Genomic DNA, 279,571 nt, shown 5'->3' with positions numbered 1-279,571 from the left:
GGCCAGTCAGGTGCATTCTTGGGGATTCAGAAGCCGGAAGGGACGGAGGGGCAGTGCTTCTGCTCTTTCACTTGGCACACTTGGTGGTGGGTGTGCTGGGGAGCATTCTGGCGGCTGGTCACTGGCCCTGGGGCCGTTGAGAGGCAGGGTGAGGGCTGCCTAGTTTTTGGCCAGTGTGGCTCCGCCGGTGTGGCTCTCCACATTGCTCCAGGTGTTCTGAGACCAGTGGGGCCAGAGCTGTCCTTTTGGTCTCTCACCTTCTTCTTCTTCTTTTTTTTTTTTTGGTCTTTTTTTGCTATTTCTTGGGCCGCTCCCACGGCATATGGAGGTTCCCAGGCTAGGGGTCGAATCAGAGCTGTAGCCACCAGCCTACGCCAGAGCCACAGCAACACGGGATCCAAGCCGCGTCTGCAACCTACACCACAGCTCACGGCAACGCAAACACGGGATCCAAGCCGAGTCTGCAACCTACACCACAGCTCACGGCAACGCCGGATCGTTAACCCACTGAGCAAGGGCAGGGACCGAACCCACAACCTCATGGTTCCTAGTCGGGTTCGTTAACCACTGCGCCACGACGGGAACTCCATTTTTGGTCTCTCACCTTCTTGATGGAGGTGGGAGTGGGGCTCTCTTGGTGGGTCAGTTTGGTGGTATCCTGGCACCCATTTTTTTCCTTTTTTCTTTTTAGGGCTGCACCTGCAGCTTATGGAAATTCCCAGGCTAGGGGTTGAATTGGAGCTGCAGCTACCAGCCTTCAGCACAGCCACAGCAACATCACAGCTTGCAGCAACACCGGATCTTTAACGCACTGAGCAAGGCCAGGGATCCAACATGCATCTTCATGGATACTATGTCAAGCTTTTAACTCGCTGAGCCACAGCGGAAACTCCCTGGGATCCATTTTGGAAGCCAAGGTATAGCCTTCTTATCCAGTCCTTCCAAGGATTGTGTAAGCAGCAATTTTCATTTCTGCCAAAAGTAGCCAGAATGGCTTCTGTTCTCTCCTTCTGAACACTGCTGACACACCGTCTCACCTTGGTCACCTCAAATCCCATGTCCCGTGACCTTCTGGGGCCGAAGCTCCATGGGCATATCCATGTTCTTTCATCGTAGTGGGATTTGGTGATACTTCTAAGAGATGTAGCCTCTGAGATGGGACCTAGAAACCTTTTCAATACGACCACTTTTTTTTTTTTTTTTAAGGGCCACACCTGCAGCATATGGAGGTTCCCAGGCTGGGGGATCCAATTGGAGCTACAGCTGCCGGCCTACACCACAGCCACAGCAACACCAGGTCTGAGGCTTGTCTGAGACCTACATCACAGCTCATGGCAACGCCGGATCCTTAACCCACTGAGCGAGGCCAGGCATTGAACCCACAACCTCATGGTTCCTAGTCGGATTTGTTTCTGCTGTGCCACGATGGGAACTCCCACATTCACTTTTTGGGCAAACACTTCTGGGAAGGCGCAGTAACCCAGCATGCTGGAGAAGTCGGAGCTGAGGCGAATTACTGCTATGCTGAGTGACGGTGGCTGCCCAGAAGGACGCATGGAGCTGTGCCCTCATGTCCTCCCACTTTCTTGGGCAGCTGCACTCCCATCCCGAGCCTGCCTGCCTGAGCTTCACCCACGATCTCAACCGTGGCATTTACATGGGGTTGGAAGGGCCAACGGAGGTGAGGATGGCTTTGAGGGGCAGGCATGCAGATGGCAGTGAGCAATGACAGCTGACAGTGATTGAGGAAACTGAAAACCATAAAAACAAAAGTGCAAAGCTCAAAAAGCACAGGCAGGAGAGTGGAGGAGGGCCTGGGGCTGGGAGAACACGGCGAGCCCCTCCCCCACCACCGGTCCCCATGTCGTTGGTACCTGGGCCCGGTTCTGATGTGCTGTTGGTGCCCCACGACTCAGACCCATCGAGGGCAGGACTAAGTCTGTCGGAGCCTGTGGTTGGGGAAACACCGTGCATTTTCTAAGGATGTTCAGGACGCATCAGCCAAGTGGACGGCAGGTGAATTTTTTTGCTTTTCTTCATTCACCCCTCAACAATGCAATAGCAATTTTAAGAGATTGTTCACATAAAACATATTTTTTTTTATCAAGTATGTATGCTTACTGAAAAACAGAAAAATTTCAAAAGTGAAAGCGAGAAACCAAAAATTACCTAGAAACCTGCAATGCAAAGACAGTCGCTGTTAACCTATTGGAAATTTCCTCCAGATTTTCTTCTGTGTCTGTCCATCCTGTCTCCTCCATCTCAGGCTCGGTCAGTGTCTGTGAATTCCTCTCTCTCTATGAGAATATACATTAAAATTTAAAAACAAGTAATGATGACAGTGTATTTATAGCTCTGTATTCAGCTTTTCACTTAATTTTCTTATCTTGCCTCCTGCCATCAGGGGATTTAAAAAACCAAAACCAGTCTGAAAAAGAATGGATATATGAACATGTATAACTGAATCATTTTGCTTTACACCTGAAACGGACCCAGCATTGTACATCACCTGTACACCAATAAAATAAAATACAATGAAAAACCCATACGAACCCCCCCCATTACTCCTTCAGTTAAAATCAACAGATTTTGCAAATGAAAATACAGAATACCCAATTACATTTGAATTTCGGAAAACCAATGACTGTCCCATGCAAATTCAGGACACACTTATCCTAAAAAATGATTTTTTTTTTGGTTGCCTTTTTAGGGCCACAGGTACATCATATGAAAGTTCCAGGGTTAGGGGTCCAGTCGGAGCCGTAGCTGCTGGCCTATGCCCCACAGCCACAGTGATGCCAGATCCAAGCCAAGTCTGCAACATACACTGCAGCTCACAGCAATGCTACTGATAGAGGCCAGGGATAGAACCTGCATCCTCATGGATACTAGTTTCATTTGTTTCTGCTGAGCCACAAGGAGAACTCTCTAAAAAATGATTTATTATGTATCTGATATTCAAACGTAACTGTGTTCTCTGTCTTGTCTGGTAGCCCTAACTTCTGGGTGCTGAGTGGTATCAGACACCAGGGACTCAAGCGTTCAGGAGGGACAATCTGTTCACACCTGGAGGGACTCTTACCACCCCTGATTCCAGGCGATTCTTTGCTTTGGCCTTGTACCTGTATGACCACCCAGGTACCAGGCATGGGATCATTCAGTTCAGCCTCACAAGGGCTGTGAAGCCTGTTTGGCAGCAAAGGAAGTAATCCGGCTAAGACATCGCCCAGGCTTTCTCAGCCAGGAAGGGGATTTGGGCCCAAATATACATGCATGGGGTACCCTTTGATTGGGCTGAAGAGAATTAGAGGAAGCCAAGCCAGGTGGACAGCGAGTGGGGCCTGAGGGCTGGGACCAGGCTCTAGGGTACCGATGCCACCGTCCTGTGGGAGCCTCCTCCCCTGGAAGTGGGCTCAGGCCTCTGAGCTGTGGGAAGGCCTCTGGCGGCAGCCTGGAACCCAGGGCAGCTGGACAGAAAGCCACTGACTGCCCTCCGGTTCGGGTTTGGGGCTTTGAATTGCTGGCAACAATTTCTTCTGAGCCCTCAAGGGCTTATTTAAATGGAGTTAAAGTGCCCGGCCCCTGGTGGGAGAGGTTAAGTAGCCGAGATGGAGGATTAAGTGCTGGCGTGGGGGATGGGCAGAGCATTTGGAAGTCTCTAGAGCTGGTCTGTCTCCCAATTCTCCTCTCTGCCGCCTGCAGCCCTTCGGCCCTCTTCCCCCACCAGGTAGACCCCCTGTGTCTGTGGATCACTTGCAGAGAGGCAGGTGCAGTGTGGGGCCGACTCCTCTCTATTGAGTGCTTTTCCCTGAGAAGCGGGTGGATGGGGTGGGAGTGGGTGGCAGTGGTTGCCTCCATACCACCTCCCTCCTTTCGGACTGGCTGGGTGGGTACCTCCCAAGGGGACCCTGGCCTGGAGGGATCTCTTCTCCCAGCAACTACTAAAGAGGCAGATAGAAGGGGTCTAACTCTGCCGGCTCCTCCCTGCCCTACACCCACCCACCCCTCAGGCACACGGGTGCCCATAGCCCTCTGCCAGCCTCAGCCTGGAGGAAGAGGGCAAGGAGGGACCTTCAACAGGTTAGAAACCAAGTAGCCAAATAGCCCAGCTTGGACTGAGGGTCAGCCTGGTATGGTGGGCACGGGGAACCGGTCCCCTAGGTATGGGGCCACATATCTCGGAGGAGGAGCTGCAGCAGCTGTGGGCTTTTAATCCAGGGTCTGAAATTGGGGTCTGTCCCCTGCAGAGCATGCCAGAGTGCTTGGAGCCAGAAATCTACTGGAAACTGTTCTAGAGGGATAAGGAAGGGAGATGCTTAGGCCAACATGGCAATAGCTCAGCATAAGAAACTGGTCCTGGGACCCGGGGCTGGGGTTGGAGAAACCTACAGGGAGTGGGTCCTTCTTCAGGGTTTGCTGATGAGACGGTGGGGAGGCCTGGGAGTGACAGTGCCCATGCTCTGGACATGCGCAGTGCGCAGAAGGTGGGGCCATTCTGTGCAGGGGAGGTGCTGAGGGCTGGGTCCAGGCTCAGGTCTAAGCGGTGTTACCCAAGCCTCCAGAAAGCCCCGCCCACCACCTGGGACACAGGAGAGGGTTGACTTTGTAGCAAGAGGAAGCTGAGTGGGGTGAAGCCAAGACCCTGCCTCTTGGACCACATGTTTCTGGAAGACAGGACCCAAGTGTGATTTTCTTTTTTCTCGGACTGTCAGGGTCTCAAGTGGGTCAATAAACAGGAGACAGTCCTGCTGGGCTGGAGAAGTGGCTTGGGCTGCTTGCTGCTCACTTTCTACTGTGTCTGCTGAGCTGGACCCCCCCCCCCCAAGCCTAGACCAACGTGAACTGGGAACTCAGCCTTTCTACAAGCTTCAATTCTGCAGACTTCCTTCTGCCAGGCCCCTGCTGGACTCCTGGGTTTTTTTAGGCAGCCACTGTGCCCCTCCACTCTGCTGGCTGGGCACATGGGAACTTTTGATCTCCCTGTGAGTTCTATCCGAGCTGGGTGGCCCGAGCGGCTAGGCATGTGTGGGGCAGGGAGCTGGGGAGGGGAAGGGGCACAGGATGGAGTCCACAGAGACTTCAACCAACCCACATCTTTCCCCACCTGGAGTTTTCCAGCAGCCCCCGACCCCGACGCCCTACCCTGACCCTGGAGCTATGGCCCCTGGGAAGAGAGGTTGTTGGCTTTAAGTTTGACCATAGGTGGAAGGCTCAGCAGACAACTGCTCACGCGGGGAGGTGGTACAGGAAATGCCCAGCTTATGAGGTTGCTATTCCTGACACCCAGTCCCCATCACCCACGAAGTGTCATCCCCCACATACTTCCTGCCCTGGGGGCTGCCCAGGCTGGCCCAAGGCAACCTCAGGCTCATGGGGCCAGGTCTGCCATATTTGCCAACACAGAATCCCTATTTCTTTCTCTCTCTCTCTTTCTATTTTTAGGCCACATCCGTGGCACATGGAAGTTCCCAGGTTAGGGGTGGAATTGGAGCTGTAGCCACTGGCTGTGCCACAGCTACAGTCAGATCCAAGCTACATCTGCAACCTACACCACAGCTCACGGCAGTGCCAGATCCTTAACCCACTGAGTGAGGCCAGGGATCGAACCTGCATCCTCATGGATGCTAGGCAGTTTTGTTTCCACTGAACCATGACACAAACTCTGGAAGGCCTGTTTCAAAGCTTGGGAGGATGGGCTGTATGCTCAGCAGCCGGCCAGACCTTGCTGCTCTGGCCTGACAGCCCCAAACCCCTTCCATCGGAATCGGGCTAGCTCTGCTTTTGAGCTCCTCTCTCTGGGCTGGGTCCGGTTGCTGTGGCCCCTCGTCCCTGGGCTTGGGAGCAGGACACTCCTGGGCTCCATCAGCTCCTACTTCCTAATTCCTCAGAGAAGCCACTTGTCCTCCCTGGCTCTGGCTTCCTCAGGCCACATGGGGGAAAGGATACCAGGCAGGTGCTCGATCAGCATTTACTGAGTGTTTGCTGAACTTGCCAGTGTCGGAATCAGGTAAATGTTAATCACTAAGCATCACTGGTGCTGTGATTCGGGCAGTTGGGCCCAATTGGATGGGTTCACTGGTCAGGAAGGGGAGGGGTGTCTGGGGGGGAACTGGAGGCCGAGGTAAGGAATTGCATTTTGTTCTAAAGACCGCGGACCCCATCAGGGGCTCTATGGGAGGACACTCCTTGCGCTCTGCAGGTTAGAAAGCCCCTCTCTGCCTGGGCTGGGCAGAATGGCTCGGGGGCCAGGAGTGGAAGCAGGGAGGCTGCTCAGGGTTCCAGGAGACAGTGGTTGGACAAAGACAGGCGAGTGGGGACAGCTGTGGACAGAGGCCAGCTTTAGTGATGACTCTGAAGAAGGGGTGGTTTGCAGGGAGGGTCCTGGGCCCTGCTGAGCATCTGAGTGGACCGATGACGTGCTTGCCTGGGACGGGAAACTGGGAGGGGCAGGCTGGTGGGGGGAGCTGGCCAGATGTGACAATGGAGCATCATTGGAGGCTGTTGGGTCAGAGGCCAGAGGTGGACACAGGCTCTTCCCTGGACTTTCAATCCTGGTTCCTCTCATTTCTGCCCAAGGTGGGGGAGCCCAAGGGAGCCCCCCTCCGTAGCCACACATGTGCACCCCACAAGCACGCCTCTCAGAGTCACCCTCACTGATGGGGTGTCCACAACAAACAAAGGCTTCCCCCTTTGTGTTCTGTAGGGCCCCCAGGGCCAAGCCTCGTTGCCCATAGCGATGGCAACGCCATAAATCATCCTCCCGCTGGGTCACCTCTGTCTCTGTTTCATGCTCTCCCCTCTTCACTCCTCCTGGGGATCACTTTTCCAAATAAAACGCCAGCAAATCAAGCCAACCCCATCACAGGCTTTTTGTCTGGGAGAATCCAGGACGAGCCATTGCCTTGCGGAGGTGCTGGGGCAGGAGCGGCTAGGAGTGGCTGGGGAGCAATAGGGGTGGGGGAGTGGGTGGATCAGTCACAAGGCAGAGCTGAAGCTCAGTGCAGTCTGGAGGGAGTTTTGTTTGATTTTGTTTACTTTTTGTCTATTTATTTTTTTGTCTTTTTTAGGGCTGCACCCGAGGCATGTAGAGGTTCCCAGGCTAGGGCGTCTAATCGGAGCTGTGGCCGCTGGCCTACACCACAGCCACAGCAACGCGGGATCCGAGCCGTGTCTTCGCCCTACACCACAGCTCACCACAACGCTGGATCCTTAACCCACTGAGCGAGGCCAGGGATCTAACCCGCAACCTCATGATTCCTAGTTGGATTCGTTAACCACTGAGCCACGATAGCAACTCCCACTTATTTTTAAATTGATTTTTTATGTTGAGATAATTGCAGACTCACCTGCTATTGTACGAAGTAACAGATCCTGTGGAGCAACCACCCAGGGTCCTCCCAGAGGTAGTATCTTGTAAAACTACAGCACAATGTCACAAACAAGATATTGATATTGATATAATACATGATCTTACTGACATTTGCCCAGTTTTGCTTGTATTCACCTGTGTGTGTATTTAGTTTCCGTACTTTTTCAGCCTACGTAGATTCATGTATCCACCACCCCGGCCAAGATACTCAATGGCTCCGTGACTTCAAGGATCTCTTGTGTTGCCCTTTTTTTTTTTTGTCCTTTTAGGGCCACACCCGAGGCATATGGAGGTTCCCAGGCTAGGTGTCAAATCTGAGCTGTAGCCGCTGGCCTACGCCACAGCCATAGCAACGCAGGATCCAAGCCATGTCTGCAACCTACATCACAGCTCACGGCAACACCGGAGCCTTAACCCACGGAGCAAGGCCAGGGATCGAACCTGTATCCTCGTGGATGCTAGTCAGATTCATTTCTGCTGAGCCGTGATGGGAACTCTCTCTTGTGTGGCCCTTTTTAAAACCACTCCCACTACCCCCTCCATTCATCAACTGCCCACTGCACCCCTGCCCCCACCAGGAGCTACTAATCTGCACCCCTTTTCTATAATTTTGTTATTTCAAGAATGGTATTAGGAGTTCCCGTCGTGGCGCAGTGGTTAACGAATCCGACTAGGAACCATGAGGTTGTGGGTTCGGTCCCTGCCCTTGCTCAGTGGGTTAACGATCCAGCGTTGCCGTGAGCTGTGGTGTAGGTTGCAGATGCAGCTCGGATCCTACGTTGCTGTGGCTCTGGCGTAGGCCGGTGGCTACAGCTCCGATTCGACCCCTAGCCTGGGAACCTCCATATGCCGTGGGAGCGGCCCAAGAAATGGCAAAAAAAGACAAAAAAAAAAGAATGGTATCAAATAGGACCACATACTGCATAAACTTTTGGGGACTGGTTTTTTCCACTGAAAATAATTCCCTGGAGATTAATCCAAGGTTTTGTATGTGTCAACAGTCCTTTTGACTGCTGAGTAGTAGTTCATTTTGTGGATACACCATTCAACCATTTGCTCTTTGAAGGTCCCCGAGGCGTTTCCAATCATTGGCTCTTAGGAATAAGGCCTCCATGTACATTCGTGGACAGGGTTTTGTGTGAACATAAGCCTCCATGTCTCTGGGATAAGTGCTGAAGAGTTCAATTGCTGAGTCATATGATAATTGCATGTTTGGTTTTGTAAGAAACTGCCAATCTGTTTTCCAGAGGGGCTGTCTCATTTCACATTGCCACTCTCAATGCATGAGTGATCCAGCGTCCCGGCATCCTTGTCAGCATGTGGTGTGGTCACTATTTTTTTTTTTTTTTAATGGCTGCACCTGCAGCATATGGAGTTCCTGGACCAGGAATTGAATCTGAGCCAGGATTTATGCTGCACCTGCGGCAATTCCAGATCCTTTAGCCCAATGCAGGGGCCGGGACTGAATCCATACCTCTGGAGTAACCTGAGCCACTGCAGTAGGAGTCTCAGTGGGATCTCCCTGTGGTCACTATTTTTTATTTTAGCCATTACTTTTTAAATTTTTATTTTATTTTATTTTATTATTATTATTATTTTTTGTCTTTCATCTTTTGTTGTTGTTGTTGCTATTTCTTGGGCCGCTCCCACGGCATATGGAGGTTCCCAGGCTAGGGGTCGAATCGGAGCTGTAGCTGCTAGCCTACGCCAGAGCCACAGCAACGCGGGATCCGAGCCGCATCTGCAACCTACACCACAGCTCACGGCAACGCTGGATCGTTAACCCACTGAGCAAGGGCAGGGACCGAACCCGCAACCTCATGGTTCCTAGTTGGATTCGTTAGCCACTGCGCCACGACGGGAACTCCTATTTTATTTTATTTTATTTTTAAGGGCTGAACCCACAACATATGGAAGTTCCCAGGCTAGGGGCTAAATCAGAGCTACAGCTGCCACAGCTCCCAGCAATGCCAGATCCTTAACCTCCTGAGCAAGGCCAGGGATAGAACCTGTGTTCTCATGGATACTAGTCAGGTTCGTTACCGCTGAGCCACGAGGGGAACTTCTATCTTAGCCATTCTCATAGGTGTGTAGTGACATCTCTTTATGGTCTGAATTTGCATTGGTCTCATGGCTCAGGATATGGAAGATCTTTTCCTGTGTTCATTTGCCATTTGTGGATCCTCTTCAATGAAATGTCATTGTTGAATCTGAAGTGAGTTTCCTGTAAACAGCATATTGTTGTTGGGTCATTAAAAAAAGACTCTGCCAATCTCTTCCTTTTAATTGTGTATTTAAATAATTTACATAATGGCAAATTATCAATACTTTAGGACTTAAGCCTTCTGTTTTATTTATTTATTTATTTATTTATTTATTTTTTGTCTTTTTGCCATTTCTTGGGCCGCTCCCGCGGCATATGGAGGTTCCCAGGCTAGGGGTCGAATCGGAGCTGTAGCCCCTGGCCTACGCCAGAGCCACAGCAACGCAGGATCCGAGCCGCGTCTGCAACCTACACCACAGCTCACGGCAACGCTGGATCGTTAACCCACTGAGCAAGGGCAGGGATCGAACCCGCAACCTCATGGTTCCTAGTCGGATTCGTCAACCACTGCGCCACGACGGGAACTCCTTTTTTTTTTTTTTTTTCTGTGTTATTATTGATCTTCTATTTGTTTCCTCTGCTTCTCTTCTCTTGCCTTTCTGTGGGTTACTTGAAATTAGGAGCTCATCGTGATTTATCTATAGTGATTTTGGGTGTATCCTTTGTATGGTTTCCCTAGTGGTTGCTCTGAGTATTACAACACACATGCATAAGGGTGTCAACATTTTAACCCTTGCCGTGAGGTGTGGACACCTTCCTCCCACTTAGGTCCTTTTACCTGTCTCACTTAAAATTTTTAGAGGGGCTAGAGGAACACAGAAGAAGTTAAATGATGGTGTGAATCCTGGCACATAGCAATGGCCGCACCTGAGGGGTGCGTCGCCTCCAGAGCTGCAGTGTGGTGGCAGGAGGAGGCTGCATCCTCGCAGAAGCCCCCGGCGCCTGCCTGCTGCCAGGCAATGCGATCTGACACCTGCACCTGCTAGGCTGAGACAAGTACTCACCAAGCCCAGAACCTCTGCAATTAAAGCCTTAAGAGTGGAGTTTCATGAACGCGAGGGGAAAAAAGCAATTTCATTAAACATGTCAAAAACCGCTCACCCAAAACAGCCCAAAGAGACATCAGGCAGGGGACATCAGGCAGGGGAGAATTCCACATGAAGGCTTCTTGAAGGGCCTGGCCTGACGAGCTCACCTGATGCTGCAGCCATTCTCGTCAGGGGATGGAGAGGGCGGAAGTCAGGTGTGGTGGCCAGGGGTGCTTGGGAGTGGGATGCAGGAGACTCAGGGCCTCACCACATGGGTACCAAGAAGTGGCGGAGGCTATCACACAGGCCAAGAGGCCCTCAAAACCCTTTCCATGGACCGGAGTGGCTCCAGCCACCGCCTATTTGCCTGCCATCAGCTTTGCTGGGACTCCACCCCTCACCTGGTCCAGGCCCTGGACTCGCCTGCTGGAATGGGCCCAGCAGTGCATCCTTCTCCCCACGATGTGCATGTGATGCATGTATATGTGTGTACAATGGAGGCACACATGTGTGACATGAGTTGGCATGTATGTGCATATATGTTGCACACATATGTAAGACGTTTAATTCCCTCAATGTGCAAAAAGCTAATATAATTTGATAAGCACAGCTAAATAAACAGAAAAATAGAGGATGTAAACAAGTAATTCATAGAGAAAAAGAGTTAAATGCTCGATTGAATTTAAAACATTCCAACAAAACAAAACAGTGTATGTGGATGTGGATATAATGCCTAGGTGGTGTTTCCTGGGCAAAAGGAAATAAAGTTTCACTGCACCTACAGGAAAATTCAGGATGATATATTGGGCACTCTTTGTGTTGCTAAAATGTAATACGAAACCTAAGATCCACTGAGACAAAAACATGGAGGAGTAGACACCTCCTACATGGCTAGTGGAATTGCAACAACTTTCCGAAAAAGCAATCTGGAGAATATTGACTGAGAAGAAAATAATACACATATTTCTGACCCAATGATCCCACTGCGGGAGCCTCTTCTCTAGAAATAAAAACAATAGCCTTTGGGAGTTCCCGTCGTGGCTCAGAGGAAATGAACCTGACTCGTATCCATGAAGATGCGTGTTTGATCTCTGGCCTCGCTCAGTGAGTTAAGGATCCGGTGTTGCCGTGAGCGGTGGTGTAGGTCGGCAGCTGTAGCTCCCACTCAACCCCTAGCCTGGGAACCTCCAGATGCTGCAAGCGCGGCCCTGAAAAGACACACACACATACACACACAAAGTCTCAGTTGAGCTGGAAGGAGATGCCTGTCAGATCACTGGTAAAGAAGGAAAAACCCCACAGGTGCGTGTTGTAAGACATGATCCCCATCTTAATAACACGATCAGGCAATAGTCATCCCCCACCTCCGGATATCGCGGTAAGAACGTGAGAAACTTGTGGCCAAATTCCAAACTGGCTGATAGGGAAACCTTTAGAAAGTGAGAAAGGAGGGAAAGAGGGGACAGTGGCTAGGTTTTCGTCCCTTATCTTTGCATTGTTTCACTTGTTAAAATGACGCTCTATCTCTTAAGAAATAGCTTTAGTGATGTATAATTGGCACAGAAAAACTGGCATTAAAATTTAAAGGGTGTAATTGGATAAGTTTTGACATATGTATACAAGACAGTGAACACTCCATCAGCCCATCTCAACCTCCACTCCCTCCCCCTCTCCCTGCCTCCTCACCACGACCTTCTCCAGGCAGCCCAGGATCTGCTCTCTGTCACCACAGATTCGTTTGCATTTTGCAGAGTTTTGTATAAATGGAATCATACAGTACGTAGTCTTTTTTTGTTCAGCTTCTTTCACTCAGCCTAGTTTTGAGATTCGTTCACGCTGTTTTGTGTATGAATAGCTCATTTCTTTTTATTTCAGAACAGTGTTGCAGTGCATGGAAATAACACGATTTCTTTATCCGTTCACCTGTTGACAGGTTGTTTCCAGGTTTCGGCTATTACAGAGAAAGCTGCTGAGAACACTTGTGTGCATGTTTTTGTATGGACTTATGCTTTCATTTAAATAACTAGGAATGGAATGGCTAAGTCATGTGATAGGATATCTTTAACTTTCCAAAAACACTGTCAGACTTGTCCAAATCCATGTGCCATGTTGAATTTTCATGGTCAGTGTTGGGAAGTCTAGTTCCTCCACATCCTCATCAAACATTGGATGTCATCAGACTTTTTATTTTAGTCACTCCAATAGGCGTGCGGTGGTATCTGATTGTGGTTTTAATCGGCATCTCTCGTGACTAAGGATGCTCACCATCTTTTCAAGTGCCTGTTTGCCATACACGTGCCTCTTCGATGACTGTCTTTTAATCATCGGCGGGAATTTGGGGAGTGGGCAGGGGAAGGGGCTTGTTTGTTTTCTCGTTCCTGAGCATCGAGGGTGTTTTATATTCTTCTTACACATCCTTCATTGGACACATGATTTACAAATATTTTCCCCTTGTTTGTGTCTTTCCATTCTCTTAACAGTCTTTCAAAGAAAAGAAGTTTTAAATTTTTTCTTTAAAAAATTATAATACTTTGTTGCAAGATACTTCACCATATATTGCAATATTACGCCATATAATATCACTTAAGTGTACAACGTTAAGTACACTTGTGTACAAAGTTTAGTATACTCACAGACACGTGCAAACATCATCACAGTCAGCATCTGGAACATTTTCATCACCTCATAGGCGTTAGCAGTCATCTCCACCCCCAGCCCTCGGCAGCTCCTAATAAAAGTTTTTGACTTTGATGTCTCCGATTGATCATGATTTTCTTTTATGGGTCCCACATTTAGTGTTGTATCTAAGATATCTTGGGTGAACTCAAGGTCACAACATTTGTTCTCCTTTTTTTTTTTTTCCTGGAAGTTTCATAGTTTTAGGTTTTCCATTTAGGTCAATGATCCATTTTGAGCTGCTTTTTGAGTGTGGTGGGTATATGAATTGGAGTACTCTTTTTGCATATGGATGTCCAAATGTTTCATTTGTTGAAAAGACTATTCTCCTCACTGAACTGCTTTTGCACCTTTGTAAAAAATCAGTTTTACAGGGACGTACCAATCCATTTCCATGCCAAAAATCTATCTGTCCATTTTCGTGCTAATACCATACTGTCTTGATTATTGTAGTTTTATGAAGTCTTGATACTGGGTAAGGTTAACCTTCCAATTTGTGCCTTTTTTTTTTTCAAAGTTGTTTTAGCTATTCTAGTTCCTTTTATATTTTCATGCGAATTTTAGAATCAGCTTCTCAATTTCTACCAAAAAGAGCCTGCTGGGATTTTGATTGGGATTGCACTGAATCTCTGTATAATTTGGAGAGAGGGAAAGCTTAATAATAGTGAGTCTTCCAAGCTGGGAACAGAGTATCTCTCCCCCTTGACTTAATCTTTAAAATTTCTCTTAGCAATGACTTGTGGTTTCTAGTGTGCTGTTCTAACATCTTTTGTCAGATTTATCCTAAATAATGTCATATTTTTTGTGTTGTAAATTATATTTAAATTTTTAGAATTTATTTATTTATTGGCTTTTGTCTTTGTAGGGCCGTACCTGCAGCATATGGAGGTTCCCAGGCTAGGGCTCTAATCGGAGCTGCAGCCGCTGGCCTACACCACAGCCACAGCAATGTGGGATTCGAGCCACGTCTGTCACCTACACCACAGCTCATAGCAACAGCGGATCCTTAACCCACTGAGCGAGGCCAGGAATCCAACCCACAACCTCATGGTTCCCAGTCGGGTTCATTAACCACTGAGCCACAATGGGAACTCCTAAATTTTTAGAATTTCTGATTGTTGCTATTATTTACAGTACAGTTGATTTTTATATACTGATGTTTTTCCTGCAACATTGTGAAACTGACTTGTGAGTTCTAGCAGTTTTTAAATTTCTTGTTCTTATAGATCCCATTAGATTTTCTACTAAGTGATTAATGTTGTCCACGAATAAAGCCAGTTTTGTTTTTTCCTTTCCAATCTGAATGTGTTTTTCTCCGCTTTGCCTTATTTCACTGGCTAGAACCTCCAATACAATGTCGAATAGAAATGAGGACGTGTTTCTCCTCCTTCCTCTCTTCCTTCCTCTCTTTCTTTCACGGCCATACCCGAGGCATATGGAAGTCCCAAGGCCAGGGACTGAAAGATGTCTTGTTTCTGATTTTGGGGGGAAAGCTTTCAGTCTTTCAACATTTTTGCTGATGTTGGAGTTCCCGTCATGGCGCAGTGGAAACAAATCTGACTAGGAGCCATGAGGTTGCGGGTTCGATCCCTGGCCTTGCTCAGTGGGTTAAGGATCTGGCGTTGCCGTGAGCTGTGGTGTAGGTCACAGACATGGCTCGGATCCTGTGTTGCTGTGGCTGCAGTGTAGGCCGGCAGCTACAGTTCCAATTGGAACCCTAACCTGGAAACCTCCATGTGCTGTGAGTGCAACCCCAAAAAGCATTAAAAATTTTTTTTTTTTGCTGATGTTAGCTGTGGGGTTTTCAGCTTTATCAGATTGAGGAAGTTCACTTCTTTTCCTAGTTTGCTGAGTTTTATTGGGTTATGAACGGGTGTTAGATTTTGTCAAATGCTTTTTCCTGCCTCTCTTCTGAGATAATCATATGGTTTTTCTTGTTAGTTTGTCAAAATAGTGAGCTACATTGATTGATTTTCAAAAGTTGGACCAGAATTTGCTCCTGGGGTCTCCAGCCCCCTTGGTCACGATGCGTTATCCTTTTATATCATTGGATTGGATTTGCTGACATTTTGTTTAGTACTTTTGCATCTTGTTTTTGAGGGATAATTGGTCTGTGATTTTCTTTTCTTGTAATGTCTTTGATTTTTGTGTCAGGGTAACAACACAGGCCTCATAGAATGGATTGGCAAGTGTTCTCCTGCCTCAGTTTGCTCAAAAAGCTTTTGTACAATTGGTATTACTTATTTCTTCAATGTTTGGTAGACTTCACCTGTGAAGCCATCTGGGCCTGGTTGTTTTGTTTTGTGGGATTTTTGGTGGGGGGAGTTTTCCCCATAGTATTTTAACAAGTCCCAGCAAACTCTTTCTTTTCCTTTCTTTTTTTTTTTTTTTTCCAGTCTCTGTTTTTTAGGGTCACACCTACGGCGTATGGAAGTTCCCAGGCTAGGGGTTGAATCCGAGCTGTAGCTGCCGGCCTACACTACAGCCACAGCAGTGCGGGATCCGAGCCGCATCTGCGACCTACACCACAGCTTACAGCAGCGCCAGATCCTTAATCCAGTGAGCGAGGCCAGGGATCAAACTTGTGTCCTCATGGATACTAGTTGCCTTTGTTACTGCTGAGCCATGATGGGAACTCCGAGAACAGTATTTCTTGAAGGAGAAATCATGGGGCCAAATCGGCTCTTTTTTTTTTTTTTTTTGTCTTTTTATTATCTTAGGGCCACACCTATGGTGTATGGAAGTTCCCAGGCTAGGGGTCGAATCAGAGCTGTAGCTGCCGGCCTACACCACAGCCATAGCAACGCAGGATCTGAGCCCGATCTGCAACCTGCAACGCTGGATCCTTCACCCATTGAGCGAGGCCAGGGATCGAACCCGCAACCTCATGGTTCCTAGTGGGATTCGTTTCTGCTGTGCCACAACGGGAACTCCTATTTGTTTTTAAAAATAAACTTTAAAATCAAAGTAATACATACATATGGGCTTCAAACCTGGTACATAAGGCTTCTGGTGACAAGAGTCCCTCCTTCATCCCTTTTCCCTTCTCTGAGCCCGTTCTCTGGGGACAACCACTATGCATGTCCTTAGATCTTTCTGGCCATTGCTTTCATAACTTCAGATGGCCTACTCATTCAATCGCTTGTTTGGCAAATATTTACCAAGGGCCAGCCGCACACTGGGCACTGTCCTGGGCCCTAGTGGAACTCCGTGAGCAGGACGACAAAGATCCCCGCCCTCCAGGTGATCGATGGGGCTGCCCTCATCTTAGAGTGACTCTAATTCCAGCAGGGCCAGACAGACAATAAACTTCATACATTGTAAGGTGGACATGCGCCAGGCAGAGGAAACAGCCAGTGCAAAGGTCCTGAGGTGGGAGGACGCATGGTGTGTTCAGGGATCAGCAAGGAGGCAGGGGGGGGAGCGGCTGGAGTGGGGGCTGGGGCAGAAGGTCAGGGATGAGGTCAGAGAGGATAGGGAGGGGTATCCTGGCACTTAAGCTTTGCAGGTTATTATGAGGACTTCAGGCTCCCCATGCCCCGAGTTAAAGGAGGAACTATGGCTGGATTCTGAGCATGAGCTGACTTGGGTTTTGGGGGGCATGCTCTGGCTTCTCTATTGAGCTCCCCTGTTACCCATATCCATGTAACTTTGTTCTGCCCTGTTTCTAGAGCCACTGAGGACACTCTCCCAGCATGTCTCGACGTCCCTGCCCTTAGGGGCTCCCCTTCCCACACCCCCGACCCCCCAGCACAGCTTCTTGGGAGGGACCAAGGCTGCTGACATTGGTCGTCCGCTCTGTAACCGCTTACGGTCGATGCTTTCTTTATAGGTTGGTACTAAAAGAGGAAGATCAATAACAGTTATATTATTATGACTGTATATAAAAATTCAGTGCACAGCTGAGCAGAGTATAATGATTACAGCTTGGGTGTTTTCCTCGGGCCTCTGACTGTCTTCCCTTTTGTGGGCATTTCCTCCTCTGTCTCATGCTGGTGTGCTTCCACCTTGTCAATAATAGATAAAGTCTCTGAAATGCCTCTATTATGGGCAAGGACCTCTGGAGTCCCTGCCCCGCTGGCCTGGAGGGTGGGCGCTGCTGCTTAGTGGGCATCCTGAGACTGAGCTCCCTTTGTGCCTCACCTGGGGTGGAACGGAGGGGCCTGGACCCTGCTTCTCCTACTACTAACTAGTGCTACCCGTTCTGCTAACACAACCACTACCACTAGGCTACCACCACCGCTCACAGTGCTAGTGATACCAGGGCTATTTGATTACCACCACCACCAGCCTTCATGCTAGTAGCACTACTCCTCCAGAAGGCCCGTGACCATCAGCCAGCTCTGCCTGCCTCCCAGCAGATCCTGCCCAGAAGCCCTCCGGCAGCTCCACCCCGCCCGCCCTCCACAGGCCAGGAGGTGTATGTCCATTTCACAGGGCGGAAGCTGGGGCTGGAGAAGTGGAGCCCCTGCCCATTTCTCAGCTCAGGCGGGCATGTCTGACACCAGAGGCCAGGATCTCCCTCCGTTCAGGCCCCCTTTGGGGACTCAGGGCCTCCGGATAGCCTGGGTCCAATTTCCCAAAGACACCAGATTCCCTGAGGGTTACAGCTGTGCTGAGCCATAGCCACAGGCCTGCTGTCCTGGCCCCCTTTGGGAAGGGATATAAAAATAGACAGGCTGATGTTGAAAGGCCAAGACTCCTCTTCCTCGACCTCTCTCTGAGCCCCCTCCCTTCACCTCCTCCCACCCAGCTAGGAGGGAGCAGCCCTGATCACAAAGCAAGTCGACCTGTTTGAGGGTGAAGCCGTGCAGGTGCTAGGAGCTTTTGCAAAGTCAGAAGAGATTTTGGGGACAAAACCTTTCATATCCATGATGAATAAATCCTAAGTCACCAGGGTTATGTATGTGGAAGAGGCAGGAGGCTGAATGACTGAGGGATGGCCCTGGGGACTGATCTTGTCTTGGGATCAGAGATTTTAAGACTGGATAGTAATAATAACGGTGATATTAATATTAATTCTATTAATAATAGAATAATAGGATAACAACAGCTGCCACTGGTTAAGCGCAGACTACATGTCAGGCACTTTGCCTATAGTATTTATTGCACCAAGCCCTGCATGGACTCTGAGACCTGGTATTTTAACCTCATCTTCAGTGGAGGAGCCCAGGGCTCAGAGCGGTGAGATAACTTGCCTGAAGCCACACAGCTAGAAAGAGACGGAGCTGGGCTATAAACCTAGGTTTCTGGCGCCCGTCACTACCTCCCCTGGGCTCTCTGGGCTGAGGCGAGCCTGTGGCTGGTCCACATTGTGGGCTTTCCATTGGCTGGGGCTTGACTGGGGCTTGACTGGGGCTTGCCTGGGCCAGCGCTGGCAGCTGGCTGCACCTGTCCTCTCCTGGGCTCCTCTGGGCTCTGGCGGCAGTAGGCACTGCCAGGCTGCCCTTCCTCCCTGAGCACCAGCCAGGTCAGCATCAGGGTGGCGGAGGGGAGCGCTAACTGTGGCTCCTTATTCAGGGCCACATCCCTGTCCCTTGAGCTGGTTGGAGCCTGAGGAAGGGCTCACTGGCCGGCTACACAGCACTGAGGAAACCAAGATGCCAGCTTTGCATCCTCGTTAGTGGGACTCAGGCCCTGATTTGGATATGACCCCTGGCCCCCTCCAGCAGCCTTCCAAAAACCTCCCACCTGGGGCCTCAGACACCCTTCCACTCACTCCTGGGCTGAACTCCCCAGCCGTGGCCTCACCAAGCCCCCGGGTGGCCAGGTGGACCCCTTGCTCAGCCCCCCTCCCGCCTCGGATGTCCTCTGAGGCCAGGAATAACCAAGTGACTCAGGCGGTGCCTGTGGTACTGACCCTGCTCCCTGGGCAGTTTCCCTTACAAGGCTGTGTGCCCTCCCGCCACCCGGAGGTGACATGCAGGCTGCTGTCTCACTTCATTCATTCAACCATTTGTCCACCACTATTTATGGAGCAGCTCCTTTGCAAAGCACTGTTCAAAATGGAGACTTGAGGGCTTGGGTTTGCTGGGGGTCTGGATTGAGAGTCAGGCAGGACTCTCACGCTGACCCCCTGGTGGATTCCCTCCTGGACCAGCCCCCCTGCCTGACCCATCCTGAAGGGTCATGAGCAGCCCTGCCAGCTCTGCTGCCGGGCAATGCCACCAGGGCAGGCCTGGGCGCCAGGGGTGACCTCTCTGCTCGGGAATGAGGGAGGGGTGCCAAGCCCGCCTGCCTGGTGAGTAATTATTGCTGATCTCCTGCCTGACTTCTCCTGCCTGTTTTCCTTGAGGGGAACCAGCTGAAGCTCACAGCCAGAGTGGGGCTCATGGGCCAGCCTGCCCACCGCACCTGCCTCCCTGCCTCGTGGCCGCCCCGCTGGCCCTGCCGCATTCCCTCCCCAGGGAGGAGCTGACCCCTGATGCCTGACGCCTGACGCCTCTGCCGGTGAGTCACAAGGTCCACCTTGGTCAGGGATGGGCTGGTCCAGCGGCTCAGCTTTGGGGCCTCAGCGTCACCCCCAACTGCAGATAGATCCTGCCCCCTGGCTGTTTGTACAGGAAAAATAAAGCCTCCTCTGATCCCTTCACCCAGACAAAGCGACTGTTAGAGTTTTGGGCATATTGCCTTCCTGCCTTCTCACTACACACACCTGTGCACATATTTTTTTTTAATAAAGATGAAATCATGTGCTTAGTGATTAAAACCATCAGGAACATTTCCCCATGAGACTTAAAATGCTTAACAGTTTTATTGAGATATAATCAATATGCCATAAATTCTCCCATTGAAAGTGTACAATTCAATGGTTTCAGTAGAGTCGTGCAACCATCACCGTAATCGAATTCCAGAACATTTTCACGGCCCCCCAAAGAGCCACACGCCCATTAGCCATCACACCCCATCCACACGCCTTCCCCGAAACTCTCAACGACGACCTTCCTGTCTCTATAGAGGTGCCTATTCTGGATGTTCCCTGCAAATGGAATCCCACAAAGATCTCTTTTTTTGGAAGCCCCGCATTAGATGGGTGCCCGGTGTTCTGATCCGGGGACACCGTGTCTCCTTGTGGGGTAGTGTGGTCGTCTCGAGTGTTCCTCTGCCTTGGGAGGACCATCTACCGCCCCGGTTGGAGGATCTAAAGTAGGATTGTAAAGGCTGAGTTGGAAAGAGCTGGAATGGGTTGCCCTCCCGTATGGTACACAGCACGTAACCTCTCCGGTGGAGCACGCACTCCCCCGCTTTTCTCCAGAGAACAGGGATACCCATCTAGGCTCATGCAGTCACCCCCAGTGCTACCAGGACCCGCCCACAGAGTGGCACAACTAATGGTGGCTGAGCACACACAGACCAGGGCGGTGGCTTCTCCAGCACACCTGGCTTTGCTTGTGTGGTGCCATGTGCTACCCATGCTCGGGGCAGGTGTGGGCTTCTCTTCTGGAACCCGACAGACGCTACCAGGAGGCTTTTCTGGCAGAAAATCCTCACTCACTGATGATGGAGATGTGACTGTCGGAGGGAGAAACCCGGAGCAGGTGGAAGAAGTGAGCAATCCAGCCTGGAAGAAGAATTTGCTGTACAATCCCAAGCCAAACGGAGATGAAGTCTGAAGGAGGCTGTAAAGAATGGAGTGAGGTTTTCACGTGTCTTGTCAATTGATTCTAAAAGGCAGTCTCCAGAGCGTCTCAGCCATGGCAGACCACTCAACCCTGCAGACCGCCCCAAAGTGTTGGCTTCTGGCCAACTCAAAGCTGGGTTCTGTGTCCACTTTTCTCCTTCAGATCAGCCAGGGTGTCGGTTCTGGCCACAGGGTAGGGACAACCTGCCTCTCTGGCTGGACACTGCTTGAAGTCCCTGGAAAGTCCAACCTGCCGTGGAAAGACAGATGCAGAGATGCTGCCATGTGCGTGCACACGCATGCTCACTGTACACTGAGTGCCTGACACCCCCCACCTCTCGAGCCTCATGCACAGGTGTGTGCTGGCTCCCCGGCGAAGGCACACTTCCCCAAACTGGTCACGGTTGCCACCTCCTTTGCTGCACACACTGTGGGCTCATGTTCTCTTTCCGTCATCGCAGGAGCACTCATCTGTTCAGTTAGCATTCCAGAACAACCTGCTCCACAGGCCACATGCCCAGGGGCCAGCATAGCCAGGACACGTGGTGACTGGAGAGCTCATAGGCCACCCTGGGGATAACCCTACAGAGGAGAGTCTCCTTTTCCACTAACCTTAGGTGCTGGGGAGAGAGACAAATTTGGGTGGTGGTGGGTACATGGTCTAGGTCAGAGGTGATCCGCTTTCCCCAGAAAGAGGCCCTTTCTTTTTTTTTTTTGCCATTTCTTTGGGCCGCTCCTGCGGCATATGGAGGTTCCCAGGCTAGGGGTCTAATCGGAGCTGTAGCTGCCAGCCTACGCTGGAGCCACAGCAACGCGGGATCCGAGCCGCGTCTGCAACCTACACCACAGCTCACGGCAACACCGGGTCGTTAACCCACTGAGCAAGGGCAGGGATCGAACCCGCAACCTCATGGTTCCTAGTCGGATTCGTTAACCACTGCGCCACGACGGGAACTCCAGAAAGAGGCCCTTTCAATGTCAGAGTCACCAACCTGCTTGAGATGGCACATTTAGTATCTGACAATGACAAGACCTACTCTTAAGGGTACTATCTCGACAATAGTGAGGTGACTGCAAATTCCTGGATGAATCTTTTTTTTTTTGGCTGCCCCGCAGCCTGTGGAGTTCCTGGGCCAGGGATCAGATTCAAGCCACAGTTGCGACCTGTTCCACAGCTGTGGCAACACCGGGTCCTTTAACCCAGTGTGCTGGGCTGGGAATTGAACCTGCATCCTGGCACTGCAGAGATGCCACCAATCCTGTTGCGACACAGCAGGAATTCTGCTGGATGAATCTTTGACGAATGAGTAATCACGGACTAGATATTTGATAGGCCTTGAGCCATATTTCTGGGCATAAGGTTCCTGGAGCCTTTTAGAACCTACTCATGCAAGGATTTTGCTGTGGATCCTAGGGTGAATGCCAAGGTTGGACCACCAGTAAGGACAGGGGAGAAGACCACCCACAGATGCTGCTGCCAGCTCCCCTGGGCCAGTCTTCAGGGGGAGGGGGACTAAGGGCTAAAACTTGACCTCAGTAAGTTCCCTGCTCTCAGTTTCAGCTCATGGCTGGCTGGGTCCCTTGTTTCCAGAGCCCACCATTCTGGAGTCTAGACCCCAGGGGCCCCAGCCTCACCCGGCTCCCTGATGCCACCCTGCTCCAGGGGAAGTGAAATAGCCTAAACCTGGCGGCCAGTCCCAAGAACGCTGCCTGCACAGCCCTCTGGACTGACCTCTGCACACCCTCACCCTGCACTGTGTCAGGCCTTATTCATGCACTGGCATTGTCAGGACAGCTCTGGAGGGAGGCGGGGCCAAGGAGTGGCTCTCCCCCCCCCACACACCCCGGCACCAGGCCCCAGGCCTGCACCCCAAGGGCCACTCCTGGATCCAGGAAGCACCTCTTTTTACAGCGGGGACAGGGCAACCAGAGAGGTCGTGAACCCCGCCCACGGGCACCCACCAAACTACCGGGGAGGGACAGGACGAAGTGAGCCACATGAGGAGCTTTGATTCCAATTCCAGTGCCGCTGGTTGGTCGCTAGCAGGTAAAACCTCCGGTAAGTGTCCGAACCATTCGGAGCCTGTTTTTCTATAAGGAAATAACCCAGCTCTCGTGACAAATCTCCCTTTCCATCCTCCCGGGACTCTTGCAGGCAAACTGCCAGGAGGATGGCAGCCGGGTTGGGAGTCGGAGCTACCTTCTCTCCTGCACTCACTCAGCCCTGGTGGGCGTGGGGAGGGTCGGTGCCCAGACCCAGAGGCGCTGGGATGGGCGTCTCGCGGTTCCCCTGACCCTGACTGTGGGATGGGGGCCAGAGGGCCCCCATTCACCGAAAGGGTTGGAGGAACAACCCCCTCCTCACCCCGGGCGGTCCCTGTTCGCAGCCCAAGCGCGTACTCCGCAGTGCAGGCACCCATCGCCCTGCCACCGCCTGCGTTCTGCAGCGCGGGGTAGGTGGTGGTGTGGAGTGTGCGTGCGCGTCGCCACTGGCAACGGCGCGGTCGCCCGGCAACCCGCGCGCCCCTGGCCCACCGCGCCCCGGGGAGCCCGGAGGGGGAGGGGGGCGCCCCGCAGCTCGTGCAGCCCCTCTCTCCTGAGGGTGCAGACTGCGGGGGTGGGGGGTTGTGGTGGTTGGGAACCCACACAGCCAGCTCCGGACCCCGGCAGTCCCTCGCTGAAGCTGCGCTCCGCGGCTGGGGCACCTGGGCGTCCACATGCTGGCATCCAGGGAGGCAGGAAACCCAGGCCTCGCGGAGACCCCTCGGGGGGGTGGGTGGGTTGGGGGGGGTGGCATGTAGAGGCAGCAAAGCCTCCGGGCCCTGACTCTTGAGGCTGGGCAAGGAGAAAGGGCACCGCAGGTGTGGTCGTCAGGTGAGACACGGGCAGAGGAGAGGCCAGCAGGCTGCAGTGCTCCTGGGTCAGGGGTGTCAGGCTGTGGGACCAGGATGATTGAGGTGACGTTTAACTGGGGGCTAGTCCCCCTGGGGCCGGCTGGAGGTAGAGGGCAGCTTCAGCGACAGGATCGCCCACAGAGCTTGGGCAGGGTTTGTTTATTTTTCCCCTTGTAGGGACTGCCTTTTAGGAGGATATCAACCACGGGCTGCGCAGACCTGATTTGGTATTTAGTCGCCACTCGAGGTCACACATTTCAACCAAAAGTCACAGGATTCCACACCTTGAACCCCCCAAAACCCAAATCCAGGAACATGGCTTAGAGACGTGGAGACCCCGCACCCCAGGCCAGGGCCTTGGTGGAAGGGGGGATTTTAGCTGCTGCGGAGACGAACCGTGGTTTAACCCTCTCCTGGGCCAGCGGCAGGGTCCAATTCCCCTGTACATCTTGGGCATCTGGATTTCACAGACCCGGACTCACGGACGCTTCCCAAGGCCCCCAGTGAGGAAATGGGCTCCAGGCAGTAAGGGGCACTCAGGCTCGGACTGCGGGTCGGCTGAGACCCAGCCTGTCATCTGTACTTGGGGCCTCTGCCTGCTGCCTACCTGCTCTGAGCCTCTCATCTGGACACTGCGGGTCAGGGGGACTTAGGCCCACAGTAGCTCGGTGGTGATGACAATGGCCCAGTTCAGGGATCCCCCTGCCTGGCCTTAGAGGCCTTCTGCTGGGCTTTACCACTTCCCAGCTGGCTGACTTTAAACAGACGAGCTTTCTGGGCCTCAGTTTCCTCAGTCTATAAAATGGGGACGAAAATAAGGTTTTGTGGGGGAGTGAATGAGAAGATGAGGCACAGGCAGTGTCCAGGAGAGCCCTGCCCGGGGGCCAGTCTCATCCCCTCTCTCCTTGCCCTGCTCCCTTCTGGATCCTCACTGTCTGCCGCTGGTCCGGCTGAAATCCTCCTCGTTTTTTCGCCTTGGTGTTTTTCTTTCTTTTTTTGACCTCTTTCCCCTCCCCACACTCTGACTTTATCTCTGGCCCCCCCTTTGCACTATGTTTGGTTTCTCTGCCCAGACATTTGATGAAGCCCGGTCCTGCCCTCCTGCTGCCCAGGGGTTGGGGCTGGGCCCGGGCGGGGGCGGGGGTAGGTGTGCTGACGTCAGTCTGCCCCTCCCTGCCAAACGCAAATTTCATCCTCGTACTCTCTGAATCAATTTACTTTTATTGCCTCAGCTGCTCAAAAGCAATTTTTCAAGAACAAAAAGGTCAGCACGTCCAAGACTAATCAATTCTCCGAGAGCTCCTGCCACCACGGCCGGGGGAGCCGGGGACTGGCGGCCCCCCTGCCCTTCCCGCCAGCCCCTCCCACCAGCCCCATCACTTTTATTGCTTCATGATGCCTGTCATTAGCGGTGTGTTTGAGACGCCCCACAGTGTTCTTACAACATAAAACCTGGCCCACTCACGGGGAGGGGGGGGGGAGGGAGGTGGCAGGCGCATTTATGGCCACTCGCGGCCGGGAGACAGTAACAGCCAAGCTGATGGATCGCCTGTAAGGGGAGGCAGAACAGGAAGCATCCAGCCACTTGTTCAAAAGCTGGGCTCCAGAGGACGCGCCAGAGGAGCCAGGGCCCCGCCTGCTTGCCGTCAACGCCCTAGCACAGTGGCCTTGGGCACCTGCCCACTATCGCCCAGTCCAGGCCCTTCCTCTCAAGGCCACCCTGGTGCCCAGCGCAAGCCTGCTCAGGGGCAGAACACTCCTTCCTGGGCATCTCCCCCACGCCTCCAGCATCATGCCAGGCCCACTCCCCCTGCCACTCCAGATGGGGAAACAGCCTCACGGAGGTAGGAAGGAGCAGATGCACACTGGAAACAGGTCTGTGGCCTGCCCGGGTGACACGTATGAGCTGTGTCCCACGGAGAACATGTCTGCTGTTGCAGGCTTTGCCCTTCCACGCCCTGGCTTGTCCTGTCCCACACCAGCCTGACCGCTGATGCCCATGGCAACAGCACCTAAAACAGACCAGTGTTCCCAGGGGCACACCCTGCGCTCAGTGCACCACCTAGATGATCTCTCCATGCCCACAACAACCCTGCTATGAGACACTCTTAGGCCCATTTTTTGGATGAGGAAACAGAGGCAGAGGGAGACAAAAGATTGTGCTCAAGTCCACACAGCTGGAAACGCACAGAGAAGGGCTGGAACCCAACTATCTACTTTCCGCTTTAAAAAAAAAAAGCTTTAGGACATGAAATATCCTGAACGGCACATCTGTGGATGCTGAAGACAGATTGTGTTGTCAGGTGCTGCGAGAAGGGGCATGAGGAGAGCTGCTTAATGGGCACGGGGGTTCCCGGGGTGATGAAACTACTAGGAACTAGACAGAGGGGAGCGTTGCATGTTAGGAATGTACCAAATGCCAATGAATTGTACCCTTTAGAATGTTTTTTCGTTTTCATTATTGTCTTTTTAGGGCTGCACCCACGGCATATGAAGGTCCCCAGGCTTGGGGTCAAATCAGAGCTGTAGCCGCCGGCGTATGTCACAGCCACAGCAATGCCAGATCCGAGCCACGTCTGCGACCTACACCACAGCTCACAGCAACGCTGGATCCTTAACCCACTGAGCAAGGCCAGGGATCGAACCTGCGGCCTCATGGATGCTAGTCAGATTCGCTTCCACTGAGCCACGCTGGGAACTCCAAACGGTTGATTTTTATGTGATGTGAACTTCACTCTTAAAAAGGCTTAGGTTTTTCTATTTATTTGGCAAGAGGGGGTGTGACAGCAGGAGAGACTCTGAGATGTCCTCCCTCCCCAGCAGGAGAGTCACCTCTCCCTGGCAGCCTCCCCAGCTGACCTCACCTGCTGCGACGGCCCCTCCTGACAACCAAGGTCTCTGTCCCAATCACACCTGGCTCTGCCTGGTGGCTTTTACCCTGTGGTTCATGGGGTACACAGGGCCAGGTGCCCTGGCTCCCTTGCAGACGGGGCCTACATACACACAAGTATTTCTAGCATCCCTCAGGTCCCTGAGGGCCCCTTCAATCCTTGGTCCTCCCTCACCCCCCCACCCCTGTCTGAGCTACGTTCTCAGGACCTTTGGCGTTGTCGCAGGTCTTCAAAGGTCATCTGGTAGACCTCCAAACTCGCTGTTCTGTGCTACCTCCAGGCTTTCTTACACCCCTCGGTGACAGAGAGCTCATGGCTCCCCCACCTGAAAGTCCTTTCTTGGAGTGAATCACCTGCCCTGCCCAGGGAAGAGCAAGCCCTGTCCCCTCTCTCCAGGACAGCCCAGCTCTGCTGTGAAGGCTGCTCCTAGCCCCTGCCTCATAATCTCTGAATGTCCCTGACGTGGACTCCTCCCAACCGTGGGTCCCTCTCTCCAAGGCCACCTCCATCTGGAGCCCAAACCCTTGAAGGCCCCCTGCTGGCAGGATAAACCAGCCCCTCGGGATGATGGCCTTGGGGCCAGGTCTCCCTTCTGATGTCTGGGCTTTTTCCCATGGTCCTTGGGGAGGCTCACCCAGGGTGAGAAGGGGTCTCAGAGCAGAAATCAAGCCTGGGACCCATGAGCCTCCCCGGTGTGTGGGCCCTAGAGTCAGTTAGAAGCCTATTCACCCTCTGCTACTCGAGCAAGGGCCTGCCCTTCCCCACTCAGATCCTGTGGGGAAGGCTGAGTGGGATGAGGCCAGCGAAATACCCAGAAGAGAGCAAATACCACTGTCTGTAAGCACATTTGTTTAACAAAGCCAGTGACTCCTACCTGTGAGCCTGCGCTCGGTGTCGAATGCCAGCTCACGCTTTACCTGTTTCTGCATTTACCTGAACCAGCCAAAGAAGGGTTGGGCTTGGAGGTGCCACTTTGCAGACAGAGGCCCTGGGGGGCATCATGGCTGGAGGTCTGCCTGAGCTCCCCGCAAAGTGACAGGTCCCAGCGTCCACGCCAGCACCATGCTGGCACCACACTGGCCCCGCTGGTCTCCCCACCAGTGAGCCTGCCTTCCAGGTCTCGGAATTCAATCTGCTTCTCTGTTCTGGCTGCTGGGGCCCCTGCCAAGTCCTTCTGAATGAACAGCAACTGCTGAACATTCTAAGAAATGCCTCCTGGGGTTTTCTCGGGAGCAGGCAGGAAGTCCTCTGGGCTGCAGGGACAGTGGTAGCAGGTGGCTCCCAGAGATCTCTCTCTGGGGGCCCAGCCTGGTAACCCGAGGCAGGAGTGCGAGTCCAACGGCCCGCACCTACACGTGAACCCAGGGCCCCCCTGGCAGGCAGACCTCCCCACCTGCTCTATTTACAGACCTTGAGCCCCGGAGAGCAGCGTGGCCAGGGTCAGAGAGCGACGCTGGCCAGGGGCTGGGCCTGGCTCACTCCCCATGGCAGCAGGAGGCCAACCAAGGGTTCTTATCTGCCAGCCTGTTGTTACTTTACCTTCAGATGAATCTGTGTCAACTCTGTGCAGCTGAGTCCTATGGGCCAGGCTTGAGGAGGGGGTGAAAATTATAAACATATTTTATTTCTTAATAACTGAAAAAAATTGGTATTTTGACAAATAAGTACAAACGTTTGAATGCAGGTAGTCCAGGTGCCATTGTCGCCAGGTGACTTATGCAAGAAAATGTCCTTTGGTGGCTCTAAGATTTCCCTTGATTGTCTCACTGGTTGCCTTGCGCCCCCCCCTTCTCCCAAGCCCCCCCCACCCTTTCATGCTTCTAAACTCAAGGGTCACACTGTCACCTGAACACACCGATCACAATGGCATCATTATAGTTCCAAAGCTACCAAAAAAAAAAAAAAAAGGTGTGTATGGGGGGGTGTGGGGGTCCAAGAATTTAACCGCACCCAGGAGACGGCACAATCAGCTATTGTTGTGTCAGAAGTTTCCCGGTGATAAGAAGGGAGTTTAGAAAGGCCGCTTTCTGAGCTGATTGCAAAACAGAATGGCAAGTTCAAGGCTGAGAGATAGCCAAGACCGGTCAGAGAGCAGCCCCTCCAGGAGGCCCCCAGGCCTCCGCCAGGCCTTGGGCTGAGCAGCCCCTTGGTGAAAAGGAGGGGGAGCCTGGCTCGACACCCCTCATGTCTTCGCTGGCTCACCCAGGTCCAGGAGAGCTGAGACTGCTAACTAAGCCTTTTCCTTTGGGCGCTGGGTTTGTGGGGGGGACTGACTCTGCCTTGAGCGTCCTCGGTCATTTCCAGTTGTTGATTCGCGCATTTTCTCCCTTGGCACATGATCCGATGGTATCAGTGGATCCCAGGCCAGGTTACAGTGGGGGCTATGCTACCTCCTTGCTCGCTGCTCAGTGCTTTCTAGTGCGAGCTGCCCCTCCATTCTGCGGTTCGATTTTGGCCAATCTTTCCCAGGAACATCTGGCCTTGAGCTGTCATTCTCCCATTGGCATTTGCAACCTGGAGGGTGAAAGGCAAGGTCAGGAGGAACAGCAGTGACCCAGCTGTGTGACCTCTGATAGGTCGCTTAACCTCTTGGCCTCAGTTTCCTAATCTAGGAAATGGGGCCACTGGGAGGAATAACTGAGAGTGCTGGCTGGTCCCGGTCATATTTAGGAGTGCCAAAGGCACTCACTTCAGCCCAAACCCCTCACTGTGTAGACTAACCACGGTGGCCCAGAAACCCAGGGACTCCCTTACTCTGAATCTTGTGCTCTTGCCATTACATTGTGCCAGGCTCTTGGCTCTTCCCTGGCAGGCGTTAAGTCACCCACTGGAAGTGTGTAGCAGTTGGGGAACCTCCACTGCAGGTCGAGCTGTTGTGGGGGCAGAGAGGGCACTGCCCGTCAAGCCTTGAGGCATCACCCCTCAGCGCTGCAGTGTGAAATTTAATAAACAAACCTCCGTTAAAATGGAATTGGGAGGCCAGAAGGGGGAGCTCTCACGGTCCACTATGCTGGGTGCCAGTTGCAGACCCAACAGGAAGAGAGTATCTCACATCTCCAACAAGAAGATGACTACTTTTCTACCCAGCAGGGGAAGGAAGAATTTCTCTCCGCCCAGCAACATCCCAGCCAATGAGAGACTGTCACCACTCAGCCAATGAAAAGCCACAACCCTTCCAACTCCTAGCTTCCTCTAATGATCTCTTTGTTTATAACAGCCCCCCTCACCTCCCCTTCTCCTCTGTAAAAGAGGGTGCCTCTCCTTTGTTCTCTGGACTTGCCAGGGGTTTGCCATAGATTGCATGTCCCAGAATGCGATTCTTTGCTGTTACCAACTAAGCCCATTTTGCTGGTAAATAATTGGTTGTTTTATTGTTTTAGGTCAGCCTCCCAGGTTTAGGACTCCAGGACCCTGCCCCCAGCATGATGGCCCCTGCCCAGCAGCCCTGTCTTCCCCAGTCCCACTAAGTCCCTCTCCCAGGTTGGGGGCTTTGCCCCAGCTTCCCTGGCCCTCCTTCAGGGATATGAGACCTTCCTGAGGAGGTGCCCTCCTCCAACAATGCCATCATCCTTCTCTGGGGCTCCAGGGACCCCCCCCCCATTACCCTGCCACAACCTCCCCCAGCGTGGTGAGGCCAAACTGCCACAGCCACAATGCTCTGACAGCCCTGTGCTTCATGTGAAAACAAACCCCATGAAAAATACAAGTCCTGTGAGACTGGGCCCTTGCTCACTGCCTGCCCTGCGTCACATCCAGCAGATGCCAGTCTGTACTATAGACAGTTTCTGCTTCCTGGGACTCTCATCCCATCAGCCAGAGCGGGGTGCATTGGGGCTCAGGCACCAGTGCTACCTCTGGGTAGAGGACCCAAGTATCACAGTATTCCCTTCCTGACCAAGAGGACTGAGTCCAGATTTGCAGCAATGCCAAGCTGTGGCCAGGCCCAGGTGGCATCCCTATCTTGGGGAAACCCATCTTTTTTGCTCCTCTGTGTTCACATACCCCTGATTCCCTCTGGGCTGACCCCCGTCAGGCCAAGTGACATTAGCATGTTCCATAATCTCTGTGTGCTTCTCTGCTTGCTCATCTGTGGAACAGTCTAGCAACTGCTTGCCTGCCTGTAGGGTGCCATGAGGGCTGGGCCCACGCCGAGGTCTCCTGTTCCCTCGTCTTTCCTCCCACAGCTGCTGTGGGGCAGGCACTGAGCCCTTGGTGGGTGAGGCCCAGCGATGGGGCTGTGAGTGACAGGGAGCTTGTGCAGGCCAGCAGAGCTGAAAGCAAGGGGACAAGCCATTCACTCTCTTCTGCAGCTGTGCATGCTGCACGAGATGAGGCAGACTCTTAATGACGTGCCTGCAGTTTGAGGGCTTCTAACAGGCCAGGCACATGTGGCCTGATGTATGTGTTACTTCACGCTTTTCATTTATTTCCAGAAACAAGTATGAAAGGTGGGCACTGTTATTGTTCACATTCTACAGGTGAGCAGAATGAAGCTCAGAAAACCTCAGCCATTTGCCCAGGGGCACACAGTCAGAGAGGCCACTAGATTGGAACCAAAAGACAGAGGATTCCGTAGATCAGCTACGGCGTTCTCGAACTACGCCCTGTGCACCCCTCGGTGACCTGCTGAGCCAGCCTTCGCGTCTAGGATCTAATCTTATCGGCCCCATCAGCACTTGTCACAGCCTTTTTTATGGTCTGTGTACTCTGACATGTGTCTGTATTGGTAGTGACGTGCCTTCATACTGACAATGTTTGCTGAGCGTCAGGGAGGGGCCCTTGTTTATTAATTTATTATCCAGCAAACACACCACAAGGCTGCTGTAGGCCAGGCTCCGTGCCGGCTGTGGAGGCCCTGGGGCCATGCCTAGGACATACTGCCGACAGTGAGGGTCCCGGTGCGAAGTCCAGGGCATGGTGGGTTGGGGCAGAGAAGCCAGTCCGAGAGGGAGACCCGGTGTCCCGGTTGCTGGCACTCAAGTTCAGAGAGGTCACCTGATGTGCCCAGAGTCCCACAGCAGGATGCTGGAATGTGGGATTCAGCGCAAAGGAATGTGGGATTCAACCCCTACCTTCTCCTTGAGTCAAAGTCCGAAGTAGGGGAGACCCACGTTGCCTGGGAGCGCCCGTGGAAGATGGCTTCATAGCTAAAGCCAGCGGGTGCCCCCAGATACCCAAGGCCCAAAACCATGGGGGACATGAGGATGAGAGGAGGGGCTGCTGCTGTTGGTGGCATGTGGACACAGCTGGGCTGGGTCTTGAGGCCCAGCTGAGTGGAGGTGAGAGCAGACCAGAGGCCCTAGAGAAGGTGGAGGGTGGGGGCAGGCCTGGGGGGGGTGGGCCACTGAGCCCTTGGGGGGCACTGGTTCTTCTCTTAAAAGGGGTGTGAGGCATCTCATGGCCACACCAGCTCGGCACTTTGGAAAATCTGCAACTCCATGTATCTGTCAAGTTCGAAGCTTGCAGATGCAAGATGGTTCTACTTCTGTGGTTTCCAGAATATAAAGGCAGGGGTGGGGATGGGGGGAAAAGAGCCCTGGGGGCTCCAGGTGCCGATGCTCCTGGCCATTGCCTCCCTCCTTGGGGAGGAGCAAGTCCGGGGTGCATCCGCCCCTGGAAGTGTCCTTCTATCCCACGGGATCCCAGCTCGGCAGGCCAGAGAACCTGTGCCTTTCTCATCAGCCTGTAGGGGAGGGAGCTCCGGGAGCTGGCTCCTGGGTGCAGCTCCTGGCAGCCTCAGTCTGGGTGGCACTGGCTCCGCCCTGCTGGGTGTTGGGTTCCCAGTGGATGCGGGTGGGGCCAGGTGAGCCCCTAGAGGAGGCAGGGACTTCTGTTTCCGCTGCCTGGGGCTCACACACCAACCTCCTGCCCACAAACAAAGACCCAGAGAGGAGAGGCATCTTGCCTGAGGTCACACAGCAAGTCCAGCCCACACATCCTGCCCCTCCCCTAGGTGGGCTTGAGGCAGGAACCAGAGAGAGCATGGGGAGCTCAGTTCAGAGTCAGGTAAGGTGCCTGCTGGACAGTGCTCAGGATGCCCCTTCCCTTGAGGAAGGATGGCCCAAAGCCCCGGGCCAGAGACTAAGCACAGGAAAAGGAGACTCAGAAAGACCTGGGCACCAGTCCTGACTCTACCATCAAACCAGCTGCGTGACCTTGAGTCAATTGCTTAACCTCTCTGTTTCTTCCTCTAGGAAATGGAGTGAATCCAGCACTGCCCCCATCAGGCTGCTCTAAGTACTGAGTGCTGAGCTGAATGGAAAGGGCCATTAGAGGGTCAGTGTCCCAGATGCCCCCACCCCTGGTGTTCACTGGCCTCATCCTCAGGCCTGCTAGTCCACTTAGAGCTCCCATGACTCCTGGCCAAAGAGTGGATTCTACTGACAGGTAGTGAGTTCTCTGTCGTGGGGTGTATTCCAGATGGCAGGATGTGGCTGAGAGGGTTGAGCCCCTGCCTGGAGTGGTACTAGAGGAACTAACCCCTGCCTTCCTGGGCCTCCCCAGGGAGCCTCCTCCCAGCCAAGTGGGATGGTCAGTGGTGCCCCACCCCTTCCAGGGGCTTCTCCTGCAGACAGTGGGGGCTGGAAAGAGAGATCTGTTTACCCCCCAAAATACAGAAGAAAGATCTAGTGATGCTGCTGTTCAGGCCCCAAACCCGAGTAGCCTGCCCATCTATCTGTCAAGGGTGGGGCCAACAGAGTTCCCACTGGGGTACAGTGGGATTGGCAGCATAGGTCAAGAGTGCTGGGACACAGGTTCGATCCTGGGCCCGGCACAGTGGGTTAAGGTACAGCTGTTGCTGCAGCTGTCATTCAGATCTGATCTCAGGCCCAGGAACTCCATATGTTGCAGGATGGCTTGAAAAAAAAAGGGGGGGTCAGGGGCCAAGGGACCGTGGGGGCCAAATGCTAAAGCCCAGGCCCCAGAGGGACTTCAGCTGAGCTCAGGGCTCTACTTGTCCTCGTCCACAGCAGCCCCTTGCCCAGCACCTCCTGCTCCAGCTGGACCAGCTCAAGTTGATGAAGCCAAAGAGCATCATCAACTCATATGAGGGGCCCAAATTAATCTTGACATCAAGAGAAAATGGGTCCTAAGAGCCTATGACGCCCATGACAAGGGACAGGGACACCAGGTGGGCAGTTGGGCTGCCAAACTGGCTGGGCTCAGGGGTCATGGCACTGGGCCACTGTAGCCCTGGCATGAGGAACCTGCACCTTCTGAGGGAAGGCAGGCCTACATTACTGAGAATGACCCAGAAGCCCCAGTTTCCCCAGGGAAACCCAGATGCCCAGGGGCCCAGGACACGGGGCCCCACTGTGCCCACACACGCCACCTTCTGACCAGGTCCCCGTGGGGTTCCAGGCATGGGGACCTGAGCTCCCCAGGCCTCCTGTGGGCAGGGTGGGGAGGGGAACGCCTGCCTGCCTGCCTCCTCCTGGGAGACCAATTCCTGCCTTTTCTTTGCCTTTGTAGAAAGAAGGAGGGTGTATGTCAGGCTTTGTCAAGACTGTCAGAGACGACAGAGGGGCGGCTGAGGAGCTGCAGGTGAAGGTGCTGGAATGGGGGGGTGGCCAGGTGCCCAGGGGTGGTGCTTGGGGGTGAAGAGCTGGGGCAGGGGTTGCGTAAGGGGGCCTTTGGCCCTGGAGCCAGGCACCCACACTGCCAGAGGTCATGTCCTGCCCATGCTGCCTGGGGTGGCTGCTGTGGGGACGCGGGAAGTTTTATCTCCCTCTTGGGGCCTTCTTGGGGCTCATTGTGTGCCCTCTCCCTGCCCCTGGGTTTCAGCAGGAATGACTCTTTAGTAAAGCTGCCAGCTTGCACGGTGCCCTCTTAATTAGACTCTCCCCAGTTCTCTCCGGCCCCGGTTGTGAATACTTATATGGAGCACCTGACAGGATGAGGCCAGCGCTCCTGCTTTTCCTCCTGTGCCTCTGTCTGTCTCTCACCCTGGTGCCCTATCCTCATGCCCCCTTCACTCCAGAAACCGCAGTCACTGTCCTGACCTGCGTGCCCCCGCCTTGGTGCCTCTCCCTCTCCTCCACGGGAGCAGGAACCGATCCACACGGCAGCCCTGAAGCGTGTGCTGAGGGTAGGGCAGGACCCCCGCTCAGAGAAGAGGCCTGCTGGGTGTGAAATCAAAAGCAGCAGCCATGGAGTTCCTGTTGTGGCGCAGTGGAAACAAATCCAACTAGGAACCATGAGGTTGCGTTTCCATCCCTGGCCTCATTCAGTGGGTTACGGATCTGGCGGTGCCATGAGCTGTGGTGTAGGTGGCAGACTCAGCTTGGATCTGGCGTTGCTGTGGCTCTAGCGTAGGCTGGCAGCTGTAGCTCTTAGTAGACCCCTAGCCTGGGAACTTCCATATGCTGCAGGTGCGACCCTAAAAAGCAAAAAAAAAAAAAAAAAAAAAAGCAGCAGCCACAAAGCCCTTCTGTAGAAAATGGGATGGATCTGAGTGGCGCTGGCCCTTCTCCCGGGGAAATGGGAATTAGCAGTGAGGATCATTTTTGAGGACACGGGGCCCCACTGTGCCCACACGCGCCACCTTCTGACCAGGTCCCCATGGGGTTCCAGGCATGGGGACCTGAGCTCCCCAGGCCTCCTGTGGGCAGGGTGGGGAGGGGAACGCCTGCCTGCCTGCCTCCTCCTGGGAGACCAATTCCTGGTAAGAAGCCCAGGGTTTGCAGAGACGCCACTGTGTTGCTAAACCCCACAGCCAGGTCTGTGTCTGGGATTCATCAGGACAGCCGAGAGTTGGAGTGGGAAGCCCATGCAGGCTGCCCCCAGCTTCGTGCAAAGCTGCCTGCTGCCCCGGGGCCTGGGGGCAGGGCATGCCAAGCAGGCCTCAACCCAAAGTGGCCTCAACTCAAACCTTGGAAACTGCTTATTTTTTTTTTTTCTTTTTTGGCCGCCCCATGGCACATGGAGTTCCCAGGCCAGGGATCAGATGCGAGCTGTAGTTGCGATCTAGGCTGCAGCTGTGGCAATGCCCTATTCTTAACCCACTGTGCTGGGCTGAGGATAGAACCTGTGTCCCAGTGCTCCCAAGACACCACCAATCCCACTGTGCCACAGCAGGAACGCCTGGAACCTGCTTTTTGGTAAGACTCAAATCTGCAGAATCCTTTGGCTGCTTCATGGGGGAGGGGAGACGCCCTAGGCTGGGGAAGCTGCAGGCTGGAAGTCGGGGCAGGGGGTGGGGTGGAGGGGTGTCACCAACTCCCAGCCTCACTGTGATGCCCACCTACAGCCTCCTGAAAAAAACACCTGTGCAGACAGCGTCCCTTCCTCCTGGCAGTAGCCCGAGTCAGGTCCCTGGGCGTCACCCACCGGAAAGACCCCTACCCCTCACCAGTAGTTATGAGGCCTGAGTTCCTGGCAACATGAGGAAGAGCTGAGCTCTGTCTCCTCTCCCTTCGAAGCCAGCTGTACCCCCACCCTTGGAAATGCCCTCACCCCTACACCCCTGTGCACTGGACACCTTGCACCCTCTCCTCGCCGCTTGGCTTCAGGCTGCTGCCTCTGAGCCCTAAAAGCTCACTGCTATTTATCAGCCTGGCTCAGGCAGTCAGGTGGCCCAGTCGAGCAGTAAGACCAAGAATAGGGGTGGGGAACTCCCATCTAAATTAATCACTTGACAGAACCTGGGGATTTATCAGGGGCTTTGGAGAAAGGCAGGATGTGCCTGGAAGTGGAACTGACTGCCATTTGGGTAAACGGATGGGATTTCCCCAGGGGCTCTTGCCCGGAGGTCTGAGGGTCCCCAGCACCTTTTTTCTAAAGTTCTCCAATAGGCGCAGGAGGTAGGCAGCACAGAGGGCAGGGCCTGGATACCTGACACCGCCCCGGGGATGGGGGGGGGACAGTTCTCACAGCCCCTCCCTCCACTGTGTATACTCGTCGGTGGTTTTGTGTCCCAGCTCGTGGCTTTAAGTACACTTGGATCGCCTCTCACAGAAGGACGTTGTGACCCCACGTCAGAAAGCGGGCTCCCAGCTGAGCTCATGTGAAAAGCCGGAACTCCCGACTCACTTCCAGCCCCCGTGCGTGTGCACCTCGGACAGAGTGAGGATCCCTGAGCAGTGGGCTTTTCCCTCGAAGGGCACGTTGACACCAAGAGTCCTGGAGGGCGGAGGGGATGGGACAGCAAGAGGTCCGCCATCAAGACTGGCTCTCCTGATGCCAGCCCCTGGGCAGCCCTCTTGTGACCACAGCGCCTCTGCCCAGATCTCCCCACCGGAAAAGTAGGGAACAGCTGGTTGGCACCCTCATCATTAAGTCATAAGCTCTTGATAACGACGACTGTCCTCCAGCTTTATTTTGGACAGGGCCCTGTCCTCTCCTCTTGAGGTCTTTTAGTCGGTGTGCTGTGCCTCAGAATCTCCCACCCATCTCCCTGTAGCCAGCGTTCGGACAGGCGCTGGCCAGGGCTTTCCCTCGAACCGATCCAAAGCCCTGACCTCCTGCCCTGGGAGGCTTCCTGGCCCTCGCGCCTTGCCGGGTTCTGCTGCTAGGTTTTAAAACTGCCAGACTCCTGCGCCCGCTCACTATTGACCTGTGGCCACCAGGATCCTCGGTGTCTTTTTCTATTGTGCTCATTCATGGTCAGGAACTCAGTGAACGTCGTCGGGTCCCAGGTGAAGGTCCCCCACTTTGTTGCGCTGCACATGTCTCTCACTGGTCGAGGGGGTTTGGAACCTGCTTCTCCCTCCTGAGGGCTGCTACACCCAGCCTGTGGCACCATCCCCATTGCACCATCTTAATTTCAGCATCCAAACATCCATTTAGAAAACCATTAAGCCAATCTAACAACTCAATATAGAAAGTGCCTTCTTTTGTTCAGTGTCAAATTGCGGAGGAAAGAGCCTGTGGCATCTGACCCATCAAGGCAGATGTATTATCATATTCAGAGACTGAGTGGCGTATTTTCAACCACTTTGTCTAAATTATACAGTACACGCCCCAGGAGCCCAGAGATCTGGTTACTCTCCTGAGATGCAGAGAGAGGAGGGCCTCCCCTATGGGAGAGGGGTAGATTGAAGAGGAGGCATGACTTCAGGGGTGTTCTGGGGCCAGCCTCTGAATGTGATCCATGGGGCCACTGGCAGGTGTCCTCCAGTCTGCAGAGGCCATGACAGTGGCTGGGTGGGACACTCCCCAGTGGCCATGAGGAGCTGGGGGTATGAAGACACTTCCCCTTCACCCATGAGATCATTTGTGAGGCCCAAGAACTCCCAGGGATGACTGGGGCTCTGTTCCTACTCCATCTCCCAGGCTTGTCAAGCCCTGGTGCTCCTTCCTTCCAGGTTTCTGTCAAATGGTGGGAAGGGGCCTGTGGCTGGTCCTCTGTGGGTTCCGTCCTAGAAGCCAGTGCTCCTGGAGGTGAGCATGAACCAGGGAAGAAGGAGGGCTGGCTGAGGCCTCCCCGCTCTGTGGGAGCGCGTGTGTGTGAGTGTGTGTGTCTGATGGTGGTGGCTTCCCTGCACCAGGCCAGGACAGGGGAAGAGAGGCCGTTGTGCCAGGGTGCCAGGGCCCCAGCCAAAGGAAAGAGCCAGAATTCACAGGCTCCTCGGGTTTGCACAGAGGGCATCTTAATGGCAACAGTGGGCCGGGAGCAGAGAGCCCCCTGCACCTTTTGCGTGGGGCCCCTCCCACCCCTGCTAATCACGTGTCCTCAGGTGGGTGTTGGGTGAAGGAGAGACGCCAGTAATAACTGAGACTGAACTGGGGTGACAGGGCTCATAATGAGATTCAACTTGACTGAAAGAAAACCGTGTCAGCGACATTTCTGGCTCAGAGTCTCTGGAGCCAAAGGCCACTCAGACCCAGGGTGTTCAAGGTTTGCCCTGGAGACTGCAAAATTGCGGACACTGAGTGGCTTTTCCCAGGTCCAGCAAGGCAGCTTTGCTCTTGGAGGTTTATAGGGTACACGCTGCCTGCCCCAGAAACGCTGGTGACCTGGTAGGCTTGGCCTCGGGCCCCTGGAGCAGGTCTGCAGGACAGTGGTACCCCCGTCCCTGCTGAGGCTCAGTGGGCGCTTGCTGCACAGATGCACGAAGGGACAACGTGGACAAGGGCTGTGCACAGGACGCTCACTCTCCGCAGTGAACACGCCCCGTGGAGTGTGCAGCTCGCAGGGTGTAAAGCCTGGGAGCAGTGCAGACGGCCTGTCTTGCTGCAACAGATGAGCTGCTCCCAGGCACAGACTCCAGAACCTCAGGACGACAGGAGGCCAGGCCTCCCCGGGCCGCCCTGAAGAGTCAGGCTCTCTGGCGGCACATCCCTGTGGCCACGACTACATGGCTGTTATTTATGGGAGAACTAGAGCAGAACAAAGACAAACACCCAGTAGAGCCTCCTGGTTGGGCCAGACCCAGGGAGCCAGCTGCCTGACAGGTTCGAAAGGCCCTCTTAGGTGGGGCCGTGGCCCAAGGAGCGGGGGCATAATTGGCCTCATCCCCCTGCAGGGCTGCTCTGTGGGGTGAACAATCCCTTCCTAAGGACAAACCGACCCATGGCTGTGCCTCGGAGGCTGGTGCCCCTGAGCTCCAAGCTCCCTCTCTGCCTGTACTTGGCCGTCACCAGTGACTTTGGATCCCAGGTTAGGGCAAGGCAGGAGGGGGAAACAGTGCCTCCCACCCTCAAAAGACAGATAAAGGTTTCTCTAAGTGGAGCCACCAGCCATGCATGGCAGCTGATCTATCACCTGCCCAGGTGGGTGGAGGGCGAGGCAGACCCTGAAGACACCAGACTCCCAGCAGTACAATCAGGAGGACCCATAACCTGTGCCCTCCTCCCCCTGCAGGCAAAAGAACAGAAAGGCAGACACAAACCCACCGAAAACCAGCCCTCAGGCCCACAGACACTGTTAGGGCTGGGAGCCCTCCAGCACACTCCTGGCCGGCGGGGGGCGGAGAACCAGGACTGCCCCAGCCCCCTCGCCCACCCCCTGTGATCCCTGGGGCGTGTTCCCTGCAGTAGGGCTCCAGAGCAAAGAGACAGAGAAGCTGAGGCCTGAATTCGTCCTTTAACTCCCACCCCTAACAAGGTCAAATTCAACTCGTTTGCCTCCTTTAAAAGCTCACAAATGCAAGACGCCAGCTTTTCCTGAAATCGGAGCCCTGGCAGCAGAGTCTCAATAAAACACTGTGTGTTGCCAGGCCCTGGGGCCGGTCTCAGGGCCCCCCGTCTCTGGGTTCACGGGGGTGCTTTCCCAGCAGGTCGCTAATTCTCCACCACGGGAGACGAGGCGCTCCTCCCCGCTGCAGGCCAAGCCCCTGTCCCCTCCAGGTGCCTGATGGACCCTGGAGCCCAAGGTCAGGCTTCCCCCAGCAGGGCCTGTCCAGCCACTGGCCTGCCCTCCGGCCCTCCTTGCTCTTCCACGGGGCCCTCTCCCCCTGCACCCGAACCTGCCACATTTTGACCTAACAAACCTCACCAGACCTTCTCTTAGAGGCACCGCAGAGCATACGTTTGTTGTCAGTATGATTTTATTTACTTTGCAGTGGAATCCATGAGAGCCGGAAGCACTGTAGGGACGGTGGCCCCAGGGGTCAGGATGGCCAGACCTGAGCCTGGGGCATGGCCTGACCAGCGGGCAGTTGTATTTAAAAACCCAAACAAAGTAAAATACAGAGAACAAATCGCTTGTCCCTGACATCAGTAATCTCTTGGTGATGGTGGAAATTTCATTAAACTTTCCCTTAAACAACAGAAACCCTGCCCTCTGACGAACTCAAGATGCTGGAGAGACGACCATGTGGCTTGATCTCTTTGAACGTGAAATGTTACCTTCCTACCTAGAAATTCAGCACAATATATTGAAGGGCCAGATTCCTGCAGGCTGTTTGCACACATGCCCTGCCCCCAGAGGGCCAGGGACGCCCCTCTCTGGTCTCTACAGCCTGACCCAGGAGCCCCACACTTGGGTGTGTTTCACAGCCATGGAGGAGACCCTGAGGCCAGGACCACACCCCTGCTGCAGAGCCTGGCACGCTGCACACAGACACATCTTTCAGGATCTTCAAGGTCATGGCTCATGGTTGGTTTTCCTCGTGGAAGGAGTGGGGTGGCATGGGGTGAATTTCATAGAAGAGGCACAGAGCGGTCCCCTCAGTGCGGGATGCGCAGCACGGTGGGCGCATGGGAGGGAGTGGGTTTGCGGACTCCCAGAGCAGGGCGAGCTCTCAGGTAGGGGGGCATGCCGCCTCCCGGCCAAGGCTACAAGGTCAACCTCAGTGGTCTCTTCCCTGAGTGGCAGGTGAGGTCCCTGGGCAACCTTTACCAGGAAAGCCCCCAGGGCGGTCCTGCGAGGTGGGCTGGGCGGGCGGTGCCATTCTCATTCTGCCAGTGACGGAACCTCGGGCTCAGGGCGGGGGAAGGCCATGCACTTGGGAAGGGTCAGAGGCAGGACAAGAGCCAGGTTCGGGACCCCCAGGGAAGTGTCTTCCCACCGTGGAGCACTACCCACCCCTTTTGGGGAATCCCTGTCCTCAGGCGTCACAGCTTGCCAGGAAATGAGCCATTTGGTTTGGGGGCAGTTCCCTCTTAGCCAGGGACGGCTGAGGTCACAATGCTTTCACTCCAAGTGACAGCCTTGCAGAGACGCAGAGCTAATCAGATGCTGGGCTGTCTGGTTCCCCAGCCCTGGACCAGTGCCTCTGCCTCTGGCACAGGCCGCACCCTGCCCGTGTGGGGGGTTTTTCCCTGGGGAATGCCTTCCTCCTCTTTCGTCGGAGGCAGAGAGGCCTCTGGGGGCCTTGGCTGAGCAGACAGACTGGAAGAGCCTCCCTTCCCTGGGTCTGGTGAACCCAGCGGCCTGCACGGAAGGATGGGGGCTTCCGCAGGGCAGTGCTCGGCCGTAAGCCCAACTCTGGGGGCCGCCCCCTCCCCGCTATTCCTCCCAAACGAGAGAGCCGGAGGTCTCCCACGACAGCCCCCCTTCCCTATGTCCAGCCATCAGAGGTCAGAGCTGGGTGACCTCTGCCAGCCAAGGCCCTTGTTTCAGGACCAGTATCTTTATCCTGACCAGCTGCCTGCTCCCAGGCCCTGGATTCAAACCCCTCCATCCTGCCCGATACTTAGCTGATCAGAACAGCACAGCACTGCCCGCTGACGGCATCCAGACTGAGGCTGCCCGTGGAACTGCCTTTCTGGACCGCGATCCTCCTCCTCTGCAGAGGTGGGCTGGAGAGGCGCCCTCAGCCCACCCATCCCCCGCCCCTAATTGGCTCAAGAACCACAATTCCCTTGACTTGTGAGTTCTAAGACTTCCCCGCTGGGACATAAGTCAGAACCTTCTGGAACAGCATACTGCTCCCCTGGGCACCCAGCCGGCCCCCAACTGTACTTTCTCCAGCTCTCGCACCCCCGCCTTCCCAGGTCCGGCTCCGTCCTGCCATCGTCCCCCTTCCCTGGGACGCTGAGCCCCATCCCCCGCTCCAGAGCAGTCAAGCCCCCACCCCCGCTGCCCTTTCCGTGCCAGCACATGTACATCAAAGGTGCCCTCTCTTCCCAGAGGCCCCGACGACATCGTGTAACGTCAGCACAGACGTGCGCGGTGGGGAAACTTTTAAATATGCGTGCACACGCACACCGGCCAATAACACTAAGTGTCATTTTAAAAAAATGGTTTAAATAAGCAGCATCGCCGAGGATGGCCGTGCCGGGCTGATTATCCCGTATTTGCACATTCTGGCGGTGGGAAGGCTAGAAGTCTAATGACTGAATTATCACCCTAATGCCTTTTGCTGGCTGGGAATAATCCTGGGGCAACAGCTGCCGCAGGGTTTTTGGCTGGTTTCCTCTAATTGCATCCAGACTAAGGGAGCCATGCAGGGGTGGGCCTACTCCATCCTCTGGAGCTGGGGGTCCTCCAAGAGCCCACACATTCGGGTCTTTGGCTTTCGAGGTCCTGGCTGCTCCGAGAGGCCTAGATCTCACCGGGGCCCGGCCCAGCCCACAGCGGGAGAGATGGAAGCAGTGAGGGCAGGGGTGGCACTTGGGTCGAGGTCTTGGGGAGCTGTGGGGGTGAGGGGCTGGGGGGCTAGGAAATTCAGAACTCATGCTTTTCACCCCAGACCCTTCACAGTGAGGGATCCGAGGACCCCTCTCCCTCCACCGCACACACAGCAGCCCAAAGGCACAAGGTATGGTAATAAAATGTATAGACCCTCTCCACTGCAGAGGGGGAGGTGGGCGCACTCTCCCCGCTGGGGCATCTCCCGCCCCCTGCAGGGGAAGTCATGCTCCTGGTGAAAGGCGAGTTCCAAAGTGGGGTTATCCAGCCCCGGAACAGTCGCCCGGTTCCTCACCTCTCCCTGAATTCCCAGCCCCTCGCTGGTCACTGCGCAGCTTCTCCTATTGCAGGGAAGGGTCCGTTTCCACATCCCTTGATGCTGAGTTGGGCCATGCGACTTGCTTTGGCCAATGGGATGGCAGCATGGCATCCGCCAAGGCTTTGGAAGGGGCCTGCACGCTTCTGATTCCGTACCTTTGCCTTGGCCGGGATTGGCTTGCAGGAAAGATGCAGGAGGCATGGAGCAAAGCCAAGTCTGGCCTTGACATGTGTGAGCATCCTGCCAGGCACAGAAGCAAGCCCAACCCAGAGCAGAACCGCCCAGCCTGAGCTGCCGATCCACAGACTCATGTGCTGGGTAAGGGTGTGCTGTCCGAGCCCGCCATGTTTGGGGCTATTTGTTATGCAGCATCACTGTGGCAATGGATAACTGGTATGCTGTTCACGGGGATGTGGTCTCTAACAGGAGGGTCAGCATAGTGCCTGGGTAACTCAAGCCATTTTCATAACGGATCAGGAGCCATCTTCCGCATGGAAAGGCGATCCTCTTTCCCCAGAAGCAGAGCAGATGAGAAGTCCACCCCCATCCAGCCTGGCCCCTGTTGCTGGGCTATAATGGTGCTGCTGCTATCTGCGCCTCAAGATCTGGGCACAGATGGGGCAAAGGATGGTCTCCCCAAAAAGCTCCTGGACCTCAGGGCCGGGAACTTGGGAGTACCAGGGTCAGTCTCCTGCCTGCTGGAGAACTTGGCCTTGGCGAAAAGAGAGAAGCTGAGAAGGGAGGAGGCTGATAACTTCCTCTTTCCTGTTGATAAACATCTTTTTAAAGTGGCGCCATCCAGCAGCGTCCACTCTCAGGGAGAAAAGCTGAGAGCAGGAAGAAGCCTCGATGGGGCTGGGTCCCCGCGATGACTCTCGGCACTTCCAGGATTTTTCTCCCCAGAAGGATGTGCAGGAGGACTCGAGGAAGGATGCAGGCTCCTTGCTCCCACCAGTTCAAGAGGCGGCTTCCTGTGCAAATGGCTCCACCCCTTTACACCGGCTGGGGCCCTCCCCGCCCGTTTCTGTCCTCCAGTCCCAGAAGGAGCAACTGAGAAGAATCTTTGGGAGCAGGGAGAGGGCGCTGGGAAGACCAGGTCCCCACACAGAAAGCAGAGGTGCCCTGAGTGATGGCTACAGTACCGTGGCCGCTCTCGTGTCCGACCACATGAGAGGCTGACTTAAGGAAGATCCGCCTTCAGAGCAGACCACAGGCCCTGCAGAGAAGCGGGAGTCTTTCTGGCACTTTCAGGTGCCTTTGTCTGGAGCAGTCAATTAATATACTACCCCTTCCGTCAAACGCTGCAGATTTCCTTCAGAGCATTTTGCGTGCGCGTGCACGTGTGCACACGCGCACACACACACACGCACACATCTTGACCCATCTAGCCCCCAGTTGGTTGCTGTATCTGGTGAGGTTGGCCTTAAACAGTGCCGGACGTAGACACTTCCCAGCTAAGGGAGAGGAATCCAACACTTCAACAGCCCTGCTCTGGCTCGCAGGAAGCAGATTCCTACACACGCCGGGAGGCTAGGATGTTGAAATGGATGGGGTAGAAGCCCCCAGCTCCTCTGCTCTCACACCTCTCTACCCTGAAACCAGTAGGGCTTTTTCCTTTCCTTTTTTCTTTTTTTGCAGATGTCTTCGCATCAGCTTTGCAGCTGTGGCTTGAGAAGCTGTGGAGTGTGTTTGGCTCGCTCAGAGCATGAGGCCTGATGAAGGGGTGTGTCCAGCTTGCAAAGATGTCTCTGGGCCTGGATGGGAACCCCTTGTTCTGGCACAGTGGGTGAACAAGGCCTCTCCTCCCGTCCCCACCTTTCCTGATGCTGGCAACACCTTTCGGTGGCTGATGAAGCTGGAGGAATTCCTCGGATGTGTGGAGATCCATCAAAGGCAGCCAGCCCGTGTCTCCGGGTAGGGTGGCCGTGCATGCTAGTCCCGCTATTGGGGGAGCTGACTTTTCTCTGGGCAGCTGGTGGGTTTTACTTCTGTCACTTCCGGACTCTGATTTTGTCCTTAATATGAAAAGTTTCCCTTCGTGTCACCCACGGGCATTTTCTTTATGTTTCTATCATGCCCATCCCCACCCCCTCCCATGTGCTCAGGACCTGGCTGAGACCCCCTCACCCCTCATCCAGCACAGGGAGCTCAACCTATCTGCAGAAACCCAACCTATCTTCGGAAACTGAAGCCTTCCCGAGGCGTCTTTGGGCCCTTCCTGCCTTCTCTGGGGGGCTTGGGTGAAGGGGTCTCCACGGTGCCCCCGTAGGGGCAGCTCTCCGACCCGGGGTGCTGGCCGGTGCATTCCACAGCAGGCATGTAACCACTGTCCCACATGCCGGAACCACACAGCTTGCACAGGTCGTGCAGGCTGCAGGGGATCCGGGGCAAGAGGCGGAACTGATACAGCAAACTCCTCGCCTGCAAACAGAGAGGATGGATGGTGAGGAGAGGTGGGGAGGGGGTGGGGGGACAGCCAGTAGCCCAAGAGCACGGCAGCAATAGGCACAGGCCATGGGGCTCACCCTGCACTGGGTCAGGGGGAGGGCTCTGCCTGCCTCGTCCTTTTCAATACGGGGCTCACCCTAAGGGCTCTCGGAGCAGTGATCTCACGAGGCTTGAGACAAAGAAAGCTCCCCAATGTCTTCACAGGGACAGTGAACAGTAACAGTGCGGCTAAAAGTAGCACAGGGCTCATCCTGCCCCTCCCTGGCTCAGCCTGACCCCAGGGCTCCACCTCCCTGCAGGGCTCATTTCCACTGCTCTGTATAGGACAGTGACATCTTCAAGCCCTCTTCCTACCCACCCCACCCCTGGCCCCTGGCCCCTGCTCACTGCCCCTGGAGGACACCAGAGAGCTTTAAGAAGCAGTGCCTCCAGCAGGAGAGGCGGCAAAGACCCCCTTTCTTCCATTAACCTTGGATGAGAGTTGGCCACCCTCTCCTCCCAAAGCCTCCTGCTCAATTTCCCGGGCTCTGGGCTGTGAGTGAGGTTGCCTAAAGTGGAGCACCTGTCCAACAACACAGGTACTCTGTTCAGTCCTGGAGGAGAGAGAGGCTCTTGAGTCAGAGCCAGACATGCTGACCACGGGGCCTTGGTGGGAGCTCCCAGGATGGACTGCGGGGGCGGGGCCTGCGTTTCCGGGAGGAGCCTGAGTGGGGGCGAGGCTCGGAAAGTGCAGGGGCAAGGCTCTGCGTGTGGCAGGGCTCTGCATTTGCGCAGGGCGGGGCTTGCGGGGGGGGGGGGGTGCCTCTACGGGGGCGGCGCGATGGAGGTGAAGGGGCAGGACTCTGTATAAGGGCGAGTAGGGCTCTGCATATGTGGAGGGCGGGGCTTGGGGGGGGCGGCGTGATGGAAGTAAAGGGGCAGGACTCTGCACCGGGGAGGGCAGGGCTGCGTGTGGGGGCCACGCTCACCTTCCTGAGAACAAGCTCCCCATTCATGTGCATGGCCAGGTTTCCAAAGTGCAGAAGCATCTGGTCGGTGGCCAGCTGCTGCTCAATGACGTCATCCCCATAGATGGCCACGATGGCCACGCAGATGAAAAGGTGGAAGTAATCCGTCTGGAGGGCAGAGAGTACGTTCAGATGAGGTTCCTGACCAGACCCAGGCCCTGCCTGCAGGTGGAGACTGCGTGCGGAGGCGCAAGGTAAGGGCTCTAGGGTGAGGCCAGTATTAGCACGTACATCCAAAGGCTACTGTGACATGCAATGGGGTGACACTGAGGCTGGCCACCCACGGGCTGCTGTTACCCTTAGGGCAGCCCTCTGGGAGGCTCTCCAGCACAGAGCAAAGAACACACTTCTCAGAAGGCTGGCCCGTGCCCATCCTGGGGTCCTGAGAGATGGTGCATCAGAACATGCTCCAGTGGGTGGTGGAACATGCCAGCAAGAGAGAACCTTCTGGCAGCCACCCACTGATCATTGTCCCCCTGCCTCCAGACCAAATGTCCCAACTCATGCCCCAGAGATGGCTCTTAGGTTTGTCGCAAAGAAAATGGGGAGAAGAGCCTCAGAGCAGAGCATGGTACCTCCCCAGGTGGCCACAGAGCTCCCTCTTTAACCAGCTTTTCTGAGCCCATCAGAAACTCTGCTGCCCTCCTTGGAGGCTGCCTCCCACCGCCTCCCAGCAAGGCCTGGGCCAGAGCAGGAAGCCGGCACTTGGTCCTGATGGGGTATATCCTGTGCGCTCACCGGCCCGGGCACTTCAAGGGCATGCCGCCTTTGAGTCACACTTGCTCCGGGGAGCAGAGGAAGGACAAGGACCACGAGGAAGCCTGTGTTTAGTCTCCCGATGTCGGCTACCCGGCCAGACAGAACCATGTTCCTTCCCCAACAGGGCAGGGCGGAGCCCTGGATGCGGGCAGAGGTTATGGCAGCAAACACCCCATACCTCACCCACTCTGGAGAGACCATCCTCAGAGGGCTGGGCCCCTTCCTCTGAACTAATGGGAAAGGGTCTCCTCGGCAGCTCTCTGAACTGCGGCCAAGGCTGGGGGGTGGGGGAGGGGAGGCAGTGCAGGAGCTCCAGGAAGGTGCATATCCAGCTCCTCTCGGAGAGAACTGTGGGGAGGAAAAGGGGGCGGGGGCACATTCTAAATGGGGCTGGACAGCGGTGTAGGGACCAATCCTGGTTCACTGGACAAGGGCCCAGGGCAGCCCAGCCCCCCAGGGCCAACTAGAGTACAGTACATGGATAAAATAGAGACCTTCTCACTCAGGGGACACTTTAAAAGTTAAAGCAGCTGGTAGTGATCCCCTCCCCGACACAGCTCACACTAATAAACTACCATCAGCCTATCACTACCCGCTTCCAACCTCCTGCCACTAATTGAATCAAGAGGTGGGGCCAAATGTGGCTCAATTTAGCCTGAGAAATGGCCCTGCCTGTTGGGTGATGCTCTGAGTTCACTTGCCACATTAGCCTAAACACAGTGTCACAAGCGTGGCAAATTTGTTGCTGGGAAAACACGCAACCAGGTTTTGCAAAGCGGACACATTTTTGTTTAAATATGACCCATTGTTTTGGACCATCCTTGCCAGCGCTTCCTCGATTCTGTCTTGCAGTCCGCGTCAAGCCCAGCAACTCAGGCAGGAAGCCTGGAAGCGGGAGGTGGGCGAGGACAGACAAGCACAAAGAGAGCCTGTGGCCCCAGCACCTCGCTTCTTCGGGCTGACTTCCATCAGGCATAATGCCCCTGCGACATTAGTAGCGGGGAGCGGTGGTGCACGTTTCCAAGGGCTGCCGGTGTGGCCGTCTCTCTCGGCGAGGTTTGTCTAATCCACGCCACTCCAGCTGCCGCAGGGAGGATGGCGCCGCTTTTGCAGAAAGGGTCCTGGCCACCTCCTGGATGCGCCGATACTCTATTTGTTTTAAGGCCGACAGATTCCGAGAGACTTGCCTGTCCTTTGACATTGCCAGCTTGTTGCTAATGTGGGCGTTAAAGCCGCGTGACAGGGCCAGAGCGGTGCTCTCAGGGGAATTTGTCCAGGAGACACTGATAACGGTGGACGGCGAGTTGAAATCAACAGCACGGGAGGGGATGGCGGGCTGGGCCTGGGCTCTCAGAGGGGCTGATGGGGAAGAGGGATCTCGGGCCCTTTCCCCGAGCTGTCCTGAGGGAGGCAGGCCGGTGGGCCCTGGCTCCGGCTTGTAGGCACCAGCGTTCTGCTCGGGTCCCTGCAATGTCTTTCACATTGATCGGTTGTGACAGGAGCGTGCTCAGCCCCAGAACGTGGTAATGAGCGCAGTCAGTGGGCAATTTGCCTCGATTTCAGTTACTTGGGAGGCGAGTTGCAGGTCGGAGGCAGGCCACGTGGGACTAGAGGGCAGTCGCTACGTGAGGGGTCGACTATGGCTTGTGGGGGTCGGGGGTCGTGGAGGAAGGGGACCGCAGTTACACAGGGATGCAGGATGGTGACTGTTGCTCCAGGGCCTCTGTCCTGGCCCCCAGCCAGCCCTCGGCACCTCACCTGGCTCACCTGGTAGTGGGCCCAGCAGGCCTCCCAGATCCGAAGTGCCTCGGCCTCAGGAAACTCCCGCTTGAAGCACAGCAGGAGCCAGCGGTGGCAGAAGAGCATCTGCAGGCCGTCCTCACCTAGCGAGACCAGATGCTGGTAGAAGCGCGGGTGGGTCAGCCTCAGAAGCTCCCGTAGGTACAGCTGGGGGCGAGGCCAGGAGGAGTTAGACCCCAGCCCCCGGCAGGCCTGCCTGCCGGGTCCAGGAAGCCCACTCCCACGGGGGCCCTTCCTCAGGCCACTGCACCGTCCCCCCCAAGAGAAGCACACGTGCCACACGTGAGGTCTCTATCTGCTACGTGTGTCTGCACCTACTTACTCTGTTCTGTCACTGGAAGCTGACTCACAGCTGTCTTTCGCCCAGATTTCAGACTGTTCTGGAGGCTAGGGTGGCCCAAGACAAGGCAGAGCACAGCACTCTGCTGTGGACCGGGAGACTAGTGGCAGGTCTGAGGCTGGGAGGACCCTTTAGGCCTCGGGCACCACTTGGGGCCATTTCTGACACCCTCCCTTCCTTCCCGGGGTGTCCAGCAGATCGTCCACTGACAAGGCCCCCACCCCACCCCCACTCAACCACCTTCCGCTCTGATCACCAAGATCCATCCTCTTCCAAGCGCTGATTTAGAGCAGGGAGGGGGCGTTTCAGAACCCCAAGAGGCTCAAATCCTGTACTTAAAGCCACCACCCAGTGACGTGGGACAAGATCGAGGCTATTTCTGGCGGCACCCAGCTCAGGCTGCTGACTTCACCAGCGATGTTGTAAAATCAATCTCCAGCAGCTAACGAGTCACGGGGCCATGTGCTGTGCAGCTCGTCAGGGCGAATCGCGTCAGAGCCCGTAATTGCCTCCCCAGGTACCGTGGAAACCTGACATCACAGGGCCAGTGCGGGAGCAGGCAGGCTCAGCTGAGATCACAGCCAGGGGATCCTGTGGCGGGGGCCTGGTGACTCACCGGCCCCTTCCCACACAAGCGGCCCATTGTTCCTACTGGAGACAGCCACCGGGGTGGCAGGGGAACTGACTCTGAGGAGCCTTCCCTACTGGGCAGTTTCTTCACCCAGGGGTCCACAGCAAGGTCAGGTCCATGTGTGCGGCGGAACCCCGCCTTTCCTCATGGACGCCCACCAGCCCTAGCCTGGTGCCCCGCACCTTCCAATCCCCACCTCCCCGCTCCTGGCTCCCTCTCCTCAAATCCTCTGCTGTGTTCTGCTCTCCTGTCCACAGTCTTCGATGGCCCCCACATGGTTGGTTAGACCTGGATGTGTTCCTTGGCCTGGCATTCGAGGCCCCTCCATTCAGCTCTCACCACAATGTATGTGGGCCCCCCACCTGACCGGGGCACCCAGTGTCACTGCCTGGTACATTCTGCTCGGCCAAGCCTTTGCATCCCTGGCAGTGTCCAGGACCAGACCCCTGTGCCTTGGTCCCCGTCTCTATCACCAGGGCTCCTTCCATATCACTCCCTGGCCCCAAGCAACCTCTGCTCACACTGTCAGCTCCCAGGTGGAGCATCTCTCCCAGACGGGAGATCCAAGGCCACGTCCCCGGGGCCAGCAGGGCCCTGACAAATGCTTGGGGCGCACAGGTGCTAGGTAGAGGGAGGCAGGCGCATGCGCATGCGCTCCTGGCCCCATCTTCCCCAGATTTGCCTCCCCACCCCCACCTTCCAGGGCTGTCGGGTCTGGCGGGTGTAGGTTAGGGGAAGCCACAAAGGGAGGGGTGGTGGCTGGGCACAGCCGGCCTGCTGCTCTGGAGGCAGGGGTGTGACGACTACCCACTGCACCTCAGGAGCCCCTCATCATCCATTGGCAAGGCCCACCCTGGCTTTTCTGCCGCTTGCTGACCCACAGCAGCCAGGCTACAGCTATCCCCAAGCCTCACCAGCTGTTTCTCCATGTCCTCATCCCGGGGGGAGCTGACGAAGATCGTGTTCTGCATCAGACCCACAAAGCACCAGAAGGTGTCCGATTCGTCCAGGACCTCGGCCAGGATAGGCGCCACCAGGTCCGACATGCCCTGGGAGTAGCCGATGGCCGGGTTGTACACCGCATAGTTCAGCAGGATCCTCCTGGAGACCAGGGCAGAGAGCAGGGGGGTCAGCCACACTATCGCGCTGTTGTCGGGACCAGTGGAACCCTAGCCTGGAGACCCTGGCTGCCCAGACCCCTGTCCTTCACCTCGATCTCAGAGGAAGGAGGGCGGCTCTGGGGACGGTCTTCAGAGCCTGAGGAAAGGTAATGACCTGCAATTAGGCACACTCACCAGCCCAGCCCTTGAGAGCAGGGGCAGGGGGGACGTGGGTCTGATTTTCTTAATGGTCGACTGCCTTCGACAAAGGGTTGGGCTGGCACGGACTTTTAATGGGCTGCTAATTTTGTGCAATTATTTGCCAGGAGGCAGCAGAATGTCAACGATGCCAGCCTTGGCCCTGTGTGGCTTTATCACCCAGAGGACCACCCAGTGGGAGACAGACACTCAGGGTAGGTGTGAGCTACCACTGGTGTGAGCCATAAAGCCACACTTGGTGGATGCCCGGTGGAGGGGAGGGGCGCTTTGCTGGTACCCTTAGGAGGGGCCTATGGTATGGGGCTTCCCTGGGTCATTAGGACAGAGGACCACTGACGTTGCCTAAAATAGCTAAGGATCCTTTGATTTGGGGGCACTGAACCTGGAAGAAAGACCCCTGGCCCCTGTGGAAGCTGCTGCTGCTGGTCCACTTCCCAGAGGGTCAGCTGACCTGAGGGGTGCGGTGAGGCGCTGGGTGGCAAAGCCCAAGTGAAACCTAGGGGGGATCGTGCTGACCAGGGCCGGGGTACCTCATGCTCTCCACGTTGGGATTGCCTTCGCCTCGAAAGAACTGGTTGCTGCGATCTGTCCGGACCACATCCTTGTCCACGGTGAACTGCACGTTTCGCCAGAACGCTCTGTGCTCTTCCGGGGTCATGGAGAGCCTGGCACGAAGCAGAGCGCCCAGCGTGGGGTCAGCAAGCTTCACGCACCGCTCCAGACCAGCGGGCGCATCCCTCCCAGCCCTGCTCCCGGCTGGGAACTGGGGCCACTGGCAAACCCTCCAGCTCCCACTGGCATGAGGGAGGCCATGCACAAGGCCAGCATGAACTCGGCCTCACCCGTTCCGGCCTCCCCGGGGGAGAGCTGACCACAGCCCCAGGGTCAGTGAGACCCCAAAAGACCTCAGCAGTCCCAGCTCCGGCTTGGCCCCAGAGGCTCCGCTGCCACCCTGGCTTTCAGCGGTGAGATGTCAGTGCCTTGTTAAGTCTGTTGAAAAAGGATTCTAAAACCTTGACATGCGAGCTAAAGAGAGCCAGTCCTGGGGGTCGGGCGCTGGGGTAATGACTGCACTTATCCAGGCCCATCGCTCACGGTCCTGGGAGACCCATTTTCCAGGGAAACTATGGGTCACGGAACATATTATCAATGCTGAATTGCACCTTAAATTGCCTCTCCAAATGGCATTTCCCTCCGCGGCTCGGGGGTGGGTTTCCCTCCGCGGCTCGGGGGGTGGGGGTTTCCCTCCGCGGTTCGAGGGGGTCCCGGCCGGGCGCCGCGGTCACCTCTTCTGCTGGATCTCGGCGTACTCCTTTCTCTTCTGCACCCGCAGCGCCTCCCTCTCCTCCGACGTCGACTCGTGGCTGTAATAACGCAGCAGGAAGGGCCAGACCTCCCCCCGGATTGACACATCAATGCCGCCGAAGAAAATGGCCTGGAGGAAGCGGCAAAAGTTGGGGAGGGGCCAAAGCAGGGCCGCTCAAAGCACCCCCAAATCCCCCGAGATCTGTGTTTTGGTGGCTTTGCTGCGCCTTCTTGACAACTGATGCCTTGATTCAGATCGCTGCAATTTGCACATGTTTGGAAGGGGAAAGTGCCGGCCCCCCATTCCCATACAGGACACAAACCAGGCTCATTTCAATGTCAATGCCCCCCCTGGTGCGGCGCTCAGATTAACCTGTCGTTCTCACGTCAGGGCCTAATCCCGGTTTTGGAATCGCGGCGCGGGCTGCGAGTTCTTCTATACAGGCTGACGCGGGGTCCCCCAAACCCGCTCCGGAGGTTGCTTTTTCATCGCAGCGCCTTTGATTGCTCTATCGGGCGCGTTCACACAGCTCCTCGCACCAGGCCCGGACCCCCCGGAGGCGGCGGGTGGGCGCTATCCCGACCGCCCGACCCGGCTCCCGGCCCCGCCGGCGCGCCGGGCTCACCTGGCGCAGCTTGTACTCCTCCTCCACCTGGCCCAGCGCGTTCAGGTGGCGGAGCCAGGCCGCCACGTCCAGCCTTCGGTACAGGCTCTCCTCGGGGTGCGTCTCAGACGACGGCAGTTTGGGACGCCGGATGGAGAATTGCATGCACGTCTTCTCGTCGGCGACCTGCTGGAGGGGAGGACACCCGGCAAGAGCAGCGTCTCAGACGCACGGCTTACGAAGCCAGCTACGCTCTTCGCAGGATGCCCAAGCCTCCCGCTCTCTTCCGAAAGGAGGGGGACGCCTCTCCCCTGCATACAAGCCCCTAAATGGCAAGTGTAATTAGACGCAATTAAAATGAAAATACCGTCCTCTCGCCGTGGTCCCCCCTCGAGCTCCCGGCTCCTGGCCCACTCCCACCGACAGCCGCCCCCCACTCTCCCTCCACCCCGCAGCAAAGACGGAATTAATGCCTCGGACGGCCAACTTCCCTCTGCCGGGAGGGCCTGCAATAAATTACATGTGATTGGCCACATACAAAGGGATGGCTGTTCTGCGAGCGGGGAGCCCGCCTGTCAGGTTGTCTCCACGGGCAGTCACGGATCCAGGGCAAAACTGCAGCTGACATTTAATTCAAAAATCAAAGGTTGTTCAATGTAGGGGGAAAAAAAAGCCATGCTACTGTAATAAGGGAAGCCAGCAGGAGGCTCTGTGGGAAGGAAGGGAATTTTAAAGTCAGCCCGTTTCTAATAAGCACATACAGTATCTTAAACAGATAATTAAAGAGCTCTTATTACATTTGTATGTAGATTGAGCAAAATATGGCAGGAAGCCTTGTCAAAACATGATTTTTCAAGTGCAGAGTACTGCCGCTACAAGAAGCCTGGGCACATGTTTCAAATCCAAAGTTGCTGCTCTGTTGGCTCTCGGCGACCTCAGGTCACACCCGCAAGACCTGGGACTCCTGGGGAGAGAACCCACGTCCTGCCCCCCCTTGCCCTGGTGGAGGGGCGGGGATCAAGGGGAGGGGTCTTGGCAATTAGGTCTCTCCAGGGACAGGGCCTCCCCACAATTAGGTCTCTCCAGGGACAGGGCCTCCCCACTCAGGGTGCAGTACCCATCCTTCCTCTGGGGTACCTGGTCTTTGAGGTGCGTCTCTGCACAGTATTTCCACTGCTGAAGCACATCAGGCAGCTTGTCCAGGCCACCGTGGTGGAAGTGGAAGACTTTGTACTGGCTCTCCCGGCTGGCAACGACCAGCTGGCCGCTGGTGCAGGCCTCATCGCTGAGCGGCCATTGGAGGCAGGAAAAAAAAGACCCAAGATTATGCAAACACAGGTTTTTATTTTCAAGTATAATCAGACCTCAGAGGCAGGAAACAGAAAGTCCCCCTCGAGTTTGGCTGCTGGCAGGAAGGGGACAGAATTATGCCCCAATATTAGCCATCACCCTCTTTGCTGGAGAGGGCAAGCAACTCTGTCCTACAGAGGCCCTGGGGTTGCACTATCCTCACTCCCAGAAGACCTGCCAGAGCAGCCTTCTGTCCCCAACCCCGCCTGCCAGGCCGGATCCTCCCTTTTCTCTGGGAGACCCCTGACCCCTGATCTGGCAGGTGGATGCCCAGACCTGGATTCAGATTTTGAACCCAGGTGGGGCGGGCACTAAGGGGGGCTCCTCCAGTGGGCTTCCCCATCTGGCACGAACAGCACTCTGGGAGAATCCTCTAGGGAAATTCACGACACATGCCTTAGGGCCACTGCCCGACCTTGGCTGCCCATCCGTGAAAGGTGGGATGTGGCTCTGGATCTGGGAACCCCCAGAGAGACGGGCCTGCTCTTTCTAAGCACTAGTCATTGGCTGGTGCGGTCCTGTGTTTGGGGGACCCTGCCTTTGAGGAAGTGAAATTCAAGATGGCCATTTGGCAGAGCCACAGGGCCTCTGGGTGGGTGACCGGAAGCAGCCTGCAGCTACTCCTTTCTGTTGTCTTCCCCCAAACCAGAGCTCCAAGCAAGAGCTGCTACCATCACCCTGAAGGCAGAGCAAAGAGTTTGGGAGCTGCCCAGACTTGGCTCCCGCGGGACAGCCACAGTGGCGCACTGCTGACGAGACGAATGATGTTGGGAAGCAGAGGTTTGAGAACCCTGGGGCCTTGGACCCAAAGACAGACCTCCCCCTGCACCCCCCGCCCTGGGACACAGCATACAGGCAGCTTCCAGGACGCGGCCAAGAGGGCCTCACCTGAAGAAGAGGCGGAGGGAGCGCATCTGCCCCAGGTCCACACGGAACACGCCACAGATCTGCTCCAGGGCACACGCCCGCTGTGGCTCATCCGACTGCAGGAGGCCGCTGCCGTCGGGGAACTGCAGGTGGGCATCGGTGCTGGACGGGGAGCTGGTGGAGAAAATCACATGAGGACCACAGGGTTCTCTGTTATGCAGCCAAGGGGGAAGGGCAGGAAGAGAGTGGGGAAACTACTGAAATATGTGTGCAGGCTTAAACACACACTTGCAGACGTGCCCGAACACACCAGATGCATAGAGGCTCTCCACGGACACCCATGAATGAATGAATGAATCCTATCACAGGTCACGCCCAATTACACTTTAATGTGGATGGGAAAGCATTTCTGTGGTCAAATTCTGTTCCACCGCAACAGAGGCATTAGGTTGTCATAATGACAGATGAGGTCCTACTGACTGAGTTTGAGCCCTTGCTGTGTGACCTTGGGCAAGTTATCAAGCCTCTCTGAGCCTTTCGTTTCCTCTTTTGCGAAGTGACGATAAAAACAGGGCTTTGTGAAGAATGAACGCTGCATAGTGCTCAGTGCTGGGGACCCTGGTTTTTAGGGCTTACTCGGAAGAGCTGTTTCATGACCGTTGCAGAGAGCATGGGGCTTCCGTTTGAGTTCAAATGGTTCAGTATTTTCCTGAAAACATACGGGTTCCATAAGGAGTTAAATACTATTAACACTAATAGCAAACACTTAGTTGGGCCTGGCCCTGTGATAACCACTTCTCATGTCCTTTTATCACATGTAATAGTCTTCACAGTAATCCTAGGAAATGAGCATGTGCAGATGGGGAACCGATGCTCAGTGAGGTTAAGTACCTTGTCCAAGGTCACACAGCTAGCAGGCGGTGGAGCTGGGATTTGAACCCAAGCTTTGAGGCACACATTTTCACCAACGTGTTTCACTGCCTCTAAATTCAAAGCTCAGCAATACAATCTCACTCTTTTATTCTGCTTCTTTAAAAAATTCGTAATTTTGTTAAGATCCCCGGTTGTAAAATACACAGATTACTACATGGATTCATCTACACCACAAGTTAAATGCTGTCTCCTGAGATTTAATAGTAACACCTAGCGGATGCCCGCGAAAACATAGGCGGAGTAAAGGCCAGCACTGGTTCTGGACCCCAACCCCAGCGTCTTGCAGTCACTTCATCCCGCTTTCCCGTTTCAGCAGAAACCATAAAAGTGTCACAGGCGATTCACCCCGAGGCACCTCTTCCTCAGATGGGCACCAGGTCCAAACGAAGCCACTCTGGATTCTTGAAGCACCGTCCCTCTGGGCTTGGAATGTCCTCAAAGAGGAAGACTGGCCTTTTTAGAACCTTTGCTGCTTCTAGAACAACGCGGGGCCTGCTGTGTGGTTCTCCCCCGCTTGTCTAAGGAAGCAGGCTGATCCAGTGCTCGCCTTTCTGCGGGGCACTCGGGCTCTCCCAGGAAAGAGAGAGACTCAGATAAAGAAGACAGCCAGACGGGAAGGCCAGGAGCCGAAGCATGCAGTCACGCGGCTAACTCGAACCCGAAAAGGCTGAGGGATTCCCCGTCCTCCTGAGGGGACCCTGACCGGGCTGCACTATGCAATGATTGTTTAAAAAACAAGGCAAGCCGCAGGTCTGAAGACAGCCCCCCCACCATGCCGCCTCATGCAGCATTTCATAATCTGCTTATGGAACAATGAGGCTGCGGCGGCCAGAGAGCATGTGCTTGGCATGCTTCCGCCGCTGGGCTGGCCCATCCCGGCTCACCTCCCAGCCCAGCCAGAGAGGGGCCAGCAGAAGGTGGCATTATTTCCAGCCCCTCTCCCGCCTCCTCCCCACCACTCCACGCGCACACATGCACGACCCCCCAAAACCTGCACGCCTTTCCCAACACACCTCGTCCTGCTCACTCCACCGGGCAGGTCAAGGTTTGTAGAAACCAGATCCAGGATGGACATTCACTCTGGCAGAGCCCTGGGCGAAGCCACTGCTCCCCTGCTATGGCCAGGAGGACTGGAGCCCTGGGGGGAAAGAGCCCCAGAGAGAGGGGCCCCCACCCTCCCGTAGCAACCTGTCCCCAGGCAGAAGTCTGCCTAAACCTTTTTACAACTCCTGAGGGGGAAATTATTTGCATTAATTAATTGATTGATTGATTAATTCAAGACATTATGTTGGGACTTACAGCTGGGGTTCCACGGCTCGAACTGCAGCAAAGTTGATGAGGGCCTTGGCCCTCGGTTCTTTAGGGCCTGTCAGAGCGGTGACTGTGCAGTCATCTAGTTCACCTAGGACTGCCTCGGTCTCTGCCTTATGACCCGCTGCCGGGGTTAAGGGCTGGATCTCATTTGCTCGTCTGCACCCCCAGTTCCCAGTACAGGCCTGGCCCAGAACACAGAGATTCAACACTCCCGCCTGGGATGAAAATGTAAAATATCTGGGCATTTTGGAGTCATAGAAAAAAAAATGTAAGCAAATAAAATCTCTGGAAAATTGAAACACGTATAGTTTTTATGTTTTATCTTTTTACACGTGCCGAGCATTCGTTTTTAAGAATATTCATGGGTGCTGCACATAATTTGGCTTGTTCATAAAATTATTATGTTGGTACATTAAGATCATAGGATGGTTTATTTAGGGCAATAACTCTCAATATGCTAGAAGTTAAAAATGTCTCATAGACAGAGCTAGAAGATGCTAAACTGTAAGAAATATAGCATTTCTGGTTTTTTGTTTCTGTCTGAGGATCGCTGAAATGCAAAATCAGAGATGAGTAAGAAAAGCCAGCTCTGTCACAACAAAACATAGCAAGTATGTTCTTTGTCCACCTGGCAACCCTTGCAATGTCAGGCAGAGTCAGAGATTAAAGATGGCCTCAAATTCCTAGCGTGCTGTCCATTTCCCCAGCCCTGAATCTGAGCTGGCCTTATCAGTGGGTTGGGCCGATAGGACACGCTGTGAGTGACATTCTGTTAGCTCCACAGCCTAGCCTCAAGAAATGTCTGCATTCTCACTCTCGGCACCCTCCGGCCGCCATGTAAGGAAGCCCAGACACGAATGATGAGAGACCCCCAAGGAGAGAGACACCCAGCTGACAGCACCAGAGTCCCCAAGCTTCGTGGGCAGAGGCCATTTCTAACCCTCCACCCAGCTGAGCCCCCAGCTGGTGCCAACTGCCTGACGAAGCCCCGGAGCACCCAGCAGAGCAGCCTGACTTGGCCTGGCCCAAGCAGAAGACGTGTGAGCAAATTAAAGGCAGTTCCAGAGTTGTTTGTTACATGGCTATAGATAACTGATACCTAGGGGAGTATCTGCTTTCAGAAAAAGCTTGAGTGGGAAGGAAGAAGCCTCCAAAATTACTAACTTGTGGTTCTCAAGGTCAGAGACATTGTGGCCAGATTCTAAGATTTGTAAATAGCTAAACTTCTAAGTTGGTGCTGGCTTTTCTTCCCTTTGAGACTTTTGAGTTGCTTCAATAGTAAGTCGATGAAACCCCAGCTGTAGGTCCCAAGTATAGGGTCTTGAATTAATTAGTCAATCAATTAATTAATGTAAATAATTTCCCCCTAAAGAGTTATAAAAGGGTTTAAGCAGGCTTTTGCCTGGAGGCAAGTTGCTGCAGGAAGATGTGGGGGCAGGGGTGGGGGGGTTTCTCTCTCTCTCTCTCTCTCTCCAGGACTCCCAGCCACAGCTAGGGAGCTGGGGGCTTCACCCAGGGCTCTGCCAGAGTGAGTGTCCATCCTGGATCTGGTTTCTACAAACCTTGACCTGCCCGGTGGGGTGAGCAGGATGCAGCATGTTGGGAAGGGGGTGCAGGTTTTAGAGAGTTGTGCTGGGTGCCTGTGAAGTGGTGGGAGGGAGGACTGGGGAAGGGGGCTGGAAATATCGCCACCCTTTGGTGGTCCCTCATAACTGCCAGAACTTGGAAGCACCTGCTGTCCCTCCAGCAGGTGAATGAATGCATAAACAAACGTCGGTCCGTCCAGACAATGGAAGGTTATCCGGTGCTAAAAAGAAATGAGCTATCAAGTCATGAAAAGACAGGAAGGAAATTTCAATGCTGAAGTGAAAGAAGCCAAGTTGAAAGGGCCATATACCGTATGATTCGATATAACATTCTGGAAAAGCAAAACTATGTGGACAGTAAGAAGCTCAGTGGCTGTCAGCAGTTGCACGGAGGAGGGAGGGGTGAGTCGATGAGGCACAGAAATTCTTGAGGACAGTGAAACTGCTCTATATGACTCTACAATGGTGGACACATGTCATTATACATTTGTTAAAGCCCCGTAGATGTACAACCCCAAAGGTGAATCCTAATGTCATCTATGCACTTTGGGGGATAATGGTGTGTCATTGTAGGTTCATCAAATGTAACAAATGTACTACTTTGCTGGGGATGCTGAAGATGGGGGAGACTTTGATGCCTGAGGGCAGGGGGTCTATGGGACATCTCTGCACTTTCCCCTCAATTTTGTTATGAACCTAAAACGGCTCTAAAAATAAAGGATATTTTGAAAAATCCAAAGAAACAAAATGAAAAGCCAAAGAACAAATGGGGACATATATATGACAAGGATTAATTACTTTAATTCAGAGAAAAGCATGTAATCTTTTTTTTTTTTTTTTGCTTTTTAGGGCCGCACCCATGGCATATGGAAGTTCCCAGGCTAGGGGGCAAATCAGAGCTACACCTGCTGGCCTACACCACAGCCACGGCGACTTGGGATCCAAGCCATGTCTGCAACCTACACAACAGCTCACGGCAATGCCGGATCATTAACCTACTGAGTGGGACCAGGGATCGAACCTGCATCCTCATGGATACTAATCAGATTTGTTTCCACTGCGCCACAACGGGAACTCCCAAACATACGTAATTTTTTTTTTAAAATGAATGCTCAACAGAAAAAATGGCAAAAAAAACCAAGTCCCTAGAGAATAAACATAAATAACCAATACACTTTTCACGTCCAGAATAATAACATAAATGTCAATGGAAACAAGATACAATTTGGGGGAGTTCTAAGATATTGGCAGTAATTAAAAGGTTATAAAATATAGCATAAGTAAGGCTTGGAGGAAAGACACTTGCACAACTGGGGGCACTGTATAATGGTCAAATTTCTCTTGGTATGCTAACAGAACACAACAGCCTTAAAAATGTTTATGTATGTTGACACTTTACTTTTGTTTTTAGGTATTAATCCTAAGAAAATAACCAGAGGTATCTACAGAAAACAGATAGGTAAACAGACGCAGAAAAACCTCTGACAAAAATGTAACACTCATTCAGGATAAAAGCTGTGAGCAAACTAGGAATGGAAGGGCACCTCCTCAAATTGATAAAGGGCCCCTGCAGACATTGTACAGTTCACACTGTACTCAGTGGTGGGAGACTGAATCGTTTCCCCCTATGGTTAGAAGGCTCCGCCTTCCGCAAAAAGCAAGAAAAGAGGAGTTCCTGCTGCGGCGCAGTGGAAACAAATCCGACTAGTATCCACAAGGATGCGGGTTCCATCCCTGGCCTTGATCAGTGGGTTAAGGATCGGGCATTGCCGTGAGCTGTCGTGTAGGTTGAAGCCCGAGTTGCTGTGGCTGTGGCATAGGCCGGTAGCTGTAGCTCTGATTTGATCCCTTGCCTGGGAACTTTCATATGCTGAGGGTGCGGCCCTAAAAAGCAAAAAAAAAAAAAAAAAAAAAAAAAGGCAAGAAAAGAAACTGAAACACATAAATATTGGAAAAGAAGAAGTAAAACTGTCCCCAATTGTAGATGATATAATTGTTTTACATGAAAAAATCCCATGGAATTTACAAAACAACTATTAGCACTACTCTGTGAGGTTAGCAGTTATGAAATAAAAAGTTAATATAGAAAAATTAATTGTATTTTTAAAGGCTAGCAACACATAATGGGAAAATACAACAAATAAAAATTCCACTTATAGCTGCAAAAAAAAAAAAAAACCTGTGTAAAATACTTTCTTTTTTCTTTTCTTTTTTTTTTGTCTTGTGTACTTTTAGGGCTGCACCCACAGCATATGGAGGTTCCCAGGTTAGGGGCTGAATTGGAACTGTAGCCGCCAGCCTTCGCCACAGCCACAGCCACAGCCACAGCAACGATCGGGATCGGAGCCGCGTGTGCGACCTACACCACAGCTCACGGCAATGCCCGATCCTTAACCCACTGAGTGAGGCCAGGGATCGAACCTGAAACCTCATGGTTCCTAGTCGGATTTGTTAACCACTGCGCCACTATGGGAACTCCTATCTTACACATTTTCAAAATGAGCAATGTATCAATTTGATCATCAGAAGTAATAGGTTAATCTTCTATACTTCTATCTTTTTGTAACAAGAAGTCCATATTAGTTTTTATATTGCAAAACCAATAAGGAGAATTTCAAAAAGAAAAGGAAAAAGTGAGGTATCAACAACCAATCTTCATTGTAGTTATCATTTATTGGAGGCTTCCTATGTGCCAGGAGCTCTGCCAATTGCTTTAAAGACTTTATCATACCAACATTATGAAGGGGATATTATTAACTCCATTTTATTCTTTTTTTGGGGGGCACACCCACAGCATATGGGAGTCCCTGGGCCAGGGATCAAATCCAAACTGCAGGTGCAACCTATGCCAGAGCTGTGGCAATGTCAGATCCTTAACCTGCTGCACCAGAGCAGGAGCTCCAATTAACCCCATTTTATAGCTAAGAAGACTGAGGCTGGGAACATCACCCCCAAATTTCTCAGATGATAAATGGCAGAGGAGGGGTGGACCAGGTGAAACTCAGCCAGCTCAAACTTTTCACCCCTATGGTGTGTGACTTCCAGAGACAATGGCAACAACTTAAGGGAAAAAAAAAGTACCACTGAAGATACAGAGGAAAACAAAACTCTATTTTTTAAAAAAGCATCTCTTAAAGGACACCCATGAAAACATACCTACTGCTCTCCGTTGCCCCATCCCCTGGGATCTGAAAGCCTCAGTGGTCAAGTTTTACCTGCCAGTAAAGCCCCAGTCCTCACAGTGGCCCGTGATAAGCCCCACAAGTTAACATCGGCTCATCTTTGTCTGTTCCTCCCTGTTCCAGTTTCCCACCACACTGCAGGGTTTCAAACAATAGACATGCCTCTTTCCTCGTTCCGGAAACTGGAAGTCCGAAATCAGGCTGACGGCAGGGCCGTGCTCCCTCTCAAGGCTAGGGAGGATCCTTCCTGCCTGTCCTAGCTTCTGGTGGAGTCCTCGGCTTTCCTTGGTATGTGACCTGAGCCGCTGGCAGTGCTGGCTCCTTAACCCGCTGCCGCACCACGAGGGAACTCCCCCTGCTTTCTCTTCTTACGAGGACATCGGCCATTGGATTAGGGCCCACCCTGAGCTAGAATGACCGCTACCTAACTAATTATGTGGAAAGAACTTCTTTCTACATAAAGTAGGGTTCTGAGGTTCCAGATGGACGCGGATGTGGGGGGCCATTTTTCAGCTCAGTATACCCCTTCCCATGTCCCCATTCTGTCCGAGGCAGACGGGACAACTTGCTTCCTTTCCATCCCACAGGGCCCTTTCTGCTTCCACAGGTCCCTCCCTCTGGGCTTCTGCTCTCACCTAGACTCAGTTTCCGTGTGGCTTTCCCTTGATCTTCAGGGAAACTGCCGAACAGAGTGTCGGACACGTCACAGGTCACCAATATATGCTGATTTTCCTTTACTGCTTAGAAAATACTTAAAAATTTATTATTCTCTTTTGTGTGTTTTGCTTTGGACTTTGGACTAAGTCCATTGCTGATGCCTAAACCAGACACAGACTTCACAAGGACATAACAGTCCAGATCTTAACGACTATCCCTCACGAGAGACACACAAAATTCTCAACAAAACACCAGCGAACCTAAACCAACAATATGTAAAAAGGATCATACAGCATGACCAAGTGGGATTTATGCCAGGAAGGCAAAAGTGGTTCAACACACGGAGATCAATCAATGTAACACACCAGATTAATAGAATACAGAACAGAAACCACACAATCATCTCAATGGCGGCAGAAAAGACATCTGACAAAAACCCAACTCCTTTTCATGATGAAAACATGTACCAAACTAAAAATGGAAAGGAACTTCCTCAACCTGATAAAGGGCACCTATAAAACCCCACGGCTAATATCATACTTTATGGTGAAAGACTGAAAGATTTCCCCCAAGATCAGGAACAAAACCAGGATGTCTGCTCTCACCACTTCTGTTCTACTGGAGGTCCTACGTAGGGCAATTAGGCAAGGAAAAACAAATTTTTAAAAATCATCCAGATTGGAAATAAAGAAGTAAAGCTATCTCTATTTGCAGTGATGTGATCTTGCATATAGAATATGCTTAGGAATTCACACCTCCCCCCCAAGACCCTATTAGAACTAATACATAAATTCAGCAAAGTTACAAAACACAAGATCAATATACAAAAATTAATTGCATTTCTATACACTACCAATAAATGATCCAAAAATGAAATTAAGAAAACAATTCCATTTACAACACACGCACGCACGCGTGCAAAGAAAAAGACTTGATCGCTATAAAGTACAAAAACATTGTTGAGACAAAGAAGATCTTGGCGTTCCAGCTGCGGCGCAGTGGAAACGAAACTGACTAGTATCCATGAGAATGTGGGTTCGATCCCTGGCCTTGCTCGGGGGTCGGGGATCTGGTGTTGCTGTGGCTGTGGTGTGGGCCAGTAGCTGTAGCTCTGATTCAGCCCCTAGCTTGGGAACTTCCATATGTCATGGGCGCGGTCCTAAAAAAAAAAAAAATAAAGAAAGAAGACCTAAATAAATGTAACGCCAGGAATTCTGGAGCTCTCAGCCCAGACAATGTCTGGCAGAGCCTGCCTCTGCCCACACACATGGAGCTCGAGTACCACTTGGACCACGGTGCGGGAGCGGCTGCTTCGAGACCGCTTTGGATCGGACGGGGCTCAGCAGATACCTGCCTGAGCCTCTGGGTCTCGGAGCAACAGTGGCCTGGGGGGGACTTGGTCACGAGGATGATGTCCTGCACGCCCACAGCTTTTTTCCTGTCCCCAGGCCAGGCAGCCAGCCAGGGTGTGGGGGACATCAGGCAGGTCAGGACACACCACCAGCACAACACTGGGTATCTCTGAGTTCTGCCTTGTGCCTGCGAAGCTAACTAGTCCACACACAGATTTTGACCCACTCACTGTCCCCTGCCCAGACAAAGCCGAGAGGATAAATAAGAACCAATGCGTACAAAGCAGTTTAAGCCCTGAAGGCTTATATAGCTTCCCCACTGCATCTCTACCAGCATGCCCACTTTTCAGACGTGACAACTGATACCCAGAGAGCCCCAGTCATTGCTCAAGGCCACTTGGAGCACCGCTGACACTAACTTGTCTCTTTAAACCCTGCCGCATGCCAAGCATTTTCTCATATAGGTCTTCCAAACGTTGACTGACAAACAGCCAACTAAAAATACAGGAAAATTTCTAAAGCGAAAAGGAGACAGGAAGTCAGATCGTGGCAGCACGTGTGTGTTTAAATACAGAGACATGAATGGCCATGTCAGGGGTGTGGCTACATCCTTTCTGCTAAAGACAAGCCCGATGGGGAATCCTCCCTCTGCTCAGCCTGGAGCTCAGAAGACCTGGGGCCAATCCCGGCTTGGTCCCTCATCCAGCCTGTGTGGTCTTGGGCCAGTTACCCACCTCTGCTGGACACTGGTCTTCTCATCCATAAACTGGGGGGGATGGCAGGGGGATGGGAAGGGATGGCTGAGGGACTGAGGTTCAGGGAGTGGACAGGAGTCCTGACTGCCGCTTCTCAGGTGCAGCCGGCATCCTGCCAGCTCTCCGTGGCTGCTGGGCCGTCAGTCCTGGGCGGGACATCCTCTGTCTTCTAAGACCCCAGCCAGCCCTATCGCCTCCTTACAAACTCAGGCCCCAGAGCGTCACTGTTCCCAACCGCAGGCCCATGCCTGAATCTTCGGCTTCTGCACTCACGTCCCCTCCCCTGCACCCTAGCGTCCCCTGTACTTCTCCGCTCCTTGTCCTCAGGGGTCTGGCCAAGCCCTCCGTGAATAAGGGCTTCGGGGAGAGATTGTCCCGTCTGTGTTTCCCTGTACCCTGACCCTGGAGCCCTGCCAGGACTCTGCTAACCAGAGGGAGAGGATGGGGCAGGAAGGGCAGGTGTGGGGCAGCTGCCCTCCACCACTGATGGGGAGCCCATCTTCCCTGACCCCTCAAACCCCGAGGCAGGGATGCCATCTCAGCTGTCTTTGCAACCTTTGCCCCACAAGGGCCTGGTGTGGAGAAGGTTGCAGAGGACGACAAAGGAATTGTCACTTTCTGCACCTTTTCTCCATCTGTAAAATGGTGGTGACGGTGGCTGGATTCTGATCGCTGAGACCCCATTAGGCTCTCAAATTCAGGCAGTTTCTAGAATACATGCTAAGCTGACGGTTGCGAGCAAAGCTGTAGGCACATCTGCCCTAATTAAGATCACATCACATACACACAAACACACATGCATGCACACAGTGGTGGCTCAAGCCACCCTCGCTGGGCTGGACTCTGCCCGGTTTCCGCTGACCACGAACACTGTGGGCCCTGCTCTGGGGTTTGCTGGCAGAACCAGCGCTGCTGTGCGCCCAGAGGACAGTCAATCAGTGTCGCTTCCAGACCGGCCAGCCAGAGCATTAAACTCGGACCCTGCGGCAGCTCCCTCTCCAAGCTTTTCGGAGACTCAGTGCTGAAGATCACCACGGGAACCGGCTTCTCTTGGGCCTAAGGGGTCATTTCTGACATAGGTGGAATACGGGAAGCTATCAGAGGGGAGGCAGGGCAGATCCTGTTACTCCAGCCCCCAGGACCCACTGTGGCCACGCTTGGGGTGTCATCAGCCACACCTGAGGCCATTTCCCAGCCCCAGGGACTCGGGAGCTGCAGGCCTGGGAATGACAGGCTGGGCCCGGCTTGCATCACAGCTCTTGGTGCCGGGAGCTCGGCTCTGCTGGGAGCCGGGAGGGGAGCGGCGGAGCTTGGGCCATTAACTGCTGGGAGTCCCTGACACCGCGTGAGCTGCACAGGGCTAATTATGAAAGGTGTAAATCACGGGGAGGAGGAGAGCAGACATGTTATTCAGGTTTATTACCAACACAATTTAGGAAAAGATAACCAGGCTGGACCTCTCTTCTTTTCTTTTCCTTTGGCAGCGGGGGGCGTGGGCGTGGGGGTGGAGGACGGGTGCTGGCAGGTAGAAGGAGAACACACACTAGTCCTTTGGGTGCTGTTTTTATTTTAATTTTTTTCTGAGTCAAATAGAATGACATCCTCAGATCCAAGTAAAATGATGAAAAATTTCCCTTAACCAATTCGATGCTTTCAAGGGCTCCTGAGCGTCTGCGTGTGTATGATTTCTACACAGGTGGACTCAGGATGTACACGAGATGCTGTGTGGGGCTTTTCCCACGTAACGCTATTACATGGTATTATTCATTATGGGCTGGAGACTCTGATGGCAGGAATCATTTGTTTTTCTTTTTCCCTTAAGGCATTTGCAAATATGCTTGGAGGCTAAGGGATGCTGGGTACAGCTAATAAATAAAGCAAAATAATTAATAGCCCTTGCAGTCTAGAGACCACTCCCAGCTACTCCTGAACTAGGCTTCTGAGAACCAATTGTTCCGCGTCGTTCCCGGCTGCCTCCATCCTCCTCACTGTGAAGACAGCAGCAGAGAAAGCTTTCTGGGCACAAAAAGAATGAAAAGCAGAGTCACGCATGCCCCCCAGATTTTACAGGAGTTTAAAATGGGTAAGAAAATATTTCTAAACCAAAGTGCCCGTATTGGTTGCGTGAACTCAGTCCATTCAGGGTCACACCTAGGAGGTTTTGTAGGACCGAGAAAAACTATGAGTGACAAAATTTCTGCCGAGAGCCAGACTCTGACCAAAGCAAGGCCCACGTGGGCCACCCAGGCAGCACCCTGAGCTGCAGAGACAGGCAGGGAACGCACGCTCACAGGTCAGATCCAGCCCAGCCCGCAGGCCAGTCAGGTGACCCCTTCAAAATGAAGCTAAGTCACCTGCCCAAACCAAAAAGGTGATGTTTGAGGAAGGGGGGACGGCGGGGAGGACAAGAGGGAATGCAGGTTTGTCACAAACACCGGGGTGTGAAAATGTTTCTGTGTCCCTTCTGTGGGACCGGCATTGTACTCTGGCTGCTGGCTGGGGAGGAAAGAACCTTGACGGTCAGGTTATCAAGTGCCATAAAAAGGCGCCTTGTAAACTGGTGCAGCCATTACGGGAAACAGTACAGAGTTTCCTTAAAAAACTAAAACTGGAACGGCTATATGATCCAGCAATTCTACTCTTAGTTACATACCGGGAGAAAACTCTAATGAAAAAGATACAGGAGTTCCCGTTGTGGTGCAGCTGAGATGAAGCCAACTAGGAACCATGAGGTTTCAGGTTCGATCCCTGGCCTTGCTCAGTGGGTTAAGGATCTGGCGTTGTCATGAGCTGTGGGGTAGGTCGCAGACGCGGCTCGGATCCCGCATTGCTGTGGCTGTGGTGTAGGCTGGCGGCTACAGCTCCGATTAGACCCGTAGCCTGAGAACCTCCATATGCTTCGGGTACAGCCCTCAAAAGACAAAAAAAAAAAAAGATACATGCACCCCAATGTTCATAGTAGCACTATGTACAGTAGCCAAGATATGGAAGCAACCTAAGTGTCCATCAATAGATGAATGGATTGAGAAGTGTGGCATATATATACGCATATGTGTGTGTGTGTGTGTATAATGGATATTACTCAACCATAAAAAGGATGAAATTTTGCCATTTGCAGCAATGTGGATAGACCTAGAGAATATCATGCTTACTGAAATAAGCAGAGAAAGACAAATGCTACATGTTATCACTGAGATGTGGGATCTAAAAAAAATACAAATGAATGTATATGCAAAATAGAAACAGACTCACAGATATAGAAAATAAACTTGTGGTACCAAAGGGGAAAGGGAAGGGGGAAGGGACAAATAAGGGGTATGGGATTAACAGATACAAACTGCTATATATAAAATAGATGAGCAGCAAGGATCTACTGTACAGCATAGGAAATTATACCCATTAACTTGTAATAATCTATAGTGGAGTTAACCTGCAAAAATACTGAATCACTATGCTGTATACCCAAAACTAGCACAATATTGTAAAAAAACAATTAAACATTTAAAAAATTTTAAAAAGGCACCATGTGGATTTTACTTGATTTTTCTGCAAATATGTCTGAAACAGGCTATCAGCCCCCAAAAGTCACACACCGTCTATTCAGCCCTAAGTCACACGGGCCTTCTCAGATGCTCCTCCTTGAAAAGCAGACTGCATAACCAGTGGAGGCGGAGGCCAGAGACTCAGTAACAAGGAGCAGACACTTAGGGGTGCGGGGGTTGCTGACCAGAGGCCTTGCTATGGGGGGTGGGGGGGGGGCTGATGAGGCCTAGGTGGACGTGAACCTGTATGAGTCTATTAAGGCCAAATGCAAGAAGACCCCACTGTGGGACTCTCTGGGTCATGCACCCCCGCACCCAGCAGAGTGGCTCCCCGTATGGGTGCTGGGGGCACAGCTGTGCCGTGGGTGGGGACCTTGCAGTCCCCTGGCAGTTCCCCAGGTCGGCAGAACAGAATCATCACTATCCAGGCTGGTGGTTCCCAACTTTTTCGGTGATGTTCCCCTAGGCAATTTAAAAATGGAATGAATACTAATAATAATTTGACTAAATTTAGGTGTTCCCCTTAGGCATCTGATTAAATTTCATGAACTCTTTTTTTTCAGGCTTTCAGCCTAAGTTTGCCTTCTCTCTCTGCCTAACTGTGAGGACTGCTGGGCTGTCACGTGGGTCAGTGGACTCCACCTCTGGAGGGCGGCTGGGAAAGGCAGTGGGAGTTTGGAGCGCCCCTTCGGGGGTCGGGGTAAGCGAGGGCTGCCCAGAGAAAGAGCACGTGGTCACAGAAGCGCTGCAAAGGTCAGGAGGCCATCAAATCGTTTTTCTAACAGAGACACTGAGGGACCAGCTGAGAGGCACAGCCGGTGGGAGAGACGGCAGAGCTGGGAGCCAGAACCTTCTGCATTCTGACCTCTGCGCCTTGCTCCCTCCATGCAGCTCTTTTCCCCTCTCAGCTAGTCTGGGTTTGAGGGAAATTCCTGCGGGAGCCCCAGCAGCAGAGACCTGACGGGCTCCTCAAGATGCCATCTGGGATGCTCAGAGTGACAACCCAGGGACCACCCTGCTGTGCGCGCCTGTGCTCGGCCTGGCACCTTCAGTCCCTCCGGACAGGCTGGAAGGGGAGCGTGACTGCCGCGGGACCCCCACACCAGGGCCGACCGGAGCTGCTGGCATCGAGGGCAGGAGTCAGTAACAGGGCTTGGGCAGTGGGAGGTCCCGGGGGAATGTTAGTTGCTACCCTCTATCATTTCATTTTTTTAATTCAATGAATTTTACCATATTTATAGTTATACGACCATCGTCACTATCCCTTCTAACCCCAAACTGCAGCTAATAGTGGCAATAAATTAAAACACGCCTGCCTTCTTGGATGGGCGCTGGTGACTCATTTACATCCCTCTAACTCCCTTCCACGTGGTGGGCCCCATAAGCCCGAACTCCTCGTAGAGCGCCTGCCCGGGGAGCGACCTCAGAACCGGGCTCCTTTGCCTTCTCCCGTGACGCCGCTTCCACACCACTCTTGTTTCGTCACCCCTGGGCCTGGTTCCATGTTGACCAACAGCAGCCTTTGGCGCCGAGCCACCGCTTGCGTGGCTCGGGGCAGTTAAGGCAAACCGGGACTGGGACTCTGGCTGACGGATCTTCTTAGAGCAAAATGGCCATTCCAACCTGAGGAGGGTGGCCTAGGAAGCTCTGCTTCTCAGGGTGGCACAGCCGTCCTTCAGCAGCCTGACTCAGCCCACCCAGAGGCTCGCTGCCAGCCTCGACTGCCAGGCGGCTGTCTGTCCTTGGAGCTGTGTACAGGGCAGAAGGGAGGTCGTGGGCGGCAGGTCCCAGGGAGATGGGGTAGCTCCCTACCTCCTGGTCTCCGTGAAAGCCACCCCCAAATCGTGGTACGGCGGGGAGATTGGGGGACCCTCAGAGGAGGGCTTTCTCTCTCTGATGTACTCTTCTATAAAACCACAAAGACCCCAGGAGATAAATGGGCCACGGACACATACTTCACACACACACACACACACACACACACACACACACACACACACACACACACACAAATGATGTGAATAAACCTACAGAAATATATTCAAATCACCAGTCATAAAGAAATGCAAAGGAGCCTGGTTTTCAAGCCCATGGGTCAGCAGTGATTTATTTCCAAGGGAGTGGAAGCCGACGTTGGGAGGTGTACTATGAAGCTGGCACCAGCCCCTCCTGCCCCGGGTGAGGCGAACGGGCACATGTCTACCCTCTCCACCAGCCCTTCTTTCATGGGAAAAGGAACATGCTGCTTACAAATTCACTCAGAGGCGTGTAAAGCAAAACTGTAAAGTCTCTTGTTCCTTTGCCAGCCTCAGCCCGGACTCAATCCTGCCCTTCCACAGGTAACCACGGGCCAGGCAGCCCTCTGTGGGTGTTCTACGGCACCCACACCCAGCCACACAGACACCCCCCCCCCCAACACACACACACATTAAAGTGGAAATAGGAGCAGGCTGTCAATACTGTTCAGCTGGATTTTTCTCAGTTACTATACCTCGGCTTTGTCCTGTCAGTACATCGGGTCAGCTGCACTTCTTTCTAAGTGTTGCTTCAGGTTCTGTGTATTTATTTATACCTTCTCTATGGACAAAGACTTGGTGTGGTTCCTGTTTTCGGTTTTTATAAAATAAACAATATCACATTGAATTTCGGTATGTGTGCATATGTACGCATTAAACCTTTGTACGTGCACAAAATTACACATCAGACTTTTGCGCACATGTAAGTGTGGAACCCTGTGTGTTTGTGTGTGTACACAAACATTTAAATCTTTGTGCACCGTCTATGAATTTGTCCACAATGAAGGCTCACTCCTTTAAAGCAGCAATTGGCAACATGTCTCAATAACTGAAAACGTTTCCCTCTTTGATTCTGTTTCTGGGAACCCGCTGGAGGAATAATCCTATTTGTGCACCAGCACCAAGCAGAGGCAGGTATCTCATAAGAACAGCAGAAAACTGGAAACAACTCAGTGTCCATGAAAGGTGTACCGTCAAGTGAAATGTCATATATCCTCCCAATAGGATATTAGGGAGGCGCTTGAAATGATGGCCATTAAGAGGACACGGAAGGAATTTATAATAGGACATGAATTGAAAACAGCAGGACGGAACTCACATAATCCTGGTGGCGGGGAGCGTAAGCCGGCCCATCATCTGTGCAAAACAATGGGTGTTTCTTGTGAAGCTGAGCACACACAGCCCAGAGGGATTCACTCCCCACACCAAAGCCCGGTGCAAGAATTGTCATAGAGAAACCCCCTGAAAACACACCGAACAGCGAGTGCCAGGGACACGGATGGACGAACTGGGCAATGGTCACAGCTTGGGGTACCTCCTGGCAGTCCCGGGAAATAAACCTCATGATCTTAAGACACAGAGCTGGTCACAGAAGGTTGCAAAGGATGCTGACATTTTAATATGCTCAAAATCAGACAAAACTAAACCCATGTTGTTGGAAAAGGTACACAGATGTGGCCAACCTGCCTTAGAAGAGGGAGGAAATAATGCCCACGGCATCCCAGAAGGTGATGCTTTCCGGAGTCCAGATTCCAGGGAAGGAAGGGAGCCTCAGTGGCTGGGTCAGTTCAGGCATGCAGCTGTGCCAAGGGTAATGGGGGTGCATTTTATTATTATGCTGCATCATTTACATGTTTTATATCTATATCTATATATACACACACACATATATATAAGCATGTATCAAATATAGCAAATTTTTAAAATATTACTTTAAAAACCAATAAGCCAAAATTTACAAACAGCATGTCTGCAGCTTCATAAAATAACTTAGGCATCAGAAAGAAAAAAAAATAAAAATAAGCACAAGGCTGGAAGAAACAGAGCAAAATGCTGACAATGGCTGTGTTGGTCACAGGTAGGATTTCACTCCCTGGTTTTATCTCTTCCCTATGTTTCAAAATTTCTTGAGTAAGCAGGTGTTACTTTTATATTTACAAAAGGAAGAAAATCCTCCAGATTATTAAAAACCTCAAAGGCAAAACCAAACAAATAAAAAGCAAAAACCTCCCCTCTACAAACAAAAAACTGCCCCGAGCAATCAACCCACGGTTTCGATTGGCAAATAAATCAAGGAGGTCAGACGAGAGCACCCCTGAGTCAGAACTGGGATGGTGACAGAGCACAAAGGCCGCCCTGACCTGCTGGGGCCCCGGTTTACTCCTGGCCACCCACCTGTCTCTGGCCTCAGACAGCAGCACCCAGGCCGGGTCTCCCACAGACCGAGGTGGGGGTGGCAGTGTGGCTCCCACGCTGTTTGTTTCCCGGGGCTGCTGTCACAGTCACAAGAATCTGGGTGCCTTAAAACGACAGATTCTCTCCTCTCACGGTCCTGGAGGCCAGAAGCCCAGGATCAAGGGGTCCCTAGGACCCCGCTCCCTCTGAGGCTCCAGGGCACCATCCTTCCTGCCTCACCCAGCTTCCGGCGGCTCCAGCTACCCTCCGCCTTGCTTGGTTCGAAGCTACGTCACAGCCATCTCTGCCTCTGCCCTGGGTCTGGGTGAACGTTTTTGTCTCATAAGGTCGCTAATTGGATGTAGAGCCCACCCTCATCTAGTGTGATCTCATCTTGACCCTTAATTCCATCTGCGAAGACCCTTCCCAGCAGGTTCCTTGCTCTGAGGTTCTAGGGGACACCATGCAGCCCAGCACCCACCCGGTTCCCAGCAACGAATGCACACAGAACTGACTTTACCACCGGGAAGCTGCACAGCGTGGGGGAGGCAGGACAGCCACTCCCAGGCCAAGCAGATCTCGGGGGCACCCCACTCCACCCCGGTCTTGGGGGGGCCTGGCCCTCACTCCCAGAGGGGACGGCTGCTCCTGGGCATGTGGGCTGGGCCATCCCGAGTGTCTCCCCTTCACCCTTGAGGGAACATGGGCCCTGTGCCCTGAGACCCTGGCGTCGAGTCAGGCCCGAGGGGTGAAGCACCAGCAGCCAGGACCCCCGTCTTGTGGTCGCCATTATTCACTGGTCTCCATTTTCTTCTCAGACATGTATTTCCCATCGTAAACTGTGCTAAATGCCATTTAGTAGCTAATTAACTTTCTGTGTGAAGACCTCTCTAATTGCGTACTCTCCCCCCCTCTGCTGGGGTCCTCGAGGGACACAGAGCTGTCCTAGGGCATTTGTTCTGCTGCTCCTACCTCGCGGGCACAACTTCCCGCCCGGCAACAAACTGCCAATCAAGGCAGCAGAGGTCAAGGGGGACCAAATTAGGAGCCCTCCGCTGCTGCCAAACTTGCTTGGCAAAGCTTAATTTAAATAGAAAGCAAAAAGGTGATGAAAAATCATTTTTCCCAGTGAAACTCTTAGCCAGGTGGCAGAAGGGGTGCTGTCCTCTGCTCTCTGGAATGGCTGGTTTCTTCTTTGAAATGTTCTGACTGGAATCTGTTTATATTTTGACTGCACTGGCATCTGCCATCCATCAAAAGGAGAGATCATCAGAAAATAAAAGCTTTTGATTAGCACTTGCCTAAATCACTGCAGTGCCAATTACTGCATGGTCCCCATGCGGGGGCTGGGGGAGGCTGCAAAGGTGCTGTGGGGTCCATGGGCACCCACTTTGGACCCAAAGCCCAGATGATCTCACTAGCTTTGTCCACTGGTCTCAGACCTTGTATTTCTAGGGTGCGTTGGGCATACGCACCCCATTGAAAGAATATGTGCACTTCTTGAACACAAGGAGATCTCTGATCACGCTCCCGGACAAACATCCAGCCCAGGTGGATAGTTTTGACCGCCACAAACACAGAGTTTCAAATCAGAGCTTGCATCTCACCCTGCATCCTCAGCACCACACCCCCCAGGACATTTTCCAGAGCTCCTGCCTGCAGAGCATCTCTGTGAAACCTCCCCCCACCCAAGACCTGTGGCAGAGGACAAAGGCTGCCCCTGCCACCTGGGAAAGCAGGGGCTCCGGTGGCAACTCCTGCTTCGAAGGATGAGTGGGACCCAGGTGCCCATGACGCCCTATTCCTTGTGTCTTACAAGAGGGCAGGGCCACTCCAGGTAGTGAACGGGTTTAACCTCCATCCCAGCTGAGTCTCCCATTCTCCAGGTAGTGAACGGGTTTAACCTCCATCCCAGCTGAGTCTCCCATTCTCCAGGAAGTGAATGGGTTTAACCTCCATCCCAGCTGAGTCTCCCATTCTCCAGGAAGTGAATGGGTTTAACCTCCATCCCAGCTGAGTCTCCCATTCTCCAGGAAGTGAATGGGTTTAACCTCCATCCCAGCTGAGTCTCCCATTCTCCAGGAAGTGAATGGGTTTAACCTCCATCCCAGCTGAGTCTCCCATTCTCCAGGAAGTGAATGGGTTTAACCTCCATCCCAGCTGAGTCTCCCATTCTCCAGGAAAGGCTCTGCAAACCTGACCCTGCAGGAGGCTGTGGCTGAGCGGGCACCCTACATCCTCAGTGGACGTGTCGCTCCCTTAGGTCAATGGAAAGTTTGGGTTAAGTGAGAAGTCTACAGCCAGATGGGTGTCCAAGGCCCTTCCTGGACCTTCCTGGCAGGGGTGGGGTTGGGCTGTCTGGGCTCACCCTAAGCTGCCTTTGCAGTGACCATCGGGAAGAGCTGACTTGAGGTCAGCTGTCCCCTTTGCGCCATGGGCTCTGCTGCTGGGTTTCCCGGACTTCCTTCCCACAGCAGCCTTGGAGCAAAACCATTTGGGGATTACTTTGTTTCCAGAGAGGCCCTCGGATGTGAGGTGGGGCCCAGGAAGGTCAGGACAGGGGCCAATGGTGGGGCTGCATCATTGCCCAGGGAGGAATCGGCCCACAGCATCTTCCAGACTGTGGCTGCACCCAACCAAGAGAGGGAATTGTCCAGAACATCCTGGTCTGGGTGGGATGAGGAAGAAGCATTTCCTAAGGATGGTTGTTTTTAAAACACAACAAATAGGTGCGGGCATACGCCCGGTGACCAGGAACCATAACTGCCTCCAAGGGAAGAGGCTGGGGTGGGGCTGTCAGGAAGGATATCCCCCCGGTTCTGTGACAGTGGCCTCACTCTGCCAGGAGAGCCCAGGGTGCTGCCTTGAGGGGAAAAAATGTTATGTGGAAACACGGAGATTTTGGTTCAGAGGGACTTAGGGGCTCCACCAACAGTGGCTGGCTTACAGGCGGGCGAGAAATTTTCACAAGTTTGGAGGCCCGCAGGCCTGGAGCCTTCTGAGAGTGTCAGGTGTTATGTGCGTGTGAGATCTAGAAGGTATTCAGTGGTGCTTCGGTACCTGTGGGTGACTGGTTCCAGGAATCCTGCAGGTACCCAAATCCTCGGATGCTCAAGTTCTTTATATAAAATTGCATAGTATTTGCATATAACCCCCCATATACTTTATTTTTTATTGAAGTGCAGTTGATTTACAATGTTGTATTAGTTTCAGGTATACAGCAAGTTATTCAGTTATATACACATATATATACGTCCTTTTTCAGGCTTTTTTTTCCCTTAAAGGTTATTCTAAGGTACTGAATATAGTTCCCTGTGCTCTACAGTGGGTCCTTGATGTTTATTTATTTTATATATGATGGTGCCTATGAGTCCCAAATTCCTAATTGATCCATCCCTCCCCTACCTTCCTCTTTGGGAAAAGTTTGTTTTCTGTGTCTGTGAGTCTGTTTCTATTTTGTAAATAGATTCATCTGTACTTCTTTTTAGATTCTGCGTATAAGTGGAATATCCTATTTGTCTTTGTTTGACTGATTTCACATAGTAGGCTCATCTCGAGGCCTAGCCATGTTACTGCAAATGCCATTATTTCATTCTTTTTTATAGCGGAGTAATATTCCATTGTGTATATACCACATCTTATTTATCCGTTCATCAGTGGATATTTGGGTTGCTTCCGTGTCTTGGCTATTGCGAATGATGCTGCCGTGAACACAGGGGTGCATGTCTCTTTCTGTATACACCTCTAGATGACTTCTAATATCTAATGCAACGGCAATGCTATGTACATAATTGTAAATACGATGTCAACGCCATGTAAATAGTTGCTGGTATCTGTCAAATTCAAGTTCTGCTTTTAAGGACTTTCTGGAAAATTTTTTCCCCCAAGTATTTTCAATCCGAGGTTGGTTGAATCAACAGATGAGGAACCTGTAGATACAAAAGAGTGACTGTATCTTAAACTTGGAAAAACTAGCCCAGCAATTTTGAAAGTGATTGGAAAAAAAAAGGAAAAACTAAACAGGTAGAAAATAGAGGATATTGAATATTTTCTTCTGACCCAAACAAAATACTCTCCTCTCTGAAACTGTGTACGTGTATGTGTGTGGGGTGTAGGCATGTGTGTGCACGCATATGTGTCGTATGTATGCGTTCCTGTGTCTGTGTACATGTGTGTGTGGGGGGCGGCGTGTGTGTGCCCATCTAGGCCCAGGCCAACTTTCAGTTATGAAAGGACAAGAGTTTACCCTGTGGGGTTCCAGCCCCAGGCGCTGGGGTTAGGATTGAGCGGGGAAAAGTATTATGCGCTCCCAGAAACCACTGTATTTATTTACTTTGAATATTTTCCCTGACACCTACCAGGGAGGTGCTGGACTGGCCACCAGCCCTGGGCTCCTTGGCAAGTAGGCATCTGCCCAGTCTTTCATGTTCTTTCCAAAGTCACAAAACAAAACACCACCACCTGAGAAGTCACACCAGCCAATGGGCCTCTCCCAGCTCCAGCAACGGCTATGGACAGCTGGCCCAAAGGGGAAATAGTTTTCCTCGGCCAACGGCAGAGAGCTGTGTGTTAAGTCCAAACCCCACACCATCGGCTCCCAAGGGGTGCAGTGGGCACCACCCGGGGGGCTCGCCGGACTTGCCCAATCCCTAGGTGGTGGCGGAGAGTCAGACACTGCACAGCCTGCCTGCTCCCTGCTCCACCAGCCGCGGCTGCTCTGCACATCCCGTGCCAAGAATTCTGTCAGTGCACACCAGCAACGCAACACACCCATGACTCCGCACAGGAGACGACCCCCAAATCGTCCCCTTTAGGGGTGACGGGAGTTTTCTCTGGAGGGTTCTATGTGTGGGATGTCGGTCCTCTAATGGTTAATCAGCCACAAAGCAAAACTCAGTGACCCCTGCTCGTTTTGTCAGTGACAAAGCCTCGAAAAGTCAAAGCTCGGTTCTGCTGAGCTCAGTGACGTGGGCATTGGCCAGCCCCGTGGAAAAGCCTGGGCATGGCCGTGCCTCCCACCCTGGCCGGGCTGCACGGTGTCACCACAGCCCAGCCTGGGCTTGTCCCCCACCCCAGGCCCTTTCTGGGGACCCGGCACCCTCCGTTCCACCGAGGAAAAGACTTTCAATCAATCGAAGAGATAGAGGTTTCCCCAGAGGACATTTCTTTTTAAAAAGGGGGAAAAAGCATAGGGATGAGTGGGGACATTTCCTGCTATTTATACAACTTCCCGCTCTGAGCAAATGCGTGGTGTGAACAGCCAGAGAGTATTTCCCGACAACACCACTCACAGACGGGGCTCAAGGAGGCCCCAAGGGCACCCCCAATGTGCAGGACCATTACAACCCCTCCAGCAGCACCACAGGTCCCTGATGAAGTGGCCCTGTGAGCACAGGAGTGACTTGTCCCTTTAAAACAATCAGAGTGACATCCTCCAGCCAGGGGCAACTGCTCTGTACGTGGTAAAAGACCCCAAACCTCCTAACCAGTTCCCGAAGTTCAGCAAGCCAGCAGGCAGGGCTCACACCTCCATCAGCGTGGCCTTGAGCAGGTGACCCTTCTGCCTTGTCTGAGTGGCAGAGGGGTCCCCCCCATAAACATGGTGTTTGATTTGGGGCCTGCCTTAGAGAAAGTCCCCATAGGTACAGCTATCTTTGCCTTGCCCCTACCCTCACCAGGGCTGAGGGCCGGTGCAGAGTTTGGAACGGCTTTCAAGGCTTCTCCCTGTGTGGGCAGGGCTGCTCTCGTCCTGGGCAGACGGGCGAGCCTGCACAGGCACCGTCTACAGGGTGGCCCCATCCCAGCAGAGGTGATGGGTGCTGAGTCATCAGGGGCTCAGGCTCCCGACTGGGCTGTCCCCTGAGCGATAACCCCAGGCATGGGTCCCGGGGCAGCCTGAGGTCATGACCTGTGCCGTCAGGGATACTGGCAGGTTCATGCTGATCTTTGGCCAAGCACCTGCCAAACTCAAAGGTCACTTGTGTATTCGCTGTTTCCGGACGCCTGGACTTTGAGTCTGGGTCCTCTGAAAACGTAGGTGTGCCCTCCAGGGCAGAGGGCATCAGCACAGGGACCCGCCCCAACTGGCACACCACCCCCTGCCACCTGGCCCCAAGGCCAGAAGGAGCGGGGCCCAGCAGGCTAAGGCGAGGCTGGGAGTGGGGAGCCGGCCAGCTTCACCAGCCTGGTTCCCACTGGCCAGGCCTCCCCAGTGGCTCTCATTCATTTATTTCTCATTCATTTCGCCCACCTGGCCCTTTGCTTTGCCACAGGCTGGGAGGACTCTAGAATCTTTCTTAAAAGAGCAAAACCAATGTCACGCTACATGACGAGGGGCAGAAACACTCATCATGTTATCGGTAGAGGCTCCTGGGGGTGGGAGGGGGACGCCCAGCTGGGCCCTCCCCAGTCCCCCTCTGGAGTCCCAGTATCAGTTCCCATCCTCTGGGGGCCTGGAGGCTCGGGATCCTATTACTCAGGGAGACCCAGGGTGCCCTCCCTTCAGGGTGCTCAGCTTCCCAGTTCCCAGAGGGCAATGGTTCTCGAGTTCAGGTTCAGAGGGAGAATTTTTTGAAGCTCTGGAAAAGGCTGGGGCTGCGGTACCTCCTGATCTGACCTTGACCGCCTCCAGGGGCTTCCTCTGGGTTTCCCCACCCACCAGCCCCAGAAGAACCAGCTTAGGGCCTAACTCTGGATTTGACTTGCCGCCACTTTCAATTTGGGTTGAACGAGCTGTGGAGTCCCTCTTACGGGGAGCCTCAGGCCCCGGCCGCAGTGAGGAGACGGAGGTGGTGGGTGCCCAGGCTACAGTCAGCCCTCCAGCCATGGCATCCTGGCTGGCCATGCCAGCCTCTCCCGGCCCAGGTAGAGGTGAGCGGCTGCAGCTCCAGAGCTGGCCCCAGTAAGCCAGCCCTGGACCACACTGGCGTGACCGTCCGATGCCTGGAAGGGCAGACCAATGTTGGGACAGGGGACAGTCACCCAAGGTGGTTTCCCACAGTTGCAGTCACTCTGGTGATCTCAACGTCTTTTTCCTTTTGTGGCAAAATACACATAATACACAATTTACCATTTCTGCTGTCTCCAACCGTAGAGTTCGGTGACATTAAGCGCATTCACGGTGCTGTGCCAGCACCACCACCAGCATCTCCAGAACTCTTCATCTTCCCAAACCGAAACTCTGTCCCTATTAAACACTCCCTCCCCGTCACTCTCTCTCAGTCACTGGTACCCTCTATTCCACGCTCTGTCTCTACAAATCTGACAGTTCTAGGAACCTCATGTAAGTATCTGTACTTTTGTGACTGACTTATTTCACTGGCACACCCGTGTTACAGCGGGTGTCAGAATGTCCTCCTTTTTAAGGCTGAATAATATTCCAGTGTGCGGATGGGCCACGTTTGGTTTACCCATTCATCCCCGGATGGACATGTGGGTTGCTTCTACCTTTTGGCAATTGTGAGGAAAGTTGCCATGCACCTGGGTGTACAAATATCTGAGTCCCCGCCTTCAGTTCTCCGGGTTGTCATCCCTTTACTGCCAACATTTTTTTTTTTAAAAAAAGAGAGGGTCTGGGAAAGTAAATTTCAGACAAGGCCCCCTTGCGACTCAGCTGCGCTGTCCTAGGCGTCAATGTGCCCACAGGGACAGTGAGAAGGACAGGGGCCAGGCTGCATCCCTGTGTGGGGCTGCATCCCGCTGGCCCCTCCGCTCCCTCACATCCCAGGCCTAACCTCGGCCATGCGCCTCTGCCCTGGGGCCAGAGGCCAAGCCTGTCTAGGACCCGTCTGGTCTCTGGAGAGGCCATGGATGGCCCGTCCTGGGGGGGGGGTCATGCTGACAACTCTCCACCCATCAGATCCCCAGGGAGGAGGCAAAAAGTCGGGGGACAGTAGAGACCAGACAAGGAAAGGAGCGTCCGGGGGCCCCACAGCCAAGGGAGCCTGGCCTGGGTCTGAGCTCCCCCCACCCCCCACCCCTGTCCCCACGACCCTGGTCCCCAACAGCATGCCCCCGGGCAGCCCCTTGGGAGGAGGCAGTGGGAGGTGAGAGGGAGACAGGTGAGCAACAAAGGGCGGGTGGAGCTTCTTCTCTGGGGAAAGGGGGTGTGGGTGGGGGCGGGAGGCTGGGTGGCCACAGGCTTGGCGGGCAGTGGACACCCCTGGCTGCTCTGGGGGAAGCCTGCCATCTGCTGGGCACACGGAGAGCCCTCCTCAGCCGCAGGGCCACCTCCAGGAAAATAGAGCTTCAATGGACAGTGTTTGCCAGCTTCATCTTCCACGGCGGAAAAAGAGCAGCAGGGCTGTGATGCCCAGACAGACCTGATCGTGGGAAACCTCAGCGGCCCACGTTCGCGCCCGCCCGCGGAGCAGGCTCTTCTGCACGTCAGCTCTGTGAACCCCACAGAGACGGCTCTCCGCAGCCCCTCACGCTCTGCAGGGCACACAATGCGTCCTTTCACCCCAGGTGGGTCTGGTAGAGTGCGGCGACCTCCCTGGGGGGTGCCCGGCCGGCGGCTGGCCCTACACGTCACTGCTCGAGGTTTGGAAGCTCGAGGCACTGTCACTTTCAACTACCGTCAGGGAAACTTCGGAGACCCGACATCCGTGTTGGTCACGTCGCCCTTACCCTGAAGGTGAAAGCCTAGGAGCCTGTGCCTGTCTGTGCTCTCCCCAAAGGGGGGCCCGTGACCCCAATTAAATTGTGGCCATTGTGACTGGGACGCGGAGCACCAGGGAGTGTGCAGGGAGCCCGCTGTCACTCGACACCCTTCCTGGCAGCCCGGCAGCCTGCCAGGCTCGGAGAGAGACCGTAGCTACCAAAAATAATCCTCCCAGTGTTTAAATATTTACAGAAGCAAGACAGATCCTGATGCCTTTACCGTCTACAGGGCCGGCCTAACCGCCAGCCCCAGGGCTGCTGGGAGAGGCCACATCCACTACCGCCCCTTCGCTGGGTCCCAGGTCTCCTCCCCTCCCCCCCACCCCAGATGTGTACGGGCCTCCCTTCCCGGGAGCCAGGAGACAACCACCCTCCCTGCTTCTAGAACCTTTCCACTTCCAACTTCTCACCCCCATGTTACCCCAAGCCTGGCAGGCCCTCCATCCTGTAGCCCTTTCTGGCCCCAAAGCCCCACAGGAAAGGCCCCCTTTCTCTAGGGGGTCTGTACCCCATCAAAGAATATGTAACAGAAGAGGCGTGTGGCCATCTAAGCCCTCAGGCCGGTCTCCGTGCCTCCTCCTGGGGACCTCCAGTGCACTGAGGGGCCGCTCCCCCTGATGGCCGGGTGGGCACGGATGGTCACAGTCCAACCCTGAGGGTGGAGACTTGCCAGGGCACGTGGCTGGGCAGAGCTGGGAGGTGACCAGGTGCTTGGCTCCGAGGTGGCCACACGTAGGAACCATCTGTGTCACTGCCTGCAGCTCAGGGAGGTCGGGAACAGGCTCGAGGCCGCCTGTGGGCACCAGAGTCCAGGGCTGCTTCTGCGAGCCTCTGCCTTTCAAAGGCAGGCGGTTCGGAATGACCAGGGTGTCTAGGCTTCAGCTGTCTGATGGGCAGGGCAACCATATTCTCAGGTTCCCAAAACAGATCCCCTGAAGCCAGGATACATATTCTGGATAGGGGGGAAGGGCCACCAGGAGCCCTTTCTCCCTGGCACATCACAGGTATTTAAGGAACTTGGTGGAATGGAAACCCAAATAAAAATGCCTCGCTTCCTCTGTTGGGAAGGCGGCAGAAAACACAGGAACATTCCAAACAAAAGACAAAGGGCACTTGCCAATCCCCCTCTCTCACCTTTGGGGAGGATTTCATCAGATATTGGGTTGCATTGCAACAGCTAGGCGTGGGTCCCAAAGGCGGAGCATGGGCTCTCGTCTCACCTGGGAGGCACTGCCATGTCACTGCTCTGTGACCTCACGCTCAGAGCTCTCGAAGCTCACGTGGGCTCCGGGCCCTGCAGAGCCCCTGCCAGGGCTGCTGATGCAAGAGCTGGAAGCCCCTGGGGCCTCCAACTTCCCGCTCCCAAGCACAGCTCTGTGCAGGTGGAGCAACACAGGCCCCCAGAGAGCATCCTCACGCCCCCTGCAACAAATCATGAAGGTTGCATCAAGGACCCCCAGAGGGGCTGTCATGGTTTGTGAGCTGAGGGGGAAAGGCCAACAGCTTCATCTCCCTGTCCTTCGACAGCCATCCTGCAGTGGGAGCGTCAAGTCTCCAGAGAGCTCGGCCTCTCCCGGAGGCTGAACTTCCTTCTCTTCACTTCGGGAGGGTTGATGCTCTTATCTCCTCCCTGTCCTGACAGTTCATGGAAAGAGGCCAGCTTTCTAAAAGGAAGGCAGTCAACGGCAGAGCGACTTCAAGGAGACCCACCTGGGCAAGGGCCTGTCAGGCATCTCTCTGGAATCTTGCTCCGAGCCAGGGAGGGGTCAGGGTTACAACCCCTCCTACCCTCCCAAAGCAGGGGCGACAGAACCCTCTTTAGACCTTCTCCTAGAAGCTGCCCAGCAGTCAAGGACAAAGGAAGAGGACTGGCCAGAAAACATTAAAAAAAAAGAAGTAGGATACTGACCAGTAGAGACTAGGCCGCAGGCGGCTCAAGTACCTGAAATGTGGCGAATTAAAACTGAGATGTACTCTAGGGGTAGAGCATACATGGGATTCCCAAGACTAGATACAAAGATAGAATATTAAACAGCTTTCATCAACTTGTAATATTCTTTCTTTCTTTTTGCTTTTTAGGGCCACACGTGTGGCATATGGAAGTTCCCGGGCTAGAGTTCAAATTGGAGCTGCAGCTGCCGGCCTACACCACACACACAGCAACACTGGATCCAAGCCATGTTTGCAACCTGTGCCATAGCTCATGGCAATGCCGGATCCTTAACCCACTAAGTGGGACCAGGGATGGAACCAGCGTCCTCCTGGATACAAGTCGGGTTCGTGACTGCTGAGCCACAACGGGAACTCCAACTTTTCATATTAATTTATGTTGAAATGTTAATATTTTGGGTACACTGGGTGATCACGAAAATTAATTTTACATGTCTCTTTTTTACTTACTAAAATGTGGCTATACGACGCACACAAATTATGCCTGGCTGATTTTTAGCAACAGTGCAAAAGCGGTGCCATGGAGGAGGGTCGGCCTCCTCCGTGGTCCGGGGGCGAACATCCCTGGGTGTAAGAATGAACTTACCCTAAGCCTCACTCCTTACTCCTTCCACTGAAATTCACGCAAACTTACGGTGATGGGAAATGCAAAACTATAACATTTCTAGGAAAATAAAAGGACTCAAGGCCAGGCCAGGAGTTCTTAGACTTGACGCTGAAAGCAAGATCCGTAAGAGGAAAAGGTGATCAACCGGGTGTCATCAAAATCACAGTATTTTCCTTTGTGAAAGATCCTGCTAGGAGAATGAAAAGACGATTACAGGCGAAGAGAAATACTTCCACCACCATGTCTGAGAAAGGACTAGTAATGACAAATGTGTGATTCCATTCATACGAAAGTCTTCTAGACAATTGTTTAAAGAACTAAAAAATGCAATAGTTTAAAAACATAGAAAACAGGCAAAGGACATGAAGAGACGTTTCACCAAAGAGCATCTAAGACAGCAGAGAAACACATGAAAAGATGCTCAACATCACTTATCATCAGGGAAATGCAAATTAAAACCACCATGCGATCTCACTACACACATAGCAAAAGGGCCAAAAAATAAAAATAAAATAGTGACCAGACCAAATGCTGGTGACGATGTGGAGAAACGGTACCCCTCATAATGCTGGTGAAAATGTAAGATGGCGCAGTTACTGTGGAAAACAATTTGAGTAAATTTCTTTTAAAATGAAACAGGCAACCACCACACACAGAGCCCAGCAATCGCGCCCCTGGGAATTGCTCCCAGAGAAGTGGAAAGTATGTTCAGGCAAAACCCCGTACACAAACGTCCACAGCATCTTTATTAATACGCACCCCAAACTGAAAACAACCCACTAGTGTCCCTCCTTAAACTGGTCCAGGCATAGCATGGACTACGATCCAGTAATAAAAAGGAAACAACCACTGATACACACAATGGCTTGGATGAGCTCAAGGGAGTGAGGCTGAGTCAGAAGGCCCAGCTCAAGGTTACAGAGTGTGCGATTCCATGTATACGAGAGTCTTCTAGAGATGGAGACGAGTTGTGGCTGCAGCTGGGAGAGGGAGCAGATGGGAGCCGAGTGGCGACGGGGCAGTTTTGCACCTTGATCGTGAAGGTGGTGGCGGCGGCACAAAGCTGCACATGAGATACAACTGCACAGGACTCTACCCCCCACCACACACACACAAGTGGGTGCTTGAAAACCCAGCGAGATCTGTGCGTGGGACCCACCCCCCATTTCCTGCCCTGGAGTGTGCACTCTGGTTTTACACAGGATGTTGCTATCAGGGGAGATTGGATGAAGGGTGCACAGCACCTCCCTGCACATTTTTTTTTTTTTGCAACTTCCTGTGACTCTATAGTTATTTCAAAATAAAGCTTCAAAAAAACAAGACTGCTGGGGAGTTCCTGGTGTTATCTCTGCAGCAGCTCAGATTCGATCCCTGGCCCAGAAACTTCCACGTGTCTCCCGTGCAGCCAAAAACCAAAACAACGCCCTCCCCCCCAAACGAGACTACTAGAAAAATTTAAATCCCTCACGTGGCTCACAGTACGTGTCTACTGAGCAGTGCTGGTTTAGACCAGGAGTCAGCGCACGATGGCCTGTCTTGGTACAACCTATGAGCTAAGACTTTTTTTTTTTTTTTAAATAGACTTTGTTTCTTAGAGCAGTTTTAGGTTTACAGACAAACCGAGTGGAAGGTACAGAGGGTTCCTAGACAGCCTTCCACTTAGACCCAGCGTTTCCCCGATGTTAGTGTCTTGAGTTAGCACGTTCGTTGTGAGTGAGGAGCCACTGTCTCTACGTTATCATGACTCACCAAGCCCACAGTTCACATGACGGTTCACTCCTGCTCTTGCACATCCTCTGGGCTTTGACAAATGTGCAGGGACATGTGTTGCCATTCGGTATCATCCAGAAGTGTTTTACTGCCCTAAAAATCCTCTGCGCTCTATCCGCCACTCCCTCTCCCCTAATCCCCAGCAGCCACGGATCCCTTTTTACGGTCTCCATAGCTCTGCCTTTTCCAGAAAGTCACAGAGTCGAAATCACACCGTCTGTAGCCTTTGGGGATTGGCTTTGCTCCCTGAGCAACACGCATTTAAGTCTCCTCCACGTCTTTCCCTGTCTTGATAGCTCCTTCCTTTTTCGCACGGAATAGAATTCCCTGGTCTAGATGTCCCAGTTTATTTCTCCAGTCACCTACTGAAGAACGAGCATCTCAGTTGCCGGCACGTTTTGGCACTGATGAAGGAAGCTGCTATCTGTGTGCAGGTTTTCGTGGGAAGAGTGGGTCTGAACACCTTAAAACGTTGAGAAAGTCACAAGGAGAAAGATATTTTATGACACATGAAAATCAAATGAAATTCAAAGCATCCATAAATCAAGTTTTATGGGAACCCAGCCACGCCCAATCACTTCCATGTCGCCAGTGGCTGCTTTCTACGGGCAGAGTTAAAAAGCCGTACGGCTCAACAAGCCAAAAACACTTACCATGTGGCCCTTTACGAAAAAGATCTGCTGACCCCTGAGATGGACCATCGCAATCCCCATCTTTTTTTTTTTTTTTTCCCAAACATTTGCTAGACTGCAAAGCAGTTTCCTCCACTAATAGTCAATAGTGTTGCCCCCCCCGCCCCTTTGACTGATAGGATTTGCTAAATTTTTTTGGCCATGCCCACAGTATGCAGACGTTCCCGGGACCAGGGATCAAAGCTGTGCCACAGCAATAACCAGAGCTACAGCAGTGACAACGCCAGATCCTTAACCACTGGGCCACCAGGGAACTCCACAATCCCCGTCTTTGAAAGGCCAGAGAGAAGTAAATCAAAATGATTAGAGCAGTGCTGGAGGGATCGATGACCATAAATATTTTCTGTATGCCCTTTCTTCCAAATTTCTAAAATGCGCATACATATTGCTGTTGTCACTTCTGAAGCAGATTTCCACAGCATCTTTGCTTGGGCCCCGTGGCCCTCCTGGGAGGCTCTGGAACAGACCCAGGGAGCTGAGAGGCTGGGCCAGGAGGGGTGACTGATATGCCAAGTGGGGACAGAAAGAGGGGCTTCACAAGGGCCCAAGCTGTTTTGCTGTTTTGTTTTTAACTTCAGAGCTGGTTCCTTGGGTAGGAGCCTTTGTTCTCTGACCCTGCGCCTCAGCCTCCTCTAAATGAAATAAGAACAGCCCCGACCTCGGGCACTGTTCCAAGAGTTAAATGGTCGGTACCCACAAAGCATGAGCTGGATTGAAATGTGTCCCCCTAAATTCACGTCCACCTGGGACCTCCCAATATGACCCGATTTGGAAACAAGGTCTTTCTGGATGTAATTAGTTAGGGACCCCAAGGTGAGATCAACCTGGATTGAGCGTGGACCCTAAATCCAGGGACTGGTGTCCTTACAAGCAGAGGAAAAGCCATGTGACGATGGAGGCAAGAGATGGGAAAGATGCGGCCACAGGGAACGGCTGGAGCCCTGGGAGCTGGCAGAGGCAGAAGGGCTCCTCCCTGGCCCTTCGGAAGGAGTGAGGCCCTGCAGACACCTTGATTTCAGACGTCTGGCCTCCAGAACTGCGAGGGTCCCTCTCTGCTTTTCTAAGCTGCCCGGTTTGCGGTCCTTCCGTACAGAGGCCCCAGGGAACTAATATAAAGCACTTAGAACCAGGCTGGCACACTGGTAGGGGCCATAAAAGTGCCACTTAGATTTTTATCATTCTCGTAAATGATTACCATTTGCGACTCTGCATTGAGCCCTTTTCCAAGTGCTTTCATTCAAAGTCTCACTTTGTCCTCACAGTGGTCCCACTTCACAGATAAGGAAAAGTGAGGCACAAAGAGATTACACACTTACCAAGCTCATGCCCCAGGGATTATACGTGGCTTGGTTCACATCCGACGGCAGACCTCGCCCCCCTCCCTCCCCAGACAATGCCTCTGAGCCAAATGGCTCCCTGAGTCTCACATCAAAGCACCGGGTTGCCTGAATTCCCTGGCAACCCCTCCAAGCTCCTGGAGCCAGGGGCAGCCGCCGGCCAGTGCGCTTCCAGAGCTGCAGGGCAGACGGTGAAGGGCCATCATCGGGCCCCAGGCAGTGCCTGGCTTCCCTGCCTGGCAGTGAGGCTCCCGGGCTGTTTCCAGGCTGCTGAGGCTGGGCGCCCATCGCAGGGCTCAGTCCCACCAGCTGCCCTTCTTGGAGCGGCTTCCTTCGGGCCCCTGGTATCAGCCACCCCCCCAGGCTTGGGGAGGGGGGAGCAGCGTGTGACTGCCACCTTGACTGGGGGGGGGTGCGGGCGGAGCAGACGGGTGGGGGCTTGGAGGGAGAGATGCCGGCACAGAGCCTGCCGAGTGCCACAGAAACATAAGACAAGATTAGTCTTAACGACGCGCAGAACAGATTGCAGGGTGTCGGAAGATGGGATGTTTTAAAGAAATAAATCTCAGCTCCCGGTTACAGAAGCACAAACAAACCCAAACAACAGATCTTTGGAAGCTGCTAGCTTCTCGGCTGCCAGACTGCTGCTGGGGGCCCCAGAGGGTGAAGGTGGGTGTTCCTGGAGCATCCGCAGGACATCCGGGGTACCTGGGCTGCCCCACAACTGAACTCAGCGGTGTCTTCCTGAAATTTGAGGGGTAGGCAGTGCACCTCTGCCCCAGCGTCCGGCCATCCCGTTTCTCCCCAATTCCCGGCCGCTCTACCTCCTAAATCTCTCCGGAACCCACTCATGCCTCAGCATTCTATCCTGCAGCTGGACCACCCCCCCTCTTCAGCAGCTCCTGGCCCTTCCCTCACCCCATCCCCGGCCCCACTGCTGCTGGAGTGGCCTCCAAGGACAGCCACTGGTCCAACCTCTGGCCCTTCCCCTTTGCTCCCCCTCCTCGTCTTCTTAGGGCCCCAAACTTCCAGCCCCTCCCTTCTTCTCAGCACCCCCATCCCTCTTCCCTCACCTCTCAGAGAGGGTTCTTATTTGCTGTCAGCTACTCTGAGCGGGAGGACGTGAAGGGCATCTCCCTCGCTTGTGTCATGCCCCCTCCCCTGCAGATTTCATTTCTTCTCCCATTTCAAGACAAACTTCTCACTCTTGCGAGCTTGACCACCTGCCCTGAGATGGTTGGACAGAAAAGGAACGGCAAGTCTGTTTATGCAAACTGCCCAAAGCAACAGGAATCTCACAGCAGCACACAGCCTGCCCCCTCGCCAGGCTTTGGGTGACCCTGTGGCAGCCCCTCGGCAATAACACTCAGCACTTGAAGCTGGGCCCACCAAGTTCACAGGCTCTGGGTCCTTCTCAGAGGCTGGATTCTCCCCAGAGTAGGGTGGGAGGAGCAGGGCCAGTTACACCGACACTGACGAGAAGGTATGAATAATTCAGCCTTTACAGCTGATCCTCTGGTGTCATAGAGCCTTTTCCTCCTAAAGGCAAAAAGCACTTAAGATGCCATTTATTTCAGCCTGGCTCCCTCCGCGGGGTGGGCGCCGGCATGCTGTCGCAGTGACTGCCCTTGGGGCTGGCTCTGTCGTCATCACCCCCCCACTGGCTTCTGCCTGTGACCCCTCCTGCCACCAACCCCTCTGCATGGGGCTGGGTTGGGGCACCTTTTCACTTTTCTGGTCTTTTCCTCTTTTTCTCTTGACAGAGCATTTTGAGGGGCTCTTTCTTGCCAGGAGGACCACCACCCCCTCCACCCCTAACAAGCACCGTTTCATCTGGACCCGCGCTGTCCAGCACAGAAGCCCTGGAAGCCTGTGGCTACTGGACTTTAAATTCACTGAAGATGAAAAAACTAAAAGTCTAGTTGCTTGGTCACCATAGCCACATTTCCATAGCTGCACTGGCCAGCATTCATCACCGTGGAAAGTTCTATAGGACAGCGCTGGTCCAGACCTAGGTCTCACGGAAAAGCCATGGTGCAAGGCAGTGAACTTTAAATGCCACACAAACTGCTCTGGGAAAGGGGCAGGAACTCTGCAGAGCTAGCAGGAGTCATAGAGGAGACCTGCAGGCTGGCTGGGTTTTCAGCAGGGGAGGGAAGGGCATTCCAGCTGGAGGGAGGCTGGGAAAGGTGAGTCTTCTAGGGGCAGCCGGCAGAAACGCAGCATGCGTGGGAAGAGAGAGGAGAGGTTGAGAGGCAGCTGAGCATCTGGGGAGGACCCCAAGGGCAGGTGGCTTGCGTCCCCCGAGGCTGCGCCTGGCCCTCCTGGACCCATGCCTGGCTGGCTGGATCCCTGCACTGATGACACCATGGAAAGAGACCCCATGTGGCAAGGCCACCCAGCCCATTCTGCAACCCGAACACCACCCTTCACTCAGAACAGCCACCCTAAGAACATACACCAAGGATGGCAAGACCTAGGGATGAGAAAGCGGAAACACGACACACATTCACCCGGTGGGGGGTGGGCACCAGTGATGACTCTGGGGCTGAGATGGCAGGCCATTAGCATCGGCATCCCAGGAAGGACCTCATATGGCCCTAGGGGCCCTCTCAAGGGTGCAAGACAGCCGGTGAGGGTGAGCCAGTCTGAACTGTGCAGGGGTTTTATAGACTATTTGTAAAACTTGTTTCATCGTAAGATTAATATAATTACAGCATAACATTTTTGCAACATGAGAGAAGAAAAAAATTACTCGTAACCGCACTATCCTAACATTTTGGCACAGCTTCCGCTCAGCTCGTGCTGTCCAATGCGGTGGCCACATGTGCCACTTAAATTTATCTCCAACAGTATTATGTAAAATTAAAAATTCAGTGCGTTGGTCGCACCAGCCACCCTTCAAGTGTTCCCTAGCTGAATGAGGCAGTGGTGCTATCTGGAAGGCCCAGATCTAGAAAGATCCAGTGTGCAGTGCTGCTTGGATGGCCTCATTCATGCACCAGGCTTTTGCGTGGATTGCAATCAAAACGTGCACATAATTTGCAACCTGCTTCGTTTTTGATACGCTATAAATTTCCACACGGCAGTACAGCCTTTACAAATACTGCACTTTCTCCCATCTGGCAGTACGGAGGTTCTGAACCATTTGGGGAGCCAGAAGGCACCCCCTCCTCAGGAAAATGCATACCCCTGAGCACACATACAGGAAGTGGCACAAAACCTCAGGGGACTCGCAGGCCCCCGTTCTATTAAAGCCCCTTGGCCTGGTACCTGAACCGAAATGGGTGGGTTTCCCTCTCTAGATTCTTCCTCCTTTCCCTCCGCTTATGAGGAACAGTATGTTGAAGTCTTCATGCAAATGTGCTTTATTTCTTTTCTTCTCTCTCTCTCTCTCTCTTTTTTTTTTTTTTTGTCTTTTTGCCATTTCTAGGGCACATGGAGGTTCCAAGGCTAGGGGTCTAATCGGAGCTGTAGCAACTGGCCTACACCAGAGCCACAGCAACGCGGGATCCGAGCCACGTCTGCAACCTATACCACAGCACACGGCAACAGCGGATCCTTAACCCACTGAGCAAGGCCAGGGATCGAACCGCAACCTCATGGTTCCTAGTCGGATTCGTTAACCACTGAGCCACAATGGGAACTCCAAATGTGCTTTATTTCTGTAATTATTTCTTAGGACAAATTTTGGAAGAGACCTTTTGGTTTAGGGAGCAGGAGCTGTGTTTCCGTTCATCATATTGCCGCATACGACCCCAAGGTGGAGCAATCAACGTGCCACATGGGGATCTACATGGGGCTCTGTTATATGACGCCCTCACCCAACTGGCCCTTCAGGGCAGAAATGAACAATGGGCTGGCCACTTGTCTAGTGGGCATCCTCACTTTTATCCCAATCTGAAGCCTTGATTGCTGGCACTATGGAAGGTGCGAGGCTAAGAGAGCCACAGACCCTAACCCCTGCTCGTAGAACTCAGACCTCAGTGGTGGGAGGGTCTATGGTGATGAGGAAGTGGCCCAGCTCCCCTTGTCCACCGATTTCCCAATAGGCCTTGGACACTCATATGGTCAAAGATTTCCAGCCATCACTGTGCTGGGGCTCGGGTGGCTATGGCAGGTGACCTTGCTATCTAGGATGAGGCTAGACCCAACAGGTAACACATGAATGGGCACTGCCATTGTAGCCACTCAGCCCTTCTGTGAACTACCTGCCACATAACAAAGCGTTTGGGGGACTCTGGGATGGGGGCTCTTCTACCCCACACATCCCCCAGCCACACGCTCAGCCTGCACATGTAGTTCTTAAGTTCTGCCACCAGAGGGATCCTGTGAGCCAGCCTGTCTGCTCCCCTCCCAGGGACCCGATTCCAGTTAGATTAGAAGCCTCTGCTCAGGAGCCACTATGGGCGAATTCATGTCCTCAAAGACAAGCTCCTGAGGGGTGTCTGGTCCAGTGGATGCTGGCACTCTGGGACCTCCTGCTAGATGCCCTCTGCCTGAGGCACAAGGCCCATGCTTTTCTCCCCGTGCTCCCCATCACAGTAGCAGTGGTCAACCCCAGCTGCGCTTTGGAAAACCCTGGGGAGTTCAAACGCTGCTCATGCCCAGGCCTAAGCCCAGCCATTCTGGTTCAGTCGGTCTGGGTGCGGCCCAGGCATCGGGAGCCATAAAAGCTGCCTGGGGATTCTCATTTTTCACTGGGCTGGGTAAGCTTGCTCTCTAGCGTCTAGTACCACGGACCATTTAGTCCAAATTTCCAGGCCCATCACCAGGTGGGCACTGTGGGGGGTGAGAGGGAGCAGAGGAGCAGCAGCTCTGCTTCCAGGGTCAGATATGATGGGGAGACAAGTTGGCATCTCGGCTCCAGGAGCAAAGAAGCAAGGAAACTGCAATGAAGCCTGGTGTAAAGTGCATAGCCCAGCGCCTGCCCAGCCCCTTCTGGAATTCGTATCTGCTTCTTTTTAAGCTCCCAGCAGCCTGTCAAGCACAACCGGGTCAGGAACCAGGGTGCCTCCATGTAACACCTCTCATGTTCTGTCTCAGAGACAGGCTGGTTCCACCTCAGCCCCACTCCTGGCAGGCGGAAAGGGAATCTCATTCATGGCCGTCCTGCCTCCACCCAAAGCCTGGGCTGAACTGGACTGACCAGGCTAGAAAAGCAAGTGATATGGAATTGTTGGGGCTCCACGGAGAGGGAGGGATCTCCCCGATGACACCACCGTCTTCCGGGCACGCCCAACAGACTAACACTCCCAAATCCAACCTCACGTGAACATCGTGGGAATATCAGCCAGCCATAGAAACACAAATCCAAGAGTGCACCCCTGACACGCTTGGATGGACCTTGAGGACATCACGCTTCGTGAAAGGAGCCAGATGCAAAGCGACACCAGCGGCATGACCTCACTGATGTGACGGGTCCAGAACAGGCAAATCCACAGAGACACAAGGTGGATTCGTGGCTTCAGGGGCTGAGGGAGGGGGACGAAGAGTGACTGGCAGCATGGCACCATGAGAGGGCGCTCTGACAGAGCCCTGCCTGGTCCTCTGGTCAGAGGACCTTCTGGGCCCCTGGAGTCCCGGGCTACAGCTGACCGCTCCCCTTACACACGCCGGCTGGGCTCCAGATGAGTGTTATCGGGTCACCGCTGGGCTTTAATGGACAACATCTTACTGAGTGGACGACAACAGGAAAGAATCCATCTCAAATTCCTTTCCACTGAAGCCAGCGAAGCAGCCTGCCTTCTTCGCTTCCAGGCTTCCAGCCCTCCCGTAGACCCAGCTGGGTTCCAACCTGGCTCAGCTCCTGAACTACTCTGTGAACTCCAGCAAGTTCCTTAACTTCTCTGTACACAGGGGGTGGTGTTAGGGCCTCCATCACAGGGTTTGGGGTGGCTATGGGCACAACAATAAGTAAGCCATGGCACACACGCCCAGGGTCCGGACAAAGCTCAGACCATCCACCTCATTACACGTGAGCTCGATAATCGCGTGCTGACCGTCTGAGTAACGCCCGCACTCAGATCACCCCCATCACCATTGTTAACCGAGAAATCCAGGGAGCGCGAGAAGCCCAGCCGAGCATGGGAAGGGCTGCTGCCCCTGTTGCCCTGGGTGAGCGCAAGCCTGTAGTTCCTGCGTCTTGGGCGTGCCCGCTTCTGTGAGCCCCTGAGGACCCCTAACGACGCTGCATGTGGCCCCCGCAACACTGTGACAACCTCCCCCATGAGGCACGTGCACGTGGATCTCGCTGCTGCCCCTCCAGGCTGTCGCCTGGGCCACGGAGCCCCCAACGTGTCCAGCCATCCTGTTCCTCTGGGCTCTCAGGCTGTAGAGTAACCAGCCAACCTCCCCCTGGGTCTGTGATCCAGCCGCTTACAGCTCAAGGGCATGAGAGGTAGAAAGGCTAGGAGCCCCTTGGCCAGCTTGGACACAGGGAGAGCACAGAGCCTGGCTGGGGACCAGGCCTCCCCCACAGGCCTTCTGCCACCACCAGGCCTCCCGGAGTCTGCCTGGGGTTATGGGATAACGGACCATCTCTGCCGTTCCAGGGATGCCAGGAAAAGATGCCAGGACTCCTGGGGGCCTAGTTCTGGGCGGGGGGGGGGGGGTTGGACTGGGTTAAGAGGCCAGTTAGACCTGGCAGGGACTGTTTAGTCCTAGGGAAGGGGAGTGGAAGGGGGAGCCCCCAGCCCCCCACCCCAGGCTCGGCATCTGTCACAGTGCCCTGGGGCTGCAGGAAGTAAGACACAGGGTGTGGAGGCTCTGGCGTGGGGAGAGCCTGGTGCCTACAGGATGGAACACAGACATCCTCAGTGCTCCGCAAGCAGAGCCGGGACACGTGCCAGGGCTCCGGGCCCCAGAGGCGCCGGGCGGGAATCGGGAACTCACCAGCTCTCGCTTTCCAGGAACACCGAGCTGCTGCTCTCCGCGAGGGCGGCGCTGATGGGCGAGAGGCAGAAGGGCGAAGAGAAGGCCTCCGAGTCCGAGTCAAAGGAGCTGGCCCTGCTCACGCCCTCGGCCGACAGCTCCAAGGAGCCCTCCTCCTCGCCCGCCTCGGGCCGCAGCTCCCGGCCCTCTTCCATCCCGTCCTGCGAACCGACCGCTGATAAGATTCCCGAGTCGCTGTGGACCGGCTGTGAGGCGGGGAGGGGGCCATCTGTCCCCAGGCCCAGGGCCAGCTTCTCCCTGTCCTCGGACGAAGGGCTGGCGTGCTCGGGGTCCCGGATGCTCTGGGCCACCACCAGGATGTCCTCGTCCCTGGGGGTCAGGGAGGGCCTGGGCTCCGTGGGGGATGGCTGGTGGGGGGCCCCTGAGCTCTGGCTGCGTCGGCCCCGATGCCGGGGTGCCTTGCGCACTGGGGAGCTCTCGGGGGTGATGTAACGCAGCGCCTCTTCGTCCTGCTTCTGGATCCGGGAGTTGGGGACCCACGCGAGGATGAGAGTGGCCCCCAGCAGTTCATCCTTCTCCATGTACAAGCACAGGTAGCCTGTGAGGGGTCAGGAGGACAGGTGGTTAGGGAGGGCCCTGCATGACGCACCTCTGGTTGGCTTCTCAGAGGAGCACACCCACGTTAAAACTGCGGCGCTGTGCAGACTAGCCGAGCTCCAGACACAGCCCGGCCCAAAGAAAACATACCCAAGGGACACAGTTGGGCTCGGGACGAATGCGAGCTGTGGGCATTTTCTAAGCACACACACCTTGCAGATCTGGGAGGCCCGGGCCCGCAGGACGCAGCTTGTCCTCCTCCTTGGCTCAGTCCCCCATCCTGTCACTGTCTGGGGCCCCAGAGCTCCCCTGCCTCTAGCAGCCGCCCGGTCCGGGTAGGCGCAGACAGCTGGGGAGGAGCACAGGGACCCAGGAGCCCCACCAGCCTCACAGCCTCGCGGGTTAGGAGGGACGCAGGTTGCAGGTTTGATTTCTTTGTCACAAAAAGAATCAATCTAAGGTGAATGGCAGTGGGCTGTTTCCAGTCGGCCACGGATCGTTAGCGTTTCTTCTCTAATGATGCTTTTTTGGAAGAAGGGGCTGTCTTCGCTGTCATGGCCCGGATAGCTGACAACGACGAGAGGAGTGACTCTCCAAGGCTGGAGGTGAGTGGGCGAGCTCTCTGGGCCCCCGATGCTCAGTCTGGGGGCGGGCAGCGCTCCCTCCTGCGGCACCTGTTATTTCAGGTGGGCCTATCGCCTCAGTGTTCCAGGCCTCCTGGTCTCTGTTCTGAGAAGCCCCCAAGGCACAAGATGGGGCCCCTCCTGAGCCCCAAGGCTCCAGCTCAACACAGAATCATTCACACGGCTCCTGTTTCCAAAAGGGGGGGGACTCAGGGTGGGGGGCTGTCAGCCAGTTGTGCAGAAGAGTCATATTTGGGTGAGCCTGAGTGTCTCCACACCCTCAGATCACAGGGCTTTGCGCTGGGAAGGGAGCCTGGGACCTGGGGCCTCCTCTCCCTCCCCTCCCATCACAACAGGATGACACCGGAAGCCCGCCAAAGGCTGCTGCTCTTTTTGTTTTATGCCCAAGACATGCAACAACCTCAGACCCAAGCCTAGAATCTGTGCCCTCCCCATACCCTCAGAGTTGGCTCTGTAGTAAGGCATCCTTGGGGTCAAGAAGACATGCCACCCAGAGCCTGCATCTCCTTCTAGAGCACACCCCCGGGACCAGGACCTTAGAGGCCCCTGTCCACACAGTCTAGAGTCTGCTTCCAGAGCCTGCTTGAGGTTTGCCACCTGAACTGTATGTAGGCCTGCGGACAGGCTGTGGTGTCCCCAGCGGCATGGCCAGGGCCCCTGTAGTGCAGGAAAGAGCTGGGGCTGGAAGCTGGCTCTCCTGCTTTGGGGTCTGGAGAGTCCGGTGATTCTAAATCTGCACTTAATCATCCAGGTGACTGTAAAGACCAGCTCAGCAAGGTAGGAGGACAGAATACTTTTCAAAGAATTTATTAGCATACTTTAAACTTTCTAATTAATTTATTCAGTACTTTATTGACACATCATTTACATGCAATAAAGTGTCCAGATCTGATTGTAATTCATACCTTTTAATTGTACGGACATCTGATGGGGGGGGCCTCTGTCTGGACGTGGACAAGTTGCAGCCAGGCTGCAGGTGCACTCGGCCTGGGGACCTGGAAGCACCCTTCAGCAGCCTGGGGAGGCCATGGGAAGAGCCCAAGGCCTGCCCTCGCCCCGTCTCCACCCTCGGCTGCAGCTGAGGAGCATCTCTGAGCATCGGCATCCTTGTCCGAGAGAGAGGCCTGCCTGGGCTCTGGCCACTCTCAGGAAGTTATCATGCAAATTAAATCAAGCCATACATTTATTTGTTGTGAGTCATTTGCACGGATGACGAAGGAACACACAGGCCGCTTGCATCACTAACCCACCTTTCCGATGCTTCTTCCAGGCAGCCAGGCTGAAGGACCCAAGAGTGGGGGCCGAGCTGCCATGACCAGGTCGAACACCCCCAGGCCCCCAGCCTGACGACAGTCACAGTCAGGGACACCTCTGCCAAGAGAACCTGTGGCTCTGGGCCTTAGCGCACAGGGCCGCCTGCCGTTTCAGGGCTCAGAACACGACTGGAGCCCTGGGAAGTACACGGTTTCTTTCTCTGCGGCCTGGCAAAGGATAGCAGAGTCATCGTCACCACGGGAAAAGTTTCCCAGGGATCAAGGCCAGCCACAGGCTGCCGTGTCCGGGAACGGCCCTGGGTAAGGCGGTTCCTGGGCAGGAGGCTCAGGAAAGGACCCGCTTCCATCTCCATCCCTGCGGAGTCTGAGTTTTCTTCCCTGATTTAGAAACGGTGGATTAAAGGACAGAGGGTGCCCAGGACCAAGGATTTCCACGTCCCCAGCTTCCCAGACCCACTTCACACCCCACTGGGTCCTCACTGCCAACCTCTAGGCTGCGGGGAGGGATAAAGCCGCCTGCCTGACCTGAGGGCTGGTCACATACTTGAGGGGGGCTGGGGGAGAGCCCCTATCGGGCAGGTTCCTGCAGGGGAGGACGCTCCACTTCCCTCTCCAGGGCAGGCGGCTCCCCGCTCCCAGCAGCCCTGTAGTGCCCAAATGCCCTCTTCCACTTGCAAGTACAGCCTAATTCTCCATCTTGCCCCCTGACCTCCATGAGTCAAGGGTCAGTGGCTTGCATCCCAGATGGGGAAATTAGGGCAAATGGGGAAGTGACTCAGGAGCTTGCTAACTTTATTTTTGCTTTTTAGGGCTGCACCCGCGGCATATGGAAGTTCCCAGGCCAGGGGTTGAATTGGAGTTGCAGCCGCCAGCCTACACCATAGCCACAGCAGTGCCAGATCTGAGCCATGTCTGTGACCTACACCACAGCTCATGACAACGCCAGATTCTTAACCCACTGAGAGAGGCCAGGGATCGAACCCGTGTCCTCACAGATACTAATCAGTTTTGTTTCCATTGAGTCACAACGGGAATTCCCAAGAGCTTGCTAACTTTAGAGAAACCAGGCAGCTCTCCCCAGGCCGGTGACTCCAGCGCCCTCCCTCCCAGGCCCTGACCCCAGGCCTTCCCGGTCCGGGCTCACCTGGGTGGTGCTCCCCCAGCCCCTGCAGCCCCTCCGGCGGGTGCACGCAGACGTTGTTCTTGGAGTAGATGATTTCCCCATCCAGGACGGTGGGGGGCCCGCCGCCGCCGCCAGGGGCGAGCGTCAAGAGGTCCGAGGCTTTGGAGGAGGCCCGGCGAAGGAGGCGGCCCAGAGACATTGCCGGGGAGTGTTTCCATCCTCCGTGCGCTCGGGCCCAGGCGGGGCTTGTCCAGACCTGCCTGGGGAGTGAAGAGAGAGAGGGAAGGCATGGCCCAAGCTCATGGACTTGGACCGAGTGTCCTGGGGCTGCATCTTGCCTCACGTCATTAGGCTCAACATGGAAGCCGGGCGACCACAGAAGGGGCCCTGCTGTAGCCCAAGGCGCAGGGAGGGCGAGCTGGGTTCCCAACGGTGGCGCCATGGACACTTGGGGCCAGGTCGCTCCTAGTGGGAGGGGTGCCCCGGCCCCCATCCGCTGATGCCACTAGCACCCCTTCCCACTACAACAGCTGAAAACGTCTCCAGGCTACGCAATGTCCCCAGGGGGCAAAATCCACCTGCAGAGAATGGCCTCAGAGGAGGCTGTTCCCAAGGCAGCAACTTTATAAAACCTCCAGGCTTTCTCTTTGCTCAGGGTTCATGCCCTGTCCCCTTCCTCCCTGGGATTCCCAGCCCTTTTCCTCCTTCCACCCTTCCTGGCCTCCTCCACCCCCACCTGCCCCGTGCGTCCTCCTCATCCCAAAGCCCAGCCTGCCGTCCCAACACACGCTGGCCAGCTCACCCAGGAGGGGTTGCAAGGAATAGGGGATACATTACATACGGCAAATGTAATACATTCAACGCATTCTTTAAAGCAAAGGCTCAGATCCAGAATACACACGGAACTCCTGAAGCCTCCCTCCAAAAAGGAGTGATAGCCTAACAGAAAAAGCGGGCAATTCACAGACAAGAAAATGGAAGGACGGAGAACATGGAATGAAAACCCAACACCCCCAAAAGCAGTTTTAATTCTAGCAAAAATGAAACAAAACCCAGGCAGAAAGTACATGAACCAACCAGGTGCTCCCATGGATGGGGCACAGCAAGCTGGGCGTGGGATGACTGGGCGTGGTGCTGCTGGTGCAGATGAAGGCTTGTGGGTAAATCTACATCCTGTCAGAGATCACGGATGTCCGAGACTCAGGCCATGCTGGGCAGGGGCCGGGCCAGCCCCGGGGCAGGGCGGGGCAGGGCAGGGCAGGGCAGGGCAGGGCAGGGAGCTGAGAGGCAAGCATCAAAGGAGGGCTGCAATCAATCTCTCAGAAAGAAACAGGAAAAGCCTTGACGCCACTATGAGAGAATCGTTGACTGGGAGTGGATAAACGAAAATGTGACCCATCCCTTCCACGGAATGCTCTTCAGGAGGGAAACTGACACCTGCTACAACATGGATGGACCCTAAGGACGTTATGCTCAGTGAAACCAGCCAGGTAGAGAAGGACAAAGGCTGTAGGACCCCTCTTACCTGAGGTCCCTGGGATAGTCAGAATCTGAGACAGAGAACAAGGGGGGATGCCTGGGCAGGGGCGGGGGGAATGAGGAGTTAGGGTTTAATGGGGAGAGTTACTGTTTGGGAAGATGAAGACGTTCTGGAAACAGATGCCGGTGACGGTTCCACAACAATGTACCCAAATGTACCTAATGGCGCTGAACTGTGCATTTAAAAATGGTTGAGATGATGCATCTTGTCTAATGCATATTTTACCCAAATAAATTTTTTTTGAAGTATCCCCTGGTGGAGGTGCTCAGGGCATATTATATTATATTGTTCTCCTAACTTTCTGCATTTTGCACGCTCCCCGCCAAATCCAGAGCTGATTTGCGATAGTCCCTAAATGGAGTCCCTTCTGCCTCCAGCGCTTAGACAGGCTCTCCAGACAGAGCGGGGCTGGGGGTCCAGCTGGCTCGCAGGGAGAAGTGGTCTCCGTGCTATCTTCCTCCACCGTCCTGGGACTGGGCAGCTCAAGCCTGGATCCCTGGCCCCTTCTGGCTCTCCAGGTGCCCCTCCTTTCCCTCCAGCTCGGATCTCCCCTCTATTTGCATATTTCCAGCTAATTCTCCCAGACACAGCATTCCTCTGACAGTGCCCTGCCAGCCCCAGGGCCGTACCACTGTCTTCTCTCGTTGTGCAGGTTCCCAATGTCAGCATGGCCTTGAAAATCACCAGCCCCGGGGCCCAAGCCCAGCTGGGGTCCTTGCCTCCTGAGCCCTGACCCATGGTCCCTCCGTTCTCAGCCACGTCCAGGGCCCCAAATCCACCCAGCTCTCCTGAACCCATCCTGAGACCCCACTTTCAATGTGGGGCTGCAAGAATCAACTTGGCCTCTCGGTCCAGGGGACAGCAACCCAGGCCTGCAAAGGACCAGACAGCAAATATTTTTGGCTCTGTGGGCCCGGTGGTCACTGTTGAAACCACTCGACTCTGCCCTGCGGTTGGAAGCAGACAGTACAGGGGCAGGTGTGACTGTGTTTCTACGAGGTTTATTAATTCTCATGCCAGGGTCCTATAATCTCAACGTCTTACACGAGAAAATTCTTCCGAACTTTTCAACCGTTAAAAATGTAATAACCATCCTTAGCTTGTGCACGAAACAGAAGGAAGTCTAGCTCTGGTCTTCAGGCCGTCGGTGGCCCAGCCCTGGCTCAGGTTGCTTTCTAGATGCTTGGGGTAGGGCTGCTCGTTACCTAAATCCCCCCAAAGCCGACCCCTAGGGAAGCCTTCCCGCCACCCCAGGTCAAGGGGGCGGCTCTCCCTGTCTTAACTGCCGAGTTCTCCTGCCTGAACATCTCAAGGCGCATTACAATGTATGACAACCAATGTGTGAAGCTTAAACTCACACTGGAACCTACATATCAAAATATGTGTTTTCTTTCCAATTAATCATCTGGAAAGGCTATATTCCTCTTCTAATAATGACTCTATTCCATTGTCCAGAACATTTTTAGAATTCAAGAATCATCCTAGAATTATGAGGTCAGTTTATGAGCCATTGCAAGAAGATGAATTCCCTTCTCCAGACCAGCGCTGCCCAGGAAACACACCTCAGGGCTCATGTGAAATTTCCTAGGAGCCACACTTTTAAAAAGAAAAAAAAAAAAAGAGGGAAATGCATTTTAATATCGTATTTTTATTTAACCTGTTATAACCCCAATATTGTCATTTCAGTGTGTAATCAATACGGAAATAATTTGGGTGTTTGTTTTTTTTTTTTTAACGGACGCACCTGCAGCACATGGAAGTTCCCAGGCTAGGGGCTGAATCAGAGCTGCAGCTGCTCGCCTACACCACAGCCACAGCAACATCAAATCTGAGCCGCATCTGTGACTTATACTGCAGCTTGTGGCAACGCCAGATCTTAACCCACTGAGTGAGGCCAGGGACTGCATCCTCATGGACACTATGTCAGGTTCTTAACCCACTGAGACACAATGGGAACTCCTGGAAAAAAATCATTGATGAGCTACTTTACTGTCTTTGAGTCTCCAAAGTCTGGTGTGTGTTTTGCACTTAAACACACCCCAGTTCAGACCAGCCAAGTTCCAGGTGCTTGGTGGCCTCCTGGGGCCTGCGCCTCCACGTGGGCAAGGTGGGGCAGGGAGGAGCCTCACCTCCTTTTGAGCCTCAAATGGTATCACCTCATTTAATTGCCCTAACCCAGAATGAGCTGCAAATAATGCTCAGCTGATCCCAAAAACCACACCGTCTTTAAACGAAGATGGCATGCCACTGTGGAGGATAATCCGAAGAACGTGCTGGAAGATCTGAAGGGGAATCTAAAAGACAAGTATTCGCAGTGTAGTGTCTCCCGCACATGGGCCGTGAAACCCCACTGTGGCCTGGAAGGTGCAGGCTAAGTGCAGTTTTGCAAATAAGAAAGTGGGTGCGGGAGTCCCCGTCGTGGCGCAGCGGAAACGAATCTGACTAGGAACCATGAGGTTGTGGGTTCGATCCCTGGCGTCACTCAGTGGGTTAAGGATCCGGTGTTGCTGTGGCTGTGGTGTAGGCTGACAGTTGCAGCTCCGATTCGACCCCTAGCCTGGGAACCTCCATATGCCGTATGTGACGCCCCCCCCCCCAAAAAAAGAAAGTGGGTGTGGAACATCCCAAGTCACCCAGTGAGCAGACAAACCTGGCCGTGAGACATCTGTCCTCTGGTGTTCTGGCTCCTACCCCCACCCCCGCTCTGTCACCTGGGTGAACAAGGACAGTCTCCCAGCTCCACCCCCAGGTTGTACAGCGGGGGAGACGAGGCGCCTCTGGGTAGATCCAGGCACGCCTGTTAAACATTAGCCACGAATATTTACTCTCTTCAGACAATCCTCATTTGTTTTTTCAGTGTATTTGCTCCTTTGTGAGCCTGTTTCATCTCTAACTAAGCCTGGTTCCCAGCCTCCGCTCTCCATCAAATGAGAAGTAGAGAATCCTTGACCTATTTTTAAAAGCTTTTTCTTTTTTTAATTTATGGAATGTGTTCAGAGAATTATAAGGAATACATGTCCCTTAAATCACACACTCCAAAAATATCTGTGTATTTTCTACCAGCTTCTGTGTCTTTCCTACCAAAACAACACCCACTGGAATCACACCACGTCTTGCTTTCGGTTACAACATAAGTATGTTTTCCATGCATGACACCCCGAAGCGCGTCCTCCTCAAATTCACGTGTGAAGGTTCTAACCCCACACCCCGGATGCACCCTCACTTGGAAGCAGGTTCCATACAAAGGAAACCAGACTTAGGTCACACCCTCATCCCCGTGGCTGGTGTCCTTTAAAAAGAGGGAATTTGGCCGTAGACACACGTGTACAAGGAGAACGCGACGTGAAGACGGAGATGGCAGGAGAGAGGCCTCAGAAGGAACCAACCCTGTTGACACGGAGATTTCAGGTTTCTAGCCTCTAAAACTTCGAGACAATTAATTCCTGGGGCTTAAGCCACCCATTTTATGGTACTTTTTTATGGCGGTCACAGAAAACTGCCATAAAACCCCATCTGGGACCCACAGTACATTACTAACAAATTTAAAAATTCAAAACGTCAACCTTCCAACTCAAGAGCTATAAACATGTTACAAGGATGTGCCATTCTTGAACCAGCCACCTGCACTAGATGTTTGGTTTCCAATTAGTGGCTATTTAATAAACTTCACGTTTTTATATGCAAATCTTCACCTGTATCCTCTGTTTCCTTAGAATAATTGCTGGGATTCCTGGCAATTTCTTTGGGAGGATAAACTGGACCCCTGACATAACGTCCAATGGATTTCAAAAAGGTACCAGAATTTTTAGGGATTTGAATTTTTGCTAATTTGGTAACTGGAAAATGGTTTTCTGATTATCAGTTCACTTAGGCTGGTTGTCCTATGTTTCTTAAATGCTTGTGTTCTTCCTGTGAATTGTCTTTTATTGTGGGCATTGCCAATTTTTCTACTGGAGTGTTGCAATTTTTATTAGTATGAAAGAGCTCTCTTTTTCCTAATTTGTGGTCTGTGCTTTCTTTCTTTCTTTTTTTTTTTTTTAACAGTCAGGCACATGGAAGTTCCTGGCCCAGGAGTCAAATCAGAGCTGCAGCTGCCGGCCTACACCACAGCCACAGCAACACCAGGCTTGAGCTGTATCCAGAACCCATGCTACAGTTTACGGCAACGCCGGATCCTTAACCTCCTGTGCAAAGGTGGAGCTGTATCAGGTTCTGAACTCACGGAGCCACCATAGGAACTCCTGTTGTTTGCCTTTTAATTGCATTATTATTTTGAAGTACAGAGGTTTTAAATTTCTAGGCAGGTTGACCGTAACTCTTCCTTAGTGATTTTTTCTTCTTATCATTTTAAACTTTGTATCATTCTTCCCAAGACAAAGATCCGGTCGCTGATGGCTTTTATTTTCATCTAATTTTCCTAGTTTCCATGTTCAGTGCCCGACCCTTGATATTTCAAAAAGCCTAATTCAAAGCATACATTTACCTGACGAGGCAGTACACATGAACTCGTCACCAGCTCGTTGAATGTTTGTGTTGTTTTTATCACTATTTCCTGCTTTTATTGTGGCTTCATAAGAGGGAAATCATTAATGGCTTCATACAGCTGGGATGCCTGACATGTAAAATCTTATGGGAGATTTTAAAAGAGGGGCCCCTTGGCAGTGACCCAGAGTCCTGCGTGGCCTGGCCCGTGCTCTGGTCTACACCCGCTCGGCTTCTCCCACATTGCACACGTGATGGCCACGCGTGATTCTTGCTCTACCAACACGCACCAGGGAGAAGCAGAAAGGTGGGCCATTTTCACCTCCCTCCCCAGCAAGCACCCCCACCCCACTGCAGCACCACTGATGCTACTGTAAATTTCAGAAATCTGCTGGCCTGCCTTTCCCACCATGGATTACAGCCGCCCTCTCCCCTGCGGGGACGGGCACCCCGCACCTGGGCTATAAACCTGGCTCTGCTGCGCAGCGAATGAAAGGATGACTGTGCCCGGCCAGCGCTGCCCTCCCCAGGACCCAGCAGTTCCGGGGGCCCGCCAGCCACAGCTTCCTCATCTGGGCCAGAGGAAGGAACCCAGAGCAAGCTCTCCAAACACACCCTCGCCGGCGCCGGCACCCCAGCCTCTGCGGTACTTTCCTGAACCCAACTTCCTGCCTAATTGTGCTTCTGTTTAAAGAGATGGCTTGTTGCTATTTAGAATGCAAGGCCCATGCCTCCAGGATGCCAGGGGCTCTTCACCCCTGTCCAGGCCTCTTGTCCACTTTACCACATGGGGACACAGTGCCCCCCCAACACTGCCCCCAGCTCCAGTCACAGTTCGTGCCCTGTGGCTGACCATGGGTGGGGAAGGAGGGTGACACGCAAGCCAGCAGAGACTGGGCTCCTCGCTTGGTATGAATTTCTATTCAGCTTCCGTGACTCTAATTGGCAGCATCCTAATTTGGCAGTTCTAGCCCAGTCCTCCAGCTGGTGAATACAAATCTGAGTTTACCCCCCACCCTGTCAGAAGAGAGCAAAGAAAAAGAATTGCAAAGAACATCATTGCTGCCAGGCCATCCCCAGATGCGTGTGGCAGCCTGCCCACCCAAAGCGCACGACAACACCCTCAGGGGTGCAGTCACCCCAGATCAAGCAGGGCCACTAAGAAAACATGGCTTGAGGAGTTCCCATCGTGGCTCAGTGGGTTGTGAATCCGACTAATATCCATGAGGATGTGGGTTTGATCCCTGGCCTTGATCAGTGGCCAGCGCTGACGTGTGCAGTGGTGTAGGCCAGCAGCTGCAGCTCCGATTCGACCCCAGCCCAGGCTTAGGAACCTCCATATGCTGCAGGTGTGGCCCTAAAAAAAAAAAAAAGAAAAGAAAACACAGCTTGACAAAGAATAGCACTGGAGGAGTTCCCGTTGGCTCAGCAGGTTAAGGACCCAGTGATGTTTCTGTGAAGATGCGAGTTCAATCCCTGGCCTCACTCAGCGTGTTAAGGATCCGGTGTTGCTGCAAGCTGTGGTGTAGGTTGCGAGATGTGCCTCGGATCCGGTGTTGCTGTGACTGTGGCTGTGGCACAGGCCTGCAACTATAGTTCCGATTCAACCCCAAGCCCAGGAACTTCTATATGTTGCAGGCTTGGCCGTAAAAAGGAGGAAAAAAAAAAAAGAACAGCACTGGGGCCCGGATGCTCTCAGGTCACGTGATGCAGTGCTTCTCCAAACCAGGGGCTCTAAGAAACTCAGATGGCAAATCCCTAGACCCTGGCGCAGCAGGTCAGGGGAGGGGGACAGCCAGGCGACCCCATCCCCATTTGAGAGGGGAACCACTCACCTACGGCTCCCCTCCACCCCCAGAAGGAGGTGGGGAAGGGTCTCTGACAGGAGGCCCCTCTGCTGCTCAGGCTGTGCCGTTATCAGTGTTATCAGCGCAAATTAATGCCAGTGGCTGCCTGGGTTCACCCTCCGCCACCTCCCCCAGTTTCTCCCCAGTCGGATGTGAAACAGGATCGGCAGGAGGGCGCTGGGCGGGTCCAGGATGCAGAAGCCCTGTCCCCACCCAGCAGCCCGGCTCCTATCTGTCAGGGAGTTCATAAACGTGTCACCAGAGCAGAGGAGCGCTGGGCTCTGTGTCCAGGGACGTGGAAGAAAGGAGCAGGCCTGAAGAACAGCCAGAAGTGCTCCCCGACCTCTGCCCTGCTGAAAGGGGAGCTGCGGCCGGAGCAGAGTCAGGCCTGGGCTGCCGAGGGGCAGCAGCCCGGGCAGAGGGGCAGAAGGCCAGAGGCTGGGGAGGGCCCGGGAGGACGGTCTAGCAGGCTGGGGATGAGGAGGCGCAGCTCAGGCGCCTGTGTCCCCCTCACTCCTTGGACCAGCTGCCCCCTGTGGAGCCGGAATTGCACCCCTTTCCCAGCCCCACTGCTGGCTTGTGGCCTTGAACAGTTTGCCTAAGAGGGGGAGGGTCGTGACCTTGGGGCCCCAGGCCCTCTTCCACCCACTCCTGCCCAGCCTGCAGGCCCCGAAAGGCATCCCCTGCTGACTTTGAGGCTGTCCTAACTGGGAACCCTACTGGTTCACCAGGAGTGGGGTGGAGTGAGGGGCCCAGCAGGGGTGGCCTGGGGGGCACACTGTCTCCTGGGGGCATTCACCAGGTCCACAGGGGGAGGGGGGCACGTGACTGCTCCACCCCGAAGCTCACAGGGGTGGGAGGCAGCTGGAAGGTTCCTGGGGAGCACTGCATAAGGGGCAGGGAGGTCGGAGCTGGAGCTCAGGACGAGGAAGGGGTGAAGTCCAGGCACAGAGCAGGGCCGATGCCTCTACGGGGCGTGTAGAACGGAGGGGAGACTGGTAGGGAGGGAGGTGGAGCTAATCAAGGGCCTGGCACCTGCCCTGGGGGCTGGGTGACAGGGGCTGTTTGGAAGGAGCCCCGGGAGGAGCAGGGGAGTGTGGAAAGGGTGTCTGGACTCTGCACTTCCTGCTCATTTTTTGGCAAACCTAAAGTTGCTCTGAAAAATAACATACATTCATTTTTCTTAAAAAAGAGATTTGAGACCAGGACGCTTGTACCCAAAGAGACCAGCCGAGGCAGAATTATGTGGAAGGGGACAAGAAAAAGAGCAGGAAGCTCCAGGCCAGTGACAAAAGGATCTCGGGTGCCTGCGCTGAGGGCAGGATGCCAGCAGCAGTGCCAGGGCCTGGCACAGAATGAGCAACCTGATGGGAGATCTTCCTTGTGCCCTTGAATCCACAAGACACGCGACCTTGACTGGTTCTTGCTCAGATGTGCAGGGCAGTTTACACCCATGAGCTTAGGGACCTGGCGTCTTGTGGGGTTGGTGGGAACAAAGACACCCAACCCCGTGGTAAACCAGAAAGCTGTGCTCCAGAAAGGCTGCCCACGTTCAGACCCTTCCATGGATTTGGGGTCTTTCTACAGGCCAGACTTATTTCCTTATTACCTGGATAAAGGTGGGGACCAGGGCACTTCTAGTAAAACCTCTAAACGCCATCAGGAGAGCTTGTAAGGCACACAAAACCAGGGAAGCCTGTAGCCGGAAACAGCTATCTGACTTTTTGCCTCTCTAGTAAAGACTTAGAGTTAACTAAAATCAAAACAGCAGCCCGAGATGCTCAAAGCACTTTGTACCAATACTGTTAAATCCTCTCCCCAAGTACTGAGAGATGAAGGTGGATAGAGAAACGGGTCTACGTAGATCCTGGACAGTGATAAAACCTGCTTCTTCTTGAATTTATTCACTTAATATTTCTACTTTAAAATGGTTATGTCTGGGGGGAAGAAGTGGGATGGACAGAGTGTGGGGTTAGTAGACGCAAACTATTACTTTTAGCATGGATAAACCATAAGGTCCTACTGACTAGCACACGGAACTCTGTCTCCTGGGATAGATCATGATGTCAAATATTATTTAAAAAAGATTGTATAGGGAGTTCCTGTTATGGCTTAGTGGGTTAAGAACCTGACTAGTATCCATGAGGATGTGGATTTGATCCCTGGTCTCATTCAGTGGGTTAAGGCTCCTGCATTGCTTTGACTGTGGTATAGGCTGGCAGCTGCAGCTCTGATTCAATCCCTAGCCTGGGGACTTCCATATGCTGCAGGTGTGGTCCTTAAAAAAAAAGAAAAAAATCTATCCATCTATCTACGACTGAGTCACTTTGCTGTACAGCAGAAATTGGCGCCACATTGTAAATCAACTACATTTTAATTAAAAAATAAAATAAAATAAAATGTGTATGTCTGCATCAGTATTGTTGATTTTAGATTATAAGCTCCCGAGTCTAAGATATCTCTGAGGAGTTCCTTTGATGAGGGGCCTACAAGAATATGCCATCTTCAGTAGAGTTCCAAATGCCATGTTTTTATTGATGAAAAGAAGAGCAATGCCAACCTGGCAGTTGGCATAAGGAATACAGAGATGGAGTGAAGCCAAGATCTAGAATGTGCATCAGCCTGAGTGTGGGGGAAAAAAAAAAGGCAATGATTTTAAAAAGTATAACATAAAAATGCCCATGCTGGCTTTTACACATCTGTGATCAACACACAATTACAAGCTGAATTTTGTGCAGCTCTAAGCTGTCAGTGACCACTACGTAGGCCCATATTCTTGCAAAATAGCCTATTGCGTAATTCGAAAGGAAAGATCAACTTGGCCTTCCCTCAGAAAAAAACACACACTGTAATAAAACAAAAGACTCTCAGCAGAAACTCCCTGGCTAGGGAGGTATTGTTTCCCAATAAGCTGCAACTCTCAGACTCAGAGCACCTTTGCGAACTAGGGATTTTTGGCCTCTGTGGCTTCCAGGGGTAAGTTAGACGGGATGAAGGCAGCTCAAGTCTGCTTGAGGGGTTTTGAGGTGCTCGGAGAGTGGGGGGGTGCCTAGAGAAGAAAGATGTCAGAAACCATAGCAGCCCCAAGATGGGAGGAAGGGCTGGGAAGGTAGCAGATTTCTTTTTTGGCAGCGCTGTTCAGAACCGGCCCTACCGCTGGGTTGGAGCCAGTGGGCAGCAGCAGGCCTGCTGTTAAGCACACATGTTCCCTCCTCTGCGCCCCCCGCCACCAGCCCGGAGAGCCACGTGGCCGCTGACACTTGGCCCAGAGGCAGTGACGCTTTTGTAATTGCGTGGCAGTGGTGCAGTGGGGCTCTCCTCTAGCTAATTATTTACAGGGATGAAGTTAAGACATCTATGACCAAAATCCGTCCCCCAAGATTTGGTGATTTTCTTTCTTTTTTTTTTTACTCCAGGAAAGAGAGTCCTCCAGGCAGGGGGGTGGGGGTGGAGGGCTAAGTCACCGAAGAGCCAGAAATGAACAAAACATGGAATAAGAAATGACCTTTTTAGAAAAGACACGAGCCTCCGCTCCCACTTCCTTCACAAAGCACTTCCGTTCTGCATGCATACGTCTCCCATGGCTGCTGCAACAAGTCACCACAAATCCACGGTATATCATCTTGCAGTTCAAGAGGCCAGAAGTCAACTCAGGTCTCACTGGGCTAAACTCAGGTGTCAGCAGGGCTGTGTGCCTTCCTAAGGCTCTAGGGGAAAAGTCACTTTCCTGCTTTTTCCAGCTTCTAGAATCCGCCTGCATCCCTTGGCTTGTGGCCCCTTCCTCCTCCCTCAAAGCCAGCAGTGCAAGGGTGGTCTTTCTCACACGGCATCACTCCGAAGCTGACCCGGCCCCCCTCTCACTTTCAAGGACCCTGTGATGACACGGCCCGACTGAATAATGCAGGACAGCCTCCCCGCATCAGACCGGTCAATTGGCAACCTTAATTCCTTCTGCAACTTTTTTTTTCTTTTTAGGGCTGCACCTGTGGCATATGGAAGTTTCCAGGCTAGGGATCGAATCGGAGCTGCAGCTGCCTGCCTGTACCACAGCCGTAGCAACACCGGATCCAAGCTGCATCTGCAGCGTACACTGCAGCTTGCAGCAGTGCCAGATCCTTAACCCACTGAGCAAGGCCAGGGATCAAACCCGCAGCCTCATGGACACTATACTGGGTTCTTGACCCACTGAGCCACAATGACAACTCCTCCATTTGCAACTTTCATCTCCTTTGCCTCATGAACTATTACATTCACAAGTTCCCAAAACTAGGAAGTGGCATCTGTGGGGACTGCTCTGCCCACACACCATAACAAGGACACTGTAAGGAGCTGACTTCTAACTCTCAGGGGGCTTTCCATCTCCACTGACCTTCAAATCCCCAAGCAGAGTGACTACCCTTTAAGCAGGAGGATGGGAAGCCAGGCCTAGGCCCAGGAGGGGGGACCTGACCTCTGTGCTGAGGGAGCAGCGGGCTGGGACAGAGGATAGCTGCGCAGACCAGTGCCAGAGCCTCAATCCCTGGGCTGGTGTAGGGCCCCCAGCAGCTCTCAAATGGGAAAACACATGAACCAAAGGCCCAAATATTTCTTGAACCCTCTTAGGGAGACCAAAGAAAGAGGGCGGCCTGGAGCCGGTAGGAGAGAGGCCCTTCTCAGCGCTGTGTGCCTGCCTCGGGGCCATGCTGGGCAGCAGGACAGGTGCAGTCCTGGCAGCCTGCTGAACTGGCAGTGTAAGGGATACAGCCCACACCCACTGTGACAGCTGCCACTGGGGGGGGGGGTGGCAGTAGGGAGTGGGGCCACTGGATCCTTAGGGGGACACATCATGGGGCAAAGCCCACAGGTGATTCTTCCCTTGGCCTTGTCACTGCCACAGTGCTCAGGAGCAAAATACCCTGAGCTCCAGTCTCCTGTCTGTGGCCACAGAAACCGGTTCATCTGCTTTGCCCTCAAAACCCAATAAACACAGAGTGTGGACAAGGTGATGCTATCTTAAACACGAGCCAGACACACGCAAACAAGGATCGTTTTCCTCCCATAAGATATCTGCTGCTAAGACACCTCGCAGGAGCCCCAGCTCCCTCTACCTTCCCAGAACCAGGCACAGGCACCACAGACTTTTTGGAAACTCCCCGTATTACAGTTTAATGGGTGAGAGAAATCCTGCAGATGGGGAACCCCGTTCTCTGGGGCACACAGTTTGGGGAATTTGGGTCTCTGTCAGTGCCGCTGCCCAGATAAAACACCTGTGAGTTGGCCTCACCCCTCCTCTTGGTTGTATTTCATGTCAATTATGGGATTACTGCAGAAACGAAATACATTCGCTGCCATGTATCTCATTCAGGATTCACACCGAAAAGACTCTGGCCCAGATACAGAGCTGCTGCAGGCAGGGCCTCCGTGCAGAAGTGAGGATAAGACAGTCAACTTGCTTTCAAAATGAAGGAACGAGGTTTGGCTATAAACCCTAGAGCTGGAGCCTTAGGCCAAATGGCATAAGGAAAAAGGACCTAGAAGAGGCTGTAACTAGAGAAGATGGCTAAAGAAACGAGGCTTCAGGGAGATCGGGTGGCCAGCCTGGCTATGACTTTCCCCCTTAACTATCCAGCTGTCACTTTGATTATCACCCACTCCCTGGAAAGTCCCAAAGCCTCTACTGCCTGTGCCCCTCGACAGCAAGCCCCCAAAACCATCTCTTCCAAAGAGCCAAGGAAATGAGGCTGCAAGAAATGATGGACTGAAAGATGAGGCAGGACTGGGGACAGAGGAAGGACCAAACCCGAAAGGCAAGGATATGTGCAAATGCAGCCAGGAAATCAACAACCAAGCCCAGGGATGAGGTACATCTGATTTCAACCTCATGCCTGGAAACTTCAACACACTGAGGTTCCCACTGTCTGTGGCAAAAGAGTAACCGATGCACCAAAAAGCAGAAATCAAACTGGGGGAAAATGTACTGAACAACATTCCTGCAAGGCAACACAGGTGATCTTTCTCGGGGAACACTTTCTACTACAGAAACCGAAAAGTGAACGGGTGTCGAATGCCATCTGTTAAGTTTGCCCTTTGCCCCAATTAACGCCCGGGAGTGTAATGACAAATTTATCAGATGATGAGTTCGTGGTCTCGGTGGAAAACCAGCACAGACACCCAAGTGTGCAAGCGGACCCAGGCAGGCTCGGGGTGCACCCATATCATGGTGGTTTCTACAGGAGCCCATCCAGAAAGAGCATGGAAAAGATACTGCCATACCTCTTACGCGGCCAGGTGGGTCCATACAGAGCCCTCCTCTTGTACATCAACTTTAAACACTTGGAATGACCATTGTCCAAGGCTCAGGTGGAGCAGGGCTGCCATTCAGACTGGACAACGGATTCGGGTTCTTTCTGTTCTTTCCTTCTGCTGGCCATAGGACTGAACCTACCGCAGGCAGACGTTGAGCTTGGTGTTTGTTTGTTTTTAATTTTTTTTTTTTTTTGTCTTTTTGCCATTTCTTGGGCCGCTCCCTTGGCATGTGGAGGTTCCCAGGCTAGGGGTCCAATCGGACCTGTAGCCACCGGCCTACGCCAGAGCCACAGCAACACGGGATCCAAGCTGCGTCTGCAACCTACACCACAGCTCACGGCAACGCCAGATCGTTAACCCACTGAGCAAGGGCAGGGACCGAACCCGCCACCTCATGGTTCCTAGTTGGATTCGTTAACCACTGCACCACGACGGGAACTCCCTTGGTGTTTTTTTACTGTAATTTTTTATTTTATATTGGAGTGTAGTTGCTTTATAATGTTAGTTTCAGGTGTATAGCAACGTGACTCGGTTCTATACAAACACATATGCATCCTTCTTCAGACTCTTTTCCCATCTAGGTTATTATGGAACACTGAGTAGAGGTCCCTGTGCTAGACAGGAGGTCCCTGTTGACTAACTATTTTATAGATCATGGTGTGTATATGTTAATCCCAAACTCCTCATTTATTCCTCCAAACTTAGCCTTAAGAGGCTCCGTTTCTCTCCTCTCCCAGGACGCCTATATCAGTTCAAAGGATAAAGGACATGTTTCAGATCAGATATCATCATACAGCTCATCAAAGCAGATTTATTAGCGATGCCAGGCCAGGTGCCCAAAGGGCATATGAGTGGTCAGTAAATAACATCAAAACCACCAGCACTGAAGCGAATGGGCAAGGATTTCCTATATCATTTCCCCAATTTCGGGGGGGAGGAGGAGTATAAACCTGTGCCTTCTTGTCTGTACATTAGCCTCATCCATATTCATCAGCCTAATACAAATACAGCAGCACGACACAATGTATACCAATAAAACCAACCTCCACTGTTACAAATCCTTCATATTTCAAGCCCTCCTCCCCAACTGTACCACTGTATGAGACTAACTGGCTAAACTTACAGGAGGAGATTCAGGCCTATGAAAAAATTGGGGACCCTCAGCCAGATGTGGGGTGACAAGTTAAAAATCTCGACTCCAGATTTGTGTTGCCAGGCAAGCTGATCACCCTGGTCCCTGGATAGCCCACAGGGATCCAGCAGAGTTACAGAGATAAGAGTGTGAATATGCCACAGTGGAGAATACCATTTCTGCTTATGATCATCTTTGCACCTGATGGACCATGCATGCAAGGAACCCAAAGATGAAACCAAATGTTTTTACAAAACTAGTTAAATAGGAAAAAATGCAAATGATGGTCATTAATAATAATTTAAAATGTAGAGTAACAAGCCCTTCGAATGTGCCAGGTACTAGGTGCTTAGCTAATCTTTTCAATAGACCTTGGTACTAGGTAGTATTACCCCTATTTTACAGATGGAGAAACCAAAGCACAGAGGCATTATGTCAGTACTATGGACCAAGGCAGGTATTTGAACCCAGCAATGTATCTTTGGAGGCCATGTTTTTTTGTTTTGTTTTGTTTTGTTTTGTTTTGTTTTGCATTTTTTTAGGACTGCACCTGTGGCATGTGGAAGTTCCCAGGCTAGGGACTGAATCAAAGCAGCAGCTGCCGGCCTGCCTACACCACAGCCACAGCATGTTTTAACCAGTGCCCCGAGCTTCCCAAAACCTGAGGCAGAGAGACCAGCACCCAATGGCTATTTTCTCAGACGCCTTAACGCTGAGGCCTGGGGGCTCTTTAGACTAAACGGAACTGATATTAGCAGTTAGTGGGGACATGGATTAGATTCCAGTCTCTGGCATGTTTATGAATCACTTGGCAGAGTGAACCATGTTATTTTGTCTGCAAAAAGGGGGGCAGGAAGAGTGTGTGCATACGAATGATAGGGTCCCATTACAAGAGGGTCGGCAGTGTGGTCCAGTGGTTTTCTGGAGCTGGAGCATCCAGGGCTCAGGGCTTCTAGTTCTGTCACTCCCAGCTGCATGAACTTGGGGAATTTACTTCTCTAAGTGTCAGTGCTTCCATCTTCAAAATGGGGATCACCTCAGTCCTAACTGTATGAGTTTGTTTAGTGGGCTAAGTGAATTCATGCGTGATAATCAAAAGCTATTTACATGACAACCATCATGGCTGAGGATTAAAAAATTCCACTGATATTCTGAGACTGCTCACCATAAACACTCCACCAGCTAAGCTCACTAGCAGAGAAGGTGCCTTCCAGTACCATGGATGGCCATCAATGAGCTTCACAGTTAATACGAAAAGGCATTCCTCACCTTAATAATTCTTTTTTTTTGTCTTTTTGTTGTTGTTGTTGTTGTTGCTATTTCTTGGGCCGCTCCCGCGGCATATGGAGGTTCCCAGGCTAGGGGTTGAATCGGAGCTGTAGCCACCGGCCTACGCCAGAGCCACAGCAACGCGGGATCCGAGCCTCGTCTGCAACCTACACCACAGCTCACGGCAACACCGGATCGTTAACCCACAGAGCAAGGGCAGGGACCGAACCCGCAACTTCATGGTTCCTAGTCGGATTCGTTAACCACTGCGCCACGACGGGAACTCCTAATGATTCTTTTTTGCAAACGTTTTCCTGGTTCTTAAAAGTGTTTAATGTTCTTTTTAGGGCTTTTTAGGGCTGCACTCGCTTTTGGCACATGGAGGTTCCCAGACTAGGGGTCGAATCAGAGCTACAGCTGCCGGCCTACACCACAGCCACAGCAATGCAGGATCTGAGCTGCGTCTGCAACCTACACATGTTCTCTAAGCATTTAAACATTAATGTTTCTAATGAGGAATTTCTAAAACCAGTACACAGATTTTTTTTTTTTTTTTTTGAGTTCTCTAATCAATCTGTGACAGACTTGGAATGGAATTCTCCAACCTGGGCCTTTGCACCTGCCCTCTGACAAATGCTCCATCACATGACTGTTTTGAGAACCATTTCCCTCTTCTTTCTGGATGCAGAAATTGGTGCCTTCAGGTGGTAAAAAAAAAGGTCAGTGGGACCAGTCACAGGGGCTGGCAGACCAGCCCAGCTTCTCCTATGAACTTAAGGTGGCAGTAAAACAAACCTCACAGTAAGGAAAGAGAATGTATTATGTCGTTTTCTATTTCTGAATAGAATCTGAACTAGATTGTGGCCAACATATGACACCAACTTCCGAGTGTGAGAATAACAGGATTTCAAGATTCACTGGCTTCTGGCAGCATTACCTAGGTTATATTTAGCAATCTTAAATTGCCTTTTTTTTTTTCTTTTTCTTTTCTTTTTTCTTTTTTTAAGAAAGCAGGAGGAAGAGCCTGGGCCTAAAGGAAGTGAGTTTCCTGACATCAGACTCTCAAACAGCCAGGCTGCCAACCCGAGGCCGGGAATGCCAAGAGCGCGCGCGCTGGGGGGGTGGAATGCACACTTTGGGGGGGCCTGTGTTAGCAAACGGCGGCCTCCTACAAGTTCTCATTCGCGTGCTCTAACGATCCAGCCAGACAAAGACCGCAAGTTCTCGGGTCCAAGGCTCCAGACAGGAGGAGACGGAGTCTCCCAGAATTAGGCCCACTCCCGGCCCGGGGCGCCTGCACCCGCCGTGGTGGGGAACCCCAGGGAGATCCCCGAGTGATCCGAGGTGCTCTCGCCCGCCCTGCTCCTACTCCAGCCCACCTCTCCGGGCTGCGGCCAGACCTTGGCCCCTCCCGGGCCCCGCGGCAGCAGGCCCACGCGCCCCGCGCGCCCCCACCCAGTCCAGCCCAGGGGCGCCGCCTGATCCCCTGCGGGCCCCTCGGACCCCGCCCCCGCGGCCCCTGGCCGGCCCCCGATACCCACCCGGGTCCCGCAGCGGGGGCCGGATTCGCGCCGGCTCCCGGAGCCGCCGCCGCCGCCACTGCCGACGCCGCCAGTGAGGCGCGGTTGGGCGGGGACACCCGGCGAGGCCCGGCCCCCGGCCCGCCCCCTAGCCCAGCACTGCCCAAACCCGGCCCCCAGTCCAGCTAGGCCGCCCCCCCCGCTCTCCCACCCAACTCCTATCCCGGCCCGAGGCGAGTCCCCCGGCCCAACCTGGCCGCGGCACTGCCCTAGCCACCTTCCGTCTTCCCACACCAGGCTCCGGCCCGGCCACCCTATTCCATTCCGAGCCGAGCCTCCAGCCACGGCCTCCGGTCGCTGGTCTCTGCCGCGAACGTGAAGGCAGGACCCCTGGGACGCTCCACGTGCGCGCTCGCCTTCTCGGTCCCAGCCCCTGTGTTTGTTCTTCCCGTTTTAAGGTAGGAAGAGAACTACCCCAATCAGGAGGCCACAGGGCATCCCTCTTTCGCCAAGCATTCTTTGCAGAACCCCCAGGAAGGGGGTGTTGAGCCCCCCCAGGTCTGGAGATGGACGGGCGGGCACTAAGCAGGGTTCTCGGTCCCCAAAGATGCAGCTGGCTCCGGAGACCCTCGCGCTTTCACCTCCTCCTGTCACGCTCAGGGCACTTAGCCGTCCCAGGTCCCCTGGGGCGCAGAGGCAAGGTGGACGAACCTTGACACGGTTGTCGCTTTACAGAAATTGAGCCAGATGGGATAGAGTTCGGACTTAGAGATGGAGAAAATGCATGTTTATGCTTTAATATAGTTACGTATTTAGATGTTCTGTGTTTCTAATGCACGTAAATGGCACAAAGGCCGCCCGCCTAACACGCCCGGCGCGTGGTCCTCGCCCGCCGGATGTTGATGGCGTCGCCTAGCAACGGGAAATGGCGGAGCAGGGCGACTCGGCCGGCGGGTAGGTAGGCTGAGAAACCTCAAGTCTCGGAGCGGCTCCCACGCCTCCGCCTTCCCACAGCCCCCTAGGGCGCCGCTTCCTTTTCATGCCCCTTTCCCTCCTCTTCTGCCCCTGCCATCCCCACACTCGGGGATTTTCCCGTCCTCCCTGGCCACCTCCATATCCCTGTGCGCCCTTCTTCCTTCTTCTCACCTCCCGTCCCTTTGTCCTCTCCCGTACCCTCCCCTTTTCTGAAACCCGGAACGTGCTCGGCCCGCGGTAACCATGGCAACCACTATGCTTGGCTGTCCCTGATGCAGAGCCCTGAGAGCAGGGGTCTCTGTACTGGATGCTGCCCCTGCGGGGAGCTGCCAGAGAGAAAGAGAGAGAGGCGGAGGGAGAGAGAGGGACACCAGCCCAGCCCCAGCCTCCCTCCCCCTCACTAAGTCTGGGGGTGGCAGGGGCTGAGCCGGGGTCCCTATGGTCAGGCAGCCCCCCATGAATGCCTTGAGGACAGATAGATCGTAGTCTGGTAAAGATACTGCCATCAGGCCTCCGCTCTTTTAAGCTTTGTTAAAAGCATAGAAACTATTTTAAAGAACTTAACCTTTTACATTGAACACCTCTGTACTGTTTCATTTTTTTAAAGTTAGGTCTGCATGTACTGACATGGAAAAAAGTCCAGATTAGACTAAATGCAAAACAGTGTATATAGTGTGATTTCTAATTTGGGTGGGTGGGTGGGATTAAATGCATAGAAAAATATTTGAAAGAATAGTCTCTTCAATCTCTTACTATTACTACTGAGAAGGAGAGAAGTCACAGGGGATTTTCTTTGTCCATGTCACATTTCTGTATTAACTTGACTTTTTAAAAATACAGTTTTTTGGAGTTCCCGTCGTGGCGCAGTGGTTAACGAATCCGACTAGGAACCATGAGGTTGCGGGTTCAGTCCCTGCCCTTGCTCAGTGTGTTAACGATCTGGCGTTGCCGTGAGCTGTGGTGTAGGTTGCAGATGCGGCTCGGATCCCGCGTTGCTGTGACTCTGGTGTAGGCCGGCGGCTACAGCTCTGATTAGACCTCTAGCCTGGGAACCTCCATGTGCCAAGGGTGCAGCCCTAGAAAAGACAAAAAGACAAAAAAAAAAGTGACATTCTTGTACATATCTAAATCATGGGGACACTAACCAAGAGTTTCTAGAGTATGTCCTTTTTGTGCAGTTTTCTCTTACTTTGCGTTTATTTTCTCCCGTTTCGTCCCAGACACAAGCGTATTTAAGGTGACTTTTCTGGAGTAATCTATTCGTGCTGTTCCTTTAATGTTTGACTAGTTGTATTTTTCATTCATCCCTGGAGCAGCACTTTTGTGCCACTCCTACCACACGACAGGCATGATCTGGTGCTAGTTTTAGTGACGAACATGACAAAGTCACGGCTGACAGCCTAGAGTGAAGGCAGATAATTAACAAGTAAATAACTAGATATGCAGACATCAAGGAGGTGATAAATGCTGAGGAAAAAAAAGATGTTATTTGAAGCTGTTCAATTGTTTATCTGCCACCAGGTCTCATCTGGAAGGTGAATCATCTTCTGAAGAAGAGGACCAGAATAATGCAAGGGACGGGGTAAAGTTCCTTCTGGGATGAGTTATTCTGGGCTGTATGCACAGGAATTAAAGAGAGTTCGGACTTGCTCAAGAAAAGTGTACAAAGATCCTATGGCCTTGCTCTAGAACAGACTCAGTTCAGTTGCAGAGAAACTCAGTTTCCTTCCAACTCACTCTGTAGTGTTGGTGGCTCCCTGGGAATGCCAGGGCTATCATACTCTTAGAGTGCCCCGTTTTCCAGAGCTCATTTCCTGCAAGGAAGGATGCAAAATGATGACAAAAAACAGACAACAGACAAATTAAAGCATGAAGCATCTTTCAGCGATGCTCGGAAGATGTAGATGCAGTTTTCCCTTTAGTATAATTACCCTACTAAGAATAAAACCTCACAAAAGCCTTTGTACTTTTCTTTCCTGCCTTTTCTCCTGCTACATGCCTGCAGGTATCAGCAGTAGAGGAAAGCAGCGACCAGAGAAATGAAGAAGCTGAGCGTCCTACAGAGCATTCCAGAAAGGAAATTGAAAATGACGGGGAAGTCACAGCCCAGGGGGAGGATGAAGACGATGAAGCTGAAATCCAAGGGGTAATGGATTCGGAAGAGGAATTTGAATCTGAGGGGAAATTAGAATCTGATATGGAAGGCATGGCCCCTGGAGGGAAAGCCAGTTCTTCAGATCTGGCTTCCTCAAGCTTCGGTCCTGGGGAGGTGCCCAGAGATGGAGTCGGTCCCCCATACCCGCCTGAAAGAGCAAGGAAGAAATCTCATCTCGAAGACGGAGCGGCCCCACGCTCATCCACATCCAGAGGAGGGGGGGTCATCTCCACAGAGCTCTCCCAGCAAGTGCCAGGCTCATCTGAGCAAATGGACCAGGCGTCAGTAAGTAGCCAGAGGTTTGCTTTACATTCTGTTTTACTGCTCGTTTGACTCGCCACCCTATGTGAGGAACTCAGAGCACACTGTAAACAATTCATACTGCAAGCCCTGTTGGAAACGCCTTAGCAGACTCAGGTCTCAGGATCCACCATCACGTGCCGAAAGTTTCTGGAACCCACTTCGGTGTCCCCAAAGCCAAGCTGGGAATATGTCCGCGTAAGGACATCCAGCTGTCCAATCTCTAGAGGAGTACTGTCCAGTAAAACTTTGCCTGATGTTGGAAAGGCTGTCTAAGGTGGTAGCCATGTGTCATTTATGGCCATGGAGCACTTGAAATGTGGCCAGGGAGAGAGAGGAACTGAATTTTTAATTTTTTAAAGATTCTAATTAATTTAAATTTATATAACCAACTGTTACAAGTGGTTACAACTGGACAGTGCACTTCTAGATAATAATAACAAGAGCTACTTCTTATAATTTTCATATTTTTTTACTTTTAAGCAAGGATAGACCTATAGGGACATTGGCGTGCCATAAGAACTTTCAGTTTTTTAAAGTGTTTTGGAGTAATCTGCTCCATTGCCTCCCAATGCTTCCATGTATGTTTCCCACAGACAACCACACAACAGCGTATCACAGATTACCAAGTAATCTTCAGGCCTCCTTCACCGACTGTCCTTTACAGCAGAGCTCCACTTCATAGTCTCCTGATGACTTCAGCTGCCCCATCTCTGTGCTCTTCTCAGTCTGTCCTTGACATTGATGACCTTGGCACTTTTTTCTTTCTTTTTTTTTTGCTTTTTAGGGCCGTACCTGTGGCACATGGAAGTTCCCAGGCCAGGGGTTGAATCGGAGCTGTAGCCGCCAGCCTACACCACAGCCACAGCAATGCCAGATCTGAGCTGTGTCTGCAACCTACACCACAGCTCATGGCAATGCTGGATCCTGACCCACTGAGCCAGGCCAGGGATCAAACCCACATCCTTATGGATGCTAGTCAGATTCATTTCCGCTATGCCACAGGGGGAGCTCCGACCTTGGCACTTTTAAAGGTCGCAGGCCAGCTATTTTGTAGAATGCCCCTCAGTTTGGCTTTGCCTGGTGTTTCCGTGCTTCCAGGTTTGGCTTATGGTCCCCTGGCAGGAATGTCACAGAAGGATGCTGTTTTCTCCTGGTGTCCTATCAGGTGCTACACCACTGCAGCTTGTCCATCACTGATAAGGTTGGCCTGGATGGCCTGATGAAAATGTGTCAGGCTTCTCCACCGCAAAGATACCCTTTACCCCTATGCATTTAAGATGCATTGTGTGGAAACGTGCTTTTTCGGTTTAAGATAGGAAGGTGAATATTTATTTCGCATGAGAAAAGAAAATCTCAGCAGAGTCACCGTTGTTCTAGGACTTCTCTCAGCAGTGTGTAAATGTGTAATACTGTTGCACAGCTTTTGCCAGGTTTATTCCTACCTATTTTGCGTTTTTGATGTCATTTTAAATAGATTCCAATTGTTTGCTGCTAGTATATAGAAATACAATTGATTCTTGAATATCAATCTTATCTTCTACAACATTGCTAATCACCTTGTTGGGTCTAGAAGCTTTATAGCTTTTTCTTTTTTTTTTTGGTAGAATCTATAGGATTTTTCACAAAGATGATTGTGTTGTCTGTGAATCAAGGCAGTTTAACGTCTTACTTTCCAATCTAGATGCCCTTTATTTCTTTTTTATGTCCGATTGCACTGGCTAGAACTGCCATTACAACGTCAGACAGAAACGTAAGCGTGGACATCCTTGTTTTGTTCTAGGTCTTACAGGGAAAGTTTTTAATCTTCAAGTCGTGTATGATGTTAGTTGTGGGTTTTCATAGATGCCTTTTGTCAGGGTGAGGAAGTTCTAGCTATTCCTCATCTGTTGATTTTTTTTTAATCATAAAAGGATGTTGGCTTTTGTCAAAAATGTTTCTGTGTCTATTGGGAGAATCGTGTTTTTCTTTTCTAGTTTGTTAATTTTGCGGTTACCTTGATTTTCAAATATTAAAGCAACTCCGGGTTCTGAGATAGACATGGGGGTGCTTTGAAACCACAGTAACCTCCATTCCTCAGTAAACTTTCACTTTATTCCCATACTTCTTCGTATCTGCATGGCCTCGTGGTTTCCCATTTCACGCACTGGGGTGCTACCCATTGCTATCGTTATTTATGCTGAAGCTCAGACTGTCCCCAGTTTGACAAGTGAACCCATTTAAATTGGCCTTCTTGTCCTTCCAACGCACCGGTGCCATTCTTCTCCTTCTTCTTCTTACGTAACCACGATCGTTCTTTGAACACTCTCTTGTTCTCAGGCACAGACTTCCCCAGCCTGAGAACTAGACTTTTCTCCCGGACCCTGGTTCCTCTGCATGGAAGAGAGAGCTTAGAGGTCAAGATTTGGGGGCTAGGTATTCTCATGGCCACTGAGATGTCACTGTCCCCGGGCCCACTCAGGAGTGGGCACCACCACACCACACGCACATACCCACACACAGCTCACCCCAAAACCTCTCTAATTCCACCACTGAAGTGGTTCCTCCTCGTTTCCTCCCCTTCTCGATTTTCACTCCTTTTCCCAACCTGAAGCCTCGTCCCCATCATCCTTAACATACGAACTTGAAACATCCCTGGGTGTAAACGTCACTGCACTTCCCCACCCCCAAGTGGACACTCCTCACCCCTCTCAGGCTCAGACACCCTGCCCCCTGCCCCCCCGAGCTGGGCCACCCTGACTGTACACACACCTTCACCATCCTGTTGGGCCAACCGCACCCAGACCAGCCCCCAAAAGTTTGGGCAGAGACCCTGCCAGGCTGTCCTCTGCAGAGACTCCCTCCACTAGGCCCAGGGACAGCCTGCCCAGATTCATCACCCCACACTGGGCCAGCCTCACCGATGGGCTTTAGGTGTGAGTTGTCCTGGAAGGGACTTGAAGGGCAGGGTGGGGAAGAAAGGGAACGAATTACATTTCTCCATCATGGACTCTGGGCCAGACCCTTCCATGCCCTTGACGGGGACTGTCTCAGTGCATCCTGACAGCAGCCCTGTGAGGTGGGAACTCCTGTTATGCCCATTGTACAGGTGAGGAAACTGAGGACCAAGGGACGTCCCTGCTCAGAGGCAGGCAGCTGTGATGGCAGCTCCCGAACCATGCCATCCCTCCCCACCCTGCGAAACCTAGAAGAGCTAATAGTTTTGGAGAATAACACAGTTCGATATTCGATGAGCCCTAATTAAACTTCGTGGTTACCAATGACAAAGACATGAGCAAAATCACTTTTAAGAACTTAACAGCAGAACAGTGCCCTCCCTTCTAAGAGAGCCAGGAGAGTTGAAGCATGGGTCACTTGTTGAGCCTAGAAACCCGATTAGGGGGCTGTTTCCCTTCTCCTGGCCTGCTCTCCCTCTTAAGAAGAAGCTTAGTTGTGGAGCGGGCGCTGCTGTGTCATCGGTGTGTTTGGCACCTCCTTGTCTTCTCATTAGGAGAAGCCCTTTCTGGACACAGGTGGGCTTTTGGACTCTGGGCCCCATTAATGTCATTATTGTTCTGGATGCCTCGGAAGTCATTTCTAGGGTCGGCATCACCTGAGGAAGTCCAATCAGAAAGAACAGGAGCCGGGGGGGGTGGGGTGGGGAGATGGCCCTTGGCAGGCTGTACAAACTTAGGCAAGGGCTTTGGCTTCCCCTGCAAATGACAGAAGTGACAGGCATCTGCCCCTCAGGGAGGGTCTTGTGCTGGGTCATTGTCTGTTCTTTGTTTTGTCTTGGTTTGCTTTTTAGGGCTGCACCTGCAGCATATGCTGTTCCTTGGCTAGGGGTCTAATTGGAGCTACAGCTGCCCTCCTACACCACAGCCACAGCAACACAGGATCCAAGCCACATCTGCAACCTATACCACACCTCACAGCAATGCTGGATGCTTAACCCACTGAGTGAGGCCATGGGTCAAACCTGCAACCTCAGGGTTCCTAGTCGGATTCGTTTCCACTCCGCCACAGTGGGAACACCGGGTCCTTGTCTGTTGTTACTAATACTCACCAGTTCATCGGCAGCAGTAATTACTGTCAATAATAATCATTGCAAGAGTCTTAAGTCTCCTTTAGAGCTTAAATGGAGCCAGTGTTTCTACTGAGGGAAAACATTTTCTTAGGGAAATGCTGCCAAAATGGAATGTTGGAAAGGAGAGAAGAAACAGCCCTCCTGGGAGACCCTGGCTGGGACTCAGGCTTTCCAGCGTCCTTTCATAAAGAGGATGCTCAGAGATGCTGCTTCCCATGCTCAGGGAGACCAGCATTTGGGAGTAAAGAAACCCACGTCCAGCACATGCCTGGGCCTCAGCGCTGATCTAGACAGGCAGAGACCCCGCCGGGATTCCTCGTGGAGCTGGGGGCAAATGGTTTTCGTTTTCGCCATTTCCACAAGCCACATGCTAGGCAAACAGTTTTCTCTTGCATTAACAACTCTGTTGCATTTTGAACGCTGTAATGAATCAAAATCAAATCACTCCTCGGCCCTGATAAAGGCTCATTAATTTAGATTTGGTTATTTTTGCTCTAAAAACAGTTGCAGGGAGCGCTCCAGCAGAAGGTCTTCCCTCTGGGGGCTCAGCACCGCCAGAGCCCAGGGAGCAGCTACACATCCCTGGACTTTGATGAACAGCCTCCGGGCACGGAGGGCCCCGCCGCACAGGAGCCAGGTACCATCAGACAAGCTATGGCACATCCCCTTCTGTGCGAAGGTTGTCACTCATTCACCACCTGTAACTTCATTTCCTGTTGGGCTGTGAGCTCAAAGATAAGACTATTACTAACAGATATGGATAACATAAGGACCATTGGCTCTGTTTTATCTCAGTTAATCCAGATAACCCAGGGAAGGAGGACCTGTTCTCCATTTTACAGACCCTAAGAGTCATTAAGTAACCTATCTGTGTAAGTGGCAGAACCAGCCTGGACCCAGATCTGGCAACAACCCAGCCTCCAGCCCTGGCCACACGTCTCGGACTCTCCTGGCACACCCTGGTCCTTTTTCTTGGCTCTGGTATCCCTGTGTTGAGTATGTGGGAAAGCAGACCACAGTATCTCTTATTCCATATGATGGGCGTGCATGGATGGTCCAGCTAACAGGGCCTCACGCCACTCACAAGTGACATGCAGACAGCACACATCGGAACGAGTTAAAAACAAAACGGGATCTCCGGCTCAGGCAGGGAGAAAAGCCGATACTAGAGCCTCAGTGATATTTCACGGCTTCCCAATCTTATCAGCTGTTTCCCATTTAAATCAGTCCTGTCCATCAGTAAGAAGCCACCTTTCTGTTCACTACCTATGTATTTAAAAGTATCTATAAAGGTGCTTCCTTCTTGTCTGTCTTGAAAATGTGACCCTTTCTGTGGAATGTGTTGAATCACTAGTAGAAGATTCATGAGCAGAAGACCCTGTGGACAGCACTTGTGAGCCCTAACCCAGTCGGGGCGCTTTTTCTTTCTCTTTTCCATGATGTTGCACGAGGCTAGACGTCAGCTTTGCCTGGCGACTCCCCAGAGAAGCACTTTCTCTATCAACGCCTCGGTGATGCGTGCTGTTCCCCCCCCCCCCCCCACCAGAGTCTGACGCCGGCACCAGCGAAGGAGCCACACCTTCGTTCCTGGACAGGATCCAGCAGCTAAGCATGGCGGAGGAAGGGGACCTGGTGGAGAGGATGGAGTCCGAGGGTAGTGATGAGGCTGAAGAAGACAGGTCCCAACTGGTGGTTTTGGACCCAGACCACGTAAGGAGACGTGCTGGGATTTGCTTTGGCCTCATGCAGACCAATAGGGACTTAGAGACCCCCCTGCACCTGTCCTGTAGGCCTGCCCTGCCCTGCGCCTCCACACTCACAGCACCCGGTGAACACAGGGCTCCTGTGTCCCCTGCTCCCTGAATGGTTTATCTACAGGCTTCGGGCTACTGGCGTGTAAAGTGCACCCTCCCTGTAGGGCCACACACCCAGAGGCAGCGTTGCTCAGCCTCCGCGCTACTGACGTTTGGGGCCGGATCACTCTTTGCGGCGGGGGCTTCCTGGGCACTGTAGGATGCTGAGCAGCATCGGTGGGCCTCCACCCACTAGGTGCCCGTAGCAGCCCCTTCCTTGTGACGGCTCGGTGTGGATGGAGGCAAAATCACCCCCACTGACAGCCACTGCCTTGAGCGTGGTTTCTGGAGTAAGAATCCCAGGCAGAAGTGGGGCGCCCAGTGTGGAAGTCATCTATTCCCAGCCCACCCCGAGTCTACACCCTGGAGGGAACAGGATGGTAACCAGCCTGCTCTTCTACTGTTTTAGCCTCTGATGATAAGATTCCAGGCTGCCCTGAAGAACTACCTTAACCGGCAGATAGAGAACGTGAAGCTGGAGCTTCAAGAGCTGGTGCGTATCTGTCCCGCCTTCCACCTGGCTGTGCGTCCGCGTCCGCGTCTGGCGTGTGACCCAGCTTCTCTCTCCGGTGCAGGGCGTGGCCACCAAGCAAAGCCGAGTCCAGCGGCAGGAGCTGGGGGTGGACCTCTACGGGGTCCAGCAGCACCTGGCCCGCCTACAGATGCAGCTGGAGAAGAACCATGACCGCCACTCGATCGCTGCCTGTGCCAGGCGGCAGAAGGAGGAGGAGCTTCAGAGCGTGCGCTTGCTCTACGCCCGGACCTGCGAGACTGCCAACGAGGAGCGCAAAAAGCGTAAGGCGGCCCCGAGGCGCATCCCCGAGTGCCCTCGCAACCCAATGGGGTATCCCTGCGTGCCATCGCGTCCCCGCATGCCATAGAGACCCCAAGGGCCATCCTCACATGCTGTCGTATCCCGCATGTCACTGCAACCTGGTAGGGCGTCCCTGAGTGCCATTGCAGGGCATCAGGAAAAGCAAAATTTGTTCCTCGTGTCCTGGGGGGGTTCCCAAGCTTTTGAGGGAGGGAAAACATAAACGTCTTACAAGGCACCTAATTAGGCAAAGCAGCAGATGCTGAAAGATGCAGATGGGGTGCACGGAGGCAGAAGCAGGGGAGGCTGGTGGACTGCTGGAGTGGAAGGCAGGGTATCCAGAAGGCAAGGAAAGGGGAACCGGACAGGCTTTAACAAGCTGGGCGGGTACTGATGAGGCCAGTCCAGAGCCCAGGGGCCTGTGGTCCAGAGCCCAGCAGCACCAGGTTGTGCCGCAGTTTAAGGGAAGCCGGTGGCTTTGGAGCAGAAGAGACAGTGGGGCTGCAGTATATCGCCGTGCACCGCTCCTACCTAAGCAGCAGCCCCGCCCAGAGCGGAGGTCATGGGTCACAGTGAACAGCACCATCACAGCAGATCATTTGAATTTTTGTGCTTTTTCATGTTTCCAACTTTATCCACTGTATTGTTACTATCGTAATGGGGAAAATAACCTAAAGAATCTGGAAGAAAACAATCACACGTATACCCCAACTGTATCTGGAAAGAAGCATTTTGGACCCCGACAGATGAAAGAGAGGGGCCTGGATTGATGGAGGTGGGGTATGTGCCCCTCCCAGATGATCACCGCATTAACAGAATCTACCGAAAAGAGAAGAGGGGACACTTACAGCAACACAGTAGAGCCGCACCCTCCAGGTGTAACAGAATTTAGACCAACCTGGAAGAGGACATGGGTGCCCCACCCTCTCTCCATAGGAGCAGTGAGCACCCACCAGCAGCCCCACATCAGACGTTCAAGATGTGCACGGGCTTCTGGAAAGATCCGGACATCTTCATGGACGCTGCGTCCCTTCGGAGGTCACCAGGGAATAAGAGCAGAGGCTGTTCAGCCGAGCAAGAGTGCTTCTAACATCGCCATTGTCCCCTCCTGCTAACTAAAGAATTCGGGCGATGTTCCCAGCCCTGCCACCAGGCGCTGCCACTGCCTTGTCCCGTGGGTGAAACATTGGGCATTGCCTCTGGAGAATGTCCACAGCTGCCCACCTCCCTTGGGAGGGAGGTGAAGCCCACCAGTCAGTAGCCCTTCACATCCAAATATGAGTGGTCAGTGCAGTCCCCCGACAGGAGAGTAGATGGGGCTGGACAGACAGAGCAGATGCCTCCACAAACACACCAGGTTCCAAAAACAGTGTGTGCCAGGTGCTGTGTGACGTATTTTAGAGGGCATCTCATCAGTCAAATGAGAGCAAAGTGTTTGGGAAAAGGATACTCAGAATTAAAAAAAATAATAATATCCCCCTCATTTAAAAAAGACACTAAATAGACCAATCAGCACTCCTGGAAATTGAACGTGTAAGTTAAAAGGCCAGTTGGAGGGATTCTCCCTGGAATTCAGAGCAAAACCCCCAAAGGATGGATGTTTTGAGCAGGAGTTAAAAGGTGTGGACAATAGATCTGATAAAGTCAGTTTCCATAAGATACAAATTCCAGGAGATTAAGGGCATTAACCAGTGACATCAGAGGAAAAGATTTGCATGAGTTCAAGAAAGACGAATCCTCAGATGTAAAGATCATGGAGGGCCCGACTGGTGGAAGGAAAAATGAACATGCCTAGACATAGTTGGTGAGATTTTTAAATTCCAACGGGAAAGGGAAAAAGATGCCATAGGATTATGGGCAGGACGAAACCAGACACTTCCTGTGTTAATCAGCCCTCCAGTGGGTGGAAAATTTGGGGAACTCTTCCCGGGCGTATTTTACAATGCTCAGTATAATCCTTATTGCAAAAGCTTATGGGGTGCAAACCCAGAAAACTATAAAGTGGTCCTACTTACAAGATGTGAAAATCCTAAATAAAATATTAGCAAATATTAAATTTTTGCTCAGCAGCAAAAGACTTAAGTTCAATGATATATGAAAAGAAAAATACCTTCTAGTGAAGAAGAGCTTAATTCTGGAATTTTTTTTTTTTTTTCCCGTGCCTGCAGTGTGTGGAAATTCCCGGTCCAGGGATCAAACCTGCACCGTAGCAGCGTCCCCAGCCACTGCAGTGACAATGCCACTGCTGCACCACAAGGGAACTCCAATTCTGGAATAATTTGAAATTAGGAAATCTACTGATTTATTGCATTATATTCATAAGTTAAAGGAGAAGGAAAAATGATTTTCTGGGTGCCAAATGGGTGTTTGGATAAAACTCACTATCCATCCTAAACCAGAATGGAAGGAAAGTTCTTTATAAGTATTTGTCAGCAACTAACAAGATAATTGCACTCAGTGGAAAGCCCTGGAATAATCAGTTAAGGTCAGGAGTGACATGCAGATACATTGTTTTGGAGGTTCCAGCCTCACAAGAAAACAGGAAAATAAAGTATAGATTTTGGATGAAATCATGAAACTCATTCTCCACCAATGGTATGATTGTTTACCTGGAAGAGTCAAGATTACTGATGGAAAAAAACTACTAAAAACAGGAAGAGATCTACAAAGTGGCTGAATACAAGATCTCTACTTTTCTTTTCTGCCAGTAATATTCAATGAGAAATTATAATTTTTAAAAAATCGTATTCGTAATAGCTCTAGCAACCATAATTAGGAATAAATCTAGAAAGAAGTGAGTAAGCCTATCTGAAGAAAGACAATAAAATTTTACTAAGGGACATAAAACAGATTTAAATAAATGGAACAACAGTGTTATCAGATGGGAAGAGGCGCTGTAGAAAAGTCATTTGTCTCCAAATTAAGCAGCAGTTCCATCCAATTACAGTTAAAATCCACAGCAGGATGTTTCTGGGTGAACTTGAACTTGATTTAACATAGTCATCTATTGTTTTCAAGAAGCCGTTATTCAAAGTCAAAGTGACATCCTCATAATGAACTCCCCCGTCCCCACCCCAGCCTCCAGCCCCCACCCCAGCCTCCAGCCCCCTCTCCAGCCCCCACCCCAGCCTCCAGCCCCCACCCCAGCCACCAGCCCCCTCCCCAGCCTCCAGCCCCCTCCCCAGACTCCAGCCCCCACCCCAGCCTCCAGCCCCCTCCCCAGACTCCAGCCCCCTCCCCAGACTCCAGCCCCCTCCCCAGCCTCTCTCCTGCCACCAGGTCAAGAAAACTGCTTCTAGAGGGCTCGCCTGCTTAGGTAAGGCCCACCCGATACGTTCTCCTTTTTGCCCCCAAACAAGAGCTAATCGCAGGAGTGACACTGGGGGCAAAGGTTGTGGGAACCATGAAGAATTCTGCACACCCTGTCTTTATTACATAAAGGGCCCCTCGAAGCCTCAACGAGTAAAAGACAATCATCCTGCCAGTGGAAGGAGGGCCGATGGAATAAGCAGGCAAGTCTGCAAAGGAAAGCCCGTCTCAAGCTGTAAAAACAGGTTTGATTTCACTAACATTGAAAGGATACAAGTTAAAAGAATATTTGAAATATTGACTCACAGCTGCTCAACCAGCAAAGAAGGGCAGTGTGCCAAGGGCAGTCAGCTCCATCTGCCCCCACAGAGGGCGGCAGACCTGGCGGCTTGAACAGCAGAAGTTGCCTGCTCATCATTCTGGAGGCCAGAAGTCCAAGATCGAGGTGTTGGCCAGGTGGTTTCTCCGGAGGCCTCGCTCCGGGGGTTGTGGGTGACCAGCTCCTCTCCGTGTCCTCACGGGGTGGTCCTCTGTGTGTCTGAGCCCCAACCTCCTCTTCTCGTGTTCAGGCCTCTCGGGGGCACAAGACAATGTTTTTTTCAAGTTTAAGGTCCCTCCTTCGGGAACACCTGCCTCCAACACATATTCCCCCAGCAACCGTTTGGTCTATAACTCGATAATCTGTTTGGATCTGTGCACTGAAGAAGGAAGATTCTCCACAAGTGAGCAAACTTTTACCAGTTGAGGTCTGGCTCCTTGAATAAACTGCGTTCAAGCTTATAAATCATCCTGGTGCATTTGGTTAAAAGAAGTCCATTCCTCAGGACTGGGGGCTTCGGTGGTGTTCAGCCGCCTGTGAGGCTGGGGATTTAGGACCGTACCTGAGATCCCCAACCTCAAAGTGTAAATGAAGCCTTGTAACCTCCACGCTGTTTCAGAACCTCCTTGGACACGCAGGATCTCGTGGGAATGGAGGGCTTCTTACCTCCGGTGGACGGAGACGACGGCTATTTTTATCTCGCCAACTAGACTGTAAGGGCTTTGAAGGCAAGGTCTGGGTCTTTGTAGTTCAAAAGCCATTTTCCTTAAACAACGAGGGTTTATTGTGCAGCACAGGGAACTGTGTTCAGTATCGTAAACTATAATAGAAATGAATATACACACGCACACACAATCAGACCGCTTTGTGGTACACCCAAAGCTAATATAATATTGTAAATCAACTGGACTTCAATGAAAAATTTAAAAAATAGAATTAAAGATAAAAGCCATGTCCCAGGCTGAGCCCACAGCATGGGGAAGGGTGCTTCTTCCATCCCGGCCACCGTGCGATGCTGGGACACCCGCCCCCTCTCTCCCCCAGTGACGGCTCTGCAAACGGAGATGGAGACCCTGGCTCTGCACCTCTTCTACATGCAGAACATAGACCAGGACGTGCGTGATGACATCCTCATAATGAAGCAAGTTGTGAAGAAGTCAGAGGCTGAGCGCTCTCGGGCTGAGTTGGAGAAGAAACAGCAGGTATTCTGCGAAGGTGACACCTGTGTGACAACCGCTGGGCCTTGCCTCCAGCAGCCTGGGGGAGGTGGTGGGGGGGGGGGTTGCTGTGCCTGTGCAGGTCGGGGTTGATGGGGACCCATCTCTCTGCGCACCTTGTCCCCTCGCTATCAGGACCTGCACGTGGACCAGCTCACCACCCGAGCCAACCAGCTGGAAGAACAAACCGCGCTGTTCGAGGCTCAGTACCACGCGCAGGTTGAGGACACTCGGATGCTCAGGAAAGCAGTGAACGAGGTAAGCGCCCTCTGGCAGTGCCCGGGCAGGGCCTGCATGCCCTCTGGGGGAATGATCGAGCCCCCAGCTGGCCACCCAGCCCCCTGAACATCTGTCGGTCTGTGTAAGCATCTCACAGCCCCTGGCTGACCCACAGTGGGAACAGAGTCCATACTGGTTGGGGGCCAACATCCTTCTCCCCCCACAACCAGGGACATAGACTGAAAGGCCTCCCGGGAGCCGGGACACCCTGTCCTGCACGCTGGGGGGTCCTTACCAAGTTCCTTAGCAGCAGCAGGCCTCTTCCCGGGATGACTGAAGGTTCTCCAACCACCCTCAGCCTGGGCAGCCCGGGGCGGTGCCCGCATCTCCTCTCCACGTGGAATGGGGGACTTGGGCTCAAGGAGCACCAAGTCCAGTGGCCAGCACTGGAGACCAAAGTTGCTGTGACTTTTTAAATCTGCGAATCACCCTCTGCATCCATGCATGCAGTTACGACATGAAGGAAACCTGTTTTTACTGAAGCAGAGACAAATGGGCTTGAGCAAATGAACAAACACACCTGGGTCCCCCTGAGAGGGCCCAGTCCTCTCCAGCCTGCGAGTATACGTCGCCTAGAATGTTCTCCCATCACAATCTCAGGGGGAATCGCTTCTTAGTTAGCAAAGTGATTCTGAAGTGTATCTGAACACTAAACTCAGAGGACTGGCTGAGAATCGTCCAGGGAGGAAGTTCTGGACTCGATGAAGGCTGGCCCACGGTCCCACTTTGCCTGGAACCGACGGGTTTTCTGAGACGTGGCACCTTCCGGGCTAACACCGGAGCGTCCTGGACAGACAGGCCTGGTGGTCCACCTAGTATTAAACACCATAAGACCCTGGGGGCTAAAATAGTGAGTTCCTGGAGTCAGGGACAGGCAGATAGGCTGTGGGCACCCGTGCGAGTCCAGAGTCAAGGAAATGTTTATACAGAAATTTCAGGGATTATAAATTAATGGCGAGCAAGTGAGTTATGTGCCCAGATGTTAGGATTTGGTTAATCATTTGGGGAAAAATATCAAATCTTTTCCTCAAACCACACGCTGAAATATATTCCACCTGGAATCAAGCATTCAAACAAGGGGAATTATCCTGACCAAGCTCAGCCTCAGTTTTTGCGTCTCAACCCGCCCCCTGGTCAGCAAGCCCTTGTCTCACGGCCTTGGGGAGCACCGGGGAGGCGCCTGCCTCTGGCTGAAGGGCCCCACACAGCCTAGCCTGGGGAGGAGCCTCGTGGTTTTGGTGCCCACTGCCTCTGACGGGCACTGTTGGGCAGTGCACAACCTGCTCCATGGTACAGAGCAGCCTTCTCAGTTGATAACTTACCCCGGTCCAGAAATGTCTCACTGACCATAGGATAAGGAATTCATACCGCTCTGTGCTCTACAGTAATAGCGAGGAGATGGTTTTTAAAACCTCAACAACCGAGAGTGGGATCCCCAGGGTCGGTGCTTCCTTTCCTGTCCATCTCTGCCCCTTTATCATCCCCGTGAGGGTGGGAGTCCACTCTGACCCCTTCTAGCATACACCGCGCTCGTCCACCGAGAGCAGATGCTCATCCCCTAATGAAGGTGTCGCCCCGGTCCCCACTCAGTGCCCCTCCAGGAATTTTGCATGTAGCCAGCCCACCAACTGTGCAGGGATCCCACTGGGGTGACCCATCAGGACTCTCTGAGCCCCACGCAACACAGCACCTGTGCTTGAGCTAAGAACATGCTGGGCGTACAGGCACCATCCTGTCTGATCCTCCGGCCCCAGGAAGTGGGTTCTGTTACATTCCTGAGTCCCAGCAGGGGCTCAAGGCTCAAGCAGGTGTTGGAGCAGCGTTTCATCTCACGTGTGTCCCTCTGCTGATGCAGAAAAAGAAAAGCAAGGGTGGCAGAGGTGATCTGGGGAACTCCGGGCTCCCCCACATCCTTTCGGGGCTCTGAGCGAAATGGCCTGAGACCAACGCCACTGCCCCCACCCCACCGGCCCCGCAGGCCTGCACGGAAATTGACACCATCAACGTGGAGAAAAAGCGCATCCTGCAGCAGTGGGCCACCAGCCTGCTGGGCATGAAGCACCGCGATGAGGCTCACAGGACCATCCAGGAGGCGCTCAGGTATGGGCGGTCCTTCGGGTGTTGCCTCGGAGGTGGGCCGGGTGGTTCAGGCCGCAGGCGGGGCCTGGGCAAGCATTGGGAGAGCTTGTGACGTGCGTGGAACGTGGAGGCCGGTGGAGCACGGACTCCTGCCTCCTCCCAGGTGAGCTCGGAGCACCCATTCGCGGCTCTCCTGGAACAAAGGGTGCACCTGCAGCCGCAGCCCTGCAGCCCAAGCTTCCGTCCTGAAAGCTCCCTTATTGTTCGCCAAGATTTCCGTGTTTCTTAAATCCTTTCAAACTTTCCGTGGCAGCGGGAGCAGCAAAGCTTTCATGCTCAGATTTCCTGGGAGGATTAAGCAGAAAGGGGGGGATATTTATCTGGGGGAGATGGAGGTATCCTTTGATTTGCAGTCCCACCAGGTGCGTGCAGAAACCCTATCCCTTCTCCATTGTTCTGCTGAGGCCTGAGTTCCAACAGAAATCCTGCTTTCATCTCCCTGCGAGGGGAAGGAGGAGACCCCCTCTCAGTCCCCTCACTTCTCATGAGGGCTGGACGTGTGGCCAGGGTGGGGCGCTGGAGACAGGGGCTGCCTCAGTTCCCCAAACGGCCAGCATGCTCGGAGCCTAGATGTGAGAGCCAGTTCTGGCCGGAGCACATCCTAGCTTCGACCTGGCCTCCACTGCTGGTGCCTGGCACACAGCCTGGCGGAGAGCTGGGCCCAGGAGTCTTGCTGACCGTGGGGAGCAGAGAATGGGTCGCCTGGCCAGTGCTGTGGCGTGGCGTCTGCTAGAACGACAGCTGGGAGATACTTTCCTTCTTGGTCCTGTGATTAGGAAAAGCAAAAGTGGAAGCCTGCATGTTGACTTGTCTTAAAAACAAGCCATTTTTACGTGGGCAATGCTGGATGAAGAGCAGTTTCCTTCACTTCCCTGAATCGCTGTTGGACTTATCCGGGCAAAGTCGGCTTGCCCTTTAAATATGCAGGTGGAAGAACAGGGCTGGCTGTGGGCTCAAGGCTTGGGGCCCTCCCTGCCCCCGCCCCCGCCCCCCATGTGGGCAGACTCAGTGCTGCCTCTTATTCGGTGCAGGAGAAGCCTTGGCTGGCGGGCGGCTCTCCCTCCTGCCCCATGTTGACCTTGTCGAGGCTGAGGGTCTGTGGCCTGTGCTCTCCTCCAGGGGTCCTGGACTTCAGCGGGAAGGGGTCTCCTCCGTGGCCCTCCCTGTGGTCCCCTCTGTGCCCCAGGACCACCTTGGGTGCCCCTATGACTCCCCTCCTCGCCTTGTCCCCCAGGCTGTGCCTACAAGTTTGCAGAGACATGACTCGGCCATCCTTCTTTTTCTCTTTTTGAAAGGGAATCTTTTGAATAGATAACACAACCTCTCGGTTAAAATCCTGGTAGACTCCCGTCCAGGGAGGCCGCCCTCCCACCAGCCGCCAGCGTCACCCGCACCCCTTTCCGCACACATGTTCCTGCTCCGGGGTCTCCCACCTAACGTGGTCTGTGACAGCACAGCACGTGTGTTCGTGTCCTGTGTTCTCCCTCTCCCAGCGTGGTCTGTACCTGGCTCTTTTCACTCAGCGACACGTCCTAAAGATCTTTCCAAACCGGGACATAAAGAGCCTTCATTCCTTCTTTCCCCACCTTCTAGCTTCTGGTGGAGCCGAGGTCATCCGCCTGCCTTTTCTAGCGCCGTGTTGCCGCACAGCCCACGTCCAGGACTCGTGTAGCCTACGGCACGTGTTTAAGTGTGTGCCCTGTCAAGCCGGGAGGTTCCGGGTTCCAGGGCACCTGCCTGGCAGACCAGCAGGTCTTTCCCGGGAGGGCTGTGATGATCACACCCCCAACAGCGGCGTTCTAAAGCCCGTGACAGCTTGGCATGGGGTCACATGTTCGGGCTGTGCCAGTTTGACTGAAGAAGAAAGCAATGTCATATTTTAAAAGTAGGCACACAGGGAATGTCCGTTTTAGCAAATATACCCTCACCCGCCCCAGCAACAAGTCATCAGGAGCTGGTTCTCGCTCAGCTCTAAATGCTTCCGCCATGGAGGAGTTGTGCCCAGAAGGTGTGAGGGAGGAAATCTGAGCCAGTTTGACGAAGGTCAGGGCGTGGCTAAGACAAGATGTTGCATCTCTTGTGACGTCCAGGCCAGTTCAGCAGCTGAACCAAATACCAAAGACCAACTTGTAGTGTGTAGACCGTTTTAGAAAATGAGTGAAAATGGTGATTTTCTGACTGATGGTCCAGATGTTGGCCGCCCCTCCTCCCCCACACTGGGAACTGCCTGGGTTTCGCGAGGGTCCCTGACCCCCTGGGAGGAGAAGGGAAGGTGGAAGCCTGCGTGTGAGCCAGCTGACCGTGGGCACTGCCACCACAGCCCCTGCAGGCCTGGGGTCTGGCAGGTGGCACCCCATCATCGCCCATGTCCCCTAAGCCCAGGGATGCCTGCAGCCCTGGAGAACCAAGGCCGCAGCAGCCACAGAGCGCACCCAATTAATAATGTGTCCCCCGGCACAGGGCACAGGCGAGGCCCTTGGGGTTGCTCCAGTGACACCCGTGAGTCCCATCCCCACTCCCCACTCAGGGAAGCCGGGTGGCCGTCCCTCCCCAGGGCTCCCCAGGCTGGTGGGCCACCTGATGATCTGGACCCAGCCTGTGACCTGACACCAGGTCCCTGCCACACCAAGGCTTTAACGACTGGGCGCTTCCACCAAAACTCTGCAATGCGAGTGACAAAGTCGCATCAAGTGGGTCTCAGCCACGGTGAAGCCGCAGCAAACACCAGAAGTCATACATTCAAAGCAAACAGGTCGTTTGCAGTGTGAAACGTCTCAAAACAAGCCAGCAAGCACAAAGACTACTGGGCTTAATCTGGGGAGGGGCGATACCCTACCTAGAAATTACACCCCCCTGGGGATAGGGTCACAAACGGGCCCCCTGTGTCCTGTTATCTGCCTTTGCCATGCTTTCCTACAGGACAGGCGTGGGGCGGGCAGGGCTCCGCACCCCTGCCAGGCAATAATCTGTCACCTTCATCACCTTGAGATCCTGTGACGAGATCCCTCTTAATCCTCAAACAGATTGAGCCAAGCTTCGCACATGTCATAGATTCCACCCGTTCTTTTTGTTTTGTTTATTTTCTATTGGTACCCATTAATCAAGGACATTTTTAAAGTATGCTTTTTATTTTTTCAACTAGTAATAACTGTGTCTCAGATAAACCTCACTGGCTGTGATGCAGCCACCACGCAAAGCTTAAAAGATGTCTTTCTTAAAAATAATATTTATCAAGGATTAAGTGATCACGTTACAGGAAATTAGAAAAACAGGGATAAGGATTTAAAAATACCACTGCCTTTTTCCTTTTGTGACATGACAATTTATTAGCTAGCGTTCTGGTTTCTCTTTCCCCATACGTGTATTTTAGCAAGGGTTCCGATTTCTGTCATACAAATTGGATGTCTGGTTCCTATTGCCAAATTCTAGACATTTATAAGGCTGCTACTTCCTAAAAAAGAAAATGAATAACGTTTTAAATTTTGGTTTGTCGACCATTTATGTACGAAAGTTATCCTTTTTCAGTTCCCGGATCAGTTCGGCAAATGGACAGAGACGTGTATCCATCACATAAGATAACAGATACTCCTGCATCCCCACAATCTGTACCTCTCCCCACCTCCAGTCCCTAGCAAACCCTGATCTGCTTTCTGTCCCTATATCTGACATTTCCAGAATGTCATACAAATGAAGTCACACGACACGTGGCTTTTCCTGTCTGGCTTGTTGCAGCATCAGGAGTCTGTCCTTTTACTGCTGAGCAGTATTCTGCTCTATTCCATTGTGTGGACACGTCAACATTTGGTTGGTCCCAGGTTGGGGGTAGGCTGAACAGAGCTGCTAAGACATCCTGTCCAGGTCTTGGTGTGGACAGATATCTCATGTGGTTACTGGTGAAGTGTGTATTTTACGCGGTAGCAAAGTAAACTGTTTCCCAAAGTGGCTTGTTCCATTTGACCTTCCCACCAGCAGTGGATGAGATTCCCAATCGCTCCCACCCTTGCCCACACTTAATAATGCTGTCACTTTAATTTTCGCCATTAGTGGGTATGTCGAGGGGTCCTGTTGAGGTTTTCATTTGCATCTCCCTAAAGACTAACCATATTGAGCATCTTTCCACGGGCTTGTTTGCCATCCGTATATCTTCCCTGATAAGGTGTCTTTTGTTCACTTTTAAGCCAACTGGTTTATCCCATTAACTGGATACAAGTCCTTTCCTGGATGTGCATTTTTGAAAATATTTTCCTCCCAGTCTGTCTTGTCTCTTCATTCTCTCAACAGTGTTTTCATTTTGATGAAATCCAATTAATTTTTTTTCATTCGTCATTCATGCTTTTTATATCCTCTCTAAGAAATCCGCCTGACCCAGCATCATAAGGATTTTCTCCTCTATTTTCTGCTAAAGTTTTACAGTCTGAGCTCTTCCATTTAGGTATGTCATCTGTTTCAAGTAAATTTTTGTTATGGTCTGAGGTTCAGTCGTTTTTGTTTTTTTTTTTTATGTCCATCTCCAGTTGTCCTAGCACCACTGGTGGAAAGACTATTTCTTTCTCCACTGAAATACTGTGCCACCTTTGTCAGAAATCAGTCAGGTGTATGTGTGTGTGTGTGTGTGTGTGTGTGTGTGTGTGTGTGTGTGTGTCTGTGGACACTCTCCATCCTGTTCCATTTATTCACTTGTCTATTCTTTCCCCAATACCAATTGTCTTCATAGGTACGTCTTTATAGAAAATCTGGAAATTGGATGGTGGGAGTCTTTGTTCTTCCCTTACAAAATTATTTGGGCTCTTCTAAGTCCTTTGAGTTTCCATATAAGTTTTAGAATGAGCTTGTCAGTTTCTTGGGGGAAGTGAGAAACTGGCATTGAGATTGGAACTGCAATGAGTCTATAGATCAGCTTGGGGAGAATTAACACCTCGGTAACATTGAATCTTTTGCTACATGAACACAGTGTTTCTCTCCAGTATCTTTTTTTTTTTTTTTAAGCACTCAGATGTTTATTGGTACACTGGTGAAATTAGGAAAAACACCTAGAGTACTGGAAAAAGCCTAATTGTATATCAATGAGGTAGGTATTTAAAATACTGTCTGGTCATTGAAAAGAATCAAGGCGATTTCTGTGTACACTGATATTGAATATCTCTCAGGTAAGCACAAGAAAAAGTAGAATAGGATATACTAAGCTTGTAACTTTTTAAGTGGAGAGAAATGTATAAATACCCACAAACATAACGTTTATATATGCATGAGATATATATGGAAAGGCATTTAAGAAACAGTAACAGGTTGGTTGGGGAGGAGAATCAAAGACCTGAGAATAGATGTGAGAAAAATATGGAAGGTATTCTTCTAGTTCAAGAAGAAAGTGCTTTTTGAATTTTTGAGTAAGAACTTATTCAAAGGATAAGATAATATAAGTGGAGAAAAGTATGTTTAAATTACAACTGGACAGGTCAGAATGAAAGGGAGAAAATGTCTCATGCACAAAAATTCAAATTCCATTTTCCAGGATCTGCATTTTTAAATTTGACATCAATTATGGGTACTTTCTTCTTTTTAGCATTTTAAAAATTATGGTTGATTTACAGTGTTGTGCCAATTTCTGCTGTACAGCAAAGTGACCCTGTCATATATGTAGCTGTATGTGTGTGTGTGTGTGTGTGTGTGTGTGTTCCCTTTTTTGTATTATTTTCCATCGTGGTCTGTCCCAAGAGACTGAATATAGTTCCCTGTGCAGTGCAGCAGGACCTCATTGCCTAGCCATTCTAAATGTAATAGTTTGCATCTACTAACCCCAAACCCCTCATCCATCCCACTCCCTCCCCCTCCCCCTCCCCTTCATGGCCAGTATGCTGAGGGGATTTGAAGAAATGCCACCATGTTCTTCCAAGCCACCCCATTTACTGCGTGTGCCTCAAATGTGCTGAACTTCGTGTTCATGTGTACAAAACTGAGTTGACATCATTTCCTTTCCAAGATGAGGGCCATGACTAAGGGAAATGGGCTGGTAGCTACACCCCACCCCCCAACCCTCGCATAAGGCCAGTCTCCTGCCCTTTCTCCCCTCCCATGATCACAACGTTAGAAGTTTAGACTTGGACTTGAGATGGGTAATAGTATTTCTAACACATTAGAAACCAGCAGTCAAGATTCAACTACTGGAGTTCCCGTCGTGGCGCAGTGGTTAACGAATCCGACTAGGAACCATGAGGTTGCGGGTTCGGTCCCTGCCCTTGCTCAGTGGGTTAACGATCCGGCGTGGCCGTGAGCTGTGGTGTAGGTTGCAGACGCGGCTCGGATCCCGCATTGCTGTGTCTCTGGCATAGGCCGGTGGCTACAGCTCTGATTCGAGCCCTAGCCTGGGAACCTCCATATGCCGCGGGAGCGGCCCAAAGAAATAGCAAAAAAAAAAAAAAGATTCAACTACTAAGAGTTGGTTTCCTAGTTTCTTTCTTGTCCCACCGTGAGCTGCCTCTAGGAGAGGCACCGCTGCACCCACTGGTGTTCTGAGGTCCTGGCTTTACTCTCTCAATTTTGGCAGCGAATGCCAGCATCAAGCCAAGTCCATGGACGGTGAGCTCGAAGCCTATAAGAAATCCATCGTGAAGGAGGAAGAAAAGAACGAGAAACTGGCCAGCATCCTGAATCGGGCAGAGACGGAAGCCAGCCTGATGCAGAAACTGACGGCGCAGTGCCTGGCCAAGGAGGAGGCCCTGCAGAACGAGTTCAGCACCTACAGGCTCACCCTGCTGGACACAGAGGACGCGCTGGGCAAGGCCCAAATGGTACAGCCACGTTCCCCACCACAGGGTGTGTCTCCTGGCCTCCTTCACAGCATCCACCCTCTGACTCTTTCTTTCCAGGAATACGCAGCCACCATGGGCGAATTGCAGACTCTCCACCAGACCGTCCAGCACGAGCTGGAGCTGAGGAGGAAGACGGAGGCCTCCATTGTGGAGAAGCTGCAGGAACACATGACCTCCAACAAGATGACCAAGTACTTCCACCAGCTCATCCTGAAGCTCCAGAAGGAAAAGACCAACCTGGTACGCCACCTGCACACACCTAGGCCCCCAGGGGTGGGGCTCTGGGGGGAGTGGGGGTGGGTCCAGCGCTCAAGGGGAACAGACTGCACGCAGCAGGACTGGCGTGAGCAAGGGGTGCTCAGCATGTTTATTCACCTTTCATTTTTTTTCTAGTTGTAAAAGTGATGCATTTTTAATTGTAGAAAACCTAGAAATGCAGAAAGGTATAAGAAGAAAACAAGACAGCTGCAATCCCACTGTCCAGACGTGATGTATTCTGAAATTGTGATGTATTTCCTTCTGGAAATTTTTCTAAACACACATGATCGTACTCACACACACAAAGGCACACAGAAACTTACATGCCCATACACATCCCCATGCACACAGGTGAGCAAATGCACACACACAAGTATGCACACATTAGTGCATCATGTTCACACGCATGAACACGTGTGAAGACACACATGCACACACAACCCTAAAGGACATATATTACTATATATCAGTTTTTAAGCCATTTTAGTCTGTTTTCATTAATTTTACTGAAAAATGACACAAAGAGAAAAGTACACAAACAGCAAGTTTAGGAGTGGGCTTTTTCCTATGCTTGTAATGTTTTATTTTACATTATTGGCTGTATTCAACATTTTCCATTAAATAGCCTTAGAAAAAGTACATCACATTTCACTCTGCAAATGTACATGTTTTGTTTAGTAATTCTCTTATACACTTCAGGTTGTTTCTAGGTTTTATTTTTTTAATATAGAATAATGGAAAGTATAATTCCTTTACTGAGGACAGTTCTCGTTTCTATATATATATATATTTTTTTTTTTTGTCTTTTTGCCATTTCTTGGGCCGCTCTCACAGCATATGGAGATTCCCAGGCTAGGGGTCCAATCGGAGCTGTAGCCACCAGCCTATGCCAGAGCCACAGCAACACGGGGTCTGAGCCGTGTCTGCAACCTTCACCACAGCTCACAGCAATGCCGGATCCCCACCCCACTGAGCAAGGCCAGGGATTGAACCTGCAACCTCATGGTTCCCTAGTCGTATTCATTAACCACTGCGCCACAATGGGAACTCCCTCGTTTCTATTTTTTTATAATGATTTTTATTTTTTCCATTATAGCTGATTTACAGTGTTCTGTCAACTTTCTGCTGCACAGCAAGGTGACCCAGTAACACATACATGTACACATTCTTTTTTCTCACCTTATCATGCTCCATCACAAGTGACCAGACATAGTTGCCAATGCTATATAGCAGGATCCCATTGCTTATCCATTCCAAAGGTTATAGTTTGCATCTATTAACCCCAAATTCCTAGTCCCTCCCCCACCCTCCCCCTCCCTCTTGCTTCCATGTCTTGGCTATTGTGAATAGTGCCGCAGTGAACATGCAGGTGCATATTTCTTTTTCAAGGAAAGTTTTGTCCGGGTATATGCCCAAGAGTGGGATTGCTGGGTCGTATGGTAGTTCTATGTATAGTTTTCTAAGGTACTTCCCATAGTGGTTGTACCAACTTACATTCCCACCAACAGTGCAGGAGACCAGGAGACCTGAATAGACATTTTTTCCAAAGAAGATATACAGATGGCCAACAAGCACATGAAAAAATGCTCAACATCACTGTTTATTAGAGAAATGAATCAAAACTACTATGAGGTACCACCTCACCCCAGTCAGAATGGCCATCATTAATAAGTCCACAAATAACAAACGCTGGAGAGGGTGTGTTTCTAGGTTTTAAATTTTATAAATAACTCGGCACTGAACATGCCTGCTCACACATCTTTGTGCACATATCTAAGGATAAGTTGCTGCAACAGAAACTGTGGTCAAATGGGTAGGAGCATTTTAAATGGGTTACAGAGTTGCTGGAGCCTCTGCCTCCCCAGGGTGTGCCTAGAAGTCCTGAGTGGGTGTGATGGGCCTCCTGGCCTGGGGACCTCACCCCTATCCCCAGCACGAGCTCTCTTGCTCCCCCAGGGGTATTGCTTTTCTCTGAGAAGGGGGTCCCCATATCCTTAGAAAAATAACTTGTTACTTTGTTTCTTCTTTGGCTCATCCCATGGTGTGACCCCCTGCCTTGGGCCACTGTCTACCTGGCTGGCAGCCCATACACCTGGGAGGAGGCCAGCTTGCTTCTGGCCTAGTCAGTGCCAAGAAACCAGTGAGACAGGGCTGGAATCAAGACCACACATGCCTGGATTTTCTTGGGATGACCTGGCTGATACTGGCAGAATCCCGCTAGTTCTTACTCTGGAAAATGGGAGCAAGACAACCTGCTGGGAGCAAAAGTAGGGGGTCCCAGGTTACCTTGGAGAGTCTAAGGAGTGTGATAAGTGCGAAATAACCTACCTGGCCCTGATGCAGCACTGCAGAGGCCATTCCCCAGCTCCTCAGTTGTCCCCCTTCCCCAGCTACCTGTGTGGGCAGCACGTGTACTACAACTTATGTACACAGGAGGGCAGTAAAGAGACATGCTCAAGGACTTGTTGCAGCAGTTGGAGAGTGGTGTGTGTACTACCATGATATCCACAGGAAGGCAGTAGAGTTATGTCCCAGCATTTGTTGCAGTAATTATTCAGCAGTACGTGCACTACCAGCCATGTCCACAGGAAGGCAGTATAGAGAGCCGCTCCAGCCCTTGTTGCAAGAATGGGTGGATGGTACTGTATACCATCTATGTCCACAGGAGGGCAGTAAAGAGTCCTGCTCCAGCCGCTGTTGCAAGAATGGGTGGATGGTACTGTAATACCATCCGTGTCCACAGGAGGGCAGTAGAGGCCTGCTCCAGCCCTTGTTGCAAGAATGGGTGAATGGTACTGTAATACCATCCATGTCCACAGGAGGGCAGTAAAGAGTCCTGCTCCAGCCGCTGTTGCAAGAATGGGTGGATGGTACTGTAATACCATCCGTGTCCACAGGAGGGCAGTAGAGGCCTGCTCCAGCCCTTGTTGCAAGAATGGGTGGATGGTACTGTAATACCATCCGTGTCCACAGGAGGGCAGTAAAGAGGCCTGCTCCAGCCCTTGTTGCAAGAATGGGTGGATGGTACTGTAATACCATCCGTGTCCACAGGAGGGCAGTAGAGGCCTGCTCCAGCCCTTGTTGCAAGAATGGGTGGATGGTACTGTAATACCATCTGTGTCCACAGGAGGGCAGTAGAGGCCTGCGCCAGCCCTTGTTGCAAGAATGGGTGGATGGTACTGTAATACCATCCGTGTCCACAGGAGGGCAGTAGAGGCCTGCTCCAGCCCTTGTTGCAAGAATGGGTGGATGGTACTGTAATACCATCCGTGTCCACAGGAGGGCAGTAAAGAGGCCTGCTCCAGCCCTTGTTGCAACAATTGGTGGGTGGCACATACTACCACCAATATCCACAGCAGGGTTCTGCTGCAGCATTTGTTGCAGAAATTGTTGGGAGGCATAGTGCTACCACTGATGTCCACAGGAGGGCAGTAGAGACCGGCTCAAGCCCTTTTGACGCCAATTAGTGGGCGGCACTGTACTACCACTGATGTCCACAGGAGGGCAGTAGAGTCCCAGTTCAAACCCTTGTTGCAGAAATTGTTGGGAGGCATTGTGCTGCCACTGATGTCCACAGGAGGGCAGTAGAGTCCCGCTTAAGCCCTTGTTGCAACAATTGGTGGGAGGCACTGTACTACCACCGACGTCCACAGGAGGGCGGGAGAGTCCTGCTCAAGTTCTTGTTGCAACGCTTGGTGGGTGGCACGCGCACTACCACCGATATCCACAGGATGGCGGTAGAGTGTTGCCCCAGCGTTTGTTTCAGTAATTGGTGGGCAGTGCTGTACTACCAGCCATGTCCACAGGAGGGCAGCAAAGAGTCGTGGGCCAGCATTCTTTGCATCAATAGCAAAAAACAAGTCCAGCTCTTGAAGCAGGCACTTTTTCACGTTGTTTTTTTTTTCTTTTTGGGGCCGCACCCGAAGCACACAAATGTTCCCAGGCTAGGGGTTGAATCAGAGCTGTAGCCACCAGTCTATGCCACAGCCACAGCAACACAGGATCCTTAATCAACTAAGTGAAGTCAGGAATTGAACCTGCAACTTCATGGTCACTAGTCACGCCACAGAGGGAGCTCCAGAAGTGGGCACTTTTCCTGAACCGCTCAAAACCCCTGTGGGCTGGTGGCAGATGGGGTGGGCATATCTTTGACAAAGAGCTGAGATGGTAAAGGGAGGCCGTCATCCAGGCCAGAGGGAGGTCGGGCACAGGTGAACCATGGGGCCTCTACGGTTAATTTAGGAGGGTACTGACATGCCAGGAGGAGGCCAGGGTGGTCTCAGCAGGAGGGCAGAGAGTTCGAGGGCGGCTAGGGGCATTCAGGTGCTCCAGTCGGCCTGGGTAGTGGCCGAAAGGGGACTTAGGAACTGAAGCCCTTTCAGGGTGGTGTGCACTGAGACCAAGAGGATGGCGGATGCCTTGAGGACCTGGCGGCCTTGAGTGTCCCTGCAAAGAAAGGGGTGGGTGGCACTGCCAGAGCTCAGACGGGCCAAGGTGTGACTGCAGGGAGCTGGGTGACTTGAGATGCTGGCCGGGTCTGACGTTAAACCTAAGTGTCCTGGAAAACCATCCATGATAGCTGGTCAGAGTGCGCCTGGCTGGCGGAGCCAGTCGGGGTCACGTGGGGAGGAGCAGAGGTGACCCCGGGGGCTGGGAGCTGCTGGGAGCCATTGGCTGGCAGAGAGCTGAGGATCTGCAGGCAGGAGCTGGCTGGCAGAGCCACGGCACGGGACGGGGCTGATCCCAAAGTGAGCCTGACCCGCGCTCCTCCCTCGTTCGCACGAGTGTCCTTGCGATCAGCACTCTGTCGTAGGAAGGGACGCGGGTACGTCTCTCGTCTGAAGCCAACAGAGGAGAGAGGGAGGGTTGGGCCGGCCCTCGGACAACGGACAGGCCCAAGGAGCCCTGCGCAGCCCCACCACGGGCTGAAGCTCCCGCCCTAGAACCAAGTCGGCCAAGAGGCCCAGGGTCACAAGCTTCCGGCCAGGTGGCCGACGACAGCCCACAGTAGTTTTTCTCTCCAGGACCATGTGCAGCTTTTTAGTAAAATGTAAGGACATTCCACTAAATAGAAATTGAAGGTAAGTGTTTGCCACAGGGTTATTCAGAGTAGAAATGTTGATAAGAGCCAGCAAAGCTCAGAGAGGGCAGGCATCTTGGCTTCCTTTGCCAAGGCACTCAGCTGTCAGGAGCAGTGCCCTGCGACGGCTGCGGAGCAGACAAAGCAACTCCCAGGAGGAGCTGCGACTCACTCACCAACCTCTGGTACAGGTGCAGTGAGTGCTCCACGGCTGTTCAAAATGACATGATGGGAGTTCCCGTTGTGGTGCAGCGGAAACGAATCCGACTAGGAACGATGAGGCAGCCGGTTCGATTCCTGGCCTTGCTCAGTGGGTTAAGACCACGGCATTGCCGTGAGCTGTGGTGTAGGTCGCAGGCGCAGCTCGGACCCGTGTGGCTGTGGCTGTGGTGTAGGCCGGCAGCTACAGCTCCGATTTGACCCCTAGCCTGGGAACCTCCATATGCCACAGGTGCAGCCCTGAAAAGACCTACTGACTGTGGGGCAGAGTCCTGGATGGTCACCCATTTCCACGTTTCCCCATAACGTATGTCACCGTTTGTTCCATAAGAAGAGACAGGAGGGAGTTCCCTTTGTGGCCCAGTGGTTAACAAACCCAACTAGGATGCATGAGGATATGGGTTCAATTCCTGGCCTCACTCAGTGGGTGAAGGATCCGGCGTTGCTGTGAGCTGTAGTGTAGGTTGCAGATGTGGCTTGGATCTGGCATTGCTGTGGCTGTGACATAGGCTGGCGGCAACAGCTCTGACTGGACCCCTAGCCTGGGAACCTCCATCTGCTGTAGGTGAGGCCCTAAAAAGCAAGAAAAAAGAAAGAAAAGACAAAGAAGAGATAATGCAGTTGGCTTTGTTGACTTTCTTTTCTTTTTTGGTGAGCAATCATTAGGGTTCCGGCAAGTAGGTCCTTTGACAGGTCCCGAAATGGGACCCAGAATCCTCCTCTCCTGATAATGTTTTGGAATTTCTCCAGATCAGCACCCAGGTGTCCAAGGAAAGAGAAGCCAGCCCGCTCCTCTGGAGCCTCCCAGAAAGAGAAAAATAGTTCACACACGCTTCCCTCTGCTGATTCAGGTGACACATCTTTCCAAAATTGACGGTGACATTGCTCAGGCCACCCTGGACATAACAAACACCAGCTGCAGGCTGGACATGCATCAGAAGACGCTGGCCGAGCTGGACGAGGAAGTGAGAAAAGTCAACGACCTCATCGCCAACAGCGAAAATGAAATCTCCAGGCGCACGATTCTGATTGAGAGAAGACAAGGCCTCATCAACTTTTCCAACAAGCAGCTGGAGCAGATGGTTTCTGAGCTTGGGGTGAGGCCCCAGGCCAGAGGGCCACTCGGGCTGATCCCTGTGCCTGGGGCCATTTCGGGGTCTCCTGGGGTTTAAGAAGGACTCAGGTGGGACACAGGTGTTCCCGGCCCGCCCATCTTCCAGGTGAAGCGCAGGTGCTTGTGCAGAACGCTCTGACTCCCGGGCTGTGCGCAGACCTTCTCTGTGGGCCGGCCAGTCTCAGCCACAAGCACTCACCCAGGGCTGTCTGGAGCGGTAAATAGACGTAAATACGTAAATAGGTGGTAAGACCTGACTTCCGGCCCCTGAAATTTGAATTCCATGTGACTCCTACCTGGCACAGTGTTCTCTTCTTTTGATTGTTTTGTGGCCACGGGCTGTGGATGGGACCCCGTCCACTGACCGCTGCTCTGAGTGAAGTGGTCTGACCAGTTTGGGGCTGGGAGCCCTGACCTAAGGACCCCACCCATGGCTTCACGTCCCAGAGCAGGATGGGTGGCTGGGGGCGCTCTCACAGGGAGACCTGACACCGGAGTGCGGTCTCAAAGCTGCAGCCCAAGCGGACCTGGGGGGAGTGAAGACCCTACCGCTGCCCGTCTGCTGAAAGCGCCTTCGGGAACCGGAGGCCCTGCTGCCAGTTCCTGCCCCCACAAGGCTGGGGTGTGGCAGGGCCAGGCCAGTGGGGGGGAGTGGGGGCAGCAGACCCCCCCCCCGGACTCGCATCTCCCTCAGCAGGGGAGGGGACCCAAGGACAGGGTCCCTGGTCCCTCCGAATAAGGACCCCACTCTTCTTACAGACACATGATCTCAGGGTCCCTGCCCCTGCAGCCCGCCCTGACTTAGAAGCTCTCTGGCCAACGTCACTTTCAGGGGGAAGAAGTGGGGCCCCTGGAGCTGGAGATCAAGAGGCTGACCAAGCTGACGGAGGAGCTCAGCGCCAGTGTGACCAGGGCCCAGGTGACCTGGCTCCGGCTGCAGCAGGAGATGGTGAGGGCCACCCAGGAGCGGGAGGAGCAGCTGGCCTCCCTGGACCTGTCCAAGAAGGAGATCCACATCCTGGAGCAGAAGAAGACACGAACAGAGAGTGAGCGCCCCTGCACAGCGTCCCCTCCACGGCCCCGGCCGCGGCGTCCTGGTCCCACTGGGTCAGTCTGGCACCGCAGCCCCAGAGGGAGCAGCCCGTGTCCGGGCCCCTCCGCCTGGACACATCACTCGCCGGTTTCTCCCAGAGGCCCTGCCTTCTTCTTGCTCTGCTCTTGGGGCACCAAAACCCGCCTATGGGAGGTCAGGGTCGCTGCTTTCCACCCCTGCCCCTGAGCTGGGCTGGTCTTTCCTGGGAACTCCGTGTCTGAGTGCCAGCAGCGTCCCCTTCCGTCTCCTCTGGTCGGTCAGGGGTGCAACTCTGGCAGGGGCGCCCGAAGGACGACAGGGTGGGGCCGTGGGCAGAGACCCCGATCACTAATCTTTGGGAAGGTGGCTGTGGGGCTGACGGGGCCCGGGCCTGACCCCCCCGGGGCCACCCTGGACCCCGGCCGCGCTCCCCGCAGACAAGATCGACCAGGAGAAGAAGGAGCAGAAGGAGATCCAGCGCCACATGAGGAACCTGGACAGCGACCTGAAGAAGCTCAACGTGCTGATGAACAGGAGCCGCTGCAGCTCGGAGGACCTGCAGCAGGAAAACCTGGCGACGGAGAACGAGTTCCTGCGAGCGCTCAAGGTGGGGCCCTGGGGCTGGGGCGAGGGCGGCGGGGGGGTGGGGGGGATCGGGGGCGGGGCTCAGGTGCAGGAGGCAGGTGCTTGCTGTCCTCAGCCCCGCCCACAGCCACCCTAACCCGCGCAGGCCTCGGAGCGCGAGACCATCGAGCTGCAGGAGAAGCTGAACCAGCTCAGCGAGGAGAAGGCGGCCGTGCTCAACAGCCTGGTGGAGGCCGAGTGAGTCCCGGGTACCCCGAGTGTCGCTGCCCTGCGCAGCCATGTGCGGCCACCCACCGCGTAAGCCAGGCTCTGGAACCGAGTGCAGGGGGAGGTATCCAGGGGAACAGCGCGGTGCTGGCCTCCCGCCCACGAGGCAGCCCTCACCAAATCGGCCGTCCCTGGAAATGGAGTGACTTCCTTTGGGACAAACTTATTTTAAAAATTGGACGATGTCTCTTCCTTTACCATTTTCTCTTCCTTTTTCTTCCTTCCTTTCTCACCTCTTCTCTTTTTTAAAACAAAAAATGGTTGGGAGTTCCCGTCGTGGCGCAGTGGTTAACGAATCCGACTAGGAACCATGAGGTGGCGGGTTCGGTCCCTGCCCTTGCTCAGTGTGTTAAGGATCTGGCATTGCCGTGAGCTGTGGTGTAGGTCGCAGACGCAGCTCGGATCCCGCGTTGCTGTGGCTCTGGCGTAGGCTGGCGCCTACAGCTCCGATTAGACCCCTAGCCTGGGAATCTCCATATGCTGTGGGAGCGGCCCAAGAAATGGCAGAAAGACCAAAAAAAAAGGGGGGGGGGATCTGTCTGTGTCGCCCCTTGAAGCATCCTTGAATTCCTCTGTGGATGTCCCTCCCCGTGGGTGCACGTGGAGCTGCATCTCCAGGTGGAAGGGCTCCTGAGTGGGCCGGTGGTCCCCAAGGGGTTGAGTGGCAAAGGAATCGTCCCTCCCTGTGGTTTGACAGACTCTGTCCCGCCTGGACCGATGTCTTTGCCCAGATCTTGGTCCCCACAGACTGGGGGCTGATAGAGAAGGGAAATTTCTTGCTCGCAGTCCTGGCGGCGGGCTGGCTGAGATCAGGGTGCCCACCTGGCTGGGGGGGCTCTCTCCTAGGGTGCAGTCTTCTGGCCGTGTTCTCACAGGTGGAAGGCGAGGGAGCTCCGTGGGGTCTTTTATGAGGGCGCCAGCTCCACTCAAGGGAGCTCCACTCTCAGGACCTCGTCACCTCCCCACGGCCTCCTGACCCTGTCGCACTGGGGGTCAGGGTCCCCCCATGTCCACCTTGGTGGTGGGAACACACACGTTCAGACTGCAGCAGGGGCATGTGTCTTTGCTAACACAGTAATAGCTCTCAGGCCTGTCTATTCAGGCTTTTTCTTCCTTAGACCAACTTATCTCACTTACACTCGCTTTCCTCAGCTTCCCCTGTAGCTACAGACCCACCCTCCTCATCCCACCCCCACCGCCTCAGTGACAGGCCCTGGGGCTGCCACCACCTTCTGTTCCCAGAACGGGGGACATTTGTTTCTGTTTAAACCCTCGTCTGGGAGTTCCCGTGGTGGCGCAGCAGAAGCGAATCTGCCTGGTATCCATGAGGACGCAGGTTTGAGCCCTGGCCTCCCTCAGTGGGTTAAGGATCCAGTGTTGCTGTGAGCTGTGGTGTAGGTCGCAGAAGAGGCTCAGATCTGGCATTGCTGTGGCTGAGGTGTACACAAGTGGCTACAGCTCTGTTTCGACCCCTAGCCTGGGAACCTCCATATGCCTAGGGCGCGGCCCTAAAAAAACACACACACACACAAAAAAAACCCTTAAAATTAAAAAACAAAAACCCTTGCCTGGGTGCCTTCCAATTAACCATGCCACCTGCCAAGCAAGGGCACACCCCCAGGACAGGAAGGCCAGGGTGTTCTCCTGTCGCCCGTCGCAGACACTGCCCCTTGTGCCCCAGCACAGCGCAGGGCGCTCACTAAAGCACCAGAAAGAAGCCCTTCATTCTCCAGCTCTGGCCCTGCCTGTCCTTCCCTTAAAGACACCAGATCATGCTTTGGGAGAAAAAGATCCAACTGGCAAAAGAGATGCGTGCCTCCGTGGACTCGGAGACGGGGCAGACGGAGATCCGGGCGATGAAGGCCGAGGTCCAAAGGATGAAGGTGGGTGGGGCCGGGACTTGGGCTCCGCGGAGGGAGCGCGCGCTTCCGCCCCGTGGCCTGCACTCCAGGCCCGAGGACCCCAGGCCCGAGGAGGGGCCGCGCTGTCTGTCCCCTTGCCGACCTCCTGGGTCCAGGCCCAGACAGCTGTGTGTGTGTGTGTGTGTGTGTGTGTACGTCTGTGTCTGTCTGTGTCTTTTTAGGGCCGAACCTGTGGCATATGGAGGTTCCCAGGTCCAACTGGAATTATATCGCCAGCCACACCCACAGCCACAGCCACAGCAACGCGGGATCCTTAACCCACTGAGCAGAGCCAGGGATCGAACCTGCATGGTCATGGATGCTCACTGGGTTCATTAACTGCTGAGCCATGACGGGAACTCCTTGGACAGCTCTTGTCCTTCCTGCACCAGATGATCACAGGACACACAGCTGTCTGCTCGGTGTTCATGAATCCCTCTGTGTAGGCAGTGCACTCGGATATTTTAACATGCTGGCTCACGACCCCTTCTGAGATGTATCTCACCATTGGACCAAAGAGACTCTCATCAGTGAGAGGGTTCAAAGAACACACCTTTTCCCTCCAGACCACGCTTTTCTCTCTACTGTCATCTTTAGTTGGATTTCATTACCTTAAAAAAAAAAAAAGGCTGGTAATTAAATCACAGGCTGTCACTGAGGCAAAGATCCAGGGCCTCAAGGATACACATTAGAGCAGGTAATAAAAACAAATGTGACATGGCTTTGACGATGACTTGGCTAATAATAATCCTGCTGGCTGCTGAGGTCCAGAGGAATTCTGATCAAATGTGTTTGCTGCTGCTAAGTTTAAAAAGCACTCCATTTAACTGACTTTCCAACTCCCAGAAGCCATGTGTGTCGCTTCAGCAGGTCAAACCTCCACTGCAAAGATTACACACACACACACACACGCGCGTGGATGGACGGGGCTGCCTCCACTTCCCTCCTAGTTGTGGTTTTGCTTTGTTTTTCTTAATACAAGTAGTACATATAACTCAGCAACTTATTTTCTTAAAAAATAATATGGACATTCACTCATTTTGGAACAGCTGCAGAAGATACTGTGGATATAACATAATCAAAAGGAACGGTGGCAGGGTGACGTGGAGGTTCAGAGCCAGTCTGTCGCGTGTGGTCATGACACGCGATCCAGTGATGTCCTCGCGGGCGCCACCTGACCATGTCTCCTTCGTGGGTCCGGTGCCGGGCTCTCTGCTGTGGCCACCGACCCAGGAGCCCCAGTGCACACCATCTTCCTTTCTGTGGCTTGATTTCATGCGGTTCCTCCAGCACTGTTCTTTCCAGAATCGTCTCGGCTATTCGATGTCTTTGGCCTCCCATAAAATGTCAGGAGTCAGCCTGTTGATTTCTGCCGAAGTTCCTGTTGGGATCAAGACTGGGGTGGCCCTGAGGTGGCAGCACTGTGGAGAGAGTCGCCGCCTTGGCATTGCTGAGCTTTCCAGCCCACGAGCAGGTGTATCTGTCCCTCCATTGACTCAGTCTCGTCTGATTTCCCTCCTCAGCGTTTTTAGTTTTCCGTCTCCAGGTCTTGCACGTGTTTTGTTAGGTTTATACCAAAGTGTCTCATGTTTTCTGGTGCTGTTGGAAATGGTACTTTAAAACTTTTTCAAATTACAGGGTTTTTTCCAAATTGCAGGGGTTCCCACTGTGGCACAGGGGAATGAGCGGCGTCCCTGGAGCACTGGGGTGCAGGTTCAATCCCTGGCCTGGCACAGTGGGCTAAGGATCCGGCGTTGCCACGTCTGTGGCAGCTCGGATCTGAGCCCTGGCCTGGGAACTCCACATGCCATGGGGCAGCCAAAAAAGAGGGAAAAAAAGACTTCAAATTCCAGTTGCTGATTCTTAAGGTACAGAAATACAGTTAACTTTGTACCTTGGCTTTGTTTCTGCGATTTTGCTAAACTCATTCATTTATCAGTCTTTATAACGTTTGACAGTCCACTGTGTGAAGCGGTTTCGTGGTGTTCCGTGGATTTGTGTTGCTGGTTTACACATGGAGGACGGAGCGCATGTGCAGTGCGTGTGTGTGTGTGTGTGTGTGTGTGTGTGTGTGTGTGTGTGTGTGTGTGTGTTGGAAGTTCCCCTTAGGAGGTTGCCTATTCCTATCTTGCGCTGATTTGTCTGTTGGGCTTTTTTCTTATTTTTTAGCCATTTTCAGGATCTCCTTGTACGTTGGGGTTACGCCCTTGCCTGTGACATGTTACCTCTGGTCTACTGTTTGCCTCTGCACATTTCGAATGGTCTCTTTCCACCAGAATGTGTTTGGTCTTCTGTTGTGTATCAGTCTTTTCCTCTATGGCTCCCGGGTCTCCTATACTGTAGAGAAGGTCCCCTGGCTTGAAGCTGCACAAACCGATTCCTGAGGTGTTTCAGTTGTCTGCACATACTTAGATCTTAAATCCACCTGGTGTTCATTTGGGGTCCTGGTGGGAAGAGGGGTCCATCCCCTTTCTCTCTGCTGGGGACAAGCTGTGCCGGCAGCGCTTATCTCGTCACCTGTGCTTCTCACTCAACCAAACGGCCAGTCGGTCACGTGGATGGGGTGAGACTCTGCTGTGACAGTCATTGTAACAGGCTCGCCCCAGCGGAGAGCATCTGGTCCCTGTCACTCTGGGCTCTGTTTTCAACCTGGTGGGCCAGGCCTCCCACCACCACCCTGACTTAACACGAAGATTCCTGTCTATCATTTATGTGTTTTTTTGTCTTTTTGGGGGGGGGGTGCACACCCATGGCATATGGAGGTTCTCAGGCTAGGGGTCAAATCAGAGCCGCAGCTGCCAGCCTACACCACAGCCACAGCCACACTGGATCTGAGCCTTGTCTGCAGCCATACACCACAGCTCACAGCAACGCCAGATCCTTAACTCGCTGGGCGAGACCCATATCCTTGTGGTTACTAGTCGGGTCCATTACTGCTGAGCCACAATGGGAACTCCAATCCTTTTATGATTTTATATTTTTTATGATCTCATGTCACCTTTACCTGAGGCACAGCTTACATGCACACGTGAACTTACCATAAAGCCCAGAGCACACGTACACAGCCACTACCCATGGAGACGGCGAGTGAGCTTCCACCCTGCAGAGCCCATCTCCCACCAAACCCAGCCCTCAGCCCCAGGCCTCGCACCCTTCACGCCACCGTCTCAGGAAGCCACGCCACGTTGTTCCCAGCGAGGGACTTAGCCTTGGTGCAATACAGTTAATGTTAACCAAACCACACACCCTAAGCCGAGTTCGCAGGTGTCTTGGCTGCTGTCCCTTTTCTGCTGCAGGGCCCTGGGCTGCGCTGGTCCCCGTGTCCCTCACCTGCTCCTGTCTCTCGCGGTCTCTGTGCTTCCCTGCGTGCCTGCTGTTCTTTTACAGACCTTAGCTCATCCCAACCAGCTGCCGAAGCCCCCAGGTTCCGTTTTCCCTGGGGGGTGTCGCCGGTGCAGCCAGTTGCGGTGGGAGGCGGCTCTGGCCCCCTCCCACCCAGGCCCCTGCCCCGCGCACCCAGGTCAAGCACAGGCAGCTGCTGAAGCAGCAGGAGAAGATGATCCGGGACATGGAGCTGGCCGTCGCCCGCAGAGAGACCATCTCCGCCCGGGCCGAGGGGCAGGGCAAGCTGGACAAGAGGCTGCTCACCCGGACGGACTTCCACCACAAGCAGGCGGAGCTGCGCCGGAAGGTCAGGGACATTCACAAGGTAGGGAGCCAGGCGGCCGGGAGAGACTGGGTCCTGGGGCCACCTGTACACCGGTGGCCAGTGCGTGTCACCCACCCCACCAGCAGGTGTCCAGCATCCCTGACTGGGGCCGGCTTTCTCATGTGCCACCCCCCCCCCGCCCCCGCCCCAGGTTGTGACTGCACTCTGTCCTTCCAGCCGGCCTCTGGGTGGGTCCCTCGGTCCCTCCCACTGGGGAAACACCTCCCCCGCCTCTTCTTCTGCTCCTCGTTCCCTGAGCTGCGGTCACAGCTGCTGTGTCCTGGCAGTTTACCAGACAGAGACGCGACAGTGGGGGCTGGGAGGGATGGCAGGAGCTCAGCTTCGGAATCGGTCGCCCAAGCTTCCTCATCTGCCAGTGGAGGCAGGAACAAGAACCCCCACCCCCCCACCCCCACCCCCGTCAAAGGGAGGAGAGGGTCACATGACGGAGACTTGGCTTCGGAGCCTCGCCGCAGGGGCTCAAGCCTCACCCTCGAATCGTGGCTCAGACGTATTGACCTGATATCTTGTACCCTGGCTCGCTGACCTGGAAGTGGGTCCTCACCATGGCTGTCACTCGGAGGAGTGATGGAGGGTCCTGGAACAGCCCCCGGAGGGGGTCCTGTATGAGCTGGAACAGCCCCCGGAGGGGGTCCTGTATGAAGAAAGGGCAGCTGAAAATTACGGGCTTGACCCCCCCGCTCGTCTGGATGTCACAGGAGGCGCAGAGGGCCTCTTCCGAGCCTGCTCTGTGCACATCTGAGGCCCATCCCTCTCCACCTTCCTGGCTCCTGGGGCCTCCTCTGCCCTGCTCCACCCCTTCCCCAAAGAGGGTCCCACCAGGGCTCCCCACCCCACACCCCTCTTTGGGAGCCCTCCCAGCCTGTGTGCATAGAGGGCTCTGGGGTCCTCCTAGCCTGACTGTTCCATGGGATGAAGGCCGGGGGTGGGGGGGTGGGGGGAGTCCCAGGATGCTCCTGCCTGCCCCCCAGGCCACCGAGGAGTGCACCAAAACCATCCTGGAACTGGAAGAAACTCAGAGATCCCTGAGTGAGTCCCTCGTGGAGAAGCAGGAGCAGCTGTCAAAGATGCAGTCCAAGGCCGATGAGCTCGAAGCCGACCTGGACCGGCTGGCGGCCCTCAAGCGGCAGGTAGGTGAGTCCCCAGGGCCACCAGGGCCGCTAAGCCCAGACTGATCACACACCTCACGCTTCTAATGTAGGCTCCAGGGGCCGGCACTGTCCTGGCTGCCAGGGCTGCAGAGTCGAACAAGAAAGGTGACCGTGCCCACTCCCTGGAGGTTATGTCCTGAGGGCAGGAGGACAGACAATTAGCGAAACTGATAAGAAGGACTCTGCGTATCTGGTGGTGATAGATATTATGGTGAAAAAGGAAGCAGGGGGGACATGAGGTGGATGGGCTGCACTCGTAGGTGGGGGGTCTGAGACGGCCGCGCAGAGGCAGCGCCATTTGAGGCAAGACATGAAGGGGGCGAGGGAGGGAGCAGCAGGAGCTGGGGGCTGCCTGAGCACCCCGGCTTGCTTGGCTTGGGGCACCACCCTGCCCACGGCCTCTCCCTCGGGGCGGCGTTGAGGAGAGGCGTGACTGGGCTCAGTGGGATCGCTCCGCTCTGATGTGGAGTGTGGCGTGGAAGGGCCAGGTGGGGCCAAGGAGCCTCTTGGAGGCCATCGTGGTACTTAAGGAGGACGGTGACACACGGACCAAGGGTGGTCTCGAACTAATGAGAAGCTGTCAGGTTCTGTGTCTGATTTCAAAGTCACCCCCAGCAGGGTTTGCTGCTGGACTGGATGTGTGCAAGTGGAAGAGTGGCATTGAGCGGGGCTGCAGGGTTTGGGGATGACGACGGAGTGTTGGGCGCCCGGCCTGGCACCTGGTGGGTCAGAAGATGAGGGCACAGGCTCCCCTTGTGTGTCAGCCTCGTCCCCTAGACCAGGGGACTCAGCACCTTCAGCCATTTGTCCCCTCTCCTGCAGTGCTTTCTGGCACGTCCTCAAGTCTGAGCTTGTGCCGGGCCAGTGGGTGTCCTCTTTTTAACGTGCACAGCCTGACACAGTTCTCTTGTCCCACCAAGAACCTTTCCACCCTCGTGGCCCTGCAAACGCGCCTCAAGCACCTGCAGGCCGTGAAGGACGGGCGGTACGTCTTCCTGCTCCGCAACAAGCAGTCGCTGCTGTCGGAGCTCAAGCGTCTGGAGGACCGGCTGGGCAGCATCAACAACATCCTCCACCACGTGAAGGAGGAGTACCCGCAGTTCCAGGGGGCCCTGCTCAAGGTCAGCCAGTCCATCACCAACGGGCTGGGGTCCCCTGGGCCCTAGAGAGCACCTGGACACCCCTCTTCCAAGGCGGGCCCCCAAGGAAGGGATCAGTTTTGTGCATTGTCAGGGACTTTGAATACGTGTGTCTGTCCCTGCTTTACTGAAAGTCACTGCTGCCCTCAGAGAATGACGCCACTTAAAAAAATAGGCCAGCGCTGTAGGAATTGTTTGTTTAGCCACCCAGCTGTATAAATCAGGTCAAATCCCAACGTTTCCAGTTCCATTTTCCACAAGTATTCCATTTGCAAAGCAGACCCCCGTGCCCTCGCTGGGCTTACTCGTCCAAGGAAAATGGGAAACCAGGTCTCTGTTCCCGCCCCACTCCCAGCTTGGGTTAAATCCAGATTCCCAGCTCACCGGAGCAAGTTCGGGAGGACGTGAAGCCCTTGCGGAGTCTGCAGGGCCTGACGTCTGCGATTAGACCGTGCAGGTGCAGGAACACAGACCTCCCTGTCTGTGCCCGGTCCCCACCACCCTGGTCCACCCCGGGCTCCTCCTCCCACGCTCAAACTCCTGAACACCTGCTGTCTATGGCTTCTTCGAGGGCTTAAGGGGAACGGTAATTTTACAAAGTAATTTTAAACTTTTCAGCAGGAAAATAAAGTTTTTTTCTGAATATGAAAGTGTATTTATTCTAAAACATTTCAGAAGTACATAAAGAAGCAAGGAAACCCTCAATTCCCCTCCCCCCTCCACACACACACACTGCTGGGGCTTTCTGACAAAATCACGGGGTCTGGCTCTTGTATTTCACCCTGGAAAGCCTGCACCTCTTAACATAAGCCCTTTCTCTATGGAAAAAAAGTTTCTTGTCATTGAACGTTTTCACGACAGTCGATGGGTCACGACTAAACTTCGCTGTTTTTGCCCTCCGGGTGCTGAGCACCTGTGCCCACCCCGGTTCCGGCTAGATTCCCAGGGTCGGGCCTCGGGGGCTGCCTGGCTGGCTCCGGGATGCCGAGGGCAAGTTCCCGCGTGGGCGCCACGCCCCCCCAACCGCAAAAGCTGAGGTTCGGCCTCCGCGGGGAGCGCGCTCCCCCGCAGAGTGCGCGTCCCCTCGGGCTCCTCCCACGTTCCGGGAGCGCCCAGGCCGGAGGACAGCGGGGCCCTCCCCGCACGCGCCCGGCACCTAAGGCGCCTGCTCGTGCGGGGGAGGAGTCACGTGACCCCGCCGCGGCGCCGGAGCCTGGAGTTCCCACTGCGCCGCGTGCGCGTGCGCAGAAGTGAGCCGGGACGGGCCGGGCCGAGCCGGACCCGGGCGCGCGTGCGCGGAGGTGAGTGGGCCGGGCTGTGAGACTCGAGCTGAGGGTGGTCCCCGCGAACGGCGGTGGAGGGGGCCCAGGGTGGTGCGCTGCAACCCCACAGACCCGAGGCTTGGCGGGTCGCGGCAGTCGCGGAAGGGGCGGGATCGAGCCGTATATGGATTGGGGGTCCGTGCCTTCCTTTTGGGGAAGTTGATTACAATGTGCCGGGACGGCGGCGGCGGAGGGCAGTGTTAGGGCAGCTGCCAGCAGCTGGTCTTTCTACCCGGGGAGAAACCAAGCGACACCTGGAGGGTTGGCGAACCCAGGCTTATTACACCGGTGAGCTCAGAGGAGATCGCTCTCCGGAGTCTGAGCCCCGAGGAGGGGTTTTACAGGGCTCTTATGGGCTAGCCCTTCTGGGTCCGTGCTGGGCAGAGCGGACCGGAGTGGGCAGAGGCAGGACGGCTGATGCAGAAGCAAGTTTACAGAAGCTGATGCGTGGGCGGGGTGGTTGGGGTCAGTTGGCTGGACCTTGCTTGGTCATCATGACCCGGGTGTTCTGTTCTCCCTGCTCATCATCTCAGGACATTTTCTCCTTCAGCAGCAGTAACGACTGGGACCCCAGTAACATCAAGGACCCCGAAACTCCACGGTTCCCCCTCACTTCTCCCGAGCTGGGCGGGGAAGGCTGTGCTTGCCCTTGGTGGCAGGGAGGAAGCTGAGACACAGGAGGATAAGAACCCTTTACTCCCCTCTGCCCAAGGTGGAGATGGGTTTTGAACCCGCCTTGTCTGCACCACCACGGTGGCCTAGGGAGCAGCGGTTCTGAGCCACTTCCCTGAGAGCAGGGTGACAAGGCTTTCTGGGTCAGCAGTGCCACTTGATCTACTGACCCTCAGTTCTTCCCCATTTTCTCTCTAAACTGTTGGCCGCTGTGACGGGGGCTCCTCCCTTTTCTAGGCTCTCCTCCTGGTCTGTAAAACGGAGGCAGGGAACGCAGGGCATGGGGTGCTGCTCTGGCCGTGCCTCTGGCCACCTGTGCACCTTCTAAGGTCTAGGCGGGAAGGGCCGAGTCAGTGCCCCAGAGCTCCCCAAGTGAGGGCTCCTAGGCTCTGAGTTCCCTAGTTTCGGAATCATGATGACAAGGTGTGTCTGGCAAGGTCACGTGGATCTGGGACACTGTGGTATAAAAGTACATATTTCGTCTGTCCCCCAAGTTTCTGGCATGCAGCTCCTAAAACCCCTGGGAACTTGGGAGTGATGAATGCCTTTCCTGTGCCAATGAGATGACTGGGGGGTGGGGGTGGGCTCTACACAGCTTTAAAATGGGGTCTGGTCTCCAGAGGGACTAAGGCACTTTCACCTGGCCTCCCTCGAGGGAGGGAGGGAAGCTGGTGATTAAGCCAATCACCACTGGTCGATGGTTTCATCAGCTGTGCCCACATAATGAAACCCTAAACTAGTTGAGGTTTGGGGGGCTTCCTGCCCGTGAACACATGTTGGTGCTGGGAGGGAGGGCCGCCTGGAGAGGGCGTGGAAGCTCTGCACCCCTCCCCAGACCTTGCCATCTGGCTGTTCCCACGTCGTGTCCTTGATAATAAACAGGTAACAGTAAGCAAGCACTTTAATGAGTTCTGGGAGTCATCTAGCTGTTTATTCAACCTGTGGAGGAGAGAGGTGTTTGTGGGAACCCAGGAGTTTACAGCCGCTTGGTCGGATGTGCCGGTGACAAGCTGGGACTTGCAGTTAGTGTCTGAAGTGGGGGGTGTCTTGTGGGACTGCACCCTCAACCTGTGGGGTCGGCGCTAACTCTGGGAGTGCGTGTCAGATGTGAGTTCAACTGCTGGACACCCGGCTGGTATTCAGAGAGTGGAAGAATTGGCTGGTGTGGAAAACCCCACACTTTTGGTGTCAGACGTGTTGTGATACAAACACAGTTCACTCTTGCACCAAATGTACCTGTGGCCCGTGGTGGCTGGAAAGCTCCAGGTGGCCAGTCTGTGTCTCAGGGGCTCAGATGCTCCGTGACCTGGGTGTACCTGTGACTCTTCCCCAACACTCGCATCTCTCTGGCGGTCACAAGGATGCGGCTCCCAGACCTCCTGCCACAGGGAGTGTCGTTGGTGGAGGCTCCGTTGCTGGGCCTGAAGTCCAGCGCTGCGTCCCGGCCCAGAACACTAGGGTGGGCTGCTCCTGGGAGACCTGGACCCCTCTGACAGCCAGCTCTGGCCTGAGGACCCCCAAACCCATGGACTGGCCTATCCTCCCTTAGGCTCCGTGGCAGTCTGGGGCGCCTGGACCCAGCACCCACCGTGGGGTCTGCCTCGAGTGGCTGTGGTGGCGTTCCCTGGCATCCTCCCCATTTGCTCCCAAACGCACAAAAAGGGCTCCCTGATACAACCCTTGCACGTTGAGGAGTTCCCGCTGTGGCTCAGCGGTAACGAACCCGGCTAGTATCCACGAGGACATGGGTTCGATCCCCGGCCTCCCTCAGGGGGTGAGGCTCTGGCATTGCTGTAAGCTGTGGTGTCGGTTGCAGGCGTGACTTGGATGTGGCATTGCTGTGGCTGGGGTGTAGGCTGGCGGCTGTGGCTCTGATTCAGCCCCTGGCCTGGGAACCTCCATATGCCACAGGTGCAGCCCTGGCGTGTGTAGTCCAATGTCTGTGTCTGTTCCTCAGGGGCGCTGGGCCAGCAAAGTTCCCTGTCAAATACTTAGAACGGACAGGTAAGCAAGATGCAGGTCATCAGTCTTAGAACCGGAGCAGCCACGGAGGCTGTGGTGCAGCCGCTGTGCCCGGGACCCAAAACCAGACCCCACACGAGAGGGTTTCTCTCACACCTGGCCGAGGGGCCACGTCCTGGGGGCCAGACTTCTCCTGAGTGCTGCGTGGGGCTGCAGCGCCCAAGACCCTCCCAGGCTGCAGCCTCGTCCGGTCGGCTGGAGGGAGGGTACCTTTCTGCCTCCCGCCAGTCTTCACAGGGGAGCCATCTATTGTCGCAACTTGTTTGTTCCAAGTGTCAGCCTGTCGCGTGGGTCTTGTATGTTATTAAGTCATTTTTACAGACATTCTAGAAGTGTCTATCTGCAGCGTGTTGGAAGACTTCACAATGCACAGGGCTCTGTAACTCTGTTTGGGACTTTTCTCTCCTTTCGCTTTTTCCTCCCTCCCCTACATCCGCCCACATCCTCGCCAGACAGCGCTTCCAGCCCGGGCACAGTGGGCCAGGCACAAGCTCAGTCTGGAAGCTGCTTTGAGAGTCCCCTTGATCTGAGAGAGACAGCAGTGAGTGACCGCTTGAAGTGAGGTCTTAATTCTCTGCTCAGGAATTGAACCTGGGCAGCCTGGAGGAAGACCAGGAGTCCCAGCCACTAGACCAGCTAGAGGCTAAGACAGAATTGTCCTGATTCTTGCCCCCTGTTGAAAATAAGAATGTGGAGTTCCCGTCATGGTGCAGTGGTCAAGGAAATCAACTAGGAACCATGAGGTTTCAGGTTTGACCCCTGGACTCGCTCAGTGGGTTAAGGATCCAGTGTTGCCGTGAGCTATGGTGTAGGTCACAGACGCAGCTCAGACCCCGCATTGCTGTGACTGTGGTGTAGGCCGATGGTTACAGCTCCGATTAGACCTCTAGTCTGGGAACCTCCATATGCCGCCGGTGCGGCCTAGAAAAGGCAAAAAGACAAAAAAAAAAAAGGAAAAAAAAAAGAAAATTAGAAGGTTTCAAGGGGGCAGAGACTGTGAAAAGGGGTCTGAAGTGTAAGAGTCACAGCAATAGCGTTTACTTAGGTCAGAAGCAAGGCCGTACCACACACCCTAAAGCGGAGTGTGGGTGCGGGCGTCCCCCGGAGTGAGAAGGGCACCAGCGGTGACTGAATCACTTCAATAGCACGGTTCTTGTTATCTTGTTTGAATTCTCACACCTGACGGGGCACAGGACCCTCCCCAACAAGCGTGCGCATCTTTTGACAAAGACGGATTCCAGAGCAAAGGATGCCGGGACAGTGTCAGGACTCGTTGTGGCCTGGCGCCCCTCCCTTTAGGACCCCCGGGGGCCTTACTGCGCATGTGTAGTTGGGGAGCTCTCCTTGACCCCAGGAGAGATGGGAGGGGTCATCTCATGTCTCTACTCCGGCTGAGCTCAGCTCCTGCCACTCACTCCCTCCTTGACGTGGCAGAGAAGCCAGGCCCAGTTAACTCAGCCTAACAAGTCCCAGCTGTTCCCAACCCAGGGGCCCATCCAGCTCCTCCCTCACCCTGAGGCCCTGGCCGCCCCTCCTGCCGTTCCTTTGAGCCTGGTTCTTCTGTCTGCAGGCCTCCAGGACCCGCTGCCCGTGGCGCCCAGCCATGAGGTGGCCGCCCTGCTCCCGCCCCCTGCTGGGGGTCTGTGCCCTCATCTCCTTGGCCCTCCTGGGGCACGTCCTGCTCCACGACTTCCCGGTGGTCCCCCGAGAGCTGCGCAGCTTCTCCCAAGAGCCCGAGGAGATGTACAAAGCTCGCCGGCCCGGAGCCAGCAGCCCGGGGCCCCAGCCCGGCCCAGGGCACCGTGGCAGTCCCAGCGCTGTGCCCACACGGTGCGACCTACCCCCCGACAGCCGCTTCGACTGCGCCCCAGACAAGGCCATCACCCAGGAGCAGTGTGAGGCCCGGGGCTGCTGCTACGTGCCTGCAGGGCCGGGGCCACTGGGCGCCCAGATGGGGCAGCCCTGGTGCTTCTTCCCTCCCAGCTACCCCAGTTACAGGCTAGAGAACCTGACCACCACCGAGACGGGCTACACGGCCACCCTGACCCGCGCCACCCCGACCTTCTTCCCCAAGGACGTCATGACCTTACGGCTGGACGTGCTGCTGGAGACTGAGAGCCGTCTCCACTTCACGGTGGGCAGGGGAGGCCCGGGGAGGGTGGGTGGGGGTGGGGCTCGTGTGTAGACAGTGGACAGAGATGGGCCCTGGGGGGTGTTGGCTTATGCGCAGAGGTGTGTTGTGCCCTGTTGAGTCCAGGTGGGAGCAGACGCAGTGCCTACACTGAGGGAAGAGTGGGCCACTAAGACTGACCAGAAGGTGCTGGAACGTGCTTTCAGGGGCCAGCTCAGGGTGAGGCGGTGGGAGGTTAGGTCTCCCTTAGGAGGTGACATCTCATCTGGGGCCTCAAGTAGGAGGAATGGGGAGGGTGGAGAGGGAGGAAGGCGGGGTGTTCCGGGCAGTGGCCCGCTGAGGGCAGGGCCTCTTGTCCGATCCATTCCCTGCTGCTTCCCAGCCCCTGGAGAGTGTCTGGCATGTGGCAGGTGCTCAGTAAAAACTTGTCAGCTGAATGAATGTGTAGACGCAAAGGTGAGAGCCTGAAGCCCGCAATTTAGTGTGGCCCTGTTGTAACAAAGTAACTGCCAAGGCCACTGAGTGATGACTGCGTGCCAGACAGTCCTGGGTGCTCAACCTGTGTTTTCTCAGTCACGCTCAGACTAGATTTGCCAGGTAGCAGAGCATTGCCAGGTTCAGCAAATAAAGACACAAACTGGAGGAGCTCCCTGGTGGCTCAGCGGGTTGGGGATCCAGTGTTGTCACTGCTGTGGCTCTGGTGACAGCTGTGGCACAGGTTCGATCCCTGGCCCTGGAACTTCCACATACCTCAGGCACGGCAAAAAAATATACAAAGTTGAACTTCAGATAACCAAGGAATTAGTCTTTTTTTCAGTGTAAGTACAGCCCACGCAATGTCTGAGGCATATTTATACTAAAAGACATGTTTATCTGCAATGCAGATTTCCTAGGCCTTCTATAGGTTCCCCGGCAGCCCACAGGAGGTGCCCTGGCTCTAGACGAGGAGACTGAGGCCCAGGGACGCCGACCGCTCTGTCCACAGCCCCACTCCGTGTGTGGCCACCCTGGACATGGCTGACGCCTCGCTCCTCTGGAGGGTGGAGGGTGGCGGGGGCAGCCGGCCACCACGGGCCTCACGACACCACCCCTCTTGTCTCCTAGATCAAAGATCCCAACAACAGGCGCTACGAGGTGCCCTTGGAGACCCCGCGTGTCCGCAGCCGGGCACCCTCCACACTCTACAGCGTGGAGTTCTCAGATGAGCCTTTTGGGGTGGTTGTGAGGCGGAAGCCGGCTGGACGGGTGCTGTGAGTGTCCAGTCTCTGTGGCCCCCATCTGGGTGGGAGGGTATTGTTCCTGACCCTGTCGTGGTCCCCTTCCCACTCCAGCCTCCTTGCTGCTCCTGGCCCTCGGGGGGCCCTCAGGGGCCCCCCTGCAACCATCCAGCCCAGAGAGTCCCGGTGGGGGTGACCCCCCACCACTGGGGACACGCAGCCACAGCTGGAGACATGTCAGGTTGTCACCACTGGGGGTGGGGGTGCAAGGATGCTTCTCAACATCCTACAACACACGGGAGGGCCCAGAACACAGAGCAACTGGCCCGATGGTGACAGTGCCTCCGCTGAGAAAGCCTGGTCCAGTCTGAAGTGCCAACCCTGCTCCAGGCAACATCCCCTACCCTGCTGAATTCTTGGTGGGTTTTTTTTTTTTTTGGTTGGATTTTTTTGTTTTGCTTTTTAGGGCCACACCTGCAGCACATGGAGGTTCCCAGGTTAGGGGCCTAATCGGAGTTACAGCTGCTGGCCTACACCACAGCCACAGCAATGCCAGATCCGAGCCACGTCTGCGACCTACACCACAGCTCACGGAAACGCCGGATCCTTAACCCACTGAGCGAGGCCAGGGATTGAACCCGCAACCTCAAGGTTCCTAGTCAGATTCGTTCCACCTGCGCCACGACGGGCACTCCAGTATTCTTGTTTGTTTATCTATCACGGACTGCGCGTCAGGCACCGCAGTGCTCATCTCGTCCGTTGGACGTAGGTCCTTTTATTCTCCCCACTTTGCAGATGGGGAGACAGAGGCACAGGGAAGCCAAGTGCTTGCTGGCGTGTGACAGAGCCCAGCCCAGGTGCTGGCCACTCTGCTCCGTTTCCCTCCCAGGCTGTGCCCTCCCGGGACCTCACCTCAGCTTGGGTCATGACTGCCATCTGCCCGAGGCAGGAGCCTTTCCTGTCCCTCCTGAGCCACCAGCTCCTAGAGCAGTTCCTACACCAGCAGGGGCGCGGGGGTATTTGTGGAGAGAAGGAGGGTGTTGCTTGGTCTCATCTCCCCCGCCCCCGCCCCCCCCGGCCCCCCGCTCCCCCAGGTACTGGATGCACAGATGCATCTTTTAGACTCAAGTGCCGTGGCTGAGTCTAAGTGTGGCCAAGGCCCGGAAGCACCCCCGTACCCGCAGCTGCAGAGTCAGCAGTTCTGCTGGGGCCGCCCACTGGGCTGTGTCCCTGCCGCTGGGCTGGGCAAACCCCTTTCCCAGGACGCACCCCATGCACTTGCCCACATAGCAGGTGCCCTACTTGGGCGGTGAGCTCAGCTGCAGGCTTGGAAGGAGGGATTTGGATGTGCCCTAATCTTCAGAGCACCTGCCTTCTGAAGTGCATTTCTTTCCTGTCGCCCATTTATTTCTTGGCCGGGCGTTACGGACCTGTTCCCAGGGCTGACACGGCAGGGAGAGGCAGCTCGGGTCCACCACAACATGGCATCAGAGCAGGTGTAGGGTGGGGGCTGGCTCTGCCGTTGTGGGGAGGGGTTCTCTCTGAGAAGCTGAACTGTAAGCAGAGCTCAGAGAGACATTTCTAAAGCATTTTTTCAGATCTTGGCCGAGAAAACACACACACACGAGTCTTGCCAAGGGCCAGCCGGGGTTCGGTGGAAGCTCATGCTGGGAGATTAGCCGTGATGCATCTTCTGTGCAGAGGGGGTCCAACCGCGGCTTCTGCCTTGCCTTTGCCCCCGCGGGACCGTGGGGCACCCTGGCTGGGCAGCTCCAGCGGGTCTGGGAGCCGTTTGGCCCTCACAGGAGGTGCTCAGGGCCGCGACTCCCAGGACTGGAAGGGTTTTGGGTGGCCCTGCCCAGCACCGGCTTGCGGTCAGGGTTTGTGGGGCCATGGGCTCTGGTCTCCTCCTGGCAGGCTGAACACGACGGTGGCCCCGCTGTTCTTCGCCGACCAGTTTCTGCAGCTCTCCACCTCCCTGCCGTCCCAGCACATCACGGGCCTCGCCGAGCACCTCGGGTCCCTGATGCTCAGCACCAACTGGACCAAGGCCACCCTCTGGAATCGGGACATCGCCCCCGCGGTAAAGGGGCGGCCGGGCGGGGCCTGGGGTCAGAGGCCACGTGGGCCGGGCACTAAAGCAGGTGCCCACCGTGTCCCAGCCTGACTTGAACCTATACGGGTCCCACCCTTTCTACCTGGTGCTGGAGGACGGCGGGTCGGCTCACGGGGTCTTCCTCCTGAACAGCAATGCCATGGGTAAGTAAGGGGCATGGAGGCCCCACATGCCCCAGCCAGTTCTGCTTCTGTGCCCCCCTGCCTGCCCCAGGGCTTCCCCGGTCCCACCTTCATAAAAGGGGTGGGGGCTCTCCGCACCTGCCCAGCAGGCTGGAGGTAGAGGAGGGGGCATTGATTCGGGCCTCGTTCACTCTTCCAAGAAATGACTGGTGGGCTGTGGCCTTCGGCTCTTCCCCTTGGTGCTCCTAAGGTGGCCTCTGGGATCCCTGCCAGAGGCAGGCTGAGGCCAGAAAGGGGGTCCCAGGTCCAGCTGCTCAGCATCACCCGTCCTGGTCCAAACCCTTCAGTGGTTCAGGCTCAGAATGGATATTCTGGGCCCCAAGCTCGCTGTGGGAGGACCCTGCCTCTCCAGCGGTGGTCTGCCCTGGGGACCGGGTGGTGAGCATTTGTCCCTGAGCCCCAGGGCTGTTTTCCCTAGACGTGGTCCTGCAGCCCAGCCCAGCCCTCAGCTGGAGGTCGACAGGCGGGATCCTGGACGTGTACATCTTCCTGGGCCCGGAGCCCAAGAGCGTGGTGCGGCAGTACCTGGACGTCGTGGGTAGGCCAGCGCCCAGCCCCCGCCCTCCCTCCCCGGCCCCTCCTACCCACTCACGGTCACCTCGGCTCCCAGGCTACCCGTTCATGCCGCCGTACTGGGCCCTGGGCTTCCATCTGTGCCGCTGGGGCTACTCCTCCACCGCCATCACCCGCCAGGTGGTGGAGAACATGACCACGGCCGGCTTCCCCCTGGTGAGTGACGGGGGGCGGGGGGGGGCAGGGGAGGGGGCAGGGGTGGTGGGCCGGACCCCGACTGCCTTGTGGCTGCAGGACGTCCAGTGGAACGACCTGGACTACATGGACGCCAGGCGGGACTTCACTTTCGACAAGGACAGCTTCGGGGACTTCCCGGCCATGGTGCGGGAGCTCCACCTCGGCGGCCGGCGCTACGTGATGATCGTGGTGAGTGGCCCCCCCACCCCCGTGCCCCTGGGAGCAGCAGGCTCTTTGGGAAGGAGAGGGGCCCAGCGGCCGGTGGCTCCAACTCGCGGTGGTCCCTGCTGTCCAGTGATGTCCCTGGAACCATCTGTCACCCAGCATCCTCGGGGCGGTAGGTTACCGGGACAGTTTAAAGCCAGGTGGGGGCGGGGCCGCTCAGCTGAGGCCACTCGGCGGTGGAAGGCCAGGTGGAGCTGGTTCCGGGCGGTCCGGTCGGGCGCAGGATCTGAGCGGCTTAGCAGCAGGTGCTTCCTTGGGCCAGTCCTGCAGCCCGAGGGCTGTGTGATTCCGGGCCTGGTGCAGCCGCGGTCAGCCTGCGGCTGGAGGAGGGGAGGGGAGCCGGGATGACCAAGGGGCCGCCACCACGGATGCCCCTCAGTTGAGGAAACCCGTTTGGAATCGGGCTCGTGGTCATTTCCGTCCTCAAGGCCGCTCCGAGGGCAGCAGGGTCTGGGGGCAGAGCGCGGGGGGCCGACGCAGACCTTCCGTTACTCTAAATGAATCATGCTGACCGTAGAACGTTTGCCAACGCTGGGCCCGTGAAGCCCAGGCGAGGCTGCATCCAGGTGCGCCCCCTTTGGCCATCCGGGGGCGGGGTCACGTGCCCGTCCAGGTCTGCCTCGTCTGCCTTGTTAACGTTTAGCCAGGGCGTTTCCTCATTTCCCCGTGACGGGCGCCAAGGCTTCAGGCGCTTCGTTCTCGTCCTGACTGGTTCCTCGCCCCAGGATCCTGCCATCAGCAGCTCCGGCCCCCCAGGGACCTACCGCCCCTATGACGAGGGTCTGCGGAGGGGGGTCTTCGTCACCAATGAGACGGGGCAGCCGCTGATTGGGAAGGTACGGCAGGGCCTGGGGGCCAGGGCGAGAAAGCAGGGGTCTCCGGCCAGTGGGATGGGGGTGGTGTCATAGCCGGGGGTGACAGTGGCTCCTGGCCCTTGTGTCAGGGCCCTTGTTTTCAGGCACAAGCTCTGCAGACCCCCCGGGGAGGCCTCGGGGTCCTGCATCTCCTTCCTGGTGGTTCCCAGAGCTGCCCGGCGGGGTCCCGACCTCCCACTCTAGCATGGGCCGGGAACCAGTGGAAGCACCCCTGCCAAGGGGAGGGTGGATTCTGGGGCCTGGTCTGAAAGTGGGCACTCTCCCCACGCTCCTCCCTCCAAGGTCCGTCCAGTCCCAGGGAGATGAGGGGGTCTGCAGCCTGGGGCGGCTGAGACGCCAGGGCCTCAGGCAGGCTCCAGGGGCCCCATCTCCCGTCTGGCCTCTTGTCCAGGTGTGGCCTGGACTCACCGCTTTCCCTGACTTCACCAATCCCGAGGCCCTTGACTGGTGGCAGGACATGGTGGCTGAGTTCCACGCCCAGGTGCCCTTCGATGGCATGTGGATTGTGAGTGTGGCCCTGCCCCTGGGTGTCCCCCGGCCTCTGCACCAGGCAGGGCGCTCAGCCTCAGGGCCTCTCTCAGGACATGAACGAGCCGTCGAATTTCGTGAGGGGCTCAGTGGACGGCTGCCCTGACAGCGACCTGGAGAACCCTCCCTACGTGCCAGGTGAGCTGCCCCCACCTGCCCACCCCCCAGCCCCAGTTGGCTGGGGATTTAATGGCTCAGATGGGGGGTTCCCTTCTCTGGTTTCTGACAGCTGATGGGCAGCAGCCGGCCTGGGAGGGACAGGTGGGGACAGCTCACCTGGCACCTGGGAGAGGCACGATGCTGACCCGGCATGTGCAGCTGAGGCCAGACCCTTCCAAGGGCGTGTTTCAGGCTCAGGCAGCCAGACTGGGGAAGAAGGAAAAGGGCTCAGGAGCAGGCGGACGTGAAGTCTGGGTCTGCAGAAGCCAGCCTGTGGCATCCCCACCTCCTGTCCTTAGAAAGGTGGAGACTACAGGAACACACCCCTAGTCCGAGGGGCTCCCAGCATGTGGGGCAGCAGCCTGCTGGGCAGAGGCTGCAGGGAAACCACCCCCTCTCCTCCAGGGGTTGTGGGCGGGATGCTCCAGGCAGCCACCATCTGCGCGTCCAGCCGCCAGTTCCTCTCCACGCACTACAACCTGCACAACCTGTATGGCCTGACTGAAGCCTTGGCCTCCCACAGGTGAGGGGCCCCAGGGTGCAGGAGGGAGAGGAGGAAGCCCAGGGCCCCCCAGCTCCATGCCCGGGGCTCAGGGGAAGGGCATGGTGATGAGGCAGGAGGCCGGGGCTGACCAGGGCCCCTGACCCCCTTGAGTGTTGAGGGACGCTTGTCCTCCCCGTGACATGTGCTTCTTCAAGGGCAGTCTGGCAGCAGAGGTGACTGCCCAGCAGACACTGGCAGTGGCCTTGGCCAGCTGGCTCCTTGCGCCCAGTTCGTCCTTGCTGCTGCACTCCCAGGCACTCTGGAGGCGGTGACAGGGTTCCAGGTGCCCCCGCCTCCACACGACTCTGTTCCCCACCCCGCCCAGGGCACTGGTGAAGGTTCGGGGGACGCGTCCCTTTGTGATCTCTCGCTCGACCTTCGCGGGCCACGGCCGATACGCCGGCCACTGGACAGGGGATGTGTGGAGCAACTGGGAGCAGCTTTCCTACTCCGTGCCAGGTGAGAGCACCTGTCGGGGGGGTGCGAGGAGAGGAGCGCGGGCCCCTCCCCAGTGAGGTGAGCCCAGAGCTGGGTACCCAGGGAGATGCTGCCGCCATGGCGTGGGGCCCACAGGCAACTCCTGTGGGGCGGGCCCCGCACACCTGTGCGAGTGGGTGCACCCGTGCCACCCCTTCCAAGCATCCCCACCTCTGATGCATGCTGACTACTGCCCGCCATCAGTAGCATCCCTTCTGGAGCTCCCTAGTGGCACACTGGGTTAAGATCTGGCATTGTCGTGACAATGGTGCAGGTTTGATCCCGGGCCCAGGGAAAGAATGTCCCTTCCGGTGACCACATCCTGGGCTGCGTGAAATCGCATCAGAGCTCAGTCCAGAGGCCGTTCTCATTCCTCTTGTCTCAATGTCCAGCTCCACCCTGGAGGAGGAATTTTGTTGCGAGAGCTCTGAAGCTGCAGACGCACGTTAGGCCCAGGGGTGGCTCAGGAGCCCTGCAGAAGGGCTTAGAGTGATGGCCAGGATCACAGCTGTAACGAGCCTCCCCAGCCCCCAGCATGGAAGCGCTCTCATAGTGGCAGGCTCGCTTCCACGGGGATGCTCTGCAGCGCCTCGGGCCATGGGGACGACCCTCCGAGCTGAGCTCTTGGGCGAGCAGTCCATTCCTCCTTCCAGAGGCGGTGACTGGCTCTGCCCACAGGGCCACTGGGCTCCGACGTTCACCCTGGAGCTGGCATGGAGGGTCAGGCCAATCTCTGAAGCTGCCCCACAGCCAGATGCCTGAGCTTTGGGCCACCCCTTGTGGCTCTTGGGTTTCAGTTCTGGTGTGAGCTGTCGTTACCAGACTAAGGCCATGCAGCTCCCAGGACCTGCTGCGGCCCAGACCAGCGTCCCTAGCTGCCCCAGGCTGAGCCCCATCCTGCCTGCCGGCTCCCAAGGAGACGCTGAGGAGAGGGGCGACCCAGAGCCCTTGAGTCCTGCTAAGAGGTGGTGGGGGCAGGGCGGGGCCCAGATGCCCAGGAAGCTGTCTGACCCTTCAGCACCTCAGGGGACTCACTGACCCTCTGCTGTAACCAAGAACCACACCCTAGGCCGCTTAAAACCACAGGCTGCTTCTTAGACCAGAAGTCTGATCACGGTGTTGGCAGGGCCTCACGCTCTCTGAGACTCTGGGTTGAATCCTGTCTGTTCTTCCAGCTCCAGGTAGCTGCCTGCAGTCCTTGGCCATCGTTGGCTTGGGGCTGTGTCACCCTAACCTCTGCATCTGTCCTCTCTTCCCTTCTTCCTGAATCTTGGTCGTCACGTGGCCCTTTCCCTCTTTTTTTTTTTTTTTTTTGAATTTGCTGTGCTGTGCAGTGTAGGACCTTGTTGTTTATTTTATATAAAGTGGTTTGTATCTGCTAATCCCAAACTTCTAATTTATCCGGACCCACCCCTTTCCCCTTTGGTAACCAAAAGTTTGTTTTCTATGCCTGTGGCTCTATCTCTGTTTTGGAAATAAGTTCATTTGTATCATATTTTAGATTCTACATATAGGTGATATGATATTTGACTTTGACTTAACTCAGTTTGATAATCTCTGCATCCATCCATGTTGCTGCAAGTGGCATTATTTCATTCTTTTTTATGGCTGCGTTGTAGTCCATTGTGTGTTTGTGTGTACAAGCCACACCTTCTTTATCCATTCATCTAGTGATGGACTTTTAGGTTGCTTTCAATGTCTTAGCTATAGTAAATAGTGCTACAGTGAACACTGGGGTGCATTTATCTTTTCAAATTAGAGTTTTCTCTGGATATATGCCCAGGATTGGGATTGCTGAATCATATAGTAACTCTGTTTTTAGTTTTTAAAGGAACATCCACACTGTTGTCTTAGTGGCTGTACTATTTACATTCCCACCAGCAGTGTAGAAAGGTTCCTTTTTCCTACACCTTCTTTACTATTTATTATTTGTAGACATTTTTTTCTTTTTATGGCCACACCTGTGGCATATGGAAGTTCTTAGATCAGCAGTTGAATCACACTTGCAGCTGGGGCCTACACCACAGCCGTAGCAACACCAGATCTGAGCTGCATTTGCAACCTAGGTTGCAGCTTGCGGCAATGCCAGATCCTTAACCCACTAGCAAGGCCAGGGATCAAACCCGCATCCTCACGGAGACAACATCAGGTCCTTAACCCCCTGAGCGACAGTGGGAACTCCGTAGTATTGGTAGACTTTTTTTTAATGCAGGCCATTCTGACCAGTGGGAGGTGATCTCAGCGTAGTTTGATTTGTATTACTCTAATCATTAGAGAGACTGAGCCTCTTTTCATGTGCCTGTTGGCCATCTGCATGTCTTCTAGGGAATATCTATTTAGGTCCTCTGCCCATTTTTTGATTTTTTTTTTAATTATTGAGTTGTATGAGCTATTTGTATATTTTGGAAATTTAACCCTTGTCAGTCTCATTGTTTGCAAATATTTTCTCATGATCTGTAATTTGTCTTTTCATTTTGCTTATGGTTTCCTCTGCAAAAGCTTTTCAGTTTGATTAGGTCCCATTTATTATCGCTGTGATTTCTATTGCCCTGGGAGACCGACCTAAGGAAACATGGCTACAATTTATGTCCAAGAATGTTTTGCCTGTGTTCTCCTCTAGGAGTTTCGTGGCGTCATGTCTTATGTTTAAGTCTTTACACCATTGTGAGTTCATTTTTGTGCGGGAAACCTCATTGGTTTACACGAGGCTGTCCGGCTTTCCCAACACCATTTGCCAAAGAGACTGTCTTTTCTCCATCGTATATTCTTGCCTCCTTTGTCAAAGATTAATTGACTGTAGGTGTGTGGGTTTATTTCTGGGCTCTCTACTCTTCTGTTCCATTGATCCATATGTCTGTTTTGTGCCAGTAACAAGGTGTTTTGATTATTGTAGCTCTGGAGTATTGCGTGAGATCTGGGAGGCTTATGTGTCCAAGCTTTGTTCTTTTTTTGCCTCAGGATTGCTTTGGTAATTCTGGGTCATGGTTCCACATAGACTTTAGGATTATTGGTTGTAGTTCTGTGAAAAGTGTCACAGATAATCCGACAGGGGTCACATTTAATCTGTAGATTGCTTTGGGTAATGTGGCCGTTTTGACAATATTAATTCTTTGCATCCAAGAGCATAAGGTATCTTTCCATTTCTTTGAGTCATCTTCAGCCTCCTTTGTCAATGTTTTGTAGTTCTGGGGATATATGTCTTTCACTTCCTTGGTCAGGTTTACTCCTAAGTATTTTATTTCTGGAAGTATGATTTTAAAAGGTGTTTTTTTTTTTCACTTTCCCTTTCTGATATATCACTCTTAGTATAATGAAATGCAGCCGAATTCATTATTTAATTTCCTTAACCATATGCTAATTTTGTATCTTGCCATCGTGCTGAATTCATTTATCAGTTCTAGTAGTTTCTGTGTAGAATCTTTAGGGTTTTCTATGTATAGTATTGGGTCATCATGTCATCTGCTTATAATGACGGTATAACTTTTTCTTTTCCAATTTGGATGTCTTTTATATCTTTTGCTTTTCTGGCTGCTGTGGCTAGGATGTCCAATACTGTGTTGAATCAAAGTGGTGAGAGTGGGCATCCTTCTCTCGTTCCATGTTTTACCAGGAAGGCTTTCGGCTTTGCATGTTTGAGTATTGTGTTGGCTGTGGTCCGTCATAAATAGCTTTTATTATGTTGAGATACGTTCTCTCTGTGCCCACTTTGTTAAGAGTTTTTATCATTAATGGATGTTGAATTTTGTCAAGTGCTTTTCCTACATCTATTGAGATGATCATGTGGTTTTTGTATTTTCTTGATGGGGTGAATCACATTTATTGATTTGCGTATGTCAAACCATCCTTGCGACCCTGGGATGAATCCCACTTGATCATGGCACGTGATCTTTTTTATCTATTGTTGGTTTAGTCTGCTAATATTTTGTTAAGAATTTTTGCATCTATATTCGTCAAAGATATTGACCTGTAATTTTCTTTTTTGGTTGTGTCTGTCTCGTTTTGGTATCAGGGTGACAATGACTTCAGAGAATATCTTTGGGAGGGTTCCCTCCTTTTTAGCCTTTTGGAAGTATTTGAGAAGGATCAGTATTAGTTCTTTGTGTATTTGGTGTAATTCCCAGTGAAACTATCTAGCCCTGGAATTTTGTTTGCAGGGAGCTTGTGTGTGTGTGTGTGTGTACAAATTCCATTTCACTTTTTTTTTTTCCTTTAGCTTTTTAGGGCCACAGCTGCAGCATATGGAGGTCCCCAGGCTAAGAGTCGAATCGGAGCTACAGCTGGTGGCCTATGCTGCAGCCATAGCAACACGGGATCCAAGCTGCGTCTGTGACCTACACCACAGCTCATGACAATGCTGGATCCTTAACCCACGGAGCGAGGCCAGGGATTGAACCTGCATCCTCATGGATCTTAGTCGGGTTTGTTAACCACTGAGCCACAAAGGGAACTCCCTCCATTTCACTTCTAATGAGTGGTCTGTTCAAATTATTCATTTCTTCTTGATTCCATTTGGGTGGGCTGGATATTTTTAGAAACTTGTGCATTTCTTCTAGGTGGTTCACTTTGCTGGCATATAATTGTGCATAGGGTTCTTATGGGTTTTTGTATTTCTGTAGTATTGGTTATTTCTCCTCTTTCATTTATTTTGTTTACTTGGGTCCTTTCTCTTTGCTTCTTAGTAAATTTGCCAGAGGTTTGTCAATTTTGTTTACCCTTTAAAGAAGTACCCCTTGATTTCATGCAATTTTTTTCTAGTTTAATGATAATAAATCTGTTTCATTTATTTTCTCTCTGATCTTTCTTTCCTTCTGCTGAGTTTAGGGGGCTTTTTAAAATTCTTTTTCTAATTCTTTTAGGTGGTAGGTTAAGTTGTTGATGAGGGTTTTTTGAGGAAGGCCTGTGTCGCTATGAACTTCCTTCTAAGTCTTGCTTTTGCTGCATCCCACAGAGTTGGTATGGTTTTGTTTCATTGTAATTTGTCTCAAAATTTTTTTAATTTTATGCCTGCACCTATGGCATATGAAAGTTGCCAGGCCAGGGACTGAAGCCAAGCTGCAGTTGCAGCAACACTGGCTCCTTTAACTCAGTGCACCAGGCCAGGGATCGAACCCACACCTCCCAGTGACTCATGCCACTACACAGTCAGATTCTTAGACCACTACACAACAGTGGGAACGCCTCAAGATATTTTTTAATTTCCTCTTTAGATTTCATTGTTGACCCATTGGTTTTTTTAGTAGTATGTTGTTTAGTTTCTCTATAATTGTGTTTTTTTCCTTCTCATTTCCCTTTATGTGGTTAATTTCTAGTTTAATGCCATTGTGGTCAGAAAAGACGCTTGAGATAATTTTTATTTTTTTAACTTATTTATTTTGCTTTTTAGGGCTGCACTTGTGGCATATGGATGTTCCTAGGCTAGGGGTCAAATCAGAACTGCAGCTGTCGGCCTATGCCACAGCCACAGAAATACCAGATCCTTAACCCACTGAGCAAGGCCAGGGTTCAAACCCAAATCCTTGTGGATAATAGTCAGATTCATAACCCACTGAGCTATAATGGGAACTCCAGATAATTTCTATATTCTTAAATTTATTGAGGCTTGTTTTGTGTCTAGTATATGGTCAATCTTTGGGAATGTTCCATGTGCAATTAAAAAGAATGTGTACTCCGAGTTCCCACTGTGGTACAGGAGGTTAAGGGTCCAGCATTGTCTCTCCAGCAGCATGGGTTCAATCCCCGGCCTGGCTTATTGGGTTAAGGATCCAGCATTACCACGGCTATGGCTTGGAGTAGATCCCTTGGCCTAGGGCTTTCCATATGCCATGGGTGCAGCCAAAAAAAAAAAGTATTCTGTTTCCTTTTGGTATCAATTAAGTCTAACTGTTCTATCATCTAGGATCTCAGTGGCCTTCCTGATCTTCTGTCTAGGTGTCCGTTGGTGTCAGTGGGGTGTTAAGGTCTCTTGCTATCATTCCCGTCAGTTTCTCCTCATGTCTGTTAGTATTTTATGTATTGAGCTGATCCTATATTGGGTGTATATATGTTAATGAGTATAATGTCATCTTCTTGTATTCATCCTCTTATCATGATATAGTGCCCTTCTTTATCTTTATGGCCTTGGAAAGTCTGTTTTGTCTGATAATAGAATTGCCACCTCCACTTTATTTTCATTTCTATTTGCATAATATCTTTTTTCATCCCTTCACTTTCAGTCTATTTCTTCTTTGTTCCTTTTTCTTTTTGTGGTTTGGCTTTTTTTTTTTTTTTTAATTATGCTTGTTTCTTTTTGGGTTTTGTGACCGTTGTGTGTTTCTGATGTGTGGTTACCCTGTTTTTCAAGTATGCTAATCCATTACTGCATCTACTTGCTCTAGACTAGTGATCGTATAGGTTCAAATACATTCTGAAGAAAACTTACATTTGATTACTCCCTCCCCACATTTTGATTTGATGTCCTCTTCTGCATCTTCATGTTTATCCTTTGACTGTGCATTGTACTTACTGCTTTCAAAAAAACTCTAATTAAAAAAAATCTTTCTACCGGCTTATTTCAGTGATTTGCTTTCCAACTGTCATTTTCTCTTTCCTATGGAGTCTTGCTTCTTTTGTATTTAAAGAAGACCTTTCAATATTTCTCTTAGGATAGGTGTAGTATTGCTGTATTCGTAGTTATTGCCTGTTGGAGAAATTCTTTATTGTTCCTTCTAGTCTATTTTTTTTTGTTTACATAATTTTTTTTTATTATAGCTGGTTTACAGTGTTCTGTCAATTTTCTCCTGTACAGCATGGTGACCCAGTTGCACATACATGTATACATTCTTTTCAGTCTGTTGAGTTTTTTACTTGTGAGGGTGAACTGATGATTTTCAAGCTCGTTACACGCAGACCGAAAATCCCAAGTCCCAAGAGGACCTTGGTTTACACTTTTGTTTTGTAGGTGAGTTTGCATTTTCTGTGTGCTAGGAAGCACATTCTACTGGGTTTTTAAAGTGAAGGTTTAGTTGTTAAGTATGTGGTTTATAAGTCTCCTCCTGGGTGTGTTTTTAAAACAAAATCACTCTCTTAAAGCTCAGAGAAGCAGATCCTTAAAAAAAACGGTGCATTATGAGAGAATATAGAATTATTTATTCAACTGAAACAACTGCTTTAAAAAACTGTTCAAAAGATTGGCTTAAGTTTCAGACTAATATTATGTATTTTATTTTTTAAGATACGTGGATGATATGTAGATATATTTAATTCTTTAGTTCAAAGACTTAACCTGTAGGTTTCAATCATCAAAATTATATTCCTAAAATAATATGCTTCCAACTTATTCCATTTACAGATTACAGATTGTTATTTAAAGTATTGACTGTGGTGGGTCTTTTTTGTAGTTATCTGCATTTTGTTAAAATATCTTGAAATTTTTTCCCTCATTCGAAGATGTTTAACTCTATTTGCATTAAATACAGTGATTCGTTACTTTTGTTAAATTTACAGAAAGCTTGACACCTGTAACATCCTTTATTTTTATTTTTTAGTTATTTCCCCAATACAGTTTTTTTCTACTGTACAACATGGTGACCCAGTTACACATACATGTACACATTCTTTTTTCTCACATGATCCTGCTCCATCATTTGTGGCTCGATATAGTTCCCAGTGCTACACAGCAGGATCTCATCGCTAATCTAGTCCAAAGGCAATAGTCTGTATCTATTAACCCCAAGTTCCCAATCCCTCCCCTTCCCCCTTGGCAACCACAAGTCTGTTCTCCAAGCCCATGATTTTCTTTGCTGTGGAAAGATTCATTTGCGCCATATATTAGATTCCAGATATGTGATATCATATGGTTTTTGTCTTTCTTAGTTCACTCAGTATGAGAGTCTCTAGTTCCATCCATGTTGCTGCAAATGGCATTATCTTGTTCTTTTTTAGGGCTGGCTCCTTCTATTCTAAATGATAACCTTGCTGGATCGAATATCCTAGGTTGCAGATTTTTCCCATTCAGGATTTTGAATATATCTTGCCACCCCATCTGGTGTGTAATTTTTGTGACGAAATCAGCTGATAGCCTTAGGGGAGTTCCCTGTAATTAACTCTGTTTCTCTCTTGCTGCCCTTAGAACCCTCTCTTCATTTTCAACTTTTGCCATTTAATTAGAACACGTCCTGGTGTGGGTCTGCTTGGGTTGATCATGTTTGGGACCCTCTGTGCGTCTTGTGCCTCACTCCCCCTTCTGATGAGGTCACCAGAGTGGGCCCCAATCCATCCTGACTCCTCTCAACCTTCTATCTGCAGTCATCCTATTTCCCAGTAAGGTCACATTCATAGCAAATGGGGCTTAGAACTACAGCTTACCGGGGTGGGGGGGCATAATTCACCCCTAATGGGTGTGGTCTGCTCTGCCCACCCTGGGTATTAGGGAGCAGGTACAGCTTGTCCTGCTGACGGTGAGTGGCAGTTGCAGGGGTCAGCAGTGTCCTGAGCATGGCGTGGGGGCTGGGTGGGGAGGACTTGAGGAGGGATCCTTGCCTCCAGCCTGTTCAGCAGGGTGTCTGTTGGGCTGCTGGTCCTGCTGCGGCACTCAGATGCCCGTCTGACGCTGCCCTCCAGAAATCCTGCTCTTCAATCTGCTGGGGGTGCCCCTGGTGGGGGCCGACATCTGCGGCTTCCTGGGCGACACTTCGGAGGAGCTTTGCGTGCGCTGGACCCAGCTGGGGGCCTTCTACCCTTTCATGCGGAACCACAACAACCTGAACAGCCTGGTAGGCGGGGGCAGCAGGGGAGGCCACGCCCAGGGGAACGCCGCTTTCTGTGCCAGCGCGCCCACGGCTGGCTGACCTGGAAGGGCCGGGACTCCCTGGTGAGAGGAACTCGGTCTGCAGCCCCAGCCCCCAGGTGCCTCCTCTCCTTCCTGCTCCCCCCTTTCCCCTCTCCCGGCCCACAGCCGCAGGAGCCGTACCGGTTCGGCGACTCTGCGCAGCGAGCCATGAGAAAGGCCTTCACCCTGCGCTACACACTGCTGCCCTACCTCTACACGCTGTTCCACGGGGCCCACGTCAGGGGCGAGACCGTGGCCAGGCCCCTCTTCCTGGAGTGAGTACCTAGGTTGGGAGCAATGGCCTTGGACTCGCTGACCCCGGGGCAGCTGCCCTGCCCGGGGGAGTGTTCCAGGCACCAAGAAAGGGAGGAGGCTGTAGCAAAACCTGGGCTTCCCCCCCCCCCAGGGGCCCCCTGCACCCCTAGTTCCTACCCCTGAGATTCCAACTCAAAACTGGGGGTACTAGAGAAGGGAAAAGGTCAGGATGAACACTGAGTACAAACCAGGCCCAACAGACGGTCAAACAAGGTGTAAGATCATGACTGAACCTGTGGCTTAAGGCACCAAGAGCACAAGAGAAATCCAGTAGATGGTCCTCAACTAGGACTTAATATACGTGGGAAGTTACTGAACCATGAAATGGCATCGGAAATCAGTGCATTAAAAGATTCTCCAGTAGTGGGGTTCCTGTCGTGGCACAACAGAAATGGATCCGACTAGGAACCATGAGGTTGTGGGTTTGATCCCAGGCCTTGTTCAGTGGGTTAAGGATTCGGCATTGCCGTGAGCTGTGGTGTACGCCGACAGCTGCAGCTCCGATTAGACCCCTAGCCTGGGAACCTCCATACGCCGCAGGTGCAGCCCTAAAAATACAGAAAGACAAAAAAAAAAAAAAAAAAAGATTCTCCAGTAGTACATTAGTTAGCTATTTGGAAAAATTAGCTTATTTTCCTCTTACGCCATACAAACATGAGTTCCAGGTGGATTAAATAGTTCAATGTCAAAAATTAAGCTGTAGAGGAATTCCCACTGTGATGCAATGGGATTGGTGGCGTCTTGGGAGTGCTGGGTCACAGGTTCCATCCCCAGTCCAGCACAGGGGGTTGGGGATCTGACATTGCTGCAGCTCAGATCTGACCCCTGGCCCCAGAACTCCATATGCTGTGCAGTGGCTAAAAACAGAAAGAAAAAAATTAAGCTGGAAAAGAAGCCACAGGAAAATAGAATGTTTTTCTATACTTTGGCAGGAGCGCACTTTGTAAGTATCAAAACTGACAAGCCAAGAGGTGGTTTGATTTGGAAAAAAAAGTAACATCTCTCTGAACATAAAAATATTAGAACTGCCCTGAATATAGATTATGTCAAGGTAAACAAAGAGGAGAAAGCACTCAATAAGATGACAGCCACTCTCCCTGGTGTAGAGAAACTCAGACCAGGGGTACGACCGTTAAGAGTCAAACAGCAAGCTCCCCAGGGTGTGGTGCGGTGGGTTAAGGATCTGGGGTGGTTGCACCTGTGGCGTGGGCTTGAGTCCCGGCCCAGTAACTTCCACGTGCTGCCAAAAAAAGCCAAACAGACAGGAGAGCAAAAACGCAAAACCAAACAGGAGGCATGAATGTGTCCTGTCTGGACTGTCGGGCAGGGAGAGGCTCTTCTCGGCTCCTGCCTTGACTTCAGTCTGCAGGAACCAGTCCTGCCTCATGTCACCTGGGTCCTGTGAGTCTGTTCCGAGCCCCCCGTGGGCCCACCGACCGCAGAGGTCACCAGGCCCCCACGCCCATCCCTCCTGTTCGAAGGTTCCCCGAGGACCCCCGCACCTGGACTGTGGACCGACAGCTCCTGTGGGGGGAGGCTCTGCTTGTCACCCCGGTGCTCGAGGCTGGGCAGGTCCAGGTCACTGGCTACTTTCCGTGCGGCACGTGGTACGACCTGCAGACGGTGAGTCCCGGGGCCTGAAACCTGGGGGGTTGGAGGGGCTCTCCCTCAGCCCTGGGTGTGGACCAGATGGTCGGGTCCCGGGCCCATGTTCCACCAGCAGCACCTCATGCCGTCCCTGCAAAAGCCATTTCCAGGTGGGGAGACCGAGGCTGAGCAGGTGACTTGCCACTGAGCTGGGCAGGGACTCCAGGTGTCCTGCTCCCAAACTCCTGCCCCTTCTCACGTCCTCTGACCTGCCCTACCTGAGCCCTGGCTCAGGCCTCTCATGCTGTCCTCACCGTGTGGCCAGGTCTCTGGTCTCGGCTCCTGATGATGGCGCAGGGGCTTGGCACTGCCCAGGACCCTTTTGTGACATAATGTCCCCCTCCAGGTGCCAGTGGAGGCCTTTGGCAGCCTTCCGCCTCCGTCTCCTGTACCCCTCCCACCTGCCATCCACAGCAAGGGACAGTGGGTGACACTGCCCGCCCCGCTGGACACCATCAACCTCCACCTCCGGGCCGGATACATCATCCCCATGCAGGTACCTGGGCCGGGCCCTGAGCCCATCTGTCCAGCCCTGAGGCTGCTGGGCCCCCACACAGCTCTGTACAGTTAGGGGCCCTCCCCCGGGCCAAGCCGAGGAGGAACCTGACTGGGGAGAGACCTGCTGCTGAGCAGCTGGGGGGGAGCCCTGCTTCACTGGCCCTTTTCAAAAGTCAGTCTGCAAACCTCTGTGGGCCTCTAATGTCCTCTAAGGTAGGTCTGCCTGGCCAGGGTGGTCCCCATGGGTGTTCAGGCCACTCAGCCTCAGGCTGTCCTATAGCACAGCACTGGCCCAGCCGAGCGTTCCTCACGCCGGGGTCTGGAGGCCTCCAGCAGGCTTGGCAGTGACCTGGGCCACCCCCTCCAGGGCCCTGGACTCACGACCACAGAATCCCGTAAGCAGCCCATGGCCCTGGCTGTGGCCCTGACCACGAGTGGAAAGGCCCAAGGGGAGCTGTTCTGGGACGACGGGGAGAGCCTGGGAGTGCTGGACCGTGGGGCCTACACGCAGGTCATCTTCCTGGCCCAAAATGTGAGTCCTGGGACCAGCACAGGCTGGGGTCATCTTGGGGTGGTGATGCTGGCTGGGGGTATGGGGTTGGCCGGAGTCCTCTGCACCGTGCATGTCCCAGGGCTCTTGGGGGTGCCTTTTCCCGTTTGCTGTCTGCCCCGTGGGGCTCTCTGCCCCAGGCCGTGTTCCCATGTCTCCGCTCTGGCCAGAACACCATCGTGAACGAGCTGGTGCACCTGAGCAGTGAGGGGGCCGCCCTGCAGCTGAGAAGGGTGACGGTCCTGGGGGTGGCCACAGCCCCCCAAAACGTCCTCTCCAACGGCGTTCCTGTCTCCAACTTCACCTACAGCGCCGACACAGAGGCAAGAGCGCCCATATTTAGGCCAGAGGGCCTGTCCCCGGGGTGGGGGTGGGGCAGGAAGCCCGCTGAGCTGTCCAGAAGGGGGAGGGCACTCGGGCCATGCCAGGAGGGGGGCGGGAAGGTGCTGCCTCCTCACACTCGCTGTCCTCTGCCGGTGCCACCCTGTCGGCACTGGTTAAAGGGCACTTGTTCCAAAGCCAACTGAGGTGGCCGCTGCCAGGAATGCCGGGAGGGCACAGGGCAGGAAGCTCCCAGGTCAGGACAGGCCGCGGGTCCACCCTCCTGCCCGCCTCGTGTCTTCAGCCAAGGGTCTGGGGGCCAAGCTGCGGTCCGCTTCCCTTCTCCAGACCCTGGACGTCCCCGTCTCGCTGAGGATGGGAGAGCAGTTTCTCATCAGCTGGTCTTGAGCCGGGGCCGGGGGCGTGCGGCTCCCTTACGGCCTCGCAGCCGCCCGGCTCCCGCACCCTCAGCTGTGTGGGGGCCGTGGGCCAGGAGCACTTTCCCCGTGTCGCGTGGCGCTGACATCCCTCAACACCCGGATCTGCTCGTGAGTCTGCCTCCTGGGCTCTGAGGCGCCTGCCCAGACCGCAGGCGGGCCAGTACCCCGCGGGGCACGCTGTGCTCGGAATGTTTACTGCAAGTTCTGCCACTCCAGTCACCGTGGTGCGTGCCCACCCTGGGCAGCTCTCTGCTCCAGGAGCACAGAGCTAGGGGCTGCTGCCCCAAGGACAGGTGGGGGCTGGCACCAGCCTGAAAGAGTAGGGTCAGGAACTCGGCAGAACGCACAGGACTTGGGGATGCCTTAACCTGAAGTGCAATTGTTTTTAAGTCACGCTTCTGCTGGTCCTTCTGGGTTCAGGGCTAGGAGGATGTGGCCGAGGCCATGCAGGGAATTTGATGTAAATGCAGTCACACGGCATGTGTTCTTTCCTAGTATTACGCGTCGTTACGACTTTGAGATTCATTTGTGCTGCGTGTGCTTTTGCATTACCAAGCAGTGTTCCACGTTCATCGAATTTAATGGCCATCGGGACTGTCTTGGGTTTTTGGCTGTTATGAATAAAGACGTGAGCAATCCTGGACAGGGCTCTGGATGGACATGTTTTCACTGCCCTCGAGCAAATGCCAAGGGGATGGGTCACACTGTCTGTGCGGGTAGGGGGAGGAGAATGCTTTAAGAAACGGCTGAACTGTTTTCCAAGTGGTTGACCAGCTCTGCACCCCGGCCACCTTGCCTTCGCCGGGTCTGGTGTGTCTGCTCCCTTTCAGCTCTTCCCGAGGGTGGACCGCGTTCTGACGTGCATGTCCCTAAGGACCACCGATGGCAAGTGTCTTTTCATGGACTTAGGACACCCATCAATCTTTGGTGCAGTGTCTGTTCAGGTATTTTGCCCCTTTTTTTACTTGGATGTGTTCACCTTATTGAGTTATAAATTTTTTTCCATTTCCACCATAACACGTTACCACCGTCTCGGTGACTGACCCTGAGACTTATTCTGCCAGAGTCCTGTGTGTGAGACATTTGAGTCCTACCAGGCTACCGTCAGGTGTCAGCAGGGCTGCTTTCCTCTCTGGATGCTCCAGGGGAGAATCTGCTTCCTCGCTCAGGGAGGTTGTTGGCAGAACTCGGTTCCTGCCTTCGAGGTCTAAGGTCCTGGTACCCCTGTGGCTGTCAGCCATCGTCCTCAGCTTCCAGACAGTGCTCCATCCTGGCTCGTGGCGCCCTCATGCACAAATCCAGCAATGATGGGCTGGGTCCGTCTCACCCCTGAGAGTCTCCCCTGACTCTCTCATGATGCCACTCTGAGCCACAGGGACCCCGAGCATGTGTGACTTTTAAGGGCTCATGTGGTTAGACAGGGTCCACCTGGGTAATCCAGGATACTCACCTCAAAATCTTCAGTGTAATCACATCTGCGAAGTCCCTTTTGCCCTTTAATGTGGCACAGTCACAGGTTCCAGGGAAGAAGACACAGGCATTTTATTATTACAGTTGACTTACAATGGCCTGTCAATTTCTGCGATACAGCAACGTGACCCAGTTATACATAAATATACATTATTTTCTCACATTATCCTCCATCATGTTCCATCACAAGTAACTGGACATAGGTCCCTGTGCTTTATAGGACCTCGCTGCTTATCCACTCAAGGTGCACTAGTTTGTGTCTAACCCCAAACTCCTAGTCCATCTCCCTCCTCCCCCTCGGCAACCATAAGCCTCTTCTCCACATCCAGGACTTTCTTTTCTGTAGATTCATTTGTGCCATGTATTAGATTCCAAATATAAGTGATATCATATGGTATTTGTCTTCCCTGACTTACTTCACATAGTATTGAGTCTCTAGTTCCATCCATGTTACTGCAAATGGCATTATTTTGTTCTTTTTTATGGCTGAGTAGTACTCCATTGTGTATACATACCACATCTTAATCCATTCATCTGTCAATGGACGTTTAGGTTGTTTCCATGTCTTGGCTATTGTGAACAGTGCTGCAGTGAACATAGGGGTGCATGTATCTTTTTCAAGGAAAGTATTGTATTTATGCCCAGGAGTGGGATTGTGGATTATACAGTAGTTCTGCAGTTATCTGAGGTACCTCCATACTGTTTTCCATAGTGGTTGTACCAATTTACATTCCCACCAACAGTGGAGGAGGGTTCCTTTTCCTCCACACCTTCCCAGCATTTGTTAATGTGCAGACTTACTAATAATGGCCATTAATGACTGGTTTGAAGTGGTGTCTCATTGTAGTTTTGACCTGCATTTCTCTAATAATTAGTGATGTTGAGCAGTTTTTCATATGCCTGTTGGCCATCCGTATGTCTCCTTTAGAGAAATGTCTATTCAGGTCTTCTGCCCATTTTTCAAATGAGTTTTTTTTTTTTTTTTTTGGCTGTCGCACTGTTTGAATATTTTGGAGATGAAGCCCTTGTCAGTTGCATCATTTGAAACTATTTTCTCCAATTCCAGAGGATTCTCTTTTTGGTGGTGGTTTTTTTTTAATGGTTTCCTTTCACTGTGCAAAATCTTGTCAGTTTGATTAGGTCCCATTGGTTTATTTTTGCTTTGATTTCTGTTGCCTTGGGAGACTGACCTAAGGAAACATCTGTAAGGTTGCTGTCAGAGAAGGTTTTGCCTACGTTCTCTTCTAGGAGCTTTATGGTGTCTTGTTTAAGTCTCCAAGCCATTTTGAGTTTATTTTTGTGCACAGTGTGAGGATGTGTCCGAGTTTCACTGATGTGCACGCAACTGTCGTTTTCCCAGCATCACTTGCTGAAGAGACTGTCTTTGCCCCATTTGATATTCTTGCCTCCTTTGTCAAGATTCGTTGACCATAGCTATCTGGGTTTGTTTCTCTGTTCCATGGTCTGTATGTCTGCTTTTGTACTAGTACCACACTCTTGATTACTGTAGCTTTGTAGTATTGTCTGAAGTCTGGGAGAGTTAAGTTTTGTTTTGTTTTCTTTTTTAGGCCACATTTGTGGCACATGGAAGTTCCCAGGCTAGGGGTCAGATCAGAGCTACAACTGTGGGCCTAGGCCACAGCCGCAATAATGTGGGACCCAAGTCACATCTGCGACCTAAACCACAGTTCATGGCAATACCAGATCCCCGACCTACTAAGTGAGGCCAGGGATCAAATCCTCACCCTCACAGATACTAGTTTCCGTGACACCACAAGGGGAACTCCCTCCTGCTTGGTTTCTGCTGCACAGGATTGCTGTGGCAATTCTGGGTCTTTTATGGTTCCCTATAAATTTCTGGATTGTTTGTTGTAGTTCTGTGAAAAATGGTATTTTGGGGGGGCCATTATTCCACCTAGGCGTAAAGTTCTTCCTAAGTCCTCAGCCACGTATGGGAAAGCATCCCCCCCACCTTGCTCATGCTTTTTGTTAAGTATAATTTGAGGAGGAAGTGTTGGATTTCCCACATGATTTCTAATTGGACTAGAGTTCACATACCACACGATCTACTTCCATAAAATGCACAACTCAGGCTCTGCAGCACAATGGAACTCTAACATGTACAGCTCAGTGCGTTGTGGTACATTCGCAGAACTGTGCAGCCGCTCGCCTGTCTAGTTCATTGCCCTATACTTATTAGCACTCACTCCCCATTTCCACCTCAGCCCCCAGGACACCACTCATGTGCTTTGTCTCCGGATTCACTCCACAGGACACTATGGCCTTCTGGGACTGGCTTCTGCCCCCAAGCCCATTTTCAAGGTCCATGCATATCCTGTAACATCTCAGTGCTTCATTCCTTTATACCGCTAAGTAATAGTCATTCTGGGCACTCACCATGTCCTCGGCTGATGGGCATTGGGTGATTTCCACTTTTTCCGGCCGTTGTGAATAATGCTGTGAACACAACTAACAAGACACACAAGCACCGTGTCTTCTCTCAACACTCCTCTGCCAAGGGTCACAGCTGAACCCACCTGGCCTGTGATACTAGTGGCCCTGGCCACTCTCCCAAGAACCCCCGCCCACAAGTGTCAGTGCAGCTGTTCCAAGGCTGCCCCCCCCCAGCCCCCCTTCCCGGTGCTGGAGGACACCCTGGTGAAGGCCTCATGCAACCTGCACTCCAGACTACTACCCACAGCAGAACTACTCTAACTGCTCCTACTGACGCCACCATCAGGTGCCCCACACCCTTGCCAACCTTCAGGGTGAGTGGTTATGAAACCTTCAGTAATCACATGCCCCTTCTGAATCACCACCAAGGATACACGTTTCTCTCTTACCCGACGGGACAGCATCTGAGGCTGAGCTCCTCAAGTGTCTTACCTTCCAGCTTGCTTCCTTGCTGACCCCTCCTCAGCCATGACCAGTGGGCTCATCAGTCCAGAGCAGCTGGCTGGCTCCTAGTCACCCGCCCAGGGCCCCCTTTCTTGCCCTCTGCACCCCGAGACAGATCCAGGCAAGCCCGGAGAGAAGTACTCATGCTCTCAACACGCCCCTGCTGTTGGTAAGATACGGGCTCAGGCACGATCTGGGGAAGTGCGGAGAGCTCAGAACTTCAATTTTACCACCTTCAAGACTGAAAATCGAGTGAAGTGAGCGCCTAAGATCATAGAGCAGGTTACCAAAAAAGCAGGGATGTCACCTTAAAAGATACAAGTTAGAGTTTATGGGAAAAGTTTTAAATGTTTAATGAAAAAGACTTACGGCAACAATTATTTACATGTGGGTAAGAAAAGGTGGCAGATTCCCCAAAGCTAATCCTGGGGAGGCTTTTGAGACGAAGTCACACAAACCTCATTAAATAGAAACTGCCCCTAAATATTTCCAAATTGATACAAAATAGGTGGAAGTCTCCAGTGGGTAAATTCTTCAGATCAGATCAGCAACTGAAAGCAAAGAAAGATTACACAATAAGGAATAATACAAACTAAAGGCTCATAAGACTTTTTTTTTTTTTTTCTTCTTTCCATGGCAGCGCCTGCAGCATATGGCAGTCCTCAGGCTGGGCGAGAATCAGAGCTGCAGCTGCCAGCCTACACCACAGCCACAGCAATACTAGATCCTTAAAATCCAAAGGGCGAGGCCAGGGATCGAACCCACATCCTCATGGATACCGCATCAGATTCTTAACCCACTGGGAACTCCTCACAAAAGACCCCAAAACCAACTTGGAGGGCCCCTAACGCGGAGCTGGGAAGCTCCTCCTGCAACAAGCACAAGCGCGGGCGTGCTTTCTCACCATTCATGGGCATCTCGTCAATCTGAGTGGAGTAGTACTGCTCGATATCTCTGAGGATGCGGATGTCGTCGTTCTTCACGAAATTTATGGCCACGCCCTTTCGGCCGTACCGGCCCGACCGCCCGATCCTTCAGGGACAGAGCAGAGTCGCTTTGTGCACAGGGCAAACCCGACGGCAGGAAGCGCGTGAGGCGGGCGGGAGGAGGAGTGCCTGCGGCGTACCTGTGTATGTACAGCTCCCTGTTGTTGGGCAGGTCGTAGTTGATGATGAGGGACACCTGGGGCACGTCCAGCCCCCGGGCCCAGACGTCCGTGGAGATGAGCACGCGGCTGCGAGGGAAAGGGCGTCGGGACGGCCGCCTTGGCAGCGAGGCCCAGAAAGCTACGAGCCTGCCAGGGACCCTCACGCTGGCCTGCCCCCCGGCTCAAGTGCCAGGGACGCACCAGAAAGCCCTGGTCAGCAGGCTGAGGTCCTGTGCGCTGACACACAACCACTGGTACCTCCGTTTGCTTAGAGCCAGTCCCAAACCAGTACCTGGGGTGGACACTTTGTGTAGCGAAACTCAAGCACAGCAGGCTCCCTGGTCCTGCTGCAGGGTTCACTGCATCCTCAATTTAGAAATGCCACTCACACCACTCCAACCTCACACACCAGAGGCCCACCCAGCACCAGAGTGGCTGGTCTGAACATGTAAAATTCACATCGGATTTTGAACACTTAGCACGAAATTTTAAAACAGCCTCATTCGTGTTTTCAATGCTGATTATACGGTGAAGAGATGTACCGGGTTGAATAACATGTTTACTTGAACCATGTTCCTATTGGACTTCGCTGGTCTAGAAGCATTCCAAGTATGAAGGGGCAGCAGAAGAGAAGAAAAAAGCTCTAAAAAACAGGAGAGGGGTTGCTGCTGCCAGATCATCACCAATAACGGGAGCCCCAGAGGCAGAGGAAAGAATGGGGCCAAAGCAGCAGCGAGGGGTGAGGCCTAGAAGCAAGAGTCACCTTACACCAAACAGGAGTAAGACGGGGTCACCCCTGGATCCATCGGGTAAAAAAAGCTGGAACAAAACAGACCTAAGGAGCAGCCTGCAGAAGAGACATCGATTTTTACACCGAGTAGAGAGGGCCAACTGCACTGGGCCACTTCCTAGAAAGGACGTGAGTGTCCACAGGCTCCTGGGACCAATTCCACCTGGACTGCCTCCCTCAACACATCGGAAGGGGTCAAGATGAAATAGACATTTGCAGTTTAGAAACTAAAAGACTTTTTTATCAGCCGCACTTGAGGCTGGCAAAAGCTTCCAGGCCTGGGATCGAACCCAAGCCACATCAGTGGCAACGCCAGATCCTGACCTGCTGGGCCTCCAGGGAACTGCTACTCTGCTATGAGCAAGCCCAAACGAAATACAGAAAGACGTTCTTCAGGCAGAAGGAAGTGCAGCCTGATGGAAGCTCCCAGGAGCGAGAAGAATAATGAGTGTGGGCCTCGCGTCCCTAAATGGAAAAGCTCATTACATGAAGCGAAAGAAGTGGAGAAGGGGGGTCCCTGAAGTCGGGGTTTCAAGTTCTCTGTGCAGTCAGGGGAGACAGCGGCTGACGACTCTCCAGGGCAACCACTAACTAAAATAAACATTTTCCAAAATGAGAAGTGGGGAGAGGGATAATAACAAAAATAAAATCCAAACTAAAGAAAGAAGAATCACAGGAAGAAATGACAAGTAAAATGCACTTACAAGGCAGTCCATTTAAACCCAAACACGTCAGTATTTACGTTAAATGAAACTACACTAAAGGTTCCGGTTAAAAGGCAGCAATCATCGTTACATGAAAAGGAAAAACAAAACCCAACTATATACTACTTAATCCGCCTAAAGCTTAAGCCTGCAAACCGGATGTGAGGCGGGGGTGGTGGCTGCTAAGAAGACACCGAGCACTCGGGGTCCGTCCCACAGCAGGACTGGGAACAGCACTAGCAGCGGAGGGCAGACACTTGGCGGTGACAGCTAAGTCCTCTGGAGGGAGATCCAGTCATGCTAAACTCGGACACAGAGTCTCGGCACAGAAAGCAAGGATGGACAGAACCCCCAAGAGGAAGACAGCAGCCTCAACCCTGATGAAACAGAGGTAAGGCAGGGGGAGGATGCAGGTCTGACAAACAGAGCGGGCAGCTGAAAGCCAGAAGACAGGCAAGCGCACTGCGCCAGCACCGCACAGCACCCGTCTGGTCCAAGCACAGAGGTCTGTGAGAGGACCCCCGTGCGGGGACAGAAAGCAAGTCTGAATTCCCACGGAGGGCTAAAATCACACACGGCGAGTTCTCTGACTACAGAGGAACTAAGCTACAACCAATACAAAAAGATTAACAGAAAACCCCTATTTATATGTGGAAACAGCAAAGTAAGTTTCTCAGTAAGGCAGCCAACCTACAGAGCAAAGGCCAGTACTCGCCTCAACCTAATCCATCACACCCCCAGCCCCCCCTAAGCTGACCTCCCGGAGCTCAGCTGCGGGGGAGAACTCGGAACCACCCGTGAATGCTGGCCGGCTGCACTGCACCGGGACCAGGGCAGAGGGCACAGCTGACCCACCTGGCACCCGACCGGAACTCCTTCATGATGGACTCGCGCTCCTTCTGGGGCATGTCCCCGTGCATGGAGGACACGGTGAAGTTGGCTTCCCTCATCTTCTCCGTCAGCCAGTCAACCTACAGATGGAACCAGCAGATGCTGCCATGAGCTCACAAACCAGACACTGTACTCAGGATTTCCTGTCAATTCCTGCAGAACCAATGCGAATACTCAGAAAGTGATCTGAAAACGCAGGCTAATCTCCACTGGAATTTTGCCCAGCACATATCAGGGCAAAAAATTCTCTAGAAAAAAAACAAGGGCGGGGGGAGGCAGGTGGAGCTTCCGCCGTGGCCTAACAGGATCGGCAGCGTCATGGGAACACTGGGATACAGGTTCAATCCCCGGCCTGGCACAGGGGGTTAGGGATCCTGCACTGCCACAGCTGTGGCTTGGGTCACGACTGTGGCTCAGATAGTCCCTGGCTTGGGAGTTCCACCGGTGGCTCAGCTGGTTAAGAACCTGACCAGTATCCATGACGATGTGGGTTTGATCCCTGGCCTCGCACTGCCACAAGCTGTGGCATAGGTCACAGATGTTGCTGGGATCCCTCACTGCTGTGGCTGTGGTGTAGCCCATAGCTGCAGTTCCAATTAGACCCCTAGGCTGGGGACTCCTACATGCTGCAGATGTGGCCCTTCAAAAAAAAAAAGGACAATATATCGCTGTTCTCATTTGAAATGTAAATTCACACTTTCTTTGGAATGTGGTTCAAAGAGACCTGCCAGGGGTTCTCAGCTCTGCCTGCACATCAGCATCACTTGGGAGCACAGAACCAGGCCCACATCCCACCTGAACCAATGGCCCTGAGCCTTCAGCTGTGGGGCCGGACCAACATTCTGGACACGCTCACGTGTCTACCCACTGTCCACGAAGACTTAGAGCTAAAGGGCAGACACCGTGGCTGCCAGAGACCATGCGCTGAAAGCCTAACGCAGGTACTGCTGGCCCTTGACAGAGTCTGACCTAGGTTCTGTGAGAAGCCATCTTCAGTTTCTGCCACAGGGACATTAAAGGGGCGCGTACCTTCCTCTTGGTGTTACAGAAGATGACGGCCTGAGTGATGGTGAGCGTGTCGTAGAGGTCACACAGGGTGTCAAACTTCCACTCCTCTCTCTCCACGGCCACAAAGAACTGCTTGATGCCTTCCAGAGTCAGTTCATCACTGCAGGACAAAGACAAGCCTGTCAACTCATCCTTCCAAAAGGACCTGAGAGCACATGCAGGCCAGGCACTGTCCAAGCACCGGCCCGACCCTGGCAGCCCAGGAGCCTGGTCGTTAAAGCCCTGCCCTCCCGCCAGCCACATCCTCCCAGGAGCCAGCACCTCTGCTGCCCCTTTAACAGCCTGTATCAGTCTGAACCTTTAATAACCACCAAACCTTGTACGTGGTTCCAAATAAAATGTCCAGCTGTTCAATAATATGTATATTTCATAACCAATGATAAATACTCTTGTTGATATGTAAACATTATCAGCAAATTTTAAAACCTGGAATTACTGAATCAAAAGAGAATGTATAAAAGCTGGCTTTTTCCCCAAACTATCTAAAATTTTATGTCCATTGCTCTAGTTATAGAAATATCCTCAAACCTGGCTTTTCAAAAGAGAAGAGGATCAATAGTTTTCACGTCTGAAACCCCCAATACAACTATGCTGCCTCTCAGCCCCCTCTGCGAAGCAGGGCGTCCTCACCGTTTCACCAAGATGCGGATGGGGTCGGTCATGAACTTGTTGGTCATCTCTAAGATCTCGTGGGGCAGCGTGGCGCTGATGAGCACCACCTGCGTGGCCGGGGGCAAGTACCTGTACACGTCGTAGATCTGCTCTTTGAACCCTGGGACAGAGAGAGAGACACACGGGGAAGTTTCAGGCTGCACAAATCCAACGCCAGCTCTTCACACGTAATCTAACGCATTTGATGTGGTCGTGAGGTGCAGACGTCACGAGGAACCTTCCGGCAGAGCTGGACCAAATTCTCACATCCCCTCTCATCTCCCGGGTGGGATCACGGCCCCCCCCCCGAGAGTCCTGGATGCCAACAGTTAAAAGCAACAGAAACCCGAGCCCTGAGAGGCCAACAAACGTGGACCCCTGCAGGTGATGACGACTGTTCCAGCTGCTGCTGCTGCCCTGAAAGGGTCTGCATCAACTCTGGCCTGACCTGCCACATTTTAAGACATCTGGATTTTCACCAAAAAATACTCCCATAGACATCAAACCATTATGCGGTCTGCCTGAAAATGTTACATGTCAATTTCACTTTAAAAACCTCTGGGGGGGGGGGCACGATCAAGATGAAGCTCACCTCCTCCCTCAGATATGTCAAAAAATACACGTGGGGAGTTCCCGTCGTGGCGCAGTGGTTAACGAATCCGACTAGGAACCATGAGGTTGCGGGTTTGGTCCCTGCCCTTGCTCAGTGGGTTAACGATCCGGCGTTGCTGTGAGCTGTGGTGTAGGCTGCAGACGCGGCTCGGATCCTGCGTTGCTGTGGCTCTGGTGTAGGCCGGTGGCTGCAGCTCCGATTCGACCCCTAGCCTGGGAACCTCCATATGCCGAGGGAGCGGCCCAAGAAATGGCAACAACAACAATAACAAAAAAAAAAAAAATACACATGGAACAATTCTCACACAGTATCTACTCAACACTAGACGAAGACCTCAGACTTCTGAAAGGGCAAGAAAACCTCCCCATAATCGGGGAGGAGTGAAGGGAACTGAGACGGGACCTGCGGCCCTGGGAGGACGCTGTTGAGGAGGAAAGGTCCCGCACCCAGAAAGTTCTCCGCCAGGACGGAGGGGAGCTACGAAGCCTGGGGAGGAGTTAAGCAGCCGGCACAGAGAGTGAGCTGCACAGAAGGTCAGGGCTCCCGCCCTGCAGGCCCAGGCTGACTGCGTGTCCACCAGTGCAGGTGGGGAATGGGTGCTGAAGTGCTGGCTCGAGAGCTTCACCTGGCTGAGGAAACTGCCCGAAGGGGCGGGAGTCAGGTGCAACCACATCTGAGGGTGTAGTCCAAGGAACCCCAGGCCTGCCTTAGAGGCCAGGTGACAGTGTTTGGGGGGGTGCCCAATGGGAGGGGCGTGACCTGCCATTGCCGCCTCTTGCCCTTCACACACTCTCGGGTGGGAGTCATTGCCATTGCTATCGTGGGTTACAGGGGTACACAGAAGGTGCCACCACTGTGGAGAGCCCTGGGAGCGGGCACCAGCCATGTCTGCACAAGCCCTATGAAAGGGATGATAGCCGACACATGCTGGCAAAACAGGTGGCAGGCATTCATACTAAACTGAGCCCTCACACCAAAAATATTAAACCCACACAAGCTACACATATAAACAGCCCTCCAAGAACACAGTAGCCAACAGCTTCTCCTAAACTCAGAGTAAGAGAAATATAAGTAAAATGAAGAAGCAGAGGAACCACTCCCAGTTAAAAGACCAAGAGAATTCCCCAAAAGAACAAAAAATGAAACAGACCTCTTCAGTCTAAAGATACCAATTCAGCAAAGGAGGCAATGAAAATACTGAAGGAATTAAGAAAGGCTATCAAAAGAAATGCAGAGTACTGTATGTAAAAAGGAACCATAAGCTATAAGGAAGAGCCAAGGAAAATGAGAAAACTCATTTGCCAAGACAAAAGCTGAGATAGACGCAATGAATAGTGCAGAAGAACAAATGAATGATCTCGATGACAGAATACTAGAAATCACTCAATCAGAACAGCAGACAGAGAGCCAAACAACAAAAAAAAATGAAAGAAACGTAAGAGGCCATGGGATAATATGGTGTGCCAATCTGCATATAACAGGGATTCCAGGGAGCTCCCGTCGTGGCACAGTAGTTAACGAATCCAACTAGGAACCATGAGGACGAGGGTTCAATCCCTAGCCTCACTTAGTGGGTTAAGGATCCACCATTGCCGTGAGCTGTGGTGTAGGTCGCATGTGTGGCTCGGATCCCATGCTGCTGTGGCTCTGGTGCAGGCTGGCGGCTACAGCTCTGATTAGACCCCTAGAGCCTGGGAACTTCCATATGCCACGGGTGCGGCCCTAGAAAAGACAAAAAGACCAAAAAAAAAAAAAAAAGGGATTCCAGAAAGCGATTCAGAAAAGCAGATTAAAAATGTATTTAAAATATATATATATATATTTAAAGAAATTATGGCTGAAAACTTCCTACAACTAAAGAAAGAAACAGATCTCCAGGTAAAGGAAACAAAAAAAGATCCAAGGAAGATGAACCTGAACAGACCTATACCAAGAAGCAATAAAATGGCAAAAATTAAAGAGAGGATTCTAAAGGTGGCAATAGAAAAACAAAAAGTTAATTACGAGGGAATGCCCATTAAGGCTATCAGCTGATTTCTCTACAGAAACGCTGCAAGCCAGAAAGGGTGACAAGATACCCAAGTCCTGGAAGGGAAAAACCTGCAACCCAGGGCACTCCACCCAGCAAGATTATCATTCAAAATAGAAAGAGAGATAGAGTTTCTCAGACAAGCAAAAGCTAAAAGAATATAGCACTGCTAAAATGATACTAAAAGCAATATTGAAAGGTTTTCTTTAAATAGAAAAGAAGCAGAGTTCCCGTTGAGGCACAATGGTTAACAAATCTGACTAGGAACCATGAGGTTGCAGGTTCGATCCCTGGCCTTGCTCTGTGGGTTAAGGATCTGGCGTTGCCGAAAGCTGTGGTGTAGACGCAGCTCGGATCCTGTGTTGCTGTGGCTCTGGTGTAGGCCGGCGGCTACAGCTCTGATTAGACCCCGAGCCTGGGAGCCTCCATATGCTGCGGAGGTTTGTCTTTTTGCCTAGAAAAAGGCAAAAAGACAAAAAAAAAGGAAAAAAAAGTAAAAATGTACAGTAAAGAGAAAATCTAGAATGTGTTTGAGCCTGTACGGCTACCAGTCTAAGACAAGTAGATAAGGAAGGGGTTATTCAACACACTTGAAAAACAGGGTAACCACAAATCAAAAACAAACTCACTAAATCAAAAAAAAAAAAAAAAGCATAAAATAAAAGGAAATCATCAAAACATAAAGGAAAAGTGAAAGAAAAGAACAAAGAAGCAGCACAGAATCAACTGGAAAAAAAGACTTGTTTCTGTTTGTTTTGGCCATGCCTGTGGCATGTGAAAATTCCCAGGCCAAGGAATGAACCTGCACCACTGCAGAGACCCAAGCCACTACAGTGACAATACCAAATCCTTAACCCATCTGCACCACAAGGGAACTTCGACAACAAAAAAAGGAATACAATGGCCACTCCTATTACCATGTCACCAAGTAGGAATCTAACTACTTGTAAAATTCCCAGTCTGGCCTAACTCAGACTGCCTCAGTGGTTTGACAATTCCAAGTAAGAATAAAAACCACAAATTTCACTCAGGAAAAATAAAAGTTTAAAATGGCAATAAATACATATCAATAATTACCTTAAATGTCAATAGACTAAATGCTCCAATCAAAAGACACAGATTGGCAGACTGGATAATAAATAAAAGCCTGTACTACGCTGCCTGTAAGAGGCCCACTTTAGGACAAAGGATGCACAGACTAGAAAAACATGTTTCATGCAAACAGAAACAAGCAAGTGGTGGTTGCAATACATCTATCAGCCAAAACAGACTTAATGACAAAGGCCATTAAGAGAGATAAAAAGGGGAGTTCCCATTGTGGCTCAGCAGTAACAAATCCAGCTACTATCCATGAGGACACTGGTTCAATCCCTGGCCTTGCTCAGTGGGTTACAGATCCTGAGTTGCCATGAGCTGCAGTGTAGGTCTCAGGCGAGGCTCGGATCTGGCATTATTGTGGCTGTGGTGTAGGCTGGCAGCTACAGCTCTGATTCGACCCCTAGCCTGGGAACTTCTATATGCTGCAGATGCAGCCCCAAAAAGACAAAAAAAAAAAAAGACATCATATTATAATAAAAGGGGAGTGAGTTCCCACTGTGGCTTAGCAGACTAAGAACCTGACTAGTATCCACAAGGATGCAGGCTCAATCCCTGGCCTCACTCAGTGGGTTAAGGATCTGGCATTGCTGCAAACTGCAGCATAGGTCACAAGTGCAGCAAGGATCCTGCATTGCTGTGGCTATGGTAAAGGCCAGCAGCTGTAGCTCCAATTTGACCCCTAACCTGGGAACTTACATTTGCCACAGGTGTGGCCCTTAAGGAGAAAAAAATTTTAATGTGATAAATGAAATACAAAAGGATAATTTTACACTTTAAATATATGCACCTAATACAGGAGCACCCAAATACATAAAACAAATATGAACAGACTTAAAGGGAGAAATTCCAAGAACACAATAATAGGAGACTTTAACACTCCACTCACATCAATGGACACGTCTTCTAGACAGAAAATCAATAAACAACAGAGATCCTAAATGGTATCAAAGGACAGTTAGACTTAATGGATATTTTCAGGATACTACACCCAAAAAGACAGAATACACATTCTTTTTAAGTGCACATGTAATATTCTCTAGAACTGACCACATACTAGGGCACAAAACAAGCCTCAACAAATTTAAGTGTAGAAATTATCTCAAGCATCTTTTCTGAACACAGTGGCATGAAACTAGAAATTAACCACAAAAACAGAAATGAGAAAAAAAAACAGATTACATGAAGACCAAACAACATACTTCTAAAACCAATGGGACAATAATGAAATGAAGGGGGAAATTTTTTAAATATCTTGAGACAAATGACAATGAAAACACAACCATAAAAATCTATGACAGGCCACAAAAGGAATCCTTAAAGGCAAGTTTGCATTGGTACAGGCCCGAAAAATCTCAAACACACAACCTAAACTATCACCTAAAAGAATTAGAAAAAGAACTAACTAAACTTAAAGTCAGCAGAAGGAAGGAAATAATAAAGATCAGACAGGAAATAAATAAGAGATTTAAAAATCATTAGATGAAAATCAATAAAACCCAGACCTGGTTCTTTGAAAGGGTTTAAAAAAAAAAAAAAAAAAGACAAATCTCTGGCCAGGCTAACCAAGAAGAGAGACACCAAGTAAAATAAGGAATGAAAAAGGAGACATACAACTGATACTGCAAAAATAGAAAAAACCATAAGGGAATACTATGAACAATTACATGCCAACAAATAAGACCACCTAGAAGAAATGGACAAGTTTCCAGAAACATAGAGCCCCCCAAAACTGAAGAAGAAATGGATAAATTGAACAGACCAGTCACTAGAAGTGAAACAGAATCTGTAACTGAAAAACTCCCTACAACCAAAGTCCAGGATCAGATGGCTTCACAGGCAAATTCTAAAACATACAAAAAACTTTTACCAATCCTTCTCAAACTCTTCCGAATGACTGTAAGGAGGGAACACTCCCAAAATCATTCTATGAAGCCACAATCACCCTGATTACCAAAACCAAAGACACCACCAAAAAGGAAAATTACAGGCCAATATGCGAAAGTTCTCAACAAAATAGCAAACCAAATCAACAACATATTAAAAAAGATCAAAGATGTTCCTTTGTGGCACAGTGGGCTAAGGATCTGGCATTGATTGTCAATGCGGCAGCCTGTGTTGCTGCTGTGGCGCCAGTTGAATCCCTGGCCCGGGAACTTCCACGTGCCATGGGTGCAGCCAAAATTTTTTTAAAAAAGATCATACACCATAACCAAGTGGGATTCATCCCAGGGTCACAAGGATGGTTTAACATGCAACTCAATCAATGTGATTCACCACATCAACAAGAGAACACACAGAAACCACAAGATCATCTCAACAGATACAGGAAAAAGCATTTGACAAAATTCAATATCCATTAATGATAAGAACTCTTACCAAAGTGGACACAGAGAGAACATAGCTCAACCTAATAAAAGCTATTTATGACAGACCACAGCCAACATAATACTCAACTATGAAAATCTGAACACCTTCCCATTGAGAGGTTTAAAAAAACTTTAAAATCACACCCCCTGAAATAAAATACTTAGGAAGAAACCTAACCAAGCAGGTGAAAGACTTATATGCTGAGAACTACAAAACATGAATAAAAGAAACTGAAGATGATTCAAAGAAATGGAAAAACATTCCATGCTCTTAGACTGGAAGAATTAATATGGTTAAAATGGCCATACTACCCAAAGATAGCTACAGATTTAATGTGATCCCTTATCAAATTACTCATGACATTTCTCAGAGAACTGGAATAATCCTGAATTTATATGGAAACATAAAACTCAGAGGAAGAAAGCAGAAGGCATAACTCTCCCAGACTTCAGACAATACTACAAAATTATAGCAATCAAAACAATGTGGTACTGGCACAAAAACAGACATATGGATCAATGGAATGAAGAGAGAGAGTCCAGAAAAAAAACAAAAAAACAAAAAAACCACACACATTTGGTCAATTAACCTTTGACAAAAGAGGCAAAAATATACAATAGGAAAAAGACAGTCTCTTCCACAAGTGGTGTTAGGGAAGTTGGACAGTCAGGTGTAAATAAATGAAGTGAGAACACACTCTGGCACCAAACACAAATGTAAACTCAAAATGGTTTACTTTTTGAGTTTTCCTGCTGTGGTGCAGTGGATTAAGACTCCTACTTCACTGGCTTGGGTTGCTGTGGAGCCTTGGGTTTGGTCCCCAGCCCTGCTGCAGGTCACAGCTGCAGCTCAGATTCAATTCCTGACCTGGGAACTTCCACACGCTGTGGGTGCAGCCATAAAAATAAAGAGAGACTGAGAAACAGAAGACATGATTCCCAGAGATCACAGGCAAAACATTCTCAGACATAAGTCACAGCAATGTTTTCTTAGGTCAGTCTCTCAGGGCAACAGAAACAAAAGCAAAAACAAACAAATGGGACTTAAAACCTATGAGCTTTTGGACAGGAAAGGAAACCATAAACAAAATGAAACAACCACCTACAGAGTGGGAGAAAATATTTGCAAAGGAGGCATCCAACAAGGGCGTAATTTCCAAAATATGCAAACAGCTCATATAACTCAGTAATAAAAAACAAACAACCCAACTGAAAAATGGGCAGAAAACCTAATTAGACATTTCTCCAACGACAGACAGATGGCCAAAAGGCACATGAAAAGATCCTTAACCTCATGCAGATTAGATAAAAAAGCAAAAGCCTACAATATGCTCTCTAAAAGAGGCTCACCCTAATGCAAAAGACACATATAGATTGCAAGTGAGGGGATGGGAAAGATATCTCATGCCAATGGACAAGACAGGAAAGCAGGAGTTGCAATATTCCTATCAGACAAAATAGACTTTAAAATGAAGGCCATTAAGACAAAAGACGCTATTTAATGGTAAAAGGATCCATTCAAGAAAAGGATATTACAATTGTCAATATCTATGTCCCTAACACAGGAGCACCCAGAGACATACAACAAACACTAACAAACACAAAAGGAGAAACTGATGGGAATACAGTAATAGAAGAAGACTTTAACACCCCACTCACATCAATGGACAGATCCTCTAGACAGAAAAACAATATGGCAACAAGAGACCCTAAATGACACAATAGAAAAGTTAGACTTGGCATTCCCATTGTGGCTCAGTGGTTAACAAGTCCGATTAGGAACCATTAGATTGTGGGTTCGATCCCTGGCCTCGCTCAGTGGGTTAAGGATCCAGCATTGGTGTGGGTTGCAGATGTGGCTCAGATCCTGCATTGCTGTGGCTGTGGCGTAGGCCGGCAGAAACAGGTCCAATTAGACCCCTAGCCTGGGAACCTCCATATGCCATGGGTGCAGCCCTAGAAAAGACAAAAAGGCAAAGAAAAAAAAAAGTTAGACTTAATGGACATTTTCAGGACATTACATCCAAAAAAATCAGAATATACACTCTTCTCAAGTGCACATGGAACATTCTCAAGAATTGACCACATACTAGGGCACAAAACTAACTCCAACAAATTTAAGAGTACAGAAATTATTTCAAGTATCTTCTCTGACCACAATGGCATGAAACTAGAAATCAACCACAGGAAAAGAAATGAGAAAAAACTGACTACATGGAGACTAAACAACATGCTACTAAAAAACATGTAAGTCAATGAGGAAATCAAAAAGGAAATCAAAAAATACCATTGAAAATCTATGGGATGCTGCAAAAACAGTGCTTAGAGGGAAATTCATAGCAATACAGGCCTTCATCAAAAAAGAAGAAAAATCTCAAATCAACAACTTAACCCACCAACTAAATGAATTAGAAAAAGAAGAACAAACAAAACCTAAAGTCAGCAGAAGGAAGGAAATCATAAAGATCAGAAAGGAACTCAATAAAATAGAGATTCAAAAACAATAGGAAAAAAAAAATCAATAAAACCAAGAGCTAGTTCTTTGAAAAGGGAAACAAAACTGAAAGACCTCTAGCCAGACTCATCAAGAAGAGGAGAAGAAAAAAAAACCCAAATAAAATAAGAAATGAAAGAGGAGAAATCACAACAGATATTGCAGAGATACAAAAAAACCATATGAGAATACTATGAACAACTATATGCCAACAAATTTGACAACCTAGAAGAAATGGACAACTTTCTAGAGACTCACAGCCCACCAAAACTGAACCAGGAAGAAACAGATCAACTGAACAGACTGATCGCTAGAGAAGAAATTGAATATGTCATGAAGACGCTCCCTACAAATAAAAGTCCAGGACTAGATGGCTTCACAGGCGAATTCTACCAAACATACAAAGAGGAACTTATACCCGTCCTCCTTAAACTTTTTCAAAAGGTTGAAGAAGAAGGACCACTCCCAAAGACATTCTGTGATGCCACCATCACCCTAATTCCAAAACCAGACAAAGATATGACCAAGAAAGAAAACTATAGGCCAATATCTTTGATGAATATAGATGCAAAAATTCTCAACAAAATCTTACCCAACCAAATCCAACAACATATAAAAAAGATCATACACCATGACCAAGTGGGATTCATCCCAGGTTCATAAGGATGGTTCAACATACCCAAATCAATCAATGTCATACACCACATTAACAAAAGAAAAGTCAAAAAACCACATGATCATCTCAATGATATGCACAAAAAGCATCTGACAAAGTCCAACATCCATTCATGATAAAAACTCTTACCAAAATGGGTATAGAGAGAACATACTTTAACATAATAAAAGCCACTTATGATAAACCCACAGCAAACATAATACTCAATGGAGAAAAGCTGGAAGCCTTCCCATTAAAATCTGGAAAAGACAAGGATGCCCACTCTCACCACTGTTATTCAACACAGTACTGGAAGTCCTAGCCACAGCAATGAGACAAACCAAAGAAATAAAATGGACCCAAACTGGAAGAGGAGAGGTAAAATTGTCACTGTATGCAGATGACAAGATAACATATGTACCTAAGGACTCCACACAAAACTACTTGAACTGATCAACGTATTCAGCAAAGTAGCAGGATACAAGATTAACATTCAGAAATCAGTTGCATTTCTGTACACTAACAATGAAATTATAAGGAAAGGGATACAAAAACACAGTACCTTTTAAAATTGCACCCCAAAAAATTAAATACCTGGGAATAAACCTGATCAAGGAGGTGAAAGACTTATATGCTGAGAACTATCCCTATTAAATCACCCATAACACTTTTCACAGTACTAAAACAATCCAAAAATTTATATGGAACCACAAAACCAAGCAGTAGGCATAACTCTCCCTGACTTCAGGCAATATTATAGAGCCAGAGTAATCAAGACAGTGTGGTACTGGTACCAAAACAGACAAATAGACCAATGGAACAGAACAGAGAACTCAGAAACAAACCCAGGCACTTACAGTCAATTAATCTTCAACAAAGGAGGCAAGAATATAAAACGTGAAAAAGACAGTCTTTTCAGTAATTAGTGCTGAGAAAACTGGACAGCTGCATGCAAATCAGTGAAACTGGAACACACCCTCACACCATGCACAAAAATAAACTCAAAATGGCTTAAAGACTTAAACGTAATACAAACCACCATTAAACTCCTAGAAGAGAACATATGCAAAACATTCTCTGACATCAATCGTACAAATATTTTCTTAGGTCAGTCTCCCAAGGCAACAGAAATCAAAGCAAAAAGAAAGCAATGGGACCTAATCAAACGGACAAGTTTTTGCACAGCAAAGGAAACCATAAAAAAAAAAATAAAAAGACAACCTACAGAATGGGAGAATATAGTTTCAAACAATGCAACTGACAAGGGCTTAATCTCTAAAATATATAAACAACTCATACAACTCAACAGCAAAAAAACCAACAACCCAATTGAAAAATGGGCAAAAGACCTGAATAGATATTTCTCCAAAGAAGATATACAGATGGCCAACACACACATGACAAAATGCTCAACATTACTGATTACTGCATATATCCGGGCAATGTTTCCTTGAAAAAGACACATGCACGTTCACTGCAGCACTATTCACAATAGCCAAGATATGGAAACAACCTAAATGTCCATCAACAGATTAATGGATTAAGATGTGGTACATATACACAATGGAATACTCCTCAGCCATAAAAAAGAACAAAATAATGCCATTTAGAGCAACATAGATGGAACTAGAGACTCTCATACTAAGTAAGTCAGAGAAAGACAAATACCATATGTCATCACTTACATCTGGAATCTAACATACAGCACAAATGAACCTTTCCACAGAAAAGAAACTCATGGACTTGGAGAACAGACTTATGTTGCTGAGGGGAAGGGACTGGGAGGGAGTGGGAATTTGGGGTTAATATATGCAAACTATTGCCTTTGGAATGAATAAGCAATGAGATCCTGCTGAATAGCACTAGGAACTATATCTAGTCACTTATGATGGAGCATGATAATGTGAGGAAAAAGAATGTATGTATGTGAGACTGTACAGTACTTTGCTGTACAGCAGAAAACTGACAGAACACTGCAAACCAACTGTAATGGAAAAAATTAAAATCATTTAGAAAAAGATGCTTAGGAGTTCCCGTTGTGGAGCAGTGGTTCACGAATACGACTAGGAACCATGCGGGTTCAATCCCTGGCCTTGCTCAGTGGGTTAATGATCCAGTGGTGCCGTGAGCTGTGGTGTAGGTTGCAGATGCGGCTTGGATACCGCATTGCTGTGGCTCTGGCGTAGGCTGGTGGCTACAGCTCCGATTCGACCCTGGCCTGGGCACCTCCATATGCCTCGGGAGCGGCCCCAGAAAAGGCAAAAAGACAAAAAAAAAAAAAAAAGATGCTTAACATCACCAATTATTAGAGAAAAGCAAATCAAAAGTACAATGAGGTACCACCTCAAACTGGTCGGAACAGCCATCATCAAAAAGTCTGCAAATGCCAAATGCTGGAGAAGGTGTGGAGAAAAGGGAACCTGCCTACATTGTTGCTGGGAATGTAAGTTGGTGCAACCACTATGGAAAACAGCATGGCAATTCCTCAGAAAACTAAGAATTACCATATGATCAAGCAATCCTAATCCTGGGCATATATACAGAGGGAACCACAATTCAAAAAGATACATGCACCCCTATGTTCACAGTAGCACTACTCACAACAGCCAAGACATGGAAGCAACCTGAATGTCCATCATTGAATGGATGAATGGATTAAGAAGATGTGGTACATAAATACAACGAAATACCACTCAACCATAAAGAAGAATGAAGTAATGCCATTCACAGCAGCACCGATGCTATAAGATTATCAAATTAAGTGAAGTCAGAAAGACAAATAAATACCATGATATCACTTATATGTAGAATCTAAAATATAACACAAATGAATCCATCCAGGAAACAAGAAGACTCAAGGACACAGAGAAGACCTGTGGTTGTCAAGGAGGAGGGGGTTGGAGGAGGGATAGAGATGGAGGCTGGGGTTAGCACATGTAAGCTGTTGTATACAGAATGGATAAACAAGACCCTATTATATAGCAGAAGAATATTCAGTATCTTATAAGCCATAACAGAAAAGATATACACACACAGATGAATCACTTTGCTGTTCAGCAGGAATTAATACATTGTAAATCAACTATACTTCGATTTAAAAAAAAAAAACCTCCCAATATGGAGTTCCCGTCGTGGCGCAGTGGTTAACGAATCCGACTAGGAACCATGAGGTTGCGGGTTTGGTCCCTGCCCTTGCACAGTGGGTTAACGATCCGGCGTTGCCGTGAGCTGTGGTGTAGGTTGCAGAGGCGGCTCGGATCCCACGTTGTTGTGGCTCTGGCGTAGGCCAGTGGCTGCAGCTCCTATTAGACCCCTAGCCTGGGAACCTCCATATGCGGTGGGAGTGGCCCAAAGAAACGGCAAAAAGACAGAAAGAAAGAAAGACAGACAGACAGACAGAAAGTAGGAAGCACCAAAAAAAAGTTAAAAAAAACACCTCCCAATTAAACAATGCAACTAGTCTACATTATTTCCCATGGTACAGAATGAATAAAACCTCCTGGCAAACAGGACCTCGCCCACAGGTCCCACACCACCACCTCTGCAGGTCTGGGCAGGACAGGGCTAGGAGAGCCCAAGAGAACAGGGTAGGCTGCAGAGATCAGGGGGCCCAGATCTGGAGACCTCACCCTGCAATAACTGTACCTTTAACTCAGCTGAAGGGCAGGGCCTCTGGGTATGGGGCCCCACAAAGAGGCAGGATGGAGGGCAGCTCCAAGGGAACCCCCTGGTATGGAAGTGAGGCCGAGGAGGGGGTGTACAAGGAGAGGAGGCATAAAGAGACTGTGCGGCACTGCCCACAGCTGCTTCAGACATGGGACAGGGTTACTGAACTACGGTGACAGCTGTTATCACACATTCCCAGTCGCTGTACTAAGAGCACAGCTGCTATCATTTAGGAGTCCTGACACATTTGTCTTCATAGGTTTGATAAAAGCAAATTAAAAAGGAGTTCCTGCTGTGGCACAGTGGGTCAAAGATCCGGCATTAATGCAGCTGCAATCAGATTCAATCGCTGGCCTGGGAACTTCCATGTGCCACTGGTGAGGCCAGAGGGGGGAAAAAAAGCCTAAAAAAATACATCCGAATTTAGAAAATTAGTTTGAAAAATAACTGATAAAAGCGTGGACAATCAATAAACAACCAGTGAAATAAATTATGGACCATCTATGGAAGTTCTTATTGTGGCTCAGTGTTTAGCGAGCCCAACTAGTATCCATGGAGAGGCTGGTTCAATCCCTGGCCTCCATCAGTGGGTTAAAGGACCTGGCATTGCTGTCAGCTGTGGTGTAGGCCGGCAGCAGCAGCTCTGATTCCACCCCTAGGTGAGTTTCCCTATGTCATGGGTGTGGCCCTAAAAAGCAAAGAAAAGGAACATCCATACCACACGATACCTTACTGCCAGGCAACACGATTCATTCAGCCTTGTTCTGCCCCTTGGCCACACCCCAGTCTGCTCCTCAGCCGGCTGTGGTCACCCAGCAGGCACACGGAGAACAGCACCCCAGCAGTCTGGCTGACATGCTCTTGTTCTGGCTGTCCTCAGTCTTACAAACCACCCCCATAAAGAGATCAAAATACAAGTTTTCTGTTCCTAAGTGCGCCCAAGGCATGACTATCTTCCACAAAGAACATGCTTCCTATACTCAGAACAGTTCACTAGCACCACATCTCAATTTTATTGTAAAAACGGGGGAATCTTCTGTCAGTAGAAAATTAATGCTTTTGCTCTTCCTACCTTTATTTAACATTTCATCAGCCTCATCCAAAACCAACATCTTGATGGCACGTGTCCTCAAACTTCTGCGACGAATCATGTCTATAAAATCAGAGTTTGAAATAATGAGACCTCGGGCTCTGAGGAAAGAGCCAGCCCTTACAACCAGTGTCCACCGCATCTCAGGGACCCCCCTCCAGCTCTTACAAGTTACTCAAATGCGTAAGGCCACCAGGCAGCCTATCAAATTGAAAATGGTCCTTCATTTTTTTGGTTTTTAGGGCCACGCCTGCAGCAAGCATATGGAGGTTCCCAGACTAGTGGTCACATCAGAGCCACAGAAACTCGAGAACCCGCATCCTCAGGGATACTAAGTCAGGTTTGTTACTGCCGAGCCACAACGGGAACTCCTGTTGAAGCACTTCTTACAGACAAAAGTGATTACCAAAGACACGCCCAGGTGTGCCGGCGACAACGTGCTGTCCATAGTCCAGTTTCCTGATGTCCTCCCCAACGTTGGTGCCCCCAATACAGGCATGGCACTGGACGTTCATGTAGTCACCCAGAGCGAGGAGGCCCTGAATTAAAACACACATTCATGTCCAGGGTCTGTCCCAAGACCCCATAGAGTCCGAAATATGAGCTCCCCCAAAATGAAGGTCATTTTACATTCTAATTTAAATGATCACTGGGTGTTATTTATGTCATTATTCCCATCATGAAATCCCTTCAAGTCTTCTCCTACTACTCTCTTCTGTGCCGGAATGAAGTCAACTTACTGGTTTCTTATTACAAAAGCAGTAAGTTTTAATTACAGAAAAATAAGAAAATATGTAAAATAATCCTATCCACCCAGAGATAACATTAACAGCTTAACAGATGTTCTTCCAAAGTGTTTATACTACACATGCAAAACAGTTAAAATTATTTTTAAGATGGATTTATTTGTCGGAAAAATTACAGTTCTAAGATTGCAAAGATCGATTAAAATTACACAAGCTACACTAAAAATGACTCTGTACGGAGTTCCCATTGTGGCACAGTGGTTAACGAATCCGACTAGGAACCATGAGGTTGCGGGTTCGATCCTTGCCCTTGCTCAGTGGGTTAACGATCCGGCGTTGCCGTGAGCTGTGGTGTAGGTTGCAGACGCGGCTCGGATCCTGCGTTGCTGTGGCTCTGGCGTAGGCCAGTGGCTACGGCTCCGATTCGACCCCTAGCCTGGGAACCTCCATATGCCCTGGGAGCGGCCCAAGAAATAGCAAAAAAAAAAAAAAGACTCTGTACAAACCAATGAACATGATATGTGATTTACGGCAAAAAGTTAGGAATTAGGGGAAAAAAACTGATAGAACAGAAAATCTGGATTAGACTGAATCAACCAGTTGGCTTGGAGAGCATGGGGGTTAGGGAGGGAGGTCAGAGATGCCGGCCTACCTACAGGCTCCAGACACCCCGAACCCCACCTCAGTCAGAAACCCACATACGACTTCATAGTTGGCCTGCCTACCCTTGGATCTAGCAACTTCAGATCACACAGTGCAGTAGTAATATTCATTTTTAAAAGCCTGCAAATAAGAGGATCCACACAGTTCAAACCCATGTTGTTCAAGGGTCAACATGCTACAGATATGATACTGTCATTTTTAAGTGTCTCACCTTCTGGATCTGTACAGCTAACTCTCTCGTTGGAGCCAAGATCAAAGCTTGGGTTTCACGAACCTGGTAAAATAATTTGTCAGAAAATAGAGAATCTCAGTATTTTCAAGGCAGACTGCACTAATTCAGGCTCAGATCTATCCTGAATATTACCTCACACTAATAACATCTGATTTCAGATAATGAACCTGAATGTTACTTAAACCGCACATCCAGCAATAATGGGGGATACAGGAAAGGCCTGTTTGCAGACAAGAATTTTCACTAATTAAAAAAACCTCAGGAGTTCCCATTGTGGCTCAGCGGACTAAGAACCTGACTATGAGTTCCTGCTGTGGCTTAGGGAAAACAAATCTGACTAGCACCCACGACGCTGGGTTAAGGATCGGCGATGCGGGCTCAGGTCTCGCATCAATGTGGCTCAGGTGTAGGCCGAGGGCTACATCTCCAATTCGGCTCCTAGCCTGGGAACCTCCATATGCCGAGGGTGCGGCCTTAAAAAAAGACAAAAAAAAAAAAAAAACCCAGAAAACAAAAAATCCAACTAGTATCCATGAGGATGTGGGCTCGATCCCTGGTCTTGCGCAGTGGGTTGAGGGTCAAGCATTGCTGAAAGTTGAAGTGGAGGTCAAAGATGCAGCTCTGATGAGATCACTAGCCCAGGAACTCCCACGTGTGGAGTCTCAATTTCCAGGTGGATCAATGGGTTAAGGATCCAGTGTTGTCACTGCTATGACTTTGGGTTCAAGCCCTGGCCTAGAACTTCCACATGCCGCAGGCAGAAAAAAACCAAAAATAACAAAAAATCCTCCAAGTTACCAAAGGCGAATGTCGGGGCGGGGGGGGGCGCGCTGTGGATAAATTAGAAGTCTCGGATTAACACATACACACTAGTACATACAAAATAGACAACCAACAAGAACCTACTATACGATACAAAGAACTATACTTCGTATCTTATAATAAGCTGTAATAGACAGGAAGCTTAAAGAGAATATATATGTATGTTTAACTGAATCACTTTGCTGTACACCTGAAACTAATACATTACAAATCAACTATATTTCAATAAAAAAATTTTAAACTTCCCGCTTTAAATAAAAAGGACTTGGAATTCCCGTCGTGGTGCAGTGGTTAACGAATCCGACTAGGAACCATGAGGTTTCGAGTTCAATCCCTGCCCTCGCTCAGTGGGTTAACGATCTCCGGCGTTGCCGTGAGCTGTGGTGTAGGTCGCAGACTTGGCTCAGATCCTGCGTTGCTGTGGCTCTGGCGTAGGCTGGCAGCTACAGCTCCGATTAGACCGCTAGCCTAGGAACCTCCATATGCCACGGGAGCGGCCCGAGAAACAGCAAAAAAAAAAAAAAAAAAGACTTTATGACAAGATATTAGCTCAGGTATTAATAATTAAGATTCTCTTAAAAAAATTTTTGAGCCAATACAACTAGAGATATTTAAGAATTGTACTTCTTAAATCACAGCGGATAAAGGAAGTATTTCCCCAAGATTAAAGAGAAGTTTAAGAGAGGCAGATTACCTGAATATCCAAACACTGCAGGACAGAAATACTGAAGGTAGCTGTTTTGCCTGTACCAGACTGAGATCTAGGAGAGAAAACACAGATAAATGGGATTTAGAATGATGGGCCACATGCCACCGCTCCCATTCATGTGACCTCTGTCCAGAAGTGCCCCGGGGAAGCACGTGGGGAGCATCTTACAAGTAGACCCCACTCCCCCACCGCACCCCCGGCCAACATCTTCACCTCAAGGGGGTGGGACTCAGGCACATGTCCCAACTTTCAAATCACAGGTGATGGGGATAATAAACAGGAAGTGATGAAGCTGCAGAATCTGTAACTTCAGTGGCTATTACAGGCGGCCAAAAAAGAGATTTCCTTTCATATAATCCTCTGATTTCAGACTTACGCAGCCCAAAAAAAACAAAAAAAAAAAACGAGGCAAATTGGGAATAAGGCTATTAAGAGTATTATACATAATCCCATTTGCCAAATGATAGGTAAGGAAATTTGGCTTTTTTAAAAAAGAGCTTTCCAGAGTGGAGGACACAGAAATAAAAAGTGCCTATGGCTGAATGCAAGGCAAGGGCTGGTCACGGCGACCGACGGAAGGAGAAGCGCAAAGGCGCTGCTGTGCTAAGCAGTCCCGGCTCGGGCCCGGGCTCCCGCAGACTCACTGTGCAATGACATCTCTCCCCTTAATGATCTGCTTAATGGCTCGCTGCTGGATTGCCGAAGGCTTTTCAAAACCTGTAAATTAGAGCAGAAAATAATTAGTTCTAACCACTAGGACAGCATGCTTACAACCATACGCTGGGGCTCCTCGAGGGCAAGGATGGGCTCTCTTTCTTCCTTTCTCTTTCAGCTGCCCCTCGGCATATGGAGTTCGTGGGTATGTGATCAAATCTGAGCCACAGCCTGCACCACCGCTGCGACAACACCAGTTACTCTCACCCACTGTGCCAGGCAGGGACTGAATCTACATCCTGGTGCTGCAGATATGCCACTGATCCCGTTGCACCACAGAAGGAACTCCAAGGATGGTATGTTTAAAAAAAAACCCTCCTGATGCAATGTCCAACATACTGAGCTCTCAAAAAACAGCTGTTGAACAAAGCAGGATTTGTGGACTTTTGTGGATTTTTTTTTTAGGGCCACACCTGCAGCATATGGAGGTTCCCAGGCTAAGGGTCGAATGGGAGCTGTGGCTGCTGGCCTGAGCCACAACCACAGCAACTTGGGATCTGAGCCACGTCTGCATCCTCCACCACAGCTCCCGAAACACCGGATCCTTAATCCACTGAGCCAGGCCAGGGACTGAACCCACAATTTCATGGATACTAGTCGAGTTCCTTAACCACTGAGCAAGGGAACTCCAGTGGATTTTCTTTATAGTAACATATGATCTTATTTATACAGACAAAATCTCTGAGGAACATTGTTGCAAACAGAGACCCTAGTTAGGTTTTAAAAAAAAAAAAAGTTAACAGGTGGTTACTGCTGGAGGACGGGGGAGGGAAGCTCACATCTTACTTCCATTACTACTGCATTGTTTGACTTCATTACAATAACCTGCATTGTTGGGGGGTTTTTGGCATCACTTGTTAAATTAAAGAACCCATCACAGTCAGTCACTACTCCCTATCAGCAGTAAATCTTTGGGTAGATGACATCATCTAAAGACGAATGTCACCTACACCTCCCGCCCGGGATGCCCTCCTGCCCTGGATGCGGCTGCATGAACTGCAACCCCTCTACTGTCTGAGTAAACAAAACTTCATGTACAAAAAATGGACATGAAATAATTCTCATAGTCTTTTAAAATGTAGTAAACTTCCCACTTAACACAAAAGCCAATCTAATGTGATTTAACCCCCTCATGATGACGCAGCAGGTGTTTCAGGGAAGGGAGGCCCTGGATGCCAAGAGGCAGGTGGGCTCTGGGCCTCACTACAAGGCTTAGTTGCTATAGTTCACCTCCCGTTCCCTCAGCACCTTCTCCGCACTAAACTGTCCTGACATCAAGGACTGTTGGATAAAAAGATGCCCCAGTCCCAGGCATTAAGCACGGATGCTGCTCATGCCGGAGAGTGGCCCCAAGCCCGCCTCTTCCGAGGCTCCCAGCTAGGACAACTGATGGCTCACAGGTGCCTCAAGCTCCCCTCATTCAAGAAGCGCTCCCACCATTACTCCCTGCCTGAGCAGAGGGCAGCATCACCGGTCCCATCAGCCACACACCTAGGATTTTCCTCTGCTGCTTACATCCATCTCCACCAGAAAACCATCATCTCTCCCCTGGACTGGAACAAAAAGCCTCCTAGCATCTCCCTGCTTGCTCTCCCGCCTCACCTCCACCCATATCAGACACCCCAATTCACCTCTAACTAAATATGGTCCTGTCGCTTCCTTGCATGAGACCCTCCAATGGCCTTCCCCACTGCACTCAAATAAAATGCACTCTCTTTATCACCCCAGACTTCACTCTTCAAGATCTGGCCCCCTCCTCCCTCCCCACACCCGCTCCTGGGATCCCAGGACAGGAGATTCTGTTCCTGGAATGCCCCCGGCTCCGGGCTGCAGGACCCTGGCACCAGATGCCCCCTCTGCCCAATTCTAACATAACCTTCTCATAACGGGCTCCTTAGCCGAGTCTCAGTTCAAATGCCAGGCCCTACTGGCAGCCCCCTTGTCTATTTGCTCTACTAGTTTAACTCTCTCCTCCGCGCAGCTTGAACCAATTATCCCGCTTAATTTTCTCCGTAGCCATTACCATCGATTACACAGCCCTCCTCCCAAATGTAACTTAAACTAAGGCTTAAGCTAACTTAACTAAGGGCACGAACCTGTCTGGTTCCCTACTAAGCCCCTAGTACCTAGAGCCGTGCACCAGGCCGATACAAGACAGTTATCCACTGAATGAATGACTCCCAAGTGCCCAGAGGACCCTGCAGCCCTCGTGGGTCCCAGCAGGGCGCGCTGCCGGGAGGACAACACCCGAACCCGCCGGCACAGATGGGGGTGGATACGCGTGGTGAGGGAAGGGGTCACCCGTGACCCACTCCGGGCTCGGCCCCAACCCGGATCCCCGATTTCAGGACCGCCACACTCCCAGTCTCGGGACCCAGCCCTCGGCCGGGCCCATGCTCTCCTCGCGGGCGCTCGCAGCCCGCGCCCCGCGCCCACCGACCGTAGGCATAGATGCCGCGCAGCAGGTCCTCCCGCAGGCCCATAGTGTCGAACGTGGGAGTCACGTCCACCTCCTCGCTGGTCTCGAATTCCACTTTGGTCATGTCTTCCTCTTTCAGCAGCCGCTTCCGCGCCGAGCCTGAGGTCGCCATCGTGGCCGTGGCCGCCATGATGCCGAGCGGGCTGAGAACCGACTGCGCGCCGCACCGGGAAGCGGAAGCAGAGCGCCGCGCCGCCGCCGCCGCCAGGAACTGACGGCATCGCGCGCGCGTGCCTGCGTAAGAGCGTGCGTCGGAGCCGCGCTTCGGAAGGGGCGGGGAGCTCCTGGTCACGTGAAAGGGGAAAGGGGCGGTGCCGCAGCTCTCGAGGGGGAGGGGTTCCCCGCGGGATCCGCGGGGGCCGCCTCCCCACACCCGCGTAAGGTAGGCGCCGGGGTTCGCCCCGGTCCCTCGGCTTGGCCTCTGGGCTGGGCTGTTGCGCGGAGGGTTACCGGTTACCTGGCCGCGTTACCGGTTCCTCAGCGCGGCAGGGTAGAACTGGAGCTCCTGCAGACGAGCTGCGGCGTGCGCCAGGGCGCCCTTGCCGGGAGGAGGCGCCTGGGTGCTGGTCCCTGCCTGCGCTCATTACCCCGTGTAAACATGGCCCCGTGGGCCATGTTTCTCTAAACTTCAAGTGCCTCTAAAATCAAGTACCGCAAAACTGGCCTCTGAACCGATTTCATCACTTGACGGACGTTCATCTGTGTTGTGTGAGAACAGCGATAACTTTGTGAAACTTGTACTTGCCCAAGTGCCAGCTCCGTCCTTTCTCATTGTTTGCTTGGCTCCCATCCTGGGCATATCTTTAATTCACAGCCTCTTTCCAGGAGTGCTTAAACGCTTTCCTGTTGTGAAGGTTAATTTAGTGAAAACTGGGTGATCATATTATCCATTAAAATCAGGCATAAGAGTGCAGAGGTTTGCAGTTTGTTGACAGCAAACAAGTAAATGAGGTCTTTTTCCTGAAGCTCTGGCCCAGACCTCAGAATATGCCCAGACCCTGCAAGAAAATTGACCTGATAAACATGCTTGATAAGGATGCTAGTATGGGGAGTTCCCCTTGTGGCTCAGTGGGTTAAGAACCTGACTAGCATCCATGAGGACACGGTTTGATCCCTGGTCTTGCTCAGTGGGTTAAGGATCTGGCGTTGCCGTGAGCTGTGGTGTAGGTTGCAGATATGGCTCAGAGCTGGCACAGCTGTGGCTGTGGTGTAGGCCGGCAGCTACAGCTCCAATTCGACCTCTAGCCTGAGGTTTTCCGTATGCTGCATGTGTGACCCTAAGAAGCAAGGGAAAAAAAAAAAAAAATGCCAGTATTACTCAAACCTTAGAGTTCCAGCTGTGGCACAGAGTAAGTTGCTGCGGAGGGCATGGGTTCAATCCCCAGCCTGTGCAGTGGATTAAAGTATCCCGAGTTGCCACAGTTGGTCACAGCTGCAGCTTGAATTTTTTTTTCTTTAAAGGGCCACACCTGCAGCATATGGAAGTTCCTAGGCTAGGGGTCAAATTGGAACTACAGCTGCCTGCCTATAGTATAGCCACAGCAATTTGGGATCCAAGCTTCTGCAACCTACACCACAGCTCACAGCAACACCAGATCCTTAACCCACTGAGTGAGGCCAGTGATCGAACCCTCATCCTCATGGATACTAGCCAGGTTCTTAACCCACTGAGACAAAACAGGAACTCCCAGCTGCAGCAAGGATTTTAATCTCTGGCCCGGGAATTTCCATACACCACGGTTCAGACCTTAAAAAAAAAAAAATTAAATATTTATAAATCTGAATTTCTTTCTTAGACTTTAAAGTGAATAAAATACAAATGTATACAGAGTAAGCTGCTGCGGAGGGCATGGGTTCAATCCCCAGCCTGTGCAGTGGATTAAAGTATTCTCATGTCTTGCGATTCCACAGAGGGTTATCCGTGTCCCCTCTGAAGTTGCCCACATTGTTTTGCGAACTGTCCTAGGGCTGTGCTGTAAAATGCACACAGATTTCAGACTTAGTATAAGAAAACGAGAGGAATTCCTGTCGTGGCGTAGCGGAAACGAATACAACTAGGAACCATGAGGTTGCTGGTTCAATCCCTGGCCTCGCTCAGTGGGTTAAGGAGCTGGCATCGCTGTGAGCTGTGGTGTAGGTTGCAGATGTGGCTCAGATCTAGTGTGACTGTGGCTGTGGCGTAGGCCAGCAGCTGTAGCTCCAGTTAGACCCCTAGCTTGGGAACCTCCATATGCTGCGGGTGTGGCCCTAAAAAGAAAAAAAGAACAAGAAAGACCTCGTTAATAATTTTTATATTGATTATATGTAGGAATGTTCGTATTTTAGATACATAAGTTAAACCGTGTTATTTAAATCGATTTAACCCATTTCTTTTCCTTTTTCAAATACGTCTACCAGAACCATCTTAATTACAGAAGATATTCCTCTTGGACGGTGCTGCTCTAGGTACTAAACAGTAGGTGAAATAACCTTGTCAGGCGTGTGGGGAAGAGTAAATGGAAGACCACGGAGTTTATGGGTCTGGTACCAAAGGGGAGGGGAAGAAAGAATTGCCTCTTCTGCCCCCGTTCAGAGATTTTTTAATCTCATTCATGATCCCCTTGAACTTGTCTTTTGCCGTCTCACTTTTAGGACATTTTGTACTTTTCCTGGCAGTGTCCCTTTCTCGGGATGTCTGAACACACAACTGAAAGACCTCTTCCTTTGGTTTGGGCCCAATAACTTTTCAACTGTTTAGGCCAGAGTCCATGAAGAGGACAAGAGTTGGGGTGGGTGTGGGGGTGCAGGGTTGGGGACACCACTCTTTAGGGAAACAGTGGAAACCAGGTTGACTTGACCTTCATCCCCCTTGGAGTTCATCTAATCCCGAGGGATGGCCCCTCCCCCAAAATACGGACCAGGTGGAAGCTGAGGTGCCCAAGACAGAGGGTGCTGCCCCCCCCCCCCCACCGCCGCCACCGGGAGGCCTCCTTGGGATGATAAAGAGTGTACCTGCGCTCCTGCGGGAGCTGGGAGCTGGCAGTGGGTACAATATGTCATAGGGAGCTGTGTCTTCTTTGTGCGGGAGAGAGGCCTCTGGGAAATCGCAGCCAGGATGAGAGCTCCTCTCAGGAGAGGAGGTTTTTCCCATTCAAACACGGTGCAGTTTGCTTTATCAGCAGCAGGCGGGTTTTGAATACGCCTGGCTCTTTGCCGTCTTTGTTAAAATATGCTCCGTGTTGTGCTGGATACAAGCCTTCACAGTTGCCCCTTGAGCAACACAGGAGTTAGGGGTGCCCACCCCCTGTGTACTCAGAAATCCAGGTATAACTTTTGACTCCCCCAGAACTTGAGTTCTAATAGCCTACGGTTGACCAGAAACCTGCCAAATAACATGAACAGTTGATTAGCATGTCGTGTGTTATATGTATTATATACTGTATTATATGTATTATATACTGTATTTATTGACCCCCTCAATAAAGTAAGCTAGAGAAAATGCTGTTAAGAAAATCAGGAGTTCCTGTCGTGGCACAGTGCTTAACGAATCCAACGAGGAACCATGAGGTTGCAAATTCGATCCCTGGCCTTGCTCAGTGGGTTAAGGATCCAGCGTTGCCGTGAGCTGTGGTGCAGGTCGCAGATGTGGCTTGGATCTAGCGTTGTTGTGGCTGTGGTGTAGGCTGGCAGCTGCACCTCTGATTGTACCCCTAGCCTGGGAACCTCCATATGCCACAGGAGTGGCCCTAGAAAAGGCAAAAAGACCAAAAAAAAAAAAGAAAAAGAAAATCATAAGGAAGAGAAAATACCTTTATAGCACTTTACTGTAATTATTGATACCCCAAGTTTACATTATCTGTTTGCAAGATAAATCATCTGTCCACCAGTACCTACATCAATACTGTCTTACAGAATACAAACCACTGTACATGTGACCTGCACAGTTCAAACCCCTGTTCTTCAAGAGTCAACTGTACTTGGAGTTCCTGCAGTGGCTCAGCAGCAATGAACCCGACTACTATCTATGAGGACACAGGTTTGATCCCTGGCCTCGCTCAGTCGATTAAGGATCTGGCGTTGCCGTGACCTATGGTGTAGTTTACAGCTGCGGCTCGGATCCCAAGTTGCTGTGGCTGTGGTGTAGGCCAGCAGCTGAGGCTCCCATTCGACCCCTAGCCTGGGAACTTCCACATGCTACAGGCGTGGCGCTAAGAAGACAAAGAAAAAGAGAGTCAGTTGTACTTATACAACAAGAATCAACAGCCCAGTTGTCGGGACACAATTCTGCATAAAAGTCCAAATTAATGCTTCGGCTCTTTTTTTTTTTTTTTTTTTTGCTTTTTCGGACCGCACTTGCAATATATGGAGGCTCCCAACTTAAGGGTCTAATCAGAGCTGTAGCCGCCAGCCACAGCCACAGCAATGCCAGATCCTCAATCCACTGAGCGAGGCCAGGGATCAAACCTGTGTCCTCATGGATACTAGTTGGATTCGTTTCCATAGAGCCACAGCAGGAACTCCTAATGTTTCAGCTCTTATCAGAAACCTCCATTGCAATTCCAACTAGGGAGTGCAGATATAAATATGTATGTATGTGTGTGTGTGTGTATATATATATACATACATATATATGTGTGTGTGTATGTATGTATTGGCTACACCCGAGGCATATGGAAGATCACGGGTCAGGGATCAAACCCTCACCACAGCAGTGACAATGCCAGATCCTTAGGTCACTGAGCCACCAAGGAACTCCTGATATAATTTGTATCATCCATTTTACTGATGGAAAAACTAAGGCCCAGCCTGCTAAGCTCAGATGACCTCTAGCCAGCAAGTGGTAGAAGCTGTCCTGCTCTGAGTCCCCCAAAAGGTGTGTTTATGTGACTTATCATGCCTGGGCCCATGGTCCCAGGGCTCTGGGTCACCCAGGTAGACTCACCTGTTCCATTCAGGCACAGCCCTCTCTCTCCTGCAACTCCCTACACTCTTCATACAGGGGGAGGGGGTTAGTTATCTCACTCTATTAGTCTCAAGGAGGGCAGGCCCATGTCTGTTTTGTTCCCCAGGCCTGCCCTAGCAGGTGTGCCTGCATGTCCAGTGCATGAGGACGGCGGGGGAGGGGCACAGGCCCTCTGCGCTCAGGCCAGACGGCTCGGGGGCGGCACCCTGGGAGCTGACCTGCCTCTTCTCTTCCCTTGTTGGACTCAGAGTATAGACAGTCAAAGCAGCTCGTCTTGTCCGGGACGGGAGGAGGTCTGGGTGTAGTGCTGCTGGGCTGGGTTCCCATGAGTCATCGCCACAAGAGCTGTTGTCCTGGATCCAAGGGGCTGTCCCAAAGAGCAACTTCCTGCCAGAAACCTCACCTACCACCGGTATTACTGTTCCTTTGCAGGCACGGCCCTCTCTAACGCAGCCAGCCTGGCAGGGCACCTTGCTAAGCCCCACCTGACCCCACGCAGCTGGAGCCGAGACTCCGCACTGCTGGCGTCTGACAGCTGGGCAGCAGATGTGCCGGGAGCACCTTACTGGAGCAGGTGTTCTCCCAGGGGCTGGACTAGGCAGCAAATAGGACAGATGGCGCTGCCCTCCCAGAGTTGCGTGCCAGAGGAGGCAATAAGATAATGTGGGTTTTGTCATTCCTGTGATTCAAATAAAATGAGGCAAAGTGGCAGAGCTAATGGGTTATTGATTTACCGGGTGGAGGAAGGTGCCACGTGAGTTGTGAGAAGAGGAGGCCACAGTAACACCCCAGGTTCCAGGAAGAAGCGTCAGGGAGTGCGGAGACACCCAGTGGACAGGGGATTGGCACAATCCAGGGACAGGAGGCCAGCCTGGTTGAGGCTTGGAGAATATGGGCAAGAGGGGCAGTGGGAGAAGGGACATGCAGGGTCAGATCATAAAAGGTCTTAGAGACTATGAAATGGAGTTTAAATGCATCATGGTTACCAGAGAAGCCACTTCAGGGTGGCCTTTTTTGTGGGGAGAGGATGCATTCTGATGAACAGTTTGAAAAGGCAAGCTGGCTTAGCAGTTCTCACCCTTTGGGCTGAAATCCAGTGTAGAAAGATGACCTGGCCACAGCAAGAGGTCAAGAATTGGAGTGAAGGGGCCAGAGAGGGGCTGGGAGCCCCCCTAGAGAGGTGGTGTTGGCCGTTGGAGCTGACACGGTAGAGGTGGTGAGAGGGAGGCTCGGGAGATATTGCGGACAGGCTGCTCTACAGGACAGAGGGGCTGTTCAGGTTTAGAGGACCAGGATTGACCCCTGGGTTTCAGGTGTGAGAATCTGCGTGGCAGCGTCATGAGGTGGGGAAGCCACGGGCAACAGCACTGTGGTGGTTTCGGGGCAAAACTAACAGACCCAACAAACACATGTGCCACGTGTTCATAGCCGAAGGACTCTCAGCGCCAAAACGTGGGCAGGACCCAGTGCGCAGCGACAGTGAGTGGATAATCGCGCTGCGCCCCTTCCACACAACGAGCTGTTGTTCAGCCTTTATGCTTCGCGAAGGCAGCCAGACCTCCAAGGTCGCACGCGTGTGATCCCCTTGTTGTGAAATGTCCAAAAGAAGCAAGTCCGCGGAGGCAGAAAGCAGCTTAGGGTCGCCAGGGACTTGGGGGAGGGGCAGGGTTTCTTTTTGGGGTGACAAACTGTTTTTGGAGCTAAATAGAGGAGATGGCGGCACAGCATTGCAAATGTACGAAATGCCATTGAACTGGTCACTTTGAAATGCTTAATTTTGTTATGTGACTTTCACCTCAATGAACAAATGTTTTTTAAAAATAGATCTGCCCTTGAGCCCAGGAGCCCTGGGCTGTAGGACACTATGCCGCTATGCTGATCCAGTGGCCGCGCTGTGTTTAGCATCAATGTGGCGACTTCCGGTTCATAGCACCTGCACCCTCACCTGGTGCCAGCATTGTGACTCCAAGGCACACCCAGAACCCCCAACTCCTTAAACTTTAGGCGTAAGGTAGTAACCAGAGTTCCTCTGTAGAGCACCCAGCCATTCACGAACCTTCTGTCGCTCACTCCATGATGGATCCTTTATTGATGGCCCTGTGAGCCGCGCTCACCAGGAGTGCTGTCGTGTGATAGCCGTGCCCCCCAGCCCACCCCACTCCCTGGGAGATTCCCCAGGGGATGCTCTCCCCTCGAAGCCAGGTTACCAACATGACCCTTTACGGGCCCTGGAGAGATGTACAGCTGTAACCCCATGACATACGGAATAACTGGAGTCGGGGTCTTCCTGCAGACCCCGTGTGATTAAGAAAAGGTTTGCGCCCTCAGGGAGCTCACGGTCCTCGGGCTGGGGCTTCCTCTACTCTGCGGCTATAGCTCTCGGAGTTTCTGTTCTTAACAGCGGAGGCTTCAGCCACTCCCGTACACTCGGCCCACTGCCTCTTTTTCCTAGAATGACAGCATTTCGAGATTTTCATAACTATTTCAACTTTCTGTGTGCCAGGCACGGAGAGGGTGGTTTCCCACCGCGAGGCAGGTGCGTCTATTAGCCGCACTAGAGACGTAAGAAGGCTGAGGCTTAGAGGTTGAAATAACCTGGCCCAGAGGGGAGCTGATGTGCAGCAGGGCCGGAACTTGGGTCCGAGAGCTTTGTTCAGTCTGAGCTCGGGCCTGTGTTTGTAGCTGCTCTGCCCCGAGGGGCTGCAGCCCCGTCCCTCTCACTCACCAGGAGGAGACTTGCATTTGGTTGCTGTGCCTCCATCAGTCGGCTGTAGAACCTTGGGAAGCTGCCCTTGCCAGGGGGATAATCCTTAAGGTCCTTCCTACTCACGTAGGCGGTCTCTTCTTTCCTGCCTAGTACCTGCATCCAGAGGAACCAGGCACCCAGCCAACGTTTATTCATTCACCCAACCAGTAGGCGCGGAGCTGCACTCTCCTCGGGTGGGGTCACAGCAGAAAACAAGCAAGGCAAGAATTCTTGTCCTCTGGAGGTTTCAAGTTCGTCGTGGGGAGGTGGGCAAGAAACAGAGTGATAATTAGAACATATAATATACAGGGAGAGAGTCCAGTGGAGAGACATGAAACGGGGGAGGAGGGTGGGAAGTCTACATTTTTTTTGTCTTTTTTTAGGGCCACACCCTCGGCATATGGAGGTTCCCAGGCTAGGGGTCTAATTGGAGCTGTAGCCACCAGCCTACACCAGAGCCACAGCAACGTGGGATCCAAGCCTCGTCTGTGACCTACACCACAGGTCATGGCAACACTGGATCCTTAACCCACTGAGCAGGGACAGGGATCGGACCCATAACCTCATGGTTCCTAGTCAGATTCGTTTCCACTGTGCCATGACGGGAACTCCCGGAAGTCTACATTTTAAATAGAATGGCTGGAAAGGCCTCTCTGGGAAGGTGGCCCTTAAGTGGTGTCCTGAAGGAGGCAAAGGAAAGAGCTTTGCAGGCAGAGGGAATGGCAAGTGCAAAGGCCCTGGGGCCGGCCTGTGCCTGGAGCATTCAGAGAGCAAGGAGGTCAGGTGTGTGGAGCTGGTGAATGCAAATGAGCTCAGCAAGTACTGGGAAATCAGGGCCACTGGCTTGGGGAGTGTGGTGAGAGCTTGAGGACCTGAGCACAAAGGGAATGACGGGACCTGGCTCATCTCTCAGCAGGGTGGCTCTGCCTGCTCTGGAGAACTCACTCTGGGGGTGGTGGGCTTGGAGAGGTCATTGCAGAGACCTGGGCAGGTGCTGGTCCAATCACAGCCACGAAAGAGGCGAGAGTGATCGGATTCTGAATACATCCTAACATAGGAACTCCAAGTCTTTCATCTACATCTAAGCAGTAATGATCAAACATTGATTTTAGATGGATCTATTGGAATTATTTAGATACGTCCCAGAATTGCCCGTGAGAGACACAGATGAGCTCCAGAATTTATCCTAAACGTCCCAGGAGTTTTCTGAGGGGTTTACGCTGAGCCAGGCAGATCACTCACATAGAAGGGAAATTCCATCCACGCCGCGGCTTCCCACCGTCCCTCCATCGCCGCCTCTCCGGGTTGACCAGATGCGTGGGTGGTTCTGAGACGATTCCGTCGCTCTCACAAAGGCAAGATGAACCCTTCACACGCGTCCTCCCTGCCGTGGGAAGGAGTCCTGGCACTTCACTGATGCGCGGAGGCTCGAGTGAGGCACTGAGGCGCTGCTCCTGTGGGCAGGGCCCAGACGGACACACCTGTCTGACCTGCTCGTCTGCTGTTGCTGCTCAGCCGAGACTGGGGCCAGTCAGCCATTGCTTCTCAAGGACGAGGAAGGCAAGGGCACGGAGTCTGTCCCCAGAAGAGCAGGTCAGTACACACGGGGAGAGGGGACAGGCCGGGAGCTGTCCGCGAGGGAGCAAGAGGGGCTGGCTTCCTCTGCGTGAGGCTCAGCGGCAGTGCCTGGTTTGGGGGTGAGAGGAGAGACAGTTCGTCCCATCCTGCTTGGGTAAATTACTTGAACGTTCTCTGGCTGCTAAGTACCACCTTGGGGCAGGACCAGGTGATGGATGACGGGAGTGCTGTTTTGTGCTCTTATCTCTGCATCTTTGCCCTGAGATGAAAGAAAAGGAGCAAAAGTTTCTGAGCTCAGGTGTAAAGTCAGAGCAGCTGCCTGCTATTGAGGGTAAGGGCAGGGCCAGACCTTTACAAGGGCACTGTGGTGGCCACGGTTCTATTTGTTTATTATTGCTTTTATTCCCATGACCCCAGGAGACGGATCCCGTGATTTATGTCAGAGTGCTCTGCCTTTTTTTTCCTCTAGGAGTTTTACAGTATCCGATCTTCCACTTAGGTCTTTCGTCCATTTCGAGCTTTTTTTTTTTTTTTTTTTGTCTTTTTTGCTATTTCTTTGGGCTGCTCCCGCGGCATATGGGGGTTCCCAGGCTAGGGGTCGAATCGGAGCTGTAGCCACCAGCCTATACCAGAGCCACAGCAACGCGGGATCCGAGCCGCGTCTGCAACCTACACCACAGCTCAGGGCAACGCCGGACCCTTAACCCACTGAGCAAGGGCAGGGACCGAACCCGCAACCTCATGGCTCCTAGTCGGATTCGTTAACCACTGCGCCACGACGGGACCGCCTCAAGCTTATTTTTTATGCGATGGTAAAGTCCTCGTTCCCTTCTTTTCCACAGAGCTGCCCGTTTTCCCAGCACCACTTATTGCGGAGACTGTCTTTTCTCCATTGTGTATTCTTGCTCCCTTTGTTGTAGATTAGTTGACCACAGGCCTGTGGGTTTACTTCTAGGCTTTCGCCACTGTAGTGTTGATCTATGTGTCTGGTTTTGTGCCATGGGTTTTGGCTGAGGGGCGCAAGGGAGACTCCCTTTCACAATTGGTCACTTCCTGCCTTACGCACCACATGCACGGGTCATCAATTCCATCAAGCTTCCTCTAACTCACTCTCCCTGTACTGAAGTCCTGTGTGTGCCTCTGTGTGTGTGTGTGCACGTGCACACTACCCTTTCTCCCCTACTTCACAGGCAGGTTAAGTTCTGCGCCCTGTGATATGAGAGGCATGTTGACGTGGGGAGGGGTCAAACAGGAGGACCCACAGCTTAGGTGCTCAGAACTTTGACCATCTTAGACTCTCCTTAGAATTCCAAAGGGTTAAAAGAGGACTTTTATGGAGTTTAAAATACCCTTGGGGAGTTCCCATCGCGGTGCAGTGGTTAACGAATCCGACTAGGAACCATGAGGTTGCAGGTTCGGTCCCTGGCCTTGCTCAGCGGGTTAAGGATCCGGCGTTGCCGTGAGCTGTGGTGTAGGTTGCAGAGGCGGCTCGGATCCCGCGTTGCTGTGGCTCTGGCGTAGGCCGGTGGCTACGGCTCCGATTCGACCCCTAGCCTGGGAACCTCCATATGCCACAGGTGCGGCCCTAAAAAGATAACTAAAATAAAATAATTTAAAAAATAAAATACGCTTGGGGATCTCTGGGATAAATTTTCTTTACTGTTAGGACTAACCCTACTTAAATTGGGGTCAAGGGGAGTTCCTGTTGTAGCTCAACTAGTATCCATGAGAACCTGGGTTCAGTCCCTGGCCTCACTCAGCGGGTTTAGGATCTGGTGTTGTCATAAGCTGCAGCATAGGTTGCAGATGCGGCTCGGATCCTGAGAGGCTGTGGCTGCGGTGTAGGCCAGCCTCTGAAGCTCTGATTCAACCGCTAGCCTGGAGCTTTCATACTCTACAGGTGTGGCCCTAAAAAGCAATAAATAAACAAACAAATTGGGGCTGAGTTACAAGGAAACGCCCACATTTTAAATTGCTCCCTGGGGATCTGTGGTAAGCCACCCTGCTGCATGAAGAAGGGACTGGCATGGCTTCTACTAGACTGCGCCCACTTACACCTGAAGCAGCTGACGGGTCCCAGGAGCCCAGGACAATTGGTTGGGGTGAGTCCTAGAGAGACCTGTCTTCAGCTGTCCTGTTAAGGCAGCTCGTCGCTTGAGCTGGCTCTGATTTTCCGAGTTCACTTTTGGTAGACACGGCAAGCTGCGATGCTGCGGGCAAGCAGGTGCAGGAACAGTCGGACTAGAAGATGCTCTCAGGCAGGCTGTCACCAGGGCCCAGCCCAGGGAAGACCTTAAAGGCCTACCTCCCAGCCAGGCCTGGTCATCAGAGACTTTGGAGTCTGGACATGCAGGCTGGGGACCTGCCCACCACCCCCTAACCCCTGGCATCTATTTCATATAATACCAGACAGCACACTAGAGTGTCATTTGCTAAAAAGAAAAGTTAATACTCTGTGAATCCGAGTGTTTGGGTCACTAGAGCTGACTAACCCAGGACCACAGGCCCTGGTCAAAGAAGGCGTCTGGGTCACATTAAGGGCTGGCGTATTTAATTCTCGTCTGTTTTCCAACCTGCAGGCTCAGGCTTGGTATATGTCGAATGGATGTCTTATGAGACCTTTGTGGGGAACAGGGTTTTATAAAGCTGGCCCACGCTCGTTCATTAAGGGGAAAGTTAGGAAATCCTCTCCTGAGCATAAGAAGCAGTTCCTTCCCCACTGACGCAGGGCCGGGCCGACCAAGTCCCCCCACCCCCGCCTTTTCCAGAACTTTCCCCGCTTCAGCCAGCGCCTGTCACCCAGGTCAGCTCCCACCCTCCCTGTGCCCGGCACACATGCTGGGTGGCACTTCCTCACAGGACCGAGGGAGAAGCCAGGCAGTGGGCACTTCCCAAGGTTCCTATTAATTTAAAAAAACCAGACACCTCAAGTGAATGATGTAGTGCTTTTCTAGGTATGGGAAGACACGAGAGTCTGGGCTCATTGGAATCATGCCTTTGCGATGCACCTTAGGGCGGCATCCTGTCCTTTGGGGCGGGGCTGGAACGCGCTGCAGCAGCTCGACCCCAACACCCTTTTGCTGACACGGCAAGCACATTTTTCATTCACATTTTTATTAAACCCATGCTTGCTCATTCTAAAAGTTTAATCAATAGAAAGAAAAAAGATTCTACCACCACAAATAGGAAGTGTTAGAATCAGGGAACAGCATTCCAGAATCTTCCTGCTCCGTCTCCTTCTCTCTCTCTCTCTCTCTCTCACACACACACACACACACACACACACACACGGAACACACACACGGAACGCACCATGGGAGTGGCTGTGCACACTCAGCTGAGGTTGTCCTCTGAGGAGGCGAGAGAGAAACCCCCAGACACCTCGGTACACCTGGCCACGCCTTCCTGGGGGCACAGGTCAGCTGAGGGGAACAGGACCCTGGAGCGAGTAAGCAAGCGAGGTGCGGAATGGAGGAAGCTGGCAGGGGGCCCGCAGGTCCCCAGGGCAGACGCTCTCAGCTCCTCTTGGGGCCTCCGGGGCAGCGGATGCGAGCTTGGCTGGGGGCGCTGGATGGTGCCTGCAGGCCCAGGCTCCTTGGCCAGGTACCAGAGATCTCATTGCTGGCCCACCCAGTTTCCAGAAGGACAGATAGGCCTGGGAAAACAAAAAGCCCATGGGCTTCACAGGGCAGGGCTGGACAGGGCTTGGAAGGGCTGCACCTGGAGTTGGTCCTCTGTCCTGAGCCCTTGGATGGTTGACCTATTAGAACCAGCGCTGAACCATTTCTCCGTGGTCACAGCATGAGTCTGGACTCCAGCCCTGTCTTCCTAGCCCCCAGGCCACCAGCCTGGCAGCCATGGAGAAGGTAGGTCCTCCCCCTCCTAACAAGCCCACTCCCTACTCCAGGTGCTGAGGAGGGGGTGCTTATACCCCCAGAGGTACTTTAAAGAAAACTAGACAGAAGGGCCATGACCATCACAAAAGAATCGTTGGGTCGAGCCAGGAATCTAGGCGTAGGTCACATAGTGAGGGTCTGGAGCCCCCTTGACCCCGCAAAGCAGGGCCAGCTTCATGGGTGTACCCTGTCCCCAGGGCCCTGCACTTGGCTTAATGCTCTGCTGTCACTGTCTAGAAATTCTGGATGCTTTTCAAACAAGGAGCCCATATTTCCATTTTGTACTGGGCTCTGGGGACGGGGCAGCTGGTCCTGAGACAGGAGGAAGGTCATCCAGATCAGGAGGGCCAAACCCAGGGATGCAGAGTTCTCCTGGGCAGAGATGCCCGGAGCTCGAGAGCCTTGCGTTCAAGTGTGTGGTGGACAGCCTTGAGGTGACTGGGCAGGCCGGGACTCGGGCCAGTCTCCAAATCCCCTTTGCCCCCGTGTGTCAGTTCCCAGGGCTGCCAGAATAAATCACCGCTCTGCATGGCTGCAAACAACAGACAGATTTGCTCTCCGTTCTGAAGGTCGGCTGTCAGCAGGCCCAGGCTCCCCAAGAAGGCGTAGGGAGGATGTGTTCCGTGCCTTTCTCTGAGCCCGGGGTGTTGCTGGCACTCCCTGGCAACCTTTGACTGCTACTAGCATCACTGCAATGGCTGCCTCTGTTATCACGGGACTTCTCCCTGTGCGCCTGTCTCTGGGCCTCTCCTCTTATAAGGTCACCAGTCATATGGGACTCAAGGCCCGCCCTAACAACCTCACCTTGATCACATCTGCACTGACCCTATTTCCAAATAAAGTCACATTCACAGGTGCTGAGAGGGGGAACGTCAACCTATCTTTTAAGGGGACACCTTTCAGCCCATAAAAGCCCCCATTCATGAGCACACATTGGCTGTTCCCTTGACGAAACCAGGAATGAGCCACATCAGGCCAGAACTCTCCCTCTCTGCTGGTTCCCTCTCCTCCCTCGTCCAGGGAGACCCCCGTGCCCACCCACAGGCCCCTCTTTCTGGGTAGCAGACCTAGGGGAAGGATGTTAGTGGAGTCTGGCCCCGTGGTGACCAGGACACGGTGGGTGACCACTGCACCTGCTTCCCCTCCTTGGTATTCTAGGGTTCAAAGCCCTGTTTCCCTCATCTGCTTCCAAGCCCCAAGGAAGCTTTTATAGTTCCTGAGCAAACAATAAGGGTCAAAGATCTGTCAAATTATTTCCTGGATCAGAGTTTGCTTTTTCTCTCCCTCTTGCCTTAGTCTTTGATGTTCTGACCTTGAGTTTTGGTGCAAGTCACGAGGCTTGAGATAGATATGAGGTCATCTTAGCACTGTTTTCAGGCTCTTCCCACCCAGCCCTGCTCCGCCCAGCGATCAGCAGCCACATCTGGCCTTGGAGGGGACACGGCACCCCATCCCGCTGCAAGGAGCTCCTGTAAGCACGCATGTGAGCAGCTTTTGGTGAGTACCTGCTGAAGACCAGGCCCCTCACGTGGACCAAGGGGTGGGGGGAGGCTGTTCATGGGGACAGGACCCTGAAATGACCACCCCTTTTTCTTAGTTTACAAGGCTTGATTTCTTTTCCGGTTTTCAAGTGTTTTTCATGCACAGACCTCTGCAAGAGGTATTGGACGCCAGCCGGTCCATCTTGTCCTTCCCAGAGAACAGAATCAAATCCCAGGAATTCACGGGCCTGAGAGAAACGCTCCCACCCGTGCCTGAGATGCTGTACAAGCATGGTCATTGCAGCGCTAGGTGTGCTGGAGAAAAAGGAGAAACGACCTAACGCCCGTCCACAGGAGACCAATCACGGCTCATTTGTATAATTGAATCCCGTGGGCGGTTAGAGGATCTATCAAGCTGCATGTGTCCAGCTGCTAAACCTCAAAAAAAGCTGAGCGACGAGCCACGCCCAGCACCATACTGTTTATGGGGTTCCTGTGGGCACAAAGCGTCGCGCGGAGGCGCCCTGTGGTGTTTTAGACACACTCAGGTGCAGTGTGCATCCCAGCCGTCACCTGTGGCAGAGAGCAAGGGGCAGGTGGGAGATAACAGGGCTGGGCTGTCTCGAAGAGCACGGCCTTAAGAAGCAGGTCCAGGTGTACAGTGTTAAGACAGGTTGACTCTGCGCAGCAGGTGCATGGCGATTTTACACCATCAGCAGGAGGTTTTCACTGTGCTTTTTTTTTTAATAAATAATAATATTTATTATAATAGATAATATTTACCAAAAATTCTTAAATAAATGCCTTGTTATAAAGAATGTACTTGTGAATAGGTAGATAGATAGATAGATAGATTCGTTTCAAAATTTATCTAAATAGAAGTATATAATCTTGATAAAGCAATGGCAGTTGGGAAAAAAAATGGAAAGGTTGCTTTTCCAAAAAAACTGCTCTGCAAAAGCTGTCAGAGAATTTCTTTAAAAGTGTTTACAAACACTTCACAAACGTTGAAGAACAAAGAGTTAGTGTTTTAAATAACATTATATTCTAAAGTATGTGGAAGGAAAATCAACTTTACACGTACTGTGACCTAGACCTAACCATAGATATTCTCTAACCAATCTTTTTTTTTTATAATTTTTTTTATTTTCCCACTGTACAGCAAGGGGGTCAGGTTATCCTTGCATGTATACATTACAATTACATTTTTTCCCCCACCCTTTCTTCTGTTGCAACATGAGTATCTAGACAAAGTTCTCACTGTGCTTTAAACAGCCCATGGTTTAAAAGCATCTTAGTATTATTTAGGTGGGCCACTGGACTAATGACCTTGGACTAGTCACAGGCCAGAGGGAAAAGAGAGATTCAGGTGGGAGCACAGCCTTGGAGGCAGCTCATTACAAATCAGGGGGTGTGGGAGCGCCCGAGGCTGGGCAGGGGCTCTGTGAGATCCTCCCAACGGAAGGTCTTGGGTCCTAGACTAGTGCTTGTGCCTCCCACCTCTCTCACCGCCGTTCCATTACATATTAACATTGCAGGAACACTGTCTCTGTTAATGCACATCTGTGCTTTATGCAATAGAAGAGTTAAGAATTTTTGCTTAACCATCAATTTTTAAATCCTTGGGCGCCGTCACCCCTCTTGGAAATGCATGTTCTAGGAGTTCCCTGTTGGCTCAATAGGTTAAGGATCCGGCATCGTCACTGCTGTGGCAGGTGTTCGATCCCTAGCCCACGAATGCTTGCATGCTGCAGGCCCAGCCAAAAAAAAAAAAAAAAATTCATGTTCTGTTTTGTTTTTTTGTTTGTGTCTTTTTTGCCATTTCTTGGGCCACTCCCGTGGCATATGGAGGTTCCCAGGCTAGGGGCCTAATCAGAGCTGTAGTCACCAGCCTACACCAGAGCCACAGCAACGTGGGATCCGAGCCGCGTCTGCAACCTACACCACAGCACACGGCAACGCCAGATCCTTAACCCACTGAGCAAGGGCAGGGATCGAACCCGCAACCTCACGGTTCCTAGTCGGATTCATTAACCACTGCGCCACGACGGGAACTCCCATGTTCTGTTTTTTAATGTCACCCTCATTCTGTAAACCAGTTCCCCAGGCCAGGGGCAGCTTCCTGAGCTTTAGAGGCAAATCCAGTCTCCAGATCCCAAAAGAAACGCAGTGCTTCTTGCTCTGGTCCAGGTAGAGGAATGGACTTGAGTCAACAGTAAGGATGCATAATGTCCTCCCAATGGTCATGGGGCACCAGGGCCGGAGTGGATGTCCTGCCCGCTCGGAACTGGTCATTAAATCCCTACCAGGGGCGTGGGAGGGAGCGTTTGCATGCAGAAGCCTCCCCGGCAGGAAGCTGTGCCCCTGACGCCAGCCCCCGGGGCCGCCCTTCCCATCCAGGGTGCTCAGGCCCGGCCATGGCGGAGCTGTGCCGCACGGACTCCTCTCTGGGTGCCCTGGGCGAGGAGATGCTGTGGGAGATGGTGGATGACCACCGCTGCCGGATCGTGCGCAGCGTCTGCCCCAGCCGCCTCACCCCCTACCTGCGCCAGGCGAAGGTGCTGGACCAGCTGGACGAGGAGGAGGTGCTGCACAGCCCCAGGTTCACCAACACGGCCATGAGAGTTGGTGAGCACTGCATCCGGGCTGCTGAGGCCCCAGCCGGCCCTTTCCACTGCACCACGTCAATACAGGTGGTCCTGGGAGGGTCCTGCAAGGGCAGGGGGCCCAGGTCCGGTCGTGGGGACACTGCAGAGTATCCCAAAGCTGCTGCAACAAATGACATAAACCTGGTGGCTTAAAGCGGCAGACATGTCTTCTCTCACAATTTGGAAATCGAGGTGTCAGCAGAGCTGCTCGTCCTCTGAAGGCTTAGGGGAGAAAACGCCTTGCCTCCTCCTCCCCTGGTGGCCCCAGCATCCCTGGCTCGTAACCGCATCGCTCCCATCTCTGCCTCTATCCTCATATGGGCTCTTCTGTCTCATTGGGACGCTTGTGATTGACTTTAGGGCCCACCTGAATCTCGGGACGTTCTCATCTTGAGATCCTTACCTTAATTTCATCTGCAAAGCCTTTTCCAAACAAGGTCTCATTGGCAGGTTCCAAGTGGACATGACTCTGAGACCACAACTCAACCCGCTCCGGATGTCTTTGGAGCTGATTCCGACTTTCTGACTAACCGTGTTTATCCATTCAAGAGCAGGGAAGCTCCTAGTTTCATCATGTGCAGTTTTTAGGAGAATTGAGGGAGTTGCCGTGGGTCAGATACTCCTCTCAAAGCCTGAGCCGTAGAAAGCAGGCAGTAAGTGGTAGCAATCAGCAGCACACTCTTTGTGCCTGTTGCCTGCTGGCCACTACACACAGGAGAAATGGACTCAAGCTGCTAATTGGAGCTGCGAGTGCCGGGGTCTGGCTGGGCGCGGAAGGCCCGAGCCTCCCCAGGAGCCGGCCCCGGGGCCGCGCCCTTTGCCTCTTTCCTCCCACCTGCTTGGTATACACCTGTGTCTGCACGAGTCCGCGGCACACCTGGGAGGCCTTGAGCACCCAGACCATCCTCCTGGGTCCTTCCTCCCCAGCTCTTAGCACGTGGGGAACAGTTCTCAATAACTCCCGGCCTGGCCCTTCTTGAGACCACCCCAGAGCCGTGAGGGCCCCGGAAAACTGCTTTCACCTCCTGATTCCTAGACGTGCAAGGATGCCCCTCCCTGCCCCCCCCCACCCCCCCGCAGGCTTTCCTAGTAGGAAGCCCGTCCGGCGCCTGCTTGGCTCAGACCGTTCTCTCTCCAAGGGCACTTGCTGGATTTGCTGAAGACCCGAGGCAAGAACGGGGCCATCGCCTTCCTGGAGAGCCTGAAGTTCCACAACCCCGACGTCTACACCCTGGTCACCGGGCTGCAGCCCAGTGTGGACTTCACCAACTTCAGTGGTGAGAGCTGGGTCTTGGACGTAACCAGGGGTGCGGGAAGGGTGTCCTGTCTTGACTGCAAGCTGTTCCAGATGTTCCCCTGCTCCCTCCAGGCAGAGGTTCCTGTCCCTGTGCCTGCACTCTGGGTGAGGCGCCCCCCCCCCCACTAACCATAGTGGGGGTGGACAGGCAGGAGTTAGTCCCTGATTATCCAGCACCAGGAGGAGACCCCTCACAGGGCACGGGGTCTGCAGTGGAGGGCTGCAGGCAAAGAGGAAGCCCCTCCTTTCCCGGAAAGCCTAAACGTGGTACTTGAGGCGGAGGGGAGCCCCGTCCAGCTGGCTCAGCTCGCCAGTGGGTGAGGTGGCTATTTTCATTAACTGAGTGATTTTAGGCTTCCCTAGGGGAGCTGTTGAAAGATTTCGGTACTCAAAGGAGCAGGGTGACACCACTCAAAGCCGTGGACAGGAAAGCCTTCCGCCTGCTTGCATCACGGTCCACGCTGACGGGACTCCGAGTTCTGTTACACGGTTTCACATTCTTATGGGTTCCGTAGGATGACAGGAGAATGAGTTAGCATGGCGCCCAGCTGATGGGATGGGGGGTTGGGTCTGAACACAGGGTCTCTCGGGGAAGCCAAGCAGGTAGCCCTTGTAGCAAAATGGCCCATCAATACTATTCATTTAACCAACCTATCAAGTCCTGTTGAGCATGGAAGCTTTGAAGACAACCACCAGATTTGGGGGGGGGGAGGTCCTGCTTGAGAGTCCGGGTGCAGGAAGCAAGACCCTGGAGGAGAAGGAGCCCCTGGGCCCACCTGCCCCATCCTACAGGGCTCATGGAGACGTCCAAGCTGACCGAGTGCCTGGCTGGGGCCATCAGCAGCCTGCAGGAGGAGCTGAGTCAGGAGAAGGGCCAGAAGGAGGCGCTGCTGCAGCAGTGCCGGGGGCTGCAGGAGCGTGTGGCCCAGGCCGAGGCCCGTGTCGAGAGCCTGCGCCAGCTGGAGGCCGACCACGGCCGCATGAAGCGCGAGGTCAGCGCCCACTTCCACGAGGTGCTGAAGCTGAAGGACGAGATGCTGAGTCTCTCGCTGCACTACAGCAATGCGCTGCAGGAGAAGGAGCTGGCCGCCACGCGCTGCCGCAGCCTGCAGGAGGAGGTAGTGGGGTGCGGGGTGCCCACCTGACCTGCTGCTCCCCACCCCATGCCTGTGCCCTGGCCGGTCCCTTTCCTGCCACTCCTGCCCACCCCCACGATGCCCCTGCAGGAAGCTGACCCTTCTCCTCCACCTCCAGGCCCCCTCCCATAGGCTGCATGGCTGTGGCCATGAGCCCGCCCTGCCCTATCATCTCTGTGGACCCGGGGGAGGCCCCTCCACCTGCACCTAGGGCCACTCCCCTCCAGCTGTGTCAGTTCTAGGGGGACAGCTGGACCTCTGTGGGCCCCTCCTTTGTCGGCTGGTCCTGGATTCAGGTGGGAGAATGGGAGTGTTACTAGTGAGGCCCACTCAGACCCCAGCAGTTTTGTTTGTCATTTGTTTTTTTGTTTTTGTTTTTTTGTCTTTTTGCCATTTCTTGAGCCGCTCCCGCGGCATATGGAGATTCCCAGGCTAGGGGTCGAATCAGAGCTGTAGCTGCCAGCCTATGCCAGAGCCACAGCAACACGGGATCCGAGCCGCCTCTGCGACCTACACCACAGCTCACGGCAATGCCGGGTCGTTAACCCACTGAGCAAGGGCAGGGATCGAACCTGCAACCTCATGGTCCTAGTCGGATTCATTAACCACTGTGCCATGACAGGAACTCCATACTCTAGCAGTTTTTACTCATTTTCTCTTGGGGATAAGTGCTTTCTTATTGATCTGTTCTTTATCGAGGATACTCTTTCCTTGTCACTTTGGCTTTTGCTTTTAACTATGGCATTGTTTGTTTTCAGTTTAGTTTAGTTTTTGTTTTGTTTTTGCTTTTTAGGGCAGCATATGGAAGTTCCCAGGCTGGTGGTCAAATCGTAGTTGCAGCTGCCGGCCTACACCACAGCCACAGCCATGCCAGATCTAAGCCATGTCTGTGACCTACACCACAGCTCACAGCAATGCTGGATCCTTAACCCACTGAGCGAGGCCAGGGATTGAACCCACATCCTCATGGATACTAGTCAGCTTCAAAACCCAATGAGCCACAACGGGAACGCCCTAGTTTGTTTGTTTGGTTGGTTGGTTTTTTTGGTCCTTTTTTTCTCTTGTCTGGCTATACCCACGCCATATGGAAGTTCCCTGGCGGGGGATTGAATCTCAGCTGCAGCTGCAACCAGAGCTGCTGCAGTTGGATTCTTAACCACCGCGCAACAACTGGAACTTGTGTTTTTAGGTTTTTAATTTTAAACTTTATCTAGAAAGAATTTCAAATTCACCCAAAAATATGCAAATAAGAACACAAAGGACGCTCATATACCCTTCCTTTATCACTTGTACTCTCTCCATTTCTCTCATCTCTCTCTCTACAGACACACACACACACACACACACACACACACACACATTTTCCTGAACCATTTGAATTGCATAATCATGGCCCTTTTCCCCTAAACATTCCAATGTATATTTCCTAAAAATAAGATATTTTGTCATATAACCATAGTATAGCCATCCACTTCATAAAATTGCATTGATACATTCTATCTAATATACAATCTGTGTCCCAGTTTTATCAGTTGACCTAAATTACATCCGTCAGGGCTTTTTCCCGCCAGTGCAGGATCAGGTGCTGTACCCAAATCCCCAGTCCCTCTGTTACTTCCTGCAGCCAGTAAGCAATCTGGGGGAGGGGCTCTGAGGCCAGCAGGCACCCAGCTTCTCATCCTCCTCATCACATTTCCCTTTGTACTCAGCCTCACCAGTGATTCTTGCCCCCGGGGCCTTTACTCTGGTGGCTGCAGAATGATGAGCCCCATCTCCAGGGCTCCACCAGGGACGGGGCGGCCTCGGCGTCCTGGCCATGAGAAGGAGCCTTCCTTTCCCACTTGTACTCCCATTAATGGCACACACTGCGGATTCCTATTCCCAGTGGCCTGTGACAGATTAGCATCCTTAAGGAGTCTGGTGCTCAGAAGTGTCCCAGATTTGGCAGCGGAGCCCCTTCCATCTGCTCCGTGTCCTGGGACAGGACACGCCTGCGTTTCCTTAGCACTGACTTTCCCTCCAGCATCCCGAGTTCTTCCAGGATAGCTCATATCCCACCTCAGCTCCATGGTCAGCCTCTTCTCCAAGCGGCCCCAGTGCCTTTTAGAGACCAAGATCGGGGCCCTAGGTGTGCTCATGGCTGGGGTGTCTTTGCTGCGTGGCCCTTCCAGCAGAGAGGGCTAGGAAGCGTGCACATAAATACACGTGTAGATGTGCACATGCAGGTATGCATAGGCATGCAGGTATGCATATCCACATCCTTTAGAAATCGTGACTTCACCCCCAAACCTCGAATGCCAGTCGATCCCCCAGGTTCCTTCCTGCCCTCTCTGCTCCAGGTCCAAACCTGTGGGCTCCTTTCTCCCTGAGACCCCTCGGCTCCCACGTTAACACATTTCTTACTCGCTCAGTCCTGCAGGTCCCCTGAAATCGTTTTGGAGTAGCTTTTCCCACACCAGGGCGATGGGCAAAACTAGGATTTATAGTCCTTCCCCGGCCACCACCCCGCCTTGTGCAAGGCTGAGGCTCGTAGTTAAATACTGTGTTCCTAGGTTATTGTGGCTGAACCCCCACCTTCTTTCTCTGCCTCCGCCCAGCCCCCCTTCGTTGTAATTAGGGATGGTATTAGTTAGAAATAACAGGTTTGAAATAAAAGGTTTCAAACTACTACTACTACTGCTAAGGTTTCAGAATACTGGTTTTATTTATAACATCAGAGTTGGGAATAGAAGGTTCATTTGCTTAGTTTCCTTTCCGTTTTAGGCCTCTTCCTTGCGTATCTTCATTTTGAATCTGGGGAGCAGGCTGCGCCTAACCTAGTGATGAGCCCAGAGCAGGAAGGCCGTAAATGGCTCACGGAAAGTCTGCTAACTGGATGTCGGGAGGGGAAGAGTCCACCCACAAATGTTCTTCCTCCCCCTCTTGATCCCAGCTGGACCGCAGCCTCCCGTCCCTCGGGACATCCAGGCCTCCTGGGTTTGCCTTGTGGGAAACTCCCCCTCCCCAGGGCCGGCCCGGAGGGGGCTTACTGCCGTCCACGCCCTGGCCTCACTGGCCATCAGATCCAGAGCCTGCTGCCGGGGCTCCCGTCCTGTCCTGTCCCAGGGGACCCCAGCCCGGCGACGTGACTGCTACACCTCCTCTGTAAGGCCAGGCTAAAACGCATCTCTCCTCCCGCAGGGACGGGGACTGTTCATCAGGGAAAACCCTTTAGGGGATTTTGGAATCTCAGGAGAGGGACGTCTTGGGGGCGGGGGGAGCAGCCTCAGACCTACGGCGAAGGGTGGAGAGCACGCAGGGCTCCCGCGCCCTCGGGGGAGCGCCCGTCCCATTCTCCCCTCATGTCCTCCCGGCAGCTGTATCTCATGAAGCAAGAGCTGCAGCGGGAGAAGATGTCTTCTTCCTGTGAGCGGGAGTTTCGAGAACGGTCCCTGAAGATGACGAGCGACCTGGATCCTGGAGATGAGGCGCTGAGCCGCCTGAAGGAGGAGAACGAGAGGCTCCGCTCCCTGACCTTCAGCCTGGTGCGTCCCGGCCCGGCGCCCCCGGGGTCCCCCTTGCTGCCCGGGCCTCGCCGCAGCCCGAGGCCTCCAGACCCTGCGCTTCCTGGCCAGTGGTCCTGGGGCTGATGACACAGCCAGGATTAGCTCTAGGGTTGGTGGGAGGGGGGCTTTCTGCTTGCGAGCTGCTCTGTCACCCTGTCCATGTGGGATTGTAGGATGCAGAGGAGTTCGGGAGGCCAAAGCCCCGGAATCATGCAACCCCTCTGCCTCTCCTCCTCAACCTCTTTCCGTCAATATCAGTTTCCTGCGCTGGTCCTTCAGCAGACAGGCAAGGGGCGTATGGGCCGGCCACCGCCCTGGCACGGCCATCACATGGCCTGAACAGTGTCATCCTTCTTAAATGTGAGCGTGAGGAAGGAATGACCCACCTGCTGGGTCTGTCCTGGAAGCTCTGCTGGGCGTGTCGAAGGCTGAGGCTGCCGGAAGGGAGGAGGTGCAGCCCTCCCCCCAGAGGCTTCCTGGACAGGGTCCTGGCCAGGCACCGGGAGCAGAAACGCATGTTCCGCATCTGGATTGCTGACCTTGGCTGTGCTGCTGCCTAGTGTGCGGTATAAGGCTAAATCCACCCACACCCCTGCCTTGAAGGTTCCTGCCCTCGGGGCTGGAAGAAGAGGATGCTTCCCGGGGCCGGGCCTCTGGGGACGTCGGGGTCCCTGGGCTGACCTGTCTCTACACCAGGTGGAGAAGGACATTCTGGAGCAGAACCTGGACGAGGCCCTGGAGAGCAGGCAGGAGCTGGTGGACCGCATCCACTCTCTGAGGGAACGGGCCGTGGCTGCCGAGAGACAGCGAAAGCAGGTGACCCTTCCCGGCTGAGGCCAGGGGCCGGGCTGCTGGGTGGGGAAGCAGATCCTTCAATCCGCAGTGAGCTGAAGCCCCACTTTGCCTAACAGATGCAAAGGCCTGTTGGCTTATTCCTTCCTCAAAGCTGGACTGGGCACCAACTCACAGTCAGGTCTACTTTGCGGGGTGGTGAGAAAACAGACCCAGCAAAGAAGTGATTAAAACAGAGTGATTTCAAGGGCGTGGGAGCCCCAGGGTGAGAGCTGGGATTTAGTTGCTGTGAAAGGGGAGGAGAGAGGAACAGGTAGAAGAGAGTGAGGCAGGTGCGTGAAATTATTCATGCGTTTTGGGACTTGGAACAAACAAAACACAATTAGTTGGTTTTTTTTTTTTTTGGTCACCCTTGTGGCCTCAGGAAGTTCTGGGGCCAGGGATCAAACCCATGCCACAGCACCAACCTGAGCCACAGCCACAGCGGTGACAATTCTGGATCCTTAAGCCTCTGAGTCACTGGGGAACGCCCACCCATGCGTATTTTGATGACCACATTAAAATGTAATCAGCACAGCTGCTCTGTAGACGCACCTGGAATCTAGCACTTAGGACATGCGTCCACCGAGTTTCCCCTGGAACCAGGTCTTCCCCCAGCCCCCAGGCTCCGCCCACCCATCCTCAGCCCCACCCTCAGAGCACTGGCCATCGTGGACCGTGCTTGTGCCCCCCTGTCCAGTACTGGGAAGAGAAGGAGCAGACCCTGCTGCAGTTCCAGAAGACTAAGGTGGACTGTGAGATCTACAAGGAGAAGATGAGCGCCTTGCAGGGCCAGGTGGTGGAGCTGCAGAAGGAGCGGGACCAGGTACCCGGGGGAGGCGGCGGGTGGCCTGGGGGCCGGGCTGGGGGCACTCGGAGGCCAGAAGGTGCCGGCTCCCTCGTCCTTGCTGGCAGCTGGTTCCAGACTCGGGGTCACTCTCCTCAGTCCCTGCAGTTTCATCTGCTGCCACACTCACAGCACCTTGGCCTTCCTCCTTTCAGTTCTGGGGGCGGGGTGTGCACCCCACCTACTGGGTGTTACTACAACACACGGCTTTCGTTGAAATGTAAACAGTGCTGAGTGTGCGTCTCGGAATGAGCCGTGTGTGGTTCACAGCAGATGAGTCCAGGATAAACACAGGTCGGAAACCGGGGCCCTTCTCTGTCTGGGTCCCCGAGTCGTGGAGCCTCTTTATGCTCTGGGAGTTGTTCTGTCTGGCCCGCAGGCTTACTCAGCAAGGGACGGAGCCCAGATGGAGATTTCTCAGAACCTGACGGAGAAGGACGCCCTCCGCAGGAAGGTGTTTGAACTGACGGACCAGGTCTGCGAACTGCGCCAGCAGCTCCAGCGGCTGCAGGCCTGCTCCAGGTCCCCCCCGGGGGTAAGTGCTGCCTGGGAGGATGCGGGCTGTGCTGGGGTTGGACCGAGCTGGCACATGGGCCCTGCCGGCACCACCAGATTCAGCTCCATCTACCACGCTGGCTCCTGTGAGCAAGCGGACCATGTGGTCAGAGATTGAAGGTGCCCAGGTGGGCAAGGTGAGTCTGCTTCTGCATCCCCTTTTATGATAACATTATGCACCTCACAGAAGGGGTAGCTGAGCAGAAGAAGCGTGGTGTTGATGAAGAAAGCAAGCAGGGTCTGAGGCTGTACAGGCAGCCACTTGCTCTGGTGGCTGTTGTCTTCCTGGGACTCCCGAAAGTCAGCTACGGAGGGGCCAAATGATGGTTTCTGGCATGAAGGGAGCCACATCCTCAAAGAGCCAAAACCACCATAAAATCTCTAATTTATGGTCTCGCAGCGCCAGCTCCAAGCACCCTGGTGGGTGGGCGGCACCCTTCAGAGGTGCCCAGGGACCGTGGGCAAAAGGCAGAGCCGGACGCTCCCCTCCCTGTGTAGGGGCCACAGCCCTTCCCCCCACCCCCTCACCACCACATCAAATATGTTCCAAATCTACGCATTTATATACACAAATCAAACATTTAAATAATGTGTGTAAGTCAAACATGTATATAAACCAAACGTGGTCCAAACATACATATGCATAGGAAACAGGTTGACGAGCAGACAGAAAACCACTAGCTGTGCTGAGTGTGGGCAGACAGGTCACTTTTATTCTCCTCTCTAATCGGCCCGTTTCCCCCCTCCCCATATTCTATGTGGGGAACATACAGATATACTACACACGGAGACATATTATTTGTAACCCAGGAAAGAATAACAGTATCCCAAAGGAAGGAAATGCAGTCCCAGCTGGTTGCTGCCTGTTCCCTGGCGACCAGCTCCCGCATCCCCAGGGGTCCCTGGCCGGGAGGAGGGACGTAAACGTTCCATCGAGCTCCCGAGAGGCTGGAGACAGGGTTGGACCTAGGTAGCAACCCCAAGAGTGTCCCAAGGACGATCCCTGGATTAACCAGCCCCCCTGGGTCTTTGGCAGCCCAAGCAGGAGGCCGGGGCCAAGGAGCCTGGTCCGAAGGGGAAACAGCGGCTCGTGCGCATGTTCGCCCTCTGCCCGCGGGATGACAGTGACAGCAGCTCTGTGGAGGTATGGCCGGTGCTCCGCCTCTGCTGGGGCCAGACCAGGCGCGCCCTCGTCTGGCAGGACCGAAGGGGGTCTGGCACACAGTAGAGGCTGAAGAAATGCTTATTAAGTGAGGAGGGGCTCCACCTCGAGCTGCACCGCACAGCCGTGTCCTGCAGCACCTCGCTCTGCGTGCTTGCATGGTACATGCGGTCAGCACGTGGTCCACACCCGGGGCCTCAGCTGCTTTATGTGGAAAGGGGGGCAACGCCACCCACTGTACAAGTTCTTCTTGAGAACTAAGTGATATAAAATATGGAAAGCAGTGGGGGTTTCCCTGGGTCCAGCGGTCAGGATTCAGGACGTCTCCTCTGGGGCTCGAGTTCAATACCTGTTCTGGGACCTGAGATCCCATACAAAGCTGCTGTGTGCTTATTATATGTATTATATGTACATATGTGTGTGTGTGTGTGTATATATATATATGTACGATATGTATATACATGGAAAGCATGTCTATGTGGAAAGCAGCTAATAGACTGCCTGGCACACGGTAGGGGCTCCGTCAGTGAGACATGGCTCTGAGTGCCTCCCTCCCCTCCTTCTTGCCTCCTCTGCCTGTCAGTGGAAGGCTGTGGCTTAATATCATCATTCCCTTTAAGTGGGGCAGCAGGAGAGGTGTCCATGTGAGCCCCGTGCTAACCTCTGCCCCACTTCCTCCAATCTCAGCTCTGGTCTGACCTGAGCGCCACGTCCAGCCGAGAGCTGGTGGACAGCTTCCGCTCCAGCAGCCCTGTGCCTCCCAGCCAGCAGTCCCTGTACAAGCGGGCGGCAGAGGACTTTCGGGAAGACCCTTGGTCTTTCAGGTGAAGAGGGGCTGCTAATGGGGTCTGATGACCCGGGCTCCCTGGCAGCTCACCGTGACGCTGACTTCTGCCTTCTCATGCCTTGCAGCGGCTGCCCAGACATCCCGGAGGTGGACCAGGGAGGACCCCCTGGCGCCAAGGCGGGTGATGCAGACCTGGATTATGAGATCGTAGACAGGGCAGGTGAGCGCATCCTGCAGCCTCTGCAGCCACCCCACCACCCGCAGGCTGGGCTGGCAGAGCCCAAAGGGCAATGAAGGGGTCTTCAGGGAGGCAGGCGGCACACCCCGTCTCTCTCCAGGGCATGGGCAGAGAGGAGTGAACTTGACTGCTGCCCTGACCTGGGCCCCTGGGAAAACCCAGACTGCCTGGCCATTCAGACCAGCGTCCAGATGTGCTGTGCTTCCTGGGTGTCCTTTGGTTTTCACCTCAAGGTGAAGGGAGTTGCATTCACTTCCACGGCCAGCTTGGCATAAATGTTTAGATAGCTCCGGACACACATGTCCTTGCTCTGGCCTGTGGACACTTGGGCCTCCCAGTGATATCAGAGGGGACGGGCCTTGCTGGGAGCATCTTTCCTGGGTGTTGGCACCTGAGACGTTCCCGTTCCTCTCTGGCTCATTCCTCCTATTTGTGTCTTAAGTGGCCCCCTCTCCTTGAGGCACAGGGCCCTCGTGGGCAGCCTCCCACAGCCCTGCACACAGGAAGCACTTAGCATCCCAGCTGGAGTTCACCCCCTGACCACCAGGGGGCGTGCGCGCCCACACTGTTCTGCCTGGCATCGCCTTTAGGGCCAGAGGCGGGAGGCTTTCTGTGGGTCACATGACTAGAAATCTCACCTCTGGCAAATTCGTTGCTGTTTTGTTTATAACAGCGATCAGCTGAGAAGCTCCAACCCAGGTATAACGGACTTGGATGTGAGATCACGACCAGGGAGGGGCATTGCTCTTCATTTTCCTTCTGTCGTGCTCTGGGTAACAGCCACGTTCACACACTTTTAGTGCAATGGACTCAGATACATCAGGAGTGTACCATTTCTCTTGGCTTTGAATGTAGGCACGAGTGCAAGTGCGTGCGAGCTGGCCCCGCAGCCGGCAACCACTGGCTTTTTGATGGCCCTCTGACTCTCGTGAGCAGTGCAGGAGGCCAGGCGGGCAGCCTCACCTGTAGGGAGGCCTGAGCTGGGGTTGGGGGGAAGGACCCCATCTGCCTCACAGGCTGCATATTAAAATACGTCTTGGGAGTTCCCACCATGTCTCAGGGTTAATGAACTCGATTAGGATCCATGAGGATGAGGGTTCCATCCCTGGTCTTACTCGGTGAGTTAAGGATCCAGTGTTGCCATGAGCTGTGGTGTGGGTCCAAGATGCAGTTCAGATCCTGCACTGCTATGGCTGTGGCGTAGACCAACGGCTGCAGCTCCAATTTAACCCCTAGCCTGGGAACCTCCATATGAGGCAGGCGCAGCCCTAAAAAGACAAAAAAAAAAAAAAAAAAGGAAAAAAAGAAATTAAAATAAAATACAAGTCTCGGAGAGACCCTGGGGACATCTAGTCCTAGGGATATCAACTCGGCCCTGCCATGGCTAGCTGGGCAGCAGCGTGGCCCCGGGGACAGAGGAGGCAGCTGATGGCCAGTGCTGATGATGGCTGCCACGCAGAAACACAGACCCAGTTTACACCAGATTTGATTTCTCAACTGAAGTCAGACTTCCAGATTCCAGATTCCCTATCTTGTAAAACGCCGGTAACACATTCAAACATCACGAAAGGACGTGATGTAGGTCAGACCCTGGCAGATGCAGCTCTCCAGCAGCTAGTCATATTTTAGGGGAGGTGACTCAAGGTCCTAGGCCTTGAGGAAGGGAGGGCAAGAGAAGGTTCTACATCAGCAAAAGATGGAACAGGTAGGGGGGTGGGCATGGGGCTCCATGGGTGAGCTGAAGCTCTGTCAGAAGTGGGGTGACCTCAGGGGCTAACCCAGCTTGGTGTTTAAGCCCCCACTTCCTCCTAGACCTTCCTGAGTCCGAGGGCAGCCTGCAGCCGTTCTCTGGGGACCTCTACCTCTCCGCCAGGTGAGCAGAGGGCGGGGCCGAGGCCAGCAGGTGGCAGAGCAGAGAACTGTGTCCTATCACTTTTGGGAGATGACAGCCTTTCTGATGCTGGGGAAGGAGAATTCCAGAATGCTGGGCTAGAGGGGGGGGGGGGCAAGGGGGAGAGGGCCTGGCCTGACCTCCTGCTCTAGGGCGCACAAGACCTGTCCCTCCCTTCCTGCAGCAGTGTCCCTGTGCGGCGGAGGCCAGCCCGCAAGATTCTGAGCCAGGTCACGGTGCTGGCCTTCCAGGGCAACGCACTGCTGGAGCAGATAAGTGTCATCGGCGGGAACCTCACGGGCATCTTCATTCATCGGGTCACCCCGGGCTCCGCGGCAGACGAGATGGCCTTGCGCCCTGGCACCCAGATCGTGATGGTGAGTGTGGCACAGCCCCCAAGCCCCTGAGATCCTCTCGGGGGTGCGACCAGCAGAAGGGGCGGGTAACCCAGGCTGCCTTCCTCTGAGGGGACAGCCCTGGTGACTCCGGTCAAACCTGTACCTTTCTCACCCCGACATCCTTGCGCTCTGGAAGGGTGAGGCTGAGAGCTGCTGCTGGACTGGGCACCGGCCGAGAGGGCTTTGGGGTGCAGCAGTCTTGACGCAGGGATCTTTTGATGCAAGCCTGTTTGGGTTTTTTGGTTTTTTTTGTTTTGTTTTTACTGTAATGATCTTCTTATCACTGTGTGTGTGTGTGTGTGTGTGTGTGTGTGTGAGAGTGTGTGTGTTAAAATGGCATAATAGAATTCATCATTTTAATCATTGGGGGCATTTCAAAACTTTTTAACTGTAAAATATTCATTAAACTGCAGAAACATAAGTGTGCAATGTAACAAATCGCCATTAAGTGAACTCGGGCGGGGAGGTGACTTCGATGTAGCTGAAAAGCAGAAATACTAAACTTCAAGCTTTCAAAGAATAATAAGAAATTCGCAGAACAGCCATCCCCCATTCCTGCCGGGGTAGGTAGGGGTACAGGGAGTGAAGGCGAGCACGGAGCGGGTGCAGGAGGGGCTGCAGCCTTGGTCAGGAGTCCTGAGGAGCCCCAGGCCTCCCCCTCGAGTCCGCACGCCGCGTGGGTTTCCATGTGCCTTGAATGCTCACACTCGGAGTTCCTGATGAAAGCATCACCCCACCGAAAATCCCTGTCACGCTTCTAACCGTCCTCTCAAGGTTCTCAGTTATCAGCTCATGTTGCGATTAAAGCAACAGGTCCCTTTTATGACAGGCCTGATATCAGGATGGGGCCAATTCTTTCTAACAGCACTAAAAAATACCTTATGCTTTTCATCATACATACTCTCCTGAGCTAAACCAGCACTGAGAATGAATGAGGGCACGAGAGCCCTGTGGATTTCACAGCTGGGGAAAGGATGGGGGGAGGAGGGGTGCCCTGGCCTCTGGTGAGTGGAGGGCGGGGATGGCCCAGAATGTCGCTAGTCCCAAGCTGAGAGCCCTGCTCCAGGATGCTCTGGAACGGAGCGTGCTGGAGAGCAGAAATGTGGCACGCGGCGGTGATCTTGGGGTTTGATCTCGGGTGGAGGTGTGGAGGCACTGCACCAAGGGGTCCCAAACAGGGCCGAGCATGAGGGCTCTGATGGGGGCCTGTGGGCATCCAGGAAGGAGTGGGCCTCCCACAGGGCATATGCCTGCCCCCGACACAGCTGCAGAACCCTGGTCAACAGGCGACACTCCTGCTTTGCCCTCAGGTGGATTACGAGGCCATGGAGCCCTTGTCTAAGGCCGTCCTGGAGGGCATGACCCTGGAGCGAGCCGTGGGACTTCTCCGGAGGGTGAATGGCTTCTGCTGCCTGTCTGTGAAGGTCAACATGGAGGGTACACACTCCCTCCCCCACCCCCCAGGGCTGCCGATGCCAGCACTCCCAGCCCACGGCAGAGCCAGGCTCTGCCCCACGCTGCAGGGGCCCCCGAGGCTGAGCCGTCTTCCAGGGGGACCTTCGCCCTGGGCTCACCTGTCTTCATGCTTGCTTTGATCAGGTTACAAGAAGCTGGTCCAGGACCTGGAGGCCAAAGTGGCCACATCAGGGGATTCCTTCTACATCCGGGTCAACCTGGCCATGGAGGGGCGGGCAGAGGGGGGGCTGCAGGTGCAGTGCAACGACATTCTGCACGTCACGGACACCCTGTTCCAGGGTGGCAGCTGCTGGCACGCCCACCGCGTCAGCCCCTACAGCACCAAGGACACCGAACACGGCACCATCCCCAACTACACGCGGTGAGCCGTCGTCATGGGCTCCATGGCCCAGAGAGGGCCTGGAGACGGCCCAGGGGGACCTCGCCTGGGGGAAGGTCCCCTCCTGCCTGGGAGGAACTGTCTTCCCAAGGCTCCCTCCACTGCCCAGGGCTAGAGAGTGGGGCCCCCCCAAAGAAGTGGATCCCCAGTGTGCTGCCTGCCAAGTTCGCCTCTTGGGTGGGCTTTCTCGGCCCTAGAGCAATTAGAGCATTCCAGGCCAGGTCCTCCTCCTCAGCACTCGGACATCTGGGGCTGGCTCACTCACTGCCATGGGGGCTTCCCGGGCACTGGACGTTGAGCAGTGTCCTGCCACAGTAGTGCCCCCACCCCCCGTTGTGACAACCAAAAAGGTCTCCAGACACGGCCGGTGGGGTAGGTGACCCATCATGCTGGGGTGTCCAGGACCGTCTTGGTTTTAGCACCGAAAGCCCCATGTCCGGGGGGAGCCCACAGTCCCGGGCCAAGTGGGACAGCCAGTCACTCTCCCTGGGAGCAAAATTGCCTGCTCAGCACCATGTTCTAGTTCACCCGCAGGGCACAAAGCATGGCCTCTCATTCAGCGCCTCTCCAGCCTCATTGCAAATCCTGTTACCTGGAAGCCAGACTGGGCAGGTGCAGGGGGAGGCCTGAGACGACACTTCCAGCACACTCTCTGGGTGGCGCCAGGCTGAAGTCCTCAGGCCACACTGGAGAAGCGAGGCCTGGGTGATGGCCTTGAGCCCGCTCACACAGTGTCACCCTGGTCCACCATCTACGGTTCAGTTAGCATCCAGGGGTGGGCTGAGACTTTGCAGGGTTTTTTTTAAGGCCCCAGGGGACGGTAGCAGCCACTGGGCTGGAGAACTGTGGCCTAGGGCGGGGGGTGTCCCGGAGCCCTGGGCAGGGGCCCACCTCTCCTGGCCAGCCCTCCCTGCAGCTGAGCCGGGCGTCCTCCCCTGTGCAGGGCTCAGCAGCTGCTCATCGCCCTCATCCAGGACATGGCTCATCAGAGCACCATCACCCGCAAGGTGAGGTGGCACCTCCCCCGCTGGCTGAGGTCCTGGATGCGGGGTCCTGCTGGGTGGGCCCTGCCTCTCTCGCCTGGCCTTCCTCCTCCCCCAGCTCGCATCATCCAGAGGGAGGGGCCCAAACAACCCCTCCTTCCAGCCCGAGGTCCCAGCCCCACCTGGGCTGGGGTAGAGGACGGGTGGGCACTGGCTGGGGGGTCCCAGGTAGAGTGTGCAGCTGCCGCCCGAGGGGGTGGCCTGGCATTTCTCGCCCTCGTGCCCTCCACGCCGTCCCCTGGGTCTGCACACTGCACCCAGCCTGCAAGCTCTTCTTCCGTGTGCAGACACGTCACAGGCTCCCTCTGCCCTCTTCCGGGTTCACTCCCTGCGCCCGCCATCTGCACCCCATCCTTATTCCTCCTGAGGCCGGGCACAGAACACTCAGCCATCCCTGAGCAAGGGGCTAGGATCGCAGGGCTGACCCGGGGGGTCCAGAGATCCCCCTGGATTTGCCGCTCAGGTGGGGTGCCGGGCCCCCAGCCCCGTGTGAATGTCCTCTCTGCCTCATCCAACAGGCTTCTGGGGGTGCCCAGAAGTTAGTCCGTATCATCAGTATGGACAGAACCGAGGCCAGCCCTCTGCGGTCATCCTTTGACAGGGGCCAGTCGGACCCGAGCCAGGGAGAAGGTGAGGTGGGTGGGGCTGGTGAGGGTGTTCTGGAGCTACTGGGGTTGGTCAGGGTGACGCCACCCATCTAGGCCAGACTCTGCGTCTTAAGAATCATGCCCTTCCTGGAGTTCCTGTTGTGGCTCAGTGGTTAACGAATCCGACTAGGAACCATGAGGTTGCAGGTTCGGTCCCTGGCCTTGCTCAGTGGGTTAAGGATCCGGTGTTGCCGTGAGCTGTGGTGTAGGTCGCAGACACGGCTCGGATCCCGCGTTGCTGTGGCTCTGGCGTAGGCTGGCGGCTACAGCTCCGATTAGTCCCCTAGCCTGGGAACCTCCATATGCCATGGGAGCAGCCCAAGAAATGGCAAAAAGACAAAAAAAAAAAAAGAAAAGAAAAAGAAAAAGAAAAAAGAATCATGCCCTGTGGAGAGCACCTGAGCTAGTACACACCTGTAATGTCCTATAACTACTCTCCTACATCTGTAACCTGCCCGAGTAAGACAGCCCGAAGCTTCTGGTCCAGTCCTCCAGACAGCAGTCCTGCAGATAGCAAGGCCTGAACGCTCTCCAAATGCCCCGCACCGTGCAAGCCAGTGGCCCTCAGACAGCTGCTGAGGGGCTGGCGTGGGCCTGAGGCTTAGGCGGGTAAAACTGTGCCATGACACGGGTGGAAGGGAGTTTGGAAGAAGGTCGATTTCCTTCTTGGAAAGCCTTTTGAGCACATCACAGAACCTAAATGACCAGGAAAGAGCAGGGGCTGGGCAGGGGGGGGAAGACGGGGGTCGTGTGGCCCTTGGGGCTGGGGCTGAGGGAGGAGGCACAGGAAGCTTCCAGGCCATCCAAGAGGAAGGAGGTGGGCCAAACAAGGAAAAGGGTTTAAACTACAGCCCTTGAAGGCGAATCTGGAGAGCCACAGGGCATCCGAATGCAGGGAACAGAGGACTCAGCAGGGTGGGGGTGGCATGCACGGCTGTCGGGTGGGGGCCCAGCTGCAGGGGCCAGGCTGCAGCCCCGGGGCAGGGGCTGCTGCAGCCTGGTGCCCAGCCAGCTCACAGCCTCTCCCTCCCACAGACCCCTCCACCATGTGCTTCTGGGCCGAGAGCTGCTTCACCCTGGTACCCTACACCCTGGTGCAGCCCCACAGGCCCAGCCAGCCCCGGCCGGTGCTCTTCGTGCCCAGGCTGGTCGGCAAGATCCTGAGTGAGAAGCTGTGCCTCCTCCCAGGATTTAAGAAATGCTCAGCAGGTAGGCTCTCACCTGGGAGCCCCACTGACGGTCCTCAGCAGGCGCCGTATCTGCTTTCAGGAGGGCGGCGTGACCCGAGGGGGGTCCTGGGGCTGCATAAACAAAGGACCGCCAAGCGGCGGGCTTCAAACAGCAGAGCTTTATTCTCGCGGTTCTGGAGGCTAGAAGCCCAAAGTCAAGGTGTTTGCAGACTGCGTTCCCCCAGGCCCCAGGGGGGGGCCCTGCCTGCCTCTGCCCCTGCTGGTGACTGCGGGTGGCCTGGGGCTGCCTCTCTCAGACCTCTGCCTCCCTGTCTGCGTGTTTCTTTACATGACCCCCTACAGGGAGCCGGTTATTGGACTCAGGGCCCCTCTGCCCCAGTGTGGCCTCCTCCTAGCTGATCCCGCCTGCAGGACTTATTTCAAAACCAAGTCCCATTCTGAGGCTTCAGATGGACCTGGGCTTTGGGAGGCTGTTTTTCCATCTAGTGCAGCTACTGCTGGCAGACAGGCTTGTCCTTGACTGGGGTCGCATAACCAAAGGACTCCACCCATGGCCCAAAGCCACTCGGGACAGGGCCAGTGGGAATCCTGGGTCCCATTGGAAAGGGCCCGAGGGTCTCTCCTCAGCAGGAAAGGTGGCTTGGCTGGTTGGAGAGCAGGACTTAGACCCTTGCTTTCATCCATCCACCCATCGCTGGCTGGTGGCTGCCACGGAGAGTTAGGCTACAACCTGAGGGTGAATCGGGCCCTGTCTCTCACTCCTGAAGTTCACAGAGGGGACAGAGGGAAGCCAGTGCAGTCCATGCAGTGCCTCCAGGGAGCACCTGCTGTGCGCCAGGCTCTGTGTGGAGGGGGGCGGGGGACACGCTAGAGGCACAGAGGCCAAGGGGCCCTCAGGGGTCCTTCTGCTCCCCGGAAGACAGACCCCTAAAGACATGGCACGCTGACCCATCTAAGCTCTGAAGGAGGCCCAGAGGGATTCTTTGGAGAGGGGACGAGGCTGTGGTCTGATGGGCAGGCAGGAGTTTGAGCGCAGAACAAGGTAGTCTAGGCCGAGGGAGCAGGATGTGCAAAGGCACTGAGGCACGGACGGCACGCTGGGGGGCAGCGGGCGCCTAGATGTGCTGTGCTATGTAATGGTCAAGAGGACGTGGTCAGGCGTGATCTTTGAGTGCCCATTCTGAAAGCAGGATAGAAGATGGACAGGAGAAGGGCTTGGCCTGGGGCTGGCAGATGAGCTAAAGACCACCGGAACCCCTGGGGCCAGAGGGGGTGGGCGGCCAACCACACCAAGGAAGAGGAGGCAGCCCCGAGAGCTGTCTGCAGCCTGGATAGCCAGGATCTGGGGGTGCCTCGGGGGGTGGAGGCCAGCAGGAGGGACGTGCACTTCTGACTTGGGAGAGTTTGCGCTGTTCAGGAGGAAGGGAAAAGTCTGCTGGGTTTATTTACTTTTTAAAAATTGAAGTGTAGTTGATTTACAATGGTGTGTTAATTTCTGCTGCACAGCAAAGTGATTCAGTTTATATATACACACACACACACACATACACATACACACATACATATGTTTTCTTTCCATTGTGGTTTATCATAGGCTATGGAATATAATTCCCTTTCCTGCACAGTAGTTGTCGATCCAGCAGGGGTGGGTTTTCACATATTCTCAGCTTGGGCACAATGACTCTTAGAGACAGATCATGCTCTGGCACGGGCTGGCCTGTGCATCGCAGGATGAGTGACAACATCCCTGGCCTCCACCTGTGAGGTGCCAGGGGCACACCTGCTCCCCCGCAGTTGTAACAGTGTGACATGTCTTCAGACATTGCCCAGTGTCCCTTGGAGGCAAAGTTGCTCCTGGTTGAGACACTGATTTAAGGGACGGAGGAACTTGGGGTAAGAAGTTGTACACGTAAGTTGGGAGCTTGGGAAGTGATGGGAGGGGGCTCATCCACGTCTGCCCACCCCCACCTCCTTTCCTTCCACCCTTCCTTCCGCCCACATCCTGGCACTCACTGACTGAGCACTGCTGCGGACGGTTTAGGGTGAATGTGCAGGGCGTGGACTCCGAGCAGGAAGAGCAGGGTCAGGTCTATAGAGTTGGCCGGGGTCCGTGGGGGCCGCGTGTTCAGCCCGGGATCCCGAGGGAGCAGCTGGGGGCATGACGTCCCCATCAACCATCGCTTTCAGAGCACTTGAGCCAAGAGGAGTACGATGCATCCAGCCAGAGAGGGGGCATCGTCCAGGAGAGGGAGGCATCCGGTGGCCGCTACTGTGTGACCCGCAGAGCAGTGGAGGCCCTCATGGAAAAGGTAAGGGGTACGGGGACCTGTGTCTCTAGAGTAGGTGGTGGGAGAGGCAGGAAGGGCCTGTGGGTGCTTGTCTATGCAGCTCCCTCGAGGAAAGACCAAACACTGTTTCTGCCACTTGGGGTCCGGATGTCCTTGGGGGAGCCTCTTAACTTCCCCGAGCCTGGTCCTCAGCACAGGGGGTGTTTAACAAACCCTTGTTAAATGGATGAAAAAGATGGATATAACACTATATTTTAGGGCTCAAACAACACATGCAGAGAGACTCCCTGTGAACTACAAAGTTTCTTGTTGACACAAAGCAGCCGTGAGCCAGGGGCAGGATGGCCCCCCCCATCCTTCCAAGCCCCCAAGGAGGTTGATGGAGCTACCTGCTCCCAGGGTCTGCATCTCCCTCCATCCCCGTAGCGTGCAAATCCCGCGGTCCCAGGTGAACCAAAGGTCACCCTCACGCCTGAGTGGGGTCCTCTCCCAGCTGCTCCAGACCCGAGGCCTGCGTGTCCGCTGGCAGCCTCACTCCGGGGGGCGGGCTCCCCTGACTCACTTCCCCCTCCCCGCCCCAGAACACCCACGCCCTCCTGGACGTCCGGCTGGACAGAGTCTGTGTCCTGCACAGGATGCGGATCTTTCCCATCCTCCTCCACATCTCCATCAACGAGAAGGTGGCAAAGAAACTCAGGTAGGTGCACCCCTGGGGCTCCGCCCCCGCCGCCCTGCCCGTAAGGCCATGGCGAGCACGGCGAGAGCCCGCGAGGAGTTTCCCAGGAGAAAGGTCCTGCAGCCCACCCGCAGGAACAACCTAGAGGACAGTAAGGGGAGGCCCTAGGTCATGACTGACCCCAGCTAAGGCCACACGTTTCCTGGGGTACAGCTAACAGTCCATCCGTGTAAGGGGATGACACAGACTGAAACCACTACTTAGTTCACAGCCGGGGACACCCAGACATGCTGCTGTGCGTTTATAATCTGAGAACTGCGGTTGTAAGCGTGACCCCGCCCCCCATCAGTGCAAGGTCCTCTAGAGCCCAAGTCCTGTTGTCTTCATGAGGCACCACGTCCGCTCCCAGCAGGCTGCTCGTGTCCAAAGGCGTCTGAGCAGCTGCTGCATCATTGGTGCAGCGCGTTCCTGGGGCCCTGGGCTGGGAGGCTGCTGCCAGGCTCTCCCTAAGCCACCTTCCTGCCTCTGGCGCCTGCAGGAAGGCCCTGCAGCGGTTCAGCACCACGGAGGACCAGCTCCTGGAGGCCGCGAGGCAGGAGGAGGGCGAGCTGGACAAAGCACCCTGTCTGTACAGCACCCTGGCCCCCGACGGCTGGAGCGACCTGGACGCCCTGCTCGGCTGCGTGCGCCTGGCCATCACAGACGAACAGAAGAAGGTCGTGTGGACAGAGAAGAGGCCTTACTGATGCCCCCACGACAAGCAAATTTAGAAAATGAACTTCGGTATATTTTACTAAAATAGAAAGCTTTTACAATGCTCTGGCCTGTGGCTCCCCCAGCCCCGACACTCCACAGGATGGAGCTGGTGGGGGTGGGAAGGGCAGTGGGAGCCCACCCACTCAGGGGAGAGCATCCCCTTTCAGGTTTTCCCAGGCAGGGCTTCTGCTCTCCGGCTGCTGGAGACAGGGCAGGTCTGGAGAGCTCCATGAGCCCGTGTCGCAGACTCGTGTTCATCCAAGCAGAATTCACCCACCCAGGGGGGTTCAAGCTTTCAGCAGCAGCATCTTCATCCTGAGATGTTCTCAAAAAGAAGGGCGCGCTCTGTGCACGCAGACCCCAGGATGAAACTCGTCACTCGGGGAGCCCTCCAAGATCAGCGGCCTCGTGGAAACCTGGGGGAGGGGGTCAGGAGTCCCCCAGAGTGAGGGAGAAGAGCCCAAGCTTTGTTCAAAGCCTCCCGCCCAACCAGGGTTGACAGACACATGTTGCCCCACACTGGTGGGGCTGGCACCCACCCGCCACCCTGGTGCCACACGGAAGCCTGTCTCCTCTCCAGTGAAGGACACAGGGACATCTCTGGGTTCCAAAGATCCAGGTGGCTCTGAAGCCCCACATCCCAGCCCCTTCTGCCTGCGGGTCCCCAGACCCCTCCTGCCCAGACGGCCCACGCCTTGTCACAGGTTGGGGAGCCTGCACTGTGCTGGGTCCCCCCAGAATTCTTATGCTGGGATGTAGCACAGACACAGGACAGCGGGTCCCCCACCATGGGGGTGGGAAGGGCCTCACAGCTCGTTGTGGAGCGGCCGGCACTGAGGAGAGAGCTTCTCCTCCAGCACCCCGTCAGGGGCACACACCCAAGGGTCGTGGGTGTCCCACTGCCACTTGGCCAGCTGGGTCTGAAGCAGCTCCAGAACCTGGGCATAGCGCGGGTCGGCAGCCAGGTTCTGGGTCTCGTGGGGATCCCGGCTCCGGTCATAGAGCTCCCAGCGCTCCCGGTAGTAGTAGCGGTGCAGGTCCTTGTACCAGCCCGTGGGCTGGCCAGCCACCGTGCGATTCAGGAGATCCTGGAAGGTGGGTGAGACGTAGAAGTCCTGGTCGATGGGAAAGGGCAGCCTGAAGTGGAGGTTGTGCACGAGGCGGAAGTCCTGGTGCTGCACAGAGCGCATGGGGTAGGACATGGTGACCTCGTGGTGGCTCTGGCTGCCGAAGACCGTGGTCCAGAGGGGTTCCGCCTCCAGGGCTGGCAGGAGGGACCGGCCGGTGAGCTGGACAGTCTTGGAGCCAAAGATGGCATAGTGGGGGTAGGGGATGGAGAACCAGTCCAAGACGGTGGGCGTGAGGTCTGGAAAGGAGGGGGCATCTCAGCCGCACAGAGTCCACCAGCAGAAGGGCTGCGTCCAAGCCCCCCGGGGCTGGTGGGCCGCCTGGCACGTTAAATCACCAGCAGCCGGAAGTGGCCATGGGCCCAGCCATCATGGCTGTGGCACCTTCCGGGCCGTGATGCCCTCAATGGTATAACAAGAGGCCCCAATTTGTTGCTACCCAGGATCCTCCTAAAATCTTCTGGGTCAGTGAGGAAGCCCCCATGGAGGGGCTAGTCCTCTTCTGTGCTGTGGCCACAACACTTCCCGACCTTGGAGCCAAAGGGAGACGTGAGCCCTGAGCCCCAGGGGCCCAAGCTCGCTGCTGCCTTGACCCATCAAGGCAGGGTCGAGGGGCACCAGTGTCACCTGGGAACTTGTCAGAAGTGCAAATCCTTGGACCCCACCCCAGACCTACTGTATCAGACACCCTGGGGTGGGGTCTGGGTACCAGCGAGGGCTCCAGGGAGCCGATGCTCCCCCGTGAGCCAGTGGAAAGACAAGAGGCTCGGAGGCAGTGACGCCCGGACCAGACGCGAAGCTTGCTGCCTAGCAGCTGTGGGACCTTGGGCTACAACCTTCACATCTCTGAGCCTCATTTTTGCATCTGCAGAACGGGGGGGGGGCCGTCCCTTTCTCGCCCAGGTGGTGCAGCAACCCCGCCAGGTAGTGGGTGGGGAGCACCGGCGGGATGTGGTGGTCCCGCTGCGTTCACCTCCTCCTCCCCCACCCGGCCCTGCTGCATGAGCCCAAGGGTCCTACCTAGGAGGCTCACGTAGGCCTCGCTGACCTGGCCCCAGCGTTGCGGGTGCTCTGGGGACGACACCAGCAAGGGCTCAGCGGCGCCTGGCCAGTACAGGTTGGTCCTGCCGCTGGGGAAGGGGACCCCGTTGTCAGATGTGAAGATGACCAGGGTGTCATTCAGGACGCCTGCTCCACGCAGCTCCTGGAGCACGAGTCCAATCCCTGCGGGTGCAGACGGGAGGGCAGCGCTCAGCCACCGGCAGGGGTGTGCTCCCTCGTTCGTCACCCGGCCGCTGGGCCCCGAGCTGTTGTTTCCTTCACTCACCTCGGCCACCTGCCCCAGCAGCCCAGCCTTTCACCCAGCGCTCTGCCCACAGCCCTGTCCTGGAGCCGGACTTGCACAGCCTCCACCCACGCCCCCTCCACCCCCAGGGCAGCCGGCCAGGTTCCCCCCCCCCCCCCGCCCCCGTGCAGTTGTCACCTGACACGTGCTGATTTCTGTGTTTCCTAGAACCTCCTGTCTGCCCCAGGGGACTCACGGGAATGGTCTCAGGCGGGGGTGCGGGGAGAGAACAGGCTTCCCCTTTCCCCCTGCCCCTTCCGCAGTCCCCATGAGCTCATGGCACCATCAGGGAGAGGATAAAGGCACCAACCTCCCAGAGCGGGTGGAATGGTGGTCCCTCTAAAAGAAATGTCCACCCAGAACCTGCGCGTGTGGCCTTTTGTGGGAAGAGGGTCTTTTCAGGTGCAATTAAACCAAAGATGTCAAGGAGAGATCATCTTGAAATACCTAGGTGGCCCCTAAGTCCAACGACAAGTGTTTTTATGTGAAGAGAAGGAACACAGACAAAACACACAGAGAAGATCACACGACGACAGAGGCAGACACTAGAGTGATGGAGCCACAAGCCAAGGAACACCCGGGGCCACCCGAAGCTGGAAAAGGCAGGAAGGACTCTCGCCAGATGCTCCAGAGGGCCTGCAGCACTGTGATGTCTGGCTTCGAGATGGGGGCCTGAGCTGTGCCCTGTCCACCGTCTGGGCTCCCTGACCCACCTTGGTCCATCCGGCCGATGGTGGTATACTGAGCGGCCAGGTCAGCTCGGGCTGCTGGGGTGTCAGGGACGAAGTAAGGCACCTGGGGTGGGGAAGGCAGGTGGAAATCAAGGTTAGGACAGACAGGTTTGGGGGCCAGAATGGCTGGCCCTCAAACTGGGGTCGCAGGCACCAGCCTCCCCGCCAGGGCCTGAAATCATCTTCCTTCCCGAGTGGATTAGCCTAAGAGCATTCACACATTCTGGATGCATCATTCCACATCTTCGCACTTCTCTCTGCCACCCCACGGACAGGGACCCGGCTCCAATGAGGCAGAGAGCCTCTTCTTACACACCTGCAGTGCTGCAAACCTATGGGCGGGGCACGGGGCCCAGCGTGACAAGGCGGAGGCAGAAGGGTGGTCCCCGGACGTGCGGCAAGGGGCCCTCCTACCTGCACATCCTGCGGGCTGTAGGTCTGGGGGGTCCAGTCTGGGATCCACCCCATGCCACTCTCCCCATTGCCAAACTTCTCACAGAAGGCCCCGTACTGCGGCTGGGAGTGCCCGCAGCGGTGCGGGTCGTGGAAGGCGACATAGAGGAAGAAAGGCCTGCAGGTGGAAGAGTGGGTCTGAGCACTGGGGTCCAGGTCAGCCATTGAGCCACCACCTGGCTTCTGCCCTGGGGAACCCCGTCCTTTAGGAAGAACCACCCCTCAGCTTTGCCTACTTCCCCATAACTGAGAGCGTCCCTGTGATCTGCACTGCCTCAGTTTCCCTACGTCCCCTCTTCTGATAACCAGATCAACTTGAGTGTCTGGAACCTTCTCCCCCATCCACACCCCCTGCTGTCTGGGGACTCCAAGAAGCCAACCAGAGACTCTGGGATTTGCATCTTGTATTAACTGCTAAGAGGTCTGGCTGTGTGAGGGCAGTAAGAGGCAGGGCCCTCCTCGCACCTGTCGTCCTGAGTCTGCAGGAACTTCCGGACCAGCAGTTTCATCCGCGTGATGTTGCGCCCCACCTGGAGGATGGAGTCATTCTCCTCCGTGTGCGCGAAGTCAAACGGGTACACGGCCTCTGGTCCCACGTGCTTCTTCCCAATGATGCCTGGAGCCGGGGAGACAGACCTGTCCAGAGCCCCTTTGGTCCCCTACCCGCCTCTGTAGCCCTCTCCCCACTCCAAGCCTCCACAAGGACAGCCAGGCCCTTGTTCTCATGTGTCCAAGAGGCCCAGGTCTCTTGGGGCCTCAGAGCAGGTGACGCTGTCCACAGTGGCTCAGGACAAGGCCACGCCCCTCTGGAGCAGGGAGGGAAGCTGCGCGAAGCCCCTCACCTGTGCGAACACCAGCTCGGCCCAGCAGCAGCGGCAGGCTCTGCACCCGGTCAAAGGAGTTGAAGTGGTGGACGTCCTGGTGCAGGCCATACATTCCGTTCTGATGCTGCCAGCAGAGATGCCATGATGCAGGGCGCCATCGGACAGCCAGGGTGCCCCCGCACCCCAGCCTACCCCCCCCAGCTTTCATGGGCGCACAAGCTCCTTGGACCACATCATGATGAGACTCAACACTGGGCTGGACAAGTACCTGCCAAGCCCCTTGCTGTGTGCTCTAAGTATAGGGTATCAGCTTGACCCATCCCAAAATCATTCCATGAGTGAGGTATTATTCCAACCCCATTTTACAGGTGAGGAAACTAAGGCACACAGAGGTAAATGATTTAGTCAAGGTCACGCAGAGTAGCGCAGCAGGACGCACAGGTGGGTAGTCCATTCCCAGCCTGCACTTCAACCATTAGGCTGGGGGTAGGGGAGGGAAGGTGGGCACATCCCTAGGGAGACCAGAGAGGGGTTCCCTGTGGGCACAGGCTTTGACGGCCCTCCCTCTCCCATGCCCTCCTCCTGCCCCCTGCTACCCTCACCTGGGGCAGGCCAGTGAGGAGGCTGGCACGGCTGGGAGAGCAGCTGCTGACGGAGGTGAAGGCATTGCGGAAGACGATGCTGCGGCGGGCCAAGGCGTCCAGGTGAGGGGTGGTGATGGCACTGTTGTTGTAGGCGCCACTCTCAAAGCCTCCATCGTCCGCTGAGGAAGGTGGGCGAAAGAGAGCACACGGAGGGCTAGGCTCAGAAGGAGCAGCGTGTGGGAGTGAGGGAGACCTGCTCCTGCCGCTGGGTCAGTGATGCCCGAGCCAGCATGATACCAGGCAGGAGTGATGCCCAGGGGGGCATAACCCAAGTGGGCGTGATATTCAGCAGGAATGATACCGGAGTGAGAATGCCAATAGGCACATAATGAAAACTGGGTGAGCACATTAGCAGGCAGGCATAAATCGCATGAGATCCAGGCAGCCATGTGCGCTATTGAGGGTCTGATGCTCAGGTGGGCATGCTAGCAGGCAGGCATGAGTAGTCAGTCCTGGGCTCTGCAGACACACACCAGGATGTGGATCCATGTGCAGAGTCTACACCAGTGCTCCAGAGGGGAGGGGGAGTTGAAGGGAGCCCTCAGTGGAGTGCTAAATTACAGTTAGCTGAAAGGCCTGCCCGAGACCACAAAGTTAATCAGAAAGAGTGACCCTGGCAAAGAGCCAGACCTCAAAAGAGGAAAGAATCAGGTTGCCTTGTGACAGCTGGGCAGGGTCATCCAAGCAGGAAGTCGCATGAAGAGCACGGTGCTAGAGGAACTTGGGGTTTCAGGGTGGTGGAGGCTGCTCCCTTCAGGCAGGGGGAGAACTGAGCCACAGTGTTCTGGGGTCTGAAGAAGGGAAGGGCAAACAGGGGGCTATCACTGCTAGGGAGAAGATGAGAACCCCAGGAACTTGAGGCACTAGCTCCTCTTTTGGCATTCCCTCTGCCATCTGTGGACTCCCAAGTTCTGGAAAGCCGCCCAGTCTTCTGATGTGGGCGGGGACCGCAGGGTTAGCCCTGGCTGTTCTGGTCACTGGGTCAGAACCGGGGACAGCAGTGGGGTGTGAATGCTGGGGCCGACCCCTCCAGACCCCACAGGGGGCAGGGCCCCCACGGCCCACCTCTCCAAAGAGTTGACTACGAGGAGTCGGGGCAGCAAAGAAGGAAGACCGAGAATGAACTGCAACGGGGGCTGCAGGGCACGAAGCTTTAGCACTGTCCGCGGGTAGGGAGGGGCGAGTGGGCGCTTTGGGGGGCGACAACCGGCGTCCGTGGAGGGCGGTGGCCACGGCGGGTCGGCGGGGACGCACTCACCGAGGATCAGCAGCACGTTCCGGCGGCGCCCCCCTTGCGCACAGCAGAGCCCCAGTGCCAGGAGCAGCACCCAGCCCACCGGCTCCCGACGGCCCATGGCTGTAGCTCCAGTCGGGCCCCGCCCCGTGGTCACGTGAGCACCAGCCCCGGCCCTGTCCCCGCCCACCCCGGTCACGCGCACCAGGCCCCGCCCAGGGCCCGCCCCCACTCCCCCAGCCCGCTCGGGTTTCTGCAGACCCGCTGCGGCAGCGACCGGGGACCCTGAGCTGTGGCGTCGGTCCGGTGAGTGCGCCGCGAACGGCGGCAAGGCCCAACGCGGAGTGGGTGAGCCGCCGGGGACGGGCCGGGGTCGCCGGTGGGCTGCCGACGGTGGCGCGGCCGGGGTCCCAGGGTGCGAGTGCCTCCGGCCGGGACCCCGCTCCCCACCCACCAGGTCCCCAGCCAAGTCCCTGTCACCCACCACCTTACTGGGGCCGGCGGGCAACGGACCGTCGGCCAGCGTGCGGTCCCAGCCCTTAGACCCCAGTATCACGGGCAGGCGGTTTCAGGGGTGAGGGTCAGGTTCTGTCCAGAGAAGCCCCGCGGGGGCCAGGGGAAGGGGGTGGCTTGTGACGGGCTCTGCGGGCCGGGGGCGCCCAGACCAAGAGAATGCGCACTCGGAATTACTGAGGGAGTCTCTGGCGTTCTTTTAGAACCAACTAGAACACCTAGAGCTTCTGTAAAGATGCGAACGCCACAGGTGGGGGTTGGGGTGATGCGCAGCCTCAGGATCGGAGCCCCCCCACTCCAGCGCCGCAGTCTGCCGTAGTGGGCGGAGCCTGCTGTGGTGCGCACTTGGAAAACCTCCGAGCCCTCAGGGCCTCAGTCCCCCCACCAGCGAGACGTGGGTGTCCCCGTGGACCCTGCTTTTCTCTGCACTTCTACCCATTACATTTCCTGGCGGGCTGGGGGGGGGAGGGATAAAAAGAAACAAATTATCCCGGGGGGAGAAACCTTGAGACTAATTAGTGTGAGATTTCTCATTGAGCAATCATTTATTATTTCGGCCAATCATTATTCCAACGGCCAGAGACGATGAAAGGAGAGAAGCACGTAGGGTCTGGGCAGGTGGGCTTCAGGGAGAGCAGTGGGGGAAGCGGCAGAGACCTCCTCTGCGCAGGCTGTTGGTTTCCGGTCTCAGATCAGCCAGGTAGGGGGAGATTTAACCCATCTGGCTGCAGCCCTGGGCGGGGGGGCGGGGGTGAGACGATTGTGCAGCTCCCGAGTTCCGGGCTCCTACACCTGCTGCTGGGTTTTCTGAAGCCCAGACTCTGACTGCTGGTCTGTGTCTCCCACTGCCCACCCTAGACATGTCCTCCCCTATGAAGCACCCCAAGGGCTTTGCCCCGATGTCCTGCTGCTGGTCCACTGAGACCATGCAGAAGAGGCTGCCTTTCCTGGCCTGGCTGCCCAACTACACTTGGTACGCACTGAAGATGGACTTCATCGCCGGGATCTCAGTTGGGCTCACAGTCATTCCCCAGGCGCTGGCCTATGCTGAGGTGGCTGGACTCCCTCCCCAGGTGAGATGTCTGCCCCTGCTGCCCACCACGTCCCCTCCCCTTAGCCTGACGTGCTCCAGCCCCAGCCCTCACCTGTGAACAGGCTAGAAGTCATTGTATTCCCTCCAGACAAGGGGACACCCAGGGCTCCAAGCTCATGGAGCCCAAGAAGCCTTGGTTTACAACCGAGAAGAGCACATGACTGCGTTTGGGCAGATATGTGCCGCCATGAGCCCTCTTGTCACACTTGTCACATGCACGCACCAAGCCGGTTCTGGATTGCCTGTTGGGGCCTCGGGATGACTCACCCTGGCTTTAAGAATGCTTTCTCAGACGCACGCACTCAGACACCTGCACACGAGGCCCCAGTTGGGGGTGGGTAGAAAGAGGGCTCTGATCACTGCCGGTCCACGCCTTGGATAACAGAAGGTGAGCAGTTCACCCTGCCTGTGTGTGCAGCTGTGTCTACATTCACAATGGACAGCACAGATCCCTGTGCCCCGCCGTCTCCTCCAGGGGTCCCGTGGGTGTGCCACGTGCCTCCTGCGTACTCATCATTCTCTCTGCCCAACAGTATGGCCTCTACTCTGCCTTCATGGGGTGCTTCGTGTATTTCTTTCTGGGCACCTCCCGAGACGTGACTCTGGGCCCCACCGCCATCATGTCCCTCCTGGTTTCCTTCTACACCTTCCGAGAGCCTGCCTATGCTGTGCTGCTGGCCTTTCTGTCCGGATGCATCCAGTTGGGCATGGGATTCCTGCGCTTGGGTAAGACTCTCAGGCTCTCCTGCCACGGGGCAGGGCTGTGGTTCTGCTCTTCTTGGGGTGCTGAGCCACTTCCTCCCGGCAATGCCCTGCCTTCAGCATTTCCTCTTTTGCATTCCAAGGGCTCTCCCTGTGTGTCTGGGTATGTGTCAGGAGGGGTGGCACTCAGCCTTCCCCTCCTGTGCTCAGAGGCCAGGATGCGTGGAGAAGTGCCCATGGCCCCAGTCTCTAGGCCAGCCCAAACAGGGCATGCCTTCCACTAGTCCTCAGCCCCAGTCCCACCCACACCCCCTCTCTCAGCCCATGTTGACTCATTGGGGCTGGGACCAGTTTGCTCTTTCCTCTTGGCTGTCCAGGGTTCCTGCTGGACTTCATCTCCTGTCCCGTCATTAAAGGTTTCACCTCGGCTGCCGCCATCATTATCGGTTTTGGGCAGATCAAGGTAGGCACACGACTCGGTCCCAGGGCACCTGCAGCTGACAGGACCAAGGCCGGGTCCCAATATGTGCGAGCCAATCAAGCACTTGCTGTTTTGGGATCCAGAGCCTGTGGTGCTCCCCGGGGTGTCCATTAATAAAATGACACTTCTGGGGAGATGTTGAGTGATGGCCAAGTCTTACAATGGGTAATTTGGGGGACCAGTGATGACAGCCCCTGCTCTTGCCAGAGCTTTGATGCCCTAGTGCTTGGTTCACCTCCCAGACTCTTCTGCTGCCCCTGCTGCACACTCAGCCATCGGGCCTTCGCAGGTCCCACACATGCCACCGAAATTCCAACAAGCGCGTTGTCCTCAGTGCTCTTTTACTAGGCGATGTCATCTTTCTGCCTTTTTTCCCTAAGTCTGTGTTTCTGTTTAAACACCTGTGAGAAGTACTGGAATCCGCGATCGTCAGCCCGCAGAGGACGTCGTTTATTCTCCTGCTGGGCTCTGGGTGCCCGGAGGGCAGGCGCTGTTTTGCCTCCCATGTGGGCGCGTGCAGAGTGGAACCAAGCTGAAGCTGAATGGAACAGACTTAGGCAGACTTAGGGTCTCACACACACACACCCCTACCTCCCCAAGGTGTGGTTCCTTTGGTCAGGCTCAGTTCCAGGCTGGCCCGTGACAGTCTTCCCAGATGGAGGCCGAGTGAGGAAGTGACAATGAGAAGCCCAGGAGGGTACCTGTGTAAGAGTAAAGCAGCCAACAGGTCACTGCTGCTGCCGGCTGGGTGCTGGATTAAGCTCTCCTTGTGTTCAGTTCCCACAAGTCCCCTGGGAGGTAGGCTTAGCCTTATTTCCATTCAGAGAGGAGGAAACAGCCTAGAACAATGTGGGTAAATTCAAATTATAGATGATGTACACACATATGTCAGTGTAAGCTCGGCAAATGCTGTTCCGTGGGATGCTCTGTCCTTTATTCCGGAAACATCATCCTTCATTTTTAGTGTCAAGAATGTTCTTTTTTCATAAGGCAGAGAGAGGGTAGCTGCTTCACGCATTTGTACTTGGCAGCTCTCGTCCCTGGTATTCGAAACCTTGGCTGGGTCGTGACCGCCATCTGAGAGCCTGTAGGCTGAGGGGAGGTGGCGGGTGCTCTTGACCTGGCCACGCAGGAGCCCCCCTGCCCAGGACGGAAGTGCCTGTCCTCCCTCCGCGGTCTCCTTTCGGGCTTGGGGGAGGGGGGTTGGGTTGTGCACCTTGGGTTGGGGGAGGGGGGTCCTTGGAACCTGATCTTCCTGAGTCTGGGCCTCGGCTGCCCTTTGTAATCCGAAGCAGGTAAAGAACCAAAGCACAAGGTGGTACCCCTTCTCCCTGCCAAGGACCCAGGACTTGGCCTGCCGGGTTGGGGGGTGGGGGGCCCCCCTCAGCGCCCTTCTCTTTGGCCGTTGGAGCCCCGCCCCCGCGGTTCCACCAGCCGCGGGCGAGATTTTTCCTTCCGGCCGGGGGCGGTGCTCGGCGGGCTGGCCTCCGACTGACGGACGCAACCGCGGGCCAATGGCGGTGGCGTGTGCGCTGTGGAGGGCGGGGCGGCTGGGTGATGGACGGGGCCGCAACCCAGATGCAGCCGGGCCTGCGGGGTGGGTGGGACCGGGGCCAGGACCCCCGACCGCCTTAGATTCCTGACCATGGCGCCCTCGGATCGGTCTCCTTGCTTTGAGGTCGCCCATGAGGATTATCCTCGGATGGGAAAATTATTTGTAAAGACGTGCCGTCCATCCCAAAGGTTGTAAAATGCCTTCGGCGCCCGCGGGCACCACCTCCGCCATACCCACTCCCTCTTTCCGAAATATCTTTGATCTGCTCTTGAGGGTTTTGGGAAGGGACAGATAGGCTTGGGAGAGCCAGGAGGTATGCCCTCTGGGAAGACCCTTGGGTGGCAGGGGATTCCAGGGCTAGGAGGTATTGGAGCTGTCGCAAAGGAAGCTTGTCTAATCAGAATCTCTGTTTGAACAGAATTTGCTGGGACTGCAGCACATCCCCAGGCAGTTTTTCCTGCAGGTGTATCAAACCTTCCACAACATCGGAGAGACCAGGTACCGAGGGGCTACGTTTCTGCTCTCACATAGGAAGCTTTTCCTTCCAGAACCCTCTCCCAGCCTCCTCCCCACTTCACTCCCAGGTGGCATTTATTTGGGTCTTCTGGGGCCTTGCTGCTCAGAAAGGAGTCCCCTGAGAGCTCCATCGGCCTCACCTGGGAGCTGGTTAGAAACACACTCTCAGGCCGCTCAGACCTGCTGAATCAGTCGGGTTAATGAGAGCCCCCGGTGGTCAGCGAAGCTTGAGACTTTGCTTCCATCAGGGCAGCACCAATCACCGTGCTCTCCTGCAGGGCTTTTTCAGGTGGTTGTAGTGGGAAGAGACCACATAGAGGAAAGGCAGGCAGTCTCTCACTTAAATGGTGCATTGCTTAGCAAGGACAAGAACATAGCACAGGGGAAGGCAGAGGCCAGCAGACCTGCAGATGCCCAGGGGATTGGCAGCAGGTGGCGAGTGTTCTTGCAGCAGGCACTTCCCTCAGATGGAGGGGCCCCTCCCAGAGAACAGGCAGCTTAAAGGGAGGTCCTCCTAGATGAGCCCATCCAGAGACCAGGACCTTTCTCTGGAGGGAGCGCTGAGCGGAAAATAGGACTTGGGGGGAGTGGGAGAGACTATATGACTGTCCCCCCTTCCCCTTCTCATCTGCTGCTGAGGGTCCCTGGCCTGCGAGATGCACCTGGTGGGGGCCGTCCTCACGAAGGCTGTTGGCGATAGAGAGCATCATGGGCGGTCAGAATCGAGTCTTCTGGAGCTCACGAGGCACCTGCAGCCCAGAGAGCTGCGAGACTGATACTGAGAGCTGGTACCCCGACGCCATTGTGATCTAGGCCTCAACTCCCAGGGCCTTTATACTTACTGAGTTTTGAATAAAGCTTTGAAGTGGGACAGGGACACAGGTTTCTTAGGAAGGAGCAAGGAGAGCAGTCAGGAGAGGAAGCTTTCTAGCAGAAGCAGCAGTTGAAGGTCAGAAGGCCTGTGCTGTTGTCGCGTTTGGGCCGCGACCCCGTGTCTCTCTGCAGGGTGGGTGATGCGGTGCTGGGGCTGGTCTGCATGGTGCTGCTGCTGGTGCTGAAGCTGATGCGGGACCACGTGCCTCCCGTCCATCCCGAGATGCCTCCTGGCGTGCGGCTCAGCCACGGGCTGGTTTGGACTGCCACCACAGGTGAGGGGGCCTCCTGGCTGAGGGACCACTTCCACAGCTCTCCTGCGCAACCCGGGGTCGTGTTGTCACCCCGGGAGCCTGAGTCCCACCCCTCGAGATCCTTGCGTTTGTCATCAGGTGGTGCTGACGTGCAGCCAGCACTGCGAACCCTGTTTGGCAGCAGCAGTTCTCAGATGGTTTTGTGCCCCAGGAGACGTGTGGCAACGTCCAGAGATTTTGTTTGTTTGTTTGTTTTGTTTTGTTTTGTTTTGCCTTTTCTAGGGCTGCAGCCATGGCATGTGGAGGTTCCCAGGCTAAGAGTCTAATCGGAGCTGTAGCCACTGGCCTACGCCAGAGCCACAGCAATGCGGGATCCGAGCCGCGTCTGCGACCTACACCACAGCTCACGGCAATGCTGGAGCCTTAGCCCCCTGAGTGAGGCCAGGGATTGAACCCAAAACCTCATGATTCCTAGTTGGATTCGTTTCCACTGTGCCACGAGGGGAACTCCAGAGATATCTTTGATTGACACTGCTAAGCAAGGCTGTTTCTGGCTTCTGATGGGTGTCAGCCAGGGATCCTGGTAAACAGCCTGCAGTGCACAGCCCGCCCCCCAGCAAAGAATGGTCTGGCCCAGGAGGTCAGTCGTGCCAAAGTCCAGAGGCCCTGGCAGGTCCCTGGAGGAGAAGACACACTGCGGTGAGACGAGCTGATTCCTGCTGCAGTCGTGCAGTCATGAGAGAAGCATTTTGCTTCAGGCCTGGAATCAACAGGTTGAGTCAGAGTTAATGAGAGGGTCTGTAAGGAAAAGCTCATGTAGAAGGCTGGGCGCTGAGGAGGGTCAGTGAGACCATTGGCTGGTCGAAGGGCCATCTCAGGGCGGGAGGAGGGGCTGGAAATTGTTCCAGTGAGCGGCCGGTAGGCAACATGGAGAGAGGACAGCAGGTACAGCCAAGCGTGGAAGCTTTGATATCTCCTGGGCCTTCCCATTCCCAGAGCTGAGGGGCATGGAAATTGCCCTGCTGGGCCTTGCTCTCAGCGACCATGAAATCCAGCCAGCTCTGGGACAGAGGAGGGGCTAGATTTTAGCCTTTGAGTCACCTCTGGCTTCTCCAGCTGGTCCCCAGTCCCTAGAGTCACCCACCAGACCCCCTTCTGCAGCCTGGAGGCAGTGGGTAAATGCTGAGCCCTTGGGAGAGTGGAAGAGCCTGGGGTTTATGGTGGAAGCACCTGGCTTCAGGTCCCAGCTTTGCCACTACCTGGTACTGGCATGATTCACTTGCCAGAATGTCTGAGCTCGACTGTCTAAAACCTTAACCCTCAACACGTGGCCTTGGACCTCAGCCTGGGCATCCCCGGGAGCTTCTTGGAAATGCAGGTTCTCAGGCCCAGCCAGACCTTTGACACAGAATCCGCATGGTAACCTGTTCACTGGGTGACTCACAGGTGTGCTGGGGGCTGAGAAATGCTGCTTCAAAATCCCATAGGCCTCTCAGGGGCTGTTGTCTCTGTCTCTCTTCTCTCCAGAATATGTAACATCTTAGGAAACTAGTGACTCAGTTTCCAAGTGTTTTTTTCAAAAATCATGGTTTCAGCGTATATCTTAGCTGGACAAGAGCACGTTGAAACTATGGCAGTACCTTGTTTTTGTTCAGAGATTTGTAGAAAATTTGTTTAGCCATAAGATCTCCTGGTGAGGGAGATAGAACAGCTGTCATTTTTACCCTTTTGCAGATGGAAAGGTAGAGACGTGCAGAAATTGAATGAGGTGCAATCGGACGTTCAGCCCTGGATGCTTACAAAGCACTTCACAGAAGTCACTGCCTTTGGTTCTCCCAGTAGTCTTGAGGAAGGGATATTAGTGTCCCCATTTCGCTTGCTCCCAGGTTACCTGCCTTTTTTCCTGATCAATTGATCTGGAAGTGTATAGGTTTTATTGATCTCCCAGAACCAACTTTTGATTGCGTTCATCTCTCTATTGCTTTTATTTTCTAGTTCATTGATTCTGTTCAGATCTTTATTATTTCCTTGCTTTCGTTGATTGTGGGTTTAACTTTACCTTTTGCAAGTCCTCGAGGCGGAAGCTGCAGTCTTGGAGCCCTCCTTTTCCTCTGCTACAGTGTTTAGGATCATAAATTTCCCTCTCAACACTGCTTTAGCTGCATCCCACAATTTTGATAGGTTAGGTTTTCATTTTCGTTTAGCTCTAAATACGTCCTCATTTCCATTTTGACTTTTCCTTTGACTTACTCAGAAGTGGATTATTTAATTTCCTCTTTGAACCAGGAGCTTTTTAGGAGTTCGTGTCTAAGTTTTGGGGATTTTCCAATCAGTATCTTGTTATGATTTCGAAGGTAATTCCACTCTCGTCAGAGAACAGACTTTCTAGGTACAGACACTTGGAGGATTACAGCTTTTGGACTGACCCTCTTTCTCCTGACAATGCGCTCTACTCTGAAATCTACTTTGGTGTAGAGCTGTGCTGGCTTTCTTTTGATTAGTATTAGCACATTTTTTCCCATCCTTTTGCCTTGAATCTGTTTAGCGTACTTACATCTCTGTATTTAAAGTGTGTCTTTTGTGGGCAGCGGCGTGTGGGACGGATCTTGTTTTGTGATGCTCCCCAACAGTCTGGCTTTAACTGAGGGGCAGTGTGCTTCCAGTGTCTCATTTCTTCTTTGTTGCCCTTTCTCTTTCTCCATCTTTTCGATTATTTTATATGATTCTTTTTTATTCCTTTTCTTGGCCTGTGGGCTTTAATTGCCACATGTGTGTTTTGTGCATGTGCTTGCTTGTTTGCGTCCAGTGGTTGCTTTAGGGTTTCTCGTACTCAACCATATCTGAGGGTTTCCAGTGTACAGGCAACTTCATGTTGCTGGTAAGAACCTTATGACAGGATACGTAAGTACATTTCTCCGCTTCTGGCCTTGATGCTGGGGTTGCCGTGTTTTTCTTTAATGTCTGTTATTGACCCCCCAGTCATACTGTTATTGCCACTTTATGTATTTATTTTTAATAATGATTTTTTTCTATTATAGCTGGTTTACAATGTTCTGTCAATTTTCTACTGTACAGCAAGGTGACCCAGTCACACGTACATATGCACATTCTTTTTTCTCACATTATCTTGCTCCCTAATAAGTGACAAGGTATAGTTCCCAGTGCTGTACGGCAGGATCTCATTGCTTAGCCATTCCAAAGGCAATAATTTGCATCTGTATTGCCGCTTTAAATATGCTTTTAAAGATGTGTAAATGAGAGCAAAGCCCCCCCCCCCCCATCGTCACTATTTCTACTGCTCTTCATTCCTCTGTGTAGGCCCAGATTTCTGTCTGTGTCCTTTTCCTTGCCTGGAGAATCTTCTATATTTTTTCCTGTAGTGCAGGAAGAGTGGTGAATTCTCTCAGCTTCTGTCTGTCCAGAAAGTCAGTGTTTTACTTTCATTTTGGTAGGTAGCTTTGCTGACTATAGAATTCTATGCAGGTTTTTTTCCTCCCTCCACACTTTCAAAATGCCATTCCCCGGTCTCCTGGCCTGCTTAGTCTCCTGCAAGAAGTCTGCTGTCGTTGTTACCTTCCTCTAGATACGACCTTTTTCTCTGGCTGCTTATAAGATCTTCTCCTTATTATTGGTTTTAGGCAATTTGGTTATGATGTGCCTTGGTATGTATTTTTTTCCCGTAGTCTTAGGCTTGTGATTCATTGACATTCTTGGATATGTGGGTCTGTGGTTTTTATCAAATTTGGAAAAATAGGAGCTCCCATTGTAGCTCAATGGTAATGCACCCAACTAGCATCCATAAGGACTCCAGTTTGATCCCTGGTCTTGCCCAGGGGCTTGAAGATCCAGTGTTGCTGTGAGCTGTGGTGTAGGTCCCATGCAGCTCAGATCCTGAGTTGCTGTGGCTGTGGCATAGGCTGGAAGCCATAGCTCCGATTTGACCCCTGGCCTGGGAAGAAAAATTTTTTTGAAGAAATACACCACTATTATTTCTTCACCTCTTTGTGCTGTCCCCCCATGCCATTCCACAGACGCTCTCTGTGGATTCTGACACATGTATATTAGGCTACTTGAAATTGTTCCATAGCTACTGATACTTTGTACAATTTTTCAGTCTTTCTTTTCCTCTCTGTGTTTCATTTTGAGTAGCTTCCATTGCTACTTTTTCAAGTTCACTAGTCTTTTCCCCTGAAGTAGCGAATCTGTTTTTAATCGCAGTGTATTTTTTGCCTCGGACATTATGGTTTTCACTTTTAGAAGTTCGGTTTGGGAGATGTTTGGAGATTTTATATATATACATATGTATTTCTTTAGTCCGTATGTTTTGTCCAGTTTCTAGTTGTTTCAGGCAGCGGCAGGGTAAGCTTGCTCTCTTACTCCATCCCGAGGTGGCATTTGCCTAGGACATCTGGTCTCAAAGTCTTTCAAGCTATGCCTCTGGCTGTGCACACACTGGTGACCTGTAGGTGACGTGCATGCCAGCCCTGTGTGTCACCACTCCCCGGTTTCTCCTTCGTGCCTTTTCCATGATGTCACGCGTTTATGGCTGTCCCACAGTCACTTGTATCCGTGCTGTTTCCCAGCCCGGGTTGGGGTCTTCCACCTCCTGAGGCGTATTGGCCCCCATTACCCAGAGCACCCAGGTTTTACCGGTGGTCTCTCCCTGTCTGTCCTAGCTCGAAATGCCCTGGTGGTCTCCTTTGCTGCCCTGGTCGCCTACTCCTTCGAGGTAACAGGATACCAGCCTTTTGTTCTGACTGGGAAGACACCCGAGGGCCTCCCCGATCCCAGCATCCCCCCCTTCTCAGTGACCACCACCAACGGGACGATCTCCTTCACCGAGATGGTGCAGGTGGGTAGAGGCGGGAGCCTGCGGCGGCCCCGGGCCTGGCTCTCTATCCCTGCTGCGTCGGCTCAGTGCCAGGCAGCTGAGCTCAGTGAGGACTGTGGCATCCCCTGGAGGGGGCATCTCTGGCGCACGGACAGGGAGGAGTGAGGTCCCGCTGGGGCACAACCTGCAGACACCATGTGAGGCACAGCCTCGGGGGACACACCCAGGGAGCCTGGCCGTTGTGGATACTGGCAGAGCAGGAGTGTGCTGTGTTCTGCTCTGTGCTGTGCTCCTCGCAGTGTGAACTCACAGCCCCGCAGCGGAAATACCTTCACTTCTGTGACATGGGCGAGCCACTGCCTGGCCAGAGGTCTCTGTCCTCCTTCCCCAGAGGGTGGCTCACCATCCCTCTCTCCTCTCCCAGGGCATGGGAGCCGGGCTGGCCGTGGTGCCTCTGATGGGTCTCCTGGAGAGCATTGCAGTGGCCAAATCCTTTGGTAAGATGCCTGCCACCCACTCCCTCCCTGGCGTCAGCCTGCAGCCCACGTGCCTCGCTCACCTGCTCAGCTTGTTTTCATCTGCTCTGATGTTTGAAACTTTGAATTTGTATCTAAGTAATACGTGTTTATGGTTTGTTTGTTTGTTTGTTTTTTGTTTTTTAAGCCGTGGTAAAAATGGATTTTCAATGAAAAATCTTTTCTGGCAGCTGGAAATATTTGTCAGTTCCCTCTCTGTGGACATATAAAAGCCTTTGCCAGTTGAACTTTCTGTGCGTGGTGTACACACTCCCCCTGCTAGCTGACATCAAACCGAACATGCAGGGAGTTTCCTGGCGGCACAGTGGGTTAAAGGTCCAGTGATGTCACTGCTGTGGCTCAGGTTACAGCTCTGGCACTGGTTCGATCCCTGGCCCGGGAACTTTTGCATGCCGCAGGCGGGTCCAGAGGCAAACAACAATCTTAGGTGAAACAGATCTTAGTAGAGATGTGAAATAGCCCCCATCTTCAGTTAAATAACTTCAGTTAAATAACTTCAGGTTAACTTCAGTTAAGTAACTTCAGTTAAATAACTTCATCGGTTATCGGTCGTAATGAAAGATAGTAAAATAAATTAGGAAGTGACACATTCCATCTTTGTTTTAATGTAGTTTATTGAAAATTTTCATTTAAGTGGTAATAATGGCTGTATTTGATAATCTATTAGAAAAATTCCTAGAAATGTGACAAGATACCCTTTCCAGCTGGCTGAGCACATCTGGCTGTTCTTGCTCCACCCCTGGAGATGCCGGCAAATGTTAATCTGCTTATAGGTTTGCCGCTCGGTACCCTGACTCCCTCCACCTGAGCTAAGATTACCAAACCCATCACAGGTCCCTGCTTCTGTGTTAGGTCCCTGGACTCGTAGCTCGGTGTTGTCCCTGAGGATGACATGTTCATTCTGTTTTATAACAGGGTTAAGTCCTCCTTAATCTAACCTGTTTGAATGACTACAGAGATTAAAATTCAAAAACACGCAGCTTTATCTTATTGTGACCACCTAAATTGTGTTCACTGCCCAGCTCTGGTTGTGCCAAGATTGCATTTCCTTCTCCGAAGTTCCAGCATTTGGACCCTCAGTCAGTTTCAGAGGGGCTCAGCCAGTGTCCATCTAAAGCATTTTCCTTTGCAGATGCCAGCAGTCGCCCAAGACCACACTGCTTTTCAATTTGCAGCCTGTTCAGTTCATATTTTTTTTTCTTCGTTTTTTTTTTTTTAATAATTTGGAGGGGGTGTGTCTTGGAATCTGCATCTGACAGCTTTTTCTCATCTCGTCTATTACTTAGAAAACTTTCCATTTTCTTTTGAAGTCAGCTGATCTCTTCTGGTTGTTTGTAAAGCTTGTCAATCTCTTAAGTCAGGGCTTCGTAAACCACTGCCTGCTGCCTGCGACCTAAGGATGGCTTCTGCTTTTTTTTTTTTTTTTTTTTGTCTTTCTGCTATTTCTTTGGGCCGCTCCCTTGGCATATGGAGGTTCCCAGGCTAGGGGTCCAATCGGAGCTGCAGCCACCAGCCTACACCAGAGCCACAGCCACGTGGAATCCAAGCCGCATCTGCGACCTACACCACAGCTCACGGCAACGCCAGATCGTTAACCCACTGAGCAAGGGCAGGGACCGAACCCGCCACCTCATGGTTCCTAGTCGGATTCGTTAACCACTGCGCCACGATGGGAACTCTGGCTTCCGCATTTTTAAATGTTTGGAGAAAAAAATTTAACAGAGATGAAGATTTGGTGAAAAGCACATGAAACTCGTACCCCAGCTCACAAAGAAGCTTTTCTTGGCGCATGGGCTTTTGCTTAATGTGCTTCATGCTGCAGCAGGAGCTGAGCAGCTGTGACGGAGGGCATGACCCTCACAGCCTCAAATATCGACAGTCTGGCCCTTTACAGAGGGTTTGCCAACTCTCTTAGATTCGCGCCCCTCCATAGATCCCCAGATCTTCCTGCTCATCGCTCTGAAACTTGCTAGTCATCTTGACTTGTGACCAGAGAGCTTTTTTAGTTTAAAACATCCTCCCCTTATTATGAAAGCAGCGCATGTTTTTCGCACAAGGTGTTGAAAGTGTAGACGTGGATACAGAAGAAACAAACGACTTGTAATCTCCCTTGTTTTCTCAATTAACTGCTGCTAACATTTCAATCTGCATCTTCCTACTGTACACAGAGACACATACACATTTGCACATGTGTATGTATTTGAGCTGTGTTCATACCTTATAGTTTCCAAACACAGGCAATGCTGTAGGGAGAAATTGGTAACCTGTTTGATCATTTCATAAATAGTTTCCCGATGATATGTGTATATATATATATATATCTAGTGACAGTGTTTTTTCCGTCCTTTCTCTTTAGCTTCTCAAAACAATTACCGTGTTGACGCCAACCAGGAGCTGCTGGCCATTGGTAAGACTCCAGCGGCGGGCGGCTGGGGTGTGGGTGATGCCGGTGGTGCTGAGGCCCCCCTGCCCTGAGCCTCCCTGCAGTCGGGGGCAGGTGGCTGAGAGAGGACTGTCTGGAGGGGTGTGTTCGAGGTGTCATCCGAGCTGTCTCGAGAGCAGGCCTTGAACCTGTCACCACTTGTGGGTTTTGCAGAGCTCAGGAAACAGCGGTGGTCTTTTTGCATACGGACGTTCCCTGGCTAGGGGTTGAATTGGAACTGCAGCTGCCAGCCTGTACCACAGCCACGGCAACACGGGATCTGAGCCGCATCTGCCACCTACAGCACAGCTCATGACAACCCCAGATCCTTTAACCCGCGGAGGGAGGCCAGGGATCAAACCTGCATCCTCATGGATCCTAGTTGGGTTCGTTACCACTGAGCCACAGCGGGAACTCCCCTGGTGGTCCTCGTGAAGGCCCCTGCAGGAGGCAGATGCTGATGAGCCAGTGGGGATGAACTCGGGTTGGTTACCTCTCTTCTCCCAGCCCGGCTTCAGGTGTGGGTGCATCTGCTGTAGATGAATCAGAGGCACATGGGGAGGGCAGCTTACTGGCCATGACCTGCTGCTGCTCACCTTGGCCAGTCATCTCACGAAAGGAGTGTGGGTTTAAAAGAACTCAGAGGATGGGGGATGCCAGTGGGCTTCCTGGGTGCTTTGGGCCTGTCTGTGCACGCTTGCTGTGCTCGGCTGACCCCACTCCGGGCAGGCGGGGTTCCTGTCTCACTTATCCACGGACAAGACACGCTGACCTCTCAGAGGCAGGGCCGAGGTCAGAGTTACTCTATAGCTAGATCCAACCTCAGCACACTTGGCAAAGACCGTGGTTTGTCTTGTGCTTCCCAGAGAGAGGGCGTCTCCGGGTCGTTCCTCTGCTTCGTCTTCACGGGGAGGGGGGGGTCCCTTCTGATCTCTGTCCTCCCCGCCCCCCCAGCTCTGTCTCCCTCCGTTTTATGCTCCTTCTCCCGGATGAGCCTTTCCTTCCGTTTTCTCCCCAGGCCTGACCAACATCCTGGGCTCCCTCTTCTCCTCCTACCCGGTCACAGGCAGCTTTGGACGGTGAGTAACCACGTGTCCCCTTCACTGTGTCTGCAGGGAGGTCCCAGCCCAGGGCAGAGGCTGCTTGTCCTGCTCGAAGAACCAGCTTCCCCCCAGCGGGCTCTCGGCTCTGTCCTGAGGCCATTGTCCGTCTCCCCATCCCTCCGTCCCCATCAGTCACCTGCTCCCCGGGGAGGCAGAGGGGGCTGGCTCTGTTCCTTCACCATCTCGGCTGGTGTTTTTCACGCCGACGTGCGGTGCTGGTTTAACATAAAAAGCTCCCTTGCACAGCCTGCTCCCAGCCTCTTGGTGCTGGACTTCATTCCTGAAAGAAAGCGGGGCCGGGAAGGACAGCAGCTCCGCCTGAGGAGGTGCGGGCTCTCGCTGGGGTCGCTGTGGAACCCGTGCGAGAGGCGGGTGGGAGGGCGGCCTGCGGCTGCAAGAAGGGGGGGCATCAGTGCCAGGACTCCCGCCGAGCGTGTGTGAGGCCTGCGCCTTCCGGACACCCCGGAACACTGCGTTGAGGGGGCGCAGGGCTCTCTGCCCCACCTCCCACACCCCAGCCTCCTCCTCTGTAAAACAGAGTCGAGTCTCGGAAAGCGGTTTAGAGCATTTATTGAAAATCACGTAGCGTGGCCCTGGTGATCTGGGAGGTGCTGTACGAGCGTTTAGGAAATAAAGCCTCGAACCGTCTTCAACGCAGCTGTGTATATGCTCTCGTTGGCGTAACTAGATTGCAGGCCTGTTCAGGCAAGGTTGTGTTTTGTATCCCCTGGCTCCTAGCACAATGTCTTGCATGTAGTGGGTACTGGAAAAATTCTGTATTCAGCTAATTACTGGAATTCTGCCCAACTCTGGCTGTTGGAGGGGGCTCAGGAGCAGGCTTTCCATGGCCACGTACGGACGGACGGATGCAGTCGTTCCCGGAGGCACGGGGGCGGGCCCAGGTCACCGTTGGGGGCATCGGAAGTGCAGGGGAGGCAGGGTCCGGTGCCATCACTGGAATCAAGTCGTGGCCTCTGGTCTTGCTGGTGACAACGGGAAACGTGGCCCGAGGGCCAGTTCTTTGGCGGAAAATGCTTTTCCTGGCAGTTCGGTCTGAGTGCATTTTTCCAAAGAGGCCAAATTAACTTCTAATCCCACAGCCCAGAGAAACGTCGCTGTCAGAATCGTGGTGTTTCTCCTTTTAGATTTTTCTCTGTTTATACATTGTGTGTGTGCGCTTCTGCATATGATTTATATACACATACGTGCACGCACACGAAGTGGGATTCCCCCCCCTTTAACAGCATTTTCCATATCAGCCCATCAGGAAAAATAAGCCTCTGTGTCATCATTTCTAACAGCCAGGCGCTCCGCGACCAGGGAGGTATTATTTTGCCAGAGCTGTTGTGACACATGCCACAGACCAGGCAGCGTAAACAGCAGAGAGCGCTTTCTCACCGTTCTGGGGCCGGCTGGCCGGGACCCAGGCGCCGGCAGGGCTGGCTCCTGCGGCCTTTCCCCTGGCCTTGCAGACGGCCACCTCCCGTGTCCCCACATGGTCCTTCCTCGGTGTGCCCTGGCTTCTGCGTGTCCCCGTGTCCTCTTCTAACGAGCACAGAGGAGTAGGGCCCACACAACACCCCCAGTAAGTTAATCACCCCCCCCAGTGGCTCTCTCTCCAAAACCACCCTTTCTGAGGTGTTGGAGGTCGGGGCTTCTGTGGATAAAGGGGTGGGAGGCGGCCATTCAGCTCTCTGCATGGAGTCTCGTTTCAGGCTCCTCTGCTGGCTATCTGGATTTCCATCCGGACCTCTCTCTGACCCGTTACCTTGCGTTAATTGAGAAGCCCCAGGGGTCCCCCTTGGAGGGAGACTCGCCCTCTAGCGTCAGGCTCTCTGTTAGGTGCCGGCAGTGGGGCCTCCTGGTCCCTCGGAGCCCCCATTCCGGGAGCCTAGCCACAGTGTGTGGACGGATGCCTCCCCTGCTGTCCCGGTCCGGCCACTGACGGGTCTCTGTTGCCTTCCAGGACGGCTGTGAATGCCCAGTCGGGGGTGTGCACCCCAGCAGGGGGCCTGATGACAGGTGAGCACCCCGTCGCGCACATGCGCGCCGCGTTCCCGGGTCCACGCAGGGAGGCGGGAGGAAAGGAGAGGAGGGGGCCCCGGGGGCGGCACAGTGGGCTCTGGCGCCGCGCTGTGCCCCCGGGTGGGGCCCTCGCGGGGGGCGCGGTCGGGGCCCTCGCGGGGGGCGCGGTCGGGGCGGCGGGACCACAAGGTCACGGCCCTGCCGCCCCGCAGGAGCCCTGGTGCTGCTGTCGCTCGACTACCTGACCTCGCTCTTCTACTACATCCCCAAGTCCGCCCTGGCCGCCGTCATCATCATGGCCGTGGCCCCCCTCTTCGACACCAAGATCCTGGGGACGCTGTGGCGCGTCAAGAGTACGTGTCTCCCGGGCGTCGCGCCGAGGTCGCCGCCCCCCGCCGGCCGCTGCCCCCACCGGCCCAGCCAGGGGAGCCGGGGCTTTGCGGGGACCGGCGGGCACACGGCTCAGCCTCCCTTTCTCCACCGCTCACGACGGCTTAGGGGTCCCCACCCTGCGGTTCTCTGTCACGACAGGTTTTCTCTTTGGCTTCTCAAAGTGGCTGAAGCATTCGTGTGGCTTCTCTGGTTCCTTTTTCGTCAGCCCGCAAGAGTTACCCAGAGAAAGGAAGCATGATTTTGCCTGTGCCTGTTCGTGCCAGGGCACACGTGTGTCATTGTGTGCCATCTCAGGACAGCCCTGACATGTGCACCGGTGTACCTCAGTTAACATGCTGGGGGGGACACAGCAGAAGCCACCCATGGACGTGAAGCCCGGGGGGGCCCTTGCGGAGAGGCGTGCGTCTGGGGTGGGCTCCAGCACTGACCCCCAAGCCCGCCCGCTTTTGGGCTGCCTCCCCCTGCAGCTCAGAAAAGTCACAGGACCTCCCTGGCCCCACCGCCGTTCTTCCTCGGGCCGGTTAGAAGCGCCCACTGTGGCCACCAACCGGGGGCAGGGGGCTGGGCTGCCAGGCGGGGCGGGGTCTTCTGCCTCTGACAAGTCCCTGAGCTGGCCTGGCCTGTCAGCAGCGTCCGTGCCCAAGTCCCTGGACGGGGTCCCTCGGAGGCTGCTCCGGATCCTTGATGCCTTCCTCACCACGTGAAGAGCTGCACACAGGCACCCCTCTGCTGGGGGCTCGGGTAGCTGGGAACGGGGCTCACGGGGGGCCCCCCCCTCAGCTGGACCCCCTCTTGCAGGGCTGGACTTGCTGCCCCTCTGCGTGGCGTTCCTGCTGTGCTTCTGGGAGGTCCAGTACGGCATCCTGGCGGGGACCCTGGTGTCCGTGGTGATCCTCCTGCACGCCGTGGCCAGGCCCAAGATTCAGGTGGTGGTCCCGGCCTCGCTGGGGGCCTGCCGGCCTCGGGGGGTCCCGTGGGCGAAGTGTGCTGTGGGAGGACCCCTCGGCCCGCTGCCTTGCGTTTTGAGTTCTTGGTGTGATGTGGCCTGAGGCACTGCCAGGTGACCGTCCATCTCGTGGGTGGCGTGGCTCTCCTGTCACAACCCCATCATGCTCCCACTGTGTGGGGGGCGGGGTAGGGGCTCCCGCCAGCTCTGCACACCCTGTCCCCCCAAGCCAGGCAGAGCCGCCCCATCCGCCTTGCCTCCAGGACTCACTGCCGTCCCCCCCACCGCTATCCCCAGGTGTCGGAGGGGCCAGTGCTGATCCTACAGCCGTCGAGCGGCCTGCACTTCCCTGCTATCGAGACCCTCCGCGAGATGGTACTGAGCCGGGCTCTGGAAAGTACGTGCCCTTGTGGGCTGCAGTCACCCCCAGCTCTCTGCTGCCCTCTCAGGAGCCTGGCTCCTCCTGGACCCCAAGACCCTGCCCAGGCTGCTCGGGAGGAACTTGCCCACCTTCAGGTCCAGGGGCTCTCGGGCGTGTCAGATGGATGTCCTGCGGTTTCCCAGTGTTTGTTCCTCAGGCCCCTCCTCCGGCAGCTGGTATTTAGGGGAGAAGGGCCCGTTCCCTGCCCTGTGAGGGAAACCGCTGCTGCTGTCCTCCAACAGCTAGGGTCTCGGGTCCCTGTCCTATCCCGTCCTGTGCCTGCTGGGGTGGAGCTCTCGATGGCTTTGCTTGGCCCCACGCCCTTGGCCGGGGCTTCCTCTAGTGGCTTCCCCGAGTGTGACTGCTCCCTTGTCCCCCAGCATCCCCGCCACGCTCGGTGGCCCTGGACTGCACCCACATCTTCAGCATTGACTACACGGTGGTGCTGGGACTCGGGGAGCTCCTGGAGGACTTCCACAAGCGGGGCGCCACCCTGGCCCTCATCGGCCTGCAGGTGGGTGCCGGCAGCTGCTCTTGAAGCCGCTTGGGAGGTCTGTGTCATCACTGTCCCCATGTTGAGATGAGGATGCCAAGGCCCAGAGAAGCTGAACGATCTGCCTCATGTCACACAGCGAGCTCCGTGGCATCTGGCCGCGGGACGCTGCTCATGTCCGTCCTGTGCTGTGCTGTGCTGTGTTTGCAGGGCACTCGTCTCTGTGTCCTCCAGGAAGTGTTCACCCGTGCAGACGTCTGGGACAGCCTGTGGCGTGGGCTGTGACGGTAGGAGCATTGCCACCTGGAATCACCATTTGTCTGTCCCACAGGTTCCCGTTCTCCGTGTCCTGCTGTCTGCTGACCTGAAGGGCGTCCTGTACTTCTCCACCCTGGAAGAAGCAGGTGGGTGGGCCAGTCATTGGAGAGGGCGCGGCTGCCCACCGCTGCGGTCATGGCAGCAGAACCGAGATCCTGCAAGACGGGAGGGTCGGTGCTTGAGTCTGAGAGCGGGGAGCCCTTGCGCGAGGCCAGGGTTGTGGGCAGGTTGTCAGGGCGCCCTCCTGCTCTGGCATTTTATTTGGTAGGACCTCCTGTGTGTCTTTAATTGAGGCGTGGTTGACCCACCGCAAAGCGCACAGACCCTAGATGTGGTTTTGCGTCCTGATGGATGGACGTGGCGGGTGTCCCGTCGGGAGGGGGGTTATATCTCCATCGTTCCAGAAGGTCCCTCTTTCACTCCCCCTCCAGGGACCCGCCCCCGGGGGGATGAACACTGTTCCGATTTCTCCCACCGCCCCTCAGTGTAGCCTGCTCTAGAACTTCATGTAGTGGGACTGGAAGGGTTCTTTTTGCGTCTGCCTTCCTCGGCTCAGCGTGTCATCTGTGAGGTTCGTCCATGTTGCTGCTGGGAGCAGCCTGACGCTCAGGCTGGGAGCTGGATCTGCAGACTGCGCCCAGCCTCATGGCAGGACCCGTCCAGGAGCAGGGAGGGCCCTCGGGGCACAGAGTGGGGAGGTGAATGAGGTGGAGCCAGCTCAGCGCTGGGGACTTCGGCTCCCTGCTCTCGGGGCCCCGAAGTGCCGGCCGTGCCTCCCGATCTTCGAACTGACCCCTCCTCACTTGGCTTTTTTCGTGTTTGAAACCTTGTGTCTTCTGCAGAGAAGTACCTGAAGCAGGAACCCGGGACCCAGCCCTACAACATCAGCGAAGACTCTGTCCCGGAGCACAAGGTGGCCCTGCTGAAGGCCTGACGGGCGCCACTGGGCGCCCATGGCGGAGGGTCTCTGGAAGGTTCTTGTCACTGTGATGCCGGATGCCGCCTTGCAGACAGATCTGAGGAGCCCGCAGGTGCCCGGAGGACGGGGAGGGGCCGTGTGGGGATCCGCAGGGACTCCTCCCGTCCCGTGGAGGGCGGAGGAAGGCCTCCGGGCTGTTCCGTGGACCTGAACACTTTTAAAGAGCGGTTTGGAGAGCGCCTTCTAGAATGGTAGACCGGGAAGGGCGGGGACGTCAGCCCAGTCTAGGCGAGCAGTCCTCCCGGCCCAGCGCCTTCCTGGATTTCGGGGGAAGGGGGAGGGCGGGCATCTCTCAGGGGGCTTCCCCTCTTGATGGCGGCGGCTGTGCTGTTGTTGGGAGGAAAACCAAGGTTTGCCAAATGACTGAAAGCGTCTGTTAAAAATAACTTTACGGTGTTTTCTAAGTGTGAAGAAGTAACAGCTTTGGTGTTTTTGTAAAAACCATAAATGCTTATTGTAACAGCTACAGGAAGCACCTCCGTCATCCACTCGGTGGTGGCCCCGGGCCGCCTCCCTCCCGCGCGCGCCCGTGGGACGTCGGCTCGCGGGGTGGGCTTCCGGTCACGTCAGTGGGATCATTTCATCCATGGTGCTCTGTGACCCCCATTTTCATGCGGCCATTGCTGTGAATTACTTGTTGTGATAATAAATAGAGACTATATGATTATCACTGGTTCCCTGGTACTTTATTCGAGAGATGGGCCCCAGGTGACTCAGCAAGGCCTGCGCACGTAGACTTGCGTGGTTCAAACGTCTCGCTCGTCCTCTCGGGAGGGAAATCCCCGCGGAGGAAGGCGGAGCTCCTGGGTTTTCTTTGAGCGAGAGCTGCCTGTGCAGAGGGCCCTTGATGTGGTGCCCTCGAGCCCCCAGCGCTCTGCCCGGGCCGTCCTGGCCAGGGTCTGAGCAGAGAGAGGGGCCAGGCCTGCCCCTGGACACGAGGCTTCTCAGGTTCCTTGTCCTCCGTGTCCTAGCGTCTCCCCTTCCAGGCCCCTGACCAGCCGGCTACACTGCTTACCCCTGGCCCCGGGCAGCTTCTCTTTGTCCACAGAGCAAGTGTCTCGAAGCTCTGCCCTCTGGGCCACTCCCGCCCAGAGTGTGATGGAGGCGCGGTCCCGTTTTGGTCTGCGCGCACGTGATGAGCGCGCACGTGATGAGCGCACACGTTCTGGAGCCCAGAGGTCACCCCATTCACAGGACTGGGCAAATCGATACCCTCGGGCGGGACCCACTCGGTCGAAAACCCCCACCATCAGAGACGAAGCGGCTCTGCCTCTCGGAAGCCACGCCAGCAAAACAGGAG

General features: G+C 53.4%; 7 protein-coding genes and 2 long non-coding RNA genes across 22 annotated transcripts; 6 read left to right on the top strand and 3 right to left on the bottom strand.

Annotated features, from left to right (window-relative positions):
* Window positions 1–22,658: 22,658 nt before the first annotated feature.
* Window positions 22,659–34,132, top strand: LOC125115133 (uncharacterized). Its single transcript, XR_007131987.1, has 3 exons — window positions 22,659–22,857; window positions 32,778–32,859; window positions 34,057–34,132. It is a non-coding gene; the product is annotated as an uncharacterized LOC125115133 (long non-coding RNA).
* A 5,919-nt stretch (window positions 34,133–40,051) lies between these two features.
* TBC1D16 (TBC1 domain family member 16) lies at window positions 40,052–116,568 on the bottom strand. Of its 7 annotated transcripts, none has more exons than XM_047759267.1 (12): window positions 116,508–116,568; window positions 98,433–98,671; window positions 94,774–95,371; window positions 55,373–55,525; window positions 54,272–54,419; window positions 53,156–53,323; window positions 52,511–52,659; window positions 51,755–51,889; window positions 50,820–51,006; window positions 48,893–49,081; window positions 46,337–46,483; window positions 40,052–45,341 (listed from the first exon to the last, which is right to left on the bottom strand). In XM_047759267.1, the coding sequence occupies exons 2-12, from the start codon at window positions 98,608–98,610 to the stop codon at window positions 45,093–45,095; spliced, it is 2,301 nt and encodes a 766-aa protein (XP_047615223.1). In that variant the 5' UTR covers window positions 98,611–98,671; window positions 116,508–116,568; the 3' UTR covers window positions 40,052–45,092. The 7 variants fall into 7 exon arrangements, with proteins under 7 accessions (XP_047615223.1, XP_047615225.1, XP_047615224.1 ...); XM_047759269.1 differs by having other exon boundaries at window positions 48,902–49,081; XM_047759268.1 differs by having other exon boundaries at window positions 98,433–98,667.
* Window positions 116,569–117,347: 779 nt separating this feature from the next.
* CCDC40 (coiled-coil domain containing 40) lies at window positions 117,348–157,877 on the top strand. 2 transcript variants are annotated; one of them, XM_047758439.1, is made up of 20 exons: window positions 117,348–117,440; window positions 118,983–119,043; window positions 119,467–119,901; window positions 124,487–124,619; window positions 125,529–125,692; window positions 126,245–126,328; window positions 126,411–126,630; window positions 131,322–131,479; window positions 131,630–131,752; window positions 133,752–133,873; window positions 140,454–140,697; window positions 140,776–140,958; window positions 147,127–147,372; window positions 148,222–148,435; window positions 148,899–149,068; window positions 149,192–149,283; window positions 151,076–151,196; window positions 154,735–154,923; window positions 155,916–156,074; window positions 157,016–157,877. In XM_047758439.1, exons 1-20 carry the CDS (start codon window positions 117,412–117,414, stop codon window positions 157,259–157,261), a joined length of 3,393 nt encoding a protein of 1,130 aa, XP_047614395.1. In that variant the 5' UTR covers window positions 117,348–117,411; the 3' UTR covers window positions 157,262–157,877. The 2 variants fall into 2 exon arrangements, with proteins under 2 accessions (XP_047614395.1, XP_047614394.1); XM_047758438.1 differs by having other exon boundaries at window positions 155,916–156,078.
* Window positions 157,878–158,447: 570 nt separating this feature from the next.
* On the top strand, window positions 158,448–183,672 carry GAA (alpha glucosidase). 2 transcript variants are annotated; one of them, XM_047757256.1, is made up of 20 exons: window positions 158,448–158,535; window positions 162,821–163,384; window positions 164,486–164,631; window positions 166,516–166,681; window positions 166,761–166,857; window positions 167,315–167,434; window positions 167,507–167,625; window positions 167,704–167,835; window positions 168,597–168,707; window positions 169,138–169,251; window positions 169,328–169,412; window positions 169,839–169,956; window positions 170,303–170,436; window positions 179,053–179,204; window positions 179,387–179,535; window positions 181,057–181,198; window positions 181,569–181,718; window positions 182,088–182,252; window positions 182,441–182,593; window positions 182,940–183,672. In XM_047757256.1, exons 2-20 carry the CDS (start codon window positions 162,854–162,856, stop codon window positions 182,997–182,999), a joined length of 2,844 nt encoding a protein of 947 aa, XP_047613212.1. In that variant the 5' UTR covers window positions 158,448–158,535; window positions 162,821–162,853; the 3' UTR covers window positions 183,000–183,672. The 2 variants fall into 2 exon arrangements, with proteins under 2 accessions (XP_047613212.1, XP_047613211.1); XM_047757255.1 differs by lacking the exon at window positions 158,448–158,535 and adding an exon at window positions 158,744–158,844.
* A 4,055-nt stretch (window positions 183,673–187,727) lies between these two features.
* EIF4A3 (eukaryotic translation initiation factor 4A3) lies at window positions 187,728–213,219 on the bottom strand. Its single transcript, XM_047757548.1, has 12 exons — window positions 212,988–213,219; window positions 210,478–210,550; window positions 209,819–209,885; window positions 208,282–208,344; window positions 207,068–207,200; window positions 206,644–206,724; window positions 192,630–192,771; window positions 191,961–192,099; window positions 190,896–191,011; window positions 188,526–188,633; window positions 188,304–188,431; window positions 187,728–187,950 (listed from the first exon to the last, which is right to left on the bottom strand). The coding sequence occupies exons 1-12, from the start codon at window positions 213,154–213,156 to the stop codon at window positions 187,934–187,936; spliced, it is 1,236 nt and encodes a 411-aa protein (XP_047613504.1). The 5' UTR covers window positions 213,157–213,219; the 3' UTR covers window positions 187,728–187,933.
* A 112-nt stretch (window positions 213,220–213,331) lies between these two features.
* On the top strand, window positions 213,332–218,681 carry LOC125114457 (uncharacterized). Its single transcript, XR_007131807.1, has 3 exons — window positions 213,332–213,408; window positions 215,424–215,471; window positions 218,401–218,681. It is a non-coding gene; the product is annotated as an uncharacterized LOC125114457 (long non-coding RNA).
* Window positions 218,682–221,941: 3,260 nt separating this feature from the next.
* On the top strand, window positions 221,942–251,520 carry CARD14 (caspase recruitment domain family member 14). Of its 5 annotated transcripts, none has more exons than XM_047757419.1 (22): window positions 221,945–222,307; window positions 227,566–227,685; window positions 230,070–230,297; window positions 231,457–231,594; window positions 232,407–232,732; window positions 236,107–236,274; window positions 236,992–237,111; window positions 237,827–237,952; window positions 238,353–238,508; window positions 239,565–239,672; window positions 240,372–240,514; window positions 240,603–240,697; window positions 242,528–242,588; window positions 242,794–242,983; window positions 244,315–244,441; window positions 244,604–244,841; window positions 245,803–245,866; window positions 246,421–246,532; window positions 247,585–247,758; window positions 249,927–250,048; window positions 250,609–250,724; window positions 251,242–251,520. In XM_047757419.1, the coding sequence occupies exons 3-22, from the start codon at window positions 230,087–230,089 to the stop codon at window positions 251,447–251,449; spliced, it is 3,003 nt and encodes a 1,000-aa protein (XP_047613375.1). In that variant the 5' UTR covers window positions 221,945–222,307; window positions 227,566–227,685; window positions 230,070–230,086; the 3' UTR covers window positions 251,450–251,520. The 5 variants fall into 5 exon arrangements, with proteins under 5 accessions (XP_047613378.1, XP_047613377.1, XP_047613375.1 ...); XM_047757420.1 differs by having other exon boundaries at window positions 221,946–222,307; window positions 240,378–240,514; window positions 242,791–242,983; XM_047757418.1 differs by having other exon boundaries at window positions 221,946–222,307; window positions 242,791–242,983.
* Window positions 251,469–257,978, bottom strand: SGSH (N-sulfoglucosamine sulfohydrolase). 2 transcript variants are annotated; one of them, XM_047757423.1, is made up of 9 exons: window positions 257,842–257,978; window positions 256,542–256,702; window positions 255,958–256,063; window positions 255,581–255,731; window positions 255,077–255,233; window positions 254,645–254,726; window positions 253,607–253,810; window positions 252,338–252,825; window positions 251,469–251,875 (listed from the first exon to the last, which is right to left on the bottom strand). In XM_047757423.1, exons 1-9 carry the CDS (start codon window positions 257,936–257,938, stop codon window positions 251,786–251,788), a joined length of 1,536 nt encoding a protein of 511 aa, XP_047613379.1. In that variant the 5' UTR covers window positions 257,939–257,978; the 3' UTR covers window positions 251,469–251,785. The 2 variants fall into 2 exon arrangements, with proteins under 2 accessions (XP_047613379.1, XP_047613380.1); XM_047757424.1 differs by having other exon boundaries at window positions 251,469–252,825.
* A 57-nt stretch (window positions 257,979–258,035) lies between these two features.
* On the top strand, window positions 258,036–278,938 carry SLC26A11 (solute carrier family 26 member 11). Its single transcript, XM_047757358.1, has 17 exons — window positions 258,036–258,123; window positions 259,189–259,403; window positions 259,957–260,149; window positions 260,503–260,588; window positions 262,580–262,659; window positions 263,683–263,825; window positions 268,481–268,656; window positions 269,060–269,132; window positions 271,528–271,578; window positions 272,612–272,672; window positions 274,663–274,718; window positions 274,934–275,074; window positions 275,913–276,040; window positions 276,358–276,457; window positions 276,862–276,995; window positions 277,306–277,378; window positions 278,135–278,938. The coding sequence occupies exons 2-17, from the start codon at window positions 259,191–259,193 to the stop codon at window positions 278,224–278,226; spliced, it is 1,800 nt and encodes a 599-aa protein (XP_047613314.1). The 5' UTR covers window positions 258,036–258,123; window positions 259,189–259,190; the 3' UTR covers window positions 278,227–278,938.
* Window positions 278,939–279,571: the final 633 nt, after the last annotated feature.

This window comes from Phacochoerus africanus, chromosome 14 (assembly GCF_016906955.1).
Source record: "Phacochoerus africanus isolate WHEZ1 chromosome 14, ROS_Pafr_v1, whole genome shotgun sequence".
NCBI classification, from domain to species: Eukaryota; Metazoa; Chordata; class Mammalia; order Artiodactyla; family Suidae; genus Phacochoerus; species Phacochoerus africanus.
Note: the sequence above shows the minus strand (reverse complement) of the source record. Positions and strands in the feature narration are given on the sequence as shown.

Excerpts from the sequence above, each read along its gene's own strand:
- CCDC40 (XM_047758438.1), top strand. The coding sequence starts at position 117,412 with ATGGCGGAGCAGGGCGACTCGGCCGGCGG. Across the intron at positions 126,631-131,321 it reads CAACGAGGAGCGCAAAAAGC|TGACGGCTCTGCAAACGGAG; the intron begins GTAAGGCGGCCC and ends TCTCTCCCCCAG. Across the intron at positions 140,959-147,126 it reads AGAAGGAAAAGACCAACCTG|GTGACACATCTTTCCAAAAT; the intron begins GTACGCCACCTG and ends CTGCTGATTCAG.
- SGSH (XM_047757423.1), bottom strand. The coding sequence starts at position 257,938 with ATGGGCCGTCGGGAGCCGGTGGGCTGGGTGCTGCTCCTGGCACTGGGG. Across the intron at positions 254,727-255,076 it reads ACAGCCCGCAGGATGTGCAG|GTGCCTTACTTCGTCCCTGA; the intron begins GTAGGAGGGCCC and ends TCCCCACCCCAG. Across the intron at positions 251,876-252,337 it reads GGGACACCCACGACCCTTGG|GTTTCCACGAGGCCGCTGAT; the intron begins GTGTGTGCCCCT and ends CCCCTCCCCCAG.
- CARD14 (XM_047757418.1), top strand. The coding sequence starts at position 230,087 with ATGGCGGAGCTGTGCCGCACGGACTCCTCTCTGGGTGCCCTGGGCGAG. Across the intron at positions 237,953-238,352 it reads TGCAGAAGGAGCGGGACCAG|GCTTACTCAGCAAGGGACGG; the intron begins GTACCCGGGGGA and ends TCTGGCCCGCAG. Across the intron at positions 244,842-245,802 it reads ACCATCCCCAACTACACGCG|GGCTCAGCAGCTGCTCATCG; the intron begins GTGAGCCGTCGT and ends TCCCCTGTGCAG.
- EIF4A3 (XM_047757548.1), bottom strand. The coding sequence starts at position 213,156 with ATGGCGGCCACGGCCACGATGGCGACCTCAGGCTCGGCGCGGAAGCGG. Across the intron at positions 191,012-191,960 it reads TCTGTAACACCAAGAGGAAG|GTTGACTGGCTGACGGAGAA; the intron begins GTACGCGCCCCT and ends TTCCATCTGTAG. Across the intron at positions 188,634-190,895 it reads GAGTTCCGGTCGGGTGCCAG|CCGCGTGCTCATCTCCACGG; the intron begins GTGGGTCAGCTG and ends TTTCCCTCGCAG.
- TBC1D16 (XM_047759265.1), bottom strand. The coding sequence starts at position 98,904 with ATGGGGGCCGGGGCACCCCTCCCACTAGGAGCGACCTGGCCCCAAGTG. Across the intron at positions 95,372-98,432 it reads GCTGGGGGAGCACCACCCAG|GCTACCTGTGCTTGTACATG; the intron begins GTGAGCCCGGAC and ends GACCCCTCACAG. Across the intron at positions 51,007-51,754 it reads CCCAACGTGGAGAGCATGAG|GAGGATCCTGCTGAACTATG; the intron begins GTACCCCGGCCC and ends CCTGGTCTCCAG.
- GAA (XM_047757256.1), top strand. The coding sequence starts at position 162,854 with ATGAGGTGGCCGCCCTGCTCCCGCCCCCTGCTGGGGGTCTGTGCCCTC. Across the intron at positions 179,536-181,056 it reads GCCAGGCCCCTCTTCCTGGA|GTTCCCCGAGGACCCCCGCA; the intron begins GTGAGTACCTAG and ends TCCTGTTCGAAG. Across the intron at positions 181,199-181,568 it reads CGTGGTACGACCTGCAGACG|GTGCCAGTGGAGGCCTTTGG; the intron begins GTGAGTCCCGGG and ends GTCCCCCTCCAG.
- SLC26A11 (XM_047757358.1), top strand. The coding sequence starts at position 259,191 with ATGTCCTCCCCTATGAAGCACCCCAAGGGCTTTGCCCCGATGTCCTGC. Across the intron at positions 263,826-268,480 it reads GGTTTGGACTGCCACCACAG|CTCGAAATGCCCTGGTGGTC; the intron begins GTGAGGGGGCCT and ends TGTCTGTCCTAG. Across the intron at positions 275,075-275,912 it reads GACGCTGTGGCGCGTCAAGA|GGCTGGACTTGCTGCCCCTC; the intron begins GTACGTGTCTCC and ends CCCCTCTTGCAG.